Here is a 288,358-nt window from a genome sequence, read left to right on the forward strand (position 1 = left end):
CAGTGCTTACCAATACGAAGCACCTATTAAGTGCCAGGCACATTCAACTCCGTCATCTGGTCTTTATAACGTTTCCAATTTCCGTAGCGAGCCCAGGCTCAGCCCCCTTGTTTTGTACTGGATTGGCACCTGTCAGAGACTTCGGAGCTCTGGTCCCTGGTGCACGCAGATCACCAGCAGATGCTTTGCCGTTGGTCAGTTTCTTCCCTACCTACAGAACACGCCCGGGACAAGGCCCACCTCCAGACTCTGCCTTTACTGCCCTTCAGTGATGGCCACGCTTGGGCACTTTGTACATGGCCAGGTGCCCTAAGGCAGGTGCAGAGCCACTGGACTGACATGATCTCCGGTCCCCACCTGGTTGTAAAAACCACAGAATCGGAGGTGGAATGGTTTAGTGTCTTCCCTCTTCCAAACCCAGCTAGCGTAACTGAAAGACAGCAGGTAAGGGTCTTCCTGTGTGCCTTAGTGGTTTGACAAGTGAGCAGATAAAATTTAAAAAATCGGATTATCCTGCTGGAGAGAAACCCTGAAAGCAGGCTACCGTGAGTCCCTCTTTCTTCCTGCCCCTCCTGCCGTCCCTGTTCCCCACCAAGCAGCACGGGGACAGGCAGGGTCCTGCCACTCCGGGAGGGGATGGCACGTGCATGCTCCCGGATGGTTACAGGACAGGGAACCGCACACCAGCCTCGCAGGCTCCTGAGCACGTAGGAAGAGGCTGGAGCACAGGTCCTTTCCTAGGTCCGCATGTTCCTGAACTACATGCTTGATCCCTTAACAATGAGACACTGAGGCAAGGATGGGAGGAACGGGGCTCAGGAGGGAGAGAGGCCCATGTAAGGAGGTCATGGGCGGCACAAGCACTTCTCATGGGTGATAGGCAACTGGTTGCAAGGGCTCAGAAATCCAGGAAAAGCCCCGTGCCTTTGAAGTACACCACAACACAGCCTGAGGCCCGCTGCCAGGTCTGGTAGCCTTCAAGACCACCTTTTTGAAGATAGTTTTGGATCTAAACACAGAACCGCAGACAGGTGAGGGTCAGACACAGAAACAGAGACAACTCACCTACAGCCCTCTTTCTGCTCCCCGTCCTGATCCTGATCCCTGCTCCAAACCTGATCTCACGTGCTCCTATACAACTGCCTGCACGGTGTTTGTGAGCAAGCCCGTGCTGGTCTGGCCGCACTGGGCACCGTGGGTGTCTCGGGTCTGCTGACACCAACAGCACCGCCCAGCTGGGGATGCTCCAGCAAGGTGAACCACCAAGTGAAGAAGGCCAGGCCTCGGGTCGCAGGGACCTGCAGGGACCCAGTCGGGGCAGCAAGTCAGCCTCCCCTGGAGTCCTGAGGAGGCACCGCTGTCTCTTCCCACAGCGTCACAATGCTACCTGAATCCATGTGCCCACAAAATCGGCCAGGCCCCATTCTGGAAAGGCGGCGCAGACAGGGTGGGGCAGACTTCCATTTCTCCTCTTGTCTCCCATTGGCCCGTCAGCCCAACCACATCCTCCCAACTTAGATGGCACAGGGGACACCAGGTCACCGCTGTTCCGCTGCTGCATGCCCAATCCCCAGACTGGAGGGCTTCTTCATATGGCCTGAAGTCCACAGGCAGTCACAGCTGGAAGTCACTGCTCCCTCCGGGTAACGAGGGGGGCAGCAGCTCACACCCAGCCCACCCCCGGTTCCATGTGGAAGGCTCCGCAGCCCAGGCACTCCAGCCCTGCATCTCCGCAGCCGGGAGAGACACTGGCTCCTGGAGCGGCCCAGAGCCGCATCCCCGACTCTCCGTGGGCCTTCACTGTCTTTGGGAAAAATCTATCTACAAACCTCATCTTTCCTTCTTGTATAAGATTTGGTGGTTTAAGCTGAAGCATTGCACTGGATCAGGCGTTTTTTTTAAAGAACTCCTGAGTGTGAGTATCAGGGCTGCAATGACCCGGCGGCCGTGTCTCCAGGGATGGGACTCTGCAGCCACCAGGACCCTTGGAGCTCCACCTGACTCCCACTGATGAATTCATGGGGTGCTAAATTGCTACAGATACCACTATTTCTGTATTTAACTGCCAAAATTGATCCAAAACTTGGAAATGAAGTAAAAAAGATGAAAGAAGTTTGCGTGCTTCTCAGGTCATGCTGGGTTACTGCTTAACAAACCCCCTGAGGATCACCTGACTGTGGGAGAGGTAACTGTCCCTTACTGTTTCCCGGGGACTGGCCATGTCAGTCAGTGAAGTGAGAGGTTAGACTATGACACTGGTAAGGGGCCGTAATCCTCCTCTCAGCCCAGGGAGAAGAGATAATGTGAAGGCCGTGGTTTCATTGCACTATAGGTATTCACCAGTGCCCCGCTGAACCCCAGGAGCTTGTCTGTGCATTCCTCTCATTCACTGGTTCTGACCGGCTTTGTCTTCCTGCTGGGTCAGCCATCCATGAGATCAAAGTAAACTGACCCGGCTTCCCCATTTGTGTGAGAACTATGTTTGTAACATTTTGAGAATTATGCTTTGGCAGTGTGTAAAAATATTTCTTCCAAAATCAAAAGAAATAGAGACTCAAGGAATAAAATTTAGGAAAATATGAACAAGCCTAAAAATACAAAAATAAAACTGTGTAATCCCCCACAGCAGCTCCAGGGAGCATTGCTGCTTTGGGTTCAATCATTTCACTCACTATAAACTCTTATTTTTTCCCCATGAAAAGGCATCAGGTATACACACGCTGCCTTGCGCCTGCTTCTTTCCTCTCCACGATATAGGACTCCGTTTCCCCTGTGAATCAATCCTACTGTACAGAGTGTTTCCTCCTGGCACCGAGACCCTCCGCCTCTCCAGGTTGCTCTGCTACATCCAACACCCCATTAGGTTTCCCCCTTCCTCACAGTCTCAATTGCTCTGCAGAGAACTTCCTCGAGCGTTCGCGTTCCTCGAGAACCCACCTCATTCTCAGCTCCAGGTTTTAGGGACAGGAGGTGCTCAGCGAGAACCTGCACATCAAGTAGGGCCTGGAAGGTGCTGGAGGAAAGCTCACAGCTGCGCACCCCGCTCCTTCCCGACCCCCAGGGCTGACCTGCACAGGGCTCCCCTAGACGCGGGGGGGGGCTCCCCTGCACTGGGCTCCCCTAGACGCGGGGAGGCTCCCCGGCACAGGGCTCTCCTAAACGCAGGGGGGGGCTCCCCTGCACAGGGCTCATCTGCACGCGGGGGTACTCCCCTGCACAGGGCTCCCCTAGACGCGGGGGCGCTCCCCAGCACACGGCTGACCTGCACAGGGTTCCCCTGCACGCGGGGGTACAGTCCTGCACCGGGCTCCCCTAGACGCGGGGGTGCTCCCCAGCACAGGGCTGACCCGCACGCGGGGCGGCCGCAGCCCTGCCCTGCGCGTCCCCGCCTCCCAGTCCAAGCCGGCGCCTGGCTCGGGCCGCGCGCGCCCACACAGCGCTGCGCCAGAAGGGAGCGCGGACCCGGCTTCGGTCGAGGAAACGCCCACCCCGCCCGCTCGGCCCCGCATCCCCGGCCAGCTCGGCCCCGCGCCCACCCGCCTCGCACCGCCCTCCGGCTCTCACCGCACTGCCGCCGTCACGACCCCGCCGCAAACGAGGCCGCGCATGCGCATCTCCGCTGGGCGGGGCCTAGAGCGGGGCAGGGCGGAACCAAGGGCGCGGGGCAGGGGGCGCGGACCGGACGGAACCACGTGCGTGGGGCGGCCCGGGGGAGCTCACCCAGCGGACTTGAGGCCCCTGCCCCGCCTGCCCCGCCTCCCCCGCCCTCTCCGAAGTGCGTTGACCACGGTTGCCTTCGTCATGCTCCAGGCTGAGCCCTGGAGAACTGCGGCTGTACGCGCAAGGGGGTGTCTGAGCAGATGGAGCCCCCACGGAATCCCCACTGGGACCCCACGGAGCCCCCACGGGAACTTCCACTGAGACTCTGGAAGCCCAGGATGCAGCCTAGGCCAGGGGCTGGGCTGCAGCTGGAGGCGACTGCCCCAACCCCACCCCGTGACAGTGGTGACTCAGCAAGCTGAACCTGTAAAAATAAGTTGAGGCCACCCCAAGGCCACAGAGGCTTGGGAACTTGGAGCACTCAAATACAGTTTCACTTCCCAAACCACCCTGTGGTGTTTGCAAATGATGGGACTTCTCAACCCTAGTTTCCCCGTCTGCAAAGTCAGTAAAACCTGCCCCACTCAGGCGTCCGTTCCCCAGCTGTCAGTCCTCCACCGTGTGTGATTTTGGGAACAAATTCCCTGGAAACGCAAAACTTGGAGAGACAGCGTTAACTTCGTGTCCTGGGGCATTCCTTTCCCTCTCAAAGAGGTGTTGTAATCTCCCCAGGACCCTGGAAAAAAGAGGTTAAGTTGTTTATACTGGCTCCTGGTTTCCAAAGTCCCTCAGTGTCATAGGTCTCATAGGTCACCTCAGGTCGCCTTCAGAATCTGCATCTGTGAAACGGAAAATAGTCGGATGTCCACCCAGAATGTGGCCCAGAGAATGAGATGTTAGGACGGGGAACAGCCGGCATTATATCAGCTTTCAGTGTGTGCTGCTTAATAATACAAAGTAACTAATTGTGAGATGATGTGTGGAAACACCTTTATGAACTGTGAACTGGGTGCAAGATCTTAGGTGTCCTTGGGTCCACCTTCCTGGTAAGGAAGCCTCTAGAATAGAAGACTTCTATGGGAAAGGCAAAGTTTGCTGGCCTTGCCGATGGCCCCAATTTCTCCCACGGTTTTTGAGAAGTGTGGCAGCAGCTGGTGGGTGCTCTGGGGTCTCCTCGGGGCCCTGACCCATGGGGGTGCAGAGCCCTTGCCCCTGAAACCCCCCCACTGAAGCCTTTCTTTCTTACTACATTTAACCCCGCTGGACATTTGTATTTTTATATGCTCATTTTAGTTCTTTGTTATTTTCTGTGTCTTCTGACCTAAATGTGACCTGCATGAAGGGAGACTTGGCCCTGTCCCCCTCTTATCCCCAGCACTTAGGGAAGTGCTCCTCCATGACCAGTGAATGTCTGCAAACACATGGGAAGCATCTGGACTAACGTAGTGCTCATCCACGTGCCTGCATCACCCCTGGCCTCCTGCGTGACACGCCCTCAGAAACTTTATTGAGCTGATTAAAACTATGACAGACCCTGAGACACATGCTTTTGTCTTGCTCATTTTCCCTTTCCTGTGGTGCGTTGGAGGGAGCCATTGCCCCATCTACCTCTCACTCCAATCTGGGGATAAAATCAGACATTTAAATTGTGAACGCCCTTTGAAAAAAAAGTATCACGAAAAAAAGTATCTGTCGAGCACGTGAGGAAGAAAGTTCACATTCACACCTGGGGTTTTGAGTTCAGCTCTTTTTCGGATGTGTGCTACCTGGCTTCAGGTGAAATCCAGAGTCCTTCGTGTTGTATATTTCTGTGCCACCCTAAAATTAGGAACCAAGGCTCAGAAATAGGAAGTGACAGCGTCCTCACTCACACAGGTGAAAATTCCTCAGCTACGGTTTAAATATTCAAGGATGGAGCCTTTCCACTATGCCTTTATGTCTTCACGCCTTTATGTCTTTAAAGCTAGTGATGAGGTCAGTCCTTTAAAAAACAGATGCAGGTATAACTAGTAATAAATAAATATAACTGCTAATAAATAACCAGGTGGAACTGAGAGACTGAATGAAACTGGAAATGCAGCCTGATTTCTGTGCATGCAGGACCCACGGGCCTGTCTTCCCACGGGAGGCCCCTGTGTGTCCAGCCGGGTCCCTGGCCTCCTCCCTCCTACGGACACGACAACAGATGTTCTGTGCGGGAGGCGCCCCGGTAGGTGCTTTCCGGAAATGGTTCATTCCGCCTTCCTGTGGGTCTGGCACATTCTCAGATGCTTGTAGGAAGACCTGCATATTTCCTCAGTAAGAAAACCAAGGCCCAGCGTGGGTAAAGCAAGTAACTTGTCTAACTACTCTCAGCAGAGACACGACAAAGCTGAGTTTGGAAATACGAGGCCATGAGGTATTTGGAGGCAATCGAAATGGGTTTTTTAGAGGAGGTGGGAGGGACAGTTTTCATGTTCCCTTTCCTTTCTGATCATATAAACAATACACGCTCCTTGTTTGCTTGATTAAGGAAAAGACAGATCTTTAAAAGAGATTAGCAGAGGGCTGGTGAGATCTCTCCCCTCCTGCCTGTTTGTAAGAAGCAGGTGGGATGACCGAGTTCTCACAGGGAGAGTTGGGAGAAGTTTCTTGCTTTAGATGCAAGTGCTTCTCACCAGAGAGCACAGTTAGCTGTGCAGCAGACATATTCCAAACAATATTTTAAAGCATCGGACCCCAGTTCATGATCTCAAACAACGGGTCACAAACACACACACGAATCTCCCACCGTCTCCCCTTCAAGTGATTAGGGGCTCAGCCCAGCTGCCATGGAGACTCTCAGAGCTGGCTTTCCTGGGGCTCCTCTCACCCCGCCCCCGCCCCAGGCTCCGATCTTGGGCTCTGCCTTGCGTCATCAGTCCAGCTGAGCGTCCCAGCCCAGATGCTGTCACCCTGGCCTGCTTCAGCAAGAATGCTGCTGGGCCGGCCCAGCAAGAATGGCCCGGCCTTGATGTTGCCCAGCCCCTTGATGTTGCCCAGCCCTGATGTTGCCCGTCCACCAGCACCCAGACACACACCCGCTCCTGGCCCTCTCCCCCTTGCAAAGCCCACTGGAGGGGCAGTGTAACTACAGTGGTACTTTCCTGAAGAAAGTCCAAGTCAGCATTCTTTAACAAGTGTCATGGGTAATATTTTCTTCCAATAAGTATGGCAAAAGGAAAGCATTTTAGAAAGAAAAGAAGTTTGTCCAAGAAAAATGCGTTTTCTTGGAATCACTCCTGCTTAAATGAGTATTCATTGTGTCCAGCTCTTTTTCTCTGAGAAGCAGCCTGTGGCTCACATCCCAGATTTTCAGAGGGCTCTGAACATGGGTCCCTCTACTTTCACGGGTGGTGTGACCGTGGAAGGTTTGTGTAATGTCTCTGAACCACAGACATAGAAAGCTGAGATTGGTCTCACGTCTCCCGCAGCATAAGCGTTCTGCCGCCCCTGCGTGTCGGCTAAACCAGGGCCAGGCCCCCTCCGTGGAAAATGACCTTCAAGTTAATGGCTGGAATGATCTCCGCACCCAAAGAATCCTTAAGTCTCGGTTGGCCAAACATACGACCATACCGACCAGCATTAAAAAAAAAAATGCCTTGATAAAGATTATGTTTGTTCAAGGGCCAGGAAGCCAGGCTGTTCTCAGGGGCCTGCCCAAGCAGAACACGCATGGACCAGCCCACCCCTCCTGGGGGGCCATGTGGCCAGGTGGACACCTTGGGTTTTCACAGCGGGTGGGGTGGGGGTGCGGTGCTTCGGGCACGTGGTGTGGGGGCTGGCGATGCTGCCGCCGTCCCAGCACACGGATCAGCGCCCGCCACAAAGGAACACAATAGTGCGATAGTGCAGAGGCTCAGAAATCCTGGTCCGGCCACAGGAACCGCCTCCAATCACAAACTCAATCACGGGGCAGAGGCTGCCTTTCCCCCCAAGCCGGTCTGGCCAGTTCTGTCCCCTGGAATGGCCTCAGAAGGTCCGCAGTGACCTGGAGGACGTAGTGAGCTTTGAGAAATGTTTAACTCCTATCTGCGGAGAGATAGAAGCCCTTGGATTTTTTTTTTAACCTTAGATACTAGTTTAGGGACAAACTTACAGGCTCAGAACTTGCCCTCTCTCCCCCCAGAAATCAAATACGGGGCGCCTGGGCGGTGCAGTCCCTTGAGCATCCTCCGACTCCTGATTTCAGCTCAGGTCCTGGTCTCAGGGTCATGAGATCGAGTCTTGCGTCAGCTCTACGCTCCCCTGTGTCTGCTGGGGATTCTCTCTGTGCCTCTGCCCCACCCCTGCTCCTGCTCTCTCTCTCTCTCTCAAATAAATAAATAAATCTTAAAAAAGAAAAGAACTCAAATATAGAGGCGTATAAAAGAAAATAGACATTCAATGTGTTTGAAAGGGCGGGTAGAATGTTACGAGGTCAGTAAAGCCAAAAAGTGGCCCACCAAGGGGGCTGGACTGCGAACTTCCCGACAGGAGACCTTACCTGAGAGCTATCTTTCCGATCTCGCCCCTGAGCCGCTGCACCCAGTTCAGATGGACAGGCAGGAGGAGCACTGGACCAGAAACCACCAGCAGCCAGCATCGATCAGAGAACACACGTTCCCGGCTCCTGCTTTCTCCCCTCCTTGGAAGGAACTAAATCAAGGCCACGGTGAGGGAGCCGGGCCCCAGCGCTCTCCTGCTCTCGGGCTCCAGCAGGGGCCCCAGGTACCAGATGCCTTCCTGCTGGCTTGTCAGGATGCTGACTGCTCACTGGACCGAGGCACAGCCTCCTCCGACTGTCCTAATGACCTGGCAGGCACGGCGCGTGACAAAGCAGGCCTGAGTCACTGACCCTGGAGAGGGGAACAGGAGTCTGCAGGACTCCCACTGCCTTGGGACGCCCATCCTTATCCTCACGCCCTCGGGAGGCTGGTGAAGTGCTCCGGGCAAAGGCCTGAGGCCTGGCGGGTGTGCAAACAGGTTACTGCAGAGAGACTGCCAGTCAGACAGCCCAGGTGAGGGTCTGACTGGGGGAGCTGTCTTACCAGTGCAACCCCCCCCCACGATGTTGTGCCGCTCCCCCCCACGCTGGTCTGCAGGTGGGGGGCGGCATCGCTGGATCACAGGAGCAAACGGGGTTGCTTTATTTTGGCGCATGCGCAAGAAGGCCTTTTGCTCATTTCTACCGGTAAGTGTTACCCATGAAAGTCAGTTAGCTCTGACTTCCAGGCATCTAGGAGCAAATTCTTGTTAGTACCCAAGTTACTTAAAATAAAGCAGTTTGTGCTCGTGTTTACAAACACCAAGACAACAGAGATTAACCGTGGGGTAGCTGCTCTGTTGTAGGAAACAACGCTCCTATGCATTCAATGCTTTTGTTCTAAAGTAGGTTTCATCAACATTATTTTATTCAACTATGTGCTCAAAGACTATTACTTAAAGTAAATAAGTAACATGACTGTTTTCTGTTAACCTTGACACGTTCCAAAAGGGACAGAGATATGGCTCTAAAATAGAAAATAAATCTCCGTTTAAATCATTATGTCTGTGTTATGCTTGTGTCTTGGTCCCGTGTTTTACATTCTTTGTTTTATGATGTGTTGCTATGTTAGGGCCTCACTGACTCCTAGGGACAGACCACAGCCCCACCCACACATGTTTTATGTGGCTCTCATCTGCGGGGCTCTAACCCCCCATGCTCATTGCTCCGGGGCCAGGCCTCAGACAAACAGGGGCAGCCCCGACACCCAGAGCTACCAGGTGGCTTGCCAGTCCCTAGTGGGCTGGGCTTGTTCCCCTTGCCTGCTCATTCTTCCCCGTGAAAACCACAGTCGGGGCTTCTCCCCACACTCTGCCCTCACTACCCCCCCCCCCGCCCCCACTGACCCTGGTGCTTCCTGGAGGCCCCGTGATGGGGCCTGCCCTGCCTCCTGTGCCTAGAAATCTGTGAACATAAGCTCCTTCCTTCATGACCATCATTTCTGGGCCCATGTGTCTCACCGTACCTGCTTAGAGCCAGGCCTGGGTATACTTTAGAACAGTCTGGTCAACTTTATACCGACATTTTCAGAAGAATGAATCGTTCTTCCATCCCTGTTAAAAACTAACAGATAGATTACTCAGCTATCAGAAAGAACGAGTTCTCAACATTTGCTGCAACATGGACGGCACTGGAGGAGATAATGCTAAGTGAAATAAGTCAAGCAGAGAAAGACAATTATATGATTTCTCTCATCTATGGAACATAAGAACTAGGAAGATCGGTAGGGGAAGAAAGGGATAAAGAAGGGGGGGTAATCAGAAGGGGGAATGAAGCATGACAGACTATGGACTATGAGAAACAAACAGGGCTTCAGAGGGGAGGGGGGTGGGGGATTGGGATAGACTGGTGATGGGTAGTAAGGAGGGCACGTATTGCATGGTGCACTGGGTGTTATACGCAACTAATGAATCATCGAACTTTACATCAGAAACCAGGGATGTAGTGTATGGTGACTAACATAATATAATAAAAAAACATTAAAAAAAAAACTAACAGATAGAAAAACAAAGGCCAAAAATTACATAAGAACAAAACTAACCTCACACCAGCAAGAACAAAGCATCTGAATTTACAAGGTGTCTATGTTAAAACCAGATGTGCGTTAGAAGGTGTTGAGAAAGGCAGTGGCTGCTTTGTCCAGGTGGTAGCCTGGACGAAAAGCCAAGGGCAGAGTGTTTTACGGGACGCGTGTTACTCCAAGGGGATAATAACATGCAAAGTCAGACATCTCCCCGAGAATGGGCAAGACAGCGGCCATCCCGACAGGAAGGAGCACCCTCCTGGGTGTTCCTGACCTGAAGCCAGTCACAGGCCCACCGTGTGTCCATCAGAGGGGACCACACCACACCAGAGGCATCTCTGAAGTTTTGGGGGGCATGCCTGCATTCCAGAGAGTCTTAGAGTGGATGGCCCTCAGAAGGAGAGTGCCAGCAGAGCCAGGATGGACCCGGGCAGTTCACCCATGAAGGTGGGGGCAAGTCTCCCCAGTTACGTTCGCCATGGTGTTCAGAGGCTGTGACAGACGCTTTATCTGACCCGGAGGACTCTCTGTTCAGTACTTCCCAGCAAGAAGGAGGAGCCCCCATTCAAGGCCCAAATCTAGGACAGGCTCTTCCGTGAGGAAGTGGGCAAAGCATTTGTCCAGAACAAGCACTTTCCAGGGGGTTTAAGTTCGTTTTCCTGCAGACACCATCAGCACCATCCCTAGGGACCTAGTCAACGCAGGGGGCACTCTCAGCAGGGCTCCTGACATGGGACTGACTCCCTCCCTCCCTCCCTCCCTCCCTCCCTCCTTACTGCATCTGTCCATATTTGTCCATATATTTTAATTAATGATATATTTTTTGCATTGATATGTAAATAAGGAAAAAGTGAGGTTTTATAAAACAAAAAGTTGAAATAATTTCCTCCTCCTTCTTCCTTTCTCCCTCTGTCCCTCTCTCTGTTCCTTTCCTCCCTCCCTCCCTTCTTTCCTCCCTCCCTCCATTCCTCTCTTCCTCCCTCCCTCCCTCCCTCCCTCCCTTCCTCCCGTCCTTCCCTTCTTTCTTTTTAGTTATCAAGTAGGCTCCACACCCAGCGTGGGTCCAGTACTCACGACCTTGAGATCAAGACCTGAACTGAAACCAAGAGCTGGAAGCTTAACTGACTGAGCCACCCAGGCGTCCCAATGCTGGACTTTCCACTTTAATGATCTTTCACATTTTCGACTGTCACTGAGGTGCGTGTGCTGCAGGCCGGTGGGGTCTCCCCGGGCGATGCTGTCGGTCACGCTGTCCCTATGAAGTGCTCCGGCCGGTCGAGGCCTTCGATCAACATTCCGTGTTGCAGGACAGGCAGGCCCCAGAGGAACGGTGTGCGGAGCCACGGAGGAGCAGCTGGGCAAATCCGGGAGGTGGGATGCCGTGCGGGACCGCTGGCCCTGTGTCTCTGAAGTCACGGGCTGGGAATTAAGGGAAGGCGTGCGGCCGGTGTCCCCCGAGCTTACAACAGCCAGACGTGCTGCCGGAGCCCTGCCTGGAGGCTGATTCAGAGCCATAGCGGGAAATGCCTCTGTGAGGACAGAGGGGGAACTTGCGCAGGACCTGAGCCTTAGCTGTCTTGAGGGAATCCCTGTGGCTCTGCTGCAGTGGGTTAAAGGTGTCGTGGTCACACAGGCAATGTGCTCGTTTGTAAGAGAAATGAGCTGTGGGCTGAAGTCAGGAGTCATTGGCATCTGGGCTTCGCTTTGAAAAGGCTCAGCAACGTGCACGAGGGTGTGAGTGTGAGTATGCGAGTGTGAGGTGCACGAGGGTGTGTGAGTATGCGAGTGTGAGGTGGATGAGGGTGTGAGTGTGAGTATGCGAGTGTGAGGTGCACGAGGGTGTGAGTGTGAGTATGCGAGTGTGAGGTGCACGAGGGTGTGAGTGTGAGTATGCGAGTGTGAGGTGCCTGGGCTTCGCTTTGAAAAGGCTCAGCAACGTGCACGAGGGTGTGAGTGTGAGTATGCGAGTGTGAGGTGCAGGAGGGTGTCGGTGGGAGTGTGTGCGGGAGCGTGGGTGAGTGTGTGATGGAGTAAAGGGGGCTAAGCACCAATAACCATTGAATCTGGTGTCTGCTACGTGACTAGTCATCTTATATTGAACAACTTTTTTCTGTGGAGGTGCCTGGATGGCTCAGTCAGTTGAGCGTCGGAATCTTGATCTCAGCGCGGGTCTTGATCTCAGGGTTTTGAGTTCGAGCCCTGTGTTGAGCTCCTCGCTGGGCGTGGGACCTAATTAAGAAAGCAAAATAAAAATAAAAATAAGAAACCTTTCTGTGCATTAAACAACTTTCACAGTCAGTAGGAAAGTGTACTTGACCCCTAAAGCAGTACCTGGACCCCTCGACACGGTCCATTTCCACGTCTCGAAGAAAGACAATGAAGTGCAGAGGGGACGGTTCCGTTGTGGAATCCAGGCTGTACTTCTCCGTCTGGGAAAGCCCAGGAGGGCGCCTTTTCTTTAACACGACGCTAAGAACGGTCCCTGCAGCTCATGCGGGCATCAGGCTGCACAGAGTGTGGCCAACGTGGGGTTACTGAGGATCTAAATACTTCCCAACCAGCTGTGGGGAGCTGATTCCCAGGATCCACTAGATGTCCCCACCACCTAGCAGTTCCATATACGCCCACCGGTGGCTTAGTGTCTTGAGCTGGGGGGCGGGGGCTGTTTATCTCCTAGGTCTTTGGGGGGGGAACGACGTCAAGCTCATACATTCAGTGAGCGAGGCCCTCCGGACATGCCTGCCCCCTAATAAACACCCCGTAACCGTTCGCTGTTAGAGGTAAGTCTCCTCTTTTTACAGAAGATTGGATGCCCAATCTCTGTTTGTTTTATGTTGAAAGAGTAGGCTGAAGGTTAATGGTGGAGCAATTAAGTTCTTAACTGAAGTGCGTAATTAAATATTAATTGAAAAGAAGAATAGATAAGGTCTGCCAGACATTCAGGCCTTTGTGCCCCATGCTGACTTGTTACTTGCAAATTCAGGTGGAGACAGTTCTTGTAAACCAAAGCCTGGACGCAGGCATGAGCTGAGGTCAACCACGGGGGGCTGCGGTCGCGCTACCCAGGGCTGTCACCGTCAATCTCAGATCCGGCACTCAGCGTCTTCACAACGACTTGGTAAGAGACATTAAATTCTCCAGGGCATTTGCGGGGACCCAGCAGAAGATGCATGGAGCGCAAGAGGCTGCCCTTTAGTTGGGGTACAGCAGCCGAGCCCACATGACTGATCTGTGCAGCTCAGGGGCCTGGGGACTAAGGGCGGGACAGGTGGGGGGCCACAGGGACCCAGGGTAAGGAATCCTATTTCAGGCTAATCAATTCGAACTCAACCATGTAAGGTAAGCATTGAGGAATTTAAACATTGAATTGTAAATTCTTTATATAAAACTTCTCGAGGACCTGAGAACCAGCACTGTGGATGGGGGGGTCCCTAAGGCACCGTGTCCCCCTGGTGCCTGGGGCCACGTGCGTCCACTTCGCAAGCACTCACCGAACGTCCACTGTGTGCCTGGGTTAAGCCATCAGGGGGTGGGAGAATGGGATGATGCAGCAGCTTCTTAGCTGCCCAGCCAGAGCTCCCAGTCGTGCAGCAAGAGGAAGGGTCACCTTACCCGTGGTACGCAGGTAGGTTTCCGTGGGCTGCCTGTCTGCATCCTCCCCACGTTGGATCACTGAAGCATCCCCCAAGAGGATGCTGCCCGGAGGTGGGCACTGGGAGGTGATCAGGTCCTAGGCGGGGCGCGGGGGTGGGGGCAGGCGGAGGGGGAGCCTCACGATGGGACAGCGTCTTCCTAAAGGACAGCACAGACCTCACTTCCTCTCTCCCTGCCGTCTGCCCGTGAGGGCACAAACCAGCCACACACGGGCTCTGGTGGCACCTGGATTTCAGACTTCGACTCCGGAACTGTCTGCTGTTTAAGCCACCCTGGCTGTTGGGGTTTGGGATCGACGCCCGATGAGACGAAGACATGGGTGCACCAATCATGTGTCCGGACCTGCGTCCGTAATTACATCCATGATGCGTGTGTACAACATGTATATTTAACTAAGGAAATGAGACCAGAGAATTTACATGTGCACGCCGCTCCTGAGTGTCAGAGGTAGATTGTGTTTTCGGGGGTGGGGGGTGCCATTCAACCCATAAGCCTGCTTCAGAACACCTAGTGCTCCCCCTGAATCCACGTCCTATCTCTTAATAGCTAATTCCACTAACTCACCACTAGATGACGCTAGCTCCAAGGTTTCTTATCCGGCTTTCTTAATGCACTAAATTTTTCTAGTTGTAGACATGGGCAAGTTTTAGAAGCATCGTTCCTGTGTCTCAATTTTATGATTTCACCGTCAAGATATTTAACTAATACACCATGCCCTCGGGATATACAGGATTTATAGAAATTAGATACGTTTCAAATATCCTTGGAATATATATTTTACACAAAACACACTTTAGGGGCGCCTGGGTGGCACAGGGGTTAAACGTCTGCCTTGAGCTCAGCGCGTGATCCTGGTGTTATGGGATCGAGCCCCACATCAGGCTCCTCCGCTATGAGCCTGCTTCTTCCTCTCCCACTCCCCCTGCTTGTGTTCCCTCTCTCTCTGGCTATCTCTATCTCTGTCAAATAAATAAATAAAATCTTTAAAAAAAACCCACACACACTGGTTGTGGATTCGTATCAGGGCCCGGTTGGAAGCAGTGTGTGGTACCCACAGACCGTGTGCTTACGCGGGGATCCAGCCCCAGCTGCGGGAGGAAGCCAGGCCGGAAGCACGTGCTCCTCTCCACGCGACAAGACAGAGGCAGCAGGGCAAATGACTCACAGGTCACAAGCCTGGCAGTGGAGCAGAGGGGGACCCGGGGCCTGCCTCTGGGCAGCTGGCCCTCACCGTGATTCACAGCGCCAGTATTGATTGTGGGGGGCCGGGGGGGCTGCTGGGGAGTTCCTACAGATCCAGGCACAGGAAACAAGGCACATAACAGGGAACACAAGGAGGGTCTTGTACCGTCCTCCTGCCCTCTGTATCCGCCTTGGCAGCCTTATTTTTTCGTATTTCTCTTCATCTGGGGTGGAAGCAAAAACAAGGAGAATGTGCGTGAATAGAACTTTAATGAGAACTCATGGCTCAGGAGGCATTGTTTCGGGAGGTCCTTCCACCCGAAACACGTTAGGAATCTGCGCTGGTCAGGTTTGCATTCTGCGGGCAGGCGTCTCCGTCCTGCGTAGGCATGCTTCACGCAGCCGTTGAGCTCTGGTTGCTGTGACAGATTCCACGAAGACAGAACATTCTCGTGGAAACTCTGCTTAGCACGGCGAGGCACCTCACGTGGAGGGCTGGGGCCGAGTCGTGCTCAGGCTAGGAGGACGCCCCAGAGTTCGGGTGATGACACGTAACCGTGCTCATCGGCAGCCTTGCAAAGTGTTGGGGATCTGGGCGGTCAGGCGCGGCTGGCTTTGTCTCTGTTCTGCAAAACCATTTGGTTGCAGGGAGCTCTGTGTGATGTTCTTTTTTTTTTTTTTATAATAATTTTTTATTATGTTATGTTTTGATTTCTTTTTTTTTAATGCTTTTTATTATATTATGTTAGTCACCATACAGTACATCCCTGGTTTCTGATGTAAAGTTCGATGATTCATTAGTTGCGTATAACACCCAGTGCACCATGCAATACGTGCCCTCCTTACTACCCATCACCAGCCTATCCCATTCCCCCATCCTCCACCCCTCTGAAGCCCTCAGTTTGTTTCTCATAGTCCATAGCCTCTCATGCTTCATTCCCCCCTCTGTTTACCCCCGTTTCTTTATCCCTTTCTTCCCCTACCGATCTTCCTAGTTCTTATGTTCCATAGATGAGAGAAATCATATGATAATTGTCTTTCTCTGCTTGAGTTATTTCACTTAGCATTATCTCCTCCAGTGCCATCCATGTTGCAGCAAATGTTGAGAACTCGTTCTTTCTGATAGCTGAGTAATGTTCCATTGTATATATGGACCACAACTTCTTAATCCAGTCATCTGTTGAAGGGCATCTCGGCTCCTTCCACGATTTAGCTATTGTGGACAATGCTGCTATGAACATTGGGGTGCATATGGCCCTTCTCTTCACTACATCTGTATCATTGGGTAAATACCCAGTATTGCAATGGCTGGGTCATAGGGTAGCTCAATTTTTCACTTTTTAAGGGACCTCCACACTGTTTTCCAGAGTGGATGCAACAACCTGCATTCCCACCAACAATGTAGAAGGGATCCCCTTTCTCCACATCCTCTCCAGCAATTGTTGTTTCTTGCCTTGTCCATATTTGCCATTCTAACTGGCATAAGGTGGTATCTTAGTGTGGTTTTGATTTGAATTTCCCTGATGGCTAATGATTTTGAACATTTTTTCATGTGTCTGTTAGCCATTTGTATGTCCTCATTGGAAAAGTGTCTGTTCATATCTTCTGCCCATTTTATGATTTGTTTATTTGTTTCTCACGTATTGAGTTTGAGAAGTTCTTTGTAGATCTTGGATACCAGTGTTTTATCTGTAGCATCATTTGCAAATATATTCTCCCATTCCGTGGGCTGCCTCTTAGTTTTTCTGACTGTTTCCTTGGCTGTGCAGAAGCTTTTAATTTTGATGAAGTCCCATAAATTCATTTTATCTTTTGTTTCTCTTGCCTTTGGAGATGTGTCATGAAAAAGGTTGCTTTGGCTGATGTTGTAGAGGTTGCTGCCTATGTTCTCCTCTAGAATTTTGATGGATTCCTGTCTCACATCGAGGTCTTTCATCCATTTGGAGTTTATTTTTGTGTATGGTGTGAGAGAGTGGTCAAGTTTCATTCTTTTACATTTAGCTGTCCAATTTTCCAAGCACCATTTATTGAAGAGATTGTCTTTTTTCCACTGGATGTTTTTCCCTGCTTTATCAAAGATTAGTTGCCCAAAGAGCCGAGGGTCCATTTCTGGGTTCTCTATTCTGTTCCATTGGTCTATGTGTCTGTTTTTGTGCCAGTACCATGCTGTCTTTGTGATCACAGCTTTGTAGTACAGCTCGAAATCCGGCATTGTGATGCCCCCAGCTTTGTTTTTCCTTTTCAACAGTTCCTTGGAGATTCGGGGCCTTTTCTGTTTCCATACAAATTTAAGGACTGTTTGTTCCAGTTCTTTGAAAAATGTCCTCGGTATTTTGATCGGGATAGCATTGAAAGTGTAGATTGCTCTGGGTAGCATGGACATTTTAACTATGTTAATTCTTCCAATCCATGAGTATGGAATATTTTTCCATCTTTTTGTGTCTTCCTCAATGTCTTTCAAGAGTGATTTATAGTTTCTAGAATATAGGTCCTTTACGTCTCTGGTTAAGTTAATTCCAAGGTAACGTATGGTTTTTGGTGCTATTGTAAATGGGATGGATTCCCTAATTTCTCTTTCTTCGGTCTCGTTATTCGTGTATAGAAATGCAACTGATTTCTGAGCATTGATTTTGTATCCCGCCACGTTACTGAATTGCTCTATAACTTCTAATAGTTTGGGAGTGGCTTCTTTTGGGTTTTCCATATAGAGTATCATGTCATCTGCGAAGAGAGACATTTTGACTTCTTCTTTGCCGATTTGAATACCTTTGATCCCTTTTTGTCGTCTGATTGCTGTTGCAAGGACTTCTAGTACTATGTTGAATAATAGTGGCGAGAGTGGGCATCCTTGTCGAGTTCCTGATCTTAAGGGAAAGGCTTCCAGCTTTTCCCCATTGAGAATAATATTTGCAGTAGGCTTTTCATAGATGGCTTTTATGAGATTGAGAAATGTACCTTCTATTCCTACACTCTGAAGGGTTTTAATCAGGAAAGGATGCTGTATTTTGTCAAATGCTTTTTCGGCATCGATTGAGAGGATCATATGGTTCCTGAGTCTTTTCTTGTTGATATGATGTATCACGCTGATCGATTTGCGAATGTTGAACCACGCTTGCATCCCAGGGACGAATCCCACTTGGTCTTGATGGATAATCCTTTTAATGTACTGTTGGATTCTATTAGCCAGGATCTTCTTGAGGATTTTGGCGTCCATATTCATTAGGGAAATCGGTCTGTAATTCTCCTTTTTGATGGGGTCTTTGCCTGGTTTGGGGATCAAGGTAATATTGGCCTCATAGAATGAGTTTGGTAGCTTTCCTTCTGTTTCTATCTTTTGAAATAGCTTTAGGAGAATAGGTATTATTTCTTTGCAAACCATCAGAGCCTTGAATTTATTTATTTATTTATTTAAAGATTTTTTAAAATTTATTTGACAGAGACATAGCTATCGAGAGAGGGAACACAAGCAGGGGGAGTGGGAGAGGAAGAAGCAGACTCTCAGCAGAGGAGAACAATGTGGGGCTCCATCCCAGGACCCTGGGATCACGCCCTGAGCCGAAGGCAGAGGCTTAACGACTGAGCCACCCAGGCGCCCCCCCCCCACTTTTTTAGAGCCTTGAGATTTAAACATGATCGTGTGTCAAAGAGTCCCCAGCAACACTAGAACCAGCCGTCGCAGCCGACCCTCGGACCGACCCCTCCAAGGTCTGTTGCAGAGCACACGGCCCAGAGGGGAACAAACGCCCGTGGGAGAACTCAGGGTACAGACTTCCAGCTCTGAAACGAATCAGTCCCGGGGATGTTACGTACGCATGCTGATGGGAAGGAATTTCCATCTGACGTGGAGCCCTGGATGTAAGACAGAAAGCCTCATGCGTGTGCCCTCAGAAACACACGACTGAACGACGGACTCACTGTTTTCCGATCAATGTCTGCTTTGCAAAGAACCGATAATACTGGAATTTTCTTATATGACCCCGGTCGGGTTGGTCTCACCAAATAAGCTGAACTGAGCTTTGTTTGTGTGACTGGACCGGTTTCATCTGCTCGGGCAGCTTTCTGCTCTGGTCTTTGTTTTGATTTTAACAGTCTCACTGAACTCTCCTCTCTTGACCCTGCACCTGTCTGTGGGCACAGCCCCAAACCCCCAGCGGCCTCGTCTGCAGCGTGCCGGCTGGCTTGTCCCGAATTGTGACGCCTGAATGAACTCTCTTTTTGACAGTTTTGACCTCAACTCGGTTAACCTCTTTTTTCAGGTGGGTTGTTGACTACCATTAGCGAATCTCCATTGTAGTCTTGAAAGTCAGGGAGAGAGAAGACCTTAGAGTTTCTCATCCCGTACGCAGCATTTGTAACCATGCGTGGTGACACAGAGTGACTAAGCTTTACTGTGGAGATCGTGTCCCAATACATACATGCACCTGATCATTATGCCCAGTACCTGAACCTATGATGTCATATGTCAATTTCATCTCAATTTTTAAAAAAAGGAATTCAGGGGAAGGAAAAGTCACCCATCATATTAATTTCTTAACAGTGGTGCTTCTTCGTGCTTGAGCCTCTCGCTGCGTGGCATCGGATTTAGGTATTGCCATCACTGCTTGAACTCGTTTCCCTCACCTGCTGCCCATCTCAGGACATGTGTCTTTATGGGGAAAACATTTTTCCATCCCGGAGAGAATGGGTGAGTTTCATTTTCTAACCCATCGAGCCCTCGTGTAATGCTTCCTGAGCTCTCCTCGGTGCCAGGCTGGCGTCTGGTGAAGCTGCTGGGCTCTCGTTGAGGTTTTTCCTTCCTGACGTGTTAGGGGGATGTTTTTATGCTCGGGTCCCTTCTGCATGGTACTCACTTTGTGCCGGGCCCCGTGTTGGGTGCGGAGGATAACGACGAAGCATCACCTGGCATTCAATTTAGCGCCACCTCCCCATTGCCCGGAGGACCCAGAGGATGGCCCGTGTCCTGCTCCTGCCACGCCAACTAGGCCATGGCTTCCCTGCCCCACCGGTGACCTTCACCCCGTGGGTTTGCTCATGTTGCTGCCTTTCCCGGGGCTCTGCTGCCACCAAGACCCAGCCCAGGGGCTGCCTTCCCCTAGCTGCGTTGTTCTGTCATAGTCTCGAGGAGCCACACCGTCCCCATCCAGCCAGGCACAGACCCCTCACGAGGGTCCTCAGCGCCTCTGAGATCAGTCTCCGTGCCTGGACCTCATCTCTTGTGACTCTTTATTATGATTACTCATTTTCTTTTCTCCTGGGTGACTGTGCTGTGTCGACTTAGCTAAGCCAGACCTGCATCTCTCAGACTTCCCTTCACAATGGTTCCAAACTCCTGCTGGAGGTGGGGGGCATTCCCACACCATCTGGAAGGCAGAAGCCAGAGCAGCCCCTTTGGACAGACTGTTATTGTAATACTTCCTGAAAAACACTAAGGCCTGTGCATACCCTTCTACCATGCAGCCCTCCTGGTGCCCATCACGGCCTTGGGAGCCTTTGTGGGAGAGCTTTGAAGGTTCTAGGTTTAGGGTGCCTAGTTGTTCAGAGAAAGAAGCTTTAAACATAGTAAGAAATAGAGCGAGGAGATGGGTCTTTGGCAGATGCCAGCCCAAAGCCAGGACTGCACGAAGCCACCTCATGCTCAGTGAGCTCTTCCTCCCTCAGTGGGGTCATTTGCCTGGTCCAAAGCAGTTGTCTTCTTTGTTGCATAGGTGGGAGTGGACATTGGGACCAGGGATGGCTGGTGTACACTATTTGTAGATCTGTGGATCTGTGGATCCGTGGGCCCTTCTTGGTGGCAGGGGCACGTCTAAATCACTCAATCTATCTATCCATTCATGTCTGTCTGTCTGTCTATCAATCATCCATCTGTCCATCCATCCGTCCATCCATCCTATCAATCAATCATCTATCATCTATTATCTATCATCTATCTATTTTTATCTATATATCTCTATCTATCATCTCTGTCTATCCATCCATCCACCCATCTACCTACCTATCTATCTATCCATCTATCCATCCATCCATCCATCCATCCATCCATCCATCCATCCATCCATCTTATCCATCCATCTATCATCACCGCCATCCACCGATAGTACCCATTCTCTGTCTCTCCATCTTTGGCACCACGTATCCAGTCCACATGAGCTCACATTGATTTCTTCTGTTCAATCCGACACCACAGGTGTTAGTCTAGCCTTCCCCACACTTGTAATTCCCTCCTTAACAGTGACAATACTCACTTACATGAACGTCAGTGTGTTTTTTATTGTGGTAGAACACACGTGACATACGATTTACCATTTTAGCCATGTTTAAGCGTTAAGCTCCGTGGCATTAAGTGCATTCACAGCGTTGTGCAATACTCCCCACCATGCATCTCCTGAGTTCTGTCACCTTATCAGACTGGAACTCTGTCCCCGTTAAACACGAACTCCCTGTCCTGTCCTCTCCCCAGTCCCTGGTAGCCCAGTGAACTTAGCGTATTTTTGCTCAGTCCCCTAAAAGAAACCAGACTGCCAGACGTGCCGCCCTCCGTCATGCCCTCAGCAGGAGCACTAGGACGAGGTGTTCCGGACCCCTGCCCCTGGAGGGAGAGGAGACGGTGGGGGGGGGAGGGGAAAGACCAGTTACTCGGAAAGTGTGTGCAGCTCAAGCCCAGGAGAGAGAGGAAGGGGGTGGGGAGGAGTTGGGAAGACTGCTCAGGGTCAGCTCTTCCTTAACGTGCCATCCCCCTGCCACAGGACAGGCAGGCTCCCCAGCAGGGCGTGGGGACGGGGAGAGGGGAGGGCCACATACCTGTGGTTTCCACCGCTCCTGCTAGCAGCTCACCTCTGCTGCCCCGTCGCTGCTCCCCTGCACGGAACGCCCTTCTCCGGCTGCATGTAGCTTCCCCTCTGCTTTGGCTGTCAGCAGCGTCACCGAGTGCCCAGCTGTGCTCACCAGCCAGGGCTCTGCGCCTCCTCTCGCCACGCTTCACATCCTCCACCGGCCTCGATAACGGTCCCCCGTCATTCTCTCTCCCAACATTTCTTCTGTCCCATTTTCTCTTTCTCTTCCTCTGGGACTCAAATCGCACGCATCTTTAAAGTTTTTGTTTATTTATGTTTTTAGTAATCTCCACACCCCACGTGGGGCTCGAACGAACGACCCTGAGATCCAGATTCGCACACTGCACCGACTGAGCGCGCATGCGAGACCTGTCCTCCTGTTCCTGCGCCCGCAAGTCCCTGGCACTCTTCACTCTGTTTCACGCGCTGCTTTCTCTGTGTGTCTCAGGCCAGATCTGCGGCCCCCATCCTAGCCCCTCACTCTCCGTGCGTGTCTGCTTTGCACTTCTCATTTTCAGTTCCTCACTTCTCCTTTCTAGAACGTCCACTTGACTTTATGCGTTCGTAGTTCTCTCTTCTCTAGTGAAACTGCCACCTGCTTACTTAAATACCTGACCCTAGCAGTCGTGCACATTTTTAGAGGGCACATCTCATGACTCCAACCTCAGGAATTCCCATGGATCTCTTCCTAGTGTGTTCTTACCTGTTCGTTTTGGTGATATGTGTGTGTGTGTGTGTGTGTGTGTGTACGTGTTATCTCTGCCAGATGATCGATCCTTGATTGAATGTTGATTACTGTGTATGAAAAAATACAGACATAATTTGAGGATGTAGATACATTATCTGGAGGAAGCATTTCCTTTCCTTCTTGGTAGGTATGTGGGTGGAGCCAGTTATTCTAATCCAGATTGGGAGCTGGATTTTGGGGTTTTTTTTGTTTTGTTTTGCTTTGTTACGTCTTGGGAAACTGCTGTGAAATCACATAGTGAATTTGTTTTGTGTTGGAAATCATGACTCAGAAGTTACTTTGCACCACTTGGCTCAACCTGACTAGAGACACGTGAGTTCAAAGCATACTGTTCTCAAATTGTGGCAGCAAAGAAGTCAGTGAAAGATAACTCCCCCATTCAGATGCCTGGCCCTGCAGGAGAGCTGCTGGGGCTTTAGATGGACAGGTTTGGGTGAGATGGGGCAGTGGCAGGCTGGGCTGCAAGAGGACAGAGGTGAGCCCTATATGGGGAGACCTGAGTCCCTGGGCTGCAGTGGGAAGTTGAGCCCATATGGGGGTGAGCTGAGCCCTATGGGAGCAGAGCTGAGTCCTTATGGCTGGGAGAGCTTAGTTCTATGGGGGGCAGAGCTGAATCCTATGGGGGGAGAGCTGAGCCCTTTGGGGGGGGAGAGCTGAGACCCTGTGGGGGAGGGGGGTTGGAGAGAGCAGGCCCAAGGTCGAGGTAGAGGTTCACTCAGCTTTGGCAAGTACTTTATTCCAAGGCCCAGCAAGATTCCCTGTGAGTTTTACTTTTCCCTTTTATAAGAACAAAGCAACGGAATTAAACCTGAGATGTTCTTTGTTAATCCCCTGCCTTGAGACCAAGCAGAGGCTGGGACAATTGGAACTGGACGATATTTACTGTTTCCATTTTGCATCCAGCGCCCAGCTAATAGGGCTTCCCCTCCCTCCCTCGTGCCCCTCTCCCTCCTTCCTTCTTCCTCTCGTGTACAGAGTGTTTACAATGTGTGAGACATATTATTTCATAATAATGAAATTGTTTATGCATTAAAACAAGAATTTGGTCTATAATTATTTAAGCCAAGAGCTAGTGGGGAAAACTACCCGACTACCTTGGACCCCCACCTGTGCCTGATTGATGAATCCTCACGGTCTACACTAGCGGACACACAGATTCCTGGCAGAGAAGCTCGTCGTTTCTTGTTGGGGTGTTGGGGTGCAGTGGGAGTGGAGAGGTGTCTGTGGACAGACCCGTGTGGGGTGACACGTGTCTGTCCACCCTCCCGTGTCAGTTGGTAAGTATTTTTCACACAAAAACTTTCTGGCTAGAGACAACAATTTTTGGTTGATTTTAACTAGGGATTAAAATAAAAGATTTGTCCCTTCCTACTCCATGTACGATGTTAATTTTCTTAGCTGAGTTTACTTTCTGAGCCATACCCTGTTGGCTAGTTCCGCGGAGAATTGCTAGTTACAGAATGGAATGTTGTTCCCTGTTCCCCGGGGCAACTGTAATTTTGTGACAGCTTGTATCGAATTGTGCATAGTTTTAAGTACAGTGTTGTTTTACCAGTCGCTGTGTATTTAAATTCCTTGATCGAAAATCGATACGCAGAAACAATGTGGACTCGATGTGTGTGTGTTTTTTTTTAAGATTTTATTTATTTATTTGACAGAGAGAGAGACAGCCAGCGAGAGAGGGAACACAAGCAGGGGGAGTGGGAGAGGAAGAAGCAGGCTCATAGCGGAGGAGCCTGATGTGGGGCTCGATCCCGTAACGCCGGGATCACGCCCTGAGCCAAAGGCAGACGCTTAACCGCTGTGCCACCCAGGCGCCCCTCAATGTGTTTGTTAACTCAAAAATCAGTGCTTCGCAGTGGTGTTCACACTTGTCACTGGCAGTCGGAGCCGAGGCCGGGAGGAAACCTGCCTTGAGGGCGTCTGCGCCCTCGACCCATGTTGTCTCCAATCCGGAGACTCTCATTTCATTTGCCGGAAGCCAAAGTGTCCCTACCAAGCTCTACTAAAAGATGTTTACTTTAGGAAGGAAGTTGTTTCTGAAGTCTGGCGGCCCCTGGCGGCTCCTTGTTGATGCCTCGATCTGCAGACAGATTTACTGGGTGTCAGTTTCCTAATTGAAATGAAGGCTCAGCCCCGTCTTCATGGTTTCGGGGTGAGAGCAAGCGGCCACTGTAGAACCAGCTGTGTCCAGGGAATCGCTGACCTCAAAAGCCAATTCTATATCTCACCCCTGGAAGCTTCCATCCATCATGATTCCAATGGAGAAGGAGGATATTTCCTGGGGAAATTGCTCACTCAGATTAAGGATGCAAAAGCCTCCAGCATTCAGTTTGTTTGGACCATCTTAGGAAACCACCTTTTTCTTCGAATACAATTAAAACAAGCTCTTATCGACAATTAACCATTTGAAATGTTTCATGTGTTTCTACGGAATTACAGAGCAAATGTCCTTAGTGGGTACAAGATGGCCAAAGGGTGGATGGGGAGAATTTTGTGGGCGCTAGAGAAGATGGAAGATTCATTAGAATTTGGATCCAACGTCAATGAAGGAACGTCACCTTTGAGTAACTGGAGACTGTGCCAGGCGCCTCTGTCCTGGTGGGGGCTTGCCGGCCCTGGGTCAGCTGACTTGGGGTGCAAAGTCCCGAGTCCCTGCCTCCACGTGGCTCAGCTCACAGTGGCATGAACAGATCCTGTGTTCGCGGGTTGCAATAAGGAAATTGTGGAAATCACGCGGAGCACAGGACTTTGTGGCAGAGAAGAGCAATGTTGACAGAGAGGTTAAGAAAATCCTGTCCCCCAGGGGATCTCCCGGCACCTCGATCTCTGCCGTTCAGAACAGAAACTTAACAGCTGTTGGGGAAACATGTCCTCTGGGATCCTTCCTAGGCCGGGCTCTCGTCAGGTGTGCCGAGAGGGCAATGCCATGCCTGCTGGTTCCCGAGCCATTTCTCAGGCTGGTGCTCACTGTTGACAACCCCGAGGAGCGAGGTCATGTCTCCCTCTGGGACCGAAAGCAGGCCTCCTTACTGTTACCTGTACCGGTGCCCACCCCCCCACCCCCGGCAGAGATCTCCAGCTGTGCTAACCCACGCACCCAGCGACCATCCCTGCTCCGGCTCCCGGGCCCTGGGAAGTCGGGGGGCGGGGGAAGAAGATTTTCTGATTCCCCAAGTTCCTCTCTTTGGCTAACATCAATCCAACCGTAACAGGCTGGCTTGTTAGCTTGTAAGTAAAACAGGAAAATCTGTGACCTTCACAGACCAAGGACACTACCGGTAGTTGAACGTAAGTGCAAAATCAGGATTCTCTCAACTACGGTGTCTCCAGCACAGGGCGCAGCGCCTAAATGTTGTTCGTAAATATTGAATGAATCCAAGAATGTCCGATGGAGACACAGAAGAGTCAGATCCATTCGTTCATCCGGATGGTCGCCCTTAAGTGTATGTAAGAATATTCCGAGTGTATATTCACTGGGAACCAGAGATACAGAGAGGAATTCAGCATTTTCCCCGTGCTCAGAAAGCTCACAGTCTGATCCCAGGCCACTTCACAAGTGTGTTCTGCTTACTGAGACATACGATGATAGCTACAAGGGGCAGCACCATTTTGGGGGAAGAGAGAAGAAAGTGATCATGTCACTTGGGAAGGATAAGGACATGATCCCTCCAAGGTCACGGCCAAGGTAATGTGAAAGCTCAGCAGCAGTGGGCTGAGTCCATGGAGGTGACGTTCCCACCGGAGTGCGGCAGGTACCATGGCAGAGGTGGGACACTGAATGATGCCCGAATTTGCAACTCCTGGGGACTGTCACAGCGGGGACTCCGGTGCCTGGTGGTGGCGGGAGATGGGTTCAGATGACGTACAATCTTGTGACCGTGAAGAGGGGTCTTTGGATGTTTGAATCCAGAGCAGCTCTGTGGGGATCTGACCTGTAGAAACAGCATTTTGGCCATGGTGGGGATCAGCTCAGTGGAAAATGAGACCGGGGGGAGAGGCACGGAGAGAGGGTCGTGGAGCACCGTGTGACTGGTTCTGACGGGGAAGACTGCCGGGAGACAGAGGGAGGGACACTGGCCCCAGCCGTGCAGAGTGGTGCCCTGCGGCCACACTGGGCAGGTTCCCAGCTCCCGAGGAAATGGTGCTTCAGGCCAGGGGCCTGCATTGGGAGAGACGAAGGAAGGCCCATGGGGGAGGCTGGAGGAAGAGGCTGGGGCACCACAGGCGCTTTGGAGAGGCTACCCGGGGCTTTGCAGCCCAGTGGGGTACCTGTCCCAGGGGCTCGGAAAGGAGGACCTGCCCGTGGGGACACTCACAAAGGTGCATATATTTCGAATGTGGCCCTCATGGTCACTGCAGCTCGTCTTCGCAAAGTGTGCTGTTGATAGAAAATTGAATTTTTTACACTCTAAGTTGCAAAAGACCACAGTGATGTAATGAGATCATCTGGAAATGGATTTTCATCGGCACCAGACTCTAATTGTTTGGAGAAAATCCACCTCGTCCATTTTAAACCACAGCAACGGTTGCATGAAGCGCGCTCAAGAATTCAAGGTGGCGTTAGGTGGCAGGACGCCAAGGCTTGCAGTCGTGCCTGCTGAAATCGTTGCTTCGTTCCCGATACAACATCTGCGCGTTGCTCTTCACCATCACGAAGAGTCAAGTAATGATGCTCTGAACATATTAAGTGTTGCTAACTTCAGAGCTCACCAAATAAACATAAAAATAAAGAGCAGAGATCTTTCCAATGTCCTCATTTCCAAAAGGCGACTCATTTAAGATATCAAATAACGGAAAGCAAGCTGAAAACATCCAGACTGATGCATCTGACTTGTTCTAATCATCGCTGCTTGTTTCGCTGCTGCGGTCATGTTTAATCAGTAGGTCGTTTTGGGGAAGCCTGTGGCTTACAGGAAAGCCGAGTGGGAAACACAGGGGTCCATATACCTATCCGCCCCCACCCTGCTCCCTGGCACCAACACCTTACACCGGCCTGGTAAGTTTGTTGCAACTGACAAACCAGAATTAACACATTTCAAATGAATATCACATTTCTAGACCGGATTATTTGTTTTTTGGGTGTTGAGTTTGATCAATTCTTTATAGATCTTGGATACCAGCCCTTTATCTGATAAGACTTTTGCAAATATCTTCTCCTATTCCGTGGCTGCCTCTTAGTTTTGTTGAATGTTTCCTTCGCTGTGCAGAAGCTTTTTATCTTGATGAAGTCCCAATAGTTCATTTTTGCCTTTGTTTCCCTTGCCTTTGGAGACGTGTCCAGCAAGAAGTTGCTGTGGCCGATGTCGAAGAGGTTACTGCCTGTGTTCTCCTCCAGGATGTTGATGGATTCCTGTCTCACATTGAGGTCTTTCATCCATTTGGAGTTTATCTTTGTGTATGGTGTGAGAGAGTGGTCCAGTTTCATTCTTCTGCATGTGGCTGTCCAATTTTCCCAGGACCATTTGTTGGAATGAAAGCTGGTGCAGCCACTCTGGAAAACATTATGGAGGTTCCTCAAGATGTTAAAAATAGAGCTATCCTATGAGCCAGCAATTGCACTACTGGGTATTTACCCCAAAGGTACAGATGTAGTGAAAAGAAGGGGCACATGTACCCCAATGTTCATAGCAGCAATGTCCACAATAGCCAACCTGTGGAAGGAGCTGAGTTGTCCTTCAACAGAGGAATGGATAAAGAAGATGTGGTCCCTATACACAATGGAATATTACGCAGCCATCAGAAAGGAGGAATACCCACCATTTGCATCGACGTGGATGGAACTAGAAGGGATTATGCTAAGCAAAGTAAGTCAAGCTGAGAAGGACGATTATCATATGGTTTCACTCATATGTGGAGCATAAGGAATAGCACGGAGGACCACAGGGGAAGGGAGGGAAAACTGAATTGGAAGTTATTAGAGAGGGAGAAAAATTATGAGAGGCTCTTAATTTTAGCAAACAAACTGAGGGTTGCTGGAGGGGAGGTGGGTGGGGGATGGGGTAACAGGGTGATGGGCATTAAGGAGGTCATGTGGTGGAATGAGCATTGGGTGTTAAATGCAACTGATGAATCATTGACCTCTATGTCTGAAACTAACAATGTACTATATGTTGGCTAATTGAATTTAAATAAAAAACCAAAAATAAGTAAATAAAAGGAATATCACATAACTTTCTTTCCACTTTTGCTGACTTCTGGAAAACAGTGTTGAATGTGGATAAAAGTGTAAAGTTTTCAGTATCATGCCAAATAAATGAAAATCCTTTCATTGAAGGATTATGGGATTAAAATGCATATATGTAAAACCTTCTTTTTGCTATTTACAAGTGTGTTATGGAAACAAACAGGGTAAGTGGAGAGCTCACGTATTAGGTGTGTGTTCTCGATGTCTTTAGGAAATGGTTTCTCTTGGCTGAAAAGTTCTCCACATCATGATTGTTGCCAAGTGTGTGATGTGAGAAGGACTCCGGTATGGATTCAGCTTCCTGCATGACCCTATTTCACCTGAAGTCAGGTGATTATGCAGGGATGCTCCGCCCACTGGGTGGCACTCACTGCGGAAGATTAGAAATTAGACTCAGCGGTCCCGACATTCAGCACAGACTCTTCCTGTCTGTCTTGCCTTGTCCATCAGAGCAGGCAGAGGGAAGGAAACAGTACAAAGCATGGTTCCCGATGAACACAGGGGGTCAGGAGCTCTTGAGCACAAGCTCCCCTTCCTCAGGACCTCTGTTCTTGTGTCCTTGAGGGTGGACGGGACAGACTCGGGAAGGGAGCCCTGCACTGACACTGGCAAGAGGCACGAGAAGGAAGCCCAAGCAGGGCCGGTCACGCAGTTAGCAGGGGAACTGGTGCCGAAGCAGCATGGGGGGCAGCCCGCTCCACTCCCCACGAGATGAAGCACATGACATGGCTGGTGCTGGCCGGCTGGTGGCAGCCAGGGCCTCCCCGTTCCAGGCGGAGCTCCCTGTTCCAGGCGGGACAGAGGTGCTGCAGCCAGCACCCCACCTGTCTCCCTTGAGCCTGGGTCCGAGACTCAGCGTCATGACCTAACGACGTGTCTCTTCTCATTGCAACTCAAGAGAGTCTAAAACAACCATTAACTAAATACCGTAGTATTTATTAATTTTAAACTCATTTAATCTGTGCCATTTTTGCATACATATGAAATCCGTAGCCTTAATAAATGTCCATTTCTTCTTAGTAGATAGAGAAATTGAGGATATTTCAACAATGAAATAAATCATGGGGGAAGGGTGCCATGGTTCTGTGATAAAACTCTTTGGTCTATATAATTTTTCCGAGTTTAAAATAACACGAGAATTCACTCCAATAAAAAGTAAACATTACTTTTCTCAAAAAATTTAATTGCAGAACTATTTACAAGAGGTGAACATCAGCGATACAGAAATCCAATGAGAGGGGCGTCATCATAGAAGAGCATGGAGAGGACGGTGGGCGTGATTTTCCTATAATTGGCCGAGAGTGAAAAAAAGTCATGAACACAGAGAACTCAAGGAACAGAACGTGGTAGAGCCTTAAAGAGACGACCAACATTCTGGTAGGAAGTTATTAACAAGAAGCAAGGAGAGGAGGTGACGGAGAGCATATACTGTACATTCAGATTAGGGATCCTGCATGCTACTGAATAGAATTTATCAAAAGAACCATAAAAGCATGAGAAAGAGAGTTACATAAAATAGGTTAATTCCAGTGAAGGGAAACTTTGTACAGATGTCGAATATTTGGCACTCTGTTCATCCTCATTTTTGATATGATTTCATATGTATATATATTTATATATATATTTATATACTTTTTTTTTTAAACTTTAACTAAACATCTAGTTTCCTGGTTCTAACATTCCTTGAATTTCTATAGGAGGCATTGAATTTAGTCCTTAGGCCACACCTGGGTATTTTGGCATGTAACATGGAGGCGTTTGTATGAATTGGTCTCTAGACAGGAAGGGCCTGTCCGAGAGGAAAGTGGCTTAGCGTTTGGAAATCAGAGTTCAAAAGTAGCCTAGGGTTTACTACTGGTGGGGAAAACCTTTGAATTCAGCAAACCGGTGATAAGGTGGAGGGAGAGACACACATGCTGAGCCCTTTGAACGTGATAATGATCCTAACGTTGGAATGGCGGGGGCTGGGCGGTGGTCGTGAGCTCAGGGAAAATCGAAGAGTGGCTGAGTGGCATCTAGAAGGTTCCACACCCACGGCCTTAGTGCTTCGGTCGTGTATGTTAGCAGAAGGGTAGAGCACTGTCTATGGAGACTACCGTCTACTGGAACGAGATAAATTTGTACTTAAGTTGGCACAAGAACCTGGCACACGTCTGTCACCATCACCTCTCCCCCACTGAGTACGTGAGAGCTTGGACCGCCAAGCTCTCAGATTCGGAATAAGCACCCATGATGAAGAGTCACATAAAATCTAAGAAAGTAGGACGGTAAACCTCTGTTACCTTAGTGTATATACAAAATCTTTTAAAAAGTAGTGTTAGAATAGATAACTAACATTTCCTCTGCAAAGAAGTCATCTGTCATGTGTTTAAATTGACGCTTGAAATAATTTGTTTTTACTGCTGGATAAAAAGGCCAGGGTTAGGGTAGCAATTCATAAACCTATGGGTACTTTTCAATGCTGCGGGATGAAAAAGATGGTTATTTCTTGGAGCGTTTCCACGGACCACTTCTGCGCTCTCTGAAGAGTGAAAGAGAATAATTACAAAAAGCTGGACTTCGAGGGGTAGCTTCACGAACGTTTAGCAATTTTGGTCAGTCCGTCTGATTGCGTTCTTGGTGTGCTCCCGAATTACACTTTCCTTCATCCCTGCAGTGTTTCGATGGCTCTCTCTCCACGCTTCTGAGATGCAGCTGAGCGTTAAGTAACAGTGAAAACATGGCCTAATTCGGGTTGGCGCTGGTTCTCTGAGATATTTATGAAGGGACCTGACGTTTGCAAGCATCCCACACCTGGGGGGGGGGGAGGATTGTTGGGATGAGGGCCCGCGGCACCTCTGGTCACTCCCACTCTCACCCCTGCTCCCAAGGAGCTCGGAGGACTTTAGAGCCCACGTGACATCAGTCTTCATAACCATTCCGTGAGGGAGACAAGGGACAGGAGAAAACAGACGTGAAGTTTCATCTGGCTGACATATGACCAGGAGCCAGGTTGTTGGACCGGCCGGCTGGACGTTCTGAGCTGGCCATTCATTTCCAAAACATTGTGCAGCCACTCTGCACCTGAGCACGTAGCAGGGGGCGTGCAAGACACCTCTCCTCCAGCACTCCGTTCGCTGCCCCGCCTCACTGACCGTCAGCATGGCCCGGGCCAGCAGGCGGGCCCTGTGGCGAAGGCACGGGACCTGACGTCACAGGCCAAGCAGGCCACCGAGTGTGGTGACGCCCCGTGCTCCCCCTGAGGGGCGCAGCATGTTAGCACTCAGCAGCCGACCGCATTCTCCATCTCTTCTGCTTGTGGTTTTCTAATCTGTTTGCAAGTTTTGAACTCCTGTATTCGACCCAAACTTTCAAACAAATGTGCAGGTAAAAACCAGAGAACCCTCGGGGAGTTCCAAAGCGGGTACGGATTGGGAACCACGGTCTGCAACTACCTGATTAGTAAGTTAAATTTGCAACAGAAAGAAAACATAGGTCAGTGGTCAAGGCTTGAGAAGAAAGCAGCACATGGAAACAGGTAGAATTTAACCATTTAGGCCTGATTCGGGGGGGGGGACTGGAATCTACGCTTGTTGGCAGGAATATTCCACTTCTCAGAAGGGGGGGTCAAAGGCTGTACCTGGGTGCCCTCCCTCACAGGTGCGTGCAGGCGGGACATGTCTCGTGTATACATTTCCTGCTGCTGACCCTACCGAGAAGTCGGGGTCCCTGCACTCACGAACACCAGCCTGGGGACGCACATGCTGCTAAGCGGATTCCAGATACGGCACCTGGACCTTCTGTCCACTGAGGGCTCTGGGCACAAGGCTGCTTGCTCTTCTCAGCACGGGCTGTATCTCCCCTACGATGCTCCACTGGCCTCCGAATCCCCGGGCCACACGAGCTCTGGCTTGACTGACCTTCTGGCGAAGACACAATCCCGTCACCCCTCTCTACTCGGCCCCAGGAGATTTGGCCCAAACCAGAGAGCTGATGGGCACACACCCCGCAGTCAACACGGGCACCGTGACCAATCGGCTGCAGTGTGAGACTTTCCGGAAAGTCCTTCCCAGGCGGGGGTGGGGCGGGGTGTCTGTCGGGGCCTGGTGGTGGGGTGGCCACACGGAAGGACAAACACGCAGCCCGGGGTCTTTTGACTCGAGTGAAGGAAACTGCTCAGAAAGGCCAATGGCAAGGTGGGGTGAGCAGGGCACCGACTGCAAAGCCGTGATGACAGCCCCCCCCTTTGTGAGCCCTGCAATTGTGTCTCCTGAGTTTGGATGCTTCCAGGGGAGCCAGCACGGTGAGTCCCCCAACTTGGCGGGTCACTGATTTTGTGGCTGTGTGTGCATTTTGTATTTTTTCAAGAGGGACCCTTACACGTGACTTTTTCCTCTAATGACAGTCTTCGCTATTTAATGCTACAAGTCTTTAGTACTGATTTTGCGGTGAACACAGCAACATCTCCTTTCGAACAAAAATGTGAATTTTTGGTATCATACAACAGTTCTGTTCTTGACACACCATTCGAGGACGGTTCTACACATTTGCTGAGAAGAACACGGTAACAGTCGTTACCGGTCGCAACGCTTACGTGACACACGGCGGTGACAGATGAGGATGCGTGAGATGGGTTACATCAAAAGTGCTCTTGTTAACACATAACATTCAACTTTTCTGGGTTTTGTGAAACGTTACGATGCTGTTTATCATACTTGTGTTTCGATGTTGAGAGTTCATTGGAGCCTTCAGTGGGGCAATGTCAGCTGGCTGCTGTGAGCCGAATCCTTTCTAACGTAGAGTCTCAACGGTTACGCTGTGTCTTCTGGGAACGTCGCTACATGGTCAGAGAGAACGTGCGCGATCTTCCGCGAGGCCGTCCATTTCCCACCGTGCGCTCAGGCGGACGCACAATCCTTTATTAAAACTAGAACCACACGGTGGTGGGATGGTCACACTGTAGCTCTGTAGGGTGCCTCTGCTAGAAGGGCCTGGAATAAGTTAGCTGGATTCACTAACACAAGTATTAGAAACAGTTTTATTTTTCTTTACAAGTACAATATGTAAACATGGCTTATCGTCTGCATTTCAGGGCGGAATGTCACCTGTGTGAGATTTGAATATATTGCACTTAGTCATGCAGCGTGACAGAGCCAGCAGCAGGCACTGGCTGCGCGTCCGTCACGCGACCTTCTTTGGGACTTGGCGGACCAAACAGGGGTTCGTACACGTCCCCCAGTGCAAATCAATGGCTGCTGTCACATTTAGTGGTAGGTTAATTTGCTCATCTCGGGATGGTTTAGGCTGACTTTGGGGGATTTTAAGATAAAAATGAGGATACAAAACATAAAAAAAAAAAAGGAAGAAAAGCCAAATTCAGCGAATACTTTCATTCACGTCAGGATCAGAGAATCTGGGACCTAGAATAATTATTGTCTAATTTTATAATTTGTTGGTACATGTTTTGTGCAAGCTCAAGGAAATGAGCTAAAATGCACCTGCTGCCAGAGACACTGACGTGTCAGCCGGCGGGCGAACGCGTGTGTATTTTGCATTTCCTCTTACTAAGCGGTCTACACCGACTTGACTTCTCTGTGGTTATTTCTAAAGAGCATTTCATCCTAAATAATACATCATTTTTAAAGTCTTAAATGCCAATACTTGCAAGTACACTTGTTTTTAACAGAGTCTAGTGAATATAGGAAGAAGCATCATTATTGTACACTACTCAGGGTTTAGGTATTTCTTTAGGTAGAAAAAATGCTTTGAATACTCTGGGGAAATAGGATTCATTTATAGAAGAATATTTCAGGGATTTTTTTTTTTTTTGCGTTTTCCAAGGATATACATTCGTACTGATTTTTGCTTCCAAATATATTTTAAGGCTGTTTGGTAAAATATACCAGATACGAGGCTCAATTTACAGGGTTTTGTTCTTATAGGGAATTCTTAACTACTCAGCTTTAAAAAAGTAAAACTTTGAAGCTAAACATGCTTTAATATCAACTGTGCTCCAATGAACCCCATGCTTCGTGGAATGCAGAGTATGAGGAAAAGGAAAACTGCAGGCTGAGCCAACACCCCTACGGGCAAGGACCTCACTGAATGCTCTCGAAGACGTCACCAGGCTGCAGCGGGAGCTGGGTACATTTAAAGTGCCGGTCAAGCTGAGGAAAGAAAGTGCTACAGTGGGTAAGCCGGGGCTGCTCTGCCGGGCCGTGGGCACGGTACCCTCAGAGCAGCAGGGAGGCCTGTGGGGGGACACACCCGCCTTCAGGTGCAATCCTGCTTTCACCTTGTATGACAGTGAGGACTCCGAGTTTGGGATCGGATGGAGACACGCGACAGGCTCTTCCTCCGAAGACATGTCCGAACGGGACACGCGAAGCGTTGGAACGATAGTCACTGACTGCATCTAAATCTAATTGTACAAATGGAAAAGCCTTTTCATTCGAATTCTTCCTGCTTTTTTTCTGGTGCCAATCAGAATCCTGAAAACGAATTACTTAAAGTCCACAGCTAGAAATCACCATATGTGACCTTTTTTTTTTTTTTTCTTCATCATGTCTAAAACAGGCAAGAAGTATTTTCTTGACTTTAGCAATACTGCATAGGACAAAAGAATTCTGGAAAAATACAAATGTAAACTACATTTCTTCTTTACCATTTAAACTGAGATATACTTACCACTCACATTCATATTTCTTAAACTTTTTACAACATCACGCTGTCATTTTAAACAAGCAAACTTTTTTTTTTTAAAGGGAACCTTGGAGAGAGAACTGATACAGCAGCTTGAGGATATATATACATCTAAAAAAAATCACATGTACTGAATGGGGACACTTAAAGACGAGACTGCGTGATGGAAGTGACAAAGGAATAGGACGTACAATGACTCCTGTATCAGAACGAGGGCCACGCTGTTTCTTTTCAGACACCTGCTACGGGACAGCCAGCCTCTTGTAAGACTTCGATCTCTTTTCATGTGTCACTCTCTTGTGTGAATGAAGTCAGTGAGCGTATTTTTTGATCGAGCAGATGCTGTGCTGGGTATCTCTAATGGGTTCAGACGTGGACTCCCCCGGGTTTCTGGAGAACTGCACGGCAGGGCATGGGGGGGGGGCTGGAAAGATGGCTTCTCATCACCATAGAGTTGGCACAAGGACCCTGGCGATGGGTCAGCTGGATTCGGGGAGAAGCACCCCCAGGTGAAAGGGGGCGGGTGTCTGTCTTTCCTGCCCTTCGAGCTGGAGCACCTTCCACTGGGACGTCTAGTGAGTGGTGAGATGCACCCACTGATTGCTCTTTGTTATTCTTGCCTCTAATTGTCACACAATTTATAAAAATATAAATAACAAAATGTCAGCCGGGTTCCATCTCTCGAGGTGCTTCTCGTTATCGTCTGAGAACAGAGTGGATGGGTTTGGTGTCCCCACGTCTAGCCATCAGAGCTGACTGAGAGTCAGACCATCCAGGGGGAGGAAGAAGAGGAGGAAGAGGAAGAAGCAGCTGTTCCAGCCGTGAGCTCGGCCAGCTGCGGGAATCAAAGCATTCCAGTGTGTGCACGGCACAAAGAACACAACAGGGCGTATTCGGTGGAGAAACGAGACCAAAGTTACCAGGTAGGTGAGAAACTGTACAAGCGTTTTGTTACAAAGAAAAGAGAGGACCACGGTGAGGGCCGCCCCCGTCCCTAGAGGCGCGTCTGGGCCTCGGGGATGTAGATCTCGATGCTGTCTGCACGCTCCGAGGCCGAATTCTGGCGGAAGGAGGCTGCCCTCTTGGCTGCCATGAGCCGCCTCCGGGCTTCCTGGCGCTGTCTGTCCGGCAGGTCCAGGGACTTTTCTCTCGTGATGGGAAATTTCCCTTTGGGGGGCTTCTTTGGTATCGGAGGGGGGACCTTTCTTTCTTCCTGAAAAGCAGCACAAGTCAAAATTGGGGCGATCAGAGGAGGGCAGCGCCAGCCCGTGAGCCTGGCCCACGTGGGGGCAACTGCAGGTGGCACGGGACACCCCCCGGGGGCCCGAGTCTGTCTGGCCCCGCGTCCCTCCCCGCGGCCTGGCCGCCTGCCCGGTGGGCCCTGCCTGTGACTTGCTCACATCCTTCCACGGCGGGGAGAGTGGTCTGGTGACGGCTTTACGCTTAAGCAGCTCAATCCTGCACCAGAGTATTGACTGTCTCCTCAGTCTCTGATTTATTCTGATGTCGTTGCCAGATTAACAGACTCTGTCACCTCTGAGCAGTGGCAAGTACCCACCATTTCAAGTTCTCGAGTATCCTGGGCATTTTGGAAGATGACACTTGACATCCCTGTCACATGCTACAGTCTTTTCAACAGACTTTCGATTCTAAGGACCTTCATGAAAATCATCTTATGTAGGGGAACCAATGGCCAAATTCCCTATTGTGGCCCTAAGATCCCTTGACATTAACTAGATAGACAGATAGATTTGTCACTTGCTTGGGAAACAGATGCAAATCATTATTTCCGACCTTTAACTCATGTTCTTAAATAAGTCACGAAAACACGTGTATGCCTTTTCTAGAAAGCTCCATCCCGCAGTTCTGTAGCAGATGTAATATGTAATGCTTGTTACTGTTCTAGAAAAAGGTCTGTGTCCCAAACCTTGCTGCGTTATTGACCATGGGTCCTAACTAACAAAGCTGGACCCAATGTGGGCTGTCCTTCCTAGTGGAGGGGTGATAGAGCCCTACATAGCCGATTACCCCCTTCGCAGGAAAGAGGGCCTGGCATAAGGTGCCAGAATACCTTTCTTTTCTAAGCAGATATCTAGATATCTGCTGGGGGAAAAGATGGGGGAAAACCCCATCCCTGTGTCTTTCTCTCTTCAGCCTCTGCAGAAATTCAAACGGGCCAGACATGCTGGGATGTTGTGGGGAAGGCATAGCTTGCCATGCAGGGTGGTCGCCTGTGGCTGAACCTGTCCATTGTGTAATGCTGGATTTGGTAGGAAGATGGTTTTGGTGTCTGACACTTTATTCCCATGGCTTATTTTAAAATGACCTGGACCAAAAAATTAAAAAAAAAAAAAAGTTGGGGGGCACTCATGGCTTAGTTGAGCGGCTGACTTCTGATTTCAGCTCAGGTCATAATCTCAGGTTTGTGGGATCTAGCCCCATGTCGGGCTCCTCATTGAGTGCTGAGTGCAGAGTCTGCTTGGGATTCTCTCTCCCCTTCTCCCTCTGCCCCTCCCCTGCCCCTGCCCTGCCCTGTCTCTCTTCCTTTAAAAAACAGATTAAAAAAAATTAAAATGACTTGGACCAGAAGCAATGACTTTTTTCTGACTCTTGGGCAGGCATCTGTGACAATGGGGTAATTGTTTCATCAAAACTTTCAGCTCTTTCAAAAGTTAGTTCCTGCATTAAGCACATGACCGGATCTACCTATTTCTTTTCTCTTTGCTTGGTAGCCTCTGAAGTATGGGGCTGTAGGAAATACACATGAGCAATTCTTGTGGGAGTCTCCCGTTTAAAGGGGCTCTTGACCTCCAGGCGTCCCATAGTAGGAGAGGGTTGACCAGATGGCCCTGCAGTTCTACAGAGTAGAGTGGCCCAAGAAACACAAGGCATGGGGCCTCAGTGGTGTGAAAGAGCTCCTTATCGTCCGCACTGCGGTGTATATCCTCAGCAAGAGGCTGTCTTCAGTTAGAGGACAATTCCCTGTGCATAGCTTAGGTAGAAGGGATTTTATTAGTTGTTAATTACTGAAGAATGAAAAAAATAGGAAGGATTATTGCAAATCTTTAGATTAGTTTACTGAGTTCTATTTTTTAGTCATTAGAAAATGACATTTTCATTGGCGATCTTTACTTGTGATCTCCTTCACTTCAAAACCAAACCATAGATAGGACTTGCTTATGTACCGTGTATGGCTTATAGACAGCCCGTGACTTCCTATTCCTCTCTGACCCACTGTCTGTGGGAGAGGGGATCTGTCAATCGTCTGCAGTGGCATCTATGGCATCGAGCCCAGAACCCCCCCAGTATGGTCGGTGGCACTCTTGTGGGAACAGTGATGATGGCAATGATGGCTTTTGTTCTAATTATCTACATAGCCATCCTCCACTATGTACTTTCTCTTCAAAGCATGTTGGGTTAATTTCACCATTTTATTTTGATAATGTCTACCCAGAAAATCAGATGATGATTACTTAGATCGTCTTTAAAATGTGTTAGGAAATCAGTGTATTTATTGCTGATTCAGACCTATGTATCCGCCCTACTAACGATGATATCTGAAGGGAAGACGTGACACCATGTCTTCAGATTTAATGGAAACTTTCAGCCTATTTAAGGGCCCAGGCTGAGAGGCCTAGAGGAAGTTTACATCATCAAACCATTCAGGCAAGCTCAGAATGTTTTCTTGGCCTCAACTGGAGATAACCAACTAAAACGTTTATCTGAATAGGAAGCGGTCATTGTGACCAGACCTGAAACTTTCCCTGTGGAAAATCATCTTCGTATAATCCAAACAAAGGTATGATGGAGACAATTCAGAGGGTAGATCCCTACAAGAAATGCAACTCTAGGTCTACATGTGATTTGGGTGAGTGTCCAAGAGATACAGCGAGAAAGAAACTTACTTACGACACCTGGCCGGTGACTTGCGTCCCACCTCTGCACACACGTGCACGGGTGACACTTTGATGTGGTGTCGCTAACCTAAGACCGGGAAGCCCCTCACGGTGGAGCGTCACTCCTACAGCTGGACCAGGTACAAGGCACTGACGGGAAGCGGGGTGTGAGGACATCACACGCCCGGGGCAGAATTACCTTTCTTTCGGGCGACTCTATTATCTTCCAGTCATTGAGCTTCAGCTGGTGTAGCTCGTCGAACTTCATGCTGACGTCCTCGATGGAGAGCTGCAGCATGTCCCAGTAGCCCGCCAGGTCCTGGGACGTGGGTCTCGGCATGGCGCTGGGGTCCTGCCAACACACGAGCACAGTTTACAGCCCATTCTTTCCCGCACGTGCCTTTCAAGGACCCGGGATAGGGAGAAGCCCGGCTAATTCACAGCTCTGATGCAAATATTCAAGTGGGCCCACAGAGGTCCAGTAAGTTTACACAAGTGTTTGCCAACACACTTCACATTCACAAATACGAAAAGGCTCCGTATTATGTAATCCCAACTCCATGACATTCTGGAAAAGATAACACAGCAGGGACTGTAAAAGGATCAGAGGTTGCCTGGGGCCAGGGGGAGGGAGGCATGGGTGGGACATGGACGTTTAGGGCAGGGAGACTACTCTGCACAGTACTATGATAGTCGCCACTCGTCACTGTACGTGTGCGCAAACCCACGGAACGTACGACAGCAAGAGGGACCCTCATGTGCACCGTGGACTCTGGGTGAAGACAGCGTGTCCACGCAGGTTCACTGATTCTAACCGAAACACCTTCTGTTGGGGATGCTGGTTGTGCTGTGAACGGGGGGGCAGAGGGGAACGGGAAATCTCCCCGCCGCCTTCTCAATTTTGCCGTGAACCCCAAACTGCTCTTAAACTATAAAACCTATTAAAGAAGATGCATGTACTACATTCATTCATTGTTTCCTTTAGAAAATGCTTCTTAGGCCTCGAGAACGGTGGCAACTATCAAAGTTTTCCGACGCCGGGCAGTTCATAAAAGCAACAGGGCAACTGCGTTTTTGGTCTCCTTGGGGGATTATTCTGCCGACTCGTGCCCGGGCCAGGGCCCGGGTTTGGTGGTGGTGAAGTTGGGCTTGGAGCGGTTCCAAGTGTGCTCTCTGACAGATCTCAGCGCCCATTCCGACGGCCAGTGAGGCTGCACAAACGCACCGCGGGTTTACTTTGCTCCCACGTGGCGGGAGGACAGGCAGGTCTGATCTAGGAAGGTGCACGACCAATTTCCGGACAGGTCCCTGCACGCACAGGGGACGCCGCCGAGCCACAAACCGGCAGTCCGCTATGCACACCATTTCGGTGCGTTCTCTACATTGAAGTGGGGCGACTTTCTAAGATTAGAGTGCACCTGTCCGCCGGTTCCCACACGGCATGAGGCTGGTGAGGATCCGAAGCCCGCCGGGCGCCTCCGTGCTGGGGGCAGGCCAGCTTCACACCGTACCTGCCTGGAGGCACACAGGGCTGTGACCCCGGGTTAAGCGTATGGGTGTTTCCATGTGTGGTGCCTGTGATTCAGTGGGAGGCCATCTCAGATTAAACAGAGAAATTGTGGTGAATTTGCTTAAAATGTGCAATTTTCGGCTTACTTGTAAGTCATTCACGGTAAGCACAACGTCCTTTTTTTGTGTCTTACTCCTTCAGGATGGCTGGACAGAACCCCACCGCCAGGCGGCTGACAAACAGACACGTGTTGCTCACGAAACTGGAGGCTGCGTGTCCGGATTGGGTGCCGGCGTGGACGTGTCCTGGGGAGACCCATGTCCAGGTGGCCAATTTCTGGCTGCGTCCTCACATGGGGAGGAGGTGCGAGCTTCGTGGGGTCTCTTTTATAAAGAGACTAACCCCCTCACGGGGGCTCCACCCTGATGACCTCACACCTCCCTGAAGGCATCACCTCCTAAGGCCATGACACTGGGGGGCGGAGTCCAACACATGAATTTTAGGGGGACACACGCATTCAGTCCCCAGCGTCCTGGTTTGGCATCTGCATCATATGATTGCTTTTGGCCCCAGCCCACCGTGCTGCGTGCGACCAGCCGACAGCCTGTGTGGGTGAGGGTCAAGGGGAAGCGAGCTGCGTGTCCAGCCAGCCCATCTGCGGAAGCCCAGGGGGACGCTGGCGTCCACAGGGTGAGAGGCGGCCGGCTTCCAGGCACCTGTCCTTGCGGGAGGCGGTCCCGTCCACCAGCCGTGGGGCTCTTCCCCTCGCGTGGGGGGGCCTGAGCTCAGCTGCTGCTCGTGAGGAGAAACAGAATGCCTGTGTTGCAGCCGGGGCCTCATTCTGGAGGTGACGGAGCAGGACTCTGAACGTACTCGCAGCCATCGGGAAGGAAGTGGGGCTGGAGGAGGTTTCTCCCACCAGGGACCCATCTTCTGTCCGAAATGGAGTTTCTAAGGGGGGTTGTGTCCCCTTCTTCTGGAAGACTTCACAAACACAACGAACCTTCTTTTTTGTGGGTTTAGGGGAGGACGCCTGAGCACGTCTGTAGGAAGCCGTACGGTGACCCTTCTCATCTCCAAGGTCAGGTTGTTGGGCTTGGGTTACGTCTTCAATGAAGAAAGCTAATGTATTCTTGGAGACGTGCAGGCTCCCACTGACCCGCGAGCGGATGTCAGTCTTCGCCTGTCACTCCGCTCGACTGCTTTTGAGGCAGGGGTGCGGCTCTGTGGGGGCAGCGGGGCACAGCCAGGACCTGCCTCCCTGTCCTTGGCTCTTTTCTGGGGGAGCTGGCTGCCTCTGTGTCCACTGGACATTCAGATACCGTGGTATGTTTGTGAAACTGTTTTTAAATGTCCCCTTCCCCCAGCAAAGCGACACAGTGCCGTCTTTCCCAGTTAACTTCACGTCCAGGAGGGTTCCCGTGGCTCGCTGGCCCGGCCGCCAGAGGCCCCCATGATGCGGCCTCTGGGGCTCCCGTGTTCTGGGGTAACGTCTTCAGAAGGGCTGGGAAGCCCTGCCGGACCACACACGGGGTTGTGGAGCTTGTGGGAACGTAGGTCTGAAGGGGACAGTGAGTTTCTACCAGGCTGGCTGGGGACGAGCTGTGCGGCTGGTCAGGGAAGCCCGTGTCTCCCTGCAGGTTCAAGGGCAGGTCCCCCCACTCCGGTCTGCATTCTCGTTATGTGATGAATCGCTCGTACGGCCTTGCCTTGAATGATGTCTGCTTTGTTCAGTCCATCCTAAACACCCCGGGGCGGTGGTGGTTCTGGCTTATCTTCTGGGGTCCTTCCTTTGATTTAAAACCGGTTAGCCACCTAAATCTTCCAGCAGCTGGCAATGCGGCGTCGGACAGTGTCTCTCTCCGGCCAGGCCCGCCTTGGACACCCACCCCCTCCTTCTAACAACGCCGCAGGGTTGTTTTGTTTTTGTTTTTTTTTCTGAATCCTAGATAGAAGCCAAAAGAAAAGGAAACAGCCACACTATGCATTTCAAAACTCTAAAAAAGATGTTTTTAAGGTTAGGTTAAAGTGCGATTTGACATATGTAAGAGGCATCAAAAATATTAGGACAGGTAATTTAAAAATCCAATATTAGCTGCTTCTGGTACAGAGGACATGGCCGTTTTATAAGCTTGAATAACGCTTTTACATGTTTTTACTGCGTGCCTGGTGCTTTAGGTAAGAATCCCTAAAGATGAGTACCGATGCTTACCTGACTCCGGATAACATGGTACAGCGCTGTGCAATGGCCTAAATCCGCTCCTTTCAAGGCAGTAATCACGCAGACGTGGAGGAGGCAGGACTATGCTCCCTGATCACTCCAGCCCAGCACGTCACGGCCGCTAAGCCCCCCTGCACCCCCTTTCTAAGTGTGGGTGATTACTTCATGTCATGGGAGACATGGGGGTCACTCTATACATTTTGTGATGAAAGTCAATGGGGTTAACTGGAAAATACTGGAGAAAACATACTTTTTAACAACCCTAATTAAGAGGGGGGAATTGGCGGCTCTCATGTGCTTTGTTTCCTTTGATGTGTAGGAACATTCTGTAAATTCACATGTCGCCTTGCAAATTAAAACAACAAAAAAAAGTCAAATCACGGAGCACCGTCGCCCCCACGACGCACAGACCTACCTGCATTTTAATGACAATTTTGCTCTGAAAGAAATCAATGTCTGGATTTATAAAATAGTCTATACAGTAATGTGAATACTCCTTAGGTATTTCTACAAATAACATTAGATGGATACTTTTTTGTTAGACAAAGAACAGTGTGTGTGTGTGTGTGTGTGTGTATTTGTACCTAGATGCACTAATACGCCACATGAGTAAATATCAACACACATATCGTTCTTCTTTCTCTTTGATGTTCAGGACCATCAGAGTCACGTTTACTGCCGACTCGGTTGCCTATTCCTGGCATACTCATTGCCCTCCTGACTACGAACTAGAAAGCCCCGATTATTCTACAATCTCTACGGAATCTCTCTGAAAGTTGCTGCTAATGTGTTGAGTCGACCCCCTCTCGTTGCGGTCTTGGTCTGTGACATTACAGCTGTTCCTGTCCCTCTTCCCTCCTAAGGCTCTCGGGCAGGTGGACCCTGCAGCCCGAAGGTGCCCCAGGGCTCTGGGGGGCTGTCCCCGTGCCACCCGCTCCCTCTCCCCCAGCACCGCCTCACGGTGGCCTCGTCACCATCCCAAACCCCAACCCGGGACGTGCGTTGCATTGGCTCCCTGTTCTGCAAAGTCCCAGGTACCTTTCTCAGACCAGAGCGGGGAGAGAGGACCCACGACTTGCTCTAAGGAGCCAAGGACACCCGGGGATTTGCTCACCATGTTCTGCTGGCACAGCCAGTAAAACTGCTGGAATTTCTGGGACATCAGAAGCTGCGCGCTCCCCACTGCACTCCTGATTTTACCGAGAACTGTGAACAAAACAGAACAAAACAGGTTTAAAGCTGGGTCAGTGAAAAACCAAACACAAGAGCATTACACGAAGGGAGTCAAGTCCAAAAAGCATGAGTTACTCTTCTCCTTTCCTGAAGATTAAAACTTTGAATTTACTGTGCAGGGCATGGCCACAGACTGGTTTTTTTCCAGGCTGCCCCATGTCTGAGTTTTGAGGGAAATGCAAAGATATGTAAGTAATACCAGCTGTTAGGATATTACTGGTCAGTGTTGGGATGAGTGTAGTCTGGAAGTGTGATCTATACCACAGGAGGCTTTTCCTGTTTATGGCACCAAGATTCTTTTTTTTTTTTTTTTAAGATTTTATTTATTTATTTGACAGAGACAGCCAGCGAGAGAGGGAACACAGCAGGGGGAGTGGGAGAGGAAGAAGCAGGCTCCTAGCAGAGGAGCCTGATGTGGGGCTCGATCCCAGGACCCTGGGATCATGCTCTGAGCCGAAGGCAGATGCTTAACGACTGAGCCACCCAGGTGCCCCATGTGGCACCAAGATTCTTTAAGCAACGCTGCTTAGGTGAGCTAGAAGTTGAGGCAGCCAAGTAGGAATAAAAAAAGACATTAAGTCCTTCTTGCTTCTTATGGATTCCACGGAGATGAACATGTTAATTCGTAATTTCTAGGAAATCACACTGGTACCGGTTACCTCACTTGACTCAAGGGAGTAGTCTTTGGGGGCTCTGAGAGCATCTTGCCCTGTAGCGAGGAGCTGTGCAGGGAAAGGCTGCGGTGTGCTTGTGACCCATCACTTCCCAGCCTTGGGCTCTGTCCACAGCTCCCGCCACCTGCTGTGGGCCCTCTGCGGACGACCGAGTCACGTCACCACCGTGGGCTCCCATCACATTTGACTCTCCAACTGATTCACCACGGACGTTCATAGTGACGATGTCCTCCCCACTCCCGTGAGCCCGCAGTGATGTTGCAGGAAGTCTCCAAATGATTTCTAAGTCATATGACTTTAAGCAATCAAATAGCACTTTCTAAAAAAGTAAGTAATGCAGTTTTGTATAGAAGTGTGGGGATGACCACTTCGGGATGGAGAATCGGCAAACAGAAGCCTTTGTGTGTGAAATGCAGGGACTCTGTCCCAATTCCGCGACCTCCGGGGGTCTCTGCACCTGCCACCTCTGTCCCCGTCCTCACGCCCGGTCCTTGTTGGGTGTTAGTACCGTAATTATTTTGGAAATAACAGCTTTGGTAGACCCCATCTCACATGACTCTCAAAAGCACTTGGGCCTCTGCGGGAACACGTTTCCTGCCTCTACACCCTGAGCCCACTCAGCCCTGCGTTTTGTTTGCCAGAGACACAAACAGCAAGTTATTCACAGGGTTCCGGCAGATCTCCCTCTTGGAGCTGGAGCGGGTTACTCCCACCTGCTCACTTTTGGCTTCCGTCTGGCTCTCTTGCAGACCGTCTGCAGAGCACAGGTAGCGAGGAGTGGAGCCAGTCTCTCCAGCTGAGAGCAGCTGAGCGCGTGTCCTCGGGCTTCCCTGCCAGGAAAGCCATGGAAGCCTAGCATTGCTAGCGGCAGCTGGAAGACGGTTAAGGAAGGGGGTGTTTCGCCTGGAGATGTGTCCGTCCTGGAAGGGAGGAAAGAACCATCACCCTCCCATATGTATTTATGTGGATTCATCTACGTCAGGACATTTCTGGACTCCAGGCTTGTCTAAAGAAGAGAGCGAACCAGAGCTCAAGGCGGCATGAAGGACATGCTCGCGTCACCCAGTGTCTTGTCTGGAGGCGCATCCTGACGTGGTTCCTCGGGACACCAGGGGGCGCCCATGCAGGTCCTTGGGCACACTCGATCGTCGAAAGCTTGCAGGTGTCCACAGAAGGGGAAACTGAGGTCCAGAGGAGTAAATGCAGCCCCCGCCACGTCCCCCACAATTTCCCGAATGTGAGTGATTTTACCAGCGGCCTCTAAACTAAGTATTTGTGAGACTCATTCAGAGTGCGCTTGAAACTGGCGTAGAACATTCTAGTGCCCTAACAGCCGAGCCTCACGGTTGCTCCTTCCCCTCGGCCTTGCTCTGGAGGAGAGTCAGAGACCACGGCTGGGAGGGGCCTCAATATCCACGTGACCAAATGCTATGAGGCTGTGGGAACGGATGTCCCAGAAACGCACCCGTGGATGTGCCTGAGACATGTCGTAAGGTACCAGCGGTCCCCCCAAGGCAGCAGTAGGTAAAGCACAAAGTCCATTTCCTAAAAAGTGAGGAGCTGGCTGTTCTTAAAATGATTTTCTTCAAAACAACAATTGCTGGAGAGAATGTGGAGAAATGATTTTCTTCAGAGTAAGACAATGGACTTAAACACTTCTTAATTTAATTTGTCTTATTTTCTCATCTGTCTATAAGGAACTCAGCTTGCTGTTCCCCGGAGTTTCATTATTAACAATTTCACACATACAGAAGATCTGAAAGAAAAGTGTCCACATCACTTCGAATCAGTAATTAACAGTTTGCCACGTGCGCGTGTTTATTTTTCTGAACCATTTGAAGATAAGCTGTAGCCAGCCGTCGGCCTGTGCAACCTTCATGTCCTTATCATTCCGAAGGGGTGAAGAATTCCCTTGCGTATCTATTCTGTGCTGCTTCTAGAATATTAACAAGGAGTTTAACTCACGTGGCTTTAATAAAAGTGAATAACTGGATAACACCGTGGCATCCTTTCAGACTTAAAAAATAGCTTCATGCATCTTGATCCCTGGGCCCAGGTATGTTCTGCAAATCTGTTTCGAGAGGTGCTTTCCTCCCCGCAGACCCACCTCCTTGATCTGATTTGCCAGGCAGCAGTGGAGAGGGAATGGTGACCAGGACCCCTGGAGGAAGCTGGTGCAGGGGGAGGGCGCTGGGGTTCAGCACTGAGTGTGCCCAGAGGACAAAGGGTGGGCAGGCATGGGGGGGTGGGGGTGGGCAGGTGCATGGATGGGGTGGGCAGGTGCAGGGACAGGGGGGTGGGGAGATGCAGGAAAGGGGGTGGGCAGGTGTAGGGAGGGGGTGGGCAGTGCTGGGACAGGGCATGGGCAGTGCTAGGACGGGGGGTGGGCAGGTGCGGGTGGTGGGACACAGCCAGAGTATTTCCTAGGAGGAGTGAAAGCCCTTTACCCTTCATTCACATTTTGATCCCCCAAACTGAACACATCTCTCTAGCTCTGACCTTACTGCTGCCAAGTGGAGGAATGATCTTTATTCTGAAATGTTGAGTTTCCACTGTAAACCCCTGTAACTTGCAAGACTGATGAAAAGCTTGAGAGAGACTTGTTTCAATGGGGCTGTCGCTGCAGGAATGTACAGAAGTGACACTAAATGTGCTTCTTTGTACTGACTATGTTTCCTCAAATCGTAATTAGAAGTCAATCGGTATTCTACAATTCGGAATTTTCATCCCTAATTTTCATATTCTTCTTAAAATGTAATTCAACAGAAGTATTAATATAAAGCACTTCAATTTATAATCTTTAACACATCATGGATAGATGGGCAATACCTTGGTGTTGATTTAATGTGGTGAAGTTATTATAAAGGCTGTAAATTGATTATTGCTCGGGAGAGACAGTGAATGTTGGAAGAGAAGCTCGAGACGTGATTGCTGACGGCGGGAGGGTCTGCAAGTTTAGCGAGTGGGGACGATTCTATCTGGTACGTTTAATGCAAATAGCTTCCCATAATCGCCAAGAATTTGAAGTGAAAAATTCAATGTATTCTTTTCCAAGATACTTCCCTAATGTTGTCATAGTTTCGACACCTTTTTCAAGAGCTTCAGATGCGTGCTAATGCTCCCCAGATTGCAAGCTGACAAAGAACGTGATACAACGCTTGTCTTTGACGTGCAAGGAAATTTGATTAATTCCCTCGCTCCTTTTTATTTTTCACGCATCTTCTACAATTTCCAATTCTTTCTAAATTTGCTATGAAAGGCCAGGACAACATTTACATTATTCTTTCAGAATCTGAAGTGGATTTTTGCAGAATTTGCAGATAGTTTGAAAGGATCATGGGAATATTTATCTCCTCTCCGATCTCTTGGGTTCCTCCGTGACTGGTTTCGTGCAACAGGCGTGGGAAAATCGCTGCTTGCTGAGACGTCCCCCCGCCTTCAGGTCTCATGCATTACATTCCATGTTTATTGAGCACACGTGTGTTTGTCCACTCTGGTGTCACGTGGCCATCTGGTGCCTGGCACGTGAGGGACGTCCCCGAAGGCACCTGCCCGGGCTTCACGAGGACCTGGAAGCAAGCCCATCGGAAGGCTGGCAGGGGCGGCCGTCCACCGAGCTGTGCAGTCGGCAGGTCCCCAAGGCTGGTGGCGGCTGAGGTGCGCCTGGCATCCGCTCTGTTCAGGGCGATCGTCGCTATATCTGATTCTTCAGTTTGTCATTTTCTCTGTTGACGTGAAGTGTCCAGGCAAACTGAAGACACAGGGGCGGCTTCTCTCCAGCCTGTGTCCTCCTCATCCCCCTGCATTCAGGGTCGCTCTGAGCAAGATGTCCCTCTTCCCTGTGCCTGCTGCGTCATCTATGAGCCAGGCATCGCCCCCTCCAGAGGTCACGGCTGGGCGTCCCGGGTGTCCTCCTCCCTCTGCCGGTAAAGGGAGACCCTCAGACGAGGGAATCGCTGAAGGCCCCGCCCCCCAGCCCTGGGCGTCTGTGGTTCTACACGTCTGGTCAGCCGGTGTCAGGTTATTAGCTGTTTTGGGCATGAGAACCTGCCAACACCTGTCCAAAGACCCCACTTCAGAGTCCCTCATGTGGTTTCGATCTTTGTGGAACTACGGAAGGAAAACCTCGTAGCTTCAGGACAACTGCTTTTATTTCAGAAAAACACCCTACTAGTTTTGTTTCACTTTATGCCATTTACCCTTTGGGTTTAATATCACAAATACAAAAATCCCCAAATACGACTGTAGTAATGGTTGACAATCGCTCCAGAACAGATCTTTAGTGACTTAACAATAGGAAGGGGTCATGAACGTGACTTAACTTAGACCAGTATTATTTGGGCTCAGGATAGTTTTTCTGAACCACAGAGGGCTGAACGGATCTCACTTCTTTCAATCAGTTCAGTGAGCTGTGATTATAAAATTGTAGCTTGGGAAGAAATTAGTTCATGTGATGGAAATTTCAATATTCGGAGCTCAGAGTTCTGGTTTAACAAGCCGTTTAACTTAATCTTTGCTTTTTAAAGGTGCCATCACCAATAACCCTCTATCTGTTCTTAAAACGAGTGCGAGAACCAGAGGTTACCTTACTTTTTAAACTTACTAGGGAAATGTCTAACGTTGATTAGTATGGTGCTAGTTTCAGGTGCAAAGCACGCAGAAGAGACACCTAAGAAACGTTGTGTCATCTTTGTCCACAAAAACATCAGACATCTGGGCAACTTCAGGAAAGAAATTCAGAACCACAAAAAGTATCAGGTGCATCACTTCTCTGGTCTCTGCACCCAAGGCTTCCAGCGGCGCCATCATCTTTAGTTATTAAACAGTCCTGGGAAAAGCGCACATAAGACAAAATCATCAGCTGGTATCCTCAGATGGGGAGGGCACGGGACACTGCAGCCCCTGGGTGAGGGCGACGGGAGGACTGGGGGGATTTTAGATGCTGCGCTCTCACAAGGGTGTGAACAGGAGAGTGAGCGTCCTTGCGTATGATGACCGTCCAATTGTCCTTCTGTTCCCTTCTGTGTCTGCACTGCAGAGCACCCTGCCAGACCCTGGTGTGGGATAACAGGTGCACCAAATACCATCACCACCTTCAAGGAGCCGAAGGGCTCTGAGGACAGCAGAGGACAGAGCTTCGGGAAGACAGAGCAGCTGTCCTGTCCTGCGAGAGACGCACGTCGCCAAGGGCTTGGAGGTGATGGAGTGGAGGCAGGCAGGGGCACAGTCCACGTCGAAGTGAAGTTCTCCTTAAGGAGCCTGGAGACAGGCCGCCATCTGTGGAGCAGCTTCCCCCCCACCCTCCCCTCTCTGCTCCCCCTGCCACACAGCTGAATCCAACTCCCCATCGATCCTGGCACCACGCGCCGTCTCTACGAAGCTGCCTTGGGATTTTCCCCGTTGAAAGTGTCTCAAGCCTGAGTTTCTAAAGCTCCTATCTGCATTTCTCCCACCACACATGATGTTTCCCGCTCGGTATAAATAGTCCTGTCCCGGTCTCACTGCTCCCGGTCACTGCAATCTGTTTCTACACTGCTGGTCACTCTCCGCCAGCCTACAGTCTGTGGGGTGGTGACTGGATCATGGCGTGTATTCAGTAAATATCTGCTGAACATTTACATTAATGAGAGTCCAAGAAGAAGATCCCAAAGATTCAAAAAAGGTGTTTAGGGAAATGCCATTGAGGGGCAGCAGAAATTCCCTTCTGCTCTAGCTTGCTGGAGAAGAATACACTTTCCAGATGCTCAGCTTAAGGCAACTGAAATCCAAACACTGTGTTTCCCGCGAGGATGGAATCTTAACCACTGATCTGGGTCATTGCAGGCCCTCGAACTGAATTCCGTAGAGAGTACCTTCACAGAACTAGTACCAGAACTCTCTTGCATGCCCCCAGTGACAAGACAGTCATGACTTATCATGATGATGCTTCGGTGCCAAAGCCTTTTAACTGTCAGATCTTTTGTGTTTAGTTGGAGAAGGAATTTGCCCCCTTTTCCCTCTTAATTTCCAGTGGCCAAGTCATGATGAGCTAGTCATGAAACACTTAATCAGCTCAGGGAGTCTCTCTGGAACCTCAAGGGGTGTCCCAGCTACAGAGGATCAGAATGCAGCAAATGGCCGAGGACTGGGACTCAGCGTTTTCTGAAACAGCGGAAGAAGGTAGTCCACAAGAATACAGACAGGAAAGCGATGCAGGGAGAGCCTTTCCAGTAAGGAGCGCGGTGACTTGATAACTTCGGGCAGCACAGTGGTAAAGCATCGCTTTCGACGGGAGAGGTCCCTGACTTTGCCTCTCGACTCCATCACCATGCTCTATGGGATCTGGGGGGAGACGTTAACCTCAAGCCTGGCTCTCTTTATTTGTAGGACGGCGACGATGCTATCCGCGCCGCACCGTGGTGAGCACTGAACGACGTGTGCAGAGAACTTCCCATGAGATTTGGTGCAGGATTCACGCTCAGTACCTGCCGGCGTAGAGATCTCTTCTTTGAAAACAATACTCCTTTTAAACTGGAATTCTTGGAAAATAACTACTACGTTAAAAGGACACGCTAAATATGGAAAATTGTGATACGGTAACGAATGCCCTGGGCCGCCTTACAAACACGCAGCGGCTAGTGTCTCCTGTTGTTCTGCACACAAAGGGAGACCAGACTTCTTGTCCTAAATGGTGTAAATTCATATGATGACAGGATGGAATTGACAGACACATTACGGAGCTAGACCTGACAAGTGTGTCTTCAGCGGGGTTCTGCTGTGGAGCCCCAGAGGGCGGGGGCGTGTCCTGATGGACCACCCCGCGGGTCTGCACACTCCGGGCCCCGGAAGAACCTGTGTCGACCCCGTGCACACGGCAGGAACCGACCACCTGACCCTGATTTCACATCAACTTAGGCAATTCAGTTTTTCCGAGTTTCGTCTTTGCGATAAAGATTATAAATCCCATGACAATTAAAACAATTTTGCCGAGCTGAAACACATACCGACAAGTGAGAAAATGCTGCAGGAAACGAGTGGTTTTTAAATATCAGAATTGTGCGTAATCGCTCCACTCAGTGTACCCTAAGCAGATAATACATTTGGACAAACGCATGAGAACAGTTTGAGACACCCATCGGCCACAGCCCACTGGGGAGCAAGTTCAAATGCTTCGCCATGTCAACGCTTCCCCCAAAACACTCAGGGTCTACTATCCACCCAGGTAAACAACATGTGGAATTTGATGATTAAGAGAGAAATGTGGGGGAAGAGAATTAGTTATGTAAAGGCAATCTATTTGTTTCTTCGTAGGTTAACACCGTAAGCTCTGACAGCTAGAGATCAACACACCAATTAGTTTGTTGGCTTTATGGATCTCAGGCCACTGCATTCTGTCAGTTATGGAAGTCTGTCTAATTTCACCATCATGTTTCCATTTGTAGGATGACTGACAGATTCTCTCACAACAAACATCTAGACATGTAAGGGCAGGGCACAATTCCCAAGGACGTCAGCTATCCTTTTGAACTTGAGAATTTAGAGTGAGCTAGCAAGTGTACAAAGGAATTCATGGAAGAAGAAAAAATACTTTCAAGAGAGCATAACTTGTCAAGTCAAGACATTCAGAGATGCCTCTGTGAAATCATATTTTGGTCAAGACATGTTAGTTCTTTTTTTTTTTTTTTTTTTTTTTTTAAGATTTTATTTATTTATGTGATAGAGAGACAGCCAGCGAGAGAGGGAACACAGCAGGGGGAGTGGGAGAGGAAGAAGCAGGCTCATAGCGGAGGAGCCCGATGTGGGACTCGATCCCGGTAAGCCGGGATCACGCCCTGAGCCGAAGGCAGACGCTTTAACGACTGCGCTACCCAGGCGCCCAAGACATGTTAGTTCTAAGTATGTTGCAAGTGTTCTTGGATTCTTGGTCTATCAACAAAGACAGATAGTGTTTGTTTAGAAATCACGTACAGCGATTCACAGGATGCTGCTTCTGACAATCCTCAAGATAGGATTCTTCAGGTCACTGGGAGGTGGGTGGAGAATGAGGGAGCTGTCCCTTTCTGCAGAGAGGCAGAGACCCATCAGAGCCAGAAAGGGGCTGGAGGAGGTCACACAGATTCCGGCTCAGCGCGGTGACGGGAGAGCTGGGCGCGAACCATCACAGGGCTGGCCGGTTCAATCTCTACTCATCTCAAACTTCTCTTTGGCATAAAGCCAACTCAAGTGGCCCCTGAGTGGCTCAGCCGGTTAAGTGTCTGACTCGAGGTTTCGGCTCAGGTCGTGATCTCAGGGCCCTGGGATGGAGCCCCGTGTCAGGCTCCACACTCAAGTGAGTCTGCTTGAGATCCTCCCTCTGCCCCCGCTCCTGCTTGAGCTCACTCTCTCTCTCTCTCAAATAAATAAATAAATCTTAAAAAAATAAAGTCAACAATTTCTTATAAACATGGGACACTAATGATTCTAGAAAACAGTGGACACACTCCACATCAAGTTACTGTGAGAATTCGGGAGAACAGGCACGTGGAATGCGATCAACTACACTACTAACACCATGGTCAGCGCCATCGGGCTCATGATCTAACAAAACCCAAAAGGATCCCCTCAAACACCTTAGTGGTGGCTTTTCTGTTCGTGTACTTATCTGTTTTCTGGGCGCTGAGCGGGACGTGGTGGGGAGCACGTTTGTTTCCATTTACCCAGTTATCAAAGGATTAATAATGCCGTTTGCCTGTTTGCCCTACTGACCAACGATCAATGCTAGTAAGCCAAGGAGAGGCTGTCCTCTTACTTTCCTCCGAGAGGTCGTTCTCCTCTGCGTCTCTCTCCATGTCCTTACACCAGCCTTCCATCCTCTTTGTCTCCGTGTGCAGGAGCTTCACAAACCACGAGCCGTCCCTCCGGCACGGAGACATCCTCCCGGTGTCCGCTGTCTCGATGGACGGCTCCAGCCAGGGGTCAGGCGGCGGCAGGTTGGCAGTGTCCACGGGGGTCCTGTAGTCTTCTCTGTAACTGAAGAGCCCCTGGGTCCGAACAGTTCTCACGGCCCCGTACTGGGTCGGCGTGCTGGGCTCTGAATGCCGCTGGAAGGAGGGCCCAAACTGCAGGCCTTTGTCCTCCATGGTGACGTGTCCCGGGAAGCCCTCCAGCTCCAAGTCTGCTTGGACGGCGGCGGTCACGCTGTTGGAACGCTTGAAACGCCCGTGTCTGCGGAGGGGGGAGGGAAGAGAAAGGGGAGACTTTCTGAGCGGACTCCGTGCAGCAAGCCTACGCCCAGCTCATCAGCAACATGCCTGCAGCGCAGCGAGCAAACAACTCCAGGGAATGACGAGTCTTTCCCTTTCCTTACTACCATTTTGGTGTTTCAGCTTTGAAAGAACGCTGGGTTTTGCAAATAATTAACCTCTAACATCTACCTAAGTCCCAATGCCTAAATGATGCCCACTCGATAAGGGCGTGTATCGCAGGGCGCAGTGAGGGTAATGCATTCCACGAGTCCCCTGCCTCGGCTCAGGGACTTCCCTTTACAAATATGCTACAGTTTACAAAACTGCCATATGTTGCATCTATGCAACAGGACGGCTGTGTAGCTTCTTTTATGTAAATAACTTCTGTACCCCACGGAGTTTTGTGACACATTTCAGGGCATGCGTCTCTTCTATCTGAATAACTTCATATCATCCCCATTAAGTCTTTTATGCAAAATAAGGAATCCAAATTCTGACTCGAGCAGGTGTTTTAAAAACATTTTCATCATATGCGTTGGAATGCCACCCAGTCCCGCACAGCCAATTACTGAAATGATGGGCAGGAAAGGGCGTATAATTGGAGTCCAGATATTGCTGGGTGAGAACTCTGTGTGCGTGGGGGGGGGGGGTTATTCCAAACTGAACCCTAACTCTACATTTTGGTTTCTCACCAACTGAACCCTCCCTTCGTATGGTAGCAGCTGTGTGTGCAGCTGGTTAATGAGTTTGCCACTTACTGTCTTTGCTGGAGGCAAAGGAGAAAAGAACCGAACCCATGATGGGGATGGAAGGCAGCAAGTCCAATCCCCGTGCAGAAGCGGTCCGCCTGCTAAGTGCTCTACTGGGAACCGGGGAAGCCAGTAGCTTGTGGTCTGAATTTCTTTGCAATCAAAACCTTTATTGGCTGGGTCCTAAAACCCTCCACAATGAGCAACATCACCCAGGCCTAGATGCTAACTGAAGTTGCAAATGTAACAATCCTCTCATTTAATTAGTTTTTATGAAATGTACGAGATATATTTTTTAATTATAAAATAAAATCATCATCCTGTTCTTGCTACAAAAATAACATCACTGTCATAGACATCTCTGTATTTTATAGTTTAAATCATGGTATAGCTAAGGTCTTAATTCCTTCTTCTCTCTTTTACTTTTAACATTATTAGGTAAGGAGACATGCACCTGATTCACCCTTAAGCCTATCTGTTCTTCCTTTTGATGAAGAACTTTGGCTCTCAGGCCTGTCAGCTCCTCTGCTTTCACAGGTGGTAAATTACTTTAGAAAGAATTATTCCCCTGCCTCTCGCAAAAACAAGACACGGGCGGGTGTTATTTCATACTTGAACAATATAAATTGCAAAGTATAAATATATGACCCTGCTTCCGCAAGTGGCATGAATTATAGATGGTCAGCGTGATCTAGATGTTTGCAGTCAGGGTTCTAACAGATCGCTCTGGCTTGGGAACATCGTATGTTGGGAAGGGGCTGAGTTACCGCTTCTCATCTTCCACCTGGATGCCAACGGAGTGGTATTCCCGCAGGCCTCGGCTCTCTGTGTCAGAGTCTGTGGCTGTTTCCACCTAATGCAACACAGAACACCTTATTTTAGAACTGAGATAAGGGACCTGGGCAGGGGACAATTTTGTGTGTGTGTCTGTTCATTTGCTGTAACTAATTACACATTTAATTAATACAGAGAGGCACTTGACCCAGTAAAATCACAAAAAAGAGGGAAATGCGGTCATATTGGTGTAATTACATTGTTACTGTGTTTCATCACATTTCACATAACTACTTGAACTCAGTGTTGTACTCTGATCTCTCAAACATATGCAAATAAAATTGCTTAGTTCAGCTAAGGCAAAAAATAGGCTTTGTTGGATTGCACGATTATAGGACTTAAAAGCTCTTATCACACCCTACAGTGAAGAAAGTAAGTATAGCATGAACCAGATAGAGCTAACGACAAACAAGCCACTTAATAGAATTATACTGATGGCCGCATCCACATACAAAAACACACGGAAAGGAATTTCAGCGTGTATCGGGACCATTGAGGCAATCTCTCCATCTGCTCCTACACAAAGGTTTCTTGCATCTGCCAATGAGACTGCCCAGCAAGGCCGTGTCAGAACAGAACAGAAACTGCGTATTTTACATGAATCCTTCTTGTGGTTCTATTTGCCAAAATGTCTCCCAAACCCACCAAGCGTGTTAGGACCGTCAGCAGGGCAGAGCTCACAAGCGAGGGGATGCTGGTACGGTCTGTTTTCTAAAAACAAAACAAAACAAAACAAACCCCCAAGCTCTCAGCACAAAAAGTCTGTGAAACCAAAGGTTAGTGTCATCGTAAATATTATCCTGGCTATTCCAACGTCCCTATCCTTTTCCCCAGAAAATACTACCTACTGTATCAGTGGGACTTTGACCCCAATCTGAAATGTCATAACTAAGTTGTAAACCACATCTTCTCTTGAAAATATTAATGATTGCCACGAGGGTAAGACAAAAACCACTAAAGAAATAATTATGACACTCTCTTTTGTGCCTTAGGAGACACTGTGACTATAATTTGTGGTTGCCCTGTGGCCGAGCTCATGCCACCGAGGGCTGACTCAATTCGTGGCAAAGAGAAACAGTGAGTCGAAACCTGATGTTTCTTTTATGCTGACCATGCACCAGGCACTGTGCCAAGAGCCTAATAAGCATTATTGCATGTAGTGTCCACGGTACCCCCGCTGTGATTTCCTGCCACACTGAACAGCTGAGGAATCAGAGAAGGTGAGTAACTTGCCCAGGGGTGCACAGCTCACTGGGGGCAGAATGAGAATTCACACCTGCGTCTGTCTGACAGCAGCACCATGCTCCGTATTGACCCTCTGTGACCAGCATAAGGACAGCCTCAAGAAGCCCCTGGGGCTCCTGGTGAGTTCCCGAGCCGTGGAGCACGGCTGGGCATACCCTATTTCTTACTGGCAGAATCCTGCACACATGCAGAGAGGTCACCCCTCCTCTGTGGTGCGTGGTTGGATGGCTGGACGAGGACACAGGGTGACCACAGGAGGAGGGACATTCTTGAATCCAGGTCTAACCCTGTTGCTGTCTGTACGGGGGAGGGGGGTCATGGCTTTGATAAACTTCACCTTCCTGGACATGGAGATTGTTACTATTTTATTTTATATGAAAAGGTTATAGTAACAATTCACATATTTAAAATGTGGTCCCATGTCAGTGCAAACAGAGCTGCCTTGTGTTTTAACTGCTCGCTATTCCATTTTACGACCATCACCTGATTTATGTAACCAGTCTGCAATGGAGGGATAATCCGGTTACTTCTAGTTTTCTGCCACGATTAATGCTGGTGCTCCAGATACATGCCTGTGCGTGCGCGTGAGCTTCTGGGAACACATTCATAGTGTATGTGATTTCTGGATCAAATTACTACACTTCACAATTTTAGTAGATAGTGTCAAATTTGATGGATACATGATTTGGGGGAGATCAAAGCATACATATACTTGTAGAAAGAATTTTGTAGTGAAAAGAGCACTAGTTTTTATCATTGAAATGTTCAGAATATTTATCTTACTTATTCCAATTCCAGGATTCTAGTCTAAGGAAATCACTTTAAATTCTGACAAATGCGTGAGGCGTTCATCCTTGCGTTATTTCTCAGGTGAAACACGGCAGGGGTGAAGGGCGAGCGGTAGCAGAGGGTAAATTATGATTCGCTCATGACACAGAAGACTACACAGGACGAAGATGATGGCTGTAAGGGCTACACCACGCAAGACGCTTGTGGTCCCATGCACACTAGCAGGTGGCATGAACAGCAACATCACAAGATGCATGTGCACACATGAAACACACGTGTATTCACAGCCATGGACACACACTACGTAAGGGACTAAAACATACAACCGGATAACAGCATGTTGTCTCCCTTATCCAGTCTCCAGTTCCCTGTGCTAGAACTCTCTTCCGTTCCCAGTGGAGGAGGAGGGGAGAGCTTTGGAGCCAGAGTCTGCTGCGAGCTGGCCATGCGACTCTCAGTGAGTCTCTTAAATTTTGTTGAGTCTTTTCTTCCTAATCTCAAAAATGAGGGGACATCAGACACTTCCCTTGATTGAAGTAGAACTCCGCAGGAAGCCAGACTCAGATAAGCTTGTCCGCAGCAAGAACTGACGCTCTGTCCTCTCACCTCAACCGTGAAGACGGGCAGGTGTGTGATGATACGGATACTGAGTACGAGGGATCCCGCAGAGTTACAGTGCTTGTCGTACGAAACTTCTCTAAGAAAAAATGATGTTATCTCTGTTTTCAGAAGGGGAAGGCTAAGGGGGATGATAAAATCATATACGGCTTGCATGAGCTGAATACTTCACAATTTCAGAAATCCTGGGAGCAGAGACCCTTACAGAAACAGAAAAAAAAGCAAATTCAAGGCAAAGAAAAGGAATTACTGCTTTGTACAGTGGAAAGAAAATCAAAGGAATCTCTCCCAACAGGAAATTCTGCGTGAAAAGTCAAGGGATCTTAAGAGTTTTGAGAAATGAAGGCATATACTCATTTTTACAAGACCGACCATGTTCTAGGCATTGAGAAGAAAGATTAACAGAATCACTTATGGTAAGTGAGCTCTTTTTGAAGCCGATGTCGTGTTTGCAGGGCTTCCTGATGAATGGGGACAGACATCTCCCCAGTCACCGCCGTGAGTGGTGGGCACGGTCACAGAAGGGCGTCTGGGGTCTGTGGAGCCCGGAGCCACGCACCGGCTCTCCCCGTGCGATGGTGGAGGTCGTAAGCTGAGCTGCACGCCGTCATGACAGGTGGGAAGGGGGACGTTTCTAAATATGGTCTGTTTATGAAATAAGGACCTTGGTGTGGCTGCTGTGGGCATGCATGTGTGTATGTACATGTGTGTGTATGCATACATGCACGTGTGCACGTGCGTGCACGTGACTGCAAACGAGTGTGCATGTATAAGTAAATGTGTGAGTGTGCCCATGTGTGCATGTGTGTTCACATGTATTAACTGTGCAAATGTGAGTGTGCACAGGTGTACATGTGTGTGTATGACGAGGTGTGCATGAGCAGGCACATACGTGAGTACATGCATGCACACATGCCCGAGTCTGTGAGTGTGTGCACATGTGCGTGTACTTGTGTGAACAACCACATTCATGTCAGTTGTGCACACATGCATACACACATGAACATGCTTGCACCTGTGTATGAGCACGTGTGTGCCTGTGTGTGTATACATGTATGTGTGAGTGACCTGCATGCATGTATCTGCATGTGTGCACACAAGTGTGAATGCATGTGTATAGGTGTGAGCACACAGGTGCACATGTATGTGTGTTGAGTGTGCATGCGTGTTTGTGCAGACATGTAAGCATGAGTGCATAGGAGTGTGTGCATGAGTGTGAGTGTGCATGCACATGTGTGTGAGTGTGTGCTTGCTGGGGTGTGTGATCTGGACAGGAGGCGGCCCGTGTACCCTGGTCCCCATTTCCTGCATGGGAGGAGTCTGTGGGAAGTCAAAGCTGATCAGCCACAGTCAGCCCCCACTTCTCCCAGACCCGAGGGAAGCTTCCAGGCAGGAAGCCATTACCCCCAACACCGGCGGCAGCTCTGACCGTCCATCTCTGCTGTCTAAATCCAGATCTGCCTTCAGAACCATGAGCGTGGCTGGGCAGGGGCCCTGCGTCAGAGGCACGACCTAGCGTAAGTCCAAGAGTGAAATGTGGTCGGCCAGCCTCGCTGCTGGGATGAGCCTGCAGCAGCAGCGGCACTTCCAGGAGCAGTGGTGGGAGGCTTGCCGGTGCGCAACGGCTCAGACCGGCGAGGGACAAAGCCGCGGTTGTGGGCGGAATGACGCTCTCTCAGCTGGACGCTTGAGCTGAACAGGAAGAGGCCTGCGGCAGTTGCTCTGTTCATCCCCACAACCTGGCGACGTAAGAGCAGTAACTGCTCCGACTTTAAAGACAGGGCAACTGAGGCAGGTGGGCCTGAGGAATCCCTGCATGTTAAACCAAACTGCGGTGTCTGGGAACAGGAGACATTTTCAATGGACTTTCACAAACACAGACACACGCACAAGAAAAGGAGAAATTCTGCAGGGACACACGCACCACAGATACACAGGACAGGAACACAGAGGAAAGAGGAGACGTCAGCATCGAATGAGGAAACGTGAGGAGGGACCCCGCGGGTTCGCCCCAGGGCCCCGCATCACCGGGCCAGCCCTTGAGGAAGGGCCCGGGGCTGCACCCCCAGACTTGCAGAAATGCGTGGGAAATGCCATGTCGATCTTCTGCCGTCTGCCCTTGACGAAAGCTCCTGAGCACGGGCAGTGGTCGGGCAGCTATCACATGCCCGAGAGTGGAGGCTGAGTGTGCAGGGTGCTAGCCGTCTTTCCCTACCAGCGACAGGACCAACAGGCGCAGGACAGGTTGCTTCTTGCCCCTCAGCTCAGGGGTGGGCCGCACACTGACCCTCCCCGCCCGTCTCCTCTCTGGGAAGTGGGCGTCCTGCAGGCTTTGCAACGCCGCCCTCCGTCCTGGCTGCGACACCTATGGCTGTGACCCTGTAGGCAAGTCACTTACCCCCAAGCCTCAGTTTCCCCATTGGCAACTTGGATGACAACTGCCCCTAGGCTTACAATCGGGTTATAACGAGCACATGCAGGAGAGCCAGGGACACGGCAATGTCCACAAGCCTGCTTCTCATCGTTACTTCTGCGTCACGCCGCCACAGCACAGACACGGCCAGCCACTCCTCTGTGCCCTCTATGTGTCGGGGGGGGGGGTTTCCCTCTGCTTCAGTGGCCACCTCGCTCTGTTTCTTCGTGCTTCGCTCTGTGAGTTGGCTGCCTACACTCCACGCACTCGTATTGATTCTAATACTTAAGCTTCTCTGACAATGTTTTCCGTTGGCTCTTCAGTTCACTTCAGTCTGATAATGGCAAGGGTATGAGCTGACATGATGCTGTGCATTCCTTCACTGCCACAGAAGACAGCGGAACCCTTCGCACACGTGCACTCACACGGCTGTTCACAGAGCACTCCCCCCCCCATCACCCGTGCACCCACTTATCCGACATTTATCGAGCACTTGCTATGTGCCAGGCACTGTGCTAGGCGCTGGGTGATGAAGAGGCGGAGGGGCAGCTGGGCCTGCACAGACACGCGGTGCGGGGAGCAGCGCCAGAATGGCTTCCGGGGTGGGGTCAACGTGTGAACTGCGGGGAGCGGTGGACAGGGCAGGAAGGACATTCTTGCAGAGGAAAGGCGTGGTTGCTAGGAACAGAAAGGGCCACGGGGCGGGGCGAGTAAAGGGGTCGGGGCTTCTGGGGGTGAGGCGGAGGCAGGAGGGGTGGTGCCTGGACCAGTAGAGGACCTGATACTGCAGGTCTGCTCTGCTCAGATAAAGCCAGAAGAGGACACTCCCGCCCTCGTCCCAGGCTGGCGTGGGCAGCCAGAAGGAAGCCTGTGGCAGCTGGCAGGTGAGAAGGCCAGAGGGTGCACGAGCACCTGGAATGTGGAGTCAGCCTCTTTAACTTGCGGACCTCGCACATCTTCTCTGGAGACGTGACTTTGGAGCCAGAGGGAGTGGCGTCGGAACCCTGGCCTCCCACAGACTAGCGCTACGGCCCCAGCAAGCCCGTCGGCCGCAGCACGTTACTTGCCTATTTGAGCCCCATCTTGGTCCTCACCGAGGTGGGGCTGATTACACATCATGGGGGGACACAAGGGTTCCCTGCAATCATATGGGGGCACCCAGCATAGTGCCTGGCATATAGAATTAGGACACAGAGAGGTGACAGAGCAGTTGTATGAATAATCCAAAAAAGGGAGATAAAATAAAAATTCATGCGTACTTGTCTTTGCAGTATATTTTGGTACTTACATCTGACCTTGGGTATGGCTGATGCTCTGGGAATTCAGAATCCTAAACAAAACAATGAAGCCACAGTGTGGAGACCTGGTTCAGAGGACCTAGTCAAGCGGGCAGTCGCCCCAGCCTGCTCTCCCATGTCCCCAGGATGCCCAAGACATGGAGCCCCCTTACGCCATCACTAAGCACACATGGCTCTCAGGCAGAGCTCTGCTCACCCTCCTCCCTGGCCATGAAGCCTTCTGATTTTAGAACTTCCGGCTGGACACAAGAGTGGACCATGCTTGCACAGGACTCAGCAAGGACCGTGCCTCGCCATGCCACCACGATCTCAGAGGGAGAGTGACCGCGGCAAGATATCGTCTGTGTGAGGCGCATCTCGTGCTGTCCCGGGGCTGGGAAGTGGGCTGGACGGTGGCCCCTGTGTCTTACCACAGTGCCTCCCATGCCCTGGGAGGGGTGCTCTGGACGCAGAGAGGAACCGCCCCAAGCTGCACCCTGCTCAGGCGCCAGGTCTGTTCTCGGGGAGAAGTCTGGGGCCTCCATGTGTGGGTCAGCCCTCGGTGGTCTGAAACCACGGGCCCGGCTCTGCCACCACAACTACACACCCAGAGTGCCCTGCGGCCGCTGAAGGAGTACCTGAGTGGCTGTGAGCACGCTCAGTTTTGCCCCAAAGAGGCCTTTTTAACCTTTACCGCTGTATTCCCAAGGCCCTTCTGCCCCACTCTGCTGTTCGGGCACAAGACTAAAAGGCTTTCGAAAAATGGGGTTTCAACAACAACATCAATAACAATAAACCATCCTTCTATAGCATCAAAATAAGCTGTATCCACACTCCATAAGCAGCAGGCAGTGCCTAGAAAGTGCCCTGGGTGGGGGTGTCTGCGTGGTAGGGGCAGGCGTGAGGCGGGGACCCAGATGTCCCAGGACAGTCCCCCGGCTGTTGACTTGCCGGCTGGCCGTGCAGCTGAGACCTCGCTCTTGCGTCTCCCGGCCCTTGGAGGCTAGGCTCCCTGCTAAGGACCCAGGGCCGCGAGGTCTCGGGGCCTCAGTCTATGCTATCTGCGGAGCCACGGAGCAGGCGGCAGTGCCACGCAGCACAGAGAGGCTACCTGGATCCCGATGGAGGAGCGCCGGCTCTTGAGGAAGTCCTCGGCCTTGGACACCAGGACGGCCTTGTCGCTGGTCCGCGTGGAGCTGCTCTGGCCTTCGGAGGCGAGGCGCTGGGCTGCGGCCGTCTCCAGGGCAAGGCTCATGGCCTTGTTGCTGTCCAGACTGTCCGTGGAGTTGTAGAGGCTGCGGCCGTCCTGGGGCCACGGGGACACCCGCTGGGCGCGGCTGTCCTGGTAGGCGTCCTGCGTGGACTCGGTGCTGCTCTGCGCCGTCACCGAGATCAGGGGCTTGGAGGTGGTGCGCGGGGGGACGGGCGGTGGCGTTTTCTTGTAATTCGCATAGGAGACAGCTGTAAGGAAAATCAGCGTGGGATCAGCAGAAACATCCTCCCCTCCCTGGGACCCTGCTCCACCCTTCACTCCCCATGACCCACGAGCCTTTTCCGAATGTGTGGCCTGAGAAGATAATGCAAACTCTGGGGGATCTCTGTGCTCAGAGATGGCCCACACAGATACACTTACAGTACTGGGAAATTATAACCCCCCCTCCTCCAATGCAGCAACAGTGGCCACACCAAGTAACTTCTGACACAGCAGGACCAACAGCAGGCGCGACATCATTGCACGCAGGGGAGCCTCACAGGACATGCTCATTTCGTCACACTGCGGTGAAAAGCAGGACCTACTCAACCATATGCAGGTGAAGGTGGAATATATTCATAAGGAAAAACCACGTATGAATAAAAGGTTAGATGCACAGAACTCTGTTCATCAGCTCATCATCGAGGGACAACAGGGTGGCTGTTCTCTCTTCTGCTTCTCTGCATGTTCCAAAAATGCTTATGTTGAGTAGGTATTATTTTTCTAATGGAAACATATAGAATGTGAGAAGACCGTTTGCTCCCTATACGGACATGCTTTCTGGGTCTAAAGCGTAGACGGTGGTTGAGAAGGGACCCTGGGTCTCCACACGCACACCGTCCAGCCCTCCTTCACCTTCCACTTGCTCGTAGCCAGCCTCCCACCCTGCACCCACTCCCCGGCTGCAGTCAACACACTGAGGGACAAAACATGCCTCTGGACACAAAGTCCTATTAAGTGTCTCTTTAAAGGCCACCCCAAATTCATTAGACACATTTGCCAGGCTCAGGGTGTTACTTATTTTTCCACCGAGGTGAATGACTCCATTTCGACAGGAATGTGTTTTCCGTTAGCTAATGATTTTTCTTTATCTGGAGCAGAAGAACTCACCCAAGTGCTTCTGAAACAGACGCCATCCCCATGACCCAGCGCCAACGCACCCACACGGTCCACAGGCGTGCGAGGGCTGCTGTGTGCACGACCACACGTATACAGCACCTCTCCTGGGGAGGGCTCGTCCTCGTCTGGGAGGACAGACTGAGCGGGTTTCCCCTATGAATTTCAGAAGCTGTCCAGAATCAGGTCCTGCTGCGGCCCATGGGAGCACGTCCTTTCCGCTCTTCTGTTCCCTGGGGATTTCAGTGCGCTTAACTATTTCCTGCAATCACCCCCAATGACTGTGTAGTCTGTGTGAATGGGTTCTCTTTATAAATAAAACCCCAAATGTCATTCTGAATAAAAATTGGCAAGCGACAAAACAAAATGAGTTTGTCCTGTCAGGATGATCTGAGTTTGAAGGCATAAAAGTTGCACATGAAAATTTACGCCATGGACACATTTTTAAAAGAATGCATTGGAAAGACTCACGAGTGTGGAAAACAGATGGAGGACAGTTACTGGAAGTGCAGGCTTCAAACTGCACGAGAGGAACATCGGAAATCACCTTTTATACTTTAAGGATTTGTCCCCCTAATGTTGATCAACCACTAGAGGAAAATTACTGAACATGGACTATATTCGAGGCATTCTTCTAGGAGATTCAGAGATTCAGAGATGTGTATAGTACGGTTCCCAAGCTCAGACACCTACCAACCTTTTAAGTGTCTGTGTTAGGCTTCCCGGGCAGAGGCTGCTGGGCGCCCGCAGCAAAGGCTCGCTGGCCTTCTCTCCTCTGCGGGGCACTGCTCTCCTCCCCAGGTTCTCCCCCTCATCTTGTGTCCTGGGCACCATACTCCAACCACATCGCCTCTGCCTGGATCCCTGTCTTTGCCAGAGTGGCTGGACATCCTCGTCCTTGAGCGGTCCTGCCCTTGCTGTCACAGCGGCTGAACTAGTTGGGTTGGAGTAAGAAGGCCTTTGTCTCCATCTGATTTTGGGGAATCACAAATGTGCTCACCTGTGCACCTTGCAGAGCTTGGATCTCTTTGCCTCTGAGACACTCACTCCTGCCACCTGCACTCACCTGCACTCACCTGTTCTTCTCTCTGGCTCCCACACCTTTCCTTGCACTGAATTTCGGAAGCCACCCGACCCCTTGCTCTGCTGGACTCTACCTCCTTCCCTACTCACCACCCGCCTCTTAAGCCCAGCCTCAGGGACCCTGCTAAGCTTGGTCCCGGATCTGTAGGGATCCACAGGAAGGTCTTAATGGGACTCACCGCACATCAGGTGGGTGTCCGTTCAGTATGGAATGGAACACTGTGGCACTGCTGCTGGAAAAATCTGCGGAAGTGTGCCCGCAGGCCCACAGTGTGCTCTGTCCAACATCAGAGCTGCGAGGAGGCCCCTTCCTCCCGCCCCCCGGCTCTGGCCTGGCCCACAGCAGGGCTCCCACTTTGACTTGGTGTTTAGAGCCCTGCCACCCCACAGTCATCGTGCCTTATAACTGATATCCAGCTCTGCCTTCAGGGAGGGACAGTGGCCTCGGCTGAATCTTGTGTGCAGGTGCTTGCCTGCCTTGGCGGGTCATCCCCCCACTAGCTGGTCCTCTCTTCAGAGGCTCCTGCAACAGTTGGTCAGGGGCAGATCCCTGGGTACAGGTACCGTCCCCACCTCCCCCACTTGTACCATCCCCACCTTGCTCACCTGTACCACATTCATGCCCCCACCCCCCTGCACACTTTGCCTGCTGTCCCTCACTGCTCTAAGGGCCTCCAAGGACTGAATTCAAAGGCCCATTTTCAAGTCCCCAAGCTTGTGACTATATTGAACCCCATTTCTTTCTTGAAAATTGTTTCTCCTACCTCTACTATTGGATGACTTCATTTTATTTCTCCAAAATCTGTGACACAGCCCCAACCTATACCTTCAAATCTGCCAGTGAATTATTCCCACTTGTCCTGACCACCCGCACTCTCTCTGGAGTGGCAGCTCCTGATGTGTGGACATGTCGCTTCCCCTCTGCAGCCCAGCTCTCAGGCTCCGAACTCAGCTCTCTCTACGGCCCTTCTCGTGCAAGGCCGCCCATTGGGGCCATCTTGCAGATGGGATAGGATCTTCCTGGGTCCCAAGCCAATCCTGTCCGAGCTCAATCGATGACGTCGATGAATGGTGTCTGGTCTCTTCCCCTGCTTTGCTCCTGCCGTGCCAAGTTCCGAGTGCCCTGTCGTTCCTCTTCTTGGCTGTGGCTGGCCTCATTTGTCACCATCCTCTCCAGCCTATCACTCCTCTGGCCCACCCACACCCAGCTGCCACACGGACGCTCCCACAGACACACTGTGGAGCCCCCACATGGTGCCCCCTCAAGCCCTTGCCTCCTTCCCTTCATCTCCTCAAGTGTCTGATCGGAGAGGTCTTCCTTATGTCTGCCCTGACTCTCAGGCCCAGGAAATGTCCCCTTCCTCCATCCGGCCCCGTGCCATCATCCATGGCAACGTTTCTTTGGGGGAAGTGGTATTTACCAGACTCTGTTCTCTTTCATGCTGGGGAGATGTGTGTTCCCTCAATGCCCAGTGCAGGGCTTGGCACGCCTCTAGGGCTGGATGAGCTTATGGAAAAATCCCGCAGCTTTATGACATGGCCAAGGTTCCATGGGGACTCTACCCCAATCACCAGGGGCCGCGCAATTTCACAACAGGGGAACTGCTGGAAAAAAGTAAAATGCAAACCACAGAAAACCCACGTTCTTCAAAAAGCTTATTTTTGGCCACGGAAGAAATATACCAATAGGTTTGTGCTTCTCAAAGAGTAACATAAAGTAAAATAACTGATGCCATCTGTAAGCTTAATTTAAACACACTGTACAGGTGCACAAAGGGGAAACATTGCTGGGCTCTGATAGGAGTAAGACTCCAGGGTACAGCGAGTTTTGGTTGGAAATCATTTTGAACATCTGGAAAGAGTTAAGCCGTGAGATGCAGAATCTCTAGAACTTTTTCGGAGATTGGAAGTATCCAGAGTTGGCATGGTGCTTTGGCTTTTCCTATTCCCCAACCGTGTTTGACTCCGCTGACTCAGGAGGAGAAATGAGGGTCAGGAGCCTCAGGAGAGAAGCCTGGCCTGAAACCCGGTGCGTTGGGGACGAGGACGGCGCATCGCACGACCGCAGAGACCAGAGGGAGAAGCAGGAAGTTCAAGCATCGCGGGCAGACGTGAGGAAGAAGGAGAGCAGGCAAGCCTCCGCCTGCCCAAGAAGCACGGAGTCTGAAGTCAATCAGTGGGCAGCATCTGGGAGAAGGGCTCCAAAAAGGAGCCCCGGGGCCAGGTTTTCAGCACAAGTGGAAAGGGACAGAGGTCTGAGTGGGCAGCACAATAAAGCAGAAGTCGATGCACCAGCACTCAGGGCAGGAGCCTGCTCCCAGAGGAAGCGGAGTCAGGAGCAGCTGGACCGGCAGTTTCATCAGCTGCCTCCACTGGGCTAAGTCATCTTCTAACTGAGGCCACTGTTGGCCTGCAGCTCAGATCGGACTCCATCAGGGCTGCTGAGAGCCCAGGCTCATGGAGAAAGCCTGTGGGGGAGCCCAGCCATGAGGTCCGAGCAGCTGATGCTTGCTCTGAGCTCTGACACCTCACAGCTTGTTCTGGAGGCCAGCAAGACTCCCCGAGAAAGTATGCCGTCCTGCATTAGCGAGAGCACTCCACCCCGACACCCAGCTGGACCTGGACCAGGGGCATTAACGGATCCAGGCAGGGCTGCAGAGGGGGCCCGGCTTGTCTGTGGGTCTGAGTGGAACTGAGGGGCAGCAGAAACATGCAGGAGGCAGGAGTCAAGCCCTGTTCTCATTCCCATCTGTCATTTGTGTGTTCGGTGACAGCCGCCTGGCAGCGCTCCACATGGACCCCAGCTGCGCCGTGAGCAAGGAGCCCCCGCCCCGGGGATTCTGATTCGGGGACTCTCAGACCCTCACATTAGATACGTCCGTGGGTTAGCCAGTGGTGCTCAGCTGGGATGATCTTGTCTTCTGACTCTCCCAGGGGGCCCTTGGCAGGGTCTGGAGGACATTCTTGCTGCTGTCACAACCGGAGGGGGAGGGTGCCCCTGGCATCTAGTAGGAAAAGGCCAGAGGAGCTGCCAAACCCCGTCCAGTACACAGCCCCCACCCCCCATGAGGAGCTACCCAGCTCAGAAGGTCATAGCGCTGAGGCTGGAAACTCAGGTCCGGCGAATCACTTCATCCCTCTGGGTGGGACTCCTTGGCTCCTCTGTGAGACGAAGGGACACGTATGTGGGTAGATCATTCCGTAACAACTTGTCATTTCCTCCTGTTTGGTTGTCGGCTTTGACGATTCCCTCTTCTTCCTAATGAGCACGAGGCTTACTGTCCAGACTGTATTTGTCTCTCCTTGACAGGGGTGGCCCACTGAAAAACTTGCTTCTTACTCAGCTCTTAATTCTACTTCGCGATCAGTACCTTGATACAGGCTGATGTATCAGGGTACTAAGTGTGACACAGACACACGAATAAGGGGATTGACCGGATAAGGACACAACGAAACCTCACTGAGGGAGGACTTCACACAGCCGCGCGGAGGCTGACCCGCTGGGCATCGTTCCTTTCCTGCAAGGACAGTCTCATCTCTGATGAGCATCTTCGGACGCTGGCGAGCCTGCAGCAGGGAAGCACGGCGGCCCGGCGCCCTCCGCGTGGCACGCACACCGCACGCGTAGCTCCGTGTCAGAGAAACACTGCTTGTGAAGAGACGCCACGTCTTAGCAGTGGCAGGGGGACAATGAAGGGCAGCCAAGAAATACGGGAACAGAGATTAAGAAGTCACATCTGCCTTAACACGGTCGTATTGCTCTTCGCCCTGTGGAGATGAGTCGAAAGGTGCTCACGAAAATACCAAACTGGCCGCGTCCTCTCGCTGTGTCCAGTCAGCAGGGAAGGACGGCGTGTACATCCTCAAGGACCGGGACACCTCAAGGGCAGGCCGAGCAGACAGATCTTCCTGGACTCCCATTCCAGCTGGGTCACTCCTTCACCGTCCGCAGATATTTCCCCTCACCCCCGTGCACAACGGTAAATCTCCTGAGTGTATTCAGTACAACCAAACTTCCCGAACGGGTATCTTGCACATACAAACAAAATTGCAGAGTGTTAAAATTTATCTCCATGATCACAGGAAATCTAGTATCCCATCTTCCAGTGCATTTGCTACAGGGTGATGATATGAATTCTTAAATTGACTTCTTTGTAAAAATGCAGCAGGACAACATACTTTCCTGAGAAATTGATTAAAACTGGGCAATTCTCAGCATGCATCAAGGACAACTGACTTCCCTCAAGCCGAGAGGGTGCAGGGGAGGGACTTTGTCCAGGGAGGCGAGGGAGAGTTGATACCGTCTTCATGCTGCGTCCGCGTGCCAGGCAGACTGTTTAATAATCACTGAAGTGGAAGCGTGGTTTGATGCCATCAGCGTGGTTTGTCCAGAGCAGAAAATGGGGAGCCAGTTTCTGGGTGGCTCAGAGAAGCCGCTGATCAGCCTCGGTAGAAGATACAGTCAGAGCTTGTCTGGAAGAGCGATGTTCTTCTGCAGGTCAGTGAAGCCCCAATACCGAAGTGTTTATCCGGGCTGCTCCGGTCTCCTACTAAACACTGTAGGAAGTATGTCCAAATAGATGCCTTTCCTATTGCTTAAAGAAATTAACTGCCTGTAACGTAATCATTAATTTTCCCTGCCAAACCATGGAGGAAATTTCGTAACAACAGTCAACTGGAGGCATTGTTATAACTGCCGTAACAAGGGACACCCCAAAAGCTGCCCCTGAAGGGGCTGCAGAGACCTTGCATTTCTTCCGCGTGCCTCATCTTTGTTGCCATCATACTGTAAGATTCGCTGGTTCCAGTAAACATTCATCTTGAGCCTAAGACACTGGCTCCATCCAATTGCTCATAATCAAATTGAAGTGAAGGGCGGGAGGACCAAAGTCTGCATCCGAGCCTCACAAAAGCCCGGGAGAGAAGGACCCAGGGCTGAACGGGAGGCTGTCCGAGGAGACAGGCTCGGGCTGAATCTTGGAGACCAGACAGAGCAGGCGATGTGGGGGAGGACGCAGCTGGTCCGTTACTCTGCGTGGACTCACTGTGGTCGATATGGGACACAGCGCCCCGTGGAAGGGGGTTCGGAATCAGTGGGTCAGGAATTACCGAGAAAATTTGGCTCCTTTAGAAGATACTCTAAGGTTGACTAATTCTCCCCTAGTGGTCTGGAGGCTCTCATTCAGGGGATAAATTGACCGATTATAATAGTTTTCTAGGGATACCGTCTTGTTTCCTTTTAAGTGTCAGAGTTTTCTTCACATTATTTACTTTCTGGGGAAAATACCAAATGGACATTCTACTGCTCTTTCTTCCCCCAAATGGGGAAAAAAATGTGCTTTAATGTTCATACCCATGCTCTGATACACTTTAGCAGCTCAATATCTTGACGTATGAATACAGTGCACCTTCCAGGACACGGATGCTCTTGGTTGGATAGCCTAAACGCACTGTGGCTGAAAATTTCTAGAAAAGGGAAATTCTCTGCATTTCCATTCTGGTTCTGCTAGAGTTGAACGGACTCTTCCTTGCTTCTGACCTAAAATGAGGTAACTGGGATATTGGACAAATTCTCTCAGCCTCAGTCTGCTCATCTATAAAAGGGACATACTCGAGATATCTCTTTGTCTGTTGTCACGGGGATGGGAGATAAAGCCCAGAAAGGGACGGGCAGAGGCAAGCGCTCAGTAAGGGTGGCCACTACGGTGTTGGCCACGTAAAACCACCCCTGCGTCTGTCCTCAGTGAGCAGAAGTAACACACGCTCCCGGCAACCGCGGACTGGGCGGCGCCCCTCACCGGGACCCAGTCACGACATGCATGTTTATGAGGTCTGTCTACGGTTCTCTCGGAGTGCGTGCGCACACATAGCCACCACTGGGTGGCACAGGGTCTGCGGCAGCCCCACGCGGAACACTTCACACTTTATTCCCTACCTAAGCTGCAGACAATCTTGCCGGGTACATGGCATGTGTATTTCCATTTCCCAGATGAGAAGACAGGTTTAAATGGGTTTAAACATCTTCCTAAGGTCAGCCAGGACGAGGTGGCATGACTGGGACATCAGCCCCTCTCCAGTTGTTGGTTATAATGATTCTCTCCGTCTTTCCCTGACCCTGTACTGAGCTCAGTCTGATTTCTCACGGCTGGATCTGATTTTATTCCTCCTTGCCCATTGCAAAGGTAAGTGAGAGAACCATTTATCATTTCAGCAAGATTTCCTCTTAATGTGATCAGCTTCAAGTTTTCTAAAAAATAAAAATAAAAAATGAAATACATCTGGCAGGAGAAACTGTAGAATGTACTCCCACTCCATGATGTGAACTGTTTGAAGGGCTGTTAGCTGATGGGGTTGAGACCGAGTAAGAGGAAATGAATTGCAATTCTCTCTCAATTCCTTACATGATAGAAAACAGTGAAACCATTTTTGGGGAAAAGGCCTTCTAATATTTGCTTACTCATCTAATGAGATATTTCCTTGGTTCACAGGAAGTTCAGAAGGGACCCGGAGAATATCTGAGCACCCACATTTCTGCTTTACAGACTATGGAATCAGAGGGACAGGAAGGACAGCAAGTGACTTCTTCCCTCTAGCCAATCAGCCCTCTGGCAGACCACCCAAGTTTTACATCCTAAATAGTAAAACTTCGCACGGGAAATTTTTCTCTTCTCTGTTTTAGCTGAATAACAGTGATGTTTAAGACCCGCCCCCTCTCAGCACTGGCCAGCCATCTGGAGAGAGGGAGAGGACGCTGTCGCTCTGTTAGCACATGATTTGTGGTCCTGCGGCAGGGACAGCAGGTGCCGCTGCCGGCTGAGAGACCCAGACACGGCCAGCTCACGTCAGAAGTGTTCTCTTGGTGCTTGAACGCGAATGGAAAAAAGCCCTTGAACAAATATGATAAAGATGTCTATTTATACAAAGTTTTCTTGGAAATAGCTAACAGTTGATGACCACTTACTAAGTGCGAACACTGTATTATTTTGGACATGGATCACTGCATCTGATCTTCCGGAAATCCTAGGACGTAGAAGCCGGTTGGCAGTGTCCTCAGTCTCACAGTGCACAGAACACTTGGGATCCCTGCAGCCTCGCGGCTGGCGTTTGCGTGATCAGCCAGTGTCATGGCGTCTACCGTGCTGTGGGACCTGCTCAAGGGGAGTGCCCCCTGGGGTGGCCGTCCAGGGCATTAGGTTCCTCGAGACAGCCGGGATGGCTAGCTAAGGCCCCAGGGAAAGTTCTGGTGGAATGTTGGAGGATTTCCCACCCTCGGGATCTGAGCAACCCACATTTCCACTGAGGGAGACACATGCACGGGGAGGCGGGGGGGGGGGGGGAACGACACATTTTTAAGCCCCTGAAAATACTTATCACTTGTCCATGTATTTCCCTTTGCAATGGCCCCACCATAAATCCAACATACAGATTTAATAGAAATAAATGATACTTACTGTTTTAAGAATAAGAAATACTATGTAAGTTATAGAAACAGATTTAGAAATACACATAAAAACTTCTAGGCACCCAGATACCAGACTTATTCTCACATGTTAGTGTAAGAGTCAAGACGGGATTTGTATTTTAAGGCATGGGAAAGGCACTTAATATACATGTTGAACATACCGACTGTCTCTTAGAGGGGTCCTATGTCCATATGATATGGTCCTCCGTGGGCTTTTGAATGGGACATTTATAGCAGAACAATAAATCACATTCACATTCCTGGTTAACTGAATGCTTTTGAATTTTATAATTTAAAAATTAAGTATCAGCTGTCAGCCTTCAGTAAATCAAAACTGCAGTACATAAACTATTTAAGGTAAATAAAATAATATTGAGACAGAATTTTTGAAAAACTGATGCAAATCAGTGTTTTCACTCATTCATCAGTCTGGTCTTGTGACAAATATTTGTTGGTAGCTATGATCTTGTGGGGTAGAATTGTGTATTCCTAAATGGCTCGTTACAGTTAGAAGCTTGGAACTATAGTTAAGAGAGAATTTAAAATGATCATTTGATCATGTTAATTTGCTGTCAAGAACTAAAATAAACAATTAAAGAAATCATTTAACATATTCATGAAAAATATTCAATTAATCAGCTGGATAGTTTGGAGATAATAATTGTCTTAATTCTGTGTATGGAATACACAATTAGAATATACTCACCAGAGCTAATACTTATTAATTACAGGCATTGTTATGTCATTTTCTATATGCATATCAAGCAAACCGTAAATACAACTGGAAATTGAAAATTTAATTTAGCAATATAATGCTACTGAATTCCCTGCCAACAGAGAAAGGTTTCTAAACAATCACATAAGGTTTATTTAAATATAAGCGATCAAATAAAAATTTTGAAATAAAAATGAAATGATTATTTAACTTAATATCTTAAGGTGTCTGAAGACCGTTTTATTTTTTTTAAATTGAGTTCAGGGATGAACTTTTGGTTTTAAAAGCCCATCATGCATTTATTTTACTGTGTATAAAACACGATGGAAATCGCTGGTGGCTTCCTAATTACAGGGAGAGAGACACCTGTGCCTTCTAATCCAATTACCACCTTAGTTTGGGTTTTGCTTGTGTCCCAGAGATCAGAGCAGTTGGTGAAAGTCACCCCCAAATCCCTGGGGTTCAGGGAAGGAAGCCGCTCAGTAAAGGGCTTTCTTGAGCATATTTGGTGCCAACATACGCCTTTGTGCCATTGAGAAAAGGTTAATTACATGATTTAAGATGGAAGGAGCCATGCATAGAATCCATTTTTGGAAGATTTCTGTAAAATTTGCATTGAATAAAAGTAGTGAGGCCTAAAGGAAACTGTCTCAGGTGGATTAGTTTTTCCTACCTAGAGGCGTATAAAAAGAGTACCTTCCCAGATACACGTGGGGTTGAGCTCATTTGGAAACCCTTTCAGAAGGGACTGCCCAGAGCCCTGGGTCTAAAGGGCTGTCAGCTGGAAACAGGCAGTGGCTGGGTGCTGACACCAGGCACTTCCTGGCCTCCCTCGACCGCATGAGAAAGGCTGCCGTGGTCAACCGCACAGCCACCAACCCCATTTAAATGACCTAACTTCTCAAATATCTCAATATCTAAACATTAACTAAAAATCAGCTCCTGCATAACACCAGCTGAGTTTCCAGGGTCTGACGGTCCTGCGCGGCTACTGGTCCCCGTGCGGACAGCGCGACTAGAGAGCGTCTGCCTCACTGGACGGCCCTGGGCTAGAACATTCCCGCCCTGCACAGTCATGGGAGTACGTATGCACCCATCTGTTCCATAGACGACATAAAGCAAACCAAGCTGGTCATTGGGACTTGGCATTAGGTCTTCAGAGTGTTGGGTTAACAAATCTAGGAGGGAGAATCTGGAGGAACACACTTGATTTGAGATCCACTAGCTTGAATGAGATGAAACTAAGCGCTGGCCCATCTACGTTGTTCCACGGTGTGGAGTCATCTCAAATGCCAACACAGGGATACTTTAAATACATGCCTAGTGGTCCATCCACACCTGGCGGTCTGGACCCCGTTTCTGAATGCAATCCTTACAAGGCATTCACAAGCCCAAAAGGAAATTTAAAAATTAGCATTCCATCGTACAGAGCACAAATACGTAATCAAGGTGAAGTGTATTTCAAACGGCAAACATCACTATTTGAAAGTAAGAGCCACACTTAAACTCGCTGCCCTCTGTTAATTAGAGCTTCAAAGATAATAGCATAAAAGGAATTACAGTGAACAAGTCCGTGAGTGTCGAAATGAGAGCCTGGATGTTGGAGAAACCAAACTTCAAAGGCGAAAGAGTCCATATAAAAGATGAAAGCCATTTTGACACTGAAATTAATGTTAGTCTCAAAACATAAGTGTAAATCAAGCAGGACACAGAAGCCACATCCCACAGCCACGCACACAACGGTTTCCCTCAAGTTACAGAAACCGAAGTGGGCTATCCAAGTTCTGGGGCAGAGTGGATGGGTCGGCAGCAAAGACATCTATCTCGAATGTGTTAATTAGCAAGAAATTATAGTCTAACCGGTATTTAGCATCTTGGAGACGGTAAAATAAAGTGATGACAGCTGTTTCACTGCTCAAGACGCTTTCTGTCTTCGCTTTAAATATTTAAAACTCGCATTACATAATAAGAGCTTGAATTTTCCAAAGAAAACGTGTGTGTATTCAGTTTCACTTGGGACATTTAATGGTGAATGAAGTCTATATTAAAATCATACCAGAATTACATGTTTATTATCAAAATTTGGGGAGGGGGCGAAATTCTCAGACGGTGTTTTGTTTGGCAGTGAAATCATGGATTTTCACATAGATTTTCACACGTGGCACATAGGGAATGTGTGGCCAATGGTCTATGTGAGTTAATGTATCCGCAGACGCGACTTTTTGTTCACGGAAAAGAAAATGATCTTCCACAAAAAGTAAGTCAATATGGCAAATGCTAATTGCAAGGGTAAAAACGGTACCTACCTGCTGACTTATTTACCCTTCCCAATGCTCAGCGTCCAACGATCGCCTCCTAGACCCGCCTACTTCTCCGCATAGTTCGATAAGGAAGTTGCAAGGCCCCACCCCCATGGTAGGGATGGCACCGCCATGACCTCAAGCTGACTGACGGTTAATGGTCGTCGATCCTGACACCAGGGCCAAGCGTTGTGCCTGCTGTGAGTGGTCCGATGGCTGATGTCAGTTGTGCCATGAATCGGAGGTCCCTGGCCGGAGGCTTCTCTGCGAACCTCCCGAGCCTGCTGGAATCGATGAGCAGTAGCGGTGTCATGAGACGAGCAGGAGCGATGCGTGTGGCCGGAGAGCTGGCGGCGCTCCGGGAGCTGAGGGTTGGTGGTGGTGTCTGTCCCGGCAGCACCAGCAGGAGCCGGGGCGGGGGGGAGGCCTCTGCAGGAGGATCCCTGCTCCTGACAACCTCACAGACAAGAAACACGGACAATGCAAGCGTGAGGTTGTCTGTGAGCTCCTGCTCTGTCCTAGTCAATGACACGTCTGCTCCAAATCCCCCGCGGTACCCATGCTCTGGAGGACACCCCAGAGAAGGGCTTAGGGCAGCCCTCCGTCCTGTGCAGGGCAGCGCGTCCTCCATGGGCCCCTGGCGAAGGGCACATGGAGGACAAGTGCCTGCTGAGTCATCTGGGACATGGCCTGGAGACAAGAACAAGCCAGGAGAATGCAATCGTGCCGAGGCGGGAAGTCACCGTGCTCTTCGGAAACTGCTCACAACACTCTGGTCTGCTGGCCAGCTCCCACTGCTGTGTTCTGACGATATCCTTCATTAAAGAAAATACTCTGACCCTGAGTTCTGGAGCTAGAGAAGCAGTGATGCCAGTTGCGTGGTGAACCCAGAGATGTTCTGCAAGGGACCCCGGGCAGGGTTGGTGCGGTGACAGGTGTGTCCTGATGTGTGCGCCTCACCTGTGCCATGCTAGGTATCCTGAACGTCACAGAAAAACCTGTTCTCCTGCCCCTGCCTCCCCGGTGCCTGTGCCTAGCCAGGGTGCAGGCGGCACACCAAACCAAACCAGTTATTAAAATATACGTTATGGGGGCACCTGGGCAGCTCAGTCAGTGAAGCATCTGCCTTCAGCTCAGGTCATGATCCCGGGACCGAGTCCTACATTGGGCTCCCTGCTCAGTGGGGAGTCTGCTTCTCCCTCTGCCTCTGCCGCTCCTCCTGCTTGTGCGCTCTGCCTCTCAAATAAATAAACATTAAAAAATATATATACATTGTGTTCTAAGGGCATAGACATGATGGACTCAAGACAGACTCCAAGCACAACTTCATTAAAGTGTTTGAAAAGCACCACTGTGTGTCTAAAACCCAGCCCACATTTCTGCCTAAATGCAGCGTGTGGTCTAATATTCCATTAGCACTAGGTGAGTCCAATTATTAAAAACACCAAACAGCAGCAGCAACATCTCTAAATGCCACACCTGACCGTTAATGAATGTAAAGCTAGAAACAAGACCAACTTAGTTCTCATAGGAAGAGGGGGAGCATTAGTAGGCATTTGGGGCTGGACGAAATGAGCCCCACCGGCGCTCCGGCCCCGTAGGGAGGGCATCTTTGGGGAGGAGCCGAGCTCCGCATCAGCCCCCCGGAAACGCCACGCCACACTAGCTTAGGAGTTAACCACGCGGGAAACACAAGCTCTCCCGTAGCTAGTCAGGGATCTCTCCGTATTGTGCACCTCGTAGGGGAAGGCTATCCGCCGCCCCCCCACCCCCGCCCCGGGCTGTGCCCGTGTTCCCAGTGAATAGGGACAACAGAGCTACCTGCGGGGTCGCGGGAGGCCAGGACCGCAGGCGGGAGAGCTGTGACCTTGGCAGACCATTTTCAGGAGGAACCATGTGGCCCCTGCCACACGCAGTGGCTCCTGCTGCCTCCACCTTCTGGGGAAGTGTCCCAGCTGGGGTCTCCCAAGTCTACACCCAGGGCTTCACTGCTCTGGGGAGGCGCTGGAGGCCTGACGGGTGGCCCAGGGAGCTGGGTGCCCCATTCCAGCCCTTGAGCCGGGCTGAAAGCTGCTGTTCTTACAGCACCAATGATTCTGTTCCCTCGTGACTTTTCTGGGACCAGTGACGTGGCCGCACTTGTTTGTTCTGGCTTGAGAGCTGCCTGTGAAGACACGTCACGGGAGTGTAATGGGCTCCAGGAGTCTCGGCCGCACGCTCGTGTCCTGGGCTCCTCTGGTGCACCCTGGCTCTTCCGGAGAGAGATGTCGGGGAGGGAAGAGATGGGGTCAGAGTGTTTGCAGGGTCTGCTGACCTCCGTATCCCAGAACACAGACCTCGTGCTGAACGCCTGAGACACCGAACGGCTTTCCTTGTTAGCACTGGTCCCCAAAATACTCAACATGTGATCCCGAGATTATGCTCCGTGCATACTGTCTGGCTCTGGATGCTGGAGACTCCCGGGTGAGTTCAGCTCTCTGCACTTGCCCCAGCATCTCAGGGACTCGGCTCCACGCTCTGTCCTCCAAACCCAAGAAATGCAGATGGGGACCCACCGAGTATCTCTTGAAAAGCACACAGTACCTGCTCCTTGAGTAGCCCCACATGCCAAAGAAATTCATCTTTTTTTAGTACCATTTGCCAGGTCTGTCTTTCAGAAATCCCCTCACAGAGACAATTAAATCTCGGTCTGCACGAAGGAACATGTGGGAACGAGCTCCTGTGTCCTCCCAGTTAAGATCAAGGACCTAAGCTCATGCTGCAAGTATTCAGAAGAGAACGCTGACCACTTTACAAACCATAGGACATTTTGTAAGAACGTTAATACTAATTTCGAGAAGGGATTAAACATTGACTAGCAAGTCTTGGTAGAGAAGTTTTGAACATGATTATTATTTATCGATATGCACATGCGTCTGGAGCTCCTAAACCTATTTCGCGTTCTGCTCCCTCTCCTTGTATGAAGCAGCTCTCCGCTATTTTACAGGTGTTAGGCACGAAAGAGGTATTTGTGGATTGGATTCGGTTGATGGCGTATGATTGATCCAAATGGACGCAAATGAATGACTGACCACAAACCAGTACACTGATAAGAAAACGCCCGGCTTCTATTACGGAAGGAGACAGTTTAAAGAACCAGAAGTGTGAGCTTGCAGGGTCACCTCCCGGGAGCTCAGCGGACCAGCGGTCGCCTCCACCAACGATGAGCTTTCTGTTGCTTCAGCTAATCAATCTTCTCCTTCTTACGTATCCTACTTATACTCACGATAACATCTGATGCGATCTGTCGTTTCACGCCTCCTTATCTCTTTCCTCCCTGGCATCCGAAAAATAACAAACAGATCAACAGAGGGATAAATACGACCCGTGATCAATCCACTGAGATTTTCCAGCCTTTCCTTTCATTTCTTATGTTCAAAAAATGCAGCATCTTAATGGCTGTGTTAGGGTGAAATAAAGCCCATCCAACGATATATTTTAAAGAGGAATGCTTTACACATATGAATAATACATGTTTTCTACATTCTGCATAACGATTTCCTTACCACGTGTTACTGCCACCTGTCTGTCATGTGAAAGTATCAGCAGACATACGAATCTCATAGTCCACGTCCCTAAACCACAAACCAGCTCACCGTGATTGAGTGTGTGTGTGTGTGTGTGTGTGTGTATGTGTGTGAGTGTGTGTGTATGTGTAGCATTTTTGGTGTCTGAACAGTAGTTGAAAGATTAAGCTCCGAGTAATCAACCTCACTCAACCTTTTTCTCCAAACGCGGGACCATTTAATGGCCAAACTCACTCCCAGTAGCTTAATCCTGCTCCTGAAAATAAACAATCAATAGCAACTCACTGAAAGTCTGAGTTTTGAGTAGCTCTGGTATCTTCGTGAAGGCAGAAGGAAGGTAGTAGTGGAATTTATTCTTCACTTACAGAAATAGTTTTGAGATACGTGTGTTTCACTTTGGCTGTCTTGAATTTTAGAGAAATGCAGTTTCCTTACCTATGAAGAGAATGAGAATTCAACTGTGAAGGGCCACAGGCAATGATTCTGTACTTAGTGGACCACGGAGAGCCTCTTCTCAGAAGCGTACACAGACGTCGTCCGAGGAATGACAACGACAACCCGGGTAGACCTCCGCACCAGGTCCACACTGCAGGTTAAGTCATTAGGGTGTTACTTGCACGTTTTTTTCCTACAGTCCTTCCAATCGCAAGCCAGCTCTGGGGTTCCCCTTCTTGAAGGTTTCGTTGGGGGAAGTCAACTTCAGGGTAACGTTGGCTGGACCTTTGTGACAGCCTGAACTCGACAGAGAGAGTGCCCGGGGGTCCAGGTGCGGCGGGATGAGAGCAGAGCTTGAAGAGGACAGCGGTGGGAGCCAGGGACAGGGGTCTGTGGGCCTCGGGGAGCTGCAGCCCTGATGAGGCCCCCATGAGGCCAGGAGACCTGGGGGGCCCTGCAAAAGGGATGTGGAGATCTTGGGCAGCTGGCGTCAGGTTTCCGGGGGCCTTGCTGCCATGTGGGGTGCTGGCATTGCCAAGCTCTGGGCTCACCTCAAAATGACTGAGGCTGAGTCTTCTGGTGGCAGGAGGGTGAGGCGCTCAGAACTGGGATGGAATTGATTTAAGAAACTAAACTACTGTATTCTGTCTCGCAGGTCCATGTTGTAGATGGTCGGATCAGGTGTCCTGTGGGACGTCTAAAGAAAGCAGTGGGTGCTCGTGAACTGGGACTGCCCACAGAGAAATCGAAAAGAAGAAAAGCCCAACTGGGTAGTAGCCAAGCGCAGGTGGAGTTTAAATATTGAATTTAAAATATTAAGTCAGTGCAAACTGTTCATGTAAATGGATTTAAATATTTTATAAACCATAGATTCTCAAGTCAATTATTCACGCGTTCAGCAAATATTTATGGAGTCCTGTGCCACGTCAGGGTAGATGAAGCAATCGGGGAACCTAAATTCATCTGGAGTGTACCCCCGAGCGCCCTGAGCACGGTCATGACCTTCGGTCGATCCTATGAAGTATATTATCTCAAGATAAATGATGTCCTGTCACTTCAGGTTTGTGACTGCTTCATGCGGGACGTCCCAGCTTGTCAGCACCAGTGCTGTTTGGTAATAATCATGGTGTTTGTGGTTTCCAGCTGGTTTCATTGGAGCTGGTGGGTTCAGACTGGTCATGTAGCTGGAGACGTCTCTGTGACCAGTTCGCCACGAAGGACCGCCACCATGAACAAGCCGTGGGCTTCCCCATACCACATCCTTGTTGCCACACTGCTGGTAACCTGAGACCCGGGAATGAGGTATGTTCTGTGGGACCGGCAGTGCCCAACCCTTTGGAGACATACCGTTGGAGACCAGTTTGGAGACACAACGTTACCCTGCTGTTGTGTGTCCCCAGCCATGAATAAAGCTAGTCCAGGAGCACAATCCTGTCCTTCCTACAAGTCCTTCCAGCCACAAGACACGTAAGGTGATTCACATGTGATGAATTCAAGCCCCTTCTAAGTGTGGACGTTGTTCTGGATGTTTCTGATCGCATGTTTGACTGCTCCTAGCAGGTGCCTGTTCTCAAGGCCCTCACATTCCAGTAGAGGAAGACAATACACAAGTAAAAACTAAAATAGCTTCTGATATTGATTATCTGTGAGATACCGAACACTGCATGTACCTGACCTCGTTGTTATAGGCAGAGAAATCTCATTATGATGCCTGCCGGCGGGAAGCGTGTGTTCCTAACCCTTCCCGTGCACTATGGACCCCTCAGCAGTTTGGTGGAGCCTACAACTTCCTCCTCAAAATAATGTTTTAACCATAAAAAATAAAATACAGACGATTAAAAAACTTACATTGAACTATGGTTATCAAAATGTTAAACATTTTTGTGACACAGATGCGTGTATTAATGCTGCAAACGATAAGGTCCGACAGCAGGACTAATAACCACTGTCGTTTCCAAGCCTGATGCACTTCGGGGATGTTCTGAAACAGTGTCAAGAACCGAGTGGCCGTCGCTGTCTTGAGTTCCGTACTTGATGGCGTCACAGACGCTGCCACTGTTAATGCGCTCCGTGGCCTGCATCCGTAACCGAAGGAATTCTTACAGTTAGAAGTTAGTAAAAATAAAGATCCACTTTTTAACCCATCAGCATTCATGCAGTCCTGACTCTTGAATATATTAGGGACCCCTGGACTTCAGGTTGGGACCTCAATTCCAGAGCAGGTGACCTCTGCCGAGAGATTGTCTGCTTTCCTCATTATAGTTTCCTGTAGGGCGTGAGCTGTGGACGCATCTGCGAGAGCCTTATACCTGGAGCCACGAGCTCTAACCCCGCAGATCTCCGCGGCGGCCCTGACAGCCCACGCTGGGATGAGCGCCAAGCCCTCGGGCTGTGTGACTGCTGAGTCGCGGGTCCCCTGCTGCTGATCACTTCTGGGTCACCTCTGAAGTCTGACTTCTCCTTCCCTTCTCTGTGGGGCTTTTTCAGGCTCACCGTGGTTCTCCTTTCCAAAACTGAGTTTCCAGAGTGTCGTCTGCCTTCTGGCTCCATTCACTTCTGACAGGCCCGGTGGACCCGTCCCTCTCCCATGGCACGTGTCCTGGTGGCCGGGACTCGATCTCAGGCCCCGGTGGGGGCAGTCAGTCTGGATTTTCCTTTCTGATGTCCACGGCCTAGGGGAGGGTGCGGGCTATGGGAGGTAAGAAGTCTGCTGCCTGGGTCTGAGCCGCAGCCATGCTTCCCCACAGGGAAGTTCCCGGGCAGCAAAATGCTGATTTCCCAATTTGAAGAGTCAGGTAGGATGAATTCCCTCCTACCCATGGGAGGGTCGGCTTTGTGTTCTAGTCAGGCCCTCAACTGATTGGACATGGACCACCCAGATGAGGGAGGGCAGTCTGCTTTCTCAGTCCTACGGATTCAAACGTTCACTCAGCAGAAAGAAACCAAATGCTCGCAGAAACACCCAGAATAGTATTTGACTAAATATCTGGCCCAGTCAGGCTGACACACAAAGTCAACCATCCCAGATGAGATTTTCCAACATTCCTCAGGATGACAATGCTTTCGTCCTCCACGGCCAGCGAGAGCAGAAGCCCACCAGCCACTTCCAACACAACGGGAAGGACGTGTGGGTAGCAAGAAGTCTAATTCTCTTCCACTTATGTGCCATGCTTCAAAGGATAATTCTTATAAAAGCCTAATTCTCCAGAATCTAGAAATTGCTAACTAGAAACCATTTTTGTGTAAGTCCAAAATTGTCATATTAAATTGTCTTAAGTGTATCTTGGAACCCAGAAGCAAAGAATGAAAATTTGAAGTTACAAAAGTAACAAATGAATTATAATTTTTAAGTGCATTTTAAAGATGACGTATGTGAAATGATTAAGTCTGGATAATCAATAAACTGAAACATATATACAGGACTTTATGGTCACATTCCTCTCATTTCCAATGTGAGGTTTTTTTTTTTTTTTTTAAAGATTTTTATTTATTTATTTGAGAGAAAGAAAAACAGAGAGAATGAGTGGCAGGAGGGGCAGAGGGAGAAGCAGACTCTGCTGAGCAAGATGCCTAATGCAGGGCTGGATCCCAGGACCCTGGGATCATGACCGGAGCCAAAGGCAGATGCTTAATGACTGAGCCACCCAGGCGCCCCACCAATGTGAGTTTATATCACTGTAAAGAAAGAAAACTAAAAACTCACTTTGGGTGATCTGATTTAAAAGCATTGTTACAGGATTTTTTTTTTTTCCTGAGAGAGCAAAAGTATTTTCTTTTCAATGTTCTCAGGATATTTTACAATAATATGAATTTAAATAACTTGTTTTAATGTAATACTTTTTAAACTAACACATAAGGACTAAAAGCCATAATATCAATGCTTTCAAAACATATATAAAGATAATGTAAATACATGAAATAGTAAATCTAACTGTAGCCTCATTTTCTGGGCATCTAATATCTGTACATCTTTAAAAGAAATGAAAATTAGGATTTGTTTTAATAAATAATTTTTTCTATTGAAACTTGTCTGATCAGGGAGTAGGGACTAATGAATTATTTTTTTCAAAGATTTTATTTATTTGGCACAGAGAGAGAAAGCACAAGTAGGGGGAGTGGAGGGAGAAGGAGAAGCAGACTCCCACTGAGTAGATGTGGGGCTCGATCCCAGGACCCTGAGATCATGACCTGAGTGGAAGGCAGAGGCTTCACTGACTGAGCCACCCAGGAGCCCCAGGACTAATGAATTTACGTTGGCACCTAAACTGATTAGAAGAAGAAGGAATCACAGAAGCCTTCCTAGAAGAAATGATTTCTGAGTTGCAGCTTAAGGCATAGCTAAAAATTACATACAGAAACGCAGGAAAGCGAATTCTGGGCTGCTCAGGGCGTATGCAAAAGCAATGAGAGGGTCTCCAGAGAGTGGGCACGAGTATGGGCTCTCAGGGCAGCTGGGGGGCGAGCTTGGGTCAGGTCACCCAGGGTTATCATCCTTGCAGGGGACGGAGCCTTTGCTCACTGGTAACAGGAAACTGAGAGAGGGTGCCAGGAGAACATATTGGGGCCGGGCTATATTTTTAATTATATTTAACTCCATTCTATTTATTTGGGGGGGGGGCTATATTTTTGGAAAGAAAATCAGAGGAGTGTGGAGGGTGGGGTGAAGACAGGATGAGAAGTCCAGCCGGGGGGCCAGTCGGAAGGCTGAGCAGAGGTCCAGGGGGCATGCCACGGGCGTGCGTTGGGTGAGCAGTGGAAGGCATGGGCTGGTCGCCGGGGCGTGGGAGGCGACGTCCACGTTTGGGGGGCCTCTGCGGTACCTCGCGGTCTGCTGGAATGATTCACTGATTCATCGACTCATTTAGGCATGCAGGCGTGGGTTTATTTGTTTACTCACTGGTTATTTAGATTACAGGCGCCTAAGTGACCAGCGACAGTCACTAGCTTCTCCCACAATGATGGGCCAGAATTTCCTGTGTGTGTCTCCGACTGAGCCGCCGAGAACCCACGTCCTCCAGTCACGCCCATATCTCAAGTAGGAGATGGGGGGTAGGGTCAGCCGCACACAGTCGTAAAGTGTAGGGATCCTGGACTGTGAGGCTGGGGGCTGGGGGTCTCGTCTCCGTCCTACTGAGACTCAGCACTTTGACAAGTTCGGTGATGGAACAGACATAGAGCCCACGAATGGGGGTCGCTTACTCTGGGGTCCCACCCAGTTAAGTGCACGGGGGCGTGTTTCTGGGGGGGGGGGCGAGGATTGCTTGAACACAGGTGCTCTAGGAGGAGAGGGCACGTTGCAATCTCAGGCTCCAGCACTACCTGCCGGTAAAGGTAGGGCCCCTCCTCTGTGTTCAGCTAAATGTCTGCACAGTTTCCCTCCCCGGGCCTGAGGGCGGAGGCTGTCTTTCACTTGTTTATCCGGAAGGTCAAGAGCACAACGTGGATACAGTGATAGATGATTCTCTGTTGCCCACGGAAATCAGGCAATTCCCATCACACAGATGACGTCCACCTTTTCAATGTCCAGCCTGCGTATCTTGACTTCTTCCGAAACGCAAGTCCACACGCAAAGCAGAAGCCCCAGTAAGACTCTGCAGAGACACTGTCTGACCTCCAAAGGGCTTAGTGCCGCAGTCGGCCTCATAAAGGAGGCGAACGTCCTCGTGCTCAGTGCTTGCCCCTGAACTTCAGATGCCACAGATTCCTGTGGCCACGCGGTCAGAGACCTGCCTTTGGCAGGAAGTCTGTCTGATCCTGGGGGAGCGGAGAGGAGAGCCTCCACGTCACCTTGCCACAGCTGAGGGCTTCTCACCAGACCCCTGTCCGGCAGTCTCCACGGGGTTTGGTTTCCTGTCAGCTGGAGGGGTTTGGGTTCATGACAAGGACAGCTTCACATGCCCAGCAGGGCGATGGGTTCCCCATGCTTCTGTTGGACCCAGAGGACATGGACATCTACTCCAGGCTCGGTGTCCGAGAAGACCTCATCCCTGCATCCCTTCCTCCAGGCACTCAGCCAGTCTTTACTACAGTCTTCACTATTGTAACTACGTAACGATCCTATGACGGTAGACAGAAGAATGCCCACACCCCAGCTGCTCACATTCTCATCTCTGGACACTGTGTCACCTTTCATGGCAGAAGGCACTTTGCAAGTGAGATTAGGTTCAGGATTTGGAGATGGGAGCCATCCCTGGGGTGAGCGGGGGCCCGATGTCATCCCAGAGTCAGCGAAGGGGGTGTGGGGACGGAAATGGACCGAGTCGTGCCCGGGGGCTCTGGAGGGCAGTCGAAACCTAGAGGCCCGAGGCGCTCCTGGAAACTGGAATTATGATGTACCCCTGAGGGACAAGTTACTATTGAACTATAAACAATGAAATAAAAACAAATTTATGGCTGTTTCCTCTGTCATGTTTTGTATGGATTTTCCCTTTGTTTTAATGACTTCTAGAATCAGTTGTGACATTTGTTGAAAAAACTTTTGACCCAGAGAAAAATCATTATAATCTAATTTTATAGCATTTTCTCCACAGTATCAATAACATTCTCTCCCTAGAAAGATCGGCTGAAATGCATATTTAGACAAGTAAATCTCTCTGATAAATCATTTCACAGACGAGAAAGAACCCGTGTGTGAAATGGAAGTTAGAGGTTTTCAAAACCACTCCACTGAAGGAGAGGACACTAATCAGTACGCAGTGGTTCTCCTAACGGAAGACACAGTGCAGGACGGATGTCCGTGGTGGGGGTCGCCCCGCGAGCGTGCGTGCGGGCCCCACGGCAGCTCCCTGCCCAGCTGTGCAGGAGACTGTTCTGGTCCAGTCTCCACGTGCCCTTCAGGGTTAAGCTCAGCTGACCCCCCGCCCCCCGTCCCCTCCAAACAAGCAACACACGCCGGCAGCTCGACCTGTCGGTGTTTAAAACAGAAAGCCTTCCATGTGTCTACTGGATACGTCATTATTACTAGGTGCATATTAAAATTACATGTTTGCATTTGTTCAAGGGGAGACAACCTAATTACACCAACTTCTACTTTTCAAGTATGCAAAAAGAAACATTTAAATAAATCTTAGGCTTCCAAGTAATTGCTGTGAATTAATTTGAAAATAGTGTTTTTTTTGGAATTATTTTCAAGAGATAGTTGTAGAACCATAAAAGAAAATCAATTTGTCGAAATAATCCCCCTCTCTTCACACACACGTACACACCTACCCACGGAGGATAGCTATTAGAAGTGAACGTTGGGGTACGGTCTTCTGAACAGGTTGGTACAAAATGATTGATGTCCCATTTTGCCTCCCTGACAGGAAGCCCTGAGTCCAACTGGAAGGTCAGTGGGTATTTACATCCTGTGTAGTTGGACAGTTTCTCCCCTCTACCTTCATTCTTGTGTGTTTTTTCAGATAGGGGCTTTTCATTTCTTAGGTATTTTTCTCAATCTTATTAAATTGACAATTGTTGCAGGCCCTCCCAATTCTATGGAGAGAAGGATGATAAATCCGCGGAACGCTTGGGGTAAAGCAGGAAACGGAAGAATGAGCACATCCTCTGCACTCCCCTTTCTTCAAAAGGCATTTTGTGCTAGAAATCTCCCCTAGCGGTTTTTGTTTCTTCTGTTAATCCAGTTCTCAGACCCTTCCCTGACCGGGGCACGACCCCCATGCCCTCAGCCTGGAGGGAATCGTGACTCCGTAACCTGGCCAAGATCCAGGAGAAATGCTGAATAGAAGCATGCTTTGTGATTTATCTGGTGCATACATCTTGGGAGCACAACAATGTACTTGGGAAAATGATACGTACATAAATTAGAATTTTAGTCTAAGTTCTGCACTGGTTCTCGCATTATCTCTATGAAAACAGTTTTCTTTTTATTCTCTCCATAATGAAAGCTCTAAACACAATAAAGTCATTTTCTACTAGGTAATTATTGTTTCAAAGCCTTTCCGAAGATCATGAAAGTGCTTAATTGTCACTTGCTCATAAGAGACATTCAACAAATATTGGCGAAGGTATCAGCAAAGATCTCTGAAAGTGTGTTTTTTAAAATGCAACGGTTGTAAAGCTCGCTACTTCCCTAAATTTTTAATCTGGTCATTTTCCACAAAGGGCAGAGTGGGAGAGGTGATCCATGACTCTGCTGAGGGGAGTCAGGGACTTCCTGAGAGCTGGGCCACGTGGGAGGAGGGCCAGAGGCTCAGCCCCGCCGCCCACAAAGCCCGCCGTGGTGATGCCTCGGTAACAGTCACAGCCCTGCCCATGTCCACTGAGCACATCCGTGGCTCCACCCTCTCCACTGCCAGGGAGCCGTGTGGTGGGAACACAGCACCCATGGTCCAGTGGGCTTCTTCTGAACACCCCAAGGCTTCACTGTCAAGACATGTCACCAATCCCCCACATGGGTGCCACAGAGCCACACAAAAAGATTGCCGAGGACCCACAGGCCCTTGAAAACGAATCTCTAGGCTTCCTGGATAAGTTATTCATAGCGATTGCTTCTTTTGAACACTGAGAGAACGTTAACAAGCCTGCCGTCTTGGAGGGCTGGAATCCCGGGATGAGCCTGAATGCAGGTCACCCTCTCCCATCTCCAGGCTCTCCCACCACACATTTTCCTCCAGGCTTCCTGTTGCTGATGGGGCGGTGAGACCCCCTTCCTGAGCTTCCCATCCCACCCCCCACTCCGGTCCCGTGCTTGTTCGCCCGGCAATATCCTCGCTATTTCCTCAGACTGGTCCCTTCCCTGCTCCGACGTGCCGGCCACTTCCCCATCTGCCAGGAGCAGGGACCTCGCTCCTCAGCGCGGCTGGTTTCTGAGTGTCTCTGCTTGGCCTTTGTACCAAGCCCGGGGAGCGTTTATTGCTGTGATGTTTTATGGTTTCTCCAGGCCATGTATATTCATTGTGTTACATAAACAGCACAGAGCAGTGAGCTCTCATGCACTAATACTCAGTTTAGGTGGTAAATTTTCAAAGGGGTGGATGTGGTTTTCCATAAGAATGCAAGCAAACTGTGGCACTGAACCCGCAGAGCCCAAAAGGAGCATTAGTGAATCTGCATGAACAATGGATTTGCTCTGAGCAATGAGTCGTGTTTATGGATCTGCCCGGCACGCAGTGGACGCTCAGACTGGACGTGGAGAGGAGGGGCCCGGGAGTTGGGGCACGTCCCCTCAGGTTTGACTGCAAGCTAGCGAACTTTGGTATTTAAAGCACAATCACTGTCCAAATGTCAGCGCTTAAACTTGTTTCCTATAGAAAACTACAGAAGTTACGCTGGATTATTCTAAAGAATCTTGATACCAAGAGATCGCATCCTAAGAAAAAGAAAGGTCAGCTATGAAAGAAATGTGTCAAAACCCCATTGCAAATATGACGATGTGATAAGTGCCATTTGGCAAATGTACCAAACGTTTGGAGAGTGTATTTCACCTGCAGTGAAGAAGCGTGTGCTCCTCTGGGAGGAGACTCCACGCTCGCCTGCACGTATCTCGCTAGGAAGGTCAGAAAAGGCGCCTTTACCTGCTGTGGATCTGATGGTGGAGGCGGTGTTGGAGGGCGTCATGGCCGGAATACATTCATCATCCTGGGAGTAGCCGGCTTGGATGGCTCGAAGGTAACTGTGGCTCCTCGTTCGGAAACATCCGGGGAGGTCCAGGGCGTCCATGGCCTGGGATTCGACTTCGCTAAAGACGGACTCACACACCGACTCGAACTGCCCGTTCATCTCTGCCTCGCTCATCTGGAAAAACAACACGCAGTCGGTGGCGAAACCTGGTCATGTGACCGTGGCCATGTCACCAAAGAACAAGAGAGAACAAAATTCACCCTCACCCTCATACGCTGTCTTTCTAGAGGTGTTCATTTGAGTTTGGCTTGGGGATCTGTTAGGCCTAAGGCATGTCTTCCTGGGTTATTTCTTACCAAACACTAGGAAAAATCATCAATCCCAAGATGCTCCTGAAATTCTGTGCAGCCCGCAGAAAGCCTGACAGGGTGGCGGCCAGGACCGCTAGGTTTGGGAGACGCTGTGTGTGTACAAGGTCAGCATTCAGACGCCAGACCCTGTCTGTGCTGTTCCCAGAGCCTCTGTCACCTTTCCAGGCTGCTCACAGCGGCCGGCTCTAGGTGTGGAGGCCACATACACAAACACACGTTCAGTCTGCTTCTGTGCGTCGTCACGGAAACCCACCACACATCTGGCTGGCGGGGTTTCTGTCCATGTCAACAGGCGTCACCCCGTGCGTCCCAGCTCTGTTGCTGTTTGGCCCGGGACAGAAGCAGACTTGCCTCCTTTGATCGTTTAGCACGGAAAGGAATTACTTGTAAGCCTGCAATTTAATTTCCAGGTATAGAGTCACCCTGGGAACCTAAAAGTTCCAAATGTATTAAAATAAATCTCAAGGCTTTGGACAGGGATGGGATTGTGAGCACACATGCGCGTGACCGCCGGGCTGGCTGGAGGGCCTTCGTGTGGGGTCGATGACTCTGGCCGGGGACATGTTACCTGAGGTTCCCAAGGGGTGATACTCATGCATTTCCCATGAGCCAAACCCAGTGTTTTTAAAAGGGAATCCGGGGAAGTGAAATGTAGTGTCAAAGCCAGCTTGGACAGAATGGGGTGGGAGGAGAGATGAAAATTTCAGGAACGAGAAGCTGAAAGTGATCAGCTGAGGACCGGAGGCTCACGGGGTGATGGGCAGAGGTCCGCGGGGTGAGGCTGTGAGGGTGAGTGCAGGTTCTGCACGAAGGGAGGAGGCGCAGGGCAGAGGGAGCACCTCCTGTGGTGCTCCAGATCGTCCTCCGTCCCAGCCCTCCTGCCCTGGGCTTTCGGAGGAGCCCAGGCCGGACCCTGAGACCTCGTCCCACTTCCCAGGTGGCTTCTCCCTGCCAAGCCCACCCTGCTGCGATGGAGCCCGGTAGTGACAGGTCCCCGCCACATTCCTGCTCTGGCTGCATCCACATCCGAATGTGTCACCCACAGCCTCCTCCACACCCCGGTGACGCTGACCGACAGATACAGACAAGTATGTTTTGACACACCAGATTTGTCATTTTCCTCTGATTGTTCACAGAGTAAAAGCAAGTGAAAGAATCTGATCTCCCCTCTAATAGGAAAACAAACATGATTTTTTCTAAAATCTCTACTTGCAGACCTGAATGTGGCCTTCTCTGGGGTCACCCGGGTTTCTGACACGCTAGAATAATGGCTCCTTTCACTCGGCAAATCTGAGGGTGCCAACCCTGGTCTCTGGTGGTAGAAACGTTGGAGGATGGTGCCCAGCGCCACAAGGACCCACAGCATAAGGGGGAGAATCTCTGGGCTGTGCCAGCAGAAAGGATCAGAGGGAAATTACAGGTGAGAGCGTCAGTCTAAACGGGTCACGGGTTCCTGAAGTTGGAGAGGGACAGATAAACCACAAAACCACGGCACTCCCATCAGGAGCCTCAGCTCCCTGGAGAGCGGGACACATCACAAGCACACATGCTGGTTTGAAACACAGCATTTTTGATGACAAATTTCTTTCACTCCAAGTTTTCCCATATGGGGAATTCCAACAAAAAGCCTCAGATCATTTCATGTCATTTATGTCAAAGATCCATATTACACAGCCTGAAAAGGCCAAAATCTGCATGATGCGGCTTGCGACTGGGTGCAGGATTTAGTGGAAACCCTGCTCAAACCCACTCTCTCCTTGAAGGGGAGAACCATTAAACATACCCTTGCATTTTACAAACAAAAGACTGAAATTTCGCTAAGGACCACTTGTAGCTGGTACTTACAGCGACAGAAACACATCGGTGAGTTTCTAGAAACGAAGGTGTCTTGTTTCTCCCAAAGCAAATAACAAGTAGTCAAGAAGAATCTCAAATTTGGGTCCAGCGAGGAACCGAAATGACCTGCTCTCTGAGAGCTGATGTGTTCACCGAGCCCAAGGAAGATTTGGAAACGTGGATATAATTTTACATGGGGACTCAAACCATGGCTCAGTCCCCGGAAATTGCAAGAGGATGTTAAGCCAATGGCATCAAAGTTATGGCAACCATCCGTGTCCTCTGAAGCTTCCTCGGTCTTCTTTTGTGAACTGTAAACTCAGAAACGCAGTTTGACCTGCTTCGGGACAATGTGGGCACCACGGAACCGACACAGGTAACGTTGGGAAAATTGGGGGGGGTGACAGGGTGGCTGTCCTGTGCGTAGCGGAGGTCGCAACAGGTGGCGCTCCACAGCAGGCATGGTGGGGCATGGCCGTGGAGACCCGGACCTGGTGTATGGCTGGTGGGATGCAGGCTGGCGTGGCCGCTGTGGAAAGAGTATGGCAGGTCCTCAAGAAATTAAAAGAACTACTGCAGGACCCAGCCACGTCTGGGTATCGACCCATAAGAACTAAGCGGGACGAGAACAGCTGTTTGCAGACCCACGTTCACTTGGTGGACTATTACTCAGCCCTGCCCACGGAGGAGCGTCCGACACCTGCTCTGGTGGGGCGGGGCCTGGAGGGCAGGATGCCGAGGGAAAGAAGCCAGTCAGACAAGGAAAGACACTGTGCGATTCCACTCGTGTGCGGTCCCTGGAGGAACCATTCCGCAGACACCAAGACGGTGGTGCCAGGGGCTGGGGGCAGGAGGCTCATGTTCCGTGGGGACAGAGTTGGAGTTCTGCCAGAGTTCTGGCGACAGACTGGGCGGGGGGAAACGCCTGCACAGCACTGTCAGTGTCTTGAACACCACTGACCTGCTAACTTAAAAATGGTTAAGGGGGGAAATTTTATTATGGATATATTACCACAATGTTTTTTAAAAAGGATGCATGACAGAAGGAGGCTGTGGTCATGCCAGAAGAGCTTTTCAAAGAGAAAGAGAAAGAAGGGGACCATGAGACAGCGGGCATGGTCAGAAGCTACGGGAAGGCAAATGTCTTCCCTCAGCCAGGACGCAGAGGGTCCCCCCCTCCACGCACCTCCAGACCCCAGCACCATACCCCCGGCTCCAGGAAACAGGGCGGGTTGTCAGAATTAGCCCAACCGTGGATGAATGGAAACGACGTAAATGCAGAGACTCAGCCCCGGTGACCTCAGGAGGCTGGGCTGGCTGAGCTGGGAGCTGTCCCAAGGGCGAGACCAGCAAGGAGACAGAGCACGGCGTTCCGCACTGGCTGGAGGCCGCGTCCTGGGCGTCTGCAGACGCTGCTGGAACGATACGGCGATTCCACTAATGCTCCGGGCGCCTTTGCTCCACAGCAGCTCGGCCACGCCTCCCCAGGGACCCCGTGTGTGTGCCTTCTGTCCAGAGCCCCCACCTCCTTCCCACAGAGAGGAGCCAAGGGGAGGTCCGGGGACCTAGCCCTGCCTGCCCCTTCATACCCTGGGAATAAGTAAGGCTCTCATTGCAGCTTGCCCGGGGAGGGCTAGAGCTCATAAGGAGTGTCTGACCCCAGCAATGCCAGTACGTGTGAGCAGCTGGCGTCTGCGTGGTTCTGTGACCCCTCTAGAGTGGGACACAGGCCCTCCACACGTGGGGTGTGGGAATGTGACAAGGTGACACACGGAAGGACGCTGCTCGGTGTGGTGGAGATGGAGGGGACAGGAGGGTGGCTGGGGTGCTATCTGCTCATCTCTGTGGGCGACTGTCGGATGTGACAGGCACAGACAGGAATCTCTGCTCTGCTCTGGCTGTCAGGTGACCGTCTTGAGACTCGGTTCCTCCCTTGCTGCTGGGCGTCTTGCTCCCCTGCGTTCCTAAGTCCCTGCACAGCTGGGAAGGAGCTCCAGTGCACACGGCTGAGGACTGTGTCAGGCAGGAAACCACAGAGGTCATGCCCCGCCGGGTGGCCCCTGCAGACAGTAACTGGCAGAGCCCATCACAGGGATGGGGACCTGCGGGCTCTGCAGGCCACGCCACTGTCACACTACTATTTATCAATGATGTTAGATTAGATGGTCTTACAGTCTTGCTCTAAGTGTGTCTCCCGGATATGAACAACATGGACATTCTTCCATCTACCACATAGACTTAGCTAGACAGACATTAAGGCAGAGCACTGAAGCATGCGTGGGGGGCAGTGCAACCAAGAACAAAGTCCACCGTGCTCTCTGAAACGGAAGGGAACATCATTCTGAGAGTAAAAGCGCCATCTGGGATCCTGTCCGATGAACTGACAAGCTGGTGCATCCCAGAGAACTCAGGAAAGGCCAGCAACAAAGGAGATGCCCAGAGAGCTCAGACACATGTGCCGTCTGCACCGAGACTGGCTCCACGCCACGTCCATGGTTCTGCACAAGCAACATGGATGTGTATTTCTAGCATTTTCCAGAAGATTCCTCCAGGGAAGAAACTGTATGGCTCAAGATAAATCCCCCCGCTCAAGCTGGTCACTGGGAAGGTGTACGTCCCCATGCACCACTGCAATCCCAGACGCTCCCCACTGGCAATCCCACGGCATCAGTCCAGACACTCCACATACCTACAGGGACTCTTCTCAGGTTCGTGAACTCAGAGAAGCCAGACCCGAGTCCAGTGACTCAAGTTCAATCACAGCATGGCTTACAGACAAGCAAGTCTCATAAGAACTCGGATAGACTTTTCATTTCATTTCTGCACCTGAGCGAATGTTGAATATTGAAGAGTGAACTTCTACCAGCTTTAGCCACCAACTGAAATATCTCAGGGACACTGAGGGGTTCCCAGAGGCATCACCCCAAATGCATTGTGCTCCGTTACTGGAAACTACCTGCTCCTCTGGGACTGGTGGGTCACACTGGCCAGGGTTGCATATGGAATTACTACAGATTTGTTTCCAGGGGTGAAACGGCCCGATTCACTGCCAGGGTGCCAGGGTTATTGTAAATAACATTTTTTTTTTCAGAATTAAAAACTGAGTTCAATGTAAAGTCCTATCATAGAACTCATCAATCAGAACAACCTGCAATTCCAAATGTCGAAGTCATCAAAATAAATAACCCCCAACACCCAGCTTGTCTGCAATGGCTCTTATTTACAATGACGAATCTTTTCAGACAGAAAAAGGTACGGGGACATGTGATTTTTACCGATGTAGTTTTGGAAATCCCAGCTTGGATTCACTAAGAACATGGTGTTGAGGGCAGTGCGTGGCTTATGTAGGGCAACCAGGGAAGCTGGTGGCTTTCACGGGACCCCCTGAAGAGCTGTGCTGGGCATTCAGGGGAAACCCGTTTGTTGAGAGCAAATGAGAACAAATGAAAAGCAAAATCAGACCCACAAACACAGGGAACAAACTGACGGTTGCCGGGGAGAGTGGTGGGGGGGCGGTTGAAATGGGTGAAGGGAGTGGGAGTTGCAGGCTTCTGGTAATGGAACGAATGAGGGCAATGGAAGGCGCAGGAAGGTCTGCTACATTGTAACAGTGATGGAAACAGCACAGAGTAGCTACTCTGGGGTGAGCACGCACCATGCATAACGGGGTCCAATCTCTGCTGTGCACCCGAATCTAATGCAACATCAGGGGTCAACTCTACTCAGATAAAAAAGAAAGAAAGAAAGCAAAGCCTGCAGGAGTCACCCGTCTGCAGTGAAATCACCTTGTCCCCTGCTGCAGACGCTGGTGGGGTCACATCTGACTCTAAAGTTGCATTTTGGCAAAGCAGCTGTTGTAACTGGAAGGGAACCTAGCATCTCAGGAAAAGCGTGCGGGAAGGTCCTGCTCCTGGAGGCGGGGAGAGAGGTTGAGGGCGCCTCTGTGCGCACTCTGTTCACTTAGTAACTCCTAACATCAGCTTGGACTTTGTCTATGCTGAAATGGGATGTTTCCCCGATTAATTAGATAATTACAATAATCTAATCGCAGACCGTCTACAGTTGCTATTGCTGTTTTTATTGTTTTTTTTTTTTTTTTTAAAGATTTTTTATTTATTTATGTGACAGAGAGACAGCCAGAGAGAGAGGGAACACAGCAGGGGGAGTGGGAGAGGAAGAAGCAGGCTCACAGCGGAGGAGCCCGATGTGGGACTCGATCCCGGTACGCCGGGATCACGCCCTGAGCCGAAGGCAGACGCTTTAACGACTGCGCTACCCAGGCGCCCCTGCTGTTTTTATTGTTATTTGCAGGGGCATTTGCGGTCGGGCTGCAGCGCGACCCACCACCCTAGTTTGTCCGGGGCTGAGTTCAGTGCTGAGTCCAGGATGTCCCTTGTGTCCAGAGTCAGGAATGGTCCTTTCCTTGTTTTAGGGGGGGGGGGAAAGGGTCACTGGCATTCTCTTTGCCGTAGATGGAAAACTAATCCTGTTTTTAAAGAAAAATAGCCTTTGAGTTGATGAAAGAGGTCATGTCTTTCTTCAGTTGTGGAACAGGGAAAAACCCAGATTGTTCAGTAGAAAAAGTCCAGAGTGCAACTTTCTGATGAGAAAAAACTGTAAAATGAACAGACTCTTGCTTTATATTTAGAGCCTGTGGCAAAATAAGTCTTCAGTGTATTTGAACCCCTGGCAAGCCACCAAAAGCTCATAGCATGAGTCTGTAATCAGGAGTGCTTTTTAGCATTATGCACTACTAGTACTATTATTATTACTATAGTAACAATCACGGCTGGCATTTAGTGCCTCTATGTCACTCGTTACATAATGAGATCCAACGTTCATTAGGCACCTGCCCCGTGTGTGAATGTGTTACATCACCTGTCCCTACAATACCATGCAGCAGCCTTCCTCTCCCCGCGGATGAGGAAAGAGAAGTTCACGATGGTTAAGGGACCCTAGGCTCAGGAGGCAGAGGCGGGCGGAAGGGAGCCGGGCTCTGCCACTACTCTGCAGGAAGTGCAAGAAAGCATTAGGTGTAAGCCTGAGACACTCCCGGTGAGCCTGAGCACTGTTTTTAAAGGCAGCTAAAATTAGTAAGCAACCTGTTTAATTAAAAATTCAAGAATTCAATTCTTATCAATCCTACAGCATATGGTGATTAGAAGCGCCAGCTACTGCTCATTTTGCTCTGGCGTACTCTTTGAAAAGTTCAAACCAGGATGGGAAAGCCTGCTGGGCTCCCTGCCTCTCCAGCAGCCACGCCTCTGCGCCCGATTAAAACACCAAACACCGCCATTCACCCTGGGGCCACGGATCCCACTGGGGCTGCGTAAGAACGGAGAAATAGGGCCTGTGCGCCTCGCAAATGCAACTCTGCACCCCGGATTATTTTCAGCTCTTCTTACTGGACCATCAGAGTTTCCGGACAGGGCTGGGATGGAAAGCCACTGCCGTCAGACCCTGGCTGTCATGGACCTGCCCCGTTTCCCTGAGGAAACCTGGGGAAAGGAAGACAGCCTGAGCTAAGTCAGCAAAGCAGGCTGAGACGTCATCCCTGATTCAGAGGAGGCCAGCATCAGGGGGATGCCATCACAGGTGTCGAGAACTCAGTGTTACAGGGTTCCCGGGTGTGCGGTCGGAGAGGGCTCCAGGCAGGAACCTCACATCTGCTCACGGCCTTGCCCCAGCAGGCTGCAAGGACACGGCTTTAGAGAGCGGACCCGAGGGGGCGGGGGGGGAAGGAATTCCCGACCTGGCTCACACAGCTGGCCTGACTCAGGGTGCTGACGGCTCTCATGTAGCTCTGGTTCCGGGAGCGGAATTTCGGGGAGTTGTAGCTGGCCGAGGGGTCCAGGCTGTGGCCGGCAGGCACGTCGCTTGCAGCTTGCAGGTAGCTCTGGCTAGAAGAGAAAAGAAACGAAGAGAAGAGGCGTTCTGTGAACATGCACGGAAGGGGCAGAGCCGGTGAGGGTCATTCCAACCCGCGCCGAAAGGCCGTTGGAAAGTTTCCAGCTGAATGTGTGTCTTTTGGTGGCCATCCTGGTCTTAGGTCCACACTCTGCAGGCTCAGTTTCAAATGCACAGTCATCACAAGTAACGGGGATGCTCTTTACAAAGCTGCTTTGAGACCTGACTGTGGCCAGGTAATGAAGTTAGGATCGTTCCACGTTAACTAAAAGGTGCCGAAAAGCACTGTAACTCATATAGCCCAGCAGCGGACGTGGCTTCTGAATTTAAGCCAAAAATCTGAGAATCTCTATGGACTCTGAGAAACAAACTGAGGGCTTCAGAGGGGAAGGGGGATGGGGGAAGGGGATAGACTGGTGATGGGTAGTAAGGAGGGCACGTATTGCATGGTGCACTGGGTGTTACATGCAACTAATGAATCATCGAACTTTACATCGGAAACCGGGGATGTACTGTATGGTGACTAACACAATATAATAAAAAAATCATTAAAATAAAAAAAAATCTGAGAATCTCATAAAAATCATGTTAGCTTTTGGCAATTTGACACACTCAGAAAAATAAAAGGAAAAACAAAAGGCTTGCCTTCCATTGTAACTCATGCACAGTAGTGCAGGTCACGCACTGCACAGGGAGAAAGAGCAGGCTGGGAGGTCCACCCCACCTCACCATCACGGTGGACGTGTGCCTCCAAATGACCTCAAAAACCAACGTTCTCTGACCCCCTTCAGGCTCTGCTCTACTGTGTTTAAAGATGGGAAAACTATGAGAGCGTCTGGCAGGCAGAAAGATCAACTTAGCTTAAACTTCTGGCCCACTGAGTTCTCTGTTTCAAGTTCTGTGGAAAATCTTTTGATAATAGAGTAAAAATTCATTCTATTTGATCAAAAACTGGAATTGTAAGACCAGAGGTACTGAAGCTTCTTTCCTCGTTTGGATCACAGTGGGAACATGAAATAGTATCAGTGCACGGGCCCGTGTGTAGAAACGTGTAGAAATACTTGGCTGCTAAGTCTGGCTCCACAGCCAGTTAAAAGTTTGTTCCTTGCTTTACAAAGTAAATTCCGGATATAATTTGTTTTCTCTGTGATTTACTTCTTTCTGTAAAAATGCACCAGCAGAGAAAAACTGGGGCTCAATTCTAAGTTCTGATTAGGCAGAGCCCATTTATTACAGATTTAAAGTCAGTATTTCAGCTAATATTAATAATACTTTTTTACATATTAGAATATAATTTATATTGTAAATTATTATCATGGCAATTTTTGTCTTAAAACCAGGTGTGTAACACATTCCAGCTCCCTTCACTCAAAACAAAACAAAACAAAACGAAAAAAGGAAGAAATTAGCTGTCATACAGTCGGTTCTAATTTTGTCATTTTGGCAGCTAACGGGGAGTAGTGACTCTTTGCCTGGACTCCTGGTTTGATCCCACTGCTCCCCGCTGGCAGCTGCCAGGCCTGACTGCCAGGAAGACAGGTGAGCAAACCCCCAGGCTTGGCCACCTGTTGTAGGTGCGGCAGGAAGCGGCCAGAGTCGATGAGAGCAGCCAGATGCTGACGGACCGCGCCCAGGACTATGCTGTGTGTGGGGCTCAGGACGGCTTGCACAAGTGGGGGGGGGCACGTGTGCACAGCCGGCCTCAGCCGGCCAGTGTCTGCGTGTGTTTAGTCCAGCACTGCATGCGGGAGCAGGAGCCCGGCAGCCTCTGGCAAAACCTCTGACTTAGGCTCTTGGCCTCACTCCTGACTTTGCAAAAAATGCAAACTTTCTGCATTTCCCCTCTCCTTCTGTTTCCTTGAAATGGCTCATTTCATACCTTGCATTTCTGCCAGTTGGTACTCATTTCTTATTTTCTTGCAATATAATAGCTCCCTTTCTAATACCACTAACTCATCGTCTCAGCACTCTCAGATGAAGGGTCTGAGAGCCTCTAAAAGAAAGACTTGTGTCTGTCTCTGTCTCCATGGTTTCAGCTCTGGGCCAGTGAGTCAAGAGATGTCCTCAAAATGAGAGCAAATGACCCTTTGGGGGCTTTTGGATGGCACTCACGCCTGAGTGACTCTGTGTTTGTGATTCCATGTTTCAAACACGTGTTCTAACTCCCTGTGATCTCTTTCTCCAAAGCTGGGCATGCCATTGACAGGACAGTTGCCACTGTAGAAAGCTAAACACATTTTCTTCTCTTAAATGTTGACTCACGATGGTTAACGTTTGCTACAACTCTTGTGCTGGATGCCCTGCAAGCATTTGCCGTCGCACAAACGGGACACTGAGTCATCGGTGCGGGCTCACACAGATGCGTGGCAGAGCTAGACTGTGCCGGCAGTCTGTTCAGAATCCGGGCTTTCAGCCCCAAGACCGTAGCTGCTGAGTCATAGAAGCAAAGACTCCCAAAAGTATGGTCCTTCATTACCATATATTTTAAATAGTTCAAAAAAACCCCTTCAGCCTCACTAGGCTTAATAGAATTTTTTATATTGTAACGGTTTAGCTTTTTACAATACTGCCGTGTCCCAGGAAGCCAGCTGTCCATATAAATCACACACCTGGAGGCTGAAAATCAGGACCCAAGTCTGAGGAGCACAGGTGGGGTTAGAAGCCGGCAGCAGGTGCCTTCTTCTGCACAGAACACGCGCCCCCCAAGCCCCCGGGACTCTCACTCCAGGACAGCCCTGTTCCTCCATAGAAACCGTCCTAGGAATCCCAGCTCATTCTGAAATCCCCTCAAAGCCCCTTAGTTATTCCCTCAAACTGATAGTTCCTACTTTAGGATCCTAGTTGCTAGGGGGAGAAATAGATTTTCACATATAGCTCAATCGTGACTATTTCCTATCTTCATGACGGCTGGTCTGAGGGACGGGAGGCTGGAACAGGCCTGAGCCCCGAGGCTGGAGGGGGGACACGGAGCACTGTCGCAGGTCACCACAGGGGAGCCAGAGAGAGGGAAAGGAAGGTCCACCTGCAGACGTCCTGGAGTCAGCGAGGTGGGAATGGCCCCAGACAGAGCCATCCGGGGTCACAGACACCACCAGGGAGATGGTTTTTGTGGATTTGGGGCAGAAACCAGATGGCAGCAAAGGTGAAGAAGTGACAGCGTAAGGGGCCATTCTGAACAATTTGTTGAATCTGTCCATGATGAGGAGAGCGCAGGGGTAATTTGAGAAAAGTTGTGAGTTTTGGGGGATGGGTCAATGTATTTTTAGAAAGTGAGGATGCTGTGGGAAAGAGACCCCAGGAGGTGGCGGAAAGAGCCCCCCTCCACGTGAACGCAGCGCTGCATGTGTGCTGGGCCCTCAGGGGGTGGCGGGAACAGCCCTCCAGAGTGAACATAGCGCTACACGCACGCTGGGCCCCGCGTCAGGTGATGGAGTCCCTCAGTGCACACAGCAGTTCGTTCTCCGGAGTGCACGTGTGGGGGCCAGCCTATGTTCACACCCGCGCGAGCCCACGTGTCCTTGCAGACAGTTTCTACTCTCAGTGAGCATCTGCAAAGTGCAGCTCGTGGTAACGGGACTTAACGTGGAGAGTTTACTGAATATCACCGAATATTCTACGCGACAGGCGTAGAGTGGTGCCCAGCACAGGGCGAGCACTTGGTTGATGGTAACAAACGTTACATTTCATTTGTCGTCAGAAGGCCTGGATGTGGGGAGGGAGACCCAGAGTAGTGGTTCTGGATTTTCTCCTCTGGAGTTTGGTTGAGGTGTCTCATCTGGTGAGAAGCCGATAGGGGAGGGGGCTGCCAGATGGGGCCCCATTTTCCCCTGTGAGATTCTGTCTCAACAAAACATTTCAACTGTTTAAAATTTTTTGAAAAGAATAAAAAAGAGATTGTCCCCCTAAAATAGAAATCCCAGAACGGAGCAATAAATACCCACTCCGTTGTTATTCACGGAAACCAAGTTGGTGGAGGTGGGATGTGCAGACCTCCGGCACACAAGTCAGCCCGCTCCGTGCTTGCTGCAGCCCCACGCCGTTGGCGGGACTGCGTGCTGTCCTTCCAGCCGCAGGCGCGGCGGTGTGTCTCGCTGGCCTTTGCTTTTCATTCCATCTCTGTATCTTCTTTGTGCCATGACTTTTCAACTGCCCCATTGTAAAAACTGGATTATTTGGCTTCGTATTTTTGTTCTGTTCTCCGTGTATTCTGTGTTCGGATCCTTTGTCAGCAGCATTTTCCTTCGGCCTGTGACTTGCCTCCTCCTGTTCTTCCTGGCGTCTTTGCACGAGCGGAGTCTCACGTGTGGTGCTCAGGGTCACTTCCCTGCTGCGTTGACGTGTTCTGAGTGCTTCTTAACCCGGGAGCTCTTGCCTCCCAAGGGACACCCCATGTCCGGGGACAGTGTGGGTTGCCACACTTGGGGGAGGGGCAGCTACTGGTAGAAGTCAGAGATGGTGTGGGGAAACATCCCGTAGTTCACGAGGGGGCTCCCAACAGGAAAGAGCCGCCTGGCCCCAAATATCGGTAGTGCTGAGACTGAGAAACCCCGGTCTACTTTTATACCAAAATCACACTGTCTTAAGGTCAGATTGTCTCCAGTCAACAGCAGCATAATGCAGTCTCTTCAAGTGCACACTGAACGTTCACTACATTAGACTAGACTTTGGGCCATAAAACAGACTTTAACAAACGTAAGAACAGAAATCACACCAAGTGTGTTGTTGGACCATAATGACATTAAACTAGAAATCAATAACAGAACGGTTTCTGGAAAATCCCCAAGTACTTGGAGATTAAACAACAGTCTTCCAAATAACCTGTGATTCCAAGAGGAAGCGTTTGAATGGAGACTAGAAATACCGTATGCAGGTAAAGGGGGGGAGGCTGGGACCACTCATCGTCAGAGACAGCAGCATGAGCTCATCCTTAGCCTAATGGAGATGCAAAGATCATCTCAGACGCGCGTGTACTCGCTCTGCCTGCTCAGAGGAGCCGGCCACGTGTGTGCCCGGTGCCTGCATCTGGGCTTCCAAATACCATCCCCCTAAGCAGAGACCGGGATCCTTGAAGACATGGTGGATTCTGGGGCTGGGACTGGGGAAAACATCAGAGAGTGTGAGCTGTCCAACTTTGCTCTTTCTCAGGATTGTTCTGGTTCTTCCAAGGTTCTTTGCATTTTCACATATACTTTAGAATCTTCCTGTCAGTTTGTGTAAAAACCGAGGTTGCTTTCAATAGCATTGGCTTTGACTGAGGTTGCCCTGAGATCACACCTCAGTCTGGGGAGGATTAACATCTCAATATTGAAGTTTCCATCACCTGCTCATGTCACTAGTACCTAGTTATGTCACTCTTTAATTCCTGGGAGCAATACTTGGGGTTCTCAGGGTAGAGATTCGACAGTGCTATTGAGATGTTTAAAACCCACTTACAAATAACAGGTGTGGGCGAAGACGTAGAAAAAAGGAAATCCCCATGCACTGTTGGTGGGAATGCAAACTGGCACAGCCACTGTGGGAAACAGTAGGGAGGTTCCTCAGAAAGTTAAAAATAGAGCTACCGTATGATCTAGTAATTCCGCTCCTGGGTATTTACCCAAAGGAGACGAAAACCTGTTGTTGAAGAGACATCGGCACCATTCCGAACAGTAGCCAAGACAAGGAAGCAGCCCGTGTCCATCCACAGATGAGCGGGTAAAGGTGTGACGTATATATGTATAGGTACCCGTATGTATATACGCGGATGGGTACACGCATACACACACATTCATAGATACACACACACACTGGAATCTTACTCAGCCACAAAAAAGAAGGAAATCTTGCCATTTGCGACAACATGAACGGACCTGGAGGATGTTACGCGGAATGGAATACGTCAGCGAGAGAAAGAACAACAGCATAGGATTTCACGCATATGTGGAATCTGAAACAAACAAATGAACAAACACACAAAACCCAGAAATAGGCTCCTAAGTACAGAGAACAAACTGGTTGTTGCCAGAGGGGAGGGCGTCGGGGGAATGGGCGAAGTAGGTGACGGGGACTAACATTTCCCAATTGTTCATCAATGGTCTAAAGAAATACAGTTGGCTTTTATATATTTTGCTAGGGCCCTGGCCTTGGTAAATGCCATTATTTGTTCTAGCATTTGTTTTGTACTTTTCTTAGGTTTCTGTGTGAATAATCTTTTGGTCTGAGAATAAACAGAATAGAGTTCTTCGTTTTTCATCTCGATGTTCTTTGTCTTGCTTGCCTTAGTATTGGCTAACCCCCACTCTAATGTTAAGTAGGAATGGTGAGGGTTGGTGTCCCACCTTTTACCTAATCTTAATATTTATATATATATATTTTAAAGATTTTATTTATTTATTTAACAGAGATAGAGGCAGCCAGCGAGAGAGGGAACACAGCAGGGGGAGTGGGAGAGGAAGAAGCAGGCTCCCAGCGGAGGAGCCTGATGTGGGGCTCGATCCCATAACGCCGGGATCACGCCCTGAGCCGAAGGCAGACGCTTAACCGCTGTGCCACCCAGGCGCCCCTAATCTTAATATTTATATTGATTCTATCTTTTATGCAACTATCCTTCCTCCAACTGAAGAAGCTCCCTTTTATTCTGGGTTTGCTGAGAGTTTTCTTTCTTCCTCATGTCTTGATAATAATCCTAACACGTTTCTTCTTTATTTGTTAATGTGGTGGGTCCCTTCATTGATTTTTTTGAAATTTATTTATTTTAAAAAGATTTTATTTACTTTTTTATTTGAGAGAGACAGAGAGAGAGCGAGCAGGGGGAGGGGTAGATGGAGAGGGAGAGAATCCCAAGCAGACCCCACCTTGAGCACAACGCGGAGCCGACCCAGGACCCCAAGACCACTACCAGAGCCTCAACCAAGAGTCAGATGCTCAACCGATCGAGCCACCTCGGCGACCCTCCTCCATTGATTTACAGACATTAAATCAACCTTGCATTCATGGAATAAGTCCTATTTGGTCATGAAGAAACTATACTTGGTTCTTTTTACATATTATTGGATTTGGACTGTTAACATTTTGTTAATTTAAAACAACGTATCGGTCAGTAATTGCCTTTTTTTGGGTAACATTTTTGGTGTCAGACTTACACAGCTTCATAAAATAAGCTGAGAGGTATCCTATTCTTTCGCCCTGAAGCTAATGAGTTTGTATATGATTTGTGCTTTTATTCCTTTAGGGTTTAATGGGATTTACCAGTCAAACAATTGTGGCCAGAAGTTTTCTTTGTGAGAATGCTTTTAACAGTGAATTAAGTCTTCCTAATACACAACAGAGCTGTGCAGATTTTCTAGTTCTTCTGTGTGGGTATGTTTTTCAAGGAATTCGTCCAATTCATATAAGCTATAGAATTTATTAACACAAATTTGTTTATAGTTTCCCCTTATTTTCCTTTTAATCTCTGTTGGATCTACAAACACTTCCTTTTCTGTTCCTAATATTTATAATATGTGTTTTCTCCCTCTCCCGTTTTTTTAGGTGATCAGTCTTGCTAAGGGTTTATCAACTTTACTAATCGTTTCAGAGAACCAATATCTGGCATTGCAAATTTTCTCTATTGTCCATTTTATATTTTACTGATTCTCCTCTTTATTATTCCTTTCCTTCTTTTAATTTGGATTTAATTTGCTCTTTCTTTCTTTGCTGTTTAAGGTGCTAAGCTTAGATTGCTGATTCTAAGCCTTTCTACTTTTTTAACATAAACATTTAATGCTAGGAACCCTGCTTTGGCGGCACACACACGAACCTTCACAGCTGGATATTCACCGTCATTTGGTTCTAAATAATTTAGTTTCCCTTGTGATTTTTGTCTTTGTTTTTTTTTTTTAAAGATTTTATTTATTTGACAGAGATAGAGACAGCCAGCGAGAGAGGGAACACAAGCAGGGGGAGTGGGAGAGGAAGAAGCAGGCTCCCAGCGGAGGAGGCTGATGTGGGGCTTGATCCCATAACGCCAGGATCACGCCCTGAGCCGAAGGCAGACGCTTAATGACTGTGCCACCCAGGTGCCTCAATGCTTTTTGTCTTTGGCCCATGATTTATCCACAAGTGTGATATGAGCTTTTCTAGGTATCATATGGTGTCCTCTAGTACTCTAATTTCACATATATTAGTTTACTTTTCATTATTCCATGTATTACTGAGGCTGTGTCTTCCCCAATATTTTACCTCTCTTTTCTTCAGCTTGATTCATTTTCAAATACCAAAAATGTTTCCTTCTGCTTCCTCAGTCTGCTCTTAAGCAGTGAATTTCTCACTTTAGACCGTGTACTCCTTTGTTCCTGAAATGTGAGCTGGTCCTTTCCACCGTCTGCTCACTCATCAAGACCATCTTTTCCTTGAAGACATAGACCTTCTAATGGCTGATTTCAAGTTCTTTTTGGATCATCCACACATCTGGGTCATGTCGGGGTTCATCGTCACTGTTTCTTGCTAGCGAGTTTCACTTTGCTACAACCTTGCATGGCTTTCTTCTTCTTTCTTGGGTACAGCGGAGAGCGTTGATAGAGACTCTGGATCCTGTCATCTTCCTCTGAAGAGGATTGATTTCTGTGCTGGTGGATCACCTTGAACTGTGGACGCACGGTTATACACATTCACGGGATGGATCCGTGGAAAGCGCCAAGTGTTTAGAGTTTAATGTTCCCCATGTTTTAGATAACTTGCTATTTTGGACACCATGATTCGCTGGGCTTCAATCCTAAACTTTTAATCATCTTCAGTGGGTAGCAGCTGAAAGCTAGACTTGGTTCAGGGGTCAGCAGTTTACACAGATGTTGGGGTTCCCCATTATGGCTCCTTGGTTTCTGTCTTGTCCCTGCCCCCTAATTCCTCCTGCCACTCTGGAAACCCCAAATCCTATTCCTTAATATCCAAATTCATGACTGCAGCCCTTTGCTTCAATTCTTACTGTCCCATACCATGAGGAATAGAGGAAGTGCTCAGAAAAGATTATTATAAATGTGGATTTCACTGAGTGTGGTCCCTTTTTCAGTGTTTGAAGATCATCTACTTCCTGCCTGCTATTGCTGTCCTGTATTGTTTATATTAATATAAACTAATATATATTAATATAACAGATATATATAGTTGATCCTTTAACAACACAGGGGTTAGGGGAACCTAATTGAGAATCCACGTGTGACTCACCCCAACCCTACTAATAGCTTAAGGTTGACCAGAAGCCTTACCAATCACATAAACAGTTGATTAACATATGTTTTGTATGTTTATGTATAATATGCTATATTCTGACAATAGCATAAGCTAGAGAAAAGAAAGTGTTATTAAAATCATAAGGAAGAGGGGCGCCTGGGTAGTGCAGTCGTTAAGCGTCTGCCTTCAGCTCAGGGCGTGATCCCGGCGTTCCGGGATCGAGTCCCACATCGGGCTCCTCCGCTGGGAGCCTGCTTCTTCCTCTCCCACTCCCCTGCTGTGTTCCCTCTCTCGCTGGCTGTCTCTCTGTCATATAAATAAATAAAATCTTAAAAAAAAAAAAAAGAAAATCATAAGGAAGAGAAAACACATTTATAGTACTGTATTTATATTAAAAAATCTGTGTATAAGTGAATCTGCATGGCTCAAACCCATGTTGTTCAAGGGTCGACTGTGCATATTTGTAGCAGATTTATATAATATGCTTCCAGAGCTTGTAACTGCTTTCCGGAGGAGAGTTAGTTCTCCAGAACTCCTACCCATTCAGTTTTATTTTTTAAAGTTATGTTGTTACGGTGGCACTTGTCACTTGTTTGGCTCACTGACATCTCAATCATTTCATTGTTGTTTAGGGAATTCACCCCTGGGAGAGTCTGACTCCTATTACAGGATCACAGGTCGGGCATTTCTTCTTGCGGACTCCCTTAAAGCTACAGTATGGGGACATGATCGACGTTCCTTCAATGAGATGCCTTTCCCAAGGCTTGAGGTGACAGCTAAGTAGGACCCATGTTGTTGACAGCAACCATGGAAGCTGCTGGGTCTCGTTTACAAGGTCTTGTTTATAAAACTACTGAACAGTAGTTCAGACGTCACTGCCCTTGTCCTGCCCAGGGGTGTCAAAACTGTGAGGTCTTTGCACAAGGGGGTTGGAAATAATGGTCTTCACGAAACTACTTCAGAGGTGAGGTTTATGTCCCTGGTTGCAGAGCCTTCAAACTCACTTCCCTTTCCCTTCTGGAGATTCTCAGAGATTTCCCATATTCTTTTCATAAACTTCCTTTCTACTTATTTAAAGAGTCTGCTTTTGAGCTCCTTTATGAGTCCTGGGAGAGTTTGCATACGATCCTGCCAGTGTTCTGTGCGATGTTGGAGCTGTGAACGCTGGGCTGTAAGTGCTCAGAGTGACCGTGGAGGCCACACCTGAATTTATAGGGAACAGTATCTCTAAGGTCAATCCGGCTCTGCTGAAAGGCTCCCTTGGGTTCATTTTTACTGAAAGTCTTTAAATTGGCCTCACTACCAATATCTCTATGAGGAATTGTTGAGTACAACCAGAATAGAGAGTATCAATTTAATTCTTTGACATTTAACAGTTCTGAGGTTTTTTTAAATTCAATGTGCTAACATCTTTCCCTATAATTTTTTTTTTCCAAAGAGACACAAAAGAGAGGCCAGTATTAGTGAACTTCTATAAAGAGCTGACATCAACAGAGAGGAACCCAGCGGTGTGAAGACCAACACCAGGCGGGAGTGAAGCAGAAGAGACCCTCTAAAAAGGTTTTCTTCTTCAGCATTAAAATGCTCTCCCCAAATAGGTTTATCCAGCAAAATGAGTCATTCATCTAACAAACATTTATTGGGTGCCTATCACAGAAACAAGATGATTGAATCATTGCCCCTTGTCCTCAAGGAGCTGGCTATGCCGCCCATAAATCTTAATGGAATTGGATTTTCTGAAGGATGTGTTTAAAGAGATCCAAAGTCTTCCTGAAAATCTCATCTTTGTCCTACTACAACTGCTTTATAGTTCAGCTTCTGAAATGTGCTTTAAAGGAAAGGTGGCAATATTATGCAGGGGAAAATGAATTAGACTGCACTTTAAGGAAAGCAGAGCGTTCAAAAAAATCAGAGAGAAGGGTTGGTATTAAGGAAAAGCTCCAACTACTTATCTTCCATGTACGGGTGTCGATATATCAATATTAACAGATGTAAATGTGTTGAGACAGATGAAAAAAATCTGCTCTCATTACAAAATCATGTGTCTGCATGTAAGCCTTCAGACATTAAAGTAATGAATAGAAGTAAGAAAAGAAAAATTTTAAAATAAGGGATAGAATTTTATATAGATATTGAATGTTTATACATATAGTACAATATAGTGTGGAATCCATTGCACACTTATATTATTAAATACTAAATGAGGCACAGCCACTTTAAAAATGGGTCTGACATCTCCAAAGGCAAGAGAAACAAAAGATAAAATGAACTTGTGGGACTTCATCAAGATAAAAAGCTTCTGCACAGCCAAGGAAACAGTCAAAAAAACTATGAGGTAGCCCACGGAATGGGAGAATATATTTATAAATGACACTACAGATAAAAGACTGGTATCCAAGATCTACAAAGAACTTCTCAAACTCGATACATATTTACGGAATATATATGTAGATACATCACACTGCTTAATCAGGAGGTTAAATAGAACCACTGACTATGCTCTAGCTTTAGAGACATAAAGCAATTTGAATGCTTAGGAAATTAAAAGCTTTAGATAGATTTTACTAACAAAATTAACTCAGCATGACAATGGGGTGAATACTCTTCCTAATACATATTGTGTAGCCTGTGAACATTTTATCCTAATCATAGTAAGGCTGTTATTTATCTCTCCCAAGCCTGCAAGTATATATTCTATTTTGCTTCAATTCTCATTCTCCAACTATCTTTTTTTTTTTCATTTTCTAGGTATAAAATATAATCTGGCTATTTTGGAACAATATTATTGGAGAACTTTCTACATCCTTTTTGCTATAGGAGGACAAAGAAAAGGAAGTGAGAGAATTCAGTTTATTGAATATTTACTGAGTACTTCAATATATTACACAAAGTGTTTGGGATAGAATAAATAGTAGGACATTTTGCTTTTCTTCTTTGTCGTTTGTAGGAAGAATTTACAGACTAATGAGGATCAATAATAGACTGAGATAACTTTGTTGGAAGTTGGAAATTGCATCTAATGGTTATCATTATTTTTAAAAGTTAACTTATTCCATACATGAAGATTAGAATTTCACTTCCTGGTCTTGTTTTAAGTCATTTGCTACAGCTATATGTAAGAATCAAAAAAATGAGAGACTATGGACTCTGAGAAACAAACTGAGGGCCTCAGAGGGGAGGGGGGTGGGGGAATGGGATAGACTGGTGATGGGTAGTAAGGAGGGCACGTATTACATGGTGCACTGGGTGTTATACGCAACTAATGAATCATCGAACTTTACATCGGAAACCGGGGATGTACTGTATGGTGACTAACATAATATAATAAAAAAAAACATTAAAAAAAATGGGTCTGGACGTTCCCTGAAGGGTTAAATGTAATTCCACACGATCCAGCAATGCTACTCCCAGGTATGTGTCTAAGAGAAATTTGTCCACACACACATTTGTGCAAGGATTCACAGCAGAATGACTCATAATAGCCCGAATGTGGAAGCAGCCCAGATGTCCATCCCTGATGGGTGGTGTAGCCATGCAATGGGTGTCACTCAGCCATAAAAACAAGACACACACTACAATAGGCCTGAACCTTAAAAACATAATGCTTGGCGCAAGAAGCCAGACACAAAAGGCACATATGATAGGCCCACATTGACAGGCAGCTCCCAGGACAGGCGAACCCAGGGAGGCAGCAAGCAGATTCGTGGTTGCTAGGGGCCGGGGGGCTGCCTGTCAGTGGGCACCGGCTTTCTTTCTGGTGTGAAGATATGTTCTAAAAGTGATCACAGGGAACACTGCACAGCTCTGAATATGCTAAAACTGTTGAATTGTGAGCCTCAGATGGACGAATTGCGTGGTGTATAAATTATCCCTTCATAAAGCTGTTCGAAATCAGATATGAACAGTGCTGTATATAGTTTTCCATCATTTGGGTCATAGGCTCTCGGCAGCTCCCAGAGAGGATGTCGTACGGGTAACAGTCACGGGACTCTTCCACGAATGCTTCCGTTGTCCTTGGTGTTGGTTATGATTCTCCAAGGAAGATAATCTGATAATCTGATAATCAAGCTTGTTTCATAAAGCAAGAAAATCTTGACTGAGGGGAGACAGAACGCCCCCAGGTACAGGGCTATGATGCAGTTGAGATTCAAGCACAAAGATCTCACACCCCCAAATGTGCATATGTTACTCTGTATCCTATAGAAGCATTTTAAACATTTGCAATGGATCATCACAACTGTTTGGTAGGTTAAGATGAGCACAAAGCAGTGCCTTGGTTTGTTTCCAGAACAGAGAGCTGCCCTTCCAGGGCCATCACTGGCTCATGCGCCCGACTGAGTTACCAAAGGACCTCAGGCTCCATGGCCCCCTTAGAAAACAGAACATAGAGTCAGCCGGAGTGTGGGGTTTGCAGGGGGGATGGAATGGCCACACAAAAGCCTAAATTGCTAGATAAAGAAGTCCTGTACTGAAGGCACATTTTAGGCAAACAAGGATGGAGGAATTTTCTAAAGCTAATGTAGAAAGTATGGGCTAGTCTCAGTAGGTGGTCAGATTTGGGCATTCAGGAGAAATTCTCGCTGTCATCTGCTTTAAGTTATGAACAAAGAAAACTGGGGGGAAGGCGGAAATTGCATGGCTTCTCAAGGATGTTATAAATCTTACCCTCTGAAAGGAACTACAGTTCACCATCCACATGAGTGGTGACAGAAATGCAAATTAAGCGTTTCCACCAGCTTCCCCTTTAATTATTCAGCTCCCCGGAAGAGAGAAGGGATACATGTTGAGAAGAGGAGATCTGAAGCCAGAAGACCTGGATCTGAAGTATGGATTTCATCCGTGTCTGTCCTTGCAGGAGCTGAGCAAGCCACTAATACTCTTGACCCACACTTTCTTCCTTGGACTGGGAAGGTGATGACGATCCCTTCCTGGTAAATCAGGGCTTGTTTGCAGGGTCCCCGGAATCCAGGCAGTGGAGAAGGGGGAAGCTCACTGCAGTGTAATGGCTCCGCCCACTCCTGCTGCTGGTGCTTCTGACTACATCACAGGGACCCCGCGGCGGCACTGGGCAAATGCTGAGCTCCCTGCCTACCACAGAGAGCTGTTCTTGTGCCTAGACCCTTTCATTATGATTCACAGCTAGGCTTTCTTCTATGTTTGAGATTTTCTTTTAAAACCAAGTAAACAGGTTTTATCTTTATACAGATTTCTGACAGTTACTGGTTTATATTTAAAGGCTAGTGTCAAGGCAACAAGAAAATATCCACTCAGTGGTTTTGCAAATGCTAACCTAAACCCAAATCCCCTGGGTGCTTGTGAATAATGTAGATTCCTAGATCCCATTCGCAGAGATGGGTTTAGAATGTTTAATAAACATTCTAGGTGATTCCACTGGCGCGGTCGATGGACCAGGCCACACTTGAGAAACACAGATCTACTTGGATACAGGGATAGGGGACCCCACTGAAAGACCTTTTAAAGAATCTGCATTTTTATCCATTACATCCACAAATAATAAACACACGAATGAAGCATCTTTCCTGTGGTGGTAGGAGATAGGGTTTGCGTCTGCATTATCAGCAAGCCGGAAAGCATTTATAGCAGGTTACACAGCCATGTGTCCTGGAAAATAAGCCTCCAGCCACGTGTGAGCTGAGTCTACAGTGTCTGCCAAACCACAAAGCAAACTTCAGTTATTCATCTGTGTGGTCACCTGTTCCAACTTCGTTAGGCACCTGCTCTGTGCCCCTTCATTTCAGGCACCGAGAATGGAGCCACGTAGCTCTGGACTGGCTGACATTGGTCCAGACGGAAATGCGGGATGGGGGCGGCCCCTGGTATCCCGCGTCAGGATGGAGAGGCAGGACCAGGAACACTTTCTGCTGAGGGGAACTGACTTTGGTAATTTGCACTGGATCTCATCAAATATTAAATGGTCAGATACTGCACAGAAGTTTCCTGCCTGGAGAACGCTGGGGCAATAGGCAGGCTGGCTCAGAAGTGCCCTAATGCACCTGCCGCCTGGATCCCCCAGACAATCATGAAGACAGGAAACACTGCTGAGCTCTGAGTTGGGCACAGTGCCCCATTCGAGCAGGGGGAGCAGGACAACAGACATCGTATAGCTCCTCACACCGACGTCATTAGCCAGGACATCGGGATGAGTGATTCAGAGGGGTCCCCACACTCAGGCACGTGGCTCCTAGAGACTCTGAATGGGCTGTGCATTCCAGCAACCGGATTTCCGAGTCCCCGGAAAACAACTCCAATGTTCAGAAGAAGTCTGACAAGTAGGACAAAAAGAATATTGCTGGCCAGGCCAACCAACTTCTGTGGCGTAGAACTAATAGCGGATACGTTAGCGAGTTAATTACATTACACATCAGTGAATTCATTTAATGAATGTATCACCATTCATTAACTAGTTACCCATTTACTTACTACTTACTAAGCAACGACTACATGCGTGTCACGGTGCCAGGCACAGAGAGAAACCGAGCACAGCCACGTGTGTACGGAGCTTACCTTCCCAGGGGGAAAGACAGGTGACAGATAACAGAAACTACCTAGTTTCAATCTGATTGTGATGACCAAAGAAGTTAGAGCCACATTCAATCGCTCCTTTATGAGGCAGTCAGCAAAAAGAAGTAAAGTAAGGGAACTCTGAAGATAATGAAAAACTGGACACATCCCCTGTGATGGGACTCAGCCCAGCCTGGGAATGGCCCGTGGCCTGGGGAGTGAGTCCTTCCTGTCCAGTATCCCTCTCCGCCCCTCCTGGATTCTCCAGAGTGGTTCCTGAGAGGATAGTCACCAGGGCCACAGAGGCCAACCAGCCCGGTGAGCATGGCCGGAGAGGGACATGCCAGTCCCCACGTGGACTCAACTCAAGTTCAAAAGCACGAACCCCAGAGCACCCCAAAAGGTCTCTGCCATCCCTCTATGAGTCTACAGTTCCTTCTCTCCTGGCCTCCTATCCAGAATCGCCATTTCATGGTCCCCTCCTCTATACGCCCCACCTGCCCCCTCTGCTTTCTCCCTTCCTGACAAGGACTAGCACTGGGGGAGCTCTCAGGAGTGCCCCTCACCACCTGTACCCACCTGTTGGGTTGTGGGACCGATTCTCCCAGACCCACTCTCTCCATCCCAGGACCCACCTTCCACCCCCATCTCTCCATCCCAGGACCCACCTCCCAGACTCACTCTCTCCATCCCAGGACCCACCTCCTCTGCCCCCATCTCTGCGTCCCAGGACCCACCTCCCAGACCCCCCATCTTTCCATCCCAGAACCCTGCCTCCCCTGCCCCATTTCTCCATCCCAGGACCCACCTCCCCTGCCCCATCTGTCCGTCCCAGGACCCATGTTCCCTGCCCCCATCTCTCCATCCCAGGACCCACCACCCACCCTCATCTCTCCATTACAGGGCCTATCTCTCCATCCCAGGACCCACCTCCCCTGCCCCATCTCTTCATCCCAGGACCCACCTCCCAGCCCCACCTCTCCATCCCAGGACCCACCCTCCTGCCCCATCTCTCCATCCCAGGACCCACATCCCTCCAACTCTCTTCATCTAAGATTGTGAGGATCCCTCTTCTCTGTCTCCCAGGCCCAAAGCATGCTTCCTCAGGGACCCCTCTCTCCTTATCATACCCCCATCCAAGCCCTGACGATATTCTGCTGTGCCTACTTCCAAAATATCCCTAGAATCTGGCCACTTCCCATCCGACCTCAGTCTGCCCCGCTGGGGAAGCTGCATGCTCTGTGTGAGGAAGGCGGGTGCTGCATAGCTGTAACTGTTCTCCCTGCTCTGCCTTCAGCCGAATTCCATTCCAGGAGCCAGCATCCTGCCAACCACGACTCTGTTCCCGACCCACCTCCATCAGCGGCACGCCACTGAGTCTGGTGCTACCGAGGGGGGACTGTGGCCTTCTCGAGCGCAATGTTCGCGAGACCCCTGCTGAGTCCAAGTGGCCAGACCCCCACCCTGGACATCTCATCAGGCTCCTCTCTCCTCTGAGGCCCCCCAGGTGAGTTCTGCGCGCCTGCTAGGTTGGTTTAGCCAGCCCCCACCCCGCGACCCCCACCCCCTATGTCTCCTCTTTGTAATTTCCCATTGTGACCCCACTGGCCTCGTGACTGTAAATGCCCCCTTTTCCCTCTTGTCTCAGAGTTGAGCCCGACCTCCCCTCACTGCAGGGCCCCATCCGCTGTCCACACACCTTCTATGATGGTCCTGAGTGAAGTCTGCCTTACCGCGTAACGTACATCATGAATACTTGTCCCCGACATAGATTATTTTGCTCATCTGCTCAAACCACTGGGCTCCCTCTGTCCCTCAAAGTAATATGGCAACAGATGGACAATAACGTGACTTCAGGGCCTCCACATTGTGCCCCTTCCCCAGTCTCCTTGCCTCCCACCTCACCTCCTCCTCCTGGCTGGCTCTGGCGGTTTTAGATCTTGCTTCTTCCCCGATTCTGAGGCATGTTCTTGCCTCAGGCCATTTGCTTCCCGTTCCCCTGCCCATAGCTCCCTCGTCCAAGAGATCCACACAGCCAGCGCCCTGTGTCCCCCCAACCATGCTAGTTCAATCCCCAGAGCACCCCTCCCCCCCACTCCCTACACAGGCCCGCCAGACCCTAACTCCGCTCACGGCACAGATCGCCTTCCGCACACGTCACTCACTCATTACAGATTAGCGGTTACGTGTATTGCCCGCCTCCTCGGTTAGAGCGCGAGGCCAGCGGGGCTGGGACTCCCGCCTCTCTTGTCCATCACGTATCTAAAGCACATAGGACGGTGCCTGGCACAGGACGGGGGCGCGATGGCTGTTAACTGAATACACGAATGAACGAAGAGCTGCCATCACGGGAAAAACAATCTTTCTGCCGTGCTCAGCGAGCCGAACGGTGCCGTCCTGCCACTGCCTGGGGACAGTCCGAACGCAGCAAACACAGAGCAAAGCAGAACGGAGGTGCTGGGTTCACAGTGACATCGTCTGGACCTCCGTGGACTTGCGCCTCACGCCGCGTCCAGCCCTGGTCGTCTGCTTTATCAGCCACTATGCTCCCCACTTTGCTCGAACCTCTCACCTTCAAAACCAAAGATTCTTGACAACATGCAGCCTATAAGGAGTGGTCTGCCCATGGACGACTGAAGTTTTAAAGAAAGGCCCAATTTCAGGGACCTATATTAGCCTCGGTAGATCATTAATTATGAATATCAACATTATCTGATGCTTTCTAGTAAAACAGTATTTTGTTCCTTAGGTTGCATGATGTCACTCAACAAACATCTATTGAGCATCTAATACATGTCAGGAACTACGCCGGACATGAAAATGATCTTCATTCACCGACTCCCTGATTTGCTCGTTCAACAAGTATTTACCGAATGCTTCTGCGTAGCACGCACCGTGCCAGGAGCGAGGACGGTGCTGGTGAGTGTGACCAGAAAGGGCTCGTAAGGGAGAGACAGACCATCATCAGACCAGAAGGTAGCAAACAGGGATAATGAGCAAAAAGACGAACAAAACAAGGTTTTATGACACTAAGTGATGAGACAGCTGCTGCAGATTGGGGGTTAGGAAGAGTCCCCCCGAATAGGTGTATGCAAGTGGAAAGCTCAGGACAAATCAGTTCGGCAAAGAGGAGAGAAGCCACCTGAGCAAGGGAAACAGCAGGTGCACAGCCTCGAAGCTGGGCCAGAGTCCTGAATGTTTGCAGGAATTAAAGGCCAGCGTGGCAGATAGGCAGGGCTGGGTAACACACACATCGGCATCAAGGTGAAGTCTCCATCTCGCTTAGGATGTGGTGAGCCCCGTTTCAGGCTTTACAGCAGAGCAGCGCAGAGACATGGGCTGGTCTGTGTGGAGACAGGCCGTGGATGATCAAGGTCAGAAACAGGGAGGCCGGCTGGCCGAGAGACGCTGCAGCACTCCAGCTCAGAGGTAGGACTGGGGAAGCGGGCAGACGCAGGGGTGCTCAGGGACTCGCCCTGGAAGGATGCAGGGGGCAGGAGAGAGCTCAGTGCAGGGCCATCAGGAGACTTTTTCTTATTGTTCACACAATCGTCTTTGTGGCTTTGTTTTGGGTATTTATTCCTTGGTTTTATTACACAGCAGTCAGAGAATGGGACCTGTATATTTCTATTTCTTGGAAATTCTTGAGCTCAAAAATAAATATTTAAGTTTTCTTCTTTTTTTTTTTTTTAAGATTTTATTTGTTTATTTGAGAGAGACAGAGAGAGAGAGCCAGCGAGAGAGGGAACACAAGCAAGGGGAGTGGGAGAGGAAGAAGCAGGCTCCCAGTGGAGGAGCCCAATGCGGGGCTCGATCCCAGAACGCCAGGATCACGCCCTGAGCCGAAGGCAGAGGCTTAATGACTGAGCCACCCAGACGCCCCAATATTTAACTTTTCTAACCTTTTCTTTGGCAATAGTTTTAGACCTACAAAAAAGCTCCAAAAATACGGCCAAGTGTCACAATACACCCTTCGCCAGCGTTCCTTAACGTTAGCATCTTACATCATCGCAGTGCGATTAGAAATACAGGACATTACAGGTAGTGCAATACCCTTAGCTAAACTCCTGACCTCGTCAGAAGTTTACCTTTTCCCACTGATGATCTTTTTAGGGTCCAGGATTCCATGTTACATTTGGTTGTCCTGGCTCCTGATTGCCTCCAACCTGCGACAATTCCCCCACCTTCCCTTGCCTTTCATGACCTGGAAGCTTTGGAACATCACTTGTCACTTGCTTTGTAAAATGTCCCTTCGTTGGGGATGCCTGGGTGGCTCAGTCGATAAGCGGCTGACTCTTGGTTTTGGCTCAGGTCACGATCTCAGGGCCCTGGGATCGAGCCCACATCGGGCTCCCTGCTCAGTGGAGAGTCTGCTTGTCCCTTTCCCTCTGCTCCCGTTCATGCTCTCTCTCTCTGTCAAATAAATAAATAAAATCTTTTTAAAAAAAGTCCCTTCATTGGGCTGTGGAACGTCTCCCAGGACTAGCTGGAGGTCATGCATTATGGGCAAGAATTCCACAGAAGCAACGTTGAGCTTTCTCCTATACCTAGGGGTGCCTGGTGTCACCGTGTCTTAGAGCGTGGGTTTTAGGGGTGCAGGGTGTCTCCCTAGGGGAGTGTCAATTGTCCCTCTTGGGAACGTGCTGCTTCTCAGCGTGATTTGCTCACCTGCCGGCAACTCTCGCTGCATTCATGAACCCTGCAGGGCTGGCCTCGTGGCAATCTTCTGTCCCCTGGGCCTTCCAGCCCAAGTATTGTACTACAAGGTAGAACTGTCCTGCTTCCCCCGTTGACTATTTTGTCAATAATATATTAACATCAGCACAGACTCAGGAGCTGTGGATTATAACTCAGCATTATTAATCGCGATTTTGTTGCTTGAATAGCCCCAGTCTTGGCCGCAGGGAGCTCCTGAAAGCTAGTGTCTACGTCTTTTTGACCTGCTCCCATCCTGCGTTGAGCACTGCTTTACTTTCCGAATCCACCTGCTATTCCATCTGATCTGGTATTTTCTCTGTCCCCCACTGGGGTCAGACATTTCTCCAAAGAGCATGGGTTCCTTTCAATGGAGATTGGTATTTAGGAATCAAGACCTGGGTCTTGGGCGCTGGGTACTGGGTGCTCTTCTCTACAGGCGGGTCATTGTCTCCGGGCCCTCAGCAGATGGCGTGGGGAGAGCTGTGTGTGCACGCTGAACTGCAGATCTACCCACGCCAGTCCTGACATCTGTATCTACCTGTCCATGTATGCATTACAAAGTTCATACTACTCTCTCTGTTCCAATCAAACACCACGGGGCTCATTTCAAGGTCTCACCTTCCCTCATTCGTAAGTCTTCCTCTGACAATGAGACATGTGGGTCTCATCAGCCACTATATATTCCATTATCTGTTGAATCTTAATTTAACTCATCAGCTGTGGTTAGAACTCTAAGCCACGTGCCCTTGAGAAACACATGTCTCTCGGTGGGGCCCCAAATCTGTAGGATTTCTTTGTCTTTAGCCTCACACATGTGGTCAATGTGTTTTATAAAGTCTCTGGCTGGTTCCCTTCTTTCCCCACCCCCCACCTTCAGCATTATGACGTCTTTCGTGTGTAAGAATCTCATTGGCTTTTATCCCTCTTCTGTTTGTGGTCCTTCTTGAGTTTAACTAATTGTTTACGGCTTGGGGCATGTGAATCATTAGCGTGGTTCTATAGATTGGAACCACCTAAAAATGTGTCCCCAGAGGGATGTGCCCCCCCCCCCCCGCTCACTTCTCGTTCCTGTTCCTCCTTCTTCCCACTACCTTCTGCGGGTAACCGGCAGTCCTGGACTGTTGGTTTGAGGAGTGGGGTGGACACCCGTGTCCTGTGCTGTGAGAGGAGACCGCGAACACAGCAGATCGGGCATAACTGTAGGCAACCAAGAGTTATTTTGGGGCGAAGTGGAGTTGAGATGCTTATCAGACATCTCTATGGAACCATCCCTAGGCAATTTCCGATCAAGTCTGGAATCCAGACAGAAGCGACAGGTCAATAGGAAAATCTGGGAGAATCAGTCCGAACATGGTATTTGTGGCCATGCATGTGGGTAGGGTCATGCAGGAAGATTACAGAGAGAAATCAGGGCAAGAGGTACTGTCAGAGCCCTGGGGCACTTGGTACTTACAGGTCGAGCAAGAGCAAGGGGTGGAGACACAGACCAGTTATCAGAACCTAGGTCAGCATCGTTCAAGGCAGAGGCTTCAATTGCGCAAGAGAAGGGGTGGTTATGCAACCAGGAGACATGGCAGCAATCCTCCAGATCGAGTTGGGAGAGGAGACCCGCAGAGGCTGTGGGCGGCCGTCAGAGCGGGGAGCCCTGGGGCGTGGCTGCTGGGGACCCGGGACCAGGGAGCAGAACCCCCAGAGGAGGGGCCCCCGCTGAAGCCAGCAGCAGCCTGACACGGTTTGGCACACACAGCGTCTCGCGCCACGCGAAAGACAGGAGCGAGTGGAGATACTCCTCACGTGAGACACAATGCAAGCACGTCACCACGTGTCCCACCCCTGCGTCCCTGCACCTGCCACCCTCAACACGCATCCTTCCTGCGGGGCGTCCAGACAGGCTGACCGCACTCTGGCCTCTCCCCTCCGCCTCCTGCTGACGCCGCGCTCCTCCCAGCCTCGCTTGTTCCTTCCCGCTAACTCCACTCCTTCAGTCTCACTTACTTCATCTCCTCGCCGCCTCAGCCCCTTCCGCCAGGCTCCTCCACGGGACCGGCTCGTCCTCGGGCTGCCGTGACACCACTGCTCCCATCTCCTGGACACTGTCTGCACAGCTCAGCGCCGCTCCCCGCCCCGCCGTCTCCTCTTCCATCTTTCTGGACACTGCCTGGCAGGCGGCTCTCGCTCTACGTCCCGCCTCTGCTCCGCATGTTCTTGCTGGGCCTGTGCTCCCACCCACAGGAATTCATCACATAGCTCTTTTTGTGATAATTCCCCAATACACATCCCTGCCGCGTCCATCAGGACAGGCTACGTAATGTTGCAGCAACAGAGCCTCCAAAATACTGGCTCCAAATAAAACAGGTTTATTTTCACTCACTGCCACATGCCCACCGTGAGCCATCTGGGGACTCTGATCTATGCTGTCCTTTCTCTGGAACTCCGGCTGAAGGCAGTGCCGCTACCCAGAAATTGCTGGTCGCCATGGCAGAGGGAAAGAAAGTTCTGGAGGGTTGCAGGTCCATCAAGACGTGACGCACGTCACTTCCACTCACACTCATCGGCCACACATCGATCACACGGCCCCTCAACCCCAGGGCAGATCAAGTGCCGTCCTCCCCAGCCCAGAAGGCAGAGCATGGCAGGTGCTCAGTGGGCAGCACTGGACCTGGAAGGTCTGGGCCGAGACGGCTGTCCGGCAGCCTCTCTCCTACCTGCTCAGCAGGACTGTGGACGCTGCTCGACTCAGCTGTTTCAAACTCGACATGCCCAAAGCGGGACTCCGCATGCCTCCTACCTCTGCTCTACCCCACTGAAAGCACCTCCAACCCTGGGGGCCCTCTTTGCCGGCTCCTTCGGGAGACCGTGCACGCGCACCAACGAACGTCTCCAGCATCCGACCCTTGCTCTCCTCCCTCCCACCACTGCTGTCATGGCTCCCCTCTCTTGACAGACACTAAATCGTACCCACGCAGTCAAAGCGATCTTTCCAAAATAGAAATCTGCTAGTCTGCTTGAAATTTTTCAGTGGCTCTGTAGGACCTTCAGGGAAAAAAAATTTAAGAAAATTTTTTGTCTAACAAACAAGATTTCTGGAACCCAAAGTTAAAGTAAAGATGGCCTGTCACCAAGCGCTCCCCAGAATTACCAGCAGTAACCCCCCACAACCGACGCCAGCCAAAATGTCTGTAGAAGCAGTTCAGCTCATCAGATATTATATGAAGCACCTGCTGCGTGTCAGGGTCAAGGAGACGTGTTCTCTGCCCGCGAGGGCGACGTCTGGTGAGTGAGGCAAAGGGGGGACCAGTGGTTCCCTGTGATGCCGCCTGTCCCGAGAACACGCCGCGTCCTATCCGGTAACAGCCACCTGCCTCATGGGTATCTACCCGCGTGCACCGAGCTAACCATCCCTTCAGCACAGAACCTGTGTTTCCATATTTTCAACCTCCAGTCATATTTTTTGACTGCTGGTTTTAGAGATTAAATATTTGATTACTTATCTATAAAGTAAGAGGCAAATACTACTTAATCACTAAATAGGAGTTGGACTCCAACTGAAATTACAGTAATAGTGTCAAGTGTGCCGTGCACGAGGTCATAAGTGTTCTGCCGATCGATTACGGGGGACACAACACAAAGCACCAAGCATCCACTTGAGGAGGTCGTGACCGAATCAAGAAGCAGAGGAGAGCGCAGAAGATGCGAGTAAGAATCATGGCATTAAATGTGCGGGAAGATGGCACTGGAAACCCCCACTGTGGGAGCTTCAATCGTCAGAAGTCACCCCATGATGACTTGGGGCCCCCGGCATCTGAGGTGGAGAAGCCCACCTTCCACACCAGAAGGTAGGGGAAGGTCCCCTGTTGACACCTCACGGGGTCCTGAGACCCTGGACAGGTCTCTATGAGCAATGCCACGTGATTAAACCTCACTATGCCAGCAAGGCCTTCCTTGAGCAGACCGATGAGGGGACGTCAGAGGACACCACATGATCTGGGGACGAACGTGTATGGGAAGGATTTGAGAAGGTAGCAGAAACGTCACACATGAGGATATTCACAGTCTTCAGGATCCGTGTAGGGATTTTTACGAAATGCAGTCAGTCTTTGGGAGAGGAGAACAGCGGATGAGGGAGAGTTCTGTCCGACCAGGAGACAGCTGGATGCCAGGGGCTGTCTGGACGTAGGCAAGAGCTGGGGCTGAGAAGAATGATTGCGAGCAAGTATGCAGTTTGCTTGGTAAATACTTGCAGTGTTCACAGTAAAACCAGGCCTCCGGTGGGAGAAAGCTGGAGGACTGTTCAGGAGGAGAGATGCTGGACTTTGGGCCCATTTCCACACCACCTACCATCATCTCCCAGCCTGGCCAGGGTGGGGGGTGGTGGGCGGCTTTCCACAAGAGTCCGTCGCTCTGTGTCCTTTTTGGACATGTTCACCTCGTAAGGCAACCTTCTAGTTTGCATTAGACTTACGTGTGTACAGGCAAGAAGCATGAGAGCCGGAATCTACAACAAACAGTCACAATCGAATAAGCCGTCTCCCCTCTGTTGGGGGCTGCGGAGCGTCTCTCCTCTTCCTGAGGAGGTGGGATGCTCCTGGCGCCATGACATGGGGCCAGAGAGACGTGGCGGCAGGAGCACTGGTCTGCACCTCCACGTTTGGTAAAGTGATCATATGCCAATACCCCATAGGTCAAGTAGACACTCAGGGTGTCTGGTTTGAGCCATTTTATCCTTCCTGTTCCCCAAAGAATAGTACAGGATCTGAAGATGCTGTGGGAGTGAGCTACCAGAGGTGGTGGTGGGAAGAGACAGAGTGTGGGCAGGAAGAGGGGAAACTGAATCGTGTCTCTCCTGCCAGGCAGGGAAGGAAGGAGAAGACAGCTTTAGGATCCTCCAGGGAACCGAAAGATGCACCGGCCAACAGGCCAGTGGTAAGGGAAGTGGTGAACCTCGCTCTCCTCCTCCTTCCTTCCCACCCCAGTGCCAAAGGGCAGGCATTGGGAAGAGCGAAGGGGGGGGGGCTGTGTGCAAGGGCAGACCCCCGTTCTGTCATCTCCCTTCCCCTATAACATCCTAGTCCTCACAGAGGGAAGGGAAGGAAAGAGCTGGGTGGTGTTAAATGCCTGCATCTGTAGGGACCAAGGCTATCTTAGTAGCCTTAGCCTGCCCACTGCTGCCAGGATGGTCCGGGGTGGTTCCCAAGCATGGCAGGGCAAGAACGTAGATCCCAGTGTTTTGAGGATCCCAGTGTTTTGAGGATCCTTTAGCTATCCCAAGACTAGATCATGTATCTTTTGCTCCATCCTTCAATGTCAGGTGAGATGGCTGCCTGGACAGGTGGAGGACCGGTGTCAAGGGATGGATCCCACCAGTCCCAAGCGGTGCATGTGGGGGTGTGGCTCAGAAGGTGACATGGGACCGACAAGGAGGAGTGTCCACCCCCAGGCCCTGAGCACAGCAGGGGGGGATGTCAATTCTTAAGCAAAAGTGGTAGGATGTGAGTTTGGGCAGCCACATTTCTTGCAGAATAATTACAGTCAGTTAATAATAAAATTAACTATTGTGTGGAGTATGAATTTGTCTTTGTTTCAGGCAAAGTTATCTGTGTCCATAATGAGTCACAGTGAGCACCTGCATGAGGTGACTGACACACGAATAAGGGTGGGCCAGAGACGAGGCTGCGGTTGAGGGACACGGAGCACTTGGTACTTGACGGCAGAACTGCACTGGTTGTGGGATGGGAGAACAGCTGTTACAGGTTTGGCCAAAGACCCAGCATGAAAAAGTAACACGCGGATTGAAATCACCTTCAGAAACAGTGTTCGACAGTCACCAACCTGGATCAGCACCATTTTATACATGCTTCCTTACCGTGGCTGAGTGGGGGCTGTCTCTGTTAGGAGGTCAACTGTGTTCCCCACCAAGAGTTGTGCGGAGCGTGACCTTCTGCAGAAATGGGATCATTGTGGACTGGTTAGTGAGGATGAGCTCAGCAGGATGGGCGCCGCTCCAATAGGAATGATCCTTCCAGCAGAGGAGATGCCACGCAAGAAGGAGTTAGAGTCTGGAGTGAGGTGCTCACAAGCCAAGGAGCAGGTGGGGCCACAGAGCTGGAGCCGACAAGGAAGGAGCACGCCCAGGAGGCTCTGGAAGGGGCACAGCCCTGCCAACACCTGGATTTTGGCCTTCCAGCCTCCAGACCTACAGGAGGCTTACGTTCTGCTGTGTTAAGCCCTTCCGTGTGTGGTGGTGTTAACAGCACGGTAAGGTCTTAGTTCGGGTGGCTCTCACAGGCTGGGGGGTTATAAACAACAGACTCTGACTTCTCACTGTTTGGAGAATGGAGGTCCGAGGTCACGGAAAGTGCAGATCTGCTGTCTCAGGAACCAGCTGGCCATCTCGTGGTACAAGAGCTTGTTCCTAGATGGCCATCTAGTGGTGTCCTCACATGGTGGAAGGGGTGGGAGGCTCTCAGGAGTTCTTCTGTAAGGACACTAATCCATTCCTGGGGGCTCCACCCTCATGACCTCATCCTTGCCCAAAGGCCCCGCCTCCTGACACCACCACCTTGGGGGTTATTCAACATATGAATTTTGGGGACACAAACACTCAGTCCATAGCAGGCAGCCCTGAGGGAAGTAATACAGATGCTGTCCCCCAAAATATACACGATGATGTTGAAATCGGAGTGATTTGTGAAAGACTCCAATTTAGAAATTCTTGAAGCTCATTCATGTTGCTCCGTCAGAGACAAAGGGGACCTGGTGATGCCAACCGACCCCAAGCACTCCCAACGACGTGCATGCCTCCAGGTATTCTTGCTCCGCATGCCTCGTCTAAAACACACTTCGGAGTTTGGGGGGGGGGGAATAAAAAAGTGTGGGGGAATACCACCGGGGATAATTTCACTTCTCTGGCTTTAAAACATGCACACAATTATATTTCCACTCATAGCTGAATGTCTAATAAAGCTGTTGAGCATAAATTTATTACTATGGTAACTTTACAACATAAGTATATTTCGTTTTTAAACTCAGTATTATTATTGGAAAAACAGCACTGAAGGATTATGGGGGCCTTAGAACACAATGAAATGGTTTTTAGTATCTTTTCTTATGTCATTGCTAATATATGCTTTTGCAAAAAAATTTAGAAAATATTTAAATGAAAATAAAATTCAGCCACAAATCCACCACCCAGGGATGATTATTATTCATATTTTGGTGCCTTCCTGTATCAGATTTTTATGGCTGTGTGTGATGGCTAATTTTATGTGTGAACTTGGCGAGGCTATGGTGCCCAGACGTTTGGTGAAACAGAAGTGAGATGTGATCAACATTTAAATCACCAGAGTTTGAGTAAAGCAGATTGCTCTCCAGATTGGGTGGGCCTCATCCAATCAGTTGAAGGTCTTAAGAGAAAAGACTGATCTCCTCAAAGAGGAGAAACTCTGTCTCCACACTGTCTTCTCACTCAGGTTGCAGTATCAGTTCTTCTCTCAGTCTCCACCCTGCCAGTTTGCTCTGCAGAATTCAGACTTGCTCACCCCCAAAATCACATGAGCCAATTCCTTAAAATCAATCTCTCTCTCATTACACACACACACACACACACACACACACACACCCTGTTGGTTCTGTTTCTCTGGAGAATCTGGCCAATATACTGCATAACAGATTATTACAAATGTAGAGGGTTAAGGTGACACTCACGTCTTAGCTCCCACTAGAACTGGAGTTATGTCTGGCACGTGTGACTGGGTCCTCTGCTCACAGGATCACAGACTGACATCACAGTGCCAGACAGCCTGAGATCTCATCTGCAGGCTTATGCAGGTTGTTGGCACAACTCAGTTCCTTGTGCTTCTAGGAAGGAGGTCCCCTTTCCTTGCTGGCTGTTGGCCAGAGTCTCTCAGCTCCAAGAGGCCTCCTGGAGCCCTTTCCATGTGGACCCCCCCCCCCATCTTTTAGCCATGAATGGCTTGTCCAATCCTTCTCCTGCATCAAATCTCTGGCTTCCCTTTCTGCCACCACCAGACAAAACTGCTCTTCACAAGCTCATGTGATGAGGTCCAGCCCCCAGAGATAATGTCCATTTGCCACATTAAGTCACATGCCTGAGAGAGGGATATGTCATGGTAAGCACTGGTTCCACCTACACTCACCACAGAAGAAGGTCATCTTAGGCTTCTGCCCACCACACAATCTTTGCAGTTTTTGCTAGGAATATTCCAATGTTGGGACCTCATGGGGTACAGAAATCTTGTAAATACTCTAACCATTTTGTTATACACTGAAAAATTCTTTGTAAACATTTTTTATTGGTGACAAATAAGTGAATATATCATTTTGTATGTTGATGGATGTTTACTATTTCTAATTAATTCTTCACTACAAATAATAGTGAAGAATTAGAATTTCTTCTAGGACTTTTTTTTTTTTTTAAAGATTTTATTTTATTTATTCATTCAACAGAGATAGAGACAGCCAGCGAGAGAGGGAACACAAGCAGGGGGAGTGGGAGAGGAAGAAGCAGGCTCCCAGCGGAGGAGCCTGATATGGGGCTCGATCCCATAACGCCGGGATCACGCCCTGAGCCGAAGGCAGACGCTTAACCGCTGTGCCACCCAGGCGCCCCTGGGACTTCTTTTTTAAAATTAAATCTTTTATTGAAAGTTGAGTATTTCCTTAGGATCCCATAACTGGAATTAACATAAAGGTTTTTGATATGCACTGCCAAATTTCTCAGTGAAAAAGATTTTAAAAACATTTTTATACTAATGAGAATACTTACTTCAAAAGCAATTTAGTTAATCAAAAACTCACTTTTTTAACTCTGTGAAAATTTTTCTGTAATTATTAATTATTTAGATTTAGGTGCCTAGTTCATGTCCAGGCTACATTTTACATGTATTTATTCATTTATTTATTTGATAATTATCTTATTTATATACTCAGTCCTTAACGCACACCTATTTATTGGATGAATAAATGAATGAATTCATATGTCATGTATGACACACCAAAGAAGACAATGAATGCAGAACAAATTCTCTTTACTACATTTGGGAGAGGCACATATAGAAAGACTCAATGCTGCTTCAAGCTCAGTGTTGGGTTTCACGTTACTTAATTTTGCCCCCAAACCTTATAGATTTGCCTCTGCTCAATTCTCTTCATTCAGCATGTTCTCTGGAAACAGCCTTTCAACTGTTGATGGATTCTGACTCATTAACAGAAACGCTCTCTGACTTGTTACAGGAGTACTGGGGATGCTTATGTGCTGCTAGACATTTTGAAGTCTACAAAAGTGAAGAGAGTGACTTGTGTTCAGAGAATGATGCTTTCAACACCCTTCACTGTTCGAAGGTGAACAATTCTCTGTCCATTATGCTGTCAGAGCTCTGTCACAAGCTGTGAGAAGAACTGAGAGGATGCTTCAGTTTCTGAACAGGAAGGCACATGTCAGGGGTAGACGAACAGCAGAAGAGTGCACAAAAATAGCTCATGGGTAGACCGAAGAGTGATTAAGTGCCTTTTGCAGCTTTGAGAGTTAGTGGGAATGAGTTTACTTCTGGGGAAATTGAGAGGACATTTAATCGGAAATGGGAAAAATGGGGAAGAAAGGAAAAATGGTAATATTTTATGTATCTCTAGTTCCCTGCCAAAAAGGCTAGAAGGGAAATATGACTAATATTAAAGAACATCATACACTACAAAAGTCTAAAAAAGTAATTAAAAGGAAGAAAAATAATTAATAGTGGCTCTACTTATCCTAGTAAGTGTATCTTTCCTTCACTTAACTCATTCAATCCTGATCAAAGTGGAGATGAGAACAAAATTGCAGAACCTCTACAAAGTAGTAAGGATGAAAGCATCACTCTCATCACATGAGATGCAGCAAAAGATACACTCTTAGGAATATTCATAGTCTAAACTCTCTCACTAAATAGGCAGTCAGCTGACAAATAAGGGAAATAGCAAAACGGATCTAAGGAAATAAAAAGGAAAAAATTAACAAAAACATCAATTAATGAATTAGAAAATAGGAAAAGAACAGAAAATTGATAAACCAATCAATGCAAGAGCTGATTGCACAATCTGGCTCTTACAACATTCTCAAGCCGCATCCCTGATGCCCATCTTCCTTTCTCAAGATGGCCCCAAAGCTGATGGACTGCTGTAGCCTAAGTTATGTCCCCAACAAGCCAATCTGTAAGAACATTCTAAGACCCTTATGTCCTGAAGTTGAATGGTTTCTAGAGATGCATGGATTGGCAATGGATTTCTGCAAAGGAACCAATATTTAGGATAAGGCTACTCTGTCTAAATTAGGAGATTCTCAAACTATTCTTCAGAAGTATGCTCTTTCTAAGATAGTGCCCTGTTATGTTTTTAGGGAATTGGGCAATAGGACAATCTCAACAGAATGCTTACCCCTCAGGCCTATACAGAAGTAGCGAGTTAAACTATTCATGGATTAAGGGTACAAATGAATCCATTAATAAAACTAATTTGGAGTTACCGCCATGCTAGTCAGATTCTTGTTAGCCTACTGACAAGGATAAAGATTCAGAAGCAGACATATCCCAAGAGAATTCCCCTATGATGCTATCCTGGCAATAAGCAGGGCTGGTGGCTGCACAATCACAGAGAAATATCTTCTTTGCAACATTATATGCAGTAATGAAAACTTAAAGGCAATAAAGTAATGAATAATAAATTACAGCCCATCAATTCACTGACATCCAGGCAAACACAAAAACAATGTGCTTAGTCAATAGGTGTGCCATGGAAGGAGGCATGGGATTGCTGTATAGACAGGATTTTGACCCCTATGATCTTCAACCCGGGGTGTTACACATTGGAATGTGCTATGCTACACGGAAAAGGGAAATTAGGGTGCAGATGGGATTGAGGCTGGTAGACACCTGATGCTGACATGGGGAGAGCACTCTGGATTATCCAGGCAGGCCCAGTGTCATCATATGAACTCTTCAAAGCAGAGGAAGGCAGAGCAAATCAGAGATACAATGACTGAGATGAGGCAGGAGAGGTTGGAGAAGTAGAAGGGCCCCCCCACCACACTTGGTTTTGAAGACACAGGCGGGGGCCATGAGCCGACACATGCGTGTGGTGGTGTCCAGGGACTCAGCTGACAGCCAGCAAAGATGGAGGCCTTAGTTCTAAGACTGTGACAAGGAGACAGACCCACCCAGTGCTCTCAGAAAGGAACGTAGCTCTGCTGACCCCTTAAGGTTAGCCCAGTAAGACCCATGTCGGACTTTTGACCCATAGCGCTTTCAGATGATAAATCTGTCTTTTTTTAAGCCACTAAATTTTTTGCAGTTTCTTATGATAGCAATAAAAAACTATAGAATAGCGGACAGAAAAAAAGGAAAGGACGTTATAATAATATGCACAGTGCGTTCTCATTTTTGTTTTAAAAATAGGTACATATATACATTTATGTGCATACAAAAATGGCTAGACAGCACAAAATTGTCAGCAATGGCTACTCCTGGAGACATGGGAATGTGAGAGATAGAATGATGTTCTACTTTATATAATTCTGTGTTGCATTAGCTTTTTACCATGAGTATAAATAATTATGCAAGTTAAAAAATCAATTTAATAATTAATTGAATTAGCAGATTGGTGGTGTATCCTGAGGCTGGCCCCAGTACTGCACAGACGCCACTCTTGGCCAGGTTGTGAGGGCTCAGTGCTACAGCTTCCCGAGACGCAGGTCACTGTGAGAATTCTTGCTGCACAGGACCACCCAGACCCGCATTCCTTGTCTGCATGTGCAGTGGCAGTGTTGGTTTAACAAAATAATATGTTCTGTAGACTCTGGACTTAAACGTGTGGTTCCCCATAAAAAGGCTGGACAAGCACTGTGCTGCAGCCCAGGGGGCTGATGGCCTGAATGAGTATTAATGAGCAAAAGCAGACAGGGTCTTAGCAACAGTACTAGTCACTGAGGGCTAAAACCTAGCTCTCGAAGTAAAACACTAGAAATCTAGAAAAAGTGGATAGAATCACCAAAGCATGAAATTTTAAAAGAGGAATTTTTCATTTGCCTTTCTTTTTTCTTAGTTTTTGATGTGACTGAAAAAACATCAAAACAAGAGGAAAAGAATCAGAATGAGACTGGAGTCAGTGTGCACACTGAAAACACAAGAGAGGAAATTAGGTAGAATGCTGGGAATTTACCAGACATGATAGATGAGGATGTGTGAGGGCGGGTCGTCATAACTCATCCATGAGAGGAGGAAATAGAAACAGGCAGCAAAGCTGAGCGCGTGCACCCACCCTCCTCTGCAAACAGTGGGCTCGCGCCCCTCTTGGGTGACAGCCTGGGGGCCCAGAGCCAGGTGCAACTCTACGGATGGCCCCTACCTCGGGCTCTGACAGCGCCCTCTGGCGAGAGACCCTGTCAGCTACCTGGAGTCTGGAGGTGGGACTCCCACTGAGGCAGAGAGCTCCCCCTGGTTTCCTCTGCTGAATGAAAGATTCGCAAATCGCCAGCCCATAGGTGGCAGTGGAAACCGTGGCAGAGCGAGCCTTCGCCAGGGGCGCATATGGTGTCCTATTAATTGAAGAGCTGCACATTTAAGGTGTGTGATATTTTCAAGGAGGCTAGCATCTGGTCCTTCTCTGGACTAATATAAAAGAGTGTAAGAAATTGGGTGGATGTGAGTCACCTTTACACACATTTTTTTAAATTGATGATCTTCATTTTCAGAATCTTTACAAATGATTCTTTTGCTGGTGCCCTTAATAGCAGTTCCTTAATCGAACTGATTGGCAAGGATTCCTGAGAAGCCGTTCATTCACAAGAAGTTGGTTTTGCTCATTCATCCTGTGGGTATGGAGCACGTATAATGTGCTACACAGCGAAGATAAATGACAACGACAACACATCTCTTGCCCTCAAAGAGTATACAGGTGATTGGGGGAAGCAAACAAGTGTGTGGTAGCGGTAAGCATGGGGCGCTAAGGGAGCACTGGGCAGGGGCACCTGACCCAGGGAGACTCCTAGGAGGAGGTGGTCCTGAGCTGAGCGTGGAAGGGTGAGCAAGAGCACAGGAGCGTTGGGGACGGTGGTGCATTTCAAACTGGGAGTCGTTCAGTAGGGCTGGAAGGTAGACCTCAGTGTTCGGGAATGGTGAGAAATACGGCTTTATGGGTTGTTGGGGCTGGACCATGAGGAATCTGCCATGGGACTCGGCTAAGATAACTGGGTGCACGGACGGTCAGAGCTAGAATGCTGAGGGGGAGATCGGCCTGGGGTTTGAGAAGCAGGGTTTGGGTTACTATTCGGGAGATGCCTGTGGCTGAGTGGTCTAACGGAGATTTTGAGCCCAGATCTGAAATGGAGCCCCAGTACCAGGAAACAGCAAAAAGCCAAGATTGATGGCGCTAGAAAGGAGGAAAGTAGCTCTGAGGGATCCCCAGTCACCTTTCCTGATGGGTTCTGAATATTCTGAACACCCCATGATTTCTTCTACAGTTTTCTCAGGTTGACTCCACTGAGTCTCAAAAGTAGACCTGATTCCTCCCTAGAAGCCAAGTAGTTTGACCATTTCTCATGGACCGGTGGATCCCGGGACATTCGTAGAGCAATTAACCAGTTTACCCAAATGACTAGGCTGGTCTGCGTTTGGAGAAAAGGGTAGCTGCCTTCTCCTGGGGCAGGCTGATGAGCCTGAAAGGACATGTGAGCCCATCTTCCAAGGCCAGTCACCCGGTAGGCAGGGTTCTCTTCTGTTCTCTGGATCGCTTTACCCGACCAGCAGCCAAGCGGGAGGGAGCAGGTTTTGGAAACAGCTTGTGTCTCACGTTGCCTGGATACGAACACACCAAACAAGGGAAGTGAGGCAGACCTACGTGCCTCGTCTTCCTGTCCCGGAATGAAGTTTGTCTCTCAGCACGGACGAGCTGCTTGCACAGATCCCTGCTATCAGCTCCCATCCTCTGGTTTTTGGAAGACATGGTGTTCCCGCTCTGGCTCAGCTGCTGGATCCGACGGCGCCCCCACTCTCGGTGCCGCTCTGTGAATTTTGGCAGATCGTGGAGTCACGATCAAGACGCGGAGCTCTTCCGTTCCCTGCAGGGGAGCCTATGTCTGCTGTCACTGTACGGTTCCGTTCGCGCGCCTGGAGACCTTCCTTTAATATTTCTTGGGGTACAGTGTGCTGGCCACGGGTTTCCAACCTTGGATCTTACAACACAGCCCTGACTTCGCTTCTGTCCACGAGAAGCCTCTCCCTCCATCTCGCCTTCAGGCTGACGAGGGTTTTCTCTCAGGGACTGGGGGACGTCACTTCCTTGTTTCCTGGCTCCAACACTCTATGACGACACGTCTGTCCCAAGCATTTGTTCCTCTGTATGCAACATGTCTTTTATTTTTCTCCAACTGTCTTGGAGCTTGTCTCTTTATCCTTGGTTTCTGGTAGTTTGAATACAATGTGTGTATATATGTGCGGGGTTTTATTTCTCGTATTTATCCTCCTTGAGACTTTCTGAGATTCTTCAGTCTGTGATTTAGTGTTTCTCACTGTCTTTGGGGCATCCTCAGGCATCGTATCTGGAATGTTCCTTTGGTCCTGCTCCCCCTTCTCGGTTGCTCTTGGGGTCTGGTTATGTGTGTGCTGGCATGTCGGGCATTTTCCCCGCAGCTCCTGCACGTGCTTTTCCATTTTCGTTCCCACTCTTCTTTTCTTTGAGTTTCCTTTTGGTAACCTCTGTGGACCTACCTTCAAGTTCGTGGATGTGTTCCTCAATTACGTTGAGTCTACTGATGAGCTCATCAGCAGGAAGCCTTACTTCTGACATGATTTCTATTTGCACTATTTCTGTCTGCCTTTCTCACGAGTTTCATCTCTCTGCTGATTGCCCATTTATGGATGCATGTAGCCCACCTCTTCCACTAGGCCTTTTGCTGTTAATCAGGTATTTTGAGGGTCTCTCTGATTGCTTCACTGTCCCTGTCCCTTCAGTTCTCTGGGTTGATATCTCTTGAGAGTGGGTTTATTTCCTTTTACTGCGTCTGAATTCTGGTGGAAGAACGCTGGTCATCACGTGCAGAACGGCAGAGGCAAGCAGCGTTCATGTTCGGGGGCAGACACAGCTCGTGTTCTGCCGGCCTGAGAGCCCGCCGCAGCTGCCAAAGCCTCGGGGAGATGGCTGCGTGTTCCCACTGCCAGGTGCCTGGGCTAGTGAGGGCGTTTCTGTTCACACTGTCCTCTCTCCCAGTCGGTTGTGCCTTGGTGTTTGCTCCCCTGTCGTGGTGGCAGGGGGATGTTTGCTGAAAGTGTTGGCTGCTGGCAGCCCTGTGAGCCTGATGCAGAGAGGGGAGCTTCTCCAGGGCCCCCGCCTCCCACACAGCAGCCGTGTCCTGCTGTGTCCGTGCACCAGCCCTTCTGTGCGAGTTTTTCCTGCCTTTCTCAGGGGAAGGACAGCCATTCCAGTACTGGTTTACGATCAGGGACCCAGGAATGGGGATGGAGGGTTTTCCTCTGTCCTTCCCCGAGGGTTTACCCAAGCCCCTTCTAGTGGCTGACAGCCTCATTCCATAGGAAAGTGTGGCGCAGGCAGGAGTCACAGGGCAGGGGGCCTTCCCTGCAGCGGTGGGGGGTCGCTGGCTGTACAGCTGTCCCGGCGGCCTGGGGCGAGGGGTTCTCTCCAGCTCCAGCCCCCTTCCCACCCAGCACAGGGCTGTTGGGGAGCACAGTGGGGGCCTGTGCTTGCCCCGTGGGGCTGGGGCTCCCAAGGATCTACACAGCTTGTTAACACCCGGGCTGACATCTTCACCCGCTCTACAGCCCTCCTCAGCACACCCCGCTCCACACGGCACAGCCCTCGAATCCTGTCCTTCCTGGAGCCTCTGGGCTGCCCTGCAGCCTTGGCCCTGCTGCTCTGTGGTCTCATGTTGTCCAGCCTTTTCTCCCCATGTCAGGGTGGTGTGGCTGGGCTTTCCAGCTGTCTGCACCCCAGGCAGAACTGGACTTGTTTACCCACTACTTTGCCGGACACCATTCTATGTGGATTTGTGAAGACACCTTGTTATATTTACCGGCCACCTAGTACTCAGACATACGGATGAATCACAGTTCGTTTAGTACATTTTCTACTTTTAAGAATCATCTTGTTATACTGTTGAGTAGACAGCATACCCGTGTGAGTGAAGGTGTTAACGTGATGTGGAAAAGGTACACAGCAGGCTGTCCGCCCCCAACCCCCGCTGCAAATACTTCCCTCACCGCTCAGACATAAACCACTTTTATTAGCTCCTTACGTAGTCCTCCATTGTTCCTTCGCGCAACACAAACTGATAGGAATTTTCTTATTTCCCCATCTGTGTTATACAAAAAGTGGCATGCTTTATAAGGTTCTGCGCTTTGCTTCTTAAAAGTAATATAATCTGGATCTCACCACATCAGTACATACAAGTCTGACTCGTGTTCACAGGTGCACAGTGTTCTAGTATATTCTATCAACAGTAGTCTAGTGTCTGCATATCTACGACTCAGTCAGCCTCGTAGCAGCGGACCGGGGGGCAAACTTTGGCTGTTCCTAACAGCGTTGTAATGAATAGAATTTTGCACACATCACTCCTGACAGGTGCAGGCGTGTCCAGGGGGTAGGTTCCCCGAAGTGGGACCTAATCTCTGCTGCTGGGCGTTTCGGTGATCGAAAATTTCTCATGATGATCTACAACAAAATAGTGAACACCACCGTACTTTTGTACAACTTTGTGTGCTTTTCAGGAATTTCTTTGGAATAAGTTTTTATATTTCTAGTTTTAAATGGTACGCTAAAATACTCTCTGGAAAGTTTTAGTGATTTCTAAGGTATGTGAATAAACTTTTTCTGGCCTTTATCCATATTTATATAATGGTGTTTATTTTTCTCTTTGGTTTGTAAGGCATCTCTCTATATATTAAGAATATAAACCTGTGTCACTTAAATGACAAAACATTTCTTCAGGTTTGAATTACTGTTTTATCCTGGTGACAGTACTTTGTTTCTTGGTTGGTTGGTTTGCTTTTATTACAAGGAAGTTTTTAATTTTTTGAATTCACATCTGTCATTATGTTGTAGCTTCTCGCTGTGGAATAATGTTTGTATATGTCTTCTCCATCTGAAAATTACAAAACATTCATATACACACATATGTGTATAAACATATACGCACACCATATATACATACACACATACATGTGTAAGTGATACATACATACCATCTAATACACACATACTGATATGATACTTTTTTTTTTTAAACAGGCTCCACACCGAGCATGGAGCCCAAAGCAGGACTTGAACTCACGACTCTGAGATCAAGACCAGAGGTGAGATCAAGAGTCACCCGCTTACCCAACTGAGCCACCCAAGCTCAGTCCACCAATATGATTCTTAGATCTCATATCCAACTGAATTTATCTTTACATAGTTCTTGAAATAAGTCCTTGTTCCTCTATAGATTTAAAATGCCGCCTTCCTGAGAGATGACTCAGAGATGTTCAGAATTATTAGAGCTTTGACTTCCAATTCAACTAACCAGAAAAAAAAAAAAAAGAAAGAAACGAAACCCCAAAGGCCACCAAATGAAACCAGTCGGTGTATCTTTCCTAATAATCAAAAACAAATTCTGCAAATCCAGTATCTAATACAAATACACAAGCTGCCTTAAAAACCCAGCAAATCGGATTCAGTAGGAACTTGAAACTTACCTTTCACTTGTAATTATTGCGGCTGGTGTCCCATGTGGACAGGGTCTGTCCCAGGCACAGGGTCTGACTCTCCTGATGAGTCTGCCCAACCGCTGAGCACTTTGTGTGTGAAGGCACCGTGACACGTGTGCAGGATTTCAGCTGTTTGTTTGTGTTGCATTCTTCTTTTGAGAATGAAGCCTTTCCCTTACTTGCTATTCTTCAAGAACGCAGTGAGGTGAAGATAAGGAGTCCTTATGTATACAAAGAGGACGTATGCTCAATTATAAATGAGAGGACGGTTTTTTTCTTGGTTAACAGCAGAAAGGCAAGACTGTGTTCGACAGAATCACCATTGCAAGAGGTCAAGCATCTTGAAGGAGAAAATCTGCAGGCCTTACAGAAGGGATTTTGTATTTGATGGCTTAAAAGGACTGATAACAACCAATTAGAGATCCAATTTTCTTCTAGGTCTTTAGCCATGCAGATGGAAAAAGAGCTGCGGGTACAGTTCATTTTCTACGAGCATTATTGTGACAGGGGAGGCGCGTACAATTCCTGAGGCTTTGGTGTGCCAGTGTGATGATTCAGAGATAAGAACATAAATCCACACCTGTCACATTGGGACTAAAGTATAATTACCAGGTTCATGCTGCTGTTTGATTTGCATCCTTGAATACTGCTGCTAGAGGTTGTCCGTGCACACCAGAGGCGCACCAAACCCCGTGGGGGTCAGCAAACGTGAATTCTTATTTTTAGCACCTGAATCGGCCTGCCACCTGGAAACGTCTGTCAGTCAGCCCCTCCTGATGAGGCTCTGTGGTGTAGAAGGGGGAAATGCTCAGGGCACCGTGAGGTCGGATGACTTCAATTATATTTTAAATACAACTTAAGAACCATCAGGTTTGCTTCACTATCTTTGGGTATAGAATAAACTCTAGAATAAAGATGGTCTATTGACGTAGTCTATCACGAATGTCAGATTCAGTTGATTCCAATGATCCGCACAACTTCTTGCAGCAGCGGTGAGCGTCCCTGGTACTAAGGGACCACAGGTGGGAGGGTCACAGGCAGTGGGGACGGGGGTGAGGTGACCGACAGGGGCACTGTACAGCTGTCTGTTCTGCAGAACCTGGTCTGCTAATCTGGGACTCCCAGCCAACCCCCTCCTAGGTTCCCCTGGGCTCCTCTGACCCCATGGTAATACTGAAGTACTCCTTCCTTTTCCTGTAATGCCTGCTGCTCCCCACAGGCACGCTCCTGCCATCCTCAGGCAAACACTCTCCCTCCGGACACAGGGTTAGAATCACTCCTTTCATTTCAAACCCGTGGTCACTTCTGTGACATTCTGCACCTTTCTCCGAGTTGGGGTTCTGTTGCATAAAATGGGCAAAGTTATAATTTCCCCGAGTAAATAGTTGAGCTTCTGTGATGTTACTTAAAATGAAAATTAATGAAATCACATTGAAATGCACAAAATTCTAAACCAATGTAAAATGTGCTCAGATGCTGATAGGCGATAATAGTAACAACTTAATGAATGCACCTCCCAGTCGTTTAACTTGCATTTTCAATATGTTAACCCCAGAGAGTGACTTCCGGGAGTTCCACGCACCTGGCAAATCAGCAGAGTGCCCCTGCTGGGCACGGTGCCGTGTGGACATTCTCACGGGGCACTGCTCTCCCCATTTCGTTTCCTCCAGGGCAAGGTCAGGCGTGGGGGAAAGCGTAATTTGCACACTTAATAGACGGAACTCAGTGCCCTGACACTTGCTGGAAGCATGAACAGAGTGACAGTTACGGGAGAAAGGGAAGAACGGCCCAACTGCAAGGTTATCTCTGCGGACGGATCGGACGGCGCGTGGAGGCCACGAGTGGGGGAGGGGCTGAACCCGGACTAGGACCGGGAGGGGCACCACTGGATTATTCATTCCCCCAACTTTCACTGGCACGCAGGAGCCATCAGCGTGTGAACCCCAGCTTGGCTCGCATGCGTAGACACTCAGTATCTGCATTACGATGTCAGGCGGCCTTGGCCTCTTCATCACTCTGGGATTCCGGAGGGAATTCTGACTGTCCTGGGTGAAGGCGTGGGTTCTAACGTAACTCCTAATGCAGCCTTGTCAGCACTGCCCCTGGGGCTCCTGGTACGAGGCCCAGCCAGTCTGGGTGAGGAGGTGCGAGGGATGGCAGGGTCTCCACCTGCCGCGGGGTGATGTGAGATCAATGCCCCGAGGACAGCTTGAGGACGGGCACACGGGATGCTGAAGGAGTGCTCGTCATGGGGGGCCGGCAGAGAGGGCATTGGGGTGGGGGGGGACTCGTTAACACAAAAATCAAGTTCCTGATCCTGAAACTACCGGATTCCTGCTCACCATTAAAACACAGCTTGTTTGTTTTTTTTTACTTTCACGTGGTTTGCTTTAAAAATACACAATCATGGGAATCACAGACTTTCAAAATGTCAGCTCACGTCAGTGGCCACACGCCCAGGGGCCCCGAGCCCCGGACCCCAGCCTGAGCCCTCAGAGCCGCTGAGCACGGCGGCTGCCTGGCTGAGGTGGTCCTCGGGGAGAGTTACGGTCATTCCTAATGTGCACGTGTGACTACGCACCCCAGGGGAAAGGTGGGGAGGCCGGCGGCTGGCCCGCTGCCTGCCTGCTGGTGTGGCGGTCAGGTTCGCATCTGGGCTGTTCTGCCTCTGACGTCCTGCAGGACAACGCTCTGGCAACACCTTCGACTGTTTCTTCGCTCAAGCATGCCTCCCGCCCCCGATGCCATCCCTGATGCCCCGCCAGCACATCAATGCCGTCCCCAGAGGGGCTCTGTTCCCAGTCTGTCCCTGACGAACCCGACTATCCATGTAAGGCAGAGCAGAGACGCACGTGCAGGGACACGGACCGAGGCGTCTGCCACACCCCACATCCTATGCGGCATTCCCCAACCCGATCGCCGTGCAATTTAACAGAACGGGGCAACAAAGGCATGGTTTGCATCGGTGAAGAGTAAGATCTGGCTGCCATTTAAAATTTGTATCGTGCATGCTGCACGCTACCCTTACTAACTGGAGGTGTTGGGAAGTCACACGGTTTTGCTTGTTGCCGTGCGCACCAGGCACAGGAGGGGTGACACAGAGATCCCACCTCGGTCTGGGGCTCCATCCTCCTGCTCACGGGTTATGGTGACAACTCTGTGCAACAGAGGCAAGGCACAAAGACGCAGATCCTGGGGACAGAACCTTCATGTGGGACGGCGACAGCTTGTGGGGGGTGAGGCCGGAGAGCTCTCGCATGCAGCGGACCCCTGAACAGCACAGGGGTGCATAGTGTGGGACCACTTCTATGTGGGTTGTTTCCCATACACACAGTGCGGTACTGTAAATGTATTTGCTCTGCCCTAAAGCCCCGTGTGGTCCAAGGGTCAACTGTACACCTAAACTTAGCTGTGGGACCAGAGACACACAGCAATGCGGGTGTTAAGAGCCTTGTTTCCAAGTTCATGTTAATAATCTCTTTCCCAAATAGTTTTCCCTGTTCATACTTTGGGAGGTAGTTAAATGTATCAGCAACCTATCTTTGGACAACATTTAAAGCACATGCTGTTGTACTTGTAAAACTAATAATCCATGCTGTCCCCTGCCCTACAAAAATCCTATTGCCTACAAATGCGCTTATAAAGTTTTAGTAAACAAGACATTCCCTATAAGATCTCCACACATGCACACACATTCCCACAAACACGCCCCTGGCGGAACTCACTGCCACGATCTGAGAACATCCTGATGGACCACACCAGCTACGATAGTGGCTTTAAGATGAGCTGATGTGGAAACCGCCCAAGTAAATAACCAAACGTCTGACTGTTTTTTCTAAGGGTCTTGAAAACTGACGGCCACAAATCTAACATTCGCAACTCAGACACTGACGGCAGCTACGACGGGCCTGCGTCTGGACAGGGAAGACAGGAAGGCGGTCTTACGTCTGGAGGTCTGCCAGTGGCCGGGGTCCGATGGGCTTGAGCAGGGGCTCCGGCCTTGGGGCTGGAGTCAGACTCCGCGCTCTCCTCGTCGCCCATGGCTTTGATGTAGCTCCCACTTCGCATTCTCCTGCAGGGGATCTCCTCGTCCTTGGCGCCCGTGGGGTACCCTGCCCACTCGTCTTGAGGCACCTAGGGGAGAACAGACACACGCATGCATCAGGGGTCCCAAGAAGCCCGGGGCTCTTCCGGGGAACAGACGCTCTGCCATTCCTGGAAGACACGCTCCTTACGGCCGTTTACCGTTTGAAGTGAGGAGCGTAAGATGGATGGTTGCTGGTGCTGTCATTCAAAGCCCAAAAGGACATTCATGTACTATTACTGTTTTTCCCCATTATAAAAGTGAGAGCTAAACATGGGAAGAGTGACAAAATGCGAGGAACGCCGGAGGAAAAGAAAACCACTTGTAATCTCAGCACCTACAAAACAACACTGCTTACATTTTAGATTTATTTCCTTCTGGTATAAAAGGAAATTAAAATTGTCCTTGAGAAGACTGGGGGTGGGGGAGGAGTCCTCCAGGATGGGGAATAGGACAGCCGCAGAAGGAAGATTGGGAGAGCAGAGGGGAGGACGGGGCTGTGTCCTGGGGCTTCACCCCCAGGGGCAGCGGGTACAGGAGTGGGGGAGGCTGGAGGTCGAGGGGTGTTGGTGTGCAGAACCCCTGTGCTCAGTCGCAGACCTGACAGGCCACGTGCCTGCACCCAGCAGGCCCCACATGCACCGCAGACTCCAGGCTCTGGACCAGGCTCCCAGCCTGAGGGTGGCTGGGCCTTCAGACCAGGAAGCAGGTCAGCACTTTGATATTTACCCACCACACCCGGAACCTGAGCTCCTCATTCTACAACCAGCACAAGTCACAGGACTAGCACAGCGCCTGCTGCTCCCAGCGTTCCCGTTCCGAGCCGTCCACGGTCGAGTGTTCCTCAGCTTTGCATGGCCATGGGGAGGCTCTGGATGACCTTGACCCCTTCGGTCAAAGTCACATTTACAAAAGCAAACCCACGTGGCAGGCAGCATCTGGGTGTGGAGAACCCCACTGGTGTACGTGGCACAGGTCATACGCAGCGCCGAGGCGAAGGGCCCACACGACCCGTTCTTCACGCTGCAGGTGACAGAGAAAGAAAAGGACAGAATCCCACATTGAAAACGTCTTCCGAGTGGACTTCCCTGTTGCAAAGTGTTTGGATGCTTACGCAGAGTCTGCAGAGCACCTGCAGGAATCCTCCGTCCTTCCACTTGGTCAAGCACCCCGCCAGGTTCCGCACACCCACGTGCAAAAGCCCTGCTTTTACTCATCTCCTTAGAACACGTGACCATAGCATCGCTCTGGCAGATGGACGTCTTCCAGCCCAGCACGCGAGACCGAGGGCAGCACAGCTCCTCCCGGGCCTTGTGAACTCTGCCGTTCCAGCCAAGACATGGGGGTGGCAGGAGCGGGCGTCTACAATGTCAGAACCCCCGCAGCCCTGGTGGTGATGGCGTTGATGGATCTTGTCTGCACGCTCCTGAGCGGGTCCATGCAAGCTCCCGGAACAGTAGCAGGAACGCGAGGTGTGGCTGACCCAGATGCCGTGATGTGGGGCGGGTGTCACAGACAGAAACTCCCAGGCTGTCACTCAGTTCTAACCTCGCGGCCTTCCCAGCGGGGCCTCGCTGAGCTCCTCGAGGCCTGGCACCCTGCGCAGGTCTCCACGCGGAGATAGGAACGAGGCCATGTCCATAGAGCAAGATATCCGAAGACCCCGACCTGTTCACGGCCTCTGGCCCCGTGATGTGGCTTCTGGGAAGGTCTCCTAAGACAGTGAGAGGCGGTGCCAGGGGCTGGGGAATTACGCTTTACAGTCGAGGAGGAAACTTGGGCAGGGTCCTTCCTATACGAGGAAGTATCAGTAATTATCACAATCACACAATGGGTGCTGCTCAGCCCCCAAAAATAATCGCGCAGAAGAATATGCATTTAGCCATGGAAAGAGGTTCACGGGGGAGAAAGCAATTTTTAAAGTACCGTCTGCACTCCATTTTTTATACCTTAAAAATAGACACGCCTGCATTATGCATGGAAACGCAGCTGGGAAGATGGAGCGGGGTCATCGCTGGGAGAGAGATTACGGGCTCCTTGGACAGTTCTCCTCATACTTTTCAGCAGAGGAGACATGAAATGGATTGTGATTTAATTGGGGCAAAGACACAAGCCCAGAGGAGGAAGCGAGGGGTCAGCGGAAGCTGTGGACAAAGAGGGGGTCTGGGGAGGCTTCCTGGAGGCAGGGCCTGGGGTTCTAACTCACTTGGATTGGCCCGCAGGCAGGTGCACACGGGCACAAGCTCCCATCCCTGTGCCGCCAAGGACAGAGGATCCTTCTGGGCGGCAGCTCCGGGGAGGAACGGGAGGCCGGCCGGGGACAGATGGAGAAGGGCCATATGCCACAAAGACACATTCCTGTTGGCAGCGTTACAAAATTTCTCTGAATTAAAAACGTTTCCATAAAAAAAAAGTTAAGTTTTTTTCCCCCCCAGCAGTCGGTGAATTAACTAACAAATGAGTCCAGCTTGTATTTTTCTGTTTCTGATTTAAGAAGCCAATTCGCAGGCTCTGACAGAAGAAATTTCAATGAGAGAGAGAGTGTAAACCAGAGTCAAGTGCAGGGTATGAACACCGATTCCAAAGCATATGCCTCCAGACTAGCAAAAGACAGAATAGCCTCACTAAAATGGCACGAGGGCCTAGTCAAGAGAGCTTTCTGGTGCATCACAGCGTCAAAACCCCGCAGCGGAGGCACACACGAGGCCCAACGTCCACCGCAAACATTGCATGGCTTCGTAGTTTGCAGGGAGCGAGTATACAGATGACGTTCTCTTAACGACAGCTACCAACCTCTGCAAATCCAATTCGGAGTGTTTGCTACGTACAGTGATCATCAATTACCCTAATTACCTACCTGCATATCGTGGGGAGTGATATTTGTAATTTCTAAATAGGCGTTTTCCTGAGGTTGACTTTAGTGCCCATTCTGGAACCTCCTGTTCCTTGCTGTAAGGCTACTCCGACGCTGCGTGTTAAAGCACGCTCCCTCTCTGTCAAGCAGCAAGGCACAGGTGGAAGGGGCCGGGCTTCTGTCATAATATTCTCTTTCAGGTGTTGAAATCAAGGAAGAAAAATAGCATCCAGCATCGTGTCTCCTGCAGGGAAATGTCTTCTTCGTTCGTTCAACAAGTGTTTTGTTTTAAATACATACCAAGTGCATTCGTCACTGGGGCTAGAATAAAGAGCAAGACAGCTGGGTTTCTGCACCCAGATTTTTACAGTAAAGGACAACAGCTCTAAGTGGGGGCAGGCTCCGGGGGCCATCGCAGAAATATGGGACAGTTGTGACTGGCACACACCTGGGAAGCATTACCGGCAACCCAGGGGCCAGCGAGGCTAGTTTTAGGGAAAGCGTGAAGCAATCCCACCCAATGAAGAACTGGCTCATGTCCATATTTTTGAAAGTCTGTTTTCCGGTCTACAGTTACTTGAGCCTTAACTCTAACTCCACTTCATATGTAAAGCAAAGGATTTGTGTGTGTGTGTGTGTGTGTGTGTGTGTGTGTGTGTGTGTGTTTGCAAAGTTTTAACGAACAACGAATTTTTCCGAAATGCAGCTAACCATGTAAAAAAAGGGAAGGGAGAATTTTGGTTTGATGTTTTACCAAGAATTTTTTACCATTTCCAAAAATCCCAGCAGGTGGGTTAACCCAGTAGCCTCTATAACTGCCCCCATCCGTCTAATCGGTAGCCCCGAATTATGGTGAATCACCAGCCAGAAACAAGCTTCTGAGTACTTCAATACTTCAATCTCTACACACTTGCCATTGTGCTTATTTTTGTATTAGAGTTCATGTTTTCTGTTAAAAGCTATCTTCTTTTTATTTCTGTTATATTAACGTTTGGATACATACATATTTCAAATAGTGTGTGTAGGTCGTAATACTAAGTTCACTTTAGAATAGTCAAGGGGACATGATAAAATACTTATTATTATAAATGAGACACTCATTTCGATGAGTTTAGGAGCCATGATTATGGACAGGGAAGTTGTTTCACCAATTTCACGATTCCAAGTCTGGAGAGCACATGGTAAGGTTACCATGCCTATCTCCTAGGACGTGTGCAGACTCTCGTAGGAAGGTCTCCGCTGAGCTTGGAGATGGGGAGGGTGAAGAAGGCAGGACACAGGGTGCAGGGAGGTGCTGCAAGGGGACGCCGTGCTTGCCCAGGGGAGAAGGCGGGCTTCTGAGGATCCCGAGTCCACCTGCTTGTAAGCTTCATGCTCTTTGGTTACACCAGTGGTTCCCAGGTGGGGGCTTGGGTTTCTGCTCCTGGGACATTTGGCAACATCTGGAGACACGTCTGTGTCTCCAAAATAGGGGTGCTGCTGGCGATGAGCGGGCAGAGGCCAGGGACGCTGCTCAGTGTCCCCATACGCAAGCTAGCCCCTCACTGGGAGGGAACCGTCTAGCCCAACACCAGCTGTGGAGAGACGCCGGACACCAGCAGGCCTCCTGCTGGGGTGTGCACATCCTGGCAGGCAGGATCGTGGCGATGCTGCCCCAAATCAGCCCCGGGACCCGAGTCTCCTCAGCGTGGCTGGAAAGTGCCTTTTTGTTTATTTCCTTCTGTGTTTTGGTTTTTCGTCTGCAGCACTGTTCAGTTGTCCAGTTCGCTTCCTTCAGCCACAGCTGCTTCTGTTTCCCTCCGCGCTAAGGCCAGGACACGATGGAGCAGGAGCACATGACGGCCGGGAGTCGGGGGGGGGGGGGCAGCCCCGCCCCAGCACTCGGCCAACACCTTGGCGCTGCCTGCAAACCACCGCTCCTCAAGAAACAGTCTCTCCTCTGGATCCAGGAACCTGACACCCCAGGGCCCTCTCACCCTGTCACAAGTGACCTTGGATTTCCTACTGTAAACACGATGGCAACGTCGGTACCTGTAAACTTGGATGACACTGGATGTTCACTCCTGCACAAGCGTGGGTTTATATAATGACTTCCGATTTTCCAGGTGCCTTTATCATACGGTCTTGAATCGACCTGCAAACTCTGATGTCCACAAGCTCAGCTCGGGCCAGCAGATACTTGAACCCCAACATCCTCCCACGAAGAATTTATTTCAACAAACATTTCCTGAGTGCTTGTCACTGGGATGGGACGATTGCAGGTTCCAAGGACGAAGCGCTGAAGTGGGACACAGTGCGGGCGGCAGTTCTGTGGGCCTGATGTTCATGATTCCTGACCCGAGTTGGCGGAGGGTGGCTGTGGGACATGCTGCGTGGCTCTTTCCTGCTTTGGGTCTGGGGTCTGCAGGGGTTGCGCCCAGCCAGGACTCTGGCCCCTGGGGGCCCCTGTCTCCACGGTGCCTCTCTCCAGATCCACCCAGGTTCCCCTGACACTGGTACCTGTATGGTGGGCATCGTGGACTTTACAAGCCCTCCAGGTCAACCCCCCGTAGGGGACTCGCCAGCTTTGTCATGGAGACACCGCGTGGGAGAACAGCGACGTGAGACTCTGCCCCAGAGACTGCTACATTTTGAGGAAACAGGCCAGGAGCCAACTGAAATTTCTGTGTGGCTGCCATGCCAAGCCGCTCCCCCAGGTGACGCGTCGCTGGGAACGGCTGTGGGGGTACAGGAGGCCTGTGTCTGGTTACAGGAGCAGTTGCATGACCCCACCGACCCCAGAGCCCCTGATGCTTCTGCAGACTGGCCCCAGGTAGATAATGAGCTCCATGTGGGACGGGACAGATGGGACCCAGGCTCAATGTCTGTGGCCTCTCGAGGCTGTGAGTTCATGTCCAAAGTGGCTTTAGAGGGATTCCAGAAATGCTTCCCAGGCCCGATATTTCGCTACAGGCTTGGAAGTGAGACCGCTGCCTCAGAATGACCATAACCCAAGCTCATGGGCAGTCCCTGGCCCAGGTTCCAAACCAGGGCCGCTTGGAAACAAACGCCTTCCCTCTATACTGCAGTGAGCACGCACTCTGGGCAGAGTGACCGGGCGCAGGCCTCCTGCCGCCGGTCACATCACTCACGCCTCTCATTCTTCTCATATGGATAGGCTCTCTGGGATGTTTGTCTGATTGCTGTGTTCTGGAACCCCAGCCATCCTGACGACACGGGGGTCCCATGCAAACAGAGGCCGGGGGCTGGCCCACCCCTCCGATGTCAGGAAACACTCTTCCCTTGTCCACGGGGACACTGGAGCAGCTTCGGTTCGTGGCTTCCAAGCGTCCTCCACCTGGTCCCAGGACAGGGGTGCTGGTGGTCCCCGCTCAGGGTCTCCATGGAGAGTCAGCCCAGCTGCAGGTGAGGGAGTGTGGCAGGGACGGGTCAGCAGTCGCCCAGCCTGAAGCCTGTGGGGTGTGCAGGTCAGAGACAGTCAGCCGAGCAGATGACTGCGGACCGAGGCACAGACTGGCGAGCGGTGTGCAAAATGAGTGGGAGGACAGGGTATGGCACCGTGGGCGGGGGGAGGGGTGGGGGGGCGGCCTCGTCCCCATGGACATGCACACCCTCAGCCCATAGTTACAATGATGCTCTCCCTGCTGAATCGCAGGGAAGCACATGGCCGCTGCTGTGTGTCTGCCCGGACCCCTTTCAAACGCTTAGTGCAGAAATAATAATTGAGCTCTCTTTGGTAAAAGATGGTGGTCTTCCCAGACCACAGACATGACCCATGAGCACAGGGAATTGGGAAACATGGCATTTTTCAGAAGCTCTGTTGTGCGCACTGGAAGCTTCATGCAGTCCACACTGAGCTTGTCCTCGGAGGCCGGACCTCTGCCGCGTGCGGGAGAGCAAGTCACTGCTTGGCTCACTCCACTTCTGGTGAAGGTGCTTCCTGGTGACTGGCGGCCCCCAGCCGCGCTCGCATGGCCCCACTGCCTTCTCCTGCTAGTTCGGATTGCTTCCCACCGTGTCAGTACGGAGTGCTTCCTAGTTCGGGCGCCGAACGAGGTGCTGACTTTGAGGCAGCAGCATAAATAAAGCTGGGGTAAAACCGCAGGGTCGCCAGGATGGACCTGTGGGTCTAGACCACAAGCCAGGTGAAGACAACCAAGAGAGGAGAAAAGGGGTGGGGAGGCCTGGGACTTGGGGGGTACTGGGGATGGTGCGGCCACGGGTCAGGGGCCACGGAGCCACATTCCCACCTGCCACGTCTCTTCCCTTCCTCCCCCCTCTGCCCCGGGGCTGGAGGCACCTCCTGCCTTGGTGTAGCGAGAACTGCCTGAGCTCAGAGCTGCCATCAGCCCTCAACCAGCATGACATTCATTAAAAGTTTGACCTTAGATGCTTTGTCCACAGAGGGAGAAAATAGGAAAACAAGAGCCATTTCAGAGAATAAAATGCATCCTAATTTTCTTTCAATCCTGTCTGTGGTCTGCTCCGACCTACTTAAACACATGAAAAGCCTTCCTCTGATGTGCACTCCGCGCTCTGTGCAAATGAAGGGTGGGGTAGCAAGCTGCTCTTTCGCTCAGCTCCACATCTGTCTAGTTTTCGGTGAGAAAGAAAGCGAGTAGAACTCAGAAGCATTTCTTCCTCCCTTCTTGTCTTTTCAACCTTATTCTTTAGGATCCAGAGACAAGTTCCTCCTCTTCCCCATCTTGTGGCCATGAACTAAAATCTGGGCTTATGAAATCTTCACGTTTCTGCAGGAAATTTAATGCAGTTGGCATGGGAAGATGTGCGTGCGGGCTGGACGTGGGTCCGTGATGTCCCAGGACAACTGGCCTGGGGAGACAGGAGCATCGCCTGAGAGGTCATGGCCGTAACTATTCACCCAGTGCCCCGGGGTGACAGCAGAGGACGGTGGGATAGGGAAGGAAGGCACCGAGCTGCCTCCCAGCTCACCTCTGCCTTCGTGTGTGTGTGGGTCTGTCTGCTGAGACACGACTTAATCATGGGCCCCGTCTGCCTTGCCTCCCGCCACGCATGTACGTCAGGACCGCACGTCCCGGGCTCTGGAGCTCACACTTTGCCGGGGGCAGCCCCCCGCCCCCTGCCAGAGCTGCCCTCACTGTGTATGGCACTGGCCTCGCTGGGGAGGCTCTGGGAGGGAAGGGGGCGGAGTGGCACGTCTTACAGGGGGAGCTGAGGAGTAGGACGGACACACACACGGCCCAGGGCAGACCCGCAGCTGGCAGCCTCACGGCCACTGGCAAAGCACAAGGCACCTGTACCATGAAGCCAGCGCAGACGGAACCAGACTGTGGGACACCGTTCCCCCAAAACTGATTCCTCAACAAAGAAGCAACACATGTGCACAAAATTCAAGGAAAGAGAGAAAAGAGAGAAGGACTCGGTGGGCTTTTCAGAGACAGATGAACTCATTTCCATGCAGGCCCCTTATCTGGATCCAAGCCCACACGAATTGTTAAAAAGAAATCACGAGCAATCGGGAAAGCTGGACGTTGACCGAATCTGGGAAACCACTACAGGATTATAATTACTCATGTCTGAGGAAGGTATCGCAGTGATGTTTCAAAGCAACGAGTCCTTGGCGTCTGGTGCGGGTTGTTTAGAGGTAAACATGGAAGTGCTTACTGGGCTGCTGGATTTCCTCCCACATAAGCCGAGTGGGAGCTGGGTGAGGTCTGAAGGCGACCAGACCGGCCAGGAACTGAGCCTTCCTGAAGGGGGTGGTGAGCGTGTGCGGTCAGTCTAGTACACGCTAACCTTTACAGGGGGTTCATATCCTCCATAACTAAAATGAATTAAGAACAGCAGTTGGAGGAAAGACACAAGCATGTGTGGTCACAGGGAGAATGGACAGGAGAAGCTCAGGGACGCATGGCAGTGTGGGGGACGTGTGACAGGAGCTGTGTCCTGGGAACGGGGAGGTTCTGCAGGCAGCCACCCAGGGGCCAAAACACCGCAGGGCGAGCCTCCCCGAGAAGTGTCCGGGCACAAGCAGAGAACAGCAAGAGAGTTCTTGCTTCTCCAAGCAGGACCTGAGCGCACCCTGAATCTATTTGTCATGTTCCTTTAGATGGGAACAGGTAAACATTTTACATTTGTGTAGGATTAGGGCTTGCTAACTACAAGCAATGTTTACATCTCTTCCATTGCCATAAAAATAATATTTTACCCAGCTACCACTTTGTCCCTTAGAGTAACTTTGCCTGTGAAAGTAATTTTGGTAGCGTTTCCCTTCCAAAGAGAACCGCTGGCTTCTGGACAATGTACCAGGATGGACCCCGGAGCTCTGGGACTGCCCGCCTCCTGGAAAGGGTCGCAGTTGTCAGCCTGTGCCGTGGATCGACCGTCTGACGCGTCGGCTAGCCCTGGAAGCATCACTCACACTCCAGCACGTACGAGGGACTCTGAAGTGGAACACAAATCCTACAGATATCGAAGAAAACCTTCACACTTGTAAGCTTTGCTAACACTCTGTGAGCTCCTAGATGTCACAGCAGAGGCGTCCGTGAATGAGGCGGGAGCTTCCCCGGCGTGCTCAGCCGTGGTGTGACGGGCAGGCAGAGGACCGGGGTCACAGGAAGGCGTCCCGCAGGATGCCGCGCCCGCCATCCGCCCGCCTCTGCTTGTTCCTGCCCCGGAGGGACAGGTGCGTGCTGCTCTCTAACCACGCTCTCCAGTCTCTTAAAGCCACTGGTCTCGGGTCCGGCCAGAGAGCTCCTGCAGCCTGCGAGGGCTCCTCTGCTCTGTGGCTGCAGCCACATGCTCCGGCCCTAGAGGCACCCGGGAACGGCCCGTCGTGTTTAGGGCTGTGGACTAAAGGGGGACGAGGGGTACTCAGACGCCCTCCCGGCGCAGGGCAGCCCACCACCCGCGACACGCGGCTGCCGAGACCCCTTACCTGCAGGTAGTGGCACGGCCTCAAAGACGGCTTGACCTCCTGGTGGACCAGGGGCTTATCTAAGTTCAGGGAGCTCTTGCGGTAGGCCTCTTTTGCCTGGCTCACGGTCAGCGTGGACCAGGAGCTCCGTTTCATGTACTTGGTGTCGGGTGTCATGGTCAAGCCCTCACAGGCCGAGCACTTGACGTCACTGTTACTCTTGGACGTCTTCAGGGACAGATCCCCGAAGGGGCCCGGGAGCACCTCGGGGTAGCAGTGGGAGACGTGGTCCACATGGTGCCTGTTGGCCACGCTGGACGTGCGGCAGGTGCTGTCACTGTCCAGATTGTCGTCGGAGCTCCACCAGCTGCTCGTGCCCGACCTGTGCTTGCCCTCAGGCTTCCGCTCCTTGCTTTTACTCCGTTTGCCATGCTTGGGGTGGTGGCCGTGGTGGTGGTCCTCCACCCGACCATCACCCTTGGTGCCATTGACGTTGCTCTTGGAAGAGCCCTCTAGGGAGTGGGACTTGGTGAAGAGTTTTTGGACCGAGTGGACGAGGTGCCGTATCCTCCCCGGGCTCTCGCTGCGCTGCTCTGCGGCCGTGGACGTCCTCTGGTATTGCAGCGTGTGGAACCCGTCCCGGTGCAGGGGCAGCTGCTTCTCAAACTGGTCCAGGAGGTTAGCCGGGATGCGGTTGACCCTGGTGCTGGCGTGGGACACGGCACAGTCGTCTCTCGTGTCGTAGTGGGAACTGTAGTGCATCCTGGGGAAGGTGCTGCTGGACATGTGGTCGCCCAGCACCACAGGCATCATCATGCACTCGGAGTGGACGGAGCTCCCGGGGGAGCAGCGGTGGTGGTCCATGGGGCAGCTCTCCACGGGGCTGAGCAGGTAGGGCTGCCTCGCCTCCTGCGCATGGTGCAGGTGCTCGTGCTCGCAGTCTTCGGGGGCCGCCAAGCCACACGTGTGGCCCGAACACAGCTGCGCTTGTGTCCGGCCCCCGGGTAATCCCTTCATGTTCCTAGGAGCGGGGGAGTATCTTCCTTCGTTGAAGTGCTGCGTCGGGGACCATGAGTACTGCTGGTCTGTCAAGAGAGCACAGAAAGCCATTTAAGACGAGGTGGGCATCCCAACTGAGCCCTTACTTCTGTGCGGGACACCTCACGCGGGAACTACTTTATCTGGAAATCAGGGGTCATTTTTGGGCATTCGAGTAGGTAATGATTTTTTTTTTATATATACCACATTGACTGCTCCAATGTATGAGCCTGTTAAGAAGCATAGACTCTGATGGTCCCACATGTGGTTCTACAGGTAAAAATACGCATTCTGGAGTCCATTCACCAGGTCTCCGGACAGCACGATTTTGTGGTATTCAACGAACACACAGTTTGCGGGGAAAATGAGTTACATTTCTATCAGATTTGAGTATTGCGGTTGGGTGAAGAAGTTTACAAAGTAACACCTACTATTTACTCAGTAACATTCCTCGGGATGTTAACGTGCTCCCCGCTAAGGTATTCCTCCTGAAGCAGTCTAAAGGGGCCTCCCAGCGGGAGAGGAGGTGGCTTTCTTGAGGCCACCTGTCTGCGAGACGAGGACTAAACCAGGATGTCCTGACCTCTCATTACAGATACTTGGTTTTGAACTGCAGGATTTTATCCAGTACAGAAGAAATGGTTTGGTTCTGTGAGACGCACTATTGCGCAGAGAAATCGTGAGGGTCACCCTCACAGCAGCTGCTGGGCTCTTGTTAGGGAGGCAGCTGAGCACAGCGTGAGATGCTGACACGCAGACACGGGCTTCTTGGGGTCCAGGCCCCTGTTCTGCCACCACATGGTGCGTGACTCCAAGGGGCGGGCCAGCTCCCTGCGCTTCCCTGTGCTCTGTATGTGACGGGGAGACAGGACACGGGCTAAGCACCGGGCAGCGCTCCCGGAGGACCACAATCTCAAGCATTCTTCTTTGTGCCATTATTACAGTAACTGTCATCCTTTCAAACTGTCTTGGGTCAGCATCTGCAAAGTTCTGGATATATTAAGCCCAAGTGATTGGACTCCAGGATTCCTTAGGGAAGCCTCTGGCTTCATGCCTGTGTCCTGCTCACCCACTGTTTCTGTTTCAGACCCAATTCAGAGCTTGCTTCCAAAGGTTGCCAAGCAGATGCAGGGAATAGAGACTCTGTTACACTATACGACATACATACATGCATATCTGGTATATAATATGCATATTATACACAGGGGAAATAAAGACTCTATTATAGTAATATGCATACATTATGCACGTATATATAATATGTATATATGGTACATAATATGCATATAACCTATGCAGGAAATTCAAACTCTATTACAATGTATAATATGCACAGATAATATATGTATTATAACAATATCTATCCATATGTAATATGTGTATATAATGTATATATTACATGACATATGCAAGAAATATAGACTCTATTACAGTATATAATATGCATATATATTATGTATATATAATGCATATATCCATATGATGAGCACATATACTATATAGTATGTATCGAATACACGTAGGAAACACAGGCTTGGAAGCTGACTCCTACAGGAAACAGGTGGGAGAACCACGAGAATGAGCACCGAGGAAAGAGCCTACAGGGTGAGCCCAGGTAGGGTCTGAGGGCCCCAGCCAACGCCTCAGGCTGGACTGCACAGACAGCGCTCTGTTCTTGGAAAATGGAGACCAGCTAGCTCCCTGGATGGGCTGGGGCTATGTCCCTCTCCACAGCCTATACCACCTTCCCCACAGGGACTGCTGAGGCTGCTGAGTCAGGACGCTGGACCTGGAGTGTCCTGGGAGGGTTGGCAGGTGCTGGGAAGTGTGGAGGCAGATCTGTGGGCACTCACCCTTGGCTATGCCCTCCCAGGCCCTGCACGTGCTCCCACCTTCTCCTCTGTCCCCCTCCTTCCCCTCAGGCCTCTGCCCTGGCTCAGACCCTGAATCCTTGTCACCAGCAGCAGCCACATTCCCTCCCCCGCCTCCCCACACACACCCCAGTCAGTTCCTCCCTGCTCAAAGGCTCACCAGCTTACCACGGAGTCCTCATTCCTCAACCTGCACCCAAGGCTGCCCCTGGGATGGCTAGCTCCATGATGACTGTGTGCCAGCTCAGAGCACGTGCTGGAAACCACGTGCTGACCGGGTGGGCCGGTGAGGCCCCGGCCCCAGCCCCAGCCCCTACTGCCCACATCCTGGTTTCTGGTGAAGCGTGCTGCTTTAACCAAATGGAACAACCCCTATTTCTCATAATTGCGCTGTGGGCTCCTTCCCAGGCAGCATTTACTCTGCAAGACCCCGCTCCAAGGCAATTCAGCCTCAGTTCAGACAATACCAAAAGAGAGAATGTCCCCTGTGCACTGTCCTGGAAGCTGGAGGTCCAGGCAGTCTGTGAGTCAGACTTGGACAAGGCCCCTGTGTACCACTTCCTCAGGAAGGAAGCTGTCTGCTGCCCCTTGCTCGCGTGCTGGCCCGGCCCCCCCTCCCCTCGCCGCTCCCTCCTTCGATTCAGGCCAGTTAACTAGCCCCACCCACCTGTCCTCCATCCTCCTCGCCTGAGAGGTGCCACCTGCCATGTGGGGTTAGGGACACTGGGAGCTCAGAGGGCCGCCCACCCTGGCCCCCCATAGCGGACTCTAAGCACACACCTAGGGCGATTGTGGGAAACAGGAAAGAAACCTAGGAGACACCAGGCTTCTCCTGGATTATTTCTAACCAACTCTCTCAGTGATCGACATAGGGAAACATCTCCTGCCAAACACCTGTCAAATGACTGGTCCAAGACATGGGTTCAAAAGGTCCCCCTTGCAGGCTCCAGGCTGCCACCTGTCCAGGCCAGCTCACACACCGACATATCTTATAAGGCACGGGTGCCAGCTCACTGATCCCTAAGCAGTTAGGGGCAAGACTTGTCTCCCCGGGAGCAAGGGACAGAGGCAGAGACTGCGGACTCTAAGCACAGGTGGGGCTGTCTCCGAAGGGCAGCACGGAGACCTCGCCTGTACGTCCTCACAGTGAACAGCCTCCACTGAAGGGACCCTTATCTCCGAAGACAGCCTAACATCACTCGTGTGCTGGGCTCTGTGTCTCACGGATGTGGCTCCCCCTGAGAGCTCCCCGGTGCCTTCCTTTCTCCACAGCCAAATTATAGCTAGAGCACTTTAATATATTAGGAGGGGATATTTTAGATTATATTGTATTTTAATATAATTAAAAGCAAGTTTTCAAAGGAAATTCAATATCCAGCTGATAAATAGCAAAACTATGAGCTGTAATCTAGACTTTACAGCAGCATAAAGTTGTCATCCTATTATCTTTCGCTTTATTTTTCCATTAACATGTAATTTAATACAATTCTAATCTTCCTTCATATTAAAAAGCGAGACCATTATTGCTCCACTCATGTCTCCTATTTCCGCCTAACGTCTGGCCTGGAAGCTACATTATGAATGTGGCTACATAAGAGAACTGTACAAAAGATAAAAGTGCCGCTGAAATGAGCTAAATTTGATTATGCAACGCGTCGGGAGCCCACTCTCGTTTCTACCCTCCAGGACTGAGCACCCCGATGTATGCATGGGAACTGATGCTCTGCCTCTGAAAAATGTTACCACTAACAACAACAAACAAGGAAATAAGGCGCTGTAAATAACGGCAATTCTAAAACCTGTCAGAGGGACTTGGACGGTAGGTGGTTTTTCTAAGTCTACGTAACATAGAATAAATACTTCGGGGCTGGCAGTTGCTCTCTGTGGAAGTGAGGTGGCAGACACGAAATGTGGAAGGCACCTTAGCTCCCTAATTTCCAGCTACTCACGACACCATATTTTGTTTTGAAGCAAGAGAAAACAGCCACGATCCTCATTATCCATTAACTGTCTCCCCAAACTCAAGCTAGAAGGCAAAGGTACGTTTTACAGTTGGATTTCACAGACCGCTGGCATTCTCATTCTAAAAAGTATATTTTGAGTGTAGGGATAAGAACTTAAAAAATACACTAATGTGTCTGGAGCGGTCTCTGTGTGGGGCTGTGTGCCAGGAGGCAGGGCTTGTCCGCACGCCATGGAGGAAGCCCAGGCTGGAAGGGCAGGCAGGGGAAGATCACCGAGGTCGTACACTCACACCTGCCTGCACACACGCATGCACATAGCCTCAGAGCTGCAGAGACCCACGCATGCCAGATGGCCTGCTGCTAACACCAGCCGCCGCAGGGGACAGTGGTGTGTGGGGCCCTATGGGCTCTGTCCCATTAAACTAGGCTGGCGGTTCCACACTAAGCCCGAGCCTGAGCCGACCAGGCTGGGCGCACACTGTGGCAATGGACCCAGGCCCCCGTTTTTGAGAAAGCGTGGACGCGCACGTGCACAACAGCCCCGGAAGCCGAGGTATTACAGGCACAGGTGGCGTGCCCTCTCCCCCACGGTGGGCACCCCGAGGTCCCACCCCACTGAGGACACCAGCTGTGTCTCTCTCAGCTTGACGCTTACTTAACCCAATGAGCCTCCCGTCTGCACTTCCTTTTTTAGAAAATTTTTTGTTTATTTCATTTTTTGAATATCCTTGTTTTTTTAAATTTATTTAAAATCAATTAATCAACATATAGTGTATTATTAGTTTCAGACATAGAGGTCACTGATCCATCAGTTGCATATAACACCCAGTGCTCATTACATCACATGCTCTCCTTAATGCCCATCACCCAGTTACCCCATCCCCCACCCACCTCCCCTCCAGCAACACTCAGTTTGTTTCCTAGAGTTAAGCATCTCTCTTTTTTTTTTTTTTAAAGATTTTATTTATTTATTCGACAGAGATAGAGACAGCCAGCGAGAGAGGGAACACAGCAGGGGAGTGGGAGAGGAAGAAGCAGGCTCATAGCGGAGGAGCCTGATGTGGGGCTCGATCCCACAACGCCGGGATCACGCCCTGAGCCGAAGGCAGACGCTTAACCGCTGTGCCACCCAGGCGCCCCTAGAGTTAAGCATCTCTTATGGTTTCTCTCCCTCTCAGTTTTCATCTTATTTTACTTTGCCTTTCATCTGAGTTTATCTGCCCACTGGGGCAGAACCTTCAATGTCCTCATTGCTCTTGTGGTCCACCCTCAAAGGAAAACCCTCTCTAAAGGCGGAAACTAAAAGTAAAAAGCAAATCACACATGACAACACCAAACCACACAAACCATATAAGTGGAATATGGAGCTGCTTGCCAGACAAAGATACATTCTGCTACAATGTATTTTTCCCACACTGGTTAAACTTACCAGCAATTCCTCTGTCCCTGTGCAGAACTGTGTCCCTGCTTTGTCCCTGGAGTTGCCTTGGTTCCGTTTCTCCGTTGCCTTCATCCTTCACACATGTACCCACCAACCCGTCCTTCCTGCTACCTCTGAGTGGCACCTGCCTCAGCCTCATTCTCTTAGAAGCCCTCATGCCCATCGTCCTGTCTCTGTCCTGTTGGGACCTCAAAACACATGCATAGGCTGGGGAATGTGATAAGAAATATCCATGTGACCCTATTCCTCTATTCACTCTGTGAAGGCGTGAAAGATGTGTCCTACCATGTGTCAAGAAGCCCCATCAACAAAAATTTTCCTCAAAAATTTAACAAAAGACTACAAGATGCGTACGCCACAAAACATGGTGGGAGGAATCCGTGACGCTCTGGACAAATGGATGGGTGTCCCTTATTCATGGACTGAAGACTTGACATAGTTAAGGTGGAAACACTCTCCCAATTGATCTGTAGACTACACACCACCCCTATTAAATCACAGCTGGCTTCTTTGTAGAAAATAAAAGCTAATCCTAAAATTTGAAAGATTAAAAAAAAACCCCAACTGCGTGTGTAGTTAGAGATGGAAGGAGATGATAAAGCTGAGAGCGGAGATAAATGACATGAGGAAGGGAATCAATGCAACCAAAAGTTGGTTCTTTGAAAAGATCAATAAAATTGACCACCACTGACAACATAAATAAAAAGGATTATGATACTATGACAACTGTAGATGACCAGAGGAAATGGACGAATTCATGGAAACCCACAAATTATTTCCAGAAGAAACAAAATCTGATAAGACCAACAACAATAAGGAGACTGAATCAGGAATCAAAAACCTCCCAACAAAGAAAAGCTCAGGACCAGATGGCTTCACTGGTGGGTTCTGCCAAACATTTAAAGAAAAATGAATGCCAATCTTTCTCAAACTCTTCCAAAAAGTTGAAAAGGTGGGAATACTTCCTAGCTCATTACTATGAGGCCAGCATAAGCTGATATGGAAACCAGATAAAGACATCACGAGAAAAGAAAATTACAGACCAATATCCTTTATAAATATAGATGTAAAATCCTCAACAAAATACTAACAAACCTAATCCAGCAGCATGTGAAAACAATTATACACCATGACCGAGTGGGATTTGTCCTGGGAATGCAAAAGTGGTTCAACAACATATAACAATGAATATATTACAATAGCCTAATAGGACAAAGGGCAAAAACATGTGACCAACTCAGCTGATGCAGAAAAGGCATTTGACAAAATCAAACAGCCTTTCATGATATGAACACTCAGAAAACTAGGAACGCAAGGGAATTTCTTCAACATGATAAAGTATGTGTAAAAAAAAAAAAAAAAAGGAAAACAACCCAGCTCTCATACTCAGTGGTGAAAGACTGAAAGCTTTCTTCCTAAAAACACCACAGGACAAGGTTGCCTGCTTTTGCTGCTGCTATTCAACACTGAACTGGAAGTTCTAACCAGAGCAATTAGATAAGAAAAAGAAATCAATGACATCCATATAAGAAAAGGAGAAGTATCTATCTCTGTTTGCAGATGACACATTCCTATGTAGAGAAAATCCCAGAGAATCCACAAGGAAGCTATTCGAGCTAATAAACGAATTCAACAAAGTTGTAGGCTACAAGATCAAAGCAAAAATCAGTCGTGTTTCTATATCCCAGCAATACACAATCCAAAAATGAATGAGGAAAGCAATCGCATTTACAATAATATCTAAAAGAAAAAAATAGGTAGGACTAGATTTAACCAAGGAGGTGAAAGATTTGTATCCTGAAAACCTAGAAAACACTGAAAGAAATTAAACACTTAAATAAATGAAAAGACATCCTGTGCTCATGGATGGCTGACTTGTTATTTTACGGTTTCAAAATTACCCAAAGTCATCTACAGATTCAACGTGATGCCTGTCAAAATTCCAGCTGGCTTTTTTGCAGTAGTGGAAAAAACAAGTCCTCAAATTCATATGGAAATGCAATGAGTCCCCAAAGAGAAAACAATTTGCAAAAGAAGAACAAAGTTGGAGGACTCCTGTTCCAAAACTTACTGTAAAGTTACGGTAATGAAAGCAGTGCAGCACTGTCACTGGGATACACATACGGGCTCACGGAATCGAAGGTCCAGACATAAACCCATACATCTATGGCTGGTTCATTTCTGATGCGAGTGCCAACACCGTTAACAGAAAAGCCTCTTTCGTAAATGCTGCTGGGATAACCAGATATCCACGTGCAAAAGAACGAAGTTGTACTCCCTACCTTGTACTATATGCAAAATGAACTCAAAGAATGCAAAAAGCTCAAAGTAAGAGATACAAGTATAAAACTCTTTGAAGAGAACATGCACATATTTCTTTGGTAATGTGAATTAGAAATGGATTTTAGATATGCCATCAAAAGTACCGGAAAAAGATTAAAAGACAAAATGGACTTCCTAAAATTAAAAACTTTTGTGTTTTTAAGCATACTACCAAGAAAGTGAAAAAGCAACCCAAAGAATGGGGGAAATTTCTTGCAAATATGTATCTGATGAGGAAATTATATCTAGAATATATAAAGAACACTGACTATAAAAATTATAAAATTATAATTATAAAAAGCAAATAATCAAATTAAAAATTATTTTAAAAAGGCAAATAATCAAAATAAAAACGGGCCAAGGAGCTGAATAGGTATTTCCCCAAAGAAGATACACAAATGGCCGATAAGTTTGTGAAAAGACACTCAACACCATCAGCCTTCAGGGAAATGCCGTCCAAACCAGAGTGAGCTGCCCCTTCCCGCGCACTCGGATATCTGTGCCAGAGGTGGACGGTGACAAGTGCTGATGAACGCACAGCGAAGTCAACCTCATACACCGTTGGGCGGGACATGAAATGGCACAGCTGCTTTGGAAAACAGCCTGGCAGCTCCTCACAAGAGTAAATGGAGTTACCACATGACCTAGGGATTCAGCTCCTAGGTACACACCTGAGAGGCGTGGGAGCCTATATCCCCCCGAAGACTCATATGTGCGTGTTTTTAGCAGCGTTCTTCACAGTAACCCAAAGCGCAAGCACCCAGATGTCTACAACTCATGAGTCTAGTGAGTGGATACATAACAGGGGGTCACATGCATTTGGGGGAATATCACGAGACAATAAAAACCAAGTACCAGACGTGGCACACGCAGGCGGGCTTCAAAACACCGCGGAGCGGGAGAAGCCAGTCCCACAGGACCCCAGCCTTGGGGACAGACAGCAGGTTGTTGATGGCCAGGGGCTGGGGCGGGGAGACCAGCAGTCACTGGGTATGAGTAATGCGGCAATGGCTGCACGTGTCTGTAAACGCATGGAAAACCACTGAAGTGTACGTGCAGACGGATGAATTGTACAGTGTGGGCATTACACCCCATAAAACTCGTACAGATGAACGGATACCTATGATGCGAGGAGACATAAACAAACACACAGAGTTGAATATATTCATACTTCACTTTAAAAAATGTTCCTCCTGTGTTTTAGAAAGCAAAAGACCTGTGTAGAAAAACTTAGGGAAGCGGTATGCTTGTAGGTTTGCTTCCTCACGTCCGCTCTCTAAGGCTCTATGTATGTGGTCGAAACTGTCGTCAGCCTCAGAGGCAAAGTTGGGGCTCACAGCAAAGGTCCTGAGGCCATTCATACATGTCCCCCTTTGTCCCTCGTCCTTCCCTTCATTCTTGTGTAAAGTCCCCGGACCGTGATTTTGTAATCAGACTTGTATTTCATCAGTATATTTCACGTGGTTTTGTTACTCACTGTTCCACACTCTCACAACTGGAGCAGAGAGGGCGGCCCTGGCAGGAGGCATGTGGTTGCCCCATGTGGCCGCCCGCCTGACCCGGCTCTGCCACTCTGGATGCTACTGTGTTAGCATTTGGTCACCCGAGTGGCCTGCGGAGGGCATCCTGCCACAATGCCACCGCCAGCCCCCTTCAGCTTTCTCCTTTAAGGTCCCGGACTCTCAGAGGAGAGGCTCAAGGGACGTGCCCAGTCAGTGTGTCCAGTGTTGGAGGGCCTTCCTACCGCCTGCCTCGCTCTTGCACTGATCGCAAGGTTCCGCCAGTCAACAGCTGGTACGAAGCACCTGCTAGGAGTCGGGCTCAATGGCAGCACCGGAACGTCACAATGGAAACCGCGAGGACAGACGGACAGGCCCCAAGTAGGTCAGTGCTGACAGGTGCTGGGACTCATAGACACGTGTGGGGCTTTGCCCTCAAGAGGGCTTGTCGGGGAGGCGTCCTGGGGCAGAGCCTGAGCGGCAGGACTGACAGCGTGGGTCCAGAGGAGAGGGCTCGGCAGAGGCAGTCCTGGGCACAGGTTAGGGGCATGTGGCCACCGGGAAGCCGGCCAGTGAGGGGTTCCCCCAGTCCATGCAGGACGTGTAGGGAGACAGGCAGGGTCTGGGCATGGGCAGCAGCACAGGCACGGTAGGGCACTGGCCTCCACCTCTGAGATCGGGAGGCCTCTGAGGCAGAGAGAGCCGCAGGGTGAAGCGATCTGTCTACTGTGAGGGCAGATGGGTCAGAAAATCAGGAGCAGCCTTCGCAGGGACCTGTGGTGCTGGTGGCTTCCACATCTCGCCGAGGGCATGGAGACAAGCAGTGCTGCGCACTGAGTGTGCCCTCAGCTTCACAGGTGGGAGCCCTAACGCCGCACGGGACCGTGTGCACACAGGGCCTGGGAGGGGGTGACAGAGGTTCCATGAGGGCCCAGGGAGGCTGTGATTACAGGAAGAGGAGGACCCAGCACCCTCTCTCTCCACCACGTGTCCCGCCTGCACTTTGACCTTGGACGTCCAGCCTCCAGGGCATGAGGAAGATTCTGCGCGGGGCTTGCTTGTAGTGCCCCTGGTGGACGGAGACAAGCCGTCAGTACCCCGTGAGCATATCCTGTGTCGAGGACGCTTCACACGTCATCGCAGTGTGACCCTCCCAGCGATGCTCTTCGGCTAGCTCTCATTATCAGCGGCTTCCAGACAAGGAAAATGGGACCCAGAGAGCGTAAGTGGCATGCCCAAGGTCAAGCAGCCCCAAAGCTGTACCGTAGCATGACTCACACGGCCGCCGTGTGCCCTCCGTAAGGTTTGCTGGGTTCCCGGCATGACTCCATTCCCGCTCCTGTTGATGGGATCGTGTCCAAGCCCACAAAACCACACTGTGGTCCCTCACATCCCCACATCATAGCGTCTTCTTCTCTTGTGAGTCCTGGACACGTGTCCACGGGGGCGCGACAGAGTCAGAAGCCCGCCCCAGCCCCCAGCAGCCCACCCCCTTTCTGTCTAACTGGCCCAGGGCCCTAAGGGACGTCCGTTGTTGTAATGTCCTGAGGGTCCCTTTGGACACATAGGCTGCTTGTGGCTAAAACAAACAGAAAACGAGGTCTGATGATATCCCGGGGTCTGTTAAGAGCCGAGCGCTCCTCAACAGGAGGGACGTGACAGAGACCGCACACTGCGGACGGCTGTCCCCTGAACACAGAGGCAGCCACCCCTCCCCCCGAAAGCTTGGTCCTTTCCCAAGTTCGGGGTGGTCCTCGTTCCTGGGTCCGAGAGGAATACCTCCTGGGCCTCCTCTCAGAGCACAGAGACCCAAGTTATAACAGTAAAACCCCATCCCTAGAAGAGCAGCTCCCAGCGCTCGGAACAACCTGAGGAGAGATGGAACTGTGAGCCCCCCTTGTCTCCAGGAGGAGGAGGGGCAACCACACCGCCCCCCGGCTCAGGAAGGGCACCTGCGCCACGCGAGAGCCACCAGCGTGCACCTGCCCACGGTGGGTTTTATCTGATCACAGAGCTGGGGCGCCGAGCCTTACGGAAATCGGCCCGGGATCTAAAAGGAATTTAATATGCTTTTCATTCCTCTCCACTCAATTCTGGTCGGGTTTCCGGGATTTCTGTCTTTGTGCAGAGGGAAATGAGGCCAAGTCTTGCTGAGGCGCGAGGAGGGGGCTGGGCTGCAGGCCGTGGAGCGCCGATCGCAGGCGGCAGTGTGGGGCGCGCTGCAGAGGCTTCAGCTAGTTAAGACGCATATTTGGGGTGGATTTTGAAGGGGATAAAAGGAAGAGACAATTGAGCTTAATAGCGGGCAGACAGGCAGGAAAGGAGGAAGGGATGAGGGAGAGACAGGGGCAGGGAAGTGAATCTGCCTACAATAAAGATGTACCACCGCTCCCCAGGAGCTGTGCTGGGCACTCATCCCCTGCCAGGGGTCCCACTGCTGGACCTCAACGGGGGCAGGGCGCACGCCCCTATGAGCAGCCTCTCTCCAGGAGCCATGCTGGGCACCTGTCCCCTGCCAGGGGTCCTACTGCTAGACCTCAATGGGACAGGGCGCACGCCCCTATGAGCGGCTACTCTCCAGGAGCCGTGCTGGGCACCTGTCCCCTGCCAGGGGTCCTACTGCTGGACCTCAATGGGACAGGGCGCACACCCCGAGGAGCGGCCACTGTTGAAGTCACAGTGCCTGAGTCCCAGCCAAGGCGAGCCCCTCTCTTCCCTCAACTGCCCTGGTTTCTCTGTGCTAGCTAGCTGCCTGGCCTCCATTCCTGAAGAACCCCTGCAATGACCTCTCCCCCTCCACCCTGCCGAACGTTCCTGAACTCTCCCACAAAAACTCAGTCTTGCCTTCTCTGAACAGGAAAGAAGGTGTTAGCTGTGTCTCTCAGGTGACATTTATCTCACTCACCCGCCCCTCCATCCTTACACCCGAAAGCCATGTCTCCAGCATCTACAGGGCACCAGGCTTGGTGGCAGGTGTCGGGGACAGAAAGCAAAGGAGACAGTCCCTGTTCCGAAGAAGCAAGGTCTGAAACGCATGGTCTCCTAGGAGAAACAAGCACATAAGCCAATCACTGTAGCCGAGGGCTTTCTGTGCCTGGAGAGGTGCGTGCACTGCAGACGAGAGTCTGGGGTGAGAGGGACAGGGGCAGGCCAGGTGGCGATTCTGACTCACGACCCACGAGTTATGGACAAGAGCGTCATTGCTCTAAAAAGCTGACTCTCCCAAGTAAAAACAGGTCCTAAGAGTTCAATCTTCGGCTGGAACCCCAGTCCCTGACTTTAGCCGAGTTCCTTCAGACACTGAGCCATTCCACTGACGGCACACGGCTCCTTCGTCTGTGCTGGGGGCTGGGGACCCCGCTTGCTCTCTCCACACCCCAGAGCTGATGCTCACAAAAGGATGAATTCTGTAGATGGAGGTCGGGCTGAGGCCAGCCATGTGTCACAATGTGGCCGCGTCCTGGCAGGACAACCGTCTCTCCAGGCTTAGACAGTTGGCAGGCACGCGTCTAGAATGCAGGGAAGCAGGACGTGGCTGTCCTCACCTGCTGTCCTCATGGTCCTCGTCATGCCTGCCCACCACCATCCGGGTGAATCCGTCACCTCCCAGACACGTGCCAACAGCGGTCAGCTCTGACCCCCATGGCCACGTGCCGCCTCAGTGTTTGGAGTGGGGGTGACGAGCAGCCTCAGGACTCAGCTCCTCTCCAACACTGCACCTACCTTGTTCGGGTGATAAAAACAACTCCTGTACAGTCACATCAAGGAAGAGTGTATGAAGCATACCTTAAAAAAAACCCCAAATTCACTAAAGTAAAACCAAAGCCATGACGTACTCTTCCAACCATACGTATTTGGGCAAGAGCTCAAGGCGATGTGAGTGTCCGCCAGGCACACCTACCTGAGCCCTGATGACCTAGGCACCTGCCATTATTCTGCACCACGAACCCTGTATCCCGTCCATCCTTCGGGGTGGGGCCTTAATGATGGTTTCTTGTCCCTCAGTGGGGAGGCCAAGTGAACACACTCCATGTGCATTGCTGATGGAGGGAGTAAATTACATCCTCTTTCTTGGGGAATTTGAAATCCAGACATTCAGAGACAGTGCAGGAGCTGCCACATGGATGACCAGGTCCCAGGGCATGACTTGAGTCTCAGGGACCATCCCTGCAGCTCATTATGGAGGCTACCACTCTCCCTGGGAGGACGTTCTGGTCCTTTGCAAGCAGCAGCCACACTGACGCTGGTGCTCCTGTCCCCCTGAAGTCCTCATGCACCTGCCCACTAAACGGCCACTGAGACAGCTCACAGCATCTGCTCCTCCCAACCGGAGAGGGAGTGGTAACAAGACTGCGTGGGGACGGAAGCCCAGGCTTGGGCGAAGAGGACCAAATGGCCAATCTGGAAATTCAATTGCCTGAAAGGAAGACTGAATCCATTCAAATCACAATTGCAACTAATATTCAGGATTTTGTTAACTCTTATGATTTGTTCCACACTGTAGCACACACACCGTTGATTACACCCAACACAAAACAAAACAGAAGCCTAGGGACTTGGTTCTTGGACCAGCAGTTCCAATAGCATGATCAATAATTTGTAAGATATGTAAGTAGCTTTTTTTTTTAACTCCCACTGATTCCACACAGAATATCAAAGTTCTAATTTAAAAGGAGAGCTGCACAAAGATGCCTTCGATGGTGAATGTAATCTAGACTCAGCTGTTCCATTCTGCAGTTCGTTTCCAGAATTTCATTATATATTTTTTTAAAGATTTTATTTATTTATTTGACAGAGATAGAGACAGCCAGCGAGAGAGGGAACACAAGCAGGGGGAGTGGGAGAGGGAGAAGCAGGCTCATAGCAGAGGAGCCTGACGTGGGGCTCGATCCCACAACGCCGGGATCACGCCCTGAGCCGAAGGCAGGCGCTTAACCGCTGTGCCACCCAGGCGCCCCACCAGAATTTCATTATATTTTTGATGAAGCATTTATGGTGAGCACATCTGTAACTTAATTGCACTTAATCACCAAATGACTTCTTATTTATGGGCCAAATAAATAGCTGTTTACAGATCTTGAGTCTACCTCTCACAAACAACAGCTTCCAAAGCACAGAAGAAAATCACTATTCGTTGTAAACCTAATCCCACTACTCACGAGACTGAACCCATTTCTGGCACTGTTTGGTCCTACGATATTTGCCTGTGAAATACGTGTTTAGCTTCACAAAAGCAGTTATCATTTTTCCCCAGTATCTTCTTCCTAAATTTTCTTTGATGCAAATCAGAGAGGCTCCTTGATTTAAATAAATCAATCTTTCTCTCTGACTTTTCCATAGATTTTGATGATTATCTCATATTTTCCTTTGACAAAAATTTACAACCTGTCAGAAACGTCTATTGCCAATTCTCAAATGCATATATCAGAATCCAGAAAAAGAATGATTTTTCTAAAATATTTGATTTTTGAGAATTATTTCATAAGCAGTTTTCAAATAGGAACTCACAGCAATTTTTAAGGTAGTATCGGTGACTTTCTTATTTTATAAACTTGATGTTTAATGAAAGTTAAGTTAATTTTCAGGTTTTAGTTAACAGAAGCTCATCTTTCCATCCTTGTGTAAACATTTTAATTTAAAATCTGTGCTATCCAACTTCCTGATGGACACATCTCCAAAGGCCAGGGAAACAAAAGCAAAATGAACTTTTGGGACTTTATCAAGATAAAAAGCTTCTGCACAGCAAAGGAAACAGTCAACAAAACTAAAAGGCAACCCACAGAATGGGAGAAGATATTTGCAAATGACATACCAGATAAAGGGCTAGTATCCAAGGTCTATAAAGAACTTATCAAACTCAACACCCACGAAACAAAGCATCCAGTCAAGAAATGTGCAGAAGACATGAACAGACAGGTCTCCAAAGAAGACACACAAATGGCCAACAGACACATGAGGAAATGCTCCACATCACTTGACATCAGGGAAATACAAACCAAAACCACGAAGAGATACCACTTCACACCAGTTAGAATGGTGAAAATTAACAAGGCAGGAAACATGTTGGCAAGGATGTGGAGAAAGGGGAACCCTCTTACACTGTTGGTGGGAATGCAAGCTGGTACAGCCACTCTGGAAAACAGTATGGAGGTTCCTCAAGACATTGAAAATAGAGCTACCCTACGACCCAGCAATTGCACTACTACTGGGTATTTACCCCAAAGATACAGATGTAGTGATCTGAAGGGGCACATGCACCCCAATGTTCATAGCAGCAATGTCCACAATAGCCAAACTGTGGGAGGAGCCTAGATGTCCATTGACAGATGAATAAAGAAAATGTGGTATACACACACACATACACACACACACATACACACACACACACACAGTGGAATATTACTCAAACCTCAAAAAATGAAATCTCAACATTTGCAAGGATGTGGATGGAACTAGAGGGTATTATGCTAAGTGAAATAAGTCAGAGAAAGACAATGATCATATGATCTCCTTAATATGTGGAATTGAAGAAACAAAACGGAGGGCTTCGGGGGGGGGAATGGGATAGGCCGGTGATGGGTAGTAAGGAGGGCACGTATTGCATGGTGCACTGGGTGTTATACGCAAGTAATGAATCATCGAACTTTACATCGGAAACCGGGGATGTACTGTATGGTGACTAACATAATTAAAAAATATTATTAAAAAGAAAAAAGAAACAAAACAGAGGATCATAGGGGAAGAAAGGGAAAAATAAAACAAGACGAAATCAGACAGGGAGAAAAACAGTAAGAGACTCTCCACCACAGGAAACAAACTGAGGATTGCTGGAGGGGAGGGGGGTGGGGGATGGGGTAACTAGATGATGGGCACTAAGGAGGGCACGTGATGTAATGAGCACTGGGCATTACATGCAACTGATGAATCACTGACCTCTACCTCTGAAACACTAATACAGTATATGTTAACTATATCAAATTTAAAAACATGACTGAAAATCTGTGCTATCCAGCAAGCAGTAGTCAGGCAGCACTCGCTGTTGCCAGTGGTGCGTGGACATTTGGGGACAACATATTCTTTCTCACTGAATCACATGACGGCAGGCGACACCAGCGGGGATTTAAGCATTGTCTCGTCCTTTCCCGCCGTCAGTGATGAACAACTGGGGATTTTCTAGCAGGGAAAATTTCTTTGGGGAGAACGTCTCATTCGGGAATGTGTGGGTCAGGCCTGCGAACTGCATGAGTCCCCTGGAGGTCATTTGTACGCAAGAAGAGGGGCAGAAGCGGGAGACGGGGCAGCAGGATGCGCCCTGGGGCCTCAGTCATGTCGGTGGGGAGAGAAGACGCCACGCGCTAACATACCGCGTCTCCCTACTGGAGAGATCCTGTTCGTGAGTTAGAGTCCTTGAACATGTTCAAAATATTTGAACAGAACTGCACACTGAACCTTCTTGAAATTCTTCATTACAGATCAGAGAGAGACGGTGTTTCCACAAACCAGTCTCTCCTTTCCACTCATTTTTTAAAAACTGTAAAAAACTGAAGTCAAAATATTTCTGTACATTTCTTTGAATCAAACAGGTATATTAAGAATCAACATCAGCTGTTACAGTTAAGAAGTGGTAAAGCGTGAATCCCTTCTTACTTGAGGGGGTTTATAAATTAGTGACCTGAGAAATAAATTAGGTGAAACCTTAGAAGCCACGAAAGTCTTTCTGCAGATAGCCAGGCACTCAGACCGACCGTGCTGGATAGAAAGGACAATGTGAAATGAAACTGCTTTTGTACAAGCACATTTCTGGTAGTATTAGAAAGCCAATCTCTTACTTGCTTGTTTCTTTATATGCGGGCTTAATCTGATTTTATAAATACAAAGGAGAAAGCAAGGTAACTTAAAAAAATAAATATAAAGTGTAGGGGCCAAGGACAGGCTGCCCCAAAGATGGGCCACTGTGGTGTGAACGTCATTTTGAGTTAAAAGCAGTAAAACCCCAGCACATTCAGGAAAAGCTCTTCAGTTCCCCACTGACCGCCTGGAGTTACACTGGAAGGGAGAGCGCCATGAACAGACTCCCCTTTACCTAAGAACCCTATCTGCGCAACAGGGCAACGTCTGTGCTCCAAACGCGTCCTCTCACCTTCCTGCTTTCCTCCCCTCTAGCCGCCCAGCAGCCCCCGCTCCGTGGCTCAGCACGTCACGCGAGCATCACGTTGCCTGAGGAATATGGGACTCCTGCTGTCTCTGGAACATGCACGTCTGTGGGGATTCCCTGTACGCAGGCTCTTAGACTTGATTTTCTCCTGTTAATCTGTCTCATGTCAATGGGATTCTTACTCCGGCCAGAAGGACCGAGGCAGGGACAGGAACTTCTCCTCCCTGATAAGAGCAGGAGAAAGATGGGTGGGAATAGTGACGCCACCGCAAGTGAGGCTCCCAAGCGTCCCGTGTGTTAGCTGCAGTGTGATTCTCACGTGCGTGCAAGGAGAGGAGCAAACCTGACGTAGCCACACGCTCGACACACGAGTGTTGGCCAGAAAAATGCAATTCAAATCAAAAGAGAATGTTCCCTTCTGTGTCTCCTTAGAAATGTATTTTTCCTGCTTTATTGAAATACAGTTGACACATCACGCTGAGTAAGTTTAGGGTGTCCCACGGGACGACCTGGTGCGTGTGTATACCATGAAACGCTTACCACTATGCAGTTAGTTAGCACATCCTTCCCCTTCGTCCTGCACACAGTTACCGTATGTCATCATTACACTGAGAATGTTCCATCCCTCCATTCTTAGCAACCTTCTGCCATAACACACGCCTGTCACCTGCAGTCCCCATGCTGTACCTTAGATCCTGTAACTGCCTGTGGGTATCTGCTGATCGACACTTCCCCGGTGCCCCACCTCTGAGACGGTATTGAAAAACAAAAAAGGAAAGAAACATTTCACTTTATATCCTTAACATTTAAATGATTCATGAAGGTAAGAAAAACATTTCCTTGGAAAAGCTAGCCGGTAAAATGAAAATAATTTCATAGACACAAAAACACAAATTCTTAACAAAAAACTTTAACCTAACAAAAAATGTTAACCTCACAAACAATGTTAACCACCAAATTATACGAATAAAATCTTTCAGAAGTTTAGACCCGGAAACAAAACAAATGAGCAAATGCAAAAAAGAGAGGAGAGAGGCAAACCAAGAAACAGACGGTTAACTCTAGAGAACACACCGATGGTCACCAGAGGGAGGTGGGGGGGGGCAGGGGATGGGGATGAAGGATTGCACCTGTTGTGATGAGCACCGGGTGACGGATGGAGGTGTCGAATCACTATGTTATGTACACCTGAAACTAACATAACATTGTATGTTAACTGACTGGAATTTAAATAAAAACTTAACAAAAAGAAAAGAAGTACAGATCCGTTTATAAGGCTGTTTCACCCAGAAATTTATCCAAGAAAAATATAGAACCAAGAAAGGATGGTCCCATCTCATCATCACCTCTTCTGAGATTCATCCCCGGTCAACAGCACGAGAATACACACACACATAAGCACACACCTGCACACATGTGCACGCACACTGCCACCCTCCACGCACACTCTCACACCACGCACATACACACCCCACATATACAAATCACACACACACACTACACACCCCCATACCATACACACACACAGCACACCATATACTACAGATACACACATGCATGCACACACACACCCCATGTACAAATCACACACACACACATACAGTACACAGCCTCACACCATACACACACACGCATGCACACACACAAGGGCATGCACAACCCCACCCTCCACACACATTCCCACACCATACACCCCACACCATACACACATCATACACACGCATTCTCTCATAATCTCAGTATTTAACAGGTGCACCATAGTTAACCAATTTTAACCAAATGCTCACATTTTTGGAGGAAGGAATTAAGTTGCTTGTAAAAATAAACTTTAAAAAAACCTAAAAAAGAGTTTCAGCAGACTGAGGATAAAGTGAGATTGTAGAGTACATATGGCGAATTTATAGTTTCTCAACACTTATTAAGCACAAAAAATTGGAATAAACTTTCAAGATGAAGTGTGTTGGAAAACAAATGGAATTTTTTTGTCCCTAATCAACTATATTTGGAATCCAAAGATGTCCTTCAGAGGGGGGTTTGTTACCGGCCAGCTTTTAGGCTCCGCTGGTGTGCATGTGAGGGAGGGCCCTCCTGTCCTGAATGCTCACAGCTGCTGTCCTGGGAGGGGCACTTGCAGGAGACCATCGTTAACAACGGTCATGACAGTCTTTACACGGGACAGGCCATTACTGGACATGCTTACTGTCTGCTCAAGGTGTGAGTAGTGGCCGACTTTTTCACGCAGAACCAGCTCAATATCGTTGTACTCAAATGCTCGGCCTGCCCGTGCTGGTCTGGAGTATGCAGCTGCCTGGGTCTCCACCTTACCTGGGAGACACTTGGGGACAAGCACAGCACACTTCGGGTAGGAAATGTTGGCTTTAGTACTTTTAGCAAATGCAAATTTATCTCAGCATTAGATGAACACTCTGGGCTCTAAACGTCAGGATTCTTCCAAAGCCTGGGGTCCATTTCATTGCCCACCACGGAGAAAACCGACCGTAGTGGAGAACATAGTAAAAATGATTTTCTGCCATCAAAATTTTACAAAAACCAGGAAAGTTAAGTCACACGAATGCTGGAGGGCATTGTGGGACTGAGAGCGGGTGAAGGCTCTTACATTTCCCTTAACACCAGTGTTTATTTGCCTGGAAGTCACCTAAGAAATTCAAGCTCCTGTCTGTTATCTGTCTGCTCTCTTAAAGGGAGACTAACTCCTGCCCTGTTCCTGGAGAGCACAGGCCACTCCCCTCCTGGTTTTCTGCCCCTTTTCTCTGCCTTGTCCTCCATCTGATGGGAAGCCAGAGATGCCCCTGGGCACCCTCTCCTGCTCGCCTGCTCAGACCCGTGGGGCTCCCTGCTGCTCAAAGGACAAAGGAGCGCCTGCCTTCCACAAGGGAATCAGCACATGCTCTCCCATCTTCTGGAAGATTCTTTCCTGCCCTCCCAGTTCCCATCTTCCAGAAGATTCTTTCCTGCCCCTCCAGTTCAGTTAGCTCCACTGCCTTTCTCATCTCTAGTGGCTGCTTCCCGGCTGACCTTTGCTGACCTGCACAGCTCACCCTCCTCAGAAAGCTCGTGGGTCACCATGTGTCTCCTCCCAGCGCCACCTGCTCTGGTAACTTAGACCAGCAGTTCGCCATATTTCCTTCAACGCAGACTTTTGAAAGAAGCAAAACAAGGATCTACCAAAACAAGTATCACGTGGCCATTACCATTTGGCTTTGATTTAGGTATTATTCGATTAATATTGGCCACTCCTGCTAGACTGTAAGTACCATCAGTACGAGGGGACCCATGACACGTTGTTCTCCCCTTTCCAGACCCAGCCAGGCCCATCCACGCCTCTGCCCACGAGGCCTCAACCCCCAGCCTGTCAAGATGTGAACAAGCAGGAGCAGGGGTTCTAACAGCTCAAGGTTCATCACTAAGGGACCCCAGCACCCACAGGGCCTGCCTGAGGAAGCCCAGCTGCCAAGAATTGCCGTCTGTCCAGCAACACCTGGGGACATCTTGGGGGCCGGAGGCTAAGTGCCAGGAGCCAGGCAGCAAACCCAGGTGCACAGGGACCACCCCCTTCCCAGGTTTGCAGCTTTCCCTTGGGCTCCACTGAACCCGGCTGGCCCCCACCTCCCCTCGCCCTCTGGCTCCCTTTACACCATCACCTCTGCACAAATCCTGGGGGGCCCAGTTCACACCGGCACCTCTCCTGTCCCAGGAGCTATGTCGCTGATCGGAGCCTGTGCTGCCCCGGTGCCCAGCGCCCGCCCGCTGATCTCTGGTCCTGGGCCGGTGACCCTCACGTGCTCGGAGTATTTGTGGAATTAATGAGCCGCCAGGTTCTGCTTTGCTTCCTGACACATGGTTACCTATTGCTTTGGGCTGTCTGCTCCCTCAAGCCCTCTTAGAAGGAAACAGACAGTGGGGCTTCCCTGAGCTGGACTATGGGAGCATCAGGCTTTGGCTGGGATCCCACACACCACGAGGCCGCCTGCCTCCACGTCCCCTAATCTGCACGCTGTGGGCTAAGCCCCATGCCAGGCCATATACTCAGCTGCACAGGTGTTTCTTGCACCAGGGGCCACCGCTCCACTGCTGCCCACTCTACGCGCCCTGCACCTGCCCTTCCTGCACCTGCCCTCTCTGCACCTGCCCTTCCAGCACCTGCCCTCCTACATCTGCCCTTCTAGCCCCTTCCCTCTGGCCCCATCCTTCCTGCACTTGCCCTTCTGTACCTGTCCTTCCCTTCACCTGCCCTCCCTTCACCTTCCCTCCCTGCACCTGCCCTCCCTATTCCTGCCCTTGCAGCACCTGCCCTCCTGTACCCACCCTTTCAGCACCTGCCTTCCTACACCTGCTCTCCCTGCACCTGCCCTCCGTGCACCTGCCCTTCTAGCACCTGCTCTTCTTGTACCTGTCCTTCCCCCGCCGTGTCTGCATCCCCACCTGCCACCTCCTGACTGACTGCAGGAAGACGACGGTGTTCCATCATCCCCCCATAGGCACTTTGGTGATAAGAGAGTTTTCACTTAAAGACGGGTTTTGAGTTGAGAAGTGAAGTGTCGTGGAAGTGGGGCACAGAAGGAAGATATTACAGAGAAGAGGGAAGAGGGGGTGAGTGTCACCAGGTCATGGGGTGTGGCTCAGGCAGGGCCAGGTTTCTCGTCCCCTGGGAGGGGCTGGAAAAGGGACAAAGCACGGAGGGGGTCACAGACACCACCAAACCATTAAATCCACAGAACATTCCTGCAGAGAGAAATCCTTTCTGAAGCACAGGGTCGGACTTCTGTTGTTTCGATCCCGAGTGTGTGGCAGGAGGGGAGGCTGGTTGTTAGGCTCCTGCATGGTTTTGTTTCTCAACAATGCAGTGGCCCAGCCCTGATCTACAATGGGGTTCTTCCTGCCTCACAGGGGAAACTCAATTCAGTTACTGAAGTCACTAAACTGAACGGTTTTATTCAGTCAGTTCACTCAACAGACTTCTCTTTAGTCCCTATTATGTGCAAGAACTGCTGAGCGATGGGGAGATGGGTGGGCCCAGGGGGCTTATACTTTAGGAGATGCTGGTGGGGATGGGGGCGGGGAGAGGGGGCCCGCAGGGGCGCTCCGATACAAGGTTGTTATCGCTGAGGAAATCAATAAAAGGAAAAGACCGAGAGCTCCATCAGAACACACAGACCACCTAAGTCCTGCCCTGCAGACTTGCATGCCCGCAGACTTTGGAGCAGTCACAGACTGAGCGAAACGCAGGGTTCTGCCGTGGGTGCGCACAGCGGGGCTCGAACGGACACACCCTTGCCATCTTCGGAGCCATGGCTCCAGAGCTCGCTCCCAGGTATGCTGTGCAATTTCCAGCATGACCCCAAGAACACTGGGGACTGTGTGGGGTGGCCCGGTGTGTGTGTGGGGTGTACGTCCCCATCTGTGTGGTGAGGCAAGGGAAGGACTCTGATGCAGGTGGAGGGTGCAAACTGGCTGCTGGCCAGCGATGGCCACAACACCTACAGTCTGTCCCTGCACCGGCCCCCAGCTCCCCCCAGCGCGTGGGTGACAGGAGAAGCCAAAGCTACTTCAAGTGTTTTGCTGTAGGATTATCAATGTCACGGTGCCCTGGCAGGACCACAGACTCTGAGCACCAAGGGGGAGGGACAGGTGACCTTTGACGTACTGCCCTTCCCCAACTTATTTGCTGTGAGGAAGCCTTAAGGTCTGGGAAGGTCATCTTCAAGGTCATCCTGCTGCATTCTGGCCTGGCCAGACTGGACACCAATGCTGGCCACTGCTCGGTCAGTGGTCTTTGCGCCCCACCTGTCTCTAGACTGGCGGTTGTAGTGAAGACCAGGCGAAAAAATGTAAAGCTGTACCCTTTTTAGTATGCACAGCTATCCCCTAATTTTTGTCCTAAGATTTGTGACATCATATTTTCTCACACAAGACAACTAAGAAGAATAAATGGGCATTATTTGCTAGCCAGCCTGATTTATCTGCTCAGGAAACACTTGGTGCCACATGATTTGAATGTGTTTTGAATTACTGTCCAAAAAAGTAATTTCCAACTCCTAATTCTGCTTGCTCAACTTTTTTCTTTCTGTTAAGATAGAAGCTTCCGCATTAAGCCCCTGGGTTTCACTGGCCACACTACAGACATGACCCATAACCCTTATGCTAGCCAGGCTAGGAAGGCATTTGTGTCCCCACTGCACTGATGACAAAACTAAGGCACAAAGGGGACAGATAAGAGATTTGCTGATGGCCACATAGCTGGAAAATCAGAGGCACAGATCTTAACTGAAGATCTGAGGCATGGCTTGGTATGAGTTCTTGGCAGCCGGCATGAGACCCACAAATGTTTATACTGAACAAATGGTAGGTCCCCAAGCCGTAACTGCCGAGCTACCCTGCCGGCCCCCCACCTGCTTCTGAGCCCACTGACAGAACATGGTCAGCCCTCTCATGTGCTCAGCGGATCCACACCACTCTGGGGGCCTGGACACATGGAAGGACTGTGATTCTAGAATAGTCTCATGGATAAGGAGACCTACCCATCCCTGGAGATCCCGCGCCAGTGAAAGTCTCTGTGACGGCAGGAGCCATGGTGATGGGGAAACAGGGCGAGTGCACTGCCGGTGGCCTGCGGTCCCCGAAAGCCAGAGTTAGTGCTCCACAGGGACGCATGGGGTCCAGTAAACGCTCTATGTTCAGTGCACTTGGTAAACTCTCCCTGAGTTATTGCTGTGAAACGTAAAGCCTGCGGATGGCTCCCGAAGTCTTGTGATGTCCCCGCAGGGCGTCTGCATCACCCCCACCCCGTCCTGCCTCTGCCCCAGTGTCAGGCCCTGCTCCTCTGCATGGACCTCCAGCAGCCCCCCTGGGGTCCCCGCTGCCGGCAGCTACCGCGCTCTGGCCACGAGGGCATCACGACCAGCTTTCTCTCCCCAGAGCACAGCTCCAAGGTCTCCACTCCTTTAAAGGAAAAACAAACCAACCCCAAGGTCTCTGAATTTCTTCAGCATAAACCTCAAACTCTCCAGGCAGGCGAGGCCCCTCGGAATCTGTCCTCGAGGACTTTCCTCCGTATTTCTCAGGCTCCCTTTAGCTCAGCCCACATTCCCGCTCTCCCCCGGCTGGGCCCTGGTGTCCTGGCGAGGCGTTTACACTCTCCCTTCTGTGGCAGGGTCTTCTCTGCTCCCTGTCCCCACCTCTCCCCCATTTCTGAATGTCCAAGTCCTTCCGTCTGTCGGTTTCCTATGGATGCTGTGGCAAATTTCCGTGGACACAGGCGCTTCCAGTAACACTCGTGAGACCTGGTTTCGGGCCCTGCTGGGGAGAAGCTTGCAAGTCCCCACTCCACCCTCACACCACCTAGCAAGCTGAGCAAACGCAAAGCGGACAACTCTGGGGACATCAGGGAACCAAGGTCGCAGGGCAGCCCACTGCTCCCAAACTGGAGATGCAGATAGGCGGACGCAGAGAAGCACAGCCTGTCCGAGCAGACACCAATGCCCAGTGGAAAGCCCTACGCGGGAGGCTCGCTGGGAACAAGTCTGAGAATTAAGAACTTGGGGGAGCTGCTCTCAGGGGCCCCCACACTTTGGTGAGTCATACCTCTGGGGAGCCCTGCCAGGCTCTCACCGTGGAGAAAGAACCCCTGTGCGGACGGCAACTCGGAAAGACCCCAGAGCACTCCGCTCCTCTTAACAAGGCCTCGCCCAGGGGAAACTGGTCAACCAGAGCTAACTTACTGGGGTTCTCTCAGAGCCCGACTGACTGATGGGAAGGGAAACACTAACTCCAGCTCCTCTGGAGCTCCTGCCCCACCTAAGTGCGGGAAAATTCAAAACGATTCAAAACTGTGCAACAGAAGCAGTGTGAGGCCACAGCCTGGGGCCCCTGGAAGCCTGAGATTGAATCACAGGACCGCAAAAGGCCTCCCTCCCCACACCAACGGGCTCCTGCGTGTTCGGGGGCAAAACCAGTCACTGGAGGACATTTTAGCCTGACACCGACAGTGACAGCAAACAGTAAACACAGCCCAGCTGCTGGCCAAGAAAAACCGATGAAAACTCACGCCGAAGACATTTACCGAGGACGTCATGTCCAGCATCCACCGAGAAGGTACAAGGCATCCTGAGAGACAAGCAGCACGGTTTGAAGAGCCTCAGAGCCTCAGACCCAGGGTCAGACGCAGCAGCAACATTGGAATGCTCACACCGGGAGTTGAAACAACTAGATTAATATGCTAAGAGCACTAATGGATGAAGTGGACAACATGCGAGAACAGATGGGCAATGTCAGCAGGGGGATGGAAATTCTCAGAATCTAAAAGAAATGCCAGAAATAAAAAAATGCCGTCACAGAAATTAGGAATGTCTCTGATTGGCTCATCCATTAACTAGACAGAGCTGAAGACAGACTCTGTCTTCATTTCTTAAAGAAATGTCAAGAGAAACTTCCAAAATTGAAATGCAAAAAGAAAATATATAATTTACAAGGCAGAACAGAATACCCAAGAACTGTACGACAATTCCAAAAAGCGTAAAATACTCATCATGGGAATACCAGAGACGGAGAAAGAGGAGAAGGGTTGAAGAACTTTTTGAAGCAATAATAGCTGAGAATTTCCCCGAATTAATGATGTACACCAACCTCAAATCCAGGAAGCTCAGAGAGAGACGAGGAAATAAATACCAAAAATCTACATGGACGCACATCGTATCCCAAACACTGAAACTCAAAGACCAAGACAATGTTTTAAAGAAGGCACAGGAACAAACTCTTTACCCATAGACAAGGAAGGGTGGGAACTGTCCTGGACTCCCTTCAGGACTCACAGCATTTAGAGGAGGAGTGAGAGGTCTCAAGTGTTAAAAGAAAAACAAAGAACCCCACTAAGGTACAATTCTATAATCAGTAAAAGGAGAAATAAAGTAAGGGCTTTCTTAGACAAAAAACTGAGGGGATTTGTTGCCAGTGAATCTGGCTTGCATGATATTTTAGAAGAACTATTTCAGAAAGAAGGAAAAGGACGTAAGTCAGAAACTCATTCTAGCTAACAAGGAAAAATCATTAGAAAATGAGCAAATAAAAGTAAAATAAAATCATTTTTGAATTCTTAACTGATCTAACAGACAACAGTTGGCTCAAAATGATAACAGCAACAAAGTACTCAGCGATCACAGCTTATGGGTAAGCGGAATGGGGGACATAAGGAGTACGACAGAGGAACTGGGAATACTCTGTTATGAGGTACATGTCCTGTGTGTGAAGCAGCAGGGTGTTACCTGTGAGAAGACTTGGGTTCGTTGTAAATGAATACTGAAAACTCTTGATAAAATAAGAAAGGAAGCATAATTGATATGCGAAGGAGGGAGAGAAAATGGAATCATAAAATGTTGAATTAAAACCAGAGAAGTGACAAAAACACTGGAAGACATAAAAAGAAACAAAGAACAAGGGCAAATAATAGATAATAGTAACAAATTGGTAGATAGTGATCTAACTACACCAGTAATCACTTTATTTTTTTATTTTTATTTTTAAAGATTTTATTTATTTGACAGAGAGAGAGAGAGAGATAGCGAGAGAAAGCACAAGCAGGGGGAGCAGCAGGCAGAGGGAGAGGGAGAAACAGGCTCCCCGCTGAGCAAGGAGCCCAATGTGGGACTTGATACCAGGACCTTGAGATCATGACCTGAGCCGAAGACAGACACTTAACTGACTGAGCCACCCAGGTGCCCCCTGTAAATACCAATGGTATAAATACACTAATTAACAGCCATGTTAAGATGCTCAACATCACTCATTATCAGGCAAATGCAAATCAAAACCACAATGAGATACCACCTTACACCTGTCAGGATGGCTAAAATTAACAAGTCAGGAAACGACAGATGTTGGCAAGGATTCGGAGAAACACTCTTACACTCTTGGTGGGAATGCAAGCTGGTACAGCCACTCTGGAAAACAGCACAGTTTCCTCAAAAAGTTAAAAATAGAGCTACCTTATGACCCAGCAATTGCACTACTAGGTATTTATCCAGAGGATATAAACATAGTGATTCGAAGGGGCACATGCACCCAATGTTTATAGCAGCAATGTTCACAATAGCCAAACTATGGAAAGAGCCCAAATGCCCATGTACTGATGAATGGATAAAGAAGATGTGGTACACACACATACACACACAGACACACAGACACACACACACACAATGGCATATTACTCAGCCATGAAAAAAATGAAATCTTGCCATCTGCAATGACACGGATGAAACTAGAGGGTATTATGCTAAGCGAAATGAGTCAGTCAGAGAAAGGTAAATACCATATGATCTCACTCATATGTGGAATTTAAGAAACAAAACAGATGAACATATTTGAAGATTAAAAAGAAAGATGGAAGCAAACCATAAAAGACTCCTAATGACAGAGAACCAACTGAGGGTTGATGGAGGGGAGGTGGGGATGGGCTAAATGGGCGATGGGTATTAAGGAGGGTACTTGTGATGAGCACTGGGTGTTGTATGTAAGTGATGAATCACTAAATTCTACTCCTGAAAGCAATATTACACTATATGTTAACGAACTAGAATTTAAGTTAAAAATAAAAAAATAAAAGAGATTGTCAGAATGTATAAAAAACAAAACCCAACTGGTATATTGTCTACAAGAAACCTACTTTATATTAAACATAAAGACAAACAGATTAGAAGTAAAGGGATGAGGGAAGAAACACTATGCTAACACTAATGGAAAGAAAGCTGTGTTAGCTGTATTAATCTCAGACAAAGTAAACAGTCAGAGATAATGAAAGCCATTACATAATGATAAAGGGTCAATCCTCCAAGAAGACCTAACAATCCTCAACATGTATGTGACTAGCAAGAGAATATTTAAAATACACAGGGCAAAAACTGAGAATTGAAGGAGAAATAGATAAATGTACTATTATAGTTGGAGATTTCATCACCTCTCTGTCAGAAATGGAAAGATCCAAAAGGCAAAAAATCATAAGGACATGGTTGAATTGAAAGACGCTCTCAATTTGCTAGATTTAATGGACATCTGTAGACTTAATTCATTTAGCAACAGCAGAATACATATTCTTCTCTAGCTCAAAGAGAACATTCACCAAGATAGACCATATTCTGAGCTATAAAGTAAATTTGAAAGAATAGAAATCATACAAAATATGATCTCAGACAACAATGGAATTAAACTAGAAATCAATAACAGAAAGATAGATGGAAAATACTTGGAGATTATACAACACACTTCTAAATAACACAGATCAAAAAAGAGTCTTAAAAGAATTTTACAAATATTTTGAAAAAATGAAAATAGAGCAACAAATTTTTGGACTGCAGCAAAAGCAGTGTTTAGAGGACTGTTCCTAGCATTGCATATATTAGAAAAGAAATGAGATCTAAAGTTAATAATCTAAGCTTCCACCTTTGGAACTGGAAAAGAAGGGTGAGTTAAATATAATGTAAAATAAAGAAAAGAAATAATAAAAATTAGAGCAGTGATAAATGAAAGTGAAAACAGGAAATGAAAAAGTAAAATCAATGAAACTGAAAGGTAACTCTTTTATCTTTGAAAGATAAATAAACTTCTAGTCTGGTTCACTAAGAAAAAAAGAATACACAACTTGATACCATCAGAAATGAAAATGGGGCCATCACTACTGCTCCTATGGACCTTAAAATGATAGAAAAAGAATATTCTGAACCACTTTAAACCCAAAATTTGATAACCTGAATAAAATGGACAAATTCCTTGAAAGACATAATCTACCAAAACTCACACAAAGAAAAATAGATGATCTGAACAGATCTGTATCTATTAAAGAAATTGAATCAACAATTAATAACCTTTAACACAGAAAGCACCAAGCTCAGAGGGTCTCACTGGAGAATTCTACCAAACATTTAAGGAAAAAATTATACCAGTTTTCTACAGTCTCATCCAAAAAAATAGAATCAGTGAGTATACACCCTCACACTTCCTATGAGGTTGGGACTACCAAATACCAAACAAAAAAACACTACAGAACAGGAAAACTACAGACCAATATCTCTCATGAACCTAGATCAACAAAATACTAGCAACTTGAACCCAATTATAAGAAGATTCATACACCATGACCAAGTGGCATTGATTCCAAGTATATAAAACTGATTCAAACTTTGAAAATCAATTAATGTACTCCATCACATCAAAGGCTAAAGAAGAAAAGTCATATGATCATATTAAGGACATGCAGAAAAAGCACATGATAGAATCCAGCACCGATTTATGGAAAAAGGAACTTCCACATCTTGGTAGAAAACACTGACAGAAAACCTACAGATGGCATCGTACTTAGTGATAAGGAACTAGATGTTTTCCAGCTAAGATCAGAAACAAGACAAGGGTGTCCCCTCTCAGCACTCCTACTCAGCACTGCACTGGACATCCCGGCTAATGCAATAAGACAAGAAAAGGAAGTAAAAGGTATGGAGTCTGGGAAGAAAGAAACAAAACTCTTTTTTTTTTAAAGATTTTATTTATTTATTTGACAGAGACAGCCAGCAAGAGAGGGAACACAAGCAGGGGGAGTGGGAGAGGAAGAAGCAGGCTCCTAGCAGAGGAGCCTGATGTGGGACTCGATCCCAGAACGCTGGGATCATGCCCTGAGCCGAAGGCAGACGCTTAATGACTGCGCCACCCAGGCGCCCCGAAACAAAACTCTTGTTATTCACAGCTGACATGATTTTTTACGTAGACAATCCAGAAGAATCAATAAAAGATTCCTAGAACTAATAATTGATCGTAGCAATATTGCAGGGTGCATGGTCAACATACAAAATGTACTTGTTTTCTTATTAACTGGCAATGAACAACTGGATTTTGAAATTAAGAATACAAAACTATTTACATTGGTGCCAAACCTTGAAATAGGTTTACAGCTAATAAAACACGTGCAAGTTCTATATGAGGGGAACTATGGAATTCTGATGGAAGAAATCAAAGAAGTTCTGAAAAATGAAGAGACAGTCCATGTATACGGATGGGAACACCCCATATTGTCAAGATATCCGTCACTCCCAACTTGATCTATAGATCCAATGCAATCTTAATTCATGGATATCGACAAACTGATTCTAAAGTTTGTGGGCAGAGACAGAAGACGAGGATAATCAATGCAATATTGAAGAAGAGCACTGCAGAGAAATTCCCTGACATCACATCCTACCTCAAAGCCACAGTCATCAGGACAGTGAGGTATCAGATCAGTACTCCAGCTGGTCTGAAGGGCTAACTTGCTTCAAGTTGACACACTCCTTCCTTGCTGACCCAAGGCCCTTGATCAGTAACACAACTGACTCACTCTCTTTGAGATCTGCAGGACACTGGCCCTGGGGAGAGGTGGACCAGAATGTTCCCAGGCCAGCAAGCCTGCCTGAAGCTGCCTCGGCTTTCCGATTAGCCCAGCAGTTTTTTAGCAAAATGTTTTTCTTTTTTTAGGTCACACGAATGATCTTAGTCACCTCCCTTTGTGCATCTAGAGAACTTGCCCTCATTTGCAGAAAGAACCGTGTCCTCCAGCATGTCACAAAACAGGAATCGGACCCCCTCACACAAGCCTCTTGCTCCGAGATAATGTCTAGCTGGCACATGGAGTCTGCACGTACTTGAGACACGCTGCGGGCCTCTGCGCTCCCTTTGCTGGTCAGCTGCCCTAAACCCCTTTAAAAACCCCTGGGCCAGAAGCAACCTCAGCTTTGATTTGGGACAAGAGTCCTTCCTCTCCCCATGTGGCCGGCGTCCTGAATAAAGCTCAAATTCCCTTCCAATCAAAAACTTGTCTCTTGAGTAATGTCTTTTTGAGTGAGGGGCAGCGGAACTTGGGTTCCATGATAGTACTGGGGAAAGAAGAGACAAACAGATCAATGGAACAGAATACAGAGCCCAGAAACAGACCCAGATAAATACAGTCATTGCATCTCGACAAAGGAGAATAGCCAATTCAACAGAGAAAGGATAGTTTGTTTTTTGTTTTTTAAATAGTGTCAGAATAACTAGATGTCCACATGTAAAAAAGAAAAAAGAAAAAGATGAGTCCGGATGCAGACCTTACATCTTTCACCAAAATTAACTAAACCTGGATCACAGACCTAAACCAAACAATAGAGCTATTAGAAGGGAACAGGGCATAACGTAGAGGAGCCTGCGCTTGACAATGAGTGTTTAGACACGACGCCAAAAACCATGATCCGTGAAGGAAAAAATTGATTGCGTAGATTTAATTACAATTAAAAATTTACTCATTATTCCCCAACCTTGAAGGCAACCAAGGTGTCTTTCAGTAGGTGAATGGATAAAGAAGCTGTGGTCTATCCAGACAGCGGAATACGATTGTTGAGTGACAAAAAGACATGAGCTGCGGAGCCACAAAACGACGGGGCGAACATCCGATGCGTATCGCTGAGCTGAAGAAGCTAGTGTTAACAAGGCTCCGTACTACACGATTCCAATTGTACGACATTCAGCGAAAAGGCAAAACTATCGAGCCTGCAACAGGACCGGGGTTGCCAGGGTTTGTGGGGGAGGGGGGGATGAAGGGTGGAGCATGGAGGATTTCCAGGGCACTGAGCCGGCTCCGTGTGACCCTGTGATGGTGACGGATGACCCCGGACTGTTTGCAGAGACACACAGGAGGCACGGCACCAAGAGCGAGGGCGAGCGCGAATGACGGACTCCAGGCAGGGAGAGTGGGCCGCACCCGTACAGCACTAATGCGAGGTTGAATAAGAGGGAAACCGGGGTGGGGGCTCTAGATTTCCTGTTCAACTTTTAAGTATACCTAAATGGCTCAAAATGATAAAGCCTATTAATTGAAAGCAAAACCAAACCCCCCACAACCCAACACACACGTTTATCTTAGCGTTGTCAGAAGTCTGAAATCCATTTCAGAAATCCATTTCAGTAGGTGAAACAAGACATCAGCAGGGTTGGGTCCCTTTCCAGAGACCTGTGGGGAATGGTCTTCCTGCCCTTTCTAGGGCTGAAGGCCACCTGCATTGCCGGCTCGCGCCATCAGTCCACCTTCAAGGCCGGAAGCGGCTGGCTAGTTCCCCATATCACACGTCTCTCCTTGGACTCTTCTGTCCCCTGAGGGACCCGTGACCACACTGGGCCCACTTCACGGTCCAGGACAATCACCTACCATTAAGGTCTGCTGATTGGCAACCTTAAACCCCCTTTCCACGTAACCTGACATGTGTGCAGGTTCTAGGGATCAGGACATCACCACAGCTGTCACGCTGCATGCCACATCACGGCACACTATCATCTCCGCTGCTTATCTGCAAGCACTTTCTGTGTCCCTCAGTCCCTGCATGTCCTCCTTCTTTATGCGTTTGTGTCCCTCCCTCCACCCCAAGCCTCAAGGTCAGGGTCTGGCTCTTGTTCATTTTGCTTGGCCGCAGTGTATGACTAATCAGCACATGATGAATTATTGATGCATTCAGACTTGGCTGAAGGGTTTCCTCGCATACATATTATATATGTTCATAAGATAGTACAGCCAGTCTTGCTGCATGTCTGAGAAAATCTGGGGCAGAAGACACCAGATCGTTTCCCTATGTATCTGCCTGATGCTCAGGTGAATAGTCGCAATAACAGGTAGAGAGCAGACAGTGAAGGTCTGCACAGTGCGTAGCTCCAGCGACAGGACAGTGCTCACCGTGCAGAAGCCCGTTCCTTCAGACAGAGCCTGTAGCAGGCAGTGGCCCTCAGGGCTGGCTGCTCTACGAGGCAGCTGATTTTATCCTCCTCTTCTGCAGACTGGAAGCAAAGGCTTAGAAATAGGATATCAGAGGCAGGGTGTGGGGCAGATGGTCCAGACCGGAGCTCAGGACTCGAGTCTGGGATCTGGGGGCTAGTCCTGCTCAGCCCCTCCCCAGCTTTGTGTAAGAATGACCTCTAACTCTTGGCAAGGGAGTCACTAGTAATCCTGAGGGTCCCCAGGCCTTGTTCCTCCAGCTTGAGAGGCAGGCAAAGGCATCCAGCAACCCAAGCCACACAGAACGTCCTGACTTTGGGGTCTGAAACATGATTCTTCTCGAGGCGAAAGGGACTATGAAAGGCAGGGAAGCAAGGCAGGACACAACAAAGGCAGAGTGAGGGGCCTCAGGGGCTTCCTGGCATGGAGGATTTGGGGGGGGGGGCTCCTTTGTGCCAAGACTCCTATTAAAGATGAAATAAAATACTGAGCTAGAAAGAGAGACTTCAATGATTTTTCAAACTTCAAAACTCAGCCTCCCTAAACCCCCAGCCTGCCTCGCCTGCTCTGGAAATCGGGTTAATCAACGTTGTCATGCAAAATATCAGACCTGAGACAGCAGATCCACCCGGAGCCACTGTTTGCCTCGAGAAGCGTATGCCTTGAGATTTTAAACGAAGACTTCTGTATAGACAGGGATTCTATTTATGAAATGTTGGCTTTCAGGTGTAGAAGTTAATTTCTGTTCTTGATCAGAAATCCTGTTCTCCACATATCACAGTTGATATGTTCTTGACCTCTGGCAGCTGAGGGGCAGATCGAACCACTTCCGTGTTCACATCCCTTCCCCAGACGGTGAGACTCCTCACAGCTGGGGCACGTGCTGCGTGTGGTTCGAGTGCCTGGCACTCAGTACAGCACTGGTGGCTTCCAGAAGCAGGTGACCTCCCAGCCACGGCTGGTCTCGTGCGAGTGATGCTGAGCATGTGGGGACCATCCAGCACTGGTAAGCACACACATGCACATGCACATGCATACACACATACACGTGTGTGCACACATGTACACTCACACACACACGAGCATGGCTGGTCTCGTGCGAGTGATGCTGAGCATGTGGGGACGATCCAGCACTGGTAAGCACACATATGCACATGCGCATGTATACATACACATGTGTGCACATATGTAGACACATACACACGTGTGTGCACGGCTGGTCTGAGTGATGCTGAGCATGCGGTGACCGACCAGCACTGGTAAGTACACACGTGTATGCACACACACATATATACGTGCGCACACATATGTACACATTCATGCATGTACACATATATGGGAGACACATATAATAGATAACAATTATTTTTCGGTAGTTAAGAAAGGTGACTTAGAATAAATATAGCTCACTTTGACCTAACCTGATCCTGAGAACAGCTCCTGAATTTACACATGATTATGGCAATATTTGGAAATTAAGAAAAGGAAGTCTCTGAGATTGAACAACTTACTTAAATCCACAGTGAACAGCAGGGAGAAATCAAATGTCTATTATCTGCCCCCAGATCACTGGAAACCCTAAAGCTTCCAAGAGACCTGAGTCCAAGCCACCGCTCGGTCACTTACTGCTGATCAGGGGTGGACGAGTCACTTGACCCTTCGAGACTCCATTTCTGTACTGGAGAACAGGAGCGTGCCCGGCGCTATTCTGTCGTGAGTCCCCAGGGCTGTATCAATGTCTGTCAGCTCTGTTCCACGCACCTTACCAAACCGTGTATTACGTAATTCACGTTTTCCTTTTATAACATGCATTTAAAAGTTGGTTTTTAACATACACTTGTCTGCCACAGCCAAAGAATAGACAATCTGAAGACAAAAGCAAACAAAAAACCCACAAGAGCTAATATTCTCTATCCCAGTAAATAAGAACGAGGCAGACAGATCTCATTACAACCAGAATGCAATCTGGGAACAGCAACCACTCCAGTTCAGGCCGAGCATCAGCAAACTTGATTTTGCGCCCAATTGGAAGAGTAAGTGGTACAGACAAGTCACGTCACCCAGGAACGTAACACTCAATATTCTGGACGTATCCATGGGGCCGCTGCAAATCAGCTCCGTCTGAGATACACCAGACTCTGGAATCCAGCAGAGGCTATCAGTTTTAATCACTTCTGAATTTTTCTACAGATGTCATTTTGACAAAACAGTCTACAAGTCCTCCTAGAGTGGAATTCAGTTAGCGTGTTATTACCAACGATGGGCCCTCGTTCCAGCAATTTCCCAGGTGCAAATGCCACGCAAACAGAATGGTCATTTCCTGCAGCACTCCCTAAATCTACATCCGTATTCCACCACTGCCAGGGACACGTTAGAAAGCCCAGGGCCGCTTCTTGAAACACAAACACGTGTCATTTGCATGTGTGGCTCCTAGCGCAACAAGTAGATGGGCCTGACTGCTCGCAGCTTTTCAACATCCTGACGATCCCAGCGTGACGGCTGGGCAGGCTGCGCGTCAGGATGGCCCTGCCCCGAGGTGCAGCAGCACCTGCCCTGGGCCGGGTTGCTTCAGCAGGTGTGCGTTTGCATGAGGACAAGGAGGGGCCGATCAGATCTCCTCAGCACCTTTGCAAAGGGCAGCTGGGGCTTTCACCTCCCCTGCAAGACGGCACAGGCCAGGCGGGAGAGGAGCGGTGTGCATGCTGCATGTGGTGGGGACCAGTGGCTGGACAGCGGGGTGTGGTGAGGCTCCCGAACATCAGGTGGGCAGGCTTATGTGGCTGGGGAGGGGGCTGCAGCCTCCTCTGCTCCCCTGCCCCATCGCCGTGGCCTTGGGTCCACTGTGGGTGTCCTCACTGGCTTTCTGCCCTCATGGCCAAGGTTGGGACGTCCCAACACCCCCTTCCTGTTCTCTCTCCTAACCTCCAAACCCCACAGAGGCTTCTCCCCTGCCTCCCGCTACGGACCCTGTGTGTGTTCCCAGAGTCACATGTGAAATCTCACCCCTGGTGTGATGGCGTCAGGAGCTGGGCCTTGAGGAAGAGATGAACTCATGAGGGTAGAGTCCCCAGGATGGGATCAGTGCCCTTGTCAAGAGACCCAGGGAGCCTCAGTCCCTCCTTTGGGCCAAGATACAGTGAGAAGACACTGTCCAGGAACCAGGCAGAGGCCTCATCAGATGTCCAGCCTCCAGAACCAGGAGAAGTAAGTGTCTGCTGCCTAGAAGCCCCTGTCTGTGGCACTCTGTCTCTGTCATAGCCGTCTGATGGACACATGCAGTCCTCACCCCCTCAGCCTCTTCCAGAATTCCTGAACATTGTGCCTTCCAGAATTTCCGAACATGTGCCTCTTCCAGAATTCCCAAACATATGCCTCTTCCAGAATACCTGAACACCACGTGTCTTCCAGAATTCCCTAACACCATGCCTCTTCCAGAATTCCCAAACTGTGTGTCTTCCCAAATTCCTCAACACAGTGTCTCTTCCAGAATTCCCGAACATTGTGTGTCTTCCCAAATTCCTCAACACAGTGTCTCTTCCAGAATTCCCGAACATTGTGTGTCTTCCCAAATTCCTCAACACAGTGTCTCTTCCAGAATTCCCGAACATTGTGTCTCCCAGAATTCCCAAACATGTGCCTCTTCCAGAATACCTGAACACCTTGCATCTTCCAGAAGGCACCAGGAAACAACAGCTCCGGCACCCTGTGTGTGTGGAAGACACGCACAAGCTCGTGGGCTTCCGTGGCAGCCCGTCCCCACGGGCAGCCGGCGATGGTAGTCTGTGCAAGGTGGGGTGTGACCCCGAGAGCGGGGGATCGCTTCTCCTGTAGAAACATCTCTCGGCATTGACAGCCTGATCTTCCTTCTAGTGAAGCCGGAATCCTGGGCCACAAAGTAAAACCTACCTTCCCTTCTTCTGTTTGCTCCCTGGTTTAAAGAACAGCATGTGGGACACGAGACACTGGAGGCGTGGCGGGGCATCAAGCTGCCGGGCTTGTGTTCTGTGTGAACCATGGGTGCACGCGCTGTTGGCTGGGAGTCCTTCTCCGGGCAGGCCTGCTGCCCTGACGTCGAGACATGCTCTTGGGGACACACACAGAGGCCCTGCCCCGTCCACGGGACAGACTCGGGTGCTCCAGGGTCGCCCTCCTGGGTGGTCATGACACCCTGACTGAGGCAGCCCGTTCCCCTGGGGGGACAGTGTGAGAGGTCCAGGGGAGCAATCCTGTGGGCACCCCCTGTGCTTCTCCACACTGTCTGTACCTCTCTTCCCAAGTCCTTGCCCTCCCCAGCCACTGACAGTGGCCTAGCTCCAGCAGGTAGCCCTCTGAGGTGGGGGTCCCAGCAGCCCTTCTGCCCTCCCCACCCCCCGCCCCAGCCCTCGTCCTGCAGGTCAGCATCAAGACGTCCACTGCGGGGCTGCGCTCTCAGCTCAGCTGCATTTATCCAGGCATGTGTATGCTCTGGTGGCCTTGTTCCCTTAGGAACCCCCTTTCGCCCTCCATGGTGTGGCAGCTGCCCCGTGAGCTCCTTCTGTGTCCTCGCCATGGCTCCCATTCCCCTTGTGGTGCCCTCTCTGTCCTCGGGCCACATGGGGTGGTTCAAGCTCAACTTTTCATCAATAGACAGTTTCTTGGTCAGTCATACCAGGGCTGCATGTGGTCAGTAGCACTGTCCTGGATGCCACCATTCGGTCTGGAGGTGGGAGAACTGGTTGTTCCGGGCAGCTGAGACCCTGGGAGGGGAGCACCAACCAGCAGCCAGTGTTCCCCTCGCTCCAAACAGGAAGAAGCACTCCTGCTCCTGACTGCAGATGGGGCTGCGGTCACCTGGTCACCTGGGGTGCCTGCTCCAGCCACTGTAGCTTGCTAGGCCGGGGCTCACCTTCTTCAGTCTGCAAACGAGGACCAGACCTGATAAGCCTCGAAGTTCCTCTTCTTAAAATGTGGCGACCCCGTGCAATGGCTCTGCTGTGCCATGAAGCCCAGTACTCAGCCACGGGGATGGGGAGGTTCGTCAGGGTCTTCTTTGTGTGTGAGCGCGTGAGACCTCCTCTTCTAGCAAAGAGCACAAAACAGATCCACCATCAACTCTTGGCTGGAGGGGCTCCGCGCTCATCGGAGGAATTTTGGTGGACTACACGGACAAGCCCGATGGCCTGTCCTGGGTGGCCGGGCCCCAACGTGCTGCTGGATTCTGTTGCTGGAAAGTATACCACGTCCCTGCTCCCATTCTTGGGGTGACTGCGTGGGGACACCTGGGGGCCCTCCCTTCCCCTTGCAACAAGACAGAGACCCCTAGGGGGACTCACAGGTGCCTCCGTCACTTCTGAGACACTCGTCCTTGGCGCTCTGGGTCGGGAACATGCTCCATCAGGGTCCCCTCCTCTGGCAGCAATCTTTAGACCTGCTCCGGACCCATCTTGGCTCCTGAGACCCATGAAGGGGCTCCTTGCGGGCCATGTTCCTGGCTGCCGTCGGGTGGTGCTCGGCTGCTCTGCCCACCCCCTCCCTGTGCTGCTCCCTGCTGGGGCTCTGCTGCTTGCACGCATCCGTGGCTGTCCCTCCAAGGCCCCAGGAGGTCTGTGTGTGCACTGCTGTGTGCTGCCCGCCGTGCCCTGTCTACCTGGAGGGAGACGTGGGCTCTCCCTGCTCCACTCGGAAATCACCTGCACTGGACGCTCTTATCAGAGGGTGTCCATCACGGTAAATGGAGGGAAGGCACCATGCGCCACAGACGTCAGTGTCTCCGGCGAGTCACGGTCCCCACACACACGCACGACACCCGCCCTCTCCGAGGCCTTCGGCATCTACCCTCGCTTGACCTCTCTGCTCGATTCACGCCATGCCTCCATTCCCCACCTTTGAAACACCAGTTACCACAGTGCTATAGAGAGGACGAATTCAACCAGTCAGGATGGGGAAGGGCTCCAAACAGGGCCTGGAACAGCAGACATGCCCGTGAGGCGGCGGGTGCACATTCCAGGCACGTCCCCACCCGCCCCCCATTCCTAGCATTTACTTAAATATTAATGCTTTCATATGATGTCCTGTTACGTTCTCCCAAAGACCACAAGTTATTTCACACTGCTGTCTTGATACGGCTGCAACCAGACCGCATTTCGTAAGATTCCACTGAGTTTTAAAAATGGAGTTTAAGCTGCACTTGAGATTCTGTGCTAGGAGTAACGGAACGCAAAAGGCTCATACGTGATACTTAAAAACACCTGGGCTGCTCAGAATTAACCTCACTTTGTAGGCTGTAGGTGGCCTTCCGGGAAGACTGGCATAAGAAACAAAAAACAGGAGGGTTGAATGTACAATCAGGCAAGGAGAGGACATTTGTGCTGGAGAGAGCATCTCGTTTCAGACTCTCTGCGGACACTCTGTCACTCCCAATGCCTCCCTCCCCCGTCCTCGCTGTCTAATTAGGCGCTGGGTCTCGCTTCTCCGGGGCTGTTTGCACGGCCGTGCGTGTGCGTAGCAATGCCTGTCTGGCTCTGCTCTGCGAGGAGATGCTCTGATGAGTGTTAGTTAAAGCAAATCTAAATGCTTTGCGTGGCCTAAGAGAACCATTTTGAAAGGACTTTGAGAGGATATGTACAGTTATTTGCATTCTTTGGTTCAATATCTAAATAGTGTTTTGTGCATAGCGTGACTTCAATAAATACGTGAATGAGCAAACGCATGGATGGATGGATGGATGGATGGATGGATGGATGGATGGATGGAAAGATGGAAGGATGGATGGTTGGATGGACGGACGAACAAAGGAATAATAGATCCTTGAGCCCTACGGTCATGTCTGCAGCATGAGACCTTGTGCCAGATTTATTTCCATGGGATCTCGGGAGTGCGACTTCTTCTGGATCTATGACTATTTGTTATAAAGCGCCCCTCCTGGTGCGGTTCGGGATCTCCAAGTGAGGAAGGCTAGCACCCATGGGGGCTCCCACAGCTTCTTGGACGCTGGCATGTGCCTAATTACGAGGAGCTGGTGTGCAGACAGATGGCGGCAAATAGTCCCCGTGACAACAGAGTGTGTTTATGTGGCTCTCCATCCTGCCACGGCTGGTGGCTGGAAATGCAGAGGCCTGCATGTCCATCATGACTCCCCACAGGCTGGGCCTGGCCCACAGGGACCCCCGAGATGCCCCACATTCTTTGCAAGGACAGCATGGCCACATGCCACGTCCCAGGAAAGCATCCCCATCACCGGGAGCCATTGAGAAACTTGGATTACCACTTGTCTTAAAACGCTCGTGACATCGACACAATCTTCTAACTAGTCTTCAGATCAGAGAGTAAACGGGGTGAGAGCTGGGGACATGGTGGCTGGTGTCCACGTGCGTCTGTCATCAGCTGGGTTTCCAGAACCGTCAGCTAGGAGAATTGCTGGACTAGACCGCCAGCCACGTGAGCTGTTCATCATCACTGACTCACAGTGGTGGTGTTCTGTCATCACATTTGCCTGTCGTGAGTGGTTGGCTTTTCTGACGAGTATGTACCAGGCCACATGTGGAACCCATGGGCTTCAGAGCTCCCGTTTTCACATACCAGACTTTGAAGTATCAAGGCACTAAGGTTTAAGAGGGAATCACTGTCCACTCACACTTTCACCTCAAGACCTAATACCTCTTCTGATTCATCACAACTTGTGGGAACGGTGACATTTAATATAACTGGTGATGTTCTTTCTGCTTAGAAAATTATGTAAAATAAATAACTTTGATTTTATTTTAAGGGTGAGTATAATACAATTCCAGGGTTAGTTTTAAGTTTGTAGGGTGTTACTTGATTTAAAATTTTTGTGTATAGGGGCACCAGGGTGGCTCAGTTGGTTGAGTGCCTGACCCTTGGTTTCGGCTCAGGTTATGATCTCAGGGTCACAGGATTGAGCCTGATGTCAGGCTCCACGATCAGTGGGGAGGCTGCTGGAGATACTCTCTCCCTCTCCCTCTGCCCCTCACCCGCTCACATGCTCTCTCTCTCTCTCTCAACTCTAAAAACGTGTGTGTGTGTGTGTGTGTGTGTGTGTGTGTGCACGCGCACAAGCTCATACTCTTCTCCTCTAATGTAACTACGTGTTTGGAGTCTGTTTGAGAGCAACAGGCTATGTGCTATGGGTGTAATGAGTTCTCCTGGAGTCTCTGGACCCAGTGCTTTTCCTGCGGGAGCCTGGGGACCAGGGGCTGAGTAGGTCTGAGACCGCTGCCCTGCCTGCGTGGGCTGACGCCAAATAGGTGTGAGGGGCCCTGATGCAAGGGAGCCTCCTACAATATTGTTAGTTAATGTTTAATGCTAATTAAAGCTAGCATTCATTTTATACCAAGTTTATGATTTGAAATATGCATGCTTTTTATTCTACTCCAATAAGATTGGGAGCATATTGCTTCTGAACTACTAAACAGATTTTGAGGTTCCACTTTGCTCATAGAACACACTGACTGTTGTGCCCATGGACCATCATTCCCATGGAAGGCCTGCACCCACTACGGAAACGTATGTTTCAGCTCCACACTGTGGTGATGATGGGGATGTTTATACCTGAGGACGATGTGTGCTGAATTAACCAGTGACCTGGGGGGACAGCTGCTGACTGATGGGAGGGAACAAATCCAGGAGCATTCTACACATAAAGAGGAGAAGTCCCATTGCTACGATCAGAAAGGTGTGCAGGTCTCCAAAGAAGACATCCAGATGGTCAAGAGACACATGAAAACATGCTCGACATCACTTAGCATCAGGGAAATACAAATCAAAACCACAATGAGATACCAACCACCTCACAACAGTCAGAATGGCTAAAATTAACAAGTCAGGAAACGACAGATGTTGGCGAGTATGTGGAGAAAGGGGAGCACTCTTACATGGTTGGTGGGAATGCAAGCTGGTGCAGCCACTCTGAAAAACAGTACGGAGGTTCCTCAAGACGTTAAAAATGGAGCTACCCTATGACCGAGCAATTGCACTACTAGGTATTTACACAAATGATAAAAAAATACAGATTTGAAGGGGTACATGTACCCTGATGTTTATGGCAGCATTATCAGCAATAACCAAACTATGGAGACAGCCCAAGTGTTTATCAACTGATGAATGGATAAAGAAGAGGTGGTTCATATACACAATGGAATATTATGCAGCCATCAAAAAACGAAATCTTGCCATTTGCAACAACATGGACATGGATGGACCTAGAGTGTATTATGCTAAGTGAAATAAGTCAGTCAGAGAAAAACAAATATCATATCCCCTCCCTGATATGTGGAATTTATGAAACAAAACAAACAATCAAAGGGGAAAAAACCAGGGAGGCAAACCAAGAAACAGACTCTTAACCCTAGAGAATGCACTGATGGTCACCAAAGGGGAGGTGGTGGGAGGGGGGAGAGGGGAAACAGGTGATGAGGATGAAGGAGGGCACCTGTTGCGATGAGCACCAGGTGATGTATGGAAGTGCTGGATCACTGTATTGTACACCTGAAACTAACATCACTGTGTGTTAACTATAGTGGAATTAAAATAAAAACCTTAATGAAAGAAAGGTGGGCAGGCCAATGAAGCAAATAAACATACGTAGTTCTCACATGACGTTAGCTATATGTTTATTCTACATGCAATTCCTTATTATTTACATGACCCTTGATTCCATCTCGGGTGTCAAGTGCACGGTAAGCCTTTTGTGCATGAGTCAGGTATACTTGGACCAGACACATGGTCTGTGACACATGGTGTCCTGCTTGGGGAGGGGGTCTGAGCTATAGAATGATCCCGCCAGGTGTGGCTTGGTTCAGACAGAGTGGCTACTAGCTCTGAGAAATGTCTGAGCTTCTGCTCCCTCACCTGCACAGAGACAGCCAACCAGACAGGTTGGCCATGGGACTGACCCTGTCCACCGAGGTGTCAGGAAGAAAGCAGGGAGGTGGTCCCTTCCACTCCTCCTCCTCCTGCATTCTCTCTGTCGCGTGTCCTGCCAAGCAGCTGGTACCTCCTTGTTCCCAAAGCCATCCATAAAGCTGGAGTGGAACCACCATCGAGGATCAGTAAAATGTCCCCTAACCTCAGTGCAGCTGCTACTTTTCATTTTTCACAAACTGCGAAGTTCCCCAGCTGCCTCACATTTGGTCAGATAATCCTGGCTTCCTCCCCTGACAGCCGACCTTTCCCTTCCTCCATCCCACAAGCCATGCTGCCCCAGCACAGGCCAGCGTCCCCACAAATCAGCAGGATTCCACCGTCCTCCAGGCCAGCCCACCCCGGTTCTACCTAATTCTCCAACCCAATGACGGACACCTCCTATGGGCTCCTTCTACTCGGTCGCCAGGCACATTTGCACACGAGCATGCTTACAAGTCACGTGCACTTGAAGAAGGGAAACTCTCACACACACAACACCTTCAGAATCTTAAAAACAATCCCGGCAGTCCATGTTTCCAGGGACTGAAATTTGCAAATGAATTTAATCATCACGGAAATCATGTTCCAGAATGACGGGAAGGAAAGCCAGGCGCCTGTCCGGGTGCGCCATGCCCATCTTCCCCGTACGCGTTCTCTACACTCTCATTCCCACAGATTTCCGAAACTCAATCTCTGATACCTGGGTTAGTTTAATAGCAAGGAACTTCTAGTAACCGTAACTGTGGTAAAAGCGAACATTTGTCCAACACTCACTGTGATAAATCTTGCTAAGGTCTTATATGATCAGATTTAATCTTCTTCATAATCCTATGTATGAGGTAGGAAGTAGTTTATTAACCAACTCTTTTCTTTAAAATGAACAAACAAATATTAAAGGAATCAGAGTCACAGGGAAATCAGGCGGACTGCCCTGGTTCCCAAGCAGGCACTGGGGTCATCAGGAGCGCACCTGTCGTGATGAGCAATGGTGATCCCTACTCTGGGACCCCCTACCCACACTCCCTCCCATTCCCAAATGCTGCACGGAGCACAAGAGTAACTTCCTCCCTTTCTACCACCCCGGTTTCTGCAAGATAGTCTCTCAGTGGCTTCCGAACTTTGTTCCACAAAACAAAATTCATTTGGAGCTGGAACCTAATACACACACACACACACACACACACACACACACACACACAGTTTCCTCAAATGCTATTTGTCCTCGTTACATGAGATGTACTTTGTATTCCCCATTCTACACATTTGATACCTTTCTGTTCCTTTTAGTCTTTTTCACTTAAAAATTTCTGGTAGACTTGAACTCATGGCCCATCGGTGCAACCCACAGTTTAAAAATCAGTGTCATGTCCGTATAAATGAGCAGAAACAGGAAATTAAATAAAATCTCTTACTGAATTAGGGAAAGGTCGACGCGACAAGCCGCCATATTAAATACGAGTCTTCCATATTAAACAACACGTCTGCCACCTTGTCTACTTCCCTCCCGATCCATTTCCACCCAAGACCCCCTCACTTACTGCAAAAGCATCACGCGTTTATTTTAGAAGTTGCCAGCCTGGAAAAGTGTTATTTCAAAAGGCACAGCTCTGAAAGGTGAACTGAAGGCTTGAATTTGCAAGTCCGTGCATGTGTACGTGTGTGTGTGCATGTGTACGTGTGTGTGTGCACGTGTGTGTGCGTGCAAATACATGTACGGAACTGGCTTGCTTCCCTTACGGATTTTCTGTGGGCAGGCCCGCTGAAGAGACCCGAGAGCCTCTGGGTGGCAGGTGGGGGCCTGGACCTCTCAAGAGGAGACCCCATGTGTCTGGCTGTGTCTCCGGCAATGAGGCTCCTGTGGGGAGCGAGGGGGATCTGCTCGCCCCCCAAGAGGTGCTGCTCTCCTTACTGGTCTGTGTCCATACCTGCGGCCGGCACCCTCCCCTGGCATCCCCCCACATCAGAAGCCGCGTTTCCTCCCTTGCATCCCTGGCCGCCACTATGCGTCCTGCTGCCACCACAAGGCCAAAGCCCAGCGATTTAACTTCTGCCGCTGGTCTCATGTTTGATGCTTATCTTACTCAGGAGCTCATCTAGCTACTTTGTGATGAGTACTCTTTTTTTTTCTTCATGATTTCAAAGCTAAAATAGAATCTTGTGAATTACGTGTCTTCTTGCTTCCTGTGTACTTTTCTACAGAAACCCCCAATTTCCGTGCAGGGCAGGGGTGGGGTCTGCAACAGTGGTTCCTATTGAGGACGGCTTTGCCCCGAGGGGACACCTGGCGACAGGTGTAGAAAGCATCTTCGATGGCCATGCACTGGGGCCCGGGGGACGTGTGTGGCATCTCCTGTGCAGAGGCCGAGATGCCCTGACCCAGTGCCCCCCCCCCCCCCCCGCAGAGTCACGTGCCCCAGTGCGAACAGTCCGAGACGGGGCCAGTGGAACAGAAACCAGCAAATGAGCATCACCTTGAAATATCCTTCTCCCGCATCCTCCTTGGTCCTTCTACCCCTTCAGACTCTACTTCATGAGTGTCCTGTGCAGCCACACCCTGTGGATCCTGCCCATCACGCGTGTTAGTGCTGGCTTCTTTGAACTCATGGGCGCTCCACGGCTGCCCCTGCGGGAGTGCCCGCCTCACGCATCTCCTCAGAGGCTCTGTGCGCGTTGTGCCCTGCAGGCCCTCTGAGTCGGTAAGAGCTGGGACGGCGCACCTGCCGAGTCCCGCGTGCCTCTGTGGGGCGAGATGACCGCACAACTGTACAGCTGCATCTCACTGCCTCTCACCTTCCAGAAGGAGCCTGCCCACACAGGACAGCGTGTGGTTCCGTAACCAGGGCGCGTTTCTTCTGAACATGAGCTCTTTAATGTCCCTGCATGAACACTGACACTATTTATGTGCTGAGGGCTGCTGTCAGGATTCAAGTCAGGGTCAGGAGCGCAGGAGGCGGACGCCGCATTCCACGCCAGGTGGGCTGTCTCGCAGGCTCGCGGCTGTCCCAGCCCTGCCCCACGCAGGGCGCCGCGCTCGGGACTCGCGCTACTACCTCTCTCTGCAGAGCGGGCTCCTCTCTCTAGCCTGAGCCTTTCCACGTACATCACCATGGCCTCTGGCTCCTTGGTCTGCACTGATCTGATTTTTGTCTGGATTTCTAGAGAACACTGTCCCTGTCTCTCTTGTCTACACAGCATCTTTGTTTGTGTGTCCGTCTCTCACTTCTCCACCCCGTGGAGCTCGTTAAGTCGGGGAGCCTGTGGGTGCCTTGGGTGAGTGTGTCCCACGCAGCAGCAAATGCTGAACGAGTGTCCCTTGAATGAAGGCTGCTATGGTCTGAATGTCTGTGTTCCCCACAAGTTACAGGTGGAACCCTATGCCCAAGGTGATGGCAGTAGGAGGGGGGCCTCGGGGAGGTGATTAGGTCGTGGGGAACTCCAGAGAGCCCCTGCATCCCGCCGTGCAGAGACATGGGAAGACGGAGTCCCTGAACCCTGGAAGGAGCCTCACCAGACACCAAATCGCCGACACCCTGATCTCAGACCTCAGCCTCCAGAGCTGTGAGAAATGAATACTATTGTTCACAAGCCACCCAGTGTGTGGTCATCTGTCACAGCAGCCGAACAGACCAGGACAGAGGCGTGCATGCAGGGAGACATGCGCAAATCAGTACAGATGCCCTGTCTGAGGAAGGAAACCAACCCAGGGAAAAATCCTAAAAGCTCAGAAATTGTGCAAGTTAAAAATGGATATTTAGGGGGAAAGCTAGGAAATGCATTCCAGAAATTTAGAATCAAATTCCTAATATCCTAATTTCCACAAATAATAAATATCAGTAACGTTAAAACTAATTTTGATTTGTTTGTATAGCAATAAAGTTTTAACATGAAACGGTCACATAAAATTTCTCTTTGGGGCTGCTCCCTTCACTGACATGTAACCTTTTCTGCTTCTTCTGCACATGTGACAGTGACTGCTGAGGTCACACACGGGGAGGCAGTGTGGCCCCGTAGCCTCCGGGTTCCCACGGGCAGCTGGGAGGAAGCCTGGATGTCCCTGCGCCTGGGGAGGACACAGGGAGGGTGGGGAGTGTTGGAGAGAGGGCTCCAGATGCTCAGGGTGCAGCCGTGAACACACTGTTGCTGTCTTAACAGAAACGTAGCACCATTTCTAGAAGTTTCTTGAGGAAATAAATGGGGATGCCCATCAAGTTACAAAGGTACCCGTCTACAAGATGGCCAGGGTGTTTATAAAAGGATGCAAAATACCAACCTGTAGAGAGGGGGCTCTTTTAAAGTAAGTTTTGTATGCTAGTTCCTACGCCGTGCAGACATGATCGGGGCCCGGGGGTGTCCACTGAATGAGAACACATCCACAGCACACGCACCCGCCCCACGGAAGGCTCTGTGTGCTGGGCATCATCACTCTAGTGTTCAAGCGCCTTTTACAGTATGCATAGTTCACCCACTTTCTCCGTGCTGCGTCTCCTACAGTATGTACCTCCTATTCTTTGGTATTTGAATCTGCCCTGTGAAAAAGTTCTGCTTTGCAGTTGATTGACCAGTGCAAAATTAGGGTCCACATTACAGTCCTCATAAATACTTATAAACTGCCAACTCTTTGCAGCTGATTTAAATATCACGCTGGAGAGAATGAAGAAAAGGCATTCGTAGACAGACAGCTCCTATCACGGGCCAGTGTCACAAACTTGCTGGCGTAGCAATTTAATTTCTGGGTCCAAAGGTCTTCCCTCAGACGTTTCCCTTGGAAAAAGTGGGTTTTTCTCTTCTATTGTAGCCATTGTGAATGTGCTAAATTAATTCACTTTTATCATTGACTTCAGATTAATTTTAAAGAAGCCTTCCTTATCTTCCTATTTTCCATGGCACGTTCCTCCTCATACAATTATTTCCATACCTGATAATATGTGAGCTTCAGAGCACGCACCCTGAACTACACCTGTAATGGGTCGCGGCGTGAGCACGGGGGGTGATACTCCTATTCCTTTCCTAAATTCTCTGTCACTAAAGACAGTTTTCGGTCTTTCAGCCAGTGCCGCCCTCCTTTCCTCAGAGCTCTGAGAGACTGAGGCCATGGGGGGAGAAAAGGACGGGAGTTTTGAAGGGAGAAGAGCAAAGGTCGCCTGGCTGCTATGCGGACGGACACAGCCCGTACTGGCCACAGACAGGACACTCCTCCCACGAGCACAGCCCCGAGGGCCCTGCCAAGTGGACTCGGAGAGCTGAGCATTTAAGACAGGAGGGCCGGTGGAACCCCATCCAGCACAGCCCCTCAATTTACAGAGCAGGACACGGGCAGATTCCATTCACAAAACAGAGCCAAGTCCAGAAGTGTGGTGTTTGCTCCTGACTAGTTATTACAGCCCTGGGAACACCATGCAGAACTTGTCCCCTCCCGCCGGCGTTCCCATCCCCCCTCCTGGTCCCGTCTCCCATTCGACCTCTTGTCAAGTATCTGCCCGTGCCCTTCACATCAGTTTTCTCCACCCTAGGGGCACATGCGGGGCACACACACAGCAAACACGACAGGCAGCCTCGCATCAGCACGTGTAGGCATGGGAACCAGGTCTCAGTATTTGTGATACTTCCCCTGGTGGCACTGGCTGGTGACAACCACGGTTGAGACCCACTGTCCCGGGCAATGTGCTGAACATGATCACTGGAACCATACGCACGTCCGTGACCCCGGGCAACCTGGGTCCTAACACACCTTCCCGCCACCGTCCACACGACACCTGCCCACTCCCCTCCTCCTGCTGGGAAACCAGACATGTGTCTGAGAGCTCCTTATGGCCAACGTCCCCAGTCCTCTTCTTTCTTTCTGACCTCCACAATCTGACTGTCCCTTGACATTCTAGGAATCACCATCCCCTCACGGCCAGATTGTAGAAACATCTCACCAAACACTTTCTGTCCCTAAACAGTACGCAGGTTCTTCAAAACAAAGTTGAGAGTAGAATTACCATATGATTCGGCAATTCTACTCCTGGGTGCATCCCCCAAAGGTAAGTGCAAGGTCCTGAAGAGGTTTTGTACATCCAGCGTCATTATTTCTCTGAGACTGGAGGTGGAGGCAACCCGAGTATCCGTTATGGATGAACAGATAAGCTGGATGTGGTCTGTCCGTACGGTGGAATGTCACGCAGCCTTGAGAAGGAGCAAGACTGTCATTTGCTACGACATGGGTGACAAGAAAAGCCGGTCACAGAAGAACCACTACTGTGGGAGCCCACTCAGAGCGGGAGCCTAAGACGGTCACACCCAGAGCAGCAGAGAGCAGGATGCTGGTCACCGCGGTGGGGGAGGGGAGCTACTGGCTCATGGGTGCACAGGGTCTGTTGGGGAAGCTGGAGAGTCCTGGGGGTGGGGGTGGTGACAGTTACTTAACAACGTGAACGCATTCCATCCCCTGAATGTACACTTAAAAATGGCCAAAATGGTCAACTTTACGTTGTGCGTATTTTACCAAATACAAAGAATACTTTCTGTCTGTGCACTCCAGCCTGTCCCCTCCACACGGGCACCCTCTCTGTGAACACAGCCCCGGGAAGTGGCCCTGTGCAGGCACCAACTCAGGCTGCGGGTCCGCGATGTTGCCAGCGAGATGCGTGGACCCCTTCAACCCCCTGTACCTATCTGCCCACACTCAGCTCATGTGACTGTGGCACAAATTTAAACTCTGAGTCCAGGACTCGGCAGTAAGAACTTGGGTAGGACCTGTGTTTCCAGTGTGATTCCCACAACCTCGTGTTTAGTTTTGTGCCACTGCTCGGTTATCTGTGCCCTTCCCATGGTGCTGACCCCTGTTAACACCCAGGGTGCCGCATGCCAGCTGAGAAGGGGCACCTATCTTGCCCGAGGTGGACACGGCCCGGCCCTGGCTCTCCCTGTGATCCCCCCAGACAGTGGACGTGTCAGCCTTGAATCCCCCGCTGGCCACAAAAACATGGCTTGAAGACACACACTCTTCATTTCGTCTGTTTGGGCACGCCTCCCCCCCTTCTAAGAGACTCTTGCAGGAAAGAATGGGCACCATAGACACAATGATGACATCAAAACTGTTCACAGTGCATGATGCAGGTGACCTACCTCCAAAGTCCCGGGGGACTGTGGATAAAAAGTCGAATGAATCGTGTACTCCCTGGGAGCCTCTCTAGACCTGCTTGCTAGTGACTGTCACCAGAGTGGAAGAGAATTCAAATGAGAAAGCCGGGACAGCTTTCTAGTAAGAAGTGAGGAGGGTTCAGTTTGCATATTTCTGAGTAAAGAAAGGCTCGTTTAGGAGGGCAAGTTAGAAGTGCATTTTGGGCTCCATCACAGTGCAAACTGAGCTATTATTCTTTTAGAAATATACCTATGTTCATAAGTTAACAGAAAACAAATTTTTTTGCCCTTCTTTTTCTTTAAAAGAAATCAGTTTTATAAAAATGGACTCCCTCCATTTACAATATTATTCTTTAAGCCAATCAAATGGGCAACAGATTCATTGGCTGATTGTCTGAAATCAATTAAGAAAAATTCAAATTCAAATAGGAATCATCCTTTTGATCCATAATTCAGCCCTGAGTGCTATGACAGCACAGGGTCATCAGTGACCTGGGAGAGGAGCTGGCGATCTTTCAGGCTGGCGACAGCCATGGTAGATGGGAGGCCAAGACCTCGGAGCCACAGGTGGGGGATATTTTCTCACTTACTGTTGGCTCACATGTCTTACAGAAACACTGGCTCCTTTTCACGTAGCTGTGATCCACGTCAAGTGACCACGGCCAAAGGTGGCACTAGGTTTATTGCATCTGTGATGGTATAAAAATGAAATTTCCACATGACTCTAACCAGCACCGGGGAAAATGTGCCATGACAGTAATTTGGAGCGCCCTTGCGGGAAAGCACAGGCTTGTACTCGGCACCCAGACGCCAGTGCACGCCGGGCTGGCCTGCAGCAATCAGCGCTCTATGGCAGGTGAAAAGCCATGTAAAACACCGTGAATGAAGACTTCTTCCCTTCCTTGGATATACTCAGAGGAAGTTTGAGTCATGAAGGAGCAAGGGAGAGAGGTGCCATTTCACACGTGCATCGTTTATGCTACTAACTGCTTTCATCATTATTCGTAATCATTACCTGTCTTAGTAATTAGTCTGCAACGATCTGGAGCAAACGTGTTCTCACCTATAGCTTCTATATGCTTTACAAATTATTTAAAACGTTCACCACATCTCATTCAGTTCTTTAAATTAGGGCATGCCGAAGTCACACACATGCTTCAACCACTTTGGGGGGAGGGATCCCGTCTCTGAGCGCAGAGTCGCCCGGCCCAGGGCGTGCCCGGCTGTGTCTAACCTCTGGCGTGACCAGGGCTGAGGTGCGTACTCTACCTAGTTCCTCCTCTGCTGGCCCCGGAAAGCTGATGCCCGGCTGGACCAGGTCCCCGCCCTCTTCCTCTGCAAGAGAGAAACAGAGTCATTCTTTAGTACGTTCAGGGGTAGACAGCCGTTAGCTCAGTGCATCTCCAACACTCTTCACCCAGATGCCCAAACACCAGAGACTCTTCATAGTTGCTCAAAGGCCACGGCTCAGAGCTGCGTGCAGGCGCCAACTCGGGCAGCATGTCCGCAATTCTCAGCTCTACCTCAGGGTTAATCAATAATCAATAATAATCAAGCTGAGCTCTACACAGATTTATAAGACTTTGTCTGCAGAGTTGGCCATGCTCTGCATCCCATGGCCATGTCCCACTACCGGAATCCCCCATGAGTGCTGCGCTGCCCAGGATGATGCTTCCCCTCTTGTCCAGAACGTTCTAGACTGAGGCCTCCTTCACCAATATTGAAAGCTTGCAGTTGCCACGTTAATGCTTAATATTAGTTAATCTTAGGTGAGGTTCTTCCCAAACAAGAATTTTGTTTCCTTCCGTTGGGAGAACACTTTGGGTTCACGTCACTAGCACTGATTTTCAATTGCTCACTTGCATGTATCGCAAATGCAGACACGATGCTCTTAAAGGGACGTCATCATGTAAGGGTGAGAGGTCTTGGGGGATCATCTAGCATGGGCCTGCCCTTCCCAGAGGGGGAGGCAGAGGCCAGAGAGATGCAGAGAGCTGCATTCTTTACCCAGCTGCCCCCCACGGAGCTGGGTTAGACAAGCCTGGCGGTCCCTGCCCGCCTCTGTCGGCTGCCCTGGGTTCCACCTGTGTGGCCCCGGGGTCCTCAACCCCACACGGAATCAGAAGTGAGAGGTGTAGACAGCTGGTGTCCCCATGGGGGTAGGCAGCTTTAGGTAAGGACTCTTCTGGAAATACATCATGTATATAATACATACGTCATCATTTTGGCACATATTCCATAAACGTAACTTTCCATGTGCATTTACGCAGGCTTTCAATATTCATGAATGAGTTTTGAGGCAAATATTCCACATTTACTTCCTACCAGTAATAGTAAATATGGTTAGCCACGCTATAGTCTGCAAAAGGAGTCATTCTAGGGCATTGCGATCAAACCCACGTAGGCTATCTCCATCTTCAATCCAGCAAATTGGCATTTTCTGTATCTTTACAGGACGCTAAGAAAGGTCGGCAATGGGAGATGCTCGCCGACCTCTCACGCAAATCTGCAGTAGAATTTCATTTTAGGGGACCTCCAGCCATTGCTCTTAAAAGTGATATAAACTTTTATATATGAATAATAAAGGTCTGAACTGGGCTAAGTATTTTACAAGACAGCCTATTAAAATTATTTAGTGTGATATGACCATGGCCCGTCTCCGCACGGCTAATGCAGCTTTGCACACTTTGAGGCTGTGTCTCCCTGCTAATGAATGGTCTAGTCCAGTGCCGGCCAGTCAGATGACCACATGAGGTAGGATGTGAAAGCAGAGATGCCTACGTTTTCATTTGTTTAGAAATATAATGCAATATGATACACAGTTCTAATTAAATACAGTTGCCATGGGGACCATGGTCACGTGGTCTGTGTGGCCAGCTTGAAAGCAGCCTGCATTAGTAGGGGAAGCATGGAATTAGCAGAATAAACCCAAAAAACCCACCTTCCATTTCAGATTGTGTCTTCCGTGCCTTAAACACACATATACACAGCAAAGACAGGGCAAGTGCCAACACAATGACTTAGAAGGACGCGTTCACATGGTGCTGGTTGTTGAACTCACAAGTACGACAGGTCAGCTAACACACACACACCAAGCACACGCAGGCCGTCGACAGAACGCTCACACAAGCCCACAAAGCCGAGCATTCACATAGAGCGCGAGCTCTGCCGTGTAATCACCCTGCATCTGGACCCGGGGACCATCTCATTATTTCGAGAACCATCCTCCCCGGATGACAGTGAGTCGGTGTGAAGGTCAGTCCTGAGTTTTAAGGGTAGGAATGATTAACTGCATGCTTTGCCTCTGCTCCTGTTGTTTATCAGACAGACCGAGATAAAACGAGGACTAGAAGCAACTCAACTAAGGAAAACCTTCACGGTTACAAAAAAAAAAAAAAAAAAGGATATGGGCTAAGGGCAAATGCAGCCAAACAACACTTGGCTTTGCTTCTTGCAGACACAGCTGCACGTTCAGAGTGCGTGCTGGTGTAATCAGTGTCACAGTCCTGCCTCACCCTGCCAGGCCCTTTCAGCGTCAGTGTGGCCACTGTGTGTACCCCTTCTCACAGTCCAGAACCTCACCCAGACCACCATGCCGCTGGGATGTGCGGGCCCCCCGCCCTTCCCAGAGTCTTCCCCGGGTGCCATTGAACGTGCGAGGCGGGACAAGCTACGTTCACGCAGCACCAGGGCCGCGGGCGCCACTGATGCGGCACCTGCAAACCTGTCCGGATGCAGGCTCATGCCCTCAGGCGTCCCTCTTCCGCCCAGTCCGTGCTGAGGACGAAACTCTGCCCCTCCGATGTCACACAGACAAGTGTCAGCCAAGCAGCAAGCGTGCGTGGGTGTGGGGGGCAGCAGCTCTGCGGGCTCTGCACCCAGACCTTCTGAACCGCCGGGCGATGAGCCGCCTAGACCCAGCGTCTTGGTTTCCCACCATCCACGTTAACCCTGCCGCGGCCAGGAGGGGCCGAAACAGGGCAGCGTGAGGTGCCAGACTAGTCGGTGCTGGAAAATGAGGCAGACCTTTGTCTGATCTCATGTTCAAACTTCCATCACATTTTCTTAGCAAAAATAGAAGTGTGCCATGGACGTAAACATCTTGGAAACCCTCCACAACGCACTGAAATGCATCTCATGAGTTTGGTCTTCGCTGTCATGACCCCTGAAGGGACCCCCTGCTTCGGGCTGGGCGCTCACAACCCCTCCGACTGAACCCACCTTATGAGCTATTTGTCTTTGATACCAAAACCTGATGACATCAGTGCCTTCTGACATGTGACCCAGCGCGGCTGCTGCACGATCTCGGGGCGAGCACAAGCAGGCGTTTTTGGTTCTGTGTCATCGTGCTTCTTCAGAGCCAACGCCTGATTTCACGTGTGTGCGGCATGTCTGAGCTGAGCCCTCTGTTTGGAGGCAGCAGCAACGAGTGACCCTGCATTTCATAAGGACCTGACCTATGAAGCCCTACTGCTTTCCACCTCCGGGTGTTTAAACCCTCTTGTACGGGTACAAATCACTCTTTTCGGGTGCAGAATAGTTGCCTCCAATTACACTACCCTGGAATTGATAATGAGAAACAGAAAAGGCTTCAAAATAGGTCGAAGGAAAAACAATCTTTGTATATGAAAAGGGAAATTGCTCATAAGAAAGCGTTGGATTTCTTGGTGGAAAGGACTACAATACTGTTTTTACCTCATAAACACCAAGAAAACAAAACCGCAGCTTTAATCCACCATGCTTGGACTCCACCCCCATTTCCTGCCCCTGACAGCGTTTCCACGAATGTATTATGTTATTGATCGATGTACCCCATGGCTTCCCATGGCAGCGAGAGGGCGGATACGTGACCTTCCCAACTGAGCGATGAAGTGGCTGCCCCCGTCCCCTCCAGAACCCTGATGTCCACGCTGCACTTTGGAGCACAAGCCACTACTGGGACACTCTCATTCCCAAATGCGACCTACCCAGAGCCCCAAACTATGAAGCGTGCAGAGATGGGATGTATGTGAGGAGGTCTGTGGGCCTCCACGCCCGCTCTGGCAGCGCCCGTGGGGCTCCTCGGCACAACCCCAGGGCTGAAGGGCACACGCGGCGGCCAGGAGCAGCAGGACAATGGAAGCCAGCCTCATCTCCATCTGAAGAAGACAGTCACTTCCTTTTATCGTGGGGACAGCAGGCTCTGCTCCAATGGGAGTAGAATTGGAAGATTTACTATTAAATGTAGGTTTCAACATCCAGCTGATGTCCCCAAGACCATTCCTGGCCCCCACACAGCACCCAGCAGATTCCAGGTCTTCCCTCGGGGTCAGTCCCACTTTGGGTCTGTTCTGTTCCTTTTCCAACCCTGGAGCCCATCATGGCTCACAGAGGCCTTGACCAGGTCATGGGCCTCCTTTCTCCCGGGTCTCACTGTCTCTGTCCATCTGGCGTCTGCACATTTGTGCCCTCTTGCACGTCCCTCTCCACTCAGAGCTTTCTCCCCCTTGCTCATGTGGGGTCTGCTCAGACCCCCCAACATCAGTCTCCCCCAGGAACACCACCCATGAGCTCTTTACAGGATGGGGACTGGGTGGAGGCTGGAGGTCAAGTTACCGAGTCTACCTGTGTAGATGTTTCCTGACCATGTGGCTGAGATCAGGAAACTCCTCCTGACAGAAAGGGGCCCTGAGGGGTCACTGGTGTTACCTGCACGGGCACAGTGACACCCCCCGAGCGCAAGGCGGTCCCAGGCTTCAGGCACGACACATGGCAGCTGCTCCCAGGACTCCGTGAACTCCGCTGAGGAAGTTAAGTAGCCCACGAAGTTTGGCACTCCAACAGTCTGCCCAGTTTCTAGATTCTTCCCATTCTTTAAAAGTTTACTTTTAAAAAAAGCATACTCAAGCCTGCATTTTAGCCGTTTCCCTAATGACGGGATTTGAAGTCTGCTTAAATTAAGAATTCATTTCTGCTCCGTTAGGACAAAGACACTGATTAGCCTTAATGTTCACTTCCCTTCTATTTCATTCACAGCTGTGCCATTCAGCCGCTGCCACGATGATTACTAACGGCTTTTCTCTGAAAGCCACAGATATGCTCACGATTTTAATTTTGGACCCAGGATCAAGTCTCAGCAGAAGCTGCCCTTAAAGTCTACAGAATTCTCACTCATAGTTAAATGTCACTTAAGTCCGGCGTCCGGCTAAGAGAACAACGCAAAGTCGCTGAGTCAACCCCAGCCCAACTCAGGATGACAACAAAGGGCTCCGCAAACAGGTGGTGGTGTGAGCGCTCGCGATGCTCCAGAGGGGTGTGCGGTAGCCGGCACAGCCCTGCCCCCAGGCCTGGAGGCTCAGGAGCTCTGCGCACCACCCGCCTGCCCTCATGTGAGTTACGAATGCGTCTTCCAAGGAGTTCAGTTGACTAATAGCAGCAACCACTGTTGCCTTTCTCTGGACCTGGGAAAAAGATTAAAAAATGCTGAAGTAAAAAGCAGACTGTTATTTAAATATCTGAAAGCTTTCAGATGAAACGGAACCTGTCTGCTGCTAAAGTTGAACACCACTCACTTCAAAAGTGACATCAATTGTATTTTAAATAATATGTTTTAAATCTAAATTCCAAACGAATGCAGTGTTAAATCCTTGGCACTACTTTCTGTATTTAATAAGGTTTTATGCCAAAGTTTGCTTGAAGATTTTCCTATCATGTTTAAACTGGAAATACTACTTTAAAGACAGAGAGAAGGGCATTTTATGAAGCTTAGGAAAACCTGGCCTTTGCACCTGGGGTTACCACTGAGCGTACTGCGTGATGTGATGTCTCCGAGATCAGCACAACCCGTTCTGTGTCTTTGACGGACGGGTCGTTCTAACACTCGCTCATGGGAAGTCCCTGGGTACGGAGGTCCCATGACATGCAGAACGCCCAGTTAGATTCAAGTTCAGATACTCAAAGAATAATTTTATTATCCCTATGCAATACCTGTCGTTTGTCTGAAATTCAATTTTACGAAGGCACTCTGTGCTTTTATTGGCTCAGTGTTGGCTTGATACCCCCAAGAAGAGGCTCAGGCCTCACTCCCGGAGACCCTGGCTCAGCTGGTCCATTTCACAGCACCAGAGCCCAGTCTAGTGTGCAGCCAGGGTGAAGAACCACTCACTTGGTGGAATGAACCAAAGTAATGGATGAAAGGCCCTGATTCTACGTTCTCCTCCTCCGACTAAAAACAGCAGACCTGACATCCAACCCCGACGGGCCAGCGTGGCCAGCGTTCGTGGGCTGCAGGGGCGCCCAGCATGGCCCCACGGTGTGCAGGAATTACTGGCTTCGTGTGAAGACAGGGAATGGGCCCCTCCACCTGCTACCTCTCCCTCGCAATCTCTGTTACACCACTTGCCGCTGCAGTGGAGTTCTTTCGGCATTTTAACATTCAAATAAGCCACGATGATAATTTTCAATACTCCTAAGTTCTGTATTTGACATGTTGTCTTAATTTGCTACACAGGATGGGTATTTGGTGTCTGGATTTGCCTGTTCATCCCCCCACGGGACGACCTCCACGCCGCGTGTCACGTGCTCCGAGCGCAGGACAAGCAAGCGTTCGGTTACGACCGTGCCTTGCCAGGGATTTCACACTAGTCACTACAGATATGCGGCAAAATGGATTGAGGCAGAACGGTTCCATACACCTTGGTACAAAGCGTAGAGCGTGGGAGACCTTTCCACTACTCTGTAGAAGTTCCGGATGCAATGCTCACGAGAAAAGCGGTGTGCAAACTCCGTGCACTTCAGGATCCTTGCTGTGCTTGGAGGAAGGATGGGAGGCATTTATCACGATGCCCACGGGCACATCTCTGATTACAGGATGACAGTGACCTTTTGTTCTCCTCTAAACTTCCTGTGCTTTGCAGATCTTTTTCGACCAGTGGGTAGTGTTTTAGAAATACGACCGAAACAATGGTACAGCCTCCCCGTGACTGCCCTTTATCGGGTGAGATGGTCTGGAAGGAGGAGGGTGGCTGACGCTGAGCTGGGAGCTGGTGCGGTTCCTGCCCTGAGGCTCTTGGTGACCCCCACCCAGGTAAACCAGAAGCCCACGAGAGGCGCGCGGGCAGCTCCCAGTCCAGCACGGAAACCTGCTCTCCAGACATTCACAGTGTGTTGAACACACAGAAGGAATAGTGCTGAGTGTTTCCTTAGCTGTCCGTCTGTGACACACTCAGGCTTCTTGGGCATCGAAGAAGGCAGCTTTGGAGCATAATCCTGAGAATGGTTGCACCTGAGCTCCTTGCAGACCCTGAACACGGTGCAGGGTAAAGGTAGAGATCATCGCGCTGCGTGTCGCGAGGCCCCATCAGGCCTTTCCGTCCCGGGAACTCCTTCAGAAGGACAGTGTGAAGTGTTTATAGCTACACAGAGGCCATGCCCACAGTGACCCACTGGCCCCAATCCAGGCCCCCGGCCCCTCAACGCCCCTTTCTTCAGACACACAGCCTGTTGCCTCCACTCAACCACTGAGCACAGACCCTTGCCTTGGAGAAGGCCGCTCGGTATCTGAACGCTGAAGATAAAATGCTATTATACCCATTTTGTAAATGAGGAGAGGGAGCTCAGGGATTTCAGGTAATTAACCTAAAATCCTAGGAGGCGTGCCTGACATTTAACACTATATTCGTTTTGGGCGTACAGTAGAATGATTCAGTATTTGCACGCTCTGCAAATGATGATCACTGTACGGCCAGTTGCCAGCCGTCGCCACACATGGTTACAGAACACCTCAGTGACAACACTCCCACGGCCACGCCATGGAGGTGCTGAGGCTAGACCTGGGGCCCCACCCTACTCTCTGGCTCTGGAGTCCACATCTTCCCAGGCTGCATACCAGCATCTGCTGCTCACCTGTCAGCCAGAACCCCCGCAGACACTCTTGGAAAGATGATGGGGAGACGACTGTGTGCCTGGCACCACTTCTTCTTGGCTTTCTGTGCCCTTCTAAGGTGTCCACGTGCCCACTGTCCTCCATCTCCTCCCTAAGCACTCTTTTTCTGGAATCAAAATCTGGGCTCAGAAAAGAGCTATGACTAACTTGATCATACTAAAATGTAAATGGATGCCAGTAAGCCTTCCCCAAGTGCCCACACTGCATCCTGTTCTGCCTGATGGTGGCCAGTGCCAGGAACTGTGTCCCCACTCAGAGCCACGAAGTGTGAAGTGTAGCCTGCTTTTCTGGGGACAGTTTCGAAAGGATCCTTGAGTCTTCTTCCCTGGGCCACACCACACAGCAGCCATGAGAGGCCCAGGCCTATTGGAAATTTCTGACTCTGCCGGAGGACCAAATACTGAGTGCATCCTGGCGTAGTCCTACCTTATTAAAATTCCTCCTCAAAGCATCATTGAAAAGATGATATTTTCACACATACTATTGCACTGAACCAAGCATTTCCTGGAAACAGAAATTGACAGGGATGGTCTCCTGGCTGTCAGCACCACTGCCTCCTTGTCACGTTCGAAAACTGAACGCCTGTGGACCTTCATACCAGAAATCCCCACTCGGCAGACACCTGTTGACTGAGCCTGAATTTGGAGCACGGTAACCTATGCTCGGGGCCCACAGTCTGGAGGAAACTCATACAGAAACACAGTATTTCTGTCCAGTGATGTGAGTTCACACCGTGCAAAAGCACCATGGGAGTTCTTCATGTGGTCACGCAGATTAGGTCAGGACTCCACGGGGTAAGTTATTTTTAAAAATGTGTTTTTAACCCCAGTAACTCTGCTTATGATTTATCATGTTCAATTGTTGTACAAATGTAAATAAACTCATAATTATATATAAAATGTATTATATAAATCTGTATATTAAAATATTTCATAGCCAAAATGTTATGCTTACTCTTACTTTCTGAAAGAAAGCAAGTTCAAAAATTTGATTTGTGGGTGGTTGTTTCAGACCCTGAATCTTTGTAAATACCCACTTTCAGGGCTATTTAGCCATAAAACTGAATTTTGATCTATAGCCCCAGGCCTAGCCATTGTTCACTATTTCTTTGGATATTAATAAAAGTGAATAACATTTGTTAAAAAATGACAGATGAAACTGGGTACCTATTACTCATTGACAGATCACGCCAAAGGCGTCATTCGTCTTGTTTAAATACATCACCCGTCACATAGACTAGCGGGAACCCTAATAGGTACAAGGTTTCACGGCAGCCACCTAGACAGCAATTCATTCTTAAAGCCCTCAGTTTCCAGATCAATTTTGGTTTAACAAATCATGGAGTCCCCACCGAGACGCACTGCAGACGGACGGCACACGCTGCGGCAGCTCGGTTACTTAGTATTGCCTCAATCCACCCAAATGGCCGGTCCTGTGGGGTCCCAGTGACATGAGGGAAGTGGGACCGGGACGGACAGCACCAGGTCCAGCTACCCCCTGGTAGTCATCCCATGATCAGCAGCCACAAATGCGGGTTTTCACACTGTGGCACAAATGCATGATGCTCCCATCGCCAGGTTCGCGGGCAGCATGTTTGCCTCCAGCAATTTAGGTTCTGTAGTGAAAATCCCATCTGACGTGGGGTTCTTGGGGGTCACTGAGGAGCCAGAAGAGCAGGGTGATGGGGTCCACAGTGCAGCCCCCTCCCTGGCTCAGGAGCCTCGTCCCGAAGGACGTACTGCACTGGCCTCTGGGGCCAGGCAGACAGCCTCTCACAGGGACCTTCCCCTCCCTGGGGCGGAGCTCTCTCAGAACTCTCCAGAACCCGACAGGCTCCCTCCTAAGTCACAGAGACCCCACAAGCTCATGTCTCTGAGCAGCTGCCAGAGCAGCTGCCAGAGCTGAGATTTCTGGATTCATCCTCAGGGACTCTGTGCTCCATCTGCCTGAGTCCCGCTGTCCTTACGAACAACTGTGTGGACTGCACAGCTTCCCGGCCGCTCGACGGTGAGGGCCAACTGGCCCACTCCCGGGTAGAAGCATGTGCTCTCTTCTGTGACTGGGACAGGGAACGTGAGCGTTGTCCCCCATCTGTAAAATCGGGACCACATGACGTGAGAAGAACCTACGGGACGTTCCTGAGCAGAGTACGCGGCAATAACCCGCCCTCAGCGTTAGTTGCCTTCCTCCCTGTCCGTGAAAGCTTCTCCATGAAAACCCAAACAGCTCTCAGGGGAGGCAACGCTGGTGTCCCTTCCCTCCCAAAGTAAGTGACAGCTGAGCCACCTAGGAAGGTCTCCGGGTGGAGCACAGAGCCCAGGTAACGAGGACCAGGAGATGGACGGAAACCTGAAGAACAAAACACAGAGCAGGGATCCTGAAGTTAAAGACTGTTGATTTTCTGACTTTGTCCTTCATCTGCAAAATAGGCCCATACTTCAGACTGTAACCATCCGTCAGCAGTTGAACTTGGGTGCTCTGGAGAAGGACCAGGGAAGTACCAGCCCCACTGAACTGTCTTAGCTCATGCTGACCTTGGAACACAGAGCCTCGGCCATGGTTCAGGAGCTGTCTCTACCAGAAAAAGCATCTACTCATGGAATCTACCAAGTACGTGTTTTTCCTACTTCTCCGTCTCATAGGACATGTCATGGCCCTTGTATTTCTCTGCTGGTTTTCCATGAACTTAGAAGATGCATGACTGCTCTTAAAAACATTTTCTGCATTTGGGGCACCTGGGTGGCTCAGTTGAGCAACTGACTCTTGATTTCAGCTCAGGTTATGATCTCAGGGTCATGAAATCGAGCCCTGTGGTGGGGCTCTGTGTTCATTGAGGAGTCTGCTTAAGATTCTCCCTCACCCTCTGCCCCTCCTCTCTCTCTCTCTCCCTGTCTCTCTCAAATAAATACATCTTTAAAACAAAATTAAAAAAAAAAACATTTTCTGCTTTTGGGGAATAGGTAAGTCCTGCCTGTGCTTTAAGGTGGAAAAACCTCAGGGAAAACCTGCAATTCATTAACTGTGTTTATCGTGTGGAGCAGATCTGGCTAATCAACCTAGTCTAAATCGTACTAAAAGAGCTTATAATTAACTGCCAAGATGAGAGAAAAGGAGGGCAAAAATAAATTTTTACAGAAAAATAATGGGGCGGCTGCATTAAAATCACCCCAATTCCCAAGGTCCCTTCTGAAGCCTCCTGTCAAGGTGCACTCAGTGTCCCCAGAACTCACGTAGCTCTGGAAGAGAGATCGTGGGGGTGCCTGATGTTAACGCATAATTTCCACCCTCAACCTACTCATTCTCACCAACATTTAAGATTGCATTTCCTTATTGACGTGGCAGCCATGGTGGCAAAATAAAGTTCCAACAGGGCCGCTGTAAGGGAGGAAAATGGCAGATAGGTCAGCGGACATATGACCAGTCGCTAAGGGGACAATCCTGCTTTCTGGTGCATAGAGTATCTGGGTCCCGTCTGATGATTCAGCTTGAGGGCGAGTGCCAGCATCCCAGAAACCACACAATCATCTGTGCCTGCCCCCACTCCTCTAATACGATGATGGCCATGGGGGGCTGGGCTGCATCGCCTGTAGGAGATCATGAACTAATGGCAGGAGTGTTTTCATATCAAATGCTACGGTCACACAGAAGTCCCCATAAGTTCACAGCTCAGGTCCACGTCCATCTCACCAGCTGGAGTGAAGAGGAGGAGCCTGATGACCCCAAAACACTTTGAATCTGTGGGAAGAGCCCGGTGACCCCAAATCAATGAGAAACTCCTCTGAGTTTCTAAATCGGGGCTCTGCGCTATCACCAAATGATTCAGCCCTCACGATAAAATATTACTGCACCATGAAGTATGCTTGAGGTCATCTGGCTTTTCTTAGGGACAGGACCTGCCATGTGTAGGGCTAAGCCACCAGGCTTCTAATTTTTCTTTCTTTTCATGCATCTCTGGGCAGTGAGGAGCTACAGAACTCTAAAATGAGTCTTAAGAATCACCACTGAACTTTCCTCTGCAAATCTGCGGTACTGAATTCTGGAACTCATAAGCATGGCTTTGGCTGGCCCCGGGCGAGTGTCCAGGTCTGCAGGCTCGAACATAGCAGCATGCCGAGAAGTGGAACAATCCACAGTACAAACCAGTTAGAGTTTGTTCAGAGGCCCACGGGGCTCATCAGGGTCCTCCCGTGTCTGGTCTCTGTGTGGCCGCCGTGGTCCTTCCCCCTAGCTGCTCCAGGGACCTCCTCTCCTCCTTCTGGGCGCAGCCGCTGCTCCCCGTGGTGTGCAAACCTACATGCGAGCACGTAGACTGCTGCCTTTTCTTTAAAAGAAGGATTTTAATTCTGATCACTGTAACAATTGCTAGTTTAGAATCTAATGGGCCCTAATCACCAATCTTGAGCAAATGATGTTTTCAAGACTCACAGACACGTCCTATTTCGTGACAGCTCCCGGGGACTTCGTCCAGCCTCTCTGTGGAGGGGAGACCACGGCGTGTCCTGACAGCCTGCCTCTCGCTCCTCGGAAGAAGCCCCTGCATGTCTGCCCTCCCAGCCTCTCTGCACAGCCCCTGAGCCTCCAGGGACAACGATGGATGCCAGGTGCACACTGTCTCCCCACGGCAGTGCGAAACCTTGCAACTGGGCAAGCGGCATCACGCACGTGTAGGTAGGGTTCTGCCCACAGCGGTCCCTCCCTCACAGGCAGGCAGGTGCAGTCGTGATATTCTGTAAAGCTCCAGTTGGTTCATTTCCTCCTGGAAACCCTTGAAACTCCCCCAAAAGTGCAAAGACTCAGGTGGTTCAGGGACCCTCACATCAGACAGGAAGAATGCCTTCTACGATGGCCTCAGAAATGTGCCAGGCCCTCCCCGCTGGTCCCTGGGCCCCAGGCTCGGAGGCCTCGATGGGTTGCAGTTCCCACCAAGCACTGGCCTGAGATGCTGGGGGACCCACTGGAGCCGGCATTGGGAGGGAGGGGGTGTGGCGGTGGCCTCACGCTGCTGGGGGACAGAGCTCCCCGCCCCGTGCCCCTCTGCTAGGTGACTGTCCCCAGCTGCGTCACNNNNGCAGGGGGGCATATGGCTGTGCTGCGTCTCCCAGGAGCAGTGGGGCTGGGAGGATGTCTGGGCAAGGCAGGCAGACCCCAGGTGCCTTCTCTGTCAGGGCAAGTACCTAAGTGTGAATCTCATGGGGCCTTCCTTATTTTTAATGTTTTTTATTTATTTATTTATTTATTTATTTATTTATTTATTTATTTTATTTTATTTTATTTTATTTTATTTTATTTTTTAAAGATGAAGGCAGACGCTTAACCGCTGTGCCACCCAGGCGCCCCTAATGTTTTTTTTTTATTATATTATGTTAGTCACCATACAGTACATCCCTGGTTTCTGATGTAAAGTTCGATGATTCATTAGTTGCGTATAACACCCAGTGCACCATGCAATACGTGCCCTCCTTACTACCCATCACCAGCCTATCCCATTCCCCCATCCCCCTCCCCTCTGAAGATGGGGCCTTCCTTATTAACTACAAGATATTTTATAGAGCTACTGTGAGCTATTGTGAGAATCATAAAAAAGGATATAATTACTTAACAGAGCAGACATTCAATAAATTCTATTATTATATCTGTAAATTCTTTAAAAAGTCATGCAATGAGTTTGAACACATGCCAAACTCTGTTTCAGATATAAAGCTCCTAAAGCTAGGAACAAAACACAGGGTAGAGAACCACAAACGTCACGCAGAGCGAGCGGCTGCAGACTCATTACAGATATTAATGATTGATCATAAGAAATCTCAGTTTTGGCCTGTCTAGGTATCAACAGGTAGATCAGACGGCTTTTCACATTTCTTTTAAGAGGAAAACTATGACCTGGAAAACTAAGTGCTCTGAATTTACAAGTGTCTGCAAAACCCATGTATTCTCATGTATATACCATGTGAATGAACTAGTTTGCCCCAAACTGTCGGGTTAGCATGACAGAGGGTGGCAGACACCGCACAACCACTGGGACATGTCTGTGTTTGGAAAGCGTGGTTCCTTTGAGCCCCATCAGGAAGACGTCAGCAGTGCCCTCCCAAGAACACAGACCCGATCCCAGCAGATACTCCAAGGCTGCATGGGGGGCAGGGCTTCAGGCCCCACCCCTGTAATCTCCTCCCGGACATTCTGCTTGCTGGGGGTGATGTCATGCAGCCCGGTGACCGGGACAGCGCAGTCCTGCTGATGCTCCGCACACAGAGGTGCCCAAAGAGTTCAATTTTCTGGGCCAGCTAAGAGTCGGAGCTTTTAAAATTCATTTTCCAAGAGTTTAATGCCTTATCCAAAAAAAAAAAAAAAAAACCAAAAAAAAAAAACACCCATAAAATGTCATCTAGCTTTGACTTTTCTTCTCAAGATTCTTCCGGAAGAAGTCTTTGCCAGCATAAGGGAAAGTGTATTTCCCATCAAGCCTGGCACGGGAAGGGCCTCATGGCTTCATTGCCCAACGGCTTGTGTGCTTGTGTCTTGTGCACAGGCTGTGTGGGAAATGCATGCATGCTAGATCGGGACAGGTTTTTAAACACACTGTTCCGCTTTAATTTTATTTTGTTAACATGAACTGTCTTATTTGGCAAACCGTTTATTAAGTGATGCAGTGGGCCAGCCAAAGAACCAGCTATCCTGTGTCTTTGCTTAAACAAACAAGTTCTTTCTTGGTTTAAGTTGTTTAAAGCCAGAGGTCTGAATGCCTATGCCCGTCCTTCTTTGTACATATGTATTGCTTTGTAATTATACAGTGCTGAAAACAACAGAAGAAAGACTTTGAATCCGCCCTGAGACATCCCCTCTCCTGTTCTCTTTCAAGAAAGCACAGAGGCAAACTCACTGAAGTCATGAGCCGGCTCTGAGAGCCAGAGAGCACAGCCCTGCTGTTGGGGACGCTGAAGCCCTCCTGCAGCCATACATGATTCCTCCATATTGGAACAGCAGGCAGGAAGTGACATGGGCTCAGTGTGGTTTTACTAAGTATATGGGTTAAATGTGTGCTCACTGCAGGGCGTCCTTGGGAAATTATGTTCCCGCACCAGCACCACCCCGTTTAGATATGCAACCAAGATACTTGCACAATAAATCCCACCAGATAAATAATTCTAGCTTTCAAGTCTTCCCATCCAACCAAAGGTTGTTTGCTGTTTGTACCACTTGGTTGCCAAGCACCATGGGGCACGGACACCAGCCAGCGTGCACCTTAGGAGCTGCAGATGAGGTGCAAGGAAGAGACTCCCGCAGAATCAATGATTTTCTCCATCTCAGGGTTGGCCAAACATTGCATAATAGGAACGATAAGGGGGACAGAAATCAATGACTTACCAAAATGAAACAGAGAATGATACTGTTCGTTGCTTTCAAGAATCAATATGCAAGGAAAAGTGGAATGTATGGCCTTTACTTTTGCTTCATGATGTCCTCCATGGAGTCAACTCTGTCCCCACTCCTTCCACAATGGGTCTGATTTTCAGATGCCCATTTACAGCACATTAATGGCTACATGCTGCAGAGTTTTCAAATGTGGGCAGCAAATCCTAGCAACTGCTCAGGGCAAAGCTTCCTCCTGCAAAAATACATTTTCAACCTGAAAACAGCCCAGGCACCAGAGTTCTGAGCTGGGGCTAATTATTACTCGGTTCTGCTTCTTCTTATATGTGCCCTTTACAATTCCTGTTCGCATTTTCTGGTGACCGAACACCGCTCAGGGAGTCCCTTCGGTGTATGGAATGGAAACACATTTTTTTAAAATAATTTTTTAAAAAATTTTATTTATTTATTTGACACAGAGAGAGAGACAGCCAGCAAGAGAGGGAACACAAGCAGGGGGAGTGGAAGAGTAAGAAGCAGGCTCCCAGCCAAGGAGCCTGATGCGGGGCTCGATCCCACAACTCTGGGATCACGCCCTGAGCCGAAGGCAGACGCTTAACGACTGAGCCACCCAGGTGCCCCTGGAAACACATTTTAGACTCATCGACTGTGAGACCTGCAGCCTCCCAGGTCAGCAGGAATAACTGTCTGTCTTACCCGTGCCCTCCTCACCGGGAGCATCACTAGTCTGGCTGTGCCTCGGGTTCTCAGGACTACTACTTGGTATTATGGGTCCTGAGGAGGTCACTACATTCGTTTGTTCCAACATCACTTCTGGAAGACTGGTAAGTGTTTTCTGGACGTTCTGCTCCATGAGTCATATTTGGCTATGGTACATCTGACCCTCGATCTCCCCTCCATTTCACAACACCTTGAAAGCTGCCCTCCTTCCTCTGCACCCAGCTAGTGCCTCATCTTTGTTAAGATCAGAGAGTAAGTCCTTCTTGGATCACCAAGCTCAGGGACCCCCTGCTCTGACACCGGAGAGCCACGTAACTTAGCAAAGACACACCTACATGGAGAGAGAAACAAAATCAGTGAGGTCTTGAGGCAGAAGAATGGCCAGGAATGCTGGACACCTGAGGGCCCCACCCAAGGAAGCTAGGGTCCAAAGCCATGGTCTCAGTGCTTTGAAGAACTTAAAAACGTTACGGAAACCACAGATGGACTCCCCGAGAAAACGCGCTATGTCCATACATGACATGTTTAATGTGAGCTGAGGTTCTCATAGCTTGCTAACACCCACTTGTATCCTCCTGGGTGCAAATCCCCAACGTAGGAGGCCTGGAAACTGCTCACAGGACGTCACTGAGTGCCTCTGACAAGAAGTAGGCTCTTGTGGGCCCTGAATTGTCAAATCCACATGTTTAAACATGAGAAAGTAAACGTCAGGGTCATAAATAAGCTAGCTGTCTGGGGTCCACACTCCCCTGAGCAGACTGGTAGAAGGATGCTTCCAACCAACACCATGGACAGGTAAAGAGTGAGAGATCTGACACCAGGTCAGACAGACTGATGTGGCCCATGGCGCTTAAGCTTTCATGCCATGTGTCCCAGCCTGATTCAATACAAGAGCATGATTCCTTACAGTCTAAGGGTGAATGGGGGAGCTCACTTGAGTTGGGCTGCAGGGGACGGTAGATAAGTGAAGATTTATGGACATGGGGAAGGAAGCACAGTGTGTGGGTGCAGAAACATGGGGGGCAGCCAGCTTCCATCATGGTGTCTGCTGAATGTGCATCTACCACAAACAGGTCAGGAGAACGCCGTTTCTACTATGTGTCTCGGTATTTATGTCGTGGTTTGTACCTGTTGGCCCTTAGCCAGAGATCTGACCTAAGCTCATAGGGTAAGTCTCTGGTCATGGCTCCTGAGGGCAGATAGGCATGCATCCTGTTCCTCGGGCATGAAGATCCAGGAACCCCCTTTTCTGTCTCACCCACACCTTCACCATGGAATATGCCCAGTGCAATGAACCAAATCAAATGACAGCCAAAGGCTATCTGTCTAGCACCTGCAGGAGTAAAAAGGTAAGTTCTGCATACAGGAGGTGCCCTATTCTGCACGAACTGCCTGCGAATCGGCCAGTCCTTATGTGTCCTTGGATTCCCGAGCATCACCTGAAGCAAGCACGTGCTACTTCGTAAAAACGGGCGTTTTGAACGAGGTCTCCTCAAAGACAAGTCAGTGGGAGGTAGGGCGACGTCTCAGGAGCATTACTCTGAGGGTAACAGTACTCAAGTCTGCACCGGGATGGGGGGAGCTGAGAGGAAGTGTGTGATCCAAATATTAGTGCTGGTCCCAGCGGAAATTAGCCTGACTCTGCCAAAAGTACACACACGCTGGCTCAGCCAAACTATAAAAAATTAAGAAGGCTGTAGGAGAGTCGATCAAGTGACCTCCCTAGGAACACAGAGGAAAGATGGACAGTTATTCACATCCTAAGAGGAGATTTGTTTCTCACGATGGGGTAAGTATGCAGTGGGATGTTATCAGGATTTCGCTGTTTTTCTCACACAGATGTGTACGTAAGGAAGACTGAAGGTTTTTAAAACGCACCTAAGCCCTCTTCAGAAACTCACTAAAACGGAACACAAGCGCATTACGTGGAGCCACCAAGGCCCCGTGCGTTCCTGGGCGCGTCTGTCATCACGAACGATGTGAGAATCTTCAGCCACTAAGTGGATGGTATCATGCAGCTCTGTGTTCTCCCGCTTCTGTTCTCGCTACCCCCGCCCGTCACAACTCCAGCTGAGCAGTGACACCCGCTTGTGAAGAATGCTGTGGGCCCCTTGTCCTTCTATTATTCTGAAGGAAGATCGACCAGCTCTGTCGGCTGCAAGATCAAACTTTGGAAGAGTAACTACAGAAAATATTTTTCTTTTTAATGAAGAAAAAGTACTGCTGAGATTTTCTAGAGAAAAATAAAAGGAACCTGAAAATTGAATCTTTCCACTTGGTTAGCAAGAGTAAAAGTTCTATAAATCACACTCTAGAAATACCATCAAAGAGTGGGTGAAAGTAATTCATTTTGGCAAATGTTTCCTTGACTTCCCGATGCCCACGGAATGCTGCCCCTGCTCTTTCGTCAGACAAGGGGGTGCTGGGGATGCACCCCTGCCCCGGCTTCCAGTAGTGGTCTGGAGAGGGCCCCGAGCCCTCTGTAGACTCGTGACAGTCAGAGACTGCTCAGGGCTCGGGGGTGGGCCCCTCTAGCCCGGTGGACGGTAATGAATGCCTGCCCTTGGTAGACCCACCTAAATATCCAGCAGTGACTCAGTGGGGCTACTTTAGAACGCAACGCCTGGGCGGCAAGTGTCCATCTCCTTGTGACCCACCCACAAGACGCTGCACTTTGCATAGACAGCACACTCACGCAGCATAACGAGGCATCCGGTTGCCCGTGTGATTTCTCAATAGATGCCACTGAATCACAGCTGACACCTACCTCCTTAGTTAAATGTGTTCACCCATGGGAAGCGACCGTCTATTGAAAACTAAAGGACCGTAAGGAAGGTGGGTTTAGTATTGAATGGAGCAATCGTGCACTGTGTGAGTTTGCGCCTTAGTGCAGAGACCTACAATAGTGGCGGCCGCCAGGTAAGGTGGAAACGATACCCCACCACAGAATGACAGGGTATTATTACAAAGGGAACAGTCACAGCGGGACAGTGGGGCGCGGCTCCAAGTAAATAAGGAAATAGGTTTGATGGGTTTTGTGCCACTGATGGAATTTTTGAGTGACTCAGAAAAAAGATTCCTTGGACCCTGTGTGGATGCGGGCTCGAGCTCCTGTGCGTAAAGTCGGGGAACACCCAGGGGCTCACAGGCAGGCTCAGTCCTGAACACTCTCGAATGGGATGATTTTAAACCTGCAGCTGGTGACTTATTAGGGCACGGTTCAGTTCTGTGGCTTGTGGCCAGAATGATTTTTAAAAGAATAGCATAGAGGAGGACAGGCTAGAAAAGGACAGAAGGCACCTCACATAGTGAAGGGAACCAGCTTTTGTGGAACTTCTTCCTGATTTAGGTATGCAGGCGTGCATTTGTGTGTACCTGCCTGCTCCCTGGATCCCTGGGTAAAATGCATTGCTTACAAGGGGGCTGCTGTAGGTCTAGTAACATGGCTCAGACTGTTGGGGCAGCTCAGAGAGCGCAGGTCAGGTCTCCGCATGGCAGGACTGGGGCCATCCCACAGGGCGGCCCCCTGCCCGGCTTGGTGGTCCCTACAGTGCATGGGGGGATGCTACCCCAATTCCTGGAATAGAAACATCTATGTTTCTAAGACATCTATGAAGCAAGTCCATTCTACTCAAGACCTTGAATAAAGTCTCTGCCGTGCCTATGACCCCACTTAACACAGGAAGATACTTACAGTCTGGAGAGAGCAGTGACTCAGACAATTACAAGTGGGGAGCCCAGGGGCAACCTGACCCCAAAGTGTGTCCTTTTCCTGTACTGCAGGCCAAACCCTGGTCTGCTCCCAGCTCCTCTGATGGCTTCTCTGTGCCCTGACCCTGACACGAATCACTCCCCTGCTTTCCTGGCCAAGAATAAAGTGTGCTCATTCCCTGATCTTCCAGGAAATTACCAGGAGGCATAACAGTATTTCCTGTGCCTCAGACTGTCAAGGTGTAATCAGCATACAGAGCACTGCATATTTTAGGTGTGTGCGGTGATGTGACGAAATGTGCATGGTGGCACGCCCAGCACCGTGATCAGGACAGCATGCTCTCCATCCCCCAGTGAGCCCCCCGCTGACCTGCAGCCCCCGGCAAGCACAGCCTGGTGTTTGTTCCCTTCGTTTTGCCTTTTAAAGATTGCCACCTAAACAGGACCGCAGAGCATGTGACCTCTGCGTCTGGCTTCTTCACCGCATGTGCTGATGTCATGCCCGCGCATGCGAGGTTCACCCCTGCTGCCGTGTGCGTCCTGCGCTCTCTCCTCTCTGCACGGGATGCTGCTGGCTGGACAGACCCCATCTCGTTTAGCCACTTACCCAGGGAGGGATGTGGGTGTTTCTAATTTTGGGCAATAATAAGTAAAGTTGTTATAAGCTTTGTATAAAGGATTTCATGTGGACCTACTTTTCATTTCTGTTAGGTAGGCACCTAGGAACAGAAATGCTGAGCCGTGGGAAAAGCGTGTACTTAGCTTTTACCAAACCGACTTCAGACATGGCTGTTGCACACTGTGTTCCACACAATTTCAACCTGCCCCCAATCCTCATCGGCCTGCCCCCAGCCTCGTCAGCCTGCCCCCACCCTCGTCAGCCTGCCCCCACCCTCGTCAACCTGCCCCCCGTCCGCATCAGCACTTGAGGGCATCGTGTCCATAATGCAGCCGTCCTAACAGGTTGGGGCAATTGTTCCGCTTTAAAAACATGTTGGACACCGTTCAGATGGCTTTCAAGATGCGGTCACTCTTGTCCCATCTTTGCCTGATGCCATGAGAGCTCGTGGCTTGTTTCTGGAACTTCCTTATGGGCACGGAACTGGACATTCACGCAGAAATGTGACAACACATGTGCTGGCCTGACTCAAATCATGGGCTAGCCCGGCTCTGACAGCGCTCTGTGGGAAGCTGCCCCAGCAGCAGCAAAGCACTTGTACTCCTTCTCTGGTCAGATCTGCACTGTGTCAGGTGTGCGTGGCATGTGTGTGTCAGGTGCGTGTGTGTCAGGTACTCGTGTTGGGTGTGTGTCATGGGTGTGTCAGATGCACATGTGTGTCAGGTGTGATGTCAGGTGTGTGTGTCAGGAGTGTGTCATGTGTGTGTGTCAGGTGTGATGTCAGGAGCACATGTCAGGTGTGTGTCGTGTGCATGTCAGGTGCATGTATCAGATGTGTGTGTCAGGCACATGTGTCAGGTGTGTTTCAGGTGTGCATGTCAGGTATGTGAGTCAGGCATACATGCCAGCCAGATGCACGTGTCAGGTGTGTGTCCGGTGTGCTGTCAGCTGCATGTCAGCTGTGTGTCAGGTACTTGTGTCAGGTGAGCATGTCAGGTGTGTGTCAGGAGTGTGTGTCAGTCGCGTATGTCAGGTGTGTGTGGCAGGTGCTGCTCTGGGCTCAAAGATGGAGAGCAAACAGTCTCCAGCCTGCTGATGACCGCTGTTGAGGCTGGAGGCCACAGCCTGAGCATGTGGCTGGCTCCCTCACCGGGGCCTCTGGGCACGTGCAGAATGCCCCACTCTGCCTCCTGTTCTGGTTGCTGTTGAGCCAGCAGCAGCCCAGACTGCGTCCCAGAGAAGCCCTGAGCTGTGTGGGACGCTCTGCAGAGTCTACATCTTTCTGCCTCCTTCAGAGAAAATACTTGTGCAACCTCACAATTCTGAAACCATATAAAATGGAGTGATTGTTTAAATGGTGCATTCTGCCATTTTGCTCTATGGGATCAGTTCTCATCCCTCCCTCCAGAATGCCCGGCCCAAGATACCATCCTTCCTGCCTCCATGGCTGTGTCTCACCTGATCCTTGCTGCGTTTGCTCTAAAAAACATTGCAGAGGCTCTCCTATAGTGTAAGCCAGACGATTATGTTCCCTGCTGAAAACTGACACCAGAAATCCCCAACGACGTCCAGGGCCCGCATAGCTGACCTCCGCCATCTGTGCCTGCACCCAGCTCATCCCTACCCCCGCCCCCAGACTGGCTTCCTCTCCCGCACTGCTCCCCCCAGGTCCCCGCGCACCTGCTTGTCAGGTCTTCCTCAGCCACCTGCCCGTGGGCCTGGTCACCCACCTACAACCGCCCTCGCTCTGAGCCTTGTGGTCCCCCATCCCACCACAGACTGGATGTGGATTTACTCATCCTGTCCCTCACATGACTCCCCTCCTACATTGTAACCTGCTGTGTAAGCAGGGAGTTTTAAAGTCTTTTGTTCACTGTTTCACCGCTGAAATAGTTTCTGGCGTAGAGTTGGGTGCTAACTACACATTTGTTAAGTGAAGTTTCAGTGACCGTATGGATGATGCTAGGCTGGACACAAACGTGGTTCAGACGGCAGATTGCCAACAGAATCTCATTCCACTGCCACAACTGGGGAGGCAGAGGAAGGAGCTGGGCCAGAGCATCAGATCTGCCCACGTTCATTGAGCTCTCAACCGTAACGGTGGAATTTGGCCCAGAGAGAAGAGGCCCACGGAAGCTCCCTGAGGCAGCTGAACTTTCCCTAGAGCGCGTCCCTTGTCGTGTCTCCATGTGAATCCCTTCCTGTCTGGAAGAAGAGACACTCATCCTGGTGGGCAGTGGGTCCTCTTGGAACGGACGGGGGATGAGTTTGGGCTGGGCAGGGAGGTGGGCAGGGGACTCAGGCTCCCCTCACTCACACAGAGGCCAGGGGTGGGAGTCACCACAGCATCGATGTTGCTGGCGGAGGGGACACAGCCTCCAGCCCCGAGGCTGCACCTGAGCAGAGGACCGCAAGCCCTCCGGGGACAGGTGCCAGGGACGTGGGTGCCAGGGACGTGGGCGCCAGGGACGTGGCTCAGAAGAGGCCAAGGCATTTGGGCGAGGGAGGAGATGGTTATCACGGAACACTAGGTTGGAGCTCAAGTGCGTGAAATGGCAGACGGTGCTGGAAGGTTAGTCACCTCCGCTGTGGTTCTGCAGAACTTGGTCCTCAATCGCTGGAGGACTTAGTCAAGCATCAACTATTTGAGAGAAAGTAGAACAAGGTAACCACGTATATGTGCTTCTGTTTGTTACCGCTGCGCTGCTCACAGTTGAGCTCTTCTTCAGAGGCGGCAAGCAGGGGATGTGGGACGAAATATTACACTCAGCACAGATGATACTGAAAATATTTATCAAGTGTTATGTCACAGCATCGGCCACTTAGAATGACTTCCAGCTGCCGCCGGGCTGGATGCTGGTCGTAGGAGTCAGGGAGGCTGTCGGGGAGGCCGTTTCCAGGCAGCCCGGCTGGGTAAACAGCCCGGGGGTGGCAGGGATGCTGGCAGACAGCATCGCAGCACAGAGACCGTCCTGCGGTGGGAGCTGAGCCGCCAGCGCACAGCCAGGAGCGCTGCCTCGCTGTGAAAGCCCCGACTGGGTTCTATAGGGCTCTGCACTGCGGGCCGTCCCTCGCTGAGGACGGTCACAGATGCAGCTCTCTAGTTGGTCCCTCTACACAACGACACACTTCATCGAAGCCTGTTGTGGGCTGATTTTATTTAGAGCAACAGATCCTAAGTTTAGGGCAGTCAGGAATTCCTGGGTCGTTCCTGACGTGGAGCACAGCCTGGGGATAGCAGAGCCTGGAAGCGTGCGATCCCGGAGCGGCTCCACCTTGCTGGAGAGCTACCAGTGAGAGGAAGTCAGAGGTCTTCTGAGGAAGGTAAATCCTGACTACACAAAGATCAGGCACACACTTCAAGAGCGGGCATTTCCTCTAGCTTCTGGAGAAACGTATCCTGAGCAGAAGTGGTAAAGCAGAATCCGCCCCAGTTTGCTGCATGGGGGTGGCCCCCGCTCATGAGTCTCCCGAGGGGCAGGCAGCAGGTGCCGCGGCCTTGCTGTAGGAACGGTGATAAAGCACCCTTTGTTCTTGGACACGGTTCTCTCCAGGCACCAGGCTGCAGGCTGTCCTCGGGCACCTGCTGGCCAGCCCTACTCTCCTGTTCTGTGCAGGGGCTGCTCACGAGGGCAGGGCTGTGCGCGTCGTCCTCGCGTCCCAGAGCCTGACGTGCAGAACCCACAAAGGAGTTCTCCCGTGAAGGGATGATGGCAAGAGCCGCTGCGTTGTGCCCCCCGCATCCTTGCGCCTGACCTCGGTCTCTCTGCAGATGTGGTGAAGTTCAGATGATGGATGGGCCCCAGAGGCAGTGACCAGTGTTCTTAGAAGGAGAGAGATTTGGACAGAGACATGGGGAGAAGGCCGTGTGACCAGGAGGCTGGGACTGGAGAGGCGTGTCTACAAGCTCAGCAGCACCAAGGGCTGCGGGCAGCCACGAGAGCTGGATTCTTCCCCAGAACCTTCAGAGGGGCGAGCAGTTCTGGTGTCTGACGCTCACCATGGTGACTGTGCTTAATAATGCACTGAATACTTGGGATCTGTGAGAGAGAGTGGATACGGGGTGTTCTCAGCACACGCAGATGGTGACCCTGTGAGGTGACCGGTGTGTTACAGCCTGAGGTGGGAAACACTTCCCCATGTGTGCATGTATCAAAGCATCACATCGTAGACTTTAAGTACATACAGTTTTTGTCAACTGTATCTTAGTAAAGCAAGGGAAAAAAATCTAAAAATCAGTTCCACAATTCGCTCTATCTTAAACCAACTTCTAAGAAGTATGGTCAGATGGTATGTTTTTCTTAAGGATCTCTCCATCCCCCACATCAGCATGCATGAGCTCTGTGTTGCAGATTCCGGACACTTCATAGAAAATAGTAATTACCACAAATGTCCAACTTAATTAAACGACACACAAAATATGTGAGGGGTGGAAGATCGCTTCCCTTTCACTGGGGAGTCTATGCTGTATAACTTCTACAGTTAATAGAGAAACACAAGTGAGTAGAAATAGCAGCTCATTACTTTGTAACGTTATCACTCTAAAGTACCATACACCCAAAGTGTTAGAATTACATTTTCATCACATACGAGGTGCACTGAAAAACCTCAATTTTGAGATTCTGACAAAGTTACTCCCTGGTTTATGATAAATTGTGCCGGAAAAAAAAAAATCCTTAAACCACTGTGTCTCTAAAATGCACACGTATTTCCAATGGGCAGAGTTCCATTCCGAAGGAGGGAAAAAGGGAGAAAAAACTATGTCCCCAAGAGTCACAGCATCAGGATGGGCTAGATGAAGGTCAAGCACATGTTTTCACCACTTTTGTTTTGCTTGCATTTTGTGGCACCAGATTATTATTTTAAACTGCTCCAGCCAAAGTGATCAAGCTTTTCCTGGGGAGCAGAGGCCACTGTACGAATTAATAAAGACATACACACACACACACACACACACACACACACACACACACACGTATATATAACTATCTATTTGAGTCCACCAACTGGTTTTCCATAGAACTCAAAAAGTGTGCTCTAGCTTAAACCCAAACATGATAAAACACAGCTGGTTGATTACCAGAAAAGCAATAAGCCAGACAGTGTAAGGACACTATACCTCTTTTTTCTTTTGAGAAAAGAATGCTCCAATACCCTCCCCGGAAATTCTTGTTTAAAAGAGATCAACGTTTTACACTATAATTGTCATCTTCCTGCTATTTGCTATTTCTGCCACTAGGCTTTGATGCCTCCCCTGAAGGCCCAGAGAGTATGGCTCATGGTATTGAGCTCTGTTTTTAGGCTCCAAAGCTTAAGTCGTGGTGTGAACATATTTGGAGTGAAGGAAGGGGGTTGTTGCAAGTGTTCCTTCGGGAAGCCCACCAGCCCTTCCTGGCCCCTGCTCCATCCCCTCCTTGTCTCTGCAGACAGGGTGGGCACAGAATTATTCAATGGCTCAGTAATTGTTCGGTTATTGCTCTGACAAGGTGGCTCGCACAGACACTCAGGGGCATCTATACTGAGACACTTTTCCCGTATTACACTTGGGGTTCTTCTTGTTTTGACTCTTTCCAATTATTATGCAGCCTGATTTTTCTTTTTTTTTTTTTTTTTTACTATTTCCTGACAAATACGAGAAGTGCCCATGTGCCCCCAGGAGTGATAATCGCTCCCCTGGAATTGCCAGGTCACAAAATAGAAAGAAAAAAAAATTTCATTAGAACTTAGTGAAACAGCTCCCTTTGTAGCTTCAGACATGTCCCTGAGGACGCCGCTCTTGTTCCTGCCTGTTTTCCCAGCCTTGTCCTCAGTACCCCAGACCTGCCCCCAAGGGAGGCCTCTCTCGATCTAGCGCTCAGTGGGGTGGGTGCTCCTGCCAGGCTGGACCTTGCCAGAGCCTGGCCGGCGAGTCTGGAATGTTAGCCGTGCTTGCTGGGAAACGCAAGTGGACTTGGGCACCGTGACGGGACACGGCGCCTCGGCCCAGTTCCTGCACTGGGGCTACAAGTACTGCCCCCACTGAGGTGATACCTAGACCACTCAGAGGGTCGCTGGGGACGGAAGCGTCATCAGAGCTGGCCGGGAGCTTTCTGACACACCAGCGGATGGAGAACCAGCATGATGGGCTCCCGAAGGATCCCTGGGACCACGGCCGTCCACCCGGATGCCCAGCGATGTTGGCTCTTCTCTTTATGTGTGCTTGCTCATTTGCCTGCACATGTGTGTCCTACAAAACACACAGCATAGCAGTCCTACTATGTGTTATTATTAATGAACACACCTCGGGCCTCTCAAGGACTCCGTGCCCTGCTTGATTTTTATTGCTCAAAATTTCCCATGTGAGAGGATGAGGAGCAACATTTGTTTGAGTCATTGGCTGGAAATTGCCATTTTCTTCTTGGATCATCCCTTTGACAATAAAATGGATCCTATAAATCACGCACCCGTGCCCGTGGGGCAGGGGGTCTGGCGTGTGTCACGGAGATAAGGCTTCTCCGGAAAGCGCCGCTCTCTCGCCTGCTGGCCATCGCTCAGACCCGCCTGCCGCCCGCTCCCTCTGCACCTGTTGCCAGGCAACCCACGCTGTTCAACCCAGTCCTGAAGGCTGAGCCACGGCAGAGGAGGAATTAAATTAATTTATATCTGCCTGGTACAACAATAGTGGGTAAAAACAGAGTTTTCTTTCCATCATGGACTCAGCTGGGCTTCCTTCCTCCTCCTCCTTGACCAAGTTCACCGACCGGGTTACTGTTTGAGTTCATGGAGACGCGAAGCTAGACTGTGTTTCCTAATTTCAATTCTTCCCCAATTTTACCTTGCCTTTTATGTTCTACAGAGAGCGTGTTTTTTGTGCCCCTATGAACTCAAAGACTTTCGTGTGAAAAATATATCAAATGAGAAAACACACTGGTTATCCAGATGCCTAGGACCAGTTTCTAGGCAGGATTATGCAGCCTTCACCCATGAAGTGTATCCTCCAATTAAAAAAAAAAAAAAGTCATGCTTTACTTCTTGACTCTGCCTCAAACTCTCCAGAGACTATAGCACAAAACAGAGATTCCACCTCTTAAAAGTTGAGAAAATGTTGCCCTAATCCAATGTATTAAAGAATGAACAGAAATTATCTACAAAATCTATCTATAGAAAGGAATAAGATTTGCCATCCCCGTAAGGTCAAAACCTATCATCGAAGCCACCTGTATGGTGACAGCCTGGGGTGGAGCTGCTTCCTGTTCAGGGACCTCATTTTGCTTCCTCAGTGAGACTATGTCATCTTGACCCTCAGGGGCTGTTGTGGGCAGACTGTAAAGTAAGACGGACAAAGTCTTAGCCAGTATCTGGATCAATACTTGTCTACATATTTTTTCAACTGAAAAATGAAAAAGTCCATTAATATTTGTTTACAAAATCAGAACTAAAGGTTTGGGTTCTTCCCAGCTAACCCAAACAATCAGTTCTAAGACAGAAGTTCAGTAATAAGCCACTTGGGCACAGGGTAATAGCTGTAGTGTATCTGGATGAGTGGTCGTAAATACAAAATCATTTTAAATGGAGGGAGTGTGGGGTGCCTGGGTGGCACAGCGGTTAAGCGTCTGCCTTCAGCTCAGGGTGTGATCCTGGCGTTGTGGGATCGAGCCCCACATCAGGCTCCTCTGCTGAGAGCCTACTTCTTCCTCTCCCACTCCCCCTGCTTGTGTTCCCTCTCTTGCTGGCTGTCTCTATCTCTGTCAAATGAATAAATAAAATCTTTAAAAAAAATAAAAAAAAAATAAATGGAAGGACTCTGTTCTTAAACGCAAGGAACGCCATGTTTCAGGGAGCAGGGACTGGGAGGGAGACGGGGAATTTGGGAACGACCCAAGGGAGGGGTTGGAAGTGCTCTTGGCAGTCCTGTACGCGGTCCTGCCGCTGCCCCGTTCCCGCCAGAGCTGCTCCCTCAGCACCGGGGAACGAGAGTGCTTATCAGCTGTACCCCGTGAAATGCGAACAGGTCTCATGGTCCGCAACCTTCCTTGGAACTTTTCGTTCCCCATTAAGAAAACGATAGAATTTAAAATGCCGACACTGAGGCACAACCGGCAGATTCCGCCGGGCTGACAGCCCTGTTCATATTTCATGTGTACATGCAATTAATCAATTTTACAAATAATACATGCTTGGTATTGCAGCTAATTGGAGGAAGAAATGAGTCCACGTCCACGTAAAGTTTTCCTGACAGCGATAAACAAGCACCCTCAGGACAGAACATCTTTCAAGGATACCTCAGTTGCAATATTAATTATGGGTAATGAATATCATGCCTTCAAAAGAGGAACAAGATGTATGTGACAAACGACCATCTCTCAACACTGATAACATCAAATCTTAGAAGAGCACAGTGACCCTTGTGTGTATGTGCCCGATCCAGTGGGGGGTTCTCTCCAGCGCGTACTCGGGTGGGAAGGGGGCCAGTGAGTGACACAGAGCCCACGTGTGAAGAAGGCTCTCGTTCCCCGCTTTGTCCAGGAGCTCCCTTCCCAGCTCCTCTCTCCACCCCTCTTTGTGCCTGGAGGCTGAATATACCACGCACATCGTCTTGCTAAGCCTGCACCGCACACCACCACCATGTCCAAGGACCTCAGTGAAAACCCTGCCTTCCCATGAAATGCACCTTTGACCTTGAGCCCTGGCACATGACCTATAGGCTCGTCCTGGTACGTTCTGTTGGAGAGTCAGAGCTTGCTTACGGACTGATAAAAAGTCACAGACACATTTACAGACCATTTTGCAGAAAACTGTAGGGCTTCCTTAGCTCCCAGAAGCCCAACCACTATCCACAAGGCCAAGGAAGAGCCCTCGCCAGAACAGATGAAGTCAAGCCTTGGCACCCTGCTGTTGTGGGAGGTTAGAAACAGCGAAAGATCAATCATCTCGTCTGATTCGACACAATGAAAGGAAAGGGATAATACACGCTGGAGTACCTTTCCCCTGAAATCATAAAACATAGTATCCTTACTGCGGGAAAATGCTCAGTTATTTAGAACAGCAACCTAACCTAATGACTAAGTCACTAAACATTCAAAAATTCTGTATATTTCTAAACTGACTGTAGGAAGAAAACTCAGGTCTTATGAAGACTGGAGAGCGGATAAAATTTACCCGAGCGGCCAGTTTTGTCATTCTCTGCATCATCGTTTAAAGCGATTGCATGAGCTGTAGAAATGTGTGTGCCCTCGAAATCAGAATTGACGAAGCAAGTAACAGAGAGTGAAGCCCGCCGACACTGCAGGCATCAGCCATGGATTGCTGTCGCAGAGACAGACTTGGAAGAAGAGCCATCCCCAGAATGAAGGGATGGCATGTGGAGGAGAGGGGGCTGGAGTGTGTGGCTGTTGACTAAGGCAGCTAAACTTCGCGTTAGCAGAGAAGACAAAAATGGCAAGTAACCCAAAAAGCACCTGTAAGAAAGATGCCATTTTTAGTAAATATCAGATATCAGTTTATTTCAAAGTGAGGCTGGTTGAAGCTGTGTTTGCAAGGAACCATCTGTCTTGTCAGAGCTGAAGCTTTGATTTGGTGTCGTCAGCTTTCCTTATTAGTATTCAAAATGGTTCTTTAAGCTACTAATTAAGGATCCAAACCTATGTTTCTAGGAGACAGGGTACACAGAATCATAGGCTGGAATACATTTCTCATTACATTTTTTTCTTTTCTCGTGGTATACACAGCCTGCACGAGCCTCGGAGCACCCCTTTGGAATAAGAACAGTGAGATCTAAGCCCTGGTTCTCTCTCTGTGACAATTCTTGTGGTTGCCAACCCATGATCATTTTTGTGGGTTATAAAGAGAACAACCTTGTGGATTTAGATCTTTTTAAAACATGTAAATAAGCAAAATGAATAAAATGGGATGGGAAAGGATACACGAACGTGCCCGATCTAACATATTTAATCTGCTAACACACAGGAGACCCTGAAGAATCTTGCAACTCCACTAACATGGGAGTCTTTCTCCTTGTCTCCAGAGGGTCAGAAGAAACAAAGACCAGTGTTTTACATAAAACTGGAGATCTGCAGCCTCCCAGCAGAAGGGAGTGGGAGCTGGGCCCAGACACCTGTCATCACACCCTGCTTGGCATCACCCGGACTCCTCGGAGCACTGACCCATGAACTCCTGAAGCTTAAGCACACAGACATCCCATATTTGGCAACTGTTAGGCACAGAAGCATTCCAGACCATTCAATGATCTGTCTCATTTTTATTCTTTTAAAGAATATGCTATATGTTTCTTTGGTGGCACTATTTTTTTTTAATTAAGAAGCTTAATTTGTTGCAAAAAGGGATGCTTCTGACATTAATTTTTAAAGCAGTTTTTACCATTAGATTGGCCATTTCCAAAACTATATTGTAACAATCCTAACAGTCCCTTATTTGCAAGCAACAAAACAGACACTGAAGTCAATTTAAACAGCTATGAGATTGCCTGGAAAACACTTTGCTGTAACACCCACATGATGCTATTCATTTAGTAAGACTGACGGAATTTCAGTCATATTTAAAAGGGCAAAATGAACATTAGCAGCGTTGGCAGTGTGGAGGAAGCTTGCATATGGAAATGTTTCTCTATAACCTGCGACACTGTCTCTGATTAAAAGACACACCCTTCAGGGTGAGTAAAGCGCCTGGCACAGGGTGTTTCCACAGACATGAGAAAGCTTCCTATTTGCAAAATACTGCAGAATCTACAGCTTTCTTGGGAAGGGCTTGTTCCAAAAGCCATTAGGTTGTTTCCAAATGAAATGCAAAATAGTAGCAGGAGTATCATCCATGAAAAATTGCTAGGAAAAAAAACAACCACAAAAAACCACCAGTCACTCAACAGGTTCCTTAGAATAAAGCCAAGGAGTTAATATTCAACACAGCACGTTGTTTCTTTTTTAAAGTGGGGTGACCTGTAATAGATCTGAACACAATCTGGAGTCTCCAACAGAGCCTCTCAGCTCATGCACTGGTGTCAGGCTGCATCACGGCGGGGACGGCGTGTGAGACAGACCCACCTCCTGCCTTTCTGGCGAGTATGGTCCAGCTGGGTCACTGACACCCAACAAGAAATGGCGAGCAAGGTGAGTTTTACTAGGAGGACATTTTGCACACTTACTTGGCAACTCTTCAGGTGATTTAGCTCAGGCCGGGGGTCCGGAAATGCTCCCCTGAGGATAAGACATTTAATGAGAGGAGAAATGGGTTTCTGTGCCTGTGGGGAGTGGGATGGCCCCCGAAGTTCCCAGGACAGGGGGAGCAGGACACAGGGATACATTCCGCCCCAAGAGAGGCCAGGGTAAGGAAGAAAGATTGTAAGGAGTATCTCTGTCTTGGGAGGAGGACCGGAGTGGTCTTATTCCAGCACCTAACTCCTTTGTTCACTTCTATCAGGCATAAATAGGACTGGCCATATATTCGCATCTTGTTTTCAGCTCTTTTCCCCAAATCTGGGATCTCAACAGACAAGAGAGGGGTCTGGGTATCAGGTTCCCTTTGGCTCTTGGCCTGCAGCCCCTCTGTCACCTGCTGGGTTGGCCCCGCCCAGGCTGTTGAAACCAGCTATCTGCGTGCTGAGCCCCTGCCAGGCAGCCCTGGGAGTGCTCCCCACCCCCACCCACTCCACCTCCCATCACTGAAAATAATCCTGGCTGGCTGCCAGGAACTGCATGGAGCTCCAGCACATGGGGCACTCACCCAGTCCTGCTGGGACCCCGCTGCCCAGCCACCGGCAGACGCTCACCAGGCAGCATCTCTCCACCACCCGAAAACCGGAGGTTCCGTGGGTGATGTGTGTACATTCACACGTGTTCAGGCTCTTTGTCCAGTTCAGAACTCTCCCAACCCAGACTCCGACTTAGCTCAAGTTTTCATCGATGGCTGTGCTTTCTGAACTGGCAAATATGTGAAAACTCAGGGGCTCTGCAGAGCGGCAGTCCCAGCTGTCCTGGTGCTGCTCCGGTGTGACAAGGCAAGCACATGGCGGTCCCCGGACCCTGGAGCCAGGGCTGGGAGGGGTCTGCAGCCCCTGGGGGGGCTGTACTCTGCCGGGGAGGCTAGCTTCCGTTTGTGCCCGGCTGGCTCTTCTCAGGGTTTTCCCCCCTGCTTTCTGGGTGGCCCTGGGGGCTGTTCCTCACTGTGCCTCCCAGAAGACAGACAACCTACCAACCCCAGTGAGAACATGCCCAGAGAGCGGGTGAAGGGAAAGTCGCCCGGCACGTGTTTGGACAGGCTTTGTGGCTTCCTGTTCACCCCCTGGGAGCTCAAGAATGTGTAGGCATTTTATTTGAGAAAAATCTGCTTCCCCTGAAATAAACACTGGCCTCAGCAGATCTCCACCTGCCCGCTACCGAGCAGGCCACGCTTCCGCGCTGTGTCTGATGCTCCTGGTGCTGTCCGTGGCTCACTTCACACCAGTGCTGCGAAACCGGCAAACCAGCAAGCCCGTCCCTCCCGGCTGTGCACGAGCCAGCCTCCCGCCTCAGTGAGGCGAAGGAATTGATTTTTTAAAGCAAAGAAAATCCCTGTCTTCAGATGCACTTAAGAAAAGGAGGTTTCATTATAGTCTAAAAAGAAATCACAGGCAGCAAAACCTCTCTGCAGCCCACCTTGCTGTCGATTATGCTGACAAGAGGCGGGAAGCCAGGCCGCAGGTGCCGGCGTCCTTGTGGCAAAGATGCTGCTGGTAACCCTGCCCGTGCCATCCTATGACGCCTCTCACACACATGCATGAACACACGTGCACACGCATGCACACACATGCTGACACTTCGTTTATAAAGGAGACCCTATCCTATCCCCAGCCAGTAAATGTTAGAGCTGCCTATTTTTATGAAGTCTCCATGGTTTTGTCACTCTTGAGATTCAACTTCTGAATCTGCCATTGGACTGTGGCAACTTCTGCTCTGTTTTCCACGCACCTCCCTGCCCCGTGTGACATGTCTCCAGCCCATCTCTCATGTACTGGGTGAGGCATCTGGCTTTTTGTCTCCACACATGTCCAAATTCCAAGACATACAAATACTCTAAAGACAAAAATATCTTAACGCATCTGAATATCCAGTTTCTATGGAGACTGAATTCAAAGCAAACTGTCTAATGAGAGGGGTTTTTTGTTTGTTTTTTGTTTTAATGATCTGAGCCTGGTGCTTTACAGTTTTGGAGCATGCCGAAATGTCTGCGAGCAGTTACGATTCCAAACACATACTGCTAATGTGGAATTGCATATTCTAATGAGAATTGTTGGTGACAGCTAATTTCCACTGCTGAGCTCTCGCTGACCCTTACAAACGCTCTGATTACACAGTAAGGCGGTGGCTTCAAACTTCGGGCTCTGAGAAAGCCTCCTCTTTTCCTTCTCAGGCCCAGACACGGTGCCAAGCTAGGTTAGCGGGACGCCACAGATGCAGATCGAAATACGCTTGCTCCTTCCCAAGGACCCCGAGAGATGTTTTGTAAGGTGTCACCAAGTTCAGGTTGCAAATGATGGCACTCTGGAATAATCCACTTAATTTCTGGGTCTTTCACTGAGAATACATAACCATTTCCAAAGCAATCACCCACACGGGCTGGCATACACTCAATTTTGTCACTCATGTTATAGGGAATTAGATTGACCCTGACGATAACCCAGTTAGAAAAGTGAATTTCATTATGGCCTGTGCTCTCTCAGAGCTGTCTGTAGGGAGCACATGAAAGACTGGCTTTCATGGTGGAAGGTAACTCATGTAGGAAAGAGTATTTCTCACACACAGCTGATATTCACACCAACCCCCCATGCGTTCAGGTCCGTCTCTGCAGTCTTGCTGACCTGCAGCCACCCCACCCCCTAGGACTTCTGACTGCCCTCTGTTCCCCGAGTCAGCAGGGCATTGCCCATCCATGCCCGGGAATGTCCTCACTTCAAACACCTGAGCACACCCATCCACCCTCCATGACTCAGCTCCAGGCTTCTCTCTGATGGGATGTCTCATGCTGTACGTCTCTGCACTCTGCATGCTTCCAACACCCTCTATGTTGCGCAGTTGTTTCTCCTCTCTGAACGATGGATTCTTGTGGCTCATCCACTTTGAAAAGCTGCCTGGTAGGCTTTACATTTCAACAGTCTGTGCAAGCCTGGACCTGTGCATCCATTGAAAATAGACCCAGCCACACCCCTTGTACCAGAACAGTGGTTCTCGAACCTGAACAGACCTCCTCCTCAGGGAGTCTGATTCAGAAGGTTGGGGTAAGGCCCATGAATTTGTACTTCCAAGATGTCCACAGGTGAACCCAGAGTTGCTGGCCCAAGGGCCACGCTTTGAGAACCACTGACTTAACCAGGCTGTGGACCAGCCATCATGGTAGCAGCTCTGCTTCCCGGCTCAGAATCGGCAGACAGCGCCTTTGCTGGGAACGTCTCTCATTTCCCGCCTTCCAGTTTGTCTAGACACACCTGACCCTGCGTCCACAGAGGCAAAATTAGTTCCAGATTCTACATGCTGCTGGGGTGAGTCATAATGGAGATGGTATAAATCAAGCCTCCCCCTGCAGACGGCTCGTCTGAGTCACACGCCATGTTGGAAGCAGTCTCCCTCTTCTGGCTCAGCCTTCATGGCAGTGCTGGGTGACAGATAAGGAAACTGAGGTGCAGGTGTGTGCCCGCCAGACGTGCTGGAGGAAGCCCAAATGCTCCCTGGCCCTGGCGGAGGCTGACGTGGGTTTAATTGTGTGGTAAGACTCTGAGACCCAAGGGGGTCTCGCCAACACGGGCACGTGGGCAAGCCTGTGGCTCCTTCCTTCCAACATGGGGAGACCAGGCCTTTGCATAAACCAGAACCCAGTGAGGGTGTGACTCGGATCTTTCCTCACCGTCTAGGTCGGATTGCAGTGGGTTTTGGCCGTCTTGGTTCATACCACCAAGAGATAAAGAAGAGTGGACAGCAGACGGAGTGGGCTGGAGCACCTCTGTGTCCCGCGGATGTGCAGGGCGCCTGCCAACACCAGCTCCAGGACGGGGGGCACAAGCTGGGGGGCGCTGATCAACTCAGGGAGGCCCAGGCTGCTGTCCCAGAGGAGCCCAGACGTAGAGGATGAGTCCCTCTCCCCAGGTGTCCCTGGAAGTCAGTCGTATTGACTTGGAAGTGAGAAGGGGCAGTTTTAGAGCTAATGCCAAAATCTGGATATTCTCCAAGACTGGGATTATGGAAGTCTCAGTATTCCTAACCCAGAAAAATCTAATCTTGAGAGGGCTCCGACTTTTATATAAAATCATGTTTGAATATCTTCACCTCAGATGATAATGAACTACTGCTAATACGGAACATTTATTATTTGGAAGACACTATGCTAAGTACACACATACTTTACCCCATTTCATCCTCAAAGTAATCATATGCGTTAGCTCCTGTTCTTACTCTGGTGTCGCTGAATTTAGGATGGAACAGATTAGGCAACGTTCATCAGTTCCCCCAGGTGGTCAGGAGGAGACAAGCTCAGGTCTGCCCCAAACGCAGGACAGCAGTGCTCGTGGGTGGGGTATGGGGTCAGGGGACGCAGACCGGCAAGCCCGCCTGCTAAGTCATGCTTAAGTCCAACTCTGCTCCGTTATTTCTGATGTCAGGTTTAAAAAAAAAAAAAAAAATGTTGATCTACTTGTCTTGAGCCCTTCAAGTGAATGATTTTGAATCCGAAGTTGAGTCCTTCTTATTTACAGGAAGGACTAAAGAAAGAGTTTAACAACACTTACTCTAAGAATAACAGGACATCTCCCGACTTTGTTTATCTAATTTGAGTAAACAACACTCTTAGAATACTAAGCGTGGCAGTCAGTCCCGAGGTCCTAATTCCTCCGTGTAAAGGAAGTGTCTTCCAATCTCCGGAGTGACTCCACATTCAGAAGATATGAGAAAAAACCTCAGGTCCTCCCTTCCGATGGACGTGTGATATGTGGGGCACAGGGAGGCTGAGGGGGGTGGCAACGCTCAGAGCAACCTCGTGACGCTGAGTTGGTACACTCCCTCGGCTTTTAACTGTCCCTCAGCTCCACGGGAAAGAAGAGCCCGCCCCTGGTGAATGACCTGCAGGACGGGCACCCACACTGAAGGCCAGGGAGGCAGGTGAGGGACAAGGACGCCTGGCTGCGTGACCAAGATCAATCCAACTTAGTGCAAATACAGCCCTCCCCAGATTTGTCCGGGGCTACATGACAAATACAGTGGCTGCTGATATCAGATGCCAGACACTCCCTGTCTGCCCATCCGGGCACTCTCCCCCCTCCCAGCCTCAGCTTGGTGAATGGTGCTGGGTGGCAGGTGAGGGGTGGGGGAAGGGCATAAGAAAAGAACCCTTTGCTATGCACGCACGTCTTCTGCATATTTCCTTCTCTGCATTTATCCTTGCCTTCCTCTTGCATTTCTTCTCTCGAGCTTTGCTACCATGACCCTACTATGCTCTCTCAATGCATAGTTTCAATCTTCTTTCTTTCTTTCCTGTTTTAAAACTTGATCCTTAGCAACAGTTCAGTGATACAGGTACTTCCTAAAATAGAATGACAGCTGACACCCAGGACACCGGATTGCTCACTTGGCAGGGTGCTTCTTGACCCTCCAGGATGCTGGTGTGTTCTTGAGCTGACCCACGGAACTCAGCTGTGTGGACCCTGTGCTGTCCTACCCGGTCTGGCTGACAGCTAGACGGTGTTTCAGAACCCCCAGAGAGAGGCAACCTGCTGTGCACTAAATGTCTGTGTCTCCCCAAAACCCATGTTACATCCTAACTCCCAAGGTGATGGCACTGGGGGAGCTTAGGGAAGTGGTTAGGTCGTGAGGGGGGAGCCCTCATGATAACATTAGTGCCTTATAAAAGAGATCCCAGAGAGCACCCGGCCCCTTCTACCCTGTGGGGACACAGCAAGATGTCCATCTACAGCCCAGAAGAGAGTTCTCTCCAGAACCTGACTCTGTTGGCAGCTTGATCCCAGACTTCCCACATCCAGAGATGTTAGAAACAAATTTCTGATGCTTACAAGCCACCTAGTGTGTGGTACACTGTCACAGCAGTCCAAACTAAGACACCGTGCAACTGAAAGCAAGACCAGAAGCCAGACTCACAGTGACAAATTCCAACTTAGCACAAACTCTGGATTTCAGAAATAATGCTGAGTTCACTGGATTCCTCATGCTAATTCCATCCTCTCCAGTCAGCTGGACATCAAAGGGAGAAAAGCAAAAGGGCATTTCATTTTCCGGAGAAATCTTTTTAACAATATGCCTGATGGCATACTCACGAATCCTGCCCCGGGGCTGGAACGTGGTGGCCATTTGGCGTTTGTGCCGGTGCACACAGCACATCCTTAATCGTCACGCCCACCAGCCACAGGGAAAACGTACAACACAAGGAGAACCCGTGTCTTTGGGCCGTTCGCACCTGGACGACCTTATAAGTGGGAGAAGGAAAGAAGCAACATGAGGCTCGCTCTATGTACAACAGGAAGAATGGCCAGTGGACTCAGCGTCTCGAACAGAACCCAGGAACACCAGCTCCCAGGTGTGTCAACGCCAGACCTACTTTTTGTCAGCCAACTGCCAGTGCACACAGCCGAGCACAGTGTCCGGGACGGTACAGCGGGTACAGTAGCGAAGGCCCGGGAGGCGCAGTGATGAAGGCCTTGGCTTTGAGTCAGAGAGGCCTTGAAAGGACAGCTCGTCCATTCATCAGCCACATAACTTTGCCCAGGTCCTCTCTGAGCTCTATTGACTTTGCATGTAAAATACTGACCATCACTAGACTTACTTTGCTGGGTGATCAAGAAAGATGAAATCACACACATAAAGTACTCTGTACAAAATGTTCAATGAGCGCTGGGCAGGAAGATCATCAGTGAGTTAGGCTACCTTGTAACCGACGTCCATTTACTGATGTAGATGGTGCCTAGTACAAAGTATGCGCACGTATGAATATACAGAGGTTGAGGTGGAGATTTGGCAAAATATTAATGGTGGTTATCTCTGGGACATGGGAGTCTGTGCAAGTTTTTCCTTCCCCCCCCCTTTTTTTTATACCGAATTTAAAAAAATTCCATGGCAACAACGAGAAATAAATAGTCTGGGATTCATGGAGACTGGATCTCTCGCTTCAAGTTTATAATGTGAAGGTATGATGAGCTCTCAAATAGAGAAGGAAATCACACAAATATAAAGCATTGCTTTAACTCAGAAATCACGGGAACATGTTTTACTAAGCACTTTTTAAAGGACTGATTATTACAGTGTTTCTTCTAAAATAAAAAATTTTTCGTACTTTACTAGTTCTAACACTCTCTCTTCTATTTTCTTAAATAGGATTTTTCTGTCTCTCAGGCTTGAACATGTGACCAAAAAGACACAAACATCAGAGGAGAACTTTCTCTTTGCTGTTCAGCTGCAGTGACAGCTGGCATCCTCATACAACTTCATTCTGTAGCATTTTCCTCATCCCAGACACTTGGCACATCTATTATTTAGAACTGCAATGTCAAATAATTATAGTCAGAGAGAACTATTGGTAGGAAGGAGGAAGTTTGGAAGGGAAAATCGGCACCAAGACAAGGATGGGCGTGAGGAAATGCTCCCTGATGAAGAAGGACCTGAGAAGTGCTCCCGGATGACTCTATGAGGACGTGCTCCCTGATGACTCTGTGAGGACGGATGTGAGGACGTGCTCCCAGATGACTCTGTGAGGACGGATGTGAGGACGTGCTCCCGGATGACTCTATGAGGATGGGCGTGAGGACGTGCTCCCGGATGACTCTGTGAGGACGGACGTGAGGACGTGCTCCCGGATGACTCTATGAGGATGTGCTCCCGGATGACTCTGTGAGGACGGACGTATGGACGTGCTCCTGGATGACTCTGAGGATGGGCATGAGGAAGTGTCCCAGATGACTCTGTGAGGACGGATGTGAGGAGGTGCTCCAGGATGACTCTATGAAGACGTGCTCCCAGATGACTCTGTGAGGAGGGATGTGACGACGTGCTCCTGGATGATTCTGTGAGGATGGATATGAGGACATGCTCCTGGATGACTCTTTGAGGATGGGCGTGAGGAAGTGCTCCCAGATGACTCTATGAGGACGGATGTGAGGAAGTGCTCCCAGATGACTCTATGGGGACAGACGTGAGGACATGCTCCCGGATGACTGTGAGGACGGACGTGAGGACGTGCTCCCGGATGACTCTATGAGGATGTGCTCCCAGATGACTCTATGAGGATGGGCGTGAGGAAGTATTCCCAATAGCCGCATGAAGATGAATCTGATGAAGAGCTCCTGGAAGGCCCCATGAGGATGTGCTCCCAGCAAGAACAACAGCCCTAACCTCCCCTACTTTGGTGGGTCTTTGCAGCTCTGCACACCTGCATGGTCCCACTGCATCTTCATGACGACTTCTCAGGCTAGCTGTTCTATCTGAGCAGTTTTCCTGTGAGAGCTGGGCTCAGGCTTCTCACAGATCCTTCACAGTGAGGCTGGAGCCTGGTTTCGATGGCATATCTTGGTGTTCCCTGTTTCCACCTTAGGTGGAAAACCTTTGCCTTTCAAAGTGTGTTTCCAGGACCACAGCCCCAGCATCGTGTGGGGGCTCGTTAGAAATGCAGACTCTCAGTTGGCCTCAGGAGCTCCAGGACCAGACTCTGCGTTGCCAAGAGCAAAACCTGAGCAGCTCTATTCTAAACAGAGGACTCGCCCCAGGTCCACGCGCAGATGTGCTTTCCCTCGCTGCCTTTCCTGGCTAGTCTTCCTGAAATGCTGGACTCCACATGGGCTTTGTCTGTTTGCAGTCACCCTGGAAGGCTACCTTCTACATCTGACTGGGAAGCCCTCTTTGGTCGCTGAAGCGGAGTGCTCACATAAGCACCCCGTCACACCTTGCTCGTTGCATTCCTGGGTACCTTGCTCATTACGCTGGCTCGCAGCCCTTGCGGCACATCAGAACCACCCGAGAGCTCCGAACACTGCCTGGGCCCGACCCCGTCTCAGACTTGTCTGCCGGAATCTGGGATGAGGGCAGGACCTCCATCGGTGTGAAAACCCCTCAGGTGATTTTCAGGCTCAGCCTGGGCTGACAGCATTGCTGCAGGGTTAGGGTGGCGTGTCATTTACTTTCCCTCTGGGGTAGTCTGGAGAGGAGAGGGAGCAGGAATGATGACCACAGCAGGACAAAGGCAGAGCCACACCACCCTGGGGAGTGGGGGCCCCGTCTGTGCTGAGACCCACAAGATCCCAGCTCCATTTTCAGTGTACGCATCTAAACCAGAGTAGGGCTTGCTGAGGGCACACACCCTGTTCGAATCTCAGCTTTGAATGCCCAGCACCTACCATGATGGTTGACGTTAGTGGACACTCCAGAGACATTTGAACAGTGCACACAGGGCTACACAGCAGCAAGAGTGAGGGTGCAAATGCGATGGGACCCCGGCTTGCCATGTCTCCCCACTATTTTTCCTACTACATCAGGGTTCTTGATGCAATGCACTGAACTTGAAAGCTAGTGATCGGGGCAGTAACAACAAATGGAGAAAGTTACATCTGTAAAAACAGATTTAAAAAGAACAGCAAAGAAATATCCAGGTTTTCAAGCCAGCTGCTCAGAAGCTTATTATTTAAATTTCTTTCCTTGGAGCTACGGCATTTGAGTACTTGTGAGGACTAGTGGCCTGCAGTGTGACTGTGAGGTGAGTCCGCAGGGTGGGGGGGTGAGCATGCGGGAAAGAAGAGACTGTCATTAAAATTGCGGGGATGTAAGCTTGAAAACTGAGAAGGAAAAACTCAGAAAGGGTGATGGTGGAGACAGGGACAGAGAGTTTCCCAGCACACTCGAGAAGGAAGGTGAAGTTCCATCATAGAAATGACGCCAGATAAAAGATGTCAAGAAAAAGGAGAGGAGGGAAGGCATTAAATATGGGAAAGGTTGAGTCCCTGATCTCCAGACACAGGAAACCCCACAATCTCCCATTAAATAACAAGGTGAGGATTTGATGGTCTTGTGGTTTGTGGCTGAAGCCTCAAATCCGGCATGAGCGTCCACTGGCACGGGCTTGGCTGCGCGGCCGCGTCCCTGCCCCACTGCCAGGGAGGATGTGGGTCCTGCAGATGACATGGGGGTGGGGGGGGCGAGGGCTGCGTGCTCCCCCTCCCCCCATACTCTGTGTGCACAGAATGATCACAGGCACGGAAAAGTCACAGAACTGTCGGAATAGGTCAGTTATGAAGCAAGTCTATACCTCCACTGGATTTAAAAAGATCAAGATGGGCTTTTATTTCTAATTAGTCATGTTCCCTCTGTGTCACAGAAAGAGATGCAGCGATATGAAATGATATTCGTGAACCAGTGAGTGGCTACAGAAGAAATCAAGAATGCCGTGTGATGCTCTAAGTACATATGTGGTGGAGGGAGCGGGGGGCCGGAAAGGACGCCCAGTGTTCAGCTCCTTAGTCTCTGGGTGGAGGGATTGTTTCAGTATGTTTCCTACAATGACTCTGAATTACTGTTGCAACGTGAAAAAAACTTTAGGTTAGTTTTTAAAGTACACATTAGAGCCACCCATCTATTGGCAGCATAAAAATGATAATATCATTAATGGCTGTGTAACAGAGAGAAATGAACCAAGCATTCAGCCAACAAGGAGGTTAACTGAAAGCACAGTCAGAAAAGTAACTTCCAGCAACACAAGTGTTTCTTTTCAAAACTCTTTTCTGTGTTAACGGAAAAAGCCTTAAGTATATCTACGTGGATAGAAACAACCAAATGCAGGATAGTCTGGGTTACCGGTAGAATCATGATCACTGAACCCATCAATAGAGTACAAGTACATGTATTGATAAATCATCTCTTCGGCAAAGGTGAGAAAAGGCCACATGTCCAACCACAGCCCCGGAGCTTAAGGAAAGTTCCCATTTGTGGACAGCTCCTCCCCATGGAAACCAGGCAGTTAGTGATAGCCCACTTTCGCCCATGCTATAAACTTGGAAAACAAACTGCAGTTAGAACAGTGACCCCAAAAGGGAGTTTCACTTTCCACGAGGTCTTAAGCCAATCAATGTCTGAAAGAGCAGACACCTGACAACACTAGAGGCATGAAGACATTTGTATTATTTAATCAGCACAGATGTTAAGAGAGGTGGTAATTTTATGCAATTTTATAATACAATGGTAAAGAGCATATCCATAATTAAATCTCTAGAATTTATGAACACTCAGAATGCATTTTAATGAAGAGATTAGCACTAAGTAAATACTACATATCAATTATATTAATACATCTCTTCATCTGAGCATTACTTCTTCAAAACTCTGTTCCTTGGAGCTGGACTTTTATTCTCAGATTGCATTCTAATATAGAATTTTCCTGTCGGCGGCTTTCTATCTGCTTAAACCACACCTACGGAATATTTCATTTTCTGTATAAGCCCCAACCACTTGGCTACAAAGTCACAGTGCTGGGAAGGTTATAATGTAGACTTAGAGCGTTTACATTGTTCCTTCTATCAGAGACATTTCAGAAGGCACTCCTCCAACCTGGGCCATTTCAAAGGTGTAATGACATGAATGGTTTCAGAATCTGTGTTCTAAGAGTACTAAGCTCTTCAATGAATTCTCCAGTTATAAACATACAGACAGAACTATCCATCACTACAAATCGATAACTACGTAACACCAACCCACAGACACCAGCTCATCGTGACACTGCCTTTATCCTGAGAATGGGGGGCATCACTTGCCACGCGAGCAGACATGCAGAGACACCCACAAGTGTGGTTAGTGTGCAGCTCCCTCCGCCCAGGACCACAGAGGAAGCAGCCCCTCGTCCAGCCCAGGTCAACGGGTTCAGCCATGTATCTATTCAGAATGGCCCGTGAGCCTCTCAATTTCTGCTGTTTTTCCCTCTTTGGCCTAAAATTATTGTTCTGGAAATGCACGCCGTGTCCCGTTTATATAGCTAACAAGTTTCTTTCAACCTGTTCTCCTTTCCTTCCTGCTGAGGAGTTTCTAGTACTTTCTTTTTTTTTATTATAATAATATTTTTTTATTATATTATGTTAGTCACCATACAGTACATCCCCGGTTTTTGATGTAAAGTTCGATGATTCATTAGTTGCGTATAACACCCAGTGCACCATGCAATACGTGCCCTCCTTACTACCCATCACCAGTCTATCCCATTCTCCCACCCCCCTCCCCTCTGAAGCCCTCAGTTTGTTTCCCAGAGTCCATCGTCTCTCATGCTTCATTCCCCCTTCTGATTACCCCCCCTTTCTTTATCCCTTTCTTCTCCTACTGATCTTCTTAGTTCTTATGTTCCATAGATGAGAGAAACCATATGATAATTGTCTTTCTCTGCTTGACTTCTAGTACTTTCTGCAGGTGGGCAAGGCCCACACACAGTCAAGTGTGCCTCTGTGCCATCTAGCTGGTTTCTATGCATGTTTTTGAAAAGCGTAATGCAAATTTGGGGTAGAGTATACTTCCTTGTGCGACTGCCCCTCAAAGGTAGATTAGACAGGCCTTGCAGCACAGGATTTAAAAGTATGCTACAAGGGAAACTGAACTCAAAAGAGGTACCCACTTTACATCACAATTAGGGACCATGTGTATGATCTGTATGTTTGGTGGAGGCAGTCCTAGGGTTTCTTTCCCCTGAACTTCAACAGACTTCTTTTCTTCCTCAAATGAAGGGAGGTAAAATCCAACATCACCACTTCTGGAACCATGACATGTGGGTGGCTCTCAAGCTCGGCGGCGGAGACGGTTCTGAGCCAAGCACACGTTTCCATCCCCGCTCTGCAGACCACCGATGCATCACCCGCGGTGACGCCGCCACCCTCGGGATCCCCCCTGACGCCCTGGAAATGAGAACAGCTTCGGGAGTCTCTGCAGCTTATGCTGTATTTATTTAACAGAAATTGTTTTAGTACCTAAACCTGATACATCTCAGTAAATTATTACCGAAGATGAAGCAGCAAAGTTTTCTGACTAGCACGGATAATCCTTTCCCACGTTCCCCCTTTGGCCGTCTAAACCTGAATTGAGTCTGCTATTCCTTTAGAACCACGACTATTTTTAAATGGCTAGCTGTATTTGAACAAAATGTCCCTATTTTCATGTTTATATTTAAAACATTGTGAAAATGATGTTGTCTCTGAAAAAGAAAATTAATATTAGGGTATCCGTATCAGAACCCATTCAAATCCCAACTAGATTCAGCTCATGAAACATTCGTGAACCACGGTTCCCATAGCAACGAGCCACATATTTTTAGCGAATGCGGCTCCTTCCTATTCTCCCAACTTCATTGTCTTCACAGTCTACACACGCAAAAGTGATTTTCTGAAGACGCTCGTGTTGTGAGAGACCCAATATCACCCTCGGAAAGAATCTCTGGATAGTATCGCCCTGTTTCTGCTCATCTATACAAAACACTTCTCATTTCCTCCTTCGCTACTAGTTTCACTAAAATATTTTCTACATAATTAGTTCTTTAAAAAAAAATTATTCAGTTGAAAGTGAGTGGAGAGTCACCACTTCTATACACATGGTGGGTTTGCTTAACAAACCAGGGCTCTCCTGCTCTGGACACGGTTCGGGGAGAATGACAATTTTATTTTTTCCGAAAAGCTCCCTCAGCAGTCCATGAAAATGGCCTCCTGACACAAGCAAGGGATCTGGTAAGATGACACCAAAACCCCAGTTGTCATTGTTCTGAGGGTTTTAATTCTCAGCAATGGAAAGACCAGTATTCCTCCTCGTACTCAGGGAAGGGCTGGGCAGCAGAGCCCAAGCTAGGGGGAGACATGGAGAGAAGCACACATCACAGCAAGCGTGGAAACCCCATCAGCCAGAGCCACCCCCTCCACACGGTGCCTGGAGGCCCGTCCTCCCCTGCCCTGCCCGGGGCGGTGGCTCGGTCCCTGCATGGTGGGCACGGTGCTGGCGGGGAGACCAGCCGTGGCCTCTGAGGACAAAACAAGTATTTTCGGAGTGGAAACACTTAGCTCATAGTTTGGCAAATCCTTTGCACAAAATAAGTATTTTAACTTAAGCCTCTTTCTCTACTTCCGGCAAAAATGTTCTTTTTTAATGTACGAGCAGGGTGTGTATTTACCAGGAAAGTTGCCAGTGGTAGGATAATCCCTCCTCACAGACTAAGGCCGGCTTGCTCATTGTGTCTTCAACACACAGATGTTCCGAGGAGGTGGGCAGCACCACCCCACATTACCACGGACCGAAGTAGACGCACAATCCCCAAATTTAAGTAACTCGATGTGGTCACACAGTGAATGTGGAAAACCTGGGGCTTGAAGTCGACTATCAAGGTCCCAAATTATGCCTGTTTACTAAATAAGAGAATAGGTTTAAAGGGCATTGGGTCTCTACATCAGAAGTTGCCAGAACATCTCGTAACAGGCAGAAAGACTGGGGTTGGTCCTAAAATGTTGGCAAAACTAAGGTTTTACAAAGAAAAGAGAGACTATTCACGTGTGTGCGTCACAGGCAGACTCATCCACCGGCTGGAGCCGTTGGACAACGAGGAGGACAGCAACAATAATCCCACCAATCACGTTTGTATGGCATTCTCTGTGTTTCACCTGCCTTCCCTGTAATTTGTTAAGTGGTGCTTTGCACAGCCCTGGGACTGTCGTGGACAGACGCACAGACACGGACCCCAGGTGGGCTGCTGGCTGGGAAGCTCCTCCCCCATCCTGGTAGCTCTCTGGAGTCCCTGATAATTTGCTAGGGAGGCTAAATGCGCTGCTGTCAGGGTCACTCCAGAAGGTTCCAGGTTTACCAAGAGAAAACCTGCCCAAAGAGCGAGTGCGAGTGAGCTGCTGAGTTATGACTAATCCCCCCACGCAGACGGTGTAGCGGAGACATGCATGCCCCGTGCTCGGCCTGCGGACTGCCCCCCTCCCCCCGCCGCAGAGAGGACTCCCCCAAGTGCTGGCTCTCGAACTGTCTGCAGGACATGTTTATTTGGGGGGAATGGATGGGCCCCCTTTCCTTTCTTCTCTCAAATAACATTTACATCAAGGATCTTGGCTTGTGGTTTTCAGAGAGGTATTATTCTGTCAGTTCTTGAGTGCTAACGTCCCCTAGGGAGTGGAAAGAACATTTGTTAAACCAGATTACATATGTGTAGTGGAGAACAAACAAAGAAACTGATGTTTGTGAAGTTCGATAAAATCTGATTCCCACAAACCCGACCTTCCACTGCGGAGGAGCACTGCCTTCCCGTATCTGAATTCCCCAATCTCAGAAGCCAGGCTTCATGCCTATTCTTTCACCTTTAGCATCGAGCCCCTAATGAGGAATTAGTGGGTTGCTGACTGCATGTTTGTGGCCACAGAAAGAATCCCCAGATCTGGTGGTCTGCTGGTTCTGTTGCCCAGTGTTCAGTGACTTTGCCATATTGATTATGATGGAGTTTCAAACGTGCCATGTATCAGAGACTCCTGGGTTGGCTCCCCAAAGCAGGGGTGCAATGCATCCATTCCAACAAACGGGCCGGCGACGGCCGACGCGCTCATGCAAGCGCAGCAACAAGTCCCGGTGCAGAAGTGTATTCCCAGAACACGCGCCAGGGCGCAGCCGTCCGTGCACGAGGAGGTCATCAATCGTTTGTGCCGCATCATGCATTACGTGCATTCTGTGACCAACGTTTCCCCCGACGCCGTGGCTGGGCTAGCACAAGAGTAGCCATTTAGAGAGGACTCCCAGATGGGCTCTGTCACCAAACACACAGGAGGTGTCTTAAGTGATCCATTTTCAAGGCAAACTCCCATGAGAGCTCCTGGAACACAGCCCAGCGAATCTTCCAGAAGAAACATGAGCTCGCCGTTGCAGTGCTCCTGTACCCGCCGGGCTCCAGCGCGTCACAAGTGGATCACATGGTCAGCTCAGGAAGTTCCGACATGTGCAATCAGACGTCCTCCCACTAACCCTTGCCTGAATCCGGAGGAGAGAAGGGGCTGTCCGGGTCATGGAGGTCCAGCCTGGTGCCGCCTCCTGTGGGTCCATGAGAGGTGGGTGGAAAGGCTAGGACTGACCCATGGCCCTCGGGAATCTTCCACGAGCTTTTGCATGGGTGTCACCGTTCCCACTGAAACGCCTCTGCCTCACCTGTCTTCTCCTACACGCCCAGCCTCAGCCTGCAGGCCTGGTGACTCAGGTCCAGCACAGAATGAGACCAGTCAACTCCTGGTTAACCCAGCTTAACCAAATACACTTTGAGGGGAATTAAATGTGCTCTCTGGGCTCACAGGCCAGGCATTTATTTCCAAAAATTCATAGCATGCCAAATACAATAGATGTAGAAATGAACAGCTTTGTATAAGTGCTTTCAACGTGAAAATTTCAAATGTGTTTTTACTATTAATAATAAAAAAACCACCCTGACTTCCCAGAAACAAAAATAAAGAAATAATTTCATAAATACAGTACCCAGCACACTTTACACTGTGTCCCATCTTATCCCCCACCCCCCACCCCGGTCAACAATTTTGGTGGCAGTTTGAAGAGAATAAGCACTGTGAATCTTTATGGGACAATTATAAATAACACTTAGACAAAACAGCAGTTTCCTTGATTGGACTAATCTCCTGAATCTAAGTCCTTTAAATTAAGTTGCTGTTTCATCCTCTCTACCTCTTTTTTAAGGCACATAGCATTGCTTGAATGCAAAAGCAGTTTCTCAGATTAAATTTGGCAGCTGCTTCTGTGGAGAAAGGGAAGCAAATCAATGAGGAATTTTTAAATGCTATAATCTTGATCCTGGCAACTGGCCTTCACAAATTGTCTACTCCAGGGGAATATGGAGGGGGGAAAAAGCAGAAAGAGAAACACCTGTTTCCATAATGAGTGTGTGGTGGAGACAGCCCCAGATAATCCCGATGTCGTGGTCCAGCCCCCATGGTGACTGTCATGGTGACCGGCGAGCGCGGGGTCCTGGTGCCAGCTGCGGACTTGGGGCTTGATGATGCATCAACCCACTTTGCAGAAGAGATGATGATCTTGATTTTCACCAACTCCAAGGAAGAAAGATGAAGTGAGTGTCTGATTTCTTCGAGAGGGGGAGCAGGGAGTGGAAATCTACGCTGCCACCAGTCTGGAGGCCATGGTCCGCTCCCAGCACCATCATGTGAGCAGCACGGTCCCCCAGAGGCCACTTCTCCTCTTTCCTTTCAGGTGGGGGCGTGACGAGCTCTGGCCTCAGAGCGAGAACCTGCATGTCAGGGGCTGTACATCCCACAGTGGGGCTGCTCTCCCTCGTCTTCTGCTTCTGTTCCTGCCCTTCCCGTCCTACTGTTCTTCTGTGCTCAGAGGCAGAACCCACCCACCTGGAGATGGGGCTGGCACCCAATCAATGAATAAATAAATAATAAAACTCTCCCTCTACTAATTGCTGAAGTTAAATTTACTGATTTTTCAGCCTTTAAAAAAATCCCCCCAAATTCTGAACTGGGGCTTAAGCACAATGACTCTCATCCTGTGTCAGACTGATACCAGATGTACTCTTCATTAATGGCCTGTAACGCCTCCAAGAGACGCCTCCCTCCAGTGATTTACATGCCAGTAGCGAGGGTTTGCCGGCAGCTATAGTAATAGCTTCCTTTGCTCGGTTCTGTGGTTTATAGGGTCCCTTCTAGATTTATGTACAAGTATTTCCTTTGCTCCCCGTGGGGGTGGTGGGGCGGCTGCCCTGGCTTCATGCCTCGGGGGAAGCAGGCTTGCCGAGCCCCCAAGGGGGCTGTCCCTGGAGACGGGATGAGAAATGAGCACTTGTCACTCACGGTCATTCTTCATGCCTCCTGTCTAAGAAGCTGCTGTTCATTCTTGGCTGGCTGTTGTTTTTATTTTAAAGACTAATGAATAGCTTTTTAAGAACCATTACTATTTTTTTTGATGTCACAGTTTAAAGGTGTTTTGGAATAGAAACAAACTGTGATAAGAAAAATCCTTCAAATGATTAACTTCAGTTTTTCTTCCACCAAGTATGGGAGGCAGGCCCTCCACGTTTCTTATTTTTTTAATAATTAAAATTTTATTTTTTAAAATGCAAATTGTGTTTGTTTTTAATTATCTTCAGTTAGCCAGCATATAGTACATTAGTTTTTGATGTAGCGTTCCATGATTCATCAGTTGCATATCACACCCAGTGCTCATCACCACACGTGCCCTCCTTAATACCCATCACCCGGCTACCCCCTCCCCCACCCCCCTCCCCTCTGTAACCCTGTGTGTTTCCCAGGGTCCAGAGTCTCTCATGGTTCATCTCCCCCTCTGATACCCCCTTTCATGTTTCTCTTCCTTCTCCTAATGTCCTCCATGCTATCGTTAATGTTCCACATATGAGTGAGACCCTATGATAATTGTCTTTCTCTGCTTGACTTACTTGATCTTACAGAATGATCATGTACTGAGACCCACAGTCCGATGCTCATGGTAAGCACCAAGGTCCTGAAGCCAGGAGGCATTCCGGGTTTGTGGGAGGCACCAGCCACCAAGCACACAGGCCCAGCAGTTCTAGACACCAGCAACCCCAGGCTCCTTCCGCCAGAAGACTTCCCACCAAGGTCAGAGTCCTCGGTCTTCTACAGTTCGACCCAAACTGGCTTGGCAAGAAGTATCTGCATGACCTCCTTGTATCCAAGAAAGCACACACATGTTTACACATGCGGCATAAACACGCCACGTTCCTCCATGAAATGTAATGAAGCCTCTAAATATTTAAACTGTATTATGATTTTATTCTTTCTAGCAAGAACAATTTCTAATGCTTATTTAAAATCCAAATTAAAATCCAACCAAAGGAATCACGCAGATCAGTGATGACACAGAGGGATTAAAACCTTTTTTCAGAGAATGTCCTCTTCAGTGTGCACTGAAACCATTCATGAGTCACAGAACAATCCTGCAAGGTGCATGCTACGTGGCCGTTCACTCTACCACACTGCCACATAACCGTATTCATTAAATAGGGACTGTATTTTCACATAGACATTGTTCCTACACCTTCTTTTCCTTCTCACTCCATAGCAGTCTGGTGCACAGCTGAGAATCATTTAGAAGGGCACAGAGAATACACCTAAAATGTGTTCTTTTTAAAAATTTTTAAAAATTTATTTATTTGAGAGTGAGAGAGAGTGAAAGAGAGAGAGAGAGCATGAGTGGGGGCAGAGGGAGAAACAGACTCCCTGCTGAGCAGGGAGCTCAATGCAGGGCTTGATCGGGGGACTCTGGGATCATGACCTGAGCTGAAGGCAGACCCTTAACCAACTGAGCCACCCAGGCGCCCCCTAAAATGTGGTCTGATGCAGTGAGCAGGAAGTAAGCCCCAGAGATCTGGCGCAGGGTGCGGCGATCTAGGCAACAATATTCCCTTAAAACCATCACGCTCACTAACGGACCAGAACTTCATGATTCCCTGCACTAAAATGAAAGGATAATTACATAATGTGATAGAGGTGCTAATTATCGCCACAGCGGCAATCACTGCAATTCATAAATATGGCAAATTAACATCACGTACCTTAAATTTGCACCATGTTCTATGTTCAGCATATCTCAGTAAAAAGAAATAAACAGATAAATAAAGTGTACTCTGAGCATATACTTTTGACCCCGCAAGTAATGGCCCAGCCATCTAGGCTGAGTGACAGGAGTATCACTTGAGTCTTTTTTCTTTTTAATGAACATAAAATCACTGCTTTGCTGCTATAGAGGAAGGGCCCCAGGGGACAGGCACTGCCGGTTTTCTCTCTATGGAGGATGACACCTTACAGATGTACCAGGTTGGGAGAGGCTCCGGGGGGAGAGGGGGTGGCTCTGCTCTAATTTGGCCTCTGCTGTATGCCAGCTGTATATGCATCCGCGCCAAGAGGCGGGTTTTAATCGACACTGATCTACCGTGTTCTGCTGCACGTTTCTCCCACCCTCTCTGTGGCTGCAGGCGGCCTCCTTTAGGAATTGCGTTTTAGGACGTTGTTATTGTGAGAGCATCTCACAAAAGGACAGTATTCGCCATCACGGAGTGATTTTCAGCTTGCACGTTATCCATAAACCAACGCAGCCCCTCACCCTATCGACATTCTCTCAGTACACCTAGTACGGCACCTCCCCAGTTCTTCACCAAGCCCTGGAATCACAGAAATGCATCAAACTCCGTCAGGGACCCCTGAGCGCACAGTGGCTGAGTATCAGGGACACGCCTGGATCTCAGTAAAAAAGGGGAGCGTCAGGCTGGGGAGAGGAGCTGCCCCCGGGAGGGCGTCTGTGCCTGGCGTTGGGGGTGAGTCTGCTTGCAGCCCAAGCACCTATATGCCTCCCGTGGTTTCTCAACTTGCTCTGATGCATTCCTATATCCAACCATCTGCTCTTTTTTTTAAAAAAAAAAAAATTTAAATTCAGTTTAATTAACATATACTGTATTATTAGTTTCAGAGGTAGAATTCAGTGATGCCAACCATCTTTTCGTTCCTGAGATAAATCTTACTTGGTCAAAAGAAATCACCATATTAAAATTAAGACTATTCATATCTGTGGTATATATATACTTATTTTTATTATATAGCTATAGTTTCCCCATTTCGGGCTGTTTTCCATCTGTGATCACGAATAAGACTAACTTGTAATTTTCTTTCCTTGTAGTGTCTTTGGCCTGTTTTCGTACCCCCCAAAAAAACGATTCATAATATTGGCCAGCTTTTCCTTTTTTTGTACTCTCTGAAATGTTGGCTTTACGTTTTCCTTCCTTTTCTATTTATAACGCTCTTCGCCTTCAGCCCCCTCTTTCTCTGCCTCTCTTAGTCTAAGAAAACTGGAGGTTCAATTGCTTTTTATTATGGATTTATTTAATGGTAATTGGTTTATTTGGTTCCTCCATTTATTCCTCAGCTCATTTTAATTTTTTATTTGTCCTTTTTATTTAGATTTTAAAATTTATTATCATGAAATTGCTCACTGTTTTTCTTATTTTTCTTGATCAATCTTGATAGAGGTTTTTCTACTTTCAAGGAACCAGCCATTTCTGCTTCCCATTTTGATTTTTTCTTCTATCTTGATAATTTTTTCTCTCCATTAGTGCACTATGTTCCTTTTACTAGCTCATTTTGCTCCTTTATTTAACTCATTTATTTTCCATTATCCTTGTCATTTTTCATTAAAAACATCTATGGATTTTGAAATTATAATTTAAATATCATGTTAAGTTCTATTCCCGCAAATACTGATATTACTTCATTTGATGTTATTTACTCCAAATATTTTATGATGTTCATTGTGGTATCATTAAGTCATGAATTACAGAGACTATTTCTTTTTGGCGTCTGATTGTTTCTATATATATACAGATATGTTTGTTCATGTTATGGTTTCCAATTTAATCGCACAATGTTTAAAGCAAGTACCTTCGTCATATTTATTCTTTAACATTTTTGTGGTTGAGTTTTTGTAAATATTTCATGTGTGCTTGAAGCTGTTTATTCAGTATTTGTTGATACACAGTTATATTACATTTGTCACTGTGTTTCAAATACTTTATATCTTCATTATGGTGTTTTTTGTTTTTGTCTTTGTTTTTGTTTGGTCAGCTAGAGTTACCTGTTTCTAGAAAAAAAAATTTTAAAGATCTCATTTACTTATTTGAGAGAGAGAGAGTGAGAGAGAGCACATGCAGGGGGAGGGTCAGAGGGAGAAGCAGACTCCCCACTGAGCAGGGAGCCTGATGTGGGGCTCGATCCCAGGACTCCAGGATCATGACCTGAGCCAAAGGCAGATGCTTAACCAACTGAGCTACCCAGGCACCCTGTTTCTAGAAAATATATTAAAATCTACTATGGATGTACACTTGTCAATTTCTTTTTTTCTTGCTTACATATAAATTTTTGCAATATTTCAAGTTTAATGAAAGGTTGAGTTTTTAGATGTCTGGCACTATTATTACTTTACAGTAAGTAATTTTCTACCTAGACATGAAAGTTTAGACAGGAAGTTACTTCTCTTCCATCCTTGGGAGCTCTAACTGACCATCTTCTTGCAGGCACCAGTCGCAGGTCTGAGTCTCGTGCAGGGGAGACAATCTCCAGCTGATGGTAGGAGCTTCTCGTGGCCGCGGATGGCTTGAGCGTAACTACAGTCTGTTCAGGCTGCGGCTGCAGGTTTGTCTGGTGACGGACAGCGTCTTCTGGTTAGTTCCCGGCCACCATTCTCTGGCTACAGCTTCCTTGTCATTTCTGGGCATCTTTTCTTCTGGAATTCCTGCTCCACATACATGGGAGTCTCGAAATGTCTCCTCCTTTTTCTTAATCCCTGTTCCACGCTCTTCATTTCCTTGTGTTTCTCAGGTACATCCGGTCACTAACCCAGAATTCCCTTCCCAGATAGACTGAGCATGTCCAGTCTGGAGTTTATCCTGCCCAGTGCAGTAGTTTTAAGTTCCAAGGACTATGTTTTAAAGGTATTTGGTTTCCTCGTTTTTCATCGACACCTGTTCTTGATTCCTATCTTCTTTTCCCTCATCATTTGGATGGATAGGTATTACTCTTCCTTCTTTGATTTCGGTGTGGCTTTCCCCAGATGTGTTTTAAAACCATCTTGCAGGGAATTGCAAGGCATGTGCAGTGAATTCCTCTTCCAGTTGGTGAGTCCTCCTCCCTACTTCCCTGTCCTGTGGTTCCAGGTGCTCCCTCATGGGACCCTTGTCCAGGCAGGTCCTTCTACACTGTGGTGGCTGGCAGCCATTGTCATGAGGCCATCGATGCCCAGTGTTCAGCTCAGAGGCCGGGCGTCCGCTGCTCTGTTGCTCAGGACAGGTGCTGTGTCTTACTTCTCAGTCTGTTCTCTCCCAGTTTTGGGCACTGGGTCTGGGCTGGTCCCTTGCCTCCCATCCACGCTCCCTCCCAGGCCCTGAACTTCTCGCTAAGTCCAGGTGCTCTGGGTCCACACTCCCGGAGTCCCATAGCCCCGTCCCTCACAGTTAGAGTGCTGGGGGTTTATCTTGCAATGGTCCCACGAGATGCTTCTCCCAATTCACTAGTCCACACATCCTGATACAGGGCAGGAACCCCAGCTTGCCATCTGGGCAGCCCCAGGCGTCCAGGTGATGCTTCAGGTGTAAAGAGATATTCACGTCAGGCACCTGCAGGGGCTGCCAGCATCGCACGGTACAAGTGCATGTCGACAGCTTCCTGGGTCCCTGCAGGGACATGCCCACTTCCCAGAGTCACCACACTCAGGAAAGACCCCCGCGTGGGGTCCCCAGAAGATACTTCTTCTCCCCTCAGTTCTAACTCCATTTACCAGCCAGGTATTCCAGTATTGCCTAGAATCCAGTTAGCATATTTACCCTTATCAGGTTTCCAGGGGGCGACAGGTGGATAGTTTACACAAGGCCATGTTCTAAGCCATCAGGGGACATCCTCTAGGGGCGGGGGCACGCCTACGCCATCCACACTGTCTATCACATACCCACGGATAAGCTTGCACTGAAGCCAGTTCAAAGACTGACTCACAATGTTACCATGTCCGAAGCTAGGCAGTTAGTATAATTTATGTGACATTATTCAGTGATAAAGTACAATGAAAAAAAAAAAAAACGCTGTATAAGTTTACTATGGAAAACAGTCTGGATATTCCTCAAAAAATTAGAAGTAGGACTACCATGTGACCTAGAAATCCCACTTCCGGGTATCTACTCAAAGGAAATGAAAACATGATCTCTAAAGAGAGATCTGCACCCCCCTGTTCACTGCACCATTATTCACAGTAGTCAAGACATGGAAATACCTAAGTGCCCATCAAGGGAGGAATGGATAAAGATTTTATATATATATATACAGGATATCACTCAGCTATAAAAAGAAGGAATACTGCCGTCTGTGACAGCATGAGGGGCCCTTGAGGGCCTCACGCTGAGCGAAATAAGTCAGACAGAGAAAGACAATAGTGCACAGTCTCACTTATATGTGGCATCTACAAAGGTCAAACTCATGCAGAGTAACACAGCTACCAGGGGGGAATCGAGGGATGTTGTTTAAAGGTACGAACTTGCAACTAGAGGGAAGTCCTGAGCACGAATGCACGGCTCAACAACACCGCCTCATGAACTTCAGCATTGCTAAGGGACTGGTCTTCGTTGTTCCCAGCACAAAAAATAAATGACAATTATATGACATGACGGAGGTGTTAGCTAACTGGACGGTGGTAATCATACTGTAACATATAAATGTGTCAAATCAACAAGTGTACACTTTAAACTAACACAACGTTATCTGTCACTGTATCTCATTAAAAATAAACCAATGTTTTGGTTTGCAAAGTGCTGTACAAGTTTATAAGAACTGAACATTTAAATCTTTCTCAAATTGTGGTAAACTATATGACACATAAAAGTTACTATCTTAAGTACATTTGTGCTATTGTGAGACCATCACAACCATCGTTTCCAGAACTTTCCATCTTCCCACACTGAAGCTCTGCCCCCTCAGCCCCTCACCCCACCCCCGCCCCAGCCTGTGATGCCCACCATCTACTCCCCTCTCTGTGGACATCCCTCCTCCAGGGACCTCCTGTGAGTGGGACCACACGGGGCTTGTCTTCTCACGCCTGGCTTCCTTCCCTTGGCACAATGTCCTTGAGGTCTATCCGTGCTGTGACATGTGTCAGAAGGTCCTTTCTTGTTGAGGTGGGTTAATATTCCTTCGTGCGGATATGAAAAACAGAATATTTTAATTTTCACTACTTCCCTTGGAAATCACAAGCATCCTTTATCCAAAACTGTCCGCATGCTCTGGCTGAAGGAAACGAGGTAAGTGGCTATTAAGGCCCCAAACACGAAGATGTACTCAATACATATATTTGAGTGAAATTAATCGTGTCCTTTAAATTAGGAATTAGAACGCAGACGGAAGAATTGGCCTCCCTCGGCTTTAACATACTTCTTACCTACGTCAGACAGTCAGCCTAAGAAGAGCTACATGCCTAGAAGTCTCTAAATTTGGTCAAAAGAGGGAAATATTTACAGGCTGCTGTGTGTTTCCTTTTGAGGGGCTTTAGGGCCCCCATCAGCCTCCCGGACGCAGACCCTGTCTGGTCGCCACCTTAAGTAAACAGTTAAACAGGAAACACTCAGTCCACTCGGCTACTTGAATTGTTTGGCTATTATGTTTGTCAAATGCATTCAAATCACGGTGTTTCCAGTAAGAGCATGTCTATTTGCCAACACCTCTTGATCATTTCAGGCTGGTTGAATACATGATATTCTTGCCTTCCTAACGTTCCTCTCTAGGGGATGATGGCACATAGGCAGGTCTAATTTTTACAGAGACTAATTTAGGATTAATGATCATTTCTTTAACAACCAGAGTAGCTCCAACGACGTGGCTACTTGCTCGGGCTGCCAGCTCCGCCAGTCCTCCCTGCCCCCGCGCTCCGTCGGCCAGAGTTTCCCCGCACGTGCTGTCGATAATGCACCGTGCCAGGCTGTTAGCCCGCGCAGTGATTTCCACGAGAGATCAACATGGAGAAGCGGGTGCCAGGCTTGCCTACCCGCAATCACGGTCAGTCGGCTCAGAGCTAACCCTTCGAGACTGTTTTGGAGCTTGGACACTGCCGTGCCCCAGGGCGGAGGAGCTATGAGTGGTCAGCTGTGGGGCACTGCCGTGGTTAATGCAGGTGCGTGGGCACAGGTGTGCTGGAAAACAAGAGTCACCCTCCTCCGCCCCTGCTGGGGACAGTCCCCAGGGATGGGCACCCCCGTAAGCCCCCGCACCATTCCCATGCAGGAGCTCTGTCTCACATATGGACACACCGGAGAAAGAAGTGACAGAATGAGACCACGGGAGCTTATTAGCACCACACGCCTGTTCACATTGAAACGTTAAATCTCTGCTGATTAAACTTAAATATATGCTAAACCACCAACCTGCCACTGCTGCACTAGCTGTTGACATTTACCGACTCATGCACTGTTCTGAAAACAGACCCCCCCTCCCCAAAAGATAGAATGAATCTATGTTGTCGGGGTCATCCAAACATTTCACCTTTTCCTGAGTCTTGAACTATTGCGAGGAGCGTCATTTCGACGTGCTGTGATGTCGCCATAGTTACCCACACTTGGCCCACGGACCCTCTGACACATGGAACGAGGCAATTCCAGGCTGTCCCTAGAGGCAGGGATTTGCTCCTCCTGCACTGATGGGGGCGCGGCCAAGCCATTCACATCCTTCAACAGTACACATGCATAAGCTTTCACTGAAGTCGCGCATAACCTCTCAGCTTCTCCATAACCGTACTACTCCACAGCAGAACGAGCTCTCCAAATTTCTAGTCTTAAGAAAATATATAACAGTGCATTTAACTGGCATTACCAGGAAATGAGATATTCCTCAAAAGGGACCTTACTATATGAATAAGGCAAGTACTTTAAATCAAGGAATCAGAAAATTCAGAATTCAGTATCTTTGGGTCTACAAGTACTCAAATAAAGACAAAGAAAAAATACAGGCATATTCTTCTCCACAGTCAGAAGCTAGCTAATAGGGGCGCCTGGGTGGCTCAGTTGTTAAGCATCTGCCTTCGGCTCAGGGCGTGATCTGGGATCGAGCCCCACATTAGGCTCCTCCGCTGGGAGCCTGCTTCTTCCTCTCCCACTCCCCCTGCTTGTGTTCCCTCTCTCGCTGGCTGTCTCTCACTGCCCAATAAATAAATAAATAAAAATTAAAAAAAAAAAAGCTGGCTAATAAATCTAGAAGAAATGGTTCAATTAGAAAAATCGCCATTTTCCCAACCTGGTGTAATACTGACGCAGGCATGAGCTGTGTGGACGCGGGCAGCAGGATAGCCACGTAGGCTTCAACACGCCCTGTACAGAATTTACTGGATGAAAATGGGGAAATCCACCTTCCCAGTGGAGGGCCCAGGCACTCTCCGTCACGGTCAAACCCCCTGCTGGTACGTGCCTCACAGAGCCATGTGTTATGAAGGACGCAGCAGCCCCCCCGCCCAGAAGTGCTCTTACCAAGTGGTTTAACCTGAATCTTCTCCAGACATAGTCTCTCCATTCAGGGGCCTCTCCTGGCTCCCTGTCCTTCCCATTGGCCTTCACTTCCCAGGACGACAATCTTCACCGTTTTCATACAAATTCCTCAAATGCTGTGGCTTTGTCCCCCTGCCCTTGCCCTTGCCCTTGCCAGGTGGCGCTGAGCGCTGCCCAGGGTCCACCCTGCTGCCCAGTCCTCCCCGCCCTTCTCGTGGGCCTGGTGACCCTGGGACGAGTCCTCTGCTGCAGGGCCCCTTCCGCCTCCCTACCAGCCCCACGTGTCCTTTCCTGTGGCAGACGCCATAATCCTTCTTCGTGCTCTGCAGCCCCGGGCCCGGCCCCTAAGTCGCCCCATGCACTTCCAAGTGACCTCCTCCAGGAGGCCCCCGGCTTCACGAGCTCTGGGCGGACGCCCTCTCGAGGGGCCCGAGCTCTGTGCGCGTCCTGTGAGGGCAGCACTAGCGCAGGTAGCTGCTGGTGTCCCTTGGGGCTGCGCCAGACCGAGACCCGTGCGCGGCGGAGACCCAGTCCAGGACGAGCCCCTGCCTGGCACTGGAGGGTCTCCGATCAGTGGGCGCAGAGAGCGAGGCAAGCCCGCCGGCCACCCACCTCTGGAGCGTGCCGCTCCGTTTCACTCTGGTGGCAGGGCATTGGGTGTGCTGTCCTCGGAGGGAACAGCCCAAGCACTGCGTCTCACAAACCAGGACCCGCTCACTGCACTTCCCAGCAGCTCATCCCACACAGTCCCTCCGCTGACTTCTAGACAACCCAGTGTGCATTTAATCCCTCAGCATTGGCAATATTTCAACAGTTTATTTGGCCTTTCCCCAACTGACAACAGAACATACCCCTCGCCCCTTACCGCCCCGGGCCGGCCATTTGCAGCTTTCCTGAGTTCTTGGAAACCTCACGAACACTTAGTGTATACCCCGCAATGTGTGGGTGCCACAGCCCACACCTGCCACCTTTCCAGCCACAGGTGAGTCAGGCCCACCAGGCCTCCCTCACACCTGTGTGCCCCACTCCGCCACCCACCCCCTCCTTCCCAAAGACAGTGTTTTTCAAACACTTCTCGGCCTTCGTGGAATCAAGACAGATTTAAGTCTATGAAGAAAGAAATGGGGTTTCTCTGGAATTATTCGATCCATGCTCACTCGCAGACGCCACTGCTCTTCTTCCTAAATCCTCATAAACTGTGTCTGTGAAGCCAGGCTGCGGAAGTCTGCACACAGTAGCTGCACACGCAGCAGAATGTAACTCTTGTTGGGACCCGTGACTTGCCCATTTTCAAAAACGGAATGGCATTTACCACCCCAGGTTTTCTGGCTTCTCTTCTACTTTCTAGAACTTCTCAAGAATTACCGCCAGTGCCTTAGTGATCACATACGCAAGTGCCTTCACCTCCCAGAGCTCATCTGGGACTGCAAATTCAAACTAATTTAGTGCAATTACGCTCTCACCCACCTCTGACTTCATTTCTCTGCACAAACATGTGTTCTACCCTCTTTGTCGGAAGATCACTCTTCTTGACAGAGTGGATTTCAAGAGATTTGAATAGATGTGCTTTCTCTCTGCCTCTGCGAGAGCGGCACACCAAACCTCTCTGTCCTCTTGTATCAGATTTCACGAAGTCCCCTGAGGGTCCCAGACGGAGCCTCGTCTTGGGCACCACCGTGGGTCCAGCCTTTCTGGTCTCGGGATCAGGGGTGCGGGTGGGTCTGCCCAAAGTTCCCTTCCAGGAAAGACCCAGAAGGGTCTGGGACACAGGTCACAGGTGCTGATGTCGAGCACTGGGCAGGTGGTCTCTGGTGGAGACACGTGTGGGGTGGGCAGTGGGCTGAATGAGGGCTGTGGCCACAGGACTGTGTGTGTCAGCGCAAATACCCTCAGCTGTCTCCGCCCATGATTCTGACCTCGAACCCTGGGAAAGAAGAGACACAAGAAAAGCAAAAAGAGCTATGTCCCATCATACCTTGGCAGGAAGGGGACTGGGGAATGACTTCAGTCAGGAGCACAAGGTGGCTCTGGTGCACGGGGCCTCCATGGGCAGCCGGTGCCACCCACACCCGCCCAAGGGCAGAGCAGCAGGCTCCCCCGCATTCTTAGCAGATGCTCCCGCTGGGGGCTGTGGAGAGACCCGTGAGCTGGCTGTTGGAAGTGCAGGAAGCCCGCTTCCTACAGATGGCATGTCTCTCCTTCCAGGTGACCTTGAGTCATGAGGAAACCCCATCAAACCTCAGCTCTGCCATCTGTAAAATGGGGGTAGGCTCCTCCTCGCCCTGCCAGGTGCTCTGAGGATCAGATGGAATAAGGGATACAGCCTCACCCTCAATCCCGGCGCACGTTAGGGGTTCAGGGAGTGTTGGCTATGATGATTGCTCATGTTTTTACATGCCTCTTTTATTTATTTTTATATATATACACCATGAATCTCTATTTTGGCTTTTTGCAACCTTTAGTCTCCTCGGTCTATGGAAATACAATTTTCATAATATCCCAGCTCTAATAAGTGTTAGTCTCCTCCAGTGGAATATCGTGGCATCATAGTAAGACCGAATCTAGCATAAAACTGACTCTCCCTTTGCAAGCTTTGTCGGCCCGTCTATTCGTGCTCTGTGGATTGTTCGGCTGTCCTTATTCTGGGAGCCTTAGAATTTGATGTTGATTGATGAACTGCAGTCAAAACTTTGTCTAACACACAGCTGGCAGATGCTAATGCATGCACAACATATACGCATATTTTTGTTTAAAAAGCACTGGATAAAAAAACTCAAAGATCAGCGAACGGCAGGATGCGTCCTCAGACGATCACCGACCTTGTCACGCAGCATCGACGAGCTGAGCTCCGTGTCAGAGCTATCGTCCGGGGAGAATGAACCAGGTCCCCTGCTTATGAACCACAACATTCGAACGTCTGAGGTGTGTACTTGGTGATGTCACCACTCTCTGTCCGCGCTGGGAGGAGTTCAATTCTCTCTAGTGCCCTCTTTCGAGCTGGAGAGGTTATGAGATAACTTGGCGCTCCAGAGTATGGGGCTTCAGTCGAGGCAGATGCAGGGAGGCCACCGTTGACCAGATTAACAAGGAACCACCACAGGCGAGTGCGTGGTATTTGGGGAACACTGAGTGATATTTGGTTAGAAAGGGTATTTGGGGAGGAAGGAATGCAGCTGGAATGACAGACTGAGCCCAGAAAGTGTGGGGTTTTGGGTTCGAGGCGAAGGTACCTAGCTAAATATAGAACAAAATCACTTTTATATACTCAGGATATACTACAGATGTCTTCAATGGTTTTGAGTAGGGAAGTGATTTGCATGAAGCTGTAGTTCAGGAAATGTTACATAGAATGAATGGGGACAGGAAGAAATTCAAAATGGGGTGATGATTTGGGATGCTAGCCCCGGGATGGAGAGGAAAAGATGATCTTAAAAAGGCTACCAGAAATAGATTTTTTTTTCAAGTTCATTTACCTAAAATACTGCAAAAGTAGACTTCACTCATTGGATTTGGGGTCTGACTGGGAGAAGGAAGTCAACATACCTATCCGTCAGGCAATGTGACTGGAAATAATTACTTCTCTAAAACACAGCCAGAATTAAATCCATTCATTGGAGTTTTTTCAATGACCTGAGAAGGTTCTAGAACTTAATAGTTCTCAGCTTTCAGACCATTTAAAGGGAGATGATACAACTTTTTTAGATCATAGAACTTAACAAATGACTTAGTCCTACATCCTGGATGTCCGTTCCTTCAGTGTTCAGTGGTGGAGACCATTACAAAATAATTCTTTCTGGGCAAGCAAGATCCAGATTCCTGCAAATGAGTTTGAAGCAGAATATGGTGCACGTGGATGTGCGACTGGAGAGGCTTCCATGATCAGTGGAGTGGAAGTTAGCACGTTGCGGAGAATGAGGCCATCGTATTCTTGAGGGCGTCTGATTCTGCCCTTCCCGCGCCTGTAAGTCACCTGAAGATGCAGACCCCCTCCCCCACACACAGTGCTCTCAGACATTTCATTCTGTGCTTCGGGACAGAGGAGCGTGAGTGGTAGCTATGATTTTGAACACGGACTATTTCGTGAGAGCGAAGGCTGCTGGTGCTCCTGCCGATGGGCTGTGAACCTCTGAGCTCTTGCCAGGAAGGATGAGGCAGTCACTGAGCTTCTCAGATACATTAGCTATGTCGGGGTGGGCATGGCTACTTTCTCTGGAACATTCCAGGACCCTCAGGGGTCTGTTCAAAGGCCTCCTTGGGCTCCTCTGCACGGACGCTTGCCAAGTGGATGTGGAAGGAGGCTGCCCCGCTGAGGGAGGGGAGGCGAGCCAGCCAGCCAACATCATTCCTGCTCTGCATTTCCTTCCTCTTCTCCTCCCGGCTCCCTCTGGCTGTCTCCATGCATTTACACCTGTAGTTGCTCTACGGCCCTGATCCTGGCAAAGCGACCAAGTACTAAGTCTTCAGAGCAGAAGGACAGAAGGACGTGAAGTCAGAGACAAGTTTTGCTTCTACTATCTGGGCCCCAGATTTCTGTACCAGCACAAAGGCAATGAAAATTCTTGCTTCAGGGTGTTGTAGGAATGAAGAATAAGGTCTTCAGAGGGTGTGCACTAAGCAGATGGCAGGTGTGAAATGAATGCATCTCTCCCCTGCTCCCCATGGGTTTCCTCAGCTGAGCACAGGGGCACGAGAGTGGGGTGTGACAAGGTCTCCTGCGGCATAAACCACAGGGATCTCTTCAACAGAAGCCCCAACAGCTGCAGCACCTGGGATCCTGCAGCATCAGGGATGGGGGCACTCTAACTAAGTAAACCTACTGCTTGGAAGAACTTCTCAAACTCAATACACGAGAAACAAATAATCAAATCAAAAGATGGGCAGAAGACATGAACAGGCACTTTTCCAATGAAGACATACAAATGGCCAACAGACACATGAAAAAATGTTCAACATCACTAGCCATCAGGGAAATTCAAATCAAAACCACAAGGAGATACTACCTTACACCAATTAGAATGGCAAAAATCAACAAGGCAGGAAACAACAAATGTTGGCGAGGATGTGGAGAATGGAAAATCCTCTTACACTGTTGGTGGGAATGCAAGCTGGTGCAGCCATTCTGGAAAACAGTGTGGAGGTTCCTCAAAAAGTTAAACATAGAGCTACCCTATGACCCAGCAATTGCACTACTGGGTGTTTACCCCAAAGATACAGACGTAGTGAAGAGAAGGGCCATATGCACCCCAATGTTCATAGCAGCAATGTCCATAATAGCCAAACCGTGGAAGGAGCCTAGATGCCCTTCAACAGATGACTGGATTAAGAAGATGTGGTCCATATATACAATGGAATATTACTCAGCCATCAGAAAGAACGATTACCCAACATTTGCAGCACACGGACGGGACTGGAGGAGATTATGCTAAGTGAAATAAGTCAAGCAGAGAAAAATAATTATCATATGGTTTCACTGATTTATGGAACAGAAGGAATAGCAGGGAGATTGGTAGGAGACGGAAGGGAAGAATGAAGGGGGTAAACAGAAGGGGGAATGAACCACGAGAGACTATGGACTCTGGGAAACAAACTGAGGGCTTCAGAGGGAAGGGGGGTGGGGGATTAGGCTAGCCCAGTGATGGGTAGTAAGGAGGGCACATATTGCATGGAGCACTGGGTGTTATACGCAAACAATGAATCATGGAACATTATATCAAAAACTAAGGATGTACTGTATGGTGACTCACATAACATAATAAAAAAATTTTTTTTAAAAAGCACAGGCTTTAAACTCAGTAAGCATTAACACTAACAGGTTTTATGCAAAGGTGGATTTCTGCTCACACTTTGCAACAAACACCTGAGGAGAGACAGGATATGCAAAAGCCCAGTGCCGCCAGTTTGCAGAACAAAACCCAACCACCAGAAACGCGCATCGTAAGCAGACATGTGACCAGGAGGCTGCCAAGTGTTTCATCCTCTTTTACTTATTAACCTGCCTGACAGATGTGTGACTTAACTGCAGTGCTGTTTGTGTCTCTGTCCACATTTTCACAGGCGGGACGGCGGGTGGAGACCACCTTTTTGACCGTGGGAGATTATTCAGTGTTGTTGGAGTTCCACGTCCTCATTCACAAAACACCAGTAACAGAATCTGACTCTGCGACCTCACGGAGGCCCACGGTTATGAGAGAGCATGCTGTGCCGTGCCGATGTTGACTGTGGTATGCTATCCCTGGCCCGCAGCTTCCTGAAACCACGTGGACACAGAAGCATGCACCGAGCACAAACTGCCAATGCTCCTTTCATGGCTGGAGATCAGTTTCCATGGTGGTCATGATAAGAACCTAGGAAATGCCGTGCCTGGCCAAGTGAGTAACCACTGTGCATTAACACTGGCAAGGAGAACGATCCGGGTGCAATATGGCTGATGTCCACAGGGAGCATTTGAAATAATGTGAGAAGAGCTAATAGAAGAATAGAAGCCTTCTGGCTTCCATTATGCAAAGTCCATTCTATTTCTACCATCTAAAGAAACATCTCAAGCACTTTTGAAATTATTTTTACTTTGAACCTTCCACCACCCTTGCAGGGCAACCATTTCAATCCCACTGAAAGATCACGTGGCACCCCATCCCCACTATTTCCTCTTATTCTCAGCTCATCTTCTCAACATAAGCCTGTTCCTCTTGGCGGCTTCTCAACAGACAGCTGTCTCTAACCCTGAACATTTCAGTTTCTTTCTCTGACCGGTGCGAACTGACTTTATAGAACCTTGCAAGAACATCTTTGCCCAACAAGAGAATATGACACCAAGTTTTCTTTTCATCGTGCCCATACTTAGCTGAGCCGTTTGATTATCTGCGTTAAATCATAGCACCCTCGTGGTTAGTGTCTTCAGGGAACAGCTTATCGTGACTCAAGGTTCCCTTTGGACAGAAAGTGGAGAGCAAGGACTCATCATTAAGTACACTGTTGCTGCTGCACACCTGCGGTTCAGCCCCCACGGAGCCCTCTGGACGCACTCGGGCAGCCTCGTGAGAATCGCACACAGTCTACCTGGCCTTGCCATAGCACTAGACAAGATCTCCAGTGCTGGAGACTCTGTGCTGCCTTCCTAATGCCAGAGGATTTATAAAAGATAGTAAACCCAGTCACTGATTACCAAGGATTTGATTCCCTGTTATATCGTTTCTCCATGCAGAGAAGGGCCTTGAAACATTCCATATTTCCTGACTTTAAGACAATATTTTTTCTGTGATAAACATTTTTTTTCTACTATAACTGTACTTGACAGAGTTAGTGGGAAATAGTCAACAGCTCTTTTGAGAATCTAAATAAAATATTCATAGTGATTTTTGCTGGTCCTTAAATTTATTTGAGTCTTCTTGGAAAAATCTTGTTTCCATGCTATTTCAGCATTTATAGCACAATGAATAGGCATTCCTTCTTACATCTTTCTCCTCTACACCCATCCATTTACCCACTCTTCTATCCTTATGGTTCTTCTCTTATTTGCTTTCTTATTGAAAAATGCTATTAATGAGTAGGTAATAGCAGAGGTACTGAGCGGGGCAAAGGGCAGCAAAGATAAAGAAGGTGCACCCTTATTCTGAAGAAGCCACAGTCCGGTGCAGAAGACAGACAGGTGAATGGAACACAGCATCATGGATGCTCAAGTCAAGATTTTCGAGAACATCAGGGGCTGAGGAAGGAAGCAACCAACTGCACAGGAAGGGCAAGGACATTCCCAGAATGGTGGGTTTCAGTTGGGTGTTGGAGTTTTCCCAGCTGGGGAGAGAGAATTCAGGAGATGGAAAGAGCATGAAGTCCCATGTGCTTGAGCCACTTGTACTGCGTAGCGGGGCTTGTGACATAGGAAGCGTGGATTAGAGCCTTAAACTTAGGGTTTTCTCCCGCGTGCCCAAGAACAGTACCAAGGACTCAGTAGTCACAAGCGTGAATGCACTCGGTCTTCACAAAGAGCACTTACAACCAACATTTCCCAGACGAGGACACCGAGGCAGAGAGAGGTAGAGGAACTGACCCAGAACCTCACAGCTGCCCAGAGATTTCCAGGATGCAGGATGCCAACCTAGACCATTCACTCTACAGGACAGGGAGCAGCCCCAGGGGCTTTAAGCACTGAATTCACACGATCCGATGAACACAGCAGCAATGCAACAGACTGAGAGCCAGGGACATGGGTGAGGTTCCCAGAACCCTCTGGGACCTCCGCATCTACCAAAGATGGAAGAGGAAGAGCCAACCAAGGAAGGAGGATTAAAAAGACAGTGATGGATATGGCCGGAAGGGCAATTCAGAACAAGGTTTGGACAGCAGAGCGGGAAAGAGAGGCTCTGGGGGTGGGGCGGGGCAGGGGTGTAGAAGTGGGCACAGGTGAGGGAGAGGAGGCAGGGAGTCCAGCCACCCCGTGGAGGGGTGTGTGCAAGAACAGAGCAAGCAGATTCACAGAGGGGACAACGTCTTGCTAGGACATGGGCCCTCGATGTGCCGCAGGCAAGCCCAGCCCCCACACATGGTCTGCGGGTCTTCCAGAGCAGGGGCGCAGATGTGACTAGGTGCGAGCAGATGATACGGACCAGCAGGGACATGAACACATCTAATACGGTAAGAGGCAGAGCCCATCAGGACGAATTATCTTGAAGCCCAGGACTTCATACTTAGCTTTTTACAAATTCAAGTTCCGGAAAGTTGGTGAAAATAATTCTGGAAACAACTTAAATGAAAGTAGAAGCAGCTTCGTGAGCCTGTGAGATGTGTGCCATGGGCATCGTTTAAGGTGAGTAGATGGTTGGAAGCAGGAGGGGCAGGCAGAGGCGTGGCTGCGTCGGCCAGGGATGGTGAGGACCTTGCCAGCCCTCCCCAGGCTAGGTGTTTGGCATACTGGTCACCTTGTCTGATTCTCTGAGGCTTGCGGAGGGAAATAACGTGGCTAAAGTTACAGAGTCAGCAAGAAAGTGCAGGCTGCAAGGCTCAGCCCCGTGTTACTTGGCCTCCTGTCACCTGAAGGGTCACTGTTTCCTTTTTCTGTGTTGTCAGTGGAAAGCCTGTGTTTATCGACATTAAAATTCCCTGCCCTCAAAACCATTTAAACATGCTGGTGTTTTGATTATACTTGCCTATCTGTTTTCTAAAACCTATAATCGTATCTACTTGAGCTATTGTGCATGGTTATTGTACATGGTTCAAGTGCATGATGAGCACTGATTTTCCAATCAAACAGTGGAAATGAACGAATAAGGCAGAGCAATTAGCCAAGATGCTTTCCATCGAGAGGCAGTGGGTGGCAGACCTTTAGTAGACGTAGGTGGTGTTTCTCATGGCTTGGGTCACACACCTGGCAAACCTCTGCCGCATCGAGACTCAGAAAATAAAAGCTTACTCAAATTAATTTATAATACCATCGAATTATAACAAGGTAACTATTAAAATACCCTAAAATAATTATCTCTACATCTCCGCTAGCACCAACTGTGCCTTCTAGGAAAACTCTACTTAGGACAAGAAAAGAAGTAAAGAAACTGTAGCAGGTGTGCAGGGAGGGTCACGGGGAGCGATGGCATCCTGGGGACCCCGTGAATAAACCTAAGGTGGGCTGCAAATCAACAGCTCGGTCTGCGTTCCTGGAGGTGGGGTTTGGTGCAGGCCACTTGCGGCGGTCAGCACGGTGCTGTGTGTGAGGCACGGTGTGCGCTGTGACCTCTCCGTATGCACGAGCTATGCAGGGTGTTTACAAAGACGACGTGGCTAAACTCATCCCCAGAAGGGAGCTGACTTGACTTCTGAGTCACAGCACGTTTGTAGCTGACCTAGTCGGGGAACACGGCGTTCTGCAGAGAAGCACCCGCAGGAAGACGTCCTTCAGCTGTCCTGTAAACCCCAGGACACTAAAGTAAGTCATTTCTACAGAAATAGTTGAAGGGGGGCCAAAAATAAAGAGGATGCACCTAAGTGAATATTTTAAAGGGACAGAAGCTGATTGACATTTTTTTTTAATTTTTTATTTTTTTTTGACATTTAAAATACACTGAATTTGCTTAGCTGTGACGTCTCTCCTCGGGGGCTGGCTGGACCCCAACACCGCGCTCTCAGGCTTGGTATCTGTGTGCTCTTGGTACCCTCATTGCCACTTCTCTGCACATCTGGGGATTCTGTCTGCCCTGATGCATGCGAGGTTCTGACAAACCCCCAATGAGGGGCACTGAGGGAGGCTCACGGTCTGAGCCACAGTCTGAGCCCCCGGGGAAAGCACCATGTGCGGCTCACAGAAAAGACGGACTTCTTCGCTGGCCATGGTCTGCACGCTGGGTGACAGCCTTGTAGAGAGGGAAGGTCCCTGCACACCTTACTTGTGCCTCTCCCTTCCTGCATGGGTGCCTGGGAGTTTCTGAAATGGGTCTTTATTCTGGGTCTCAGCCTGTCCCAAACAGGGGCTCGGGATAATGACCCTTAAGATGGGACACATGCTTCATACAGTAGGGAGGGGACTGGCTAGCGTTCTAGCGGTAGACTGAATTCTGGAAGTGAGACCACACAGCCCCCTTTTTCATATGTGGATTCAGTTTTCAGAGCATTGGCTGATGCCTCACCAACAGACAGGGATAAAATGTCTACCTTCTTCAGCACACCAACGGACCCCACGAGACCAGGATGTCAGAGTCAGCACCGAGAACTATGGCTGCTGTTCATTCCACGCTCTGTGCCTTTAAGACCTTAGCATTAAGATGGCAAAGGCAGTCTTCTAGCTAGCACAACACCATGGCCACAGTGAGCAGATGAATGTCCTCTTAGTGTTAGGGCCTGCCACGATGAGCTCACTAGCACTCCCTGGTTCTGATCTCACTGGAAAGTGAAATCACATGGAAGTTTACAACCTAATGCTGGCATGTCTTCACGTGTCTGAGATGCACTTTGAAACTTATAAATGAAAAATGCCAGCTCCTCTAGACAATAGGTTTAAGACTTCAGATTGCTGAGTGGGCAAGATTATATATATCTGTGCGTGACGACACAGATATCACATTGGAAAGCAGCATCGTCACCACTCACCATCCCACGAGGAACCTATGACCCAATGAGAACCCACCAATGCCCTCGTTACCATACCAGGTCCCAAACCGGTGGGGAAGACAGACGGGGAAACCATATTCCTGGAACGCGGAGGGAAACCAGGAGTGTGGCACTGGCCTGTCGCCAGAAGAGACTGTGGATATGTTCCCAAGGGCAAGTGGGAACCATCAGGAGCTCTTTGGAGGGAAGGAACACACCCTGACTACCTGGAGGTAGAGTCAACTTCAAAAATGGCACGAAGGGAAATGGAAAAGGTTGGGTTGATGAAGCAGAGCCTGTAAGAGGACAAGGATTCCTGGATGAAAACTTCACCTGTTGGCTCTGGAAGGAAAAGGATGAATTGGAGAACTGGCTGGATTATAACACAGACCAGCCATTCTAGGGGGATGACTTCCTCCCCCGGGGGCATGTGGCTATACTGGAGATCACATTGTCAGGATGGGCATCCAGTGGGTGGACAATGGGCAGGACAGCCTTCCCTCCCCCAACACAGCAACTATCCAGTCCAACATGTTAGTGGAGCCATTGTTGAGAAGCCCTGAAGTAACCACTCGGTACGCAGCAAGCACTCGGCCAATACTGTTCAACGACAATGGTACAATGAGATTCTGAGCAGCCCAAATGCCTTCCTGAAGCCATCGTTCCATATTTGTAATAAAACCCATCTGTCTGCATTTGGGGAAACAGTTGTGGGAAAAGCGCCTCATTTAACAAATATGCAGCCCACCCAGATGCATATATGTGTCCACTCTGGTCGAGTCACATCAGGGATGCCCAGTGGAGCCCAAGTGCGCTCGTGCACAACTCAGAGCAGGACACACATGGTCCGGCTGCTGAGTGTCCTCACGGAGCCCAAGCCCAGCACATCTGCTAACATGGGATGTGCTGACTGAGTCACTTGCTGTGTCTCCAGAGAAAACCTCATAGCTCACTAGCCAGCCTGTGTGACTCTCAGCTGGTTTCCATGCCACATAAGATCACAATTAAAACACGAACTTAATATGAAAATAGCCAGTCAGTTCTGACACTTTCGGACAAGCAGTATTCCCTTTCACCCTGTCGCACCCTTACATGTAGCTGACTAATGATGCCGAAGAGGAGGGCTGGGCAGGGATGGGGTCAGCAGGTGGAGTCTGGCCTCCCGCTACAAGCCAGCAGGCGCACTGAGTGCTGTGAGCTTGCAGGAAGGCGGTGAAACCCTCCTCCTGAAAACACGGGCAAAGAGCAGTTCCTGCAGACTCGGGTCTGATCGATGACAGCAGGATGCGACTCCTCGGCCCCCCATGAGGTCGCCTGGTCAGTGAGCCAGGTGTCCCACCAGTGGCCCGGGGTCAGGAGCCTTCCTTTCCAGGCCCTTCCACAGCTCTGGTTTCAGGCTTCTCTTTGAACATGCAGAGGCCCCAATAAGACTACAGGCATCGCTCTTGATGCTCTCAGACCTACCGTTGTTTTTCCCCAGAAGATCTCCCAGTATTGGAGCAATCTGTTAGCTTCTCACAAGTACCCATGGCTACGCTGGCCCCTCACAGCTCCTTCAAGGTGGACGCATGACCATGAGGAGGGATGGGCAGACTTGAAGGGTTGGTAATGCAGCTACTGCTTCCGATGAGTAAAATCAGGTTATTTCCAAACAAGATCAACTGGCTTGAGAAGGGTCTTCGGTTAAGTCTAGAGAAAGAGATTCTCAAACTAACATGAGCTCCTGAAATAATGGAGTAAAAGGAAGGCTAGAAACACACCAATGGACCATCAGATCCACACTGTCCGATGCCATTTCTGAATTCCTCACCCCCCCTCCTACGTAGCTTCTCGCCTGGACCTCGGGACTGCGCCAGATCTGCGAGACTCAGTGCACGCTGTGTGCTGGGCAAGTTCTGACCGATGGAAACACCAGGGCTACGCTGATGCTGGGTCAGGACCGGCAGGATCGCTGTTGTCCTGGGCGCCCTTCCTTCTCCGTGGCATTGGGACTTACTCCTCACCCTGGGATTCTAGATGAGGTACACGTCTCTGCTCATGGACAAACTGCCTTCTCCCTCCAGACTCCTACGACCTCCAAGCCATTCTGCAGCGGACGCCATGCTCAAGTCTCTCCCAGGCGACTCCTTCCCTCTATGCTCAAAGCCGTCAATGTGGTCCCACTGCCCAGCTTTGAAAATCAGAGAGCATAGCCTTGGGTTCACAGTCCCAGACAACTGGGTCCCACGGACACTTCTGAGTTCAGTCCTGGACAACCAGGTCCCATGGACATTCTGCATTCATCTCTCCCAGTTTTCCAACACGAACACTCCAATCTAGTCAATTGGAAATTCGCATTATCCTCAGACGTCCCTGCCCTATTCTTCCTACTCTTGGACTGTCTTCCCTTTTATCCTGATTATATGTAATCCACTCATTTTTCAAGGTCTAGTTTATATGGATCTATGGGTGCTGCCCCAAATAATCCTGGTTTGCAGTAACTGGTGCCCTTGCTACTCTCTCAGACATTTCCTACCAGCCCACCCACCCTGGATCCTGCCATGTGCCACCTGCCTTCCTAGTGGCATTTAAATCTGTCCCCTAGGTCCTGGGTGCATTGGTCATTTATGAGGGCAGCGATGTCTTGGATTTCTAACTCTCCCACATAGAGCAACCTGTCACACTTACTGTGAGCTCAATCTGTTGCTGATAGCTTTGGATAACAGGTTTATAAAAGGGGTTAGGGCTTAACCCTGCCTCTTATCTTCTGAGGCAGTGACCCTGGCCAAGTGCCAGTGTCCCCGATCACCACATCCAGACAAGAGCCCTCGGACGCGGAGGCTGGTCACCTAGAGGAGGTGAAAAGGTGAGCAAGAACACAATTAAAGGGCAGAGACCCAGTTCTCACAGCCGCCAAGGGGCTGAGTCAGCCCCGATGCCCACGCCGACAGAGTTCAGACAAATAATAATTTTGTTAATTGCCGTGCAGGATGCAGAGATCCCAGAACGAGTGGCGGGGTCAGAGGTGGGCCCTCCAATAACCCTGATGCTCCCAGTTCACACCCAGCTCCTTCTTTGTAAGCCTCCACAAAAAGAGATTTGTTTTGTCCAGCGAAAAGCATAAGAACAAAGAAAAACACAATTATCCTAATAAATAGATAAAAAGAGGTTATGCACAAGAGTGTGATAAAGGAAACGAGACACCATCAACCCATGCAGGTGACGGAGTGTCTTCTTCTTCTACCGCGGGAGCCTGGGTGAAATGCTCGCATCTGGTTTCGGCCAACATTACTGCTTACAGCAGAGATCATTCCAGATTAAATTGGCTTACATCTCAATAGCCCACTTATTGATTTTGGACTAGCTTTTCCTTTAAGCTACCTACTCCACAAAGAGTGCCCTGAGCCCATGCACGATAGAAGTGGCTGCTTGCTCATTCCTGCTTTGAAACATTTTCAGGCAAAGTCAGTCTGGATTTGCTCTGTGCTTACAGCCTTATTGTGAATGCATCAGTCCTGGCTGTCCTTCACGCTGTCCCTCACCCATCTGTGTCCCACCCAGCCACCCTGCCTCTCACATGCTGTTAACTCCAAGGGGTTCCCTCGTCCTTCCACAGTCTTCGTTCTGCAGATACTTCTGACTTCACTGGGGTCTTGGGGTACCTCCCTTCCCCCTCATCAGCCACCTATGCCCCCTTTTCTGCTGCATCCTGTCTGGGAGGAAGCCACCTCCCCACACCATCATTCTTCCCCCAGGTCCCAGCCCCATTTCTTTTCCTTTCCAATAAAAATGTTCACATTCTTATCCCATCATGAGGAAAACACCTCCTTCCATACACCCTTACTTTGTGTTCCAATAAGAGCTCTCACCCACCATGCACCCCAACTTCCCACAGCCCCAAACCCATGAAACTGAAGATGCCTGGCCCCCTGAGCTCCACTGTCGTCTATAAGCTGGCGGCCTCCACTCAACAGTTCTGCTTGGCTGGACTCCTGTCTTTGCTGAGTCCCAGACCCCACGTGCAAAGCGGTTTGCAGCACACCTCTGCTTGGATGTGTCTGAATTGGCTCGAATGTACCCTGAAATTCAACATGCCCTAAACTGACATCAGTGGTTCCTCAACAAGCTTGCTCCCTCCCCGGTTCTTACCACAGTGAAAGGTCAGACCCTCCACCCAGGTGCTCATCGAAAACCTGGCTCCATACCCCACCCCCACTCCTGCACCATTTCTAGCCCATCACCAAGGAACTCAGGCCAAAACCCAGTACCTGTCTTTCTCCCCTTTTTTCTATACTTCCAACATTCAACCAGATAGCCAATCTTTAGAAAAAAAATTTGGTAAAAGCTACCATTTTACCATTAAGTGCAAGTTCAGTGGTATTAAGTACGTGCACAGTGCTGTGCAACTATGACCACTGATTCCAGAATTTTTTAATCTCCCCAAACCAAAGTCCTGCACCTATTACATCAGATGTCCAGTATTGATTTTCTAATGCATTCTAGATATTTCAAGCCCACGCCCTTTGCTCTGTTCCCAGGGCCACTGCCAAAGTCCAGGTGTTTCCATTCTCTTCAAATTTATTTCATTTTTTCTAATTAAAGGTTTCATCTTTATGATATTTTGCATGTGTAAACTTTTACAGAAACCAAATACCAAAAAGCTTATCAGAAAATCTGCAACCCTAGGTCCTGCCCTTCTCTCCATTTTGAACACCCCTCCCAAAGGTAGCCACTTTCAACTCTCCCAGCTATTTTCCTTAATATTATCCTCCTTATTTATAGTGACCATGATTAGCCCACTATGTTGGGATAGTAAATTTAAGCTTTGAGGTACATCTGTAATATTTACTATTCCTAGTTCTCTCTTCTCTGTCTTTACAATATTGTAACATTTGTTAAAATCAATATTTAGTATAAACATTATTTCTAGGAGAATACTGTTCACAGAAAACTTATATAATAAGGTAATATTATGTTTCCTTTCGTTATACAACTTTTTGCTTTCCTTGGAGTTATTCATTACTTTTTAATGTGTCTAATTTCTAGTTTCCTATTATTAACACAGCCCAAAATTCTTAACATAATCATATTCCTTTCCCTGAATATGGTCAAACCAATACAAAAGTCTACCAGTTGTTCTTTCTTTCTTGAGATCCCACCCTTCTGCTCCCTCTGCATCAGACGCTGTGTGGACTTTCCTTCACTATCCTGACTATCACCTTCGCTCTGGCCTATGCTGAATTCTGGTTTCAGGGTCCCCAGACCGCATTGCCTTCCTGTCCCATTTTTGGATATTCATATTCTTGGATTCTTCCTAAGGGCCTGCATAAGGGAAGAGAAACTCTGGAAGCTTAGCATGGCTGAGCTTTTTATTCGTCTCTTAGGCTGGGCAGGTAGTTGGTCTGGGTATAAAAGCTCTCATTTTCCTCAGAACTTGGAAAGTAATTGGGCATATTCTTCCAGCTTCCAAAATCACCCTTGGGAAGCATGTTGCCATTTTGGGTGTTGACCTGTGTTTTCTTGCTGAAACCCTGTGGGCTCCCCCGTTTATGCCCAGGGTACAGAAATCTCTTGGTGGTGTGATGTCTATTTTTTGTTATTGTTGTTCAGGAAAGCTGATATGCCATTTAAATCTGGAAACATATTTTGGGTCTGGTACTTTTTTTAGAATTTTGTTTGGGGGGGGGGAGATGATTTCCTGCTCTGTTTTCTCCATGGTCCTTCAAGAACTTTCTGGTCATATGTTGGAGTTTCTGCAAAGATACTCTAAGCATGTTATCTTCTTATTCTTTGATTATTTTGTCTTTTATTCCTACTTTTCAGGAATTTATTTTTCAATTTAATCTTCCAAATGTTATGTAGATTAAACCATATTTTCTGTGATCATATATTTAATTTATAGGAAATCTTGCACATTTGTTGAATATTCATTTTTGATAGCATCCTGTTCATGCTAGAGGACTTTTTCCATCTCTCTGACATGTGTTGTTAGTTTTGCTCTGCAATTTTCTTGTTACTCTTGATAATTTCAGTTTCTGTTTCAGTCTCTCTCAGCTTGTTAGAGGCTTTTCTCAAATGCATGGTGGGTACTACAAGTTGACTCCAGTAAGTGCTGAAAGCTACAGGGCACTGAGCCCTCAGAATTTTCACTGAGGATGCTCGCTTGCCCGTGGCTCTGCAGCCGGTCAGTAAAGGGGTCTCTGAAGCCCCAGCTGGCATGGGAAGGCATCACCTGCTTGTACACCAGGAGAAGGGGCTTGGGAGAGGTCCTGGCTCACAGCACAGCCTTTCTCCTAATTCTCATTGTTACTGTGGAACACTTGGTCTCCACCTCTGTGCTTGTGTGCAGAACCTGGCTCTCAGGCAGATTCTCCAGCTGCAGCAGGCCAGGCAGGGCCTCCCTTGGTTCCTGGGTGGGGGAGGATGTGGAGTCCAGCTGCTCTTCGCAGATGTCCCCATCCTCATAGATGCCTGCTGTTTTCCATTCTGGAGCCTTTCTAGGGAGAAGCCCTCCCTGGGGTGCACCCCTGTGTCTTGTCCATTTCCCTCTGCCGGCTTAGCAATACTCCCGTACACTGATGTCTGCTAATTCCCACTGATCCTCGTCCCTTCTCCATGGATGGAGCAGGGGTTCATGTGTGTAAGAAAGACACACATCTGGCAGGAAAGGGGCGGGCGTCACGTCCTCCTTGCATACCTCTACATCGTTCCCAGCCAGACTCATTTTCTTACCAGCCTACTTAAAATGCAAATCCTCTAAAAACTCCCCCTGCCATGTTCAGAATACACCCGAACGTCCCTCTCATCAGGCCCCACATCTGCTCCATGCACAATGAGCATGGACAGCACCCTACCCTCCTGAGCTCGGCAGTCACCCACCCTCATCCTCCCTAGGATTCCTTCCCCTCCATGCCCCGTTGTGGGCAGCAGTCTCCTGCTTGCCCTTCAATGCAGCTCAAACATCTCCTCCTGGGAAAACTTCCCTGACCCGCCCCCCATCCAGCATGGAAATCCCTGTCTGTGTCCCACACCAAAGATACACATTTCTCTCCCATTTCCCTAAGCCCTTCAAGAGACCATAGCTCTTAGACAAGCAGGCAGGGAGAGCATTTATCGTCTGGCACTTCCAATTTCTACCATGGTGCTGAATGCACACTAAGCTTCACGAGACTGTTTTGAATGAACAGATGAATTGTTGGCTTGTTCCCGATGTAATCCCACTGACACGGCCTCCTACAAAAACTGTCCTTGAGGAGCTGGATTAGGCTCCGCTCTTGCTGAGATTGAGGGGAGGGGCTGCAAGAACCTTCCCACAAAACCAGCTGCTGCATTTATTCTAAAAACAGGCGAAGGATGTTTCTGATAACACGGCGCTGTCTGTTTCACATGAATTCCATGTAAGAAATTTCTTATGTCTAAGAGTCAAGAAAATCTTTGTTTCTAATGAAGAGCTGGCATGCTTTTTATGATAACAGACCATAAACAATTTGGAACTAAGGGTCGCTCCTTTTCTGTGCCCTGATGGCCTGGAAGCTCAGAATCAGGTTGACTGGCCAGTTTTCACAGCTGGCTAAAACTTCCACACCCTATCCACATGCCCACTACCTCTCTGTCTTACTCTCAACTCTATCCTTTGCAGTGTATTATTCTCATTTTTTTTCTATTGAGGTATGTGATTCCCATTCTTCCTATATGCTACCTCAAGCGGTTTGTGTAATGAGGCAAATGGGAGGTATATAAAAATACTGTGTGTCCCCAAAACCCATGAGCTGGAGCTCTCTCCACCAGTATGATGGTGCTGGGGGTGGGGGTGGGCTCTGGGAGGTGAGGAGGGTCAGAGGATGTGGTGAGGGTGGGCCCTGTGATGGGATTAGTGCCCTTGTAAGGAGAAACCTCAGAGCTCTCTCCCCTCCACGTGAGGACATAGGAGGTGACACCATACATGAGACAGGAAGTGCCCGCACCAGATGCTGGATCTGCTGACACCTTGGTTTTGGACTTCCAGACTCCAGACAGTGAGAAATCAATGTCTTCTGCTTACCTTGGTCTGTTACAGTCCCTGAGCTGGCCAGAGTAACAGGTGAGTACACATGAAGACAGGAGCGTCTGAAAAGCTGGGTGCTGAATGGAAGGCACCCGGGAAAGCAGAGTAACAGGAGAGCTAGTGTAGACAGCTGGCAGCCGAGTCCAGCCCGTGCATCCAGTCTGGGGCTGTGGCAGGCCTCTAACCTGGGGCCTCCAAAGCTGAGCCTGAGGGGACCCCAGCCTCTGTAAGGGTGGGGTCTCACGTTGGGCTGACGCCCGTCACAGATTCCTGCTAGGGTCTGTTGCTTCTGGACTTGAAGGTAAAACAGCAAAACAAAAACACGTTTCCAAACCTCATTGTTCACAAGGACAGTGCTGTGGACATTGGTTCTCTCCGGGTCCAGGGAGGGGACAGTCTCCCTGCATACAGTCCTCATTGGTGGCAAAGGCTGGGGAAGGTGGGGCAGACGAGGACCGCACACCCAGCCCTGCCACCCGCATGCAGCCCAGCTCACAGCCAGGAATCCTACTCTTCCCCGAAACAAGACTCAGAAAAGGTCACTGCATCTCATGACGTTCACGTATCTCAGGTCATGGTGGCCACGGTCATGCATCCCTCTCAATACAAACACAGACTCGAACACTAACTTCATGAATCCAATCTAGTACTTTCATTAATTAGAACCTGAATCAGAGTGTTTTCTTTCCCAACACCCAGAAGAGCTGGTGAATAATGAAAACCCCTTTATACTCTGTTCACACTTCTCATCACTACCCACAGACGCCGGATCTCCAGACAGACTCTGCGCATCCTGCATTATGAACACGTCGCATCTGAGGGGAAGGGAGTGAAAGCGGAACCGCGTCCTCCTGTCCGTCAGAATTTGCCCCCAGAGGCAGCGGCTGCTAATGGGCTCTGTGATCTGTGAAGAATAAATAGATTTATGAGTTTACTCAGCTGGAAAATGCGTGCTAGGAACTGCCAGTGGTCATCTGACCGGGAAAAGAATTTCTACTTCCTGCCACCATGAAGCCAGTGTGGGTGGTGACGTGGCCTTTCAGATACTGGGAGACGTGCAGGGCTCCTGCACACAGAACCTGGAGCCACCAGACTCCCAGGAAGGCAGGAACAGCCGAGGAGCCCAGCGCGGGGCCGGAGGTGCGCACGTGGGCACGAGAACGGACCCTGAGCTGTTCATGGAACCACTGCACTCTTCCTACAGTGAGACCGCGGCAGGAGAACCGGTCCCCCCAGGCTGGGAGCATCACTGCCTCCGAGTCACTAACCGTCCCTTCCCTCGAGCTGGTTAGCCACCCTCCAGCTTTCCCATCACACGCCATTCTGCAGGGCTCTCGCCACAGCGCCCGCGGTCGTTTCATCGATGTATCTCCTTGTGTTTTACAGCTTCTAGCACAAAGGAGGAGGAGAAGTGCTATTTTTGTTAAAGGAAAGGACTGGGCAATATTTGCTGCAATAGAATTTGAAATAAAATTATTTAATTTCCCCTGGGTAATCAAACCTCCCAGATATCAAACCTGAGGAAGACCATGGGAGCTTGGGGACCAGGGTGCAGAGAGGCGACCACGCAAGGGCCTCCAGGATCCCAGGGCCTCACCCAGGGCGCTCCCGGGCCCTCCACCCCTGCCCACCCCAGCTGGGGAGGGGAAGACCCGCGGCCCAAGGCGGTGCAGACCCAGACACACACGGGACCCAGTGACGGTTGGGTGGGGGGGGCGGTCTGAGGCCCCACTTATTCTCCAAAGCGGCCCTATTGTTTGAACGCTTTCTCCATAGTTGAGAGTTCACTTTCGTTAATACTCTTTTAAGGATGTTCTATATACATACATACATACATACATATGTTTAGATTAATGTTTTACAAAAATGAGATTTATGCTGTTATATCAGACTAATTAACATAATATCGTATCTGTAATTTCTTAGAGTCTCCCGCATCTCTCCGCACACACATACACATGCACACACACACATCCCACACATGTACGTCCCCTCCATAACTTCAACTGCCCACAGAGCTCTACTTCTTTGGATATACTAAGGTTTACTTACTGAGTCCTCTTTGAAGGGACAATCACAATGCCCTCTAACTGCTTACTATTATAAAAATAAACTAGACATATTCTGTACATGCATCTATGTGTATTTGTTTCTTTTTTTTCTTCAAGATTCCTTAGGTGTTGGAGTTCAGAGGTGAACAAGAAATGTACATTTGCACTTCCTCACCATAAATTAGAGAAAGTGGAATTCCTATCTCAAGGATTATGCTCATTTTAAATTGATCTACAGAAATGTTTCATACATATTATATGCATATGATAAATACATACTACATATGAAATTAAAATACATAGTAGAGAGAGCTATTGAACTATGTGTGTGTGTGTGTGTGTGTGTGTGTGTGTGTATAATACATACATTAAGCATAAATGAAAGCCCATTTCCCTATATCTTTGCTAACACAGGCTACTACTAATCTTTGCTGCTTTGACAGGCAAACAATGGAATTCCATTTGAATGTGCACGAAGAGTGTGTAACTGGTGGGGAAATTCACTGTTTGGCTGTATGTACTTACTTTGAGTGTCTTCATCTTCCACCTGTACTTAGCCATTCTTCATTTTTATACAGTATCTTATAAAGCTTTTTATAAGGTTAAGAATATTGACTCTTTCTCAATATCTGCTAGTGATCCCCCTATTTTAATTTGCTTTTAAGACTAATGTTGACAAAAAAGGATTTCCTTCGGATAGTTTCACGAAATCAGACATAATAGGCTTTCTCCCTCCTGCTGTCTTTCTCTTCTGCAATTATCCCCCAAACGTCCTAACTGGTTCCAAATGATACAGATGTCTCCAAAACGACCCTCTGTAAATTTATGGTTTTATTTTCTTACATTTAAGTTTCTAGACCCCCTGGGATTTCAGTTAGGGAGGAATCTAGTTGCTTTCTCCCCACATAGCTGTCCCTCCATTCCATGAGGCCACAGTTATCATGTCAGTGGAATGGAAACCTAAGTTGTCGGAGTGGCTCCAGGTCACAAGGGCTGGGAGGGCTACACCAAATCCTCATGGGACGCAGCCACCTTGGTGACTTCCCAGTTCCAGAATTGATTCAGAGCAGCGGGTGGGTGTGTACTCGCGACACTCTCCTACGTGGCACTTGAATGCACGCCACGTTGTAGGTACGTGACGTGGAAAAGCTGTAGCCACTCTCTCGAGGAGAGCCTTGTTTATAACATGACTTTCGTGCCGGATTATCTTTTACAATTCTGTGGGTGGGTCTTATGCACGGAGTTGTGTTTTTCCAAGATGACTGCTTCCTTCTGTCAGAAACAGTAATTGGAATGCTTCTGGGGTAACGTGCGATGTCATTGCATGATTCCTCAAGAGGTGGTCGCCGCCTTGCCCGTGGGTTGCTGACTTGCAGCACAGTAGCGGTGCAGCCACGGGCTCAGCACATGCGTGGCCATCATTGTGCGCGTCTTTGCAAACACGCTGCTGTTGGGAATGCCAGGAGATACCCCTCAGGGATTTCAGGACTCATTTTGTAGACTTCAGTCCATTTTCACATACAGGTGCTTACTGAGCTCCTGCTATGACCCATGCGCTTAGCAAGGCTGGGGACATGAGTAAGAATGAGAGAAGAAGACGCGACTCCTGTCCCTGAGGAGCCCCCACAGCTCGGGCTGGAGCTGTGCTCAGGAGACCCTCCCAGAGGGGAGCTCATTCCCCCCGCAAGGAGGCTTCACCCACCAGTGGGGCCAGGAGGGAGGGAGAAGGTGGGCTGTACCCTCTGCAGAGCTGGGCACCGAGTCTGGCCAGCTCCTACTGCACCCTCCACGCACAGCTCTGTCATTGCGGTGGGGGCTCTTTCTTGAAAGGGCTGTGCCTCCCTTCCCTTCCTCGCCAGAAAATAAATGCTCTTCTCCATCTCCATGTCCTCAGGACCAGCGAGGACCTGGTTCATAACAGTAACAGTGGCTACAATTACCACAGGAAGGGAAGAGGAAGAAAAACAACTCCTACGTGCTCCACCAGTGCCTGGTTGGTCGAATGAATGAATGAATGGATAGATGAATGGATGGATGGATGGATGGATGAATGAACGGATGAATGAATGAATACGGTAAGAGGAAACAGTGCGAGGTAGAAGACTCTGGCCACAGACGGCTTGGTTGAGTCCTGGCAAGGTCTTCAACTTTTCCATCTGTCTTTGTGTTGTTCCGATCAGGGATAACAAAGGAAAGGGCTGAATGGGTGTCATCCTGATGAGAGGCGTTCACGGAGACGAGCCCTCAGCCTCACGCCCGGCGCCTGGCTGGGGCTGCACACACACCAGCAAGAGCGGCAGAAAGGCACTGAGATGTGGACCATGGGGCTCAGGCTGAAGGTGTGGGAGGAGCCCAGTGTGTGACCCCTCATAGCGCGGGTAGCAGGGGTGGTGGGACACGGCTGGGGAAGGTGTGTGCGCATGGAGGTGCTGCTTCACCCCAGATGGGACGTGGGTCAGCTGAGCAGACACAGCATCCAGGTGTCACCCTGAGGCACATTCCCTGTATGACCTTGGGCTCTTCATGTGCATTTGAGTGAAGAAGATCCGAAGCTGAATTGTGTGAAGAGTCACTAGGATGGGTGTTTCTGTGCAGTCTGCTGAGGACATGATCCCAGCTGGTTTCTCCTGGATAATATCCCCCTAGGACCCCAATGCCCCCCATCACCAGGACTGGACAGGCTGGAAGGAACGTCTTACTCATGACCCAGAGACCAGAGCCCCTGCTGAGTGGTCCCAGAGCCCCTCTCCCGAGCTGCACAGGCAGCGACATGGAGGCAGGCAGCCCACTGGCTGAGGTGCTCTCCGATGATGCCCACAGAGCCCACTGGAACCTAGCCGTCCCGCCCACATCTGGGAAGCCAGAGCTGCTCTCCTGGTGGCAGACTCCAGCTGTCTGCTGAAGGAGGCAGCCATGTGGTGCAGAATTTTAGTTCTATGTTATAACTAGGAAACAGTTAAGTCCTGTTCTTCTGAAACCATGTCTCCAAAGGGGGCTGTGCATTGCCCCTTCCTGACGTGGGTCTTACAGAGGACATGTCCTCACCAATGGAGTCGTGTTAACTGCAGATCAGGTCCAAAAGCACAGAGATTCCCGTCCACAGCCTGCATACCCATAGACATCACTCGGAGCAGAGGTCCTGGCGGCCGCGGCCCCTCCCCTTGCTGTCCACACGCTGCTCCCGGCACTGGGGCAGCCTCTTCCTGTGAAGGCACCTTCATGTCACCTGCTTGCTCTACCTGTTGCCTGAGCTGAGTGTTGAAGTGTCCTCACAACAGGCTCTGTTTGGAGGACCTGCAGCCCCAGAGCTGGCTGGGGGCCGAGAGCCGGCGCCCGCACAGGACCTGCACACTAATGGGTCTCTGATGCAGAAACAGTCCTGCAGGGGTCTGTCATGAAGTTCGGCTTTCCCGCGTGGTCTCAGGCTTGCGACACTATTTGAATTCTCTTTGTGGTGAAGTCTGTCTTATTTGAAAAACAAAGACTCCAAATTTAGGAGATTGGGGCTCGATTCTGTGATCCAGTGGGGGCATGTTAAGAATCACATTCTCTAGAGTGTCCTAGTGAGGTCCATAGAGTGAGGAAAGGGCCCCGGTGGCCACGCTGGGCTCAGATCCCCTTTCATAAGATAAAATATGGCCTGAGAAGAAAGCGCCCAGCTCAGTGCCTGGCACACAGGGGGGCAAATTCACAGGCTGTGGCTTTCTTTAGTGGTTTAGTCCTCAAACCAATTCAGATGACCCAGCTCTTGAATTTGGCACTGAGGGTTTTGCAGTGGTTCTGACCATGTGATCATCACCTTCGACCATGTTTTCATGACATAAAGTAAAACCAATGAAGTTAAACAAGACGGATAATTATGGAATCATCAAAACTCAGAGATGAACTTAGTAGATCTCTGGTGCCCAAATCAGTGCACATATTCTCTGCTGGTTACAGGATGGAAGGAATGTGTAATTTTCAGACATGCAGCGGCAATGGCTCCTTCCCAGATGTTCGTCGGCGAGTAGATCGGAGCAAATAGAAATATTCACAATGAAAAGCCAACAATGAATATTACTCTCAATGGGGAAAAGCTGAAAGCCTTTCCCTTAAGATAAGGAACATGACAAGGATGCTCACACTCGCCATTATTATTCAACATAGTACTAGAAGTCCTTGCAACAGCAATCAGTCAACAAAAAGGGATAAAACGTATCCAAATTGGCAAAGAAGTCAAACTGTCTCTCTTCGCAGATGACATGATACTCTATATGCGAAACCCAAAAGACTCCACCCCCAAATTACTAGAACTTATAGAGCAATTCAGTAATGTGGCAGGATACAAAATCAATGCTCAGAAATCAGTTGCATTTCTATACACGAACAATGAGACTTAAGAAAGAGAAATTAGGGAATCCATGCTGCAACATGGACGGCACTGGAGGAGATAATGCTAAGTGAAATAAGTCAAGCAGAGAAAGACAATTATCATGATTTCTCTCATCTATGGAACATAAGAACTAGGAAGATCAGTAGGGGAAGAAAAAGGGATAAAGAAAGGGGGCAATCAGAAGGGGGAATGACGATGAGAGACTATATGGACTCCTGAGAAACAAACTGAGGGCTTCCAGGGGAGGGGTGGGGAATGGGATAGACTGGGTGATGGGTAGTAGGGAGGGCATGCATTGCATGGTGCACTGGGTGTTATACGCAACTAATGAATCATCGAACTTTGCATCAGAAACCAGGGATGTACTGTATGGTGACTAACATAATATAATAAAAAAACATTAAAAAATCATATGATATCCTGGAATTAACTCAACAAGAGAGGTAAAGGATCTATATTCTAGAAACTACAGATCACTCTTTGAAGACATTGAAGAAGATACAAAAAGATGGAAAAAAATTCTATGCTCATGGATCGGAAGAATTAACATAGTTAAAATGTCTATGCGACCCAGAGCGATCTACACTTTCAATGCCATCCTGATCAAAATACCAATGACATTTTTCAAAGAGCTGGAACAAACAGCCCTTAAATTTGTGTAGAACCAGAAAAGGCCCCGAATCACCAAGGAAATGTTGAAAAGGAAAAACAAAGCTGGGGGCATCATATTGCCTGATTTCAAGCTATACTACAAAGCTGTGATCACAAAGACAGCATGGTACTGGCACAAAAACAGACACATAGACCAATGGAACAGAATACAGACTCCAGAAATGGACTCTCGGCTCTATGGGCAACTAATCTTTGACAAAGCAGAAAAAAACATCCAATGGAAAAAAGATAGTCTCTTCAATAAATGGTGCTGGGAAAATTGGACAGCTACATGCAAAAGAATGAAACTTGACCACTCTCTCACACTATACACAAAGATAAACTCCAAATGGATGAAAGACCTAGATGTAGACATGGTGTGAATCCATCAAAAATCCTAGAGGAGAACATAGGCTGTGCAACCTTCTTGACACCGGCCACAGCAACAGTTTTCATGACACATCTCCAAAGGCAAGAGAAACAAAAGATAAAATGAACTTGTGGGACTTCATCAAGATAAAAAGCTTCTGCACAGCCAAGGAAACGGTCAAAAAAACTAAGAGGCAGCCCAGGGAATGGGAGAAGATATTTGCATATGGCACTACAGATAAAAGATTAGTATCCAAGATCTACAAAGAACTTCTCAAACTCAATACGCGAAACAAATAATCAAATAAAAAATGGGCAGAAGATATGAACAGACACTTTTCCAATGAAGACAAACAAATGGCTAACAGACATATGAAAAAATGTTCAACATCACTAGCCATCAGGGAAATTCAAATCAAAACCACATTGAGATACCACCTTACGCCAGTTAGAATGGCAAAAATTGACAAGGCAAGAAACAAATGTTGGAGAGGATGTGGAGAAAGGGGATTCCTCTTACACTGTTGGTGGGAATGCAAGTTGGTACAGCCACTTTGGAAAACAGTGTGGAGGTTCCCCAAAAAGTTAAAAATTGAGCTACCCTATGATCCAGCCATTGCACTACTGGGTATTTACCCCAAAGATACAGAGGTAGTGAAAAGAAGGGGCACACGCACCCCAATGTTCATAGCAGCAGTGTCCACAATAGCCAAACTGTAGAAGGAGCCAAGATGCCCTTCAACAGATGACTGGATAAAGAAGATGTGGTCCATATATACAATGGAATATTACTCAGCCATCAGAAAGGATGAATACCCAACATTTGTATCAACATGGACGGGACTGGTGGAGATTATGTTAAGTGAAATAAGTCAAGCAGAGAAAGACATTTATCACATGGTTTCACTCATTTATGGAACATAAGAAATAACAGGGAGATCGGTAGGAGAAGGAAGGGAAGAATGAAGAGGGGGTAAACAGAAGGCAGAATGAACCGTAAGAGACTATGGACTCTGGGAAACAAACTGAGGGCTTCAGAGGGGAGGGGGGTGGGGGATGAGCTAGCCTGGTGATGGGTATTAAGGAGGTCACATATTGCATAGAGCCCTGGGTGTTATACACAAATGATGAATCATGGAACACTACATCAAAAACTAAGGATGTACTGTATGGTGACTAACATATCATAATAAAAAATTAAAATAAAAAAAAAGAAATATTCACAATTCCCTCATTTTCAATATGACTCCCAAAGCTTCTGCCCAGTTGTCCTAAAAGGGGGAAGAGCAGGTGTTGGCCCGAGCACAAGGGTCAACCGTCTGACAAGGAGAGCTGTGTAGCATTGAAGGCTAATGCCCCTAGCCTCACCTTAAATCTCAGGCTGCGTTTCGTGATCTCTTGGGTGTGATGGGGGGAAATAACTAACCCTCCCACTGGAATGATTTTTTCCAGAGAAGGCTCTTTACACCAACCCCTTTTGCACAGTGATTTGTCCGTGTTCATCACAGTCTTGGTATGTCTGGTACAGATGGCCATCCTCTCCAGCAAAAAGGAGATGCCCCGCACCGAAGCCCACCCTCCTCCGAAGACCTATAATCTGTGCAGAGAAGGCAGGTGGAAGACACGGCGGTGAGTCGGGATG

At 49.4% G+C, this 288,358-nt stretch overlaps 2 protein-coding genes across 2 annotated transcripts in view; both read right to left on the minus strand.

The window, feature by feature from the left end:
- CLN8 (CLN8 transmembrane ER and ERGIC protein) overlaps window positions 1-3,625 on the minus strand; it is a 16,570-nt gene extending 12,945 nt beyond the window's left edge. The window contains exon 1 of the mRNA XM_040643335.1: window positions 3,565-3,625. The gene's annotated coding sequence lies outside the window, so the exon portion shown is untranslated. The remainder of the gene's footprint in view (window positions 1-3,564) is intronic.
- Window positions 3,626-36,418: 32,793 nt separating this feature from the next.
- On the minus strand, window positions 36,419-150,732 carry DLGAP2 (DLG associated protein 2). The gene is given in 12 exon segments (XM_008708849.2): window positions 36,419-36,661; window positions 39,544-39,696; window positions 44,190-44,281; window positions 53,750-54,165; window positions 55,702-55,787; window positions 62,122-62,163; window positions 63,222-63,571; window positions 89,555-89,774; window positions 97,560-97,707; window positions 139,810-139,866; window positions 139,868-139,998; window positions 149,722-150,732. Coding segments are annotated over 12 exon segments (2,910 nt in total). The 5' UTR covers window positions 150,718-150,732; the 3' UTR covers window positions 36,419-36,442.
- Between the last annotated feature and the right edge of the window lie 137,626 nt (window positions 150,733-288,358).

Source organism: Ursus maritimus, unplaced genomic scaffold, assembly GCF_017311325.1.
Source record: "Ursus maritimus isolate PB19 unplaced genomic scaffold, ASM1731132v1 scaffold_28, whole genome shotgun sequence".
Classification (NCBI taxonomy): Eukaryota; Metazoa; Chordata; class Mammalia; order Carnivora; family Ursidae; genus Ursus; species Ursus maritimus.